Source organism: Heptranchias perlo, chromosome 3 (genome assembly GCF_035084215.1).
Source record: "Heptranchias perlo isolate sHepPer1 chromosome 3, sHepPer1.hap1, whole genome shotgun sequence".
In the NCBI taxonomy this organism is placed as follows: domain Eukaryota; kingdom Metazoa; phylum Chordata; class Chondrichthyes; order Hexanchiformes; family Hexanchidae; genus Heptranchias; species Heptranchias perlo.
The window spans coordinates 38,756,269-39,038,272 of NC_090327.1; the positions used below are offsets into that span (position 1 = coordinate 38,756,269).

At 44.0% G+C, this 282,004-nt stretch overlaps 1 protein-coding gene across 4 annotated transcripts; it reads right to left on the reverse strand.

Annotated features, from left to right (window-relative positions):
- Nucleotides 1–11,029: 11,029 nt before the first annotated feature.
- Nucleotides 11,030–212,864, reverse strand: LOC137312488 (KAT8 regulatory NSL complex subunit 1-like). Of its 4 annotated transcripts, none has more exons than XM_067979045.1 (14): nucleotides 211,149–212,864; nucleotides 74,399–74,540; nucleotides 45,662–45,871; nucleotides 42,510–42,640; nucleotides 42,108–42,312; nucleotides 41,087–41,252; nucleotides 40,008–40,175; nucleotides 35,607–35,750; nucleotides 20,647–20,807; nucleotides 17,962–18,080; nucleotides 15,031–15,091; nucleotides 14,820–14,932; nucleotides 12,825–13,080; nucleotides 11,030–11,890 (listed from the first exon to the last, which is right to left on the reverse strand). In XM_067979045.1, exons 1-14 carry the CDS (start codon nucleotides 212,852–212,854, stop codon nucleotides 11,615–11,617), a joined length of 3,858 nt encoding a protein of 1,285 aa, XP_067835146.1. In that variant the 5' UTR covers nucleotides 212,855–212,864; the 3' UTR covers nucleotides 11,030–11,614. The 4 variants fall into 4 exon arrangements, with proteins under 4 accessions (XP_067835146.1, XP_067835141.1, XP_067835136.1 ...); XM_067979040.1 differs by having other exon boundaries at nucleotides 15,034–15,091; nucleotides 17,962–18,083; XM_067979035.1 differs by having other exon boundaries at nucleotides 17,962–18,083.
- Between the last annotated feature and the right edge of the window lie 69,140 nt (nucleotides 212,865–282,004).

The window sequence follows — 282,004 nt, forward strand, 5'->3', positions numbered from 1 at the left end:
CCTACCAAAGTGGATAACTTCACATTTTTCCACATTATATTCCATCTGCCATGTTCTTGCCCACTCACTTAGCCTGCCTATATCCCCTTGAAGCCTCTTTGCATCCTCCTCACAACTCACATTCCCACCCAGTTTTGTGTCATCAACAAACTTGGAAATATTACATTTGGTCCCCTCATCCAAATCATTGATATAGATTGTGAATAGCTGGGGCCCAAGCATTGATCCCTGCGGTACCCCACTAGTCACAGTCTGCCAACCTGAAAAAGACCCGTTTATTCCGACTCTCTGTTTTCTGTCTGTTAAACAATTCTCAATCCATGCCAGTATATTTCCCCCCAATTCCAAGTGTTCTAACTTTGTTCACCAACCTCCTGTGTGGGACCTTATCGAAAGCCTTCTGAAAATCCAAATACACCACATCCACTGGTTCCCCTTTACCTTTTCCACGAGTTACATCTTCAAAGAACTCCAATAGGCTTGCCAAACATGATTTAGGTGGTATTAGGTGGGATCAGACTAAGAGAGAATACAAGAAGGTCTAAGAAAGCTTTAGAGTGCACGTGTGTAAAAGCATAGTAAATAAGGTTGGTGAGCTGCAGGTGCAAATAGTCACATGGGAATATGATATGGTGGCGATAACAGAAACCTGGATCAAAAAAGGGCAGGATTGGGTAATAAATATTTCTGGGTGCAAGGTGTTCAGGAAAATTAGGGAAGGAAAAAAAGGAGGGAGTGTTTAAGGAGAATATTGCAGTGCTGGAGAGAGAGGATGTGCTTGAGGGGTCAAAGACAGAAACTATTTGGTTCGAGTTAAGAAACAATCGAGGCACCATTGCACGACATGGTGTATTCTATAGGCCACCAACCAGTGGGAAGGATATAGAGGAGCAAATTTCCAGCAAAATTACCAGAGGTGCAAGAACTATAAAGTAGTTATAATGGGGGACTTCAACTATCCTAATGTAGACTGAGATAGTAATAGTGTAAGGGACAAAGAGGGGGAGGAATTTCTGAAATGTGTTCAGGAGAACTTTCTTGATCAGTATGTTTCCGGCCCAACGAGGAAGGAGGCATTGCTGCATCTAGCTCTGGGGAATCAAGTGGAGCAAGTGTCAGTGGGAACGGTGATCATAGTATCATAAAGTTTAGATTAATTATGGAAAAGGCCAAGGAGCAATCTAGAGTAAAAATACTTAATTGGACAAGGGCCAATTTCAGTGAGTTGAGAACAGATCTGGCCAGGGTAAATTAGAATCAAAGATTGGCAGGCAAAACTGTAATCGAACAATGGGCGGTCTTTAAAGAGATGATTTGGGTACAGTTTAGGTACATTCCCATGAGGGGGAAAGGTAGGGCTACCAAAGCCAGAGCTCCCTGCATGATGAAAGAGATAAAGAGTAAGATAAAGCAGAAAAAGGAGGCGTATGATAGATGTCAGGTTGATAATACAAGTGAGAACCAGGCTGAATATAGAAAGTACAGAGGAGAAGTGAAAAAGGAAATCAGAGGGGCAAAGATAGAATATGAGAATAGACTGATGGCTAACATAAAAGGGAATCCAGAAGTCTTCTATAGGCATGTAAACAGTAAACGGGTAGTAAGAAGAAGGTGGGGCCATTAGGGATCAAAAAGGAGATCTACTCATGGAGGCAGAGGGCATGGCCGAGGTACCAAATGAGTACTTTGCATTCAAGGAAGAAGATGCTGCCAAAGTCACAGTAAAAGGAGGTAATTGAGATACTGGATGGGCTAAAAATTGATAAAGGGGAGGTACTAGAAAGGCTGGCTGTATTTAAAGTAGGTAAGTCACCCAGTTTGGATGGGATGCATCTTAGGTTGCTGAGGGAAGTAAGGTTGGAAATTGCAGCAGTGCTGGCCATACCTTTCAATCCTCCTTAGATATGGGGGCGGTGCCAGAGGATTGCAGAATTGCAAATGTTGCATCCTTGTTCAAAAAAGGGTGTAAGGATAAACCCAGCAACTACAGGACAGTTAATTTAACTCTGTGGTGGGGAAACTTTTAGAAATGAAAATCCAGGACAAAATTAATGGTCACTTGGACAAGTGAGGATTAATAAAGGAAAACCAGCATGGATTTGTTAAAGGCAAATCATGTTTAACTAACTTGATTGAGTTCTTAATGAGGTAACAGAGGGGGCTGATGAGGGCAATGTGGTTGATGTTGTGTATAAGGACTTTCAAAAGGCACTTGATAAAGTTAGAAACATAGAAAATAGGAGCAGCAGTAGGCCATTCGGCCCTTCGAGCCTGCTCTGCCATTCAATATGATCATGGCTGATCCTCTATCTCAATACTATATTCCTGCTCTCTCCCCATACCCCTTGAGAGTGGTTAGAATGTGGAACTTGCTACCACAGGGAGTAATTAAAGTGAATGGCATAGATGCATTTAAGGGGAAGCTAGATAAACACGAGGGAGACAAGAATAGATGGATATGTTGATAGGGTTAGATGAAACAGGAGGAGGCTCGTGTGGAGCATAAACACTGGTGTGAACCAGTTGGGCCGAATGGCCTGTTTTGTACTGTACATTCTATGTAATCTCAACTCAGTTCCTTGAGGGCATGAGCCACAGCACACAACTGCAGTCATTGGGCAATCTCATTCAGAACTACCACAGGATGGTGGATGTGGGAAATTAAATAATGTCACACTGCTGCAGCAGGAGGCACTCTTCTGAGGTTAGAACTTGAAATGCTTTGTTGGTACAAAACTTTACTCTGCATCTAATGGTTTTATACCTGACCTGGGAATACTTCATGCTGACATTGTGGGCCTGAAATGGAAAGTATTGAACTAACTTTAGTGATGAACACAGGATAAAAATATGAAAGGTAAAAGTAGCGCTTCTTAAAATGAGATAACATTACAAACACTTTTCTTTTGTTCACTGTGACATAACATAAAGACATAAATCATTCTGAAATGCTTGTTGCATCACTTGCAGATGATATCATTCTGAGTATAATGGGTCTCCCATACAAAAGGTTTGCCAAGTACTTATTCGTGAAGATAGTGCTCGGAAATCACTTTGGGTCAAAGCACAATGACAGATGTGAATGGATTACATTATATAAACCAGATCCGGGTTTGGGCTGGGGAGGAAAGAGGGATTGAGCAAGCATGGCAAGGCTTGTCAGCAAAATTGAAGCCCATGGAATAAAAGGGGCAGTGACAGCATGGATACACAATTGGCTAAATGACAGGAAACAAAGTTTTTTTTTATTCGTTCATGGGATGTGGGCGTCACTGGCAAGGCCAGCATTTATTGGGTACAGTTTAGGTACATTCCCATGAGGGGGAAAGGTAGGGCTACCAAAGCCAGAGCTCCCTGCATGATGATTTGCCTTTAACAAATCCATGCTGGTTTTCCTTTATTAATCCTCACTTGTCCAAGTGACCATTAATTTTGTCCTGGATTTTCATTTCTAAAAGTTTCCCCACCACAGAGTTAAATTAACTGTCCTGTAGTTGCTGGGTTTATCCTTACACCCTTTTTTGAACAAGGATGCAACATTTGCAATTCTGCAATCCTCTGGCACCGCCCCCATATCTAAGGAGGATTGAAAGGTATGGCCAGCACTGCTGCAATTTCCAACCTTACTTCCCTCAGCAACCTAAGATGCATCCCATCCAAACTGGGTGACTTACCTACTTTAAATAGTACCTCCCCTTTATCAATTTTTAGCCCATCCAGTATCTCAATTACCTCCTTTTACTGTGACTTTGGCAGCATCTTCTTCCTTGAATGCAAAGTACTCATTTGGTACCTCGGCCATGCCCTCTGCCTCCATGAGTAGATCTCCTTTTTGATCCCTAATGGCCCCACCTTCTTCTTACTACCCGTTTACTGTTTACATGCCTATAGAAGACTTCTGGATTCCCTTTTATGTTGCCCTTGAGAAGGTGGTGGTGAACCGCCTTCTTGAACCGCTGCAGTCCGTGTGGTGAAGGTACTCCCACAGTGCTGTTAGGTAGGGAGTTCCAGGATTTTGACCCAGCGACGATGAAGGAATGGCGATATATTTCCAAGTCGGGATGGTGTGTGACTTGGAGGGGAGCGTACAGGTGGTGTTGTTCCCATGTGCCTGCTGCCCTTGTCCTTCTAGGTGGTACAAGTCGTGGGTTTGGGAGATGCTGTCAAAGAAGCCTTGGTAAGTTGCTGCAGTGCATCCTGTGGATGGTACACATTGAAGCCACTGTGCACCGGTGGTGGAGGGAGTGAATGTTTAGGGTGGTGGATGGGGTGCCAATCAAGCGGGCTGCTTTGTTCTGGATGGTGTCGAGCTTCTTGAGTGTTGTTGGAGCTGCATTCATCTAGGCAATTGGAGAGTATTCCATCACACTCCTGAATTGTGCCTTGTAGATGGTGGAAAGGCTTTGGGAGTCAGGAAGTGAGTCACTCGCCGCAGAATACCCAGCCTCTGACCTGCTCTCGTAGCCACAGTATTTATGTAGCTGGTCCAGTTAAGTTTCTGGTCAATGGTGACCCCCAGGATGTTGATCGTGGGGGATTTGGCGATGGTAATGCCGTTGAATGTCAAGGGGAGGAGGTTAGATTCTCTCGTTGGAGATGGTCATTGCCTGGCACTTGTCTGGTGTGAATGTTACTTGCCACTTATCAGCCCAAGCCTGGATGTTGTCCAGGTCTTGCTGCATGCAGGCACGGACTGCTTCATTTTCTGAGGGTTGCGAATGGAACTGAACACTGTGCTATCATCAGCGAACTTCCCCTTTTCTGACTTTATGATGGAGGGAAGGTCATTGATGAAGCAGCTGAAGATGGTTGGGCCTAGGTCACTGCCCTGAGGAACTCCTGCAGCAATGCCCTGGGGCTGACATGATTGGCCTCCAACAACCATTACCATCTTCCTTTGTGCTAGGTATGACTCCAGCCACTGGAGAGTTTTCCCCGATTCCCACTGATTTCAGTTTTACTAGGGCTCCTTGGTGCCACACTCGGTCAAATGCTGCCTTGATGTCAAGGGCAGTCACTCTCACCTCACCTCTGAAATTCAGCTCTTTTGTCCATGTTTGGACCAAGGCTGTAATGAGGTCTGGAGTCGAGCGGTCCTGGCGGAACCCAAACTGAGCAATGGTGAGCAGGTTATTGGTGAGTAAGTGCCGCTTGATAGCACTGTCGATGACACCTTCCATCACTTTGCTGATGATTGAGAGTAGACTGATGGTAGTTGTGAACGGTTGTTTTCCGACTGGAGGAAGGTATATCGTGATGTTCCCTAGGGGTCAGTACAAGGACCACTGCTTTTCTTGATATATATTAATGACTTGGACTTGGGCGCACAGGGCACAATTTCAAAATTTGCAGATGACACAAAACTTGGAAACTAGTAAACAGTGAGGAGGATAGTAATAGACTTCAAGAGGACATAGACAGACTGGTGGAACGGGTGGACACATGGCACATGAAATTTAATGCAGAAAAGTGCGAAGTGATATATTTTGGCAGGAAGAATGAGAGGCAATATAAACTAAAGAGTACAATTCTAAAAGAGGTGCAGGAACATACAGACCTGGGGGTATATGTGCACAAATCTTTGAAGGTGGCAGGACAGGTTGAGAAAGTGGCTAAAAAAGCATACGGGATCCTGGGCTTTATAAATAGACGTATAGAGTACAAAAGCAAGGAAGTTATGTTGAACCTTTAGAAAACACTGGTTTGGCCACAGCTGGAGTATTGTGTCCAATTCTGGGCACCACACTTTAGGAAGGATGTGAAGGCCTTAAGAGTGGGTGCAGAAAAAATTTACAAGAATGGTTCCAGGGATGAGGGACTTCAGTTACGTGGATAGACTGGAGAAGCTGGGGTTGTTCTCCTTAGAGCAGAGGTTAAGACGAGATTTGATAGAAGTGTTCAAAATCATGATGGGTTTAGATAGAGTAAATAAAGAGAAACTGTTCCCATTGGCGGAAGGGTTGAGAACCAGAAGACACAGATTTAAGGTGATTGGCAAAAGAACCAAAGGCGACATGAGGAAAAACTTTTTTACGCAGCGAGTTGTTATGATCTGTAATGTGCTGCCTGAAAGGGTGGTGGAAGCAGATTCAATCACGGCTTTCAAAAAGGAATTGGATAAATACTTGAAGGGAAAAAATTAACTGGACTGCTCTTACAAAGAGCCGGCATGGGTTTGATGGGCCGAATGGCCTTCTTCTGTGCTGTAACCAATCTACAATTCTACGAAAATAAAAAGATACATATTTCATAACAACATGATTAAATGAATCTATTGAATTGTCCTTTGTGTCTGTAGTACCTTTTAAAGCTTTTACTTCTAGGCCTCAGCCTGGGATTCAATTGCATATTTCAACCTCATGCCAGTTGGAGGGAGCTTTCAACCACACTTTTGCATTCTCAGCATGTACAGTTTGCAGTATTTTCCAGCATGTAGTTCATGCATCAAAAGGGATGGAAGGATATGTTCTCTGAATCCGGTAAGGATTTGAGTTTCTTTGCTTTTTCCAAGTTTTTCAAAGAAACTGGACATTAAGTTATCAAAGCTTTATTTCAAACAAGTAATTTAACAAACACGGTTTTCTAACATTAACTACTCTGACAGACAACACTTGGTTTCTATGTTGACAGTTGGAAAAGGAGATTGTTTATTGAGAATCAGTTCCTTTTTAGTCACTTGTCTTACCTTGTTTGCATATTCCATTAAAAAATATTTATTTTGTGAACCATTTTTAAGTCTTAAGGAAAACTACTTAAATCATTTTTTTTTGTTTATGGAAATTTATGTTAATTAAAAAGACTATAAATTGGCAAACTCATTATTAATAATAATAATCAGGGAGGAGGCTGACATGTGGGGACACAATAGGGGCTTGTTAGATCAACCAAATTTTCTAGGTTTGTATGCCAGAGATAAAATCAACTTGATGGTTTTATTAATATCAATAGAAAGTACAAGCAAGTTATATGTCTATACTTACCAGTAGGCTATCCATCGTATCTGCAAACTACTAACCAATCCAAGCAAGTCCTCAGCATGGAATACCACAGAATTACTGAAGGTGAACCTATTAATACACCTAGATGGACAATGTCAGATTACATGCTCTAAATCGATCAATTCTGAGATTATTGTCATGTGATCTTTATGTCAAATGCTACTACACCAGCAGATGGCAATTTAGCACTGGATACACTATTCTCACTGGAATATGGGTGTCGTTTATGTAGAAGATAGCACAATTTTGTATGGTTATAAACATCACACCTTACCAGAATAGTATCAGCTGAGACCCAGACATGCGGTCTTAAAAGTAACTATAATTCTAACACAAACCCTTCGATGCTTCTTGAATTTCATTAACCTGATACTTCGTGCTTACTTAGCATTCCTATGCAGAATCCTAACAACCTAATCTGAGTCATGTGTTAGCCTCTATCGCAATAGAATACATTCTCATAACATAAAAATATTAATACTGACTTTAGTATTATTAGGCTATTTTTCCTGTTACGTTATACACTATCCTACAGGGTTGATGGTTCTCATTCTCTTTTAAATTCTCCACAAGGCAGCTAGAACTCTGTCCAATGCTGCCAGATCCCAGGAGCCCTCAGCAATGCCAGACTCTGGACTCCAAATCCTCCAAAACCACCGTTGCAGTCCCGCTGGACTCTCCTCCCCAGATTTCCCATATTCCCAGATCCGAGGCCCTGCTCTCACTGCTCACAATCCCTTATACAGATTACCTGATCCCAGAGCCATCTGAATGCTTCCAGATCCTGAAACCTCCCTCCCCAATGCTCCCCTTTCCCAGTGATCCAAGATCCCAGGAATTGTCCCAGTTTTCCCAGAACCTCCCTCTCTAGTGATCCCAAAACCCTAGACCCCTGACAGCAGTGCTCCCAGACCCAGGAGCTACCTCAAAATACAGCTAGAGCTGGAGACCCCCATCCATAATTGGCCCCTTCTCAGTACTTCCAGGGCCCTGGTAATACTACTTGATGTAACGCCCTTGTTCTTATAAACCCCTGACTCACTATGAGCAATGCTACAGGGGAGTTGCTAGTCCACTGTAAATATATTTATGTATTATTGGTACATTTAAGCAATTTTGACTATTTTTCCACAAAAAGGATTTGGAGGACGTGGAAGGTACTTTTAATTGTTGAGTTGCTAAAGCACAGAAATTAAAAATAGATAATATGGAAATAGGCTAGACATTGAAGTTGTTTTTTCCAAAGACTATACAAGACTTGTAATCTGGAGCATGTTTACATAGAATTATAACACGGAAACAAGACATTAGGCCCAATTTGTCTGTATTGGTGTTTACTCTTTGCAGGAGCAGTAGTCCTAATCCCATCTGCCTGCCTTGTTCTCTTGATAGAGGTGTTTAAAATTATGAAGGGATGGGACAGTGTATATAAAAACAGACTATCCCAGTAATTGAGGAGCCTCGAATGAGGGGCAAAAGTATGTGATTAAATGGAAGAGATTTAGGGAAGAGAGCAGAAGAAATGTTTTTAATACAGAGGTTTGTGAGATTGTGGAATGCACTGATTCCACATTCCATAGTTAGTGATTGAAGCAGAAACCATGTCAACATTTAAGAGTAGATGCTGAAGGAAAAGGGATATGAGAACAAGGCAGGCAGATGGGATTAGGACTACTGCTCCTGCAAAGAGTAAACACCAATACAGACAAATTGGGCCGAATGTCTTGTTTCCGTGTTATAATTCTATATAAACATGCTCCAGATTACAAGTAAGCAATGCCACAGGAGATCAGCCAGTATAAGATAAACAGTATAAAGAAAGTACATCTGAAACACTTCAAATGGGGCATAGAGTCAAAGGAAATTCAGGACTGATGTTAGGAATTGTATCCTCAAAGAATGAAGAACATGTGGAATAGAATGATGGGAGTGGCAAAGGTAAATTCTCTGTCTTGTAAAACCCACAATAAAGCTGGGAAATGGGAGTAATTGGATAACTCTTTCAAAGATCCGGCACAGGAACAATGGACCAAATGGCCTCCTGCTGTGTTGTATCTATTATATTACGATGAAAGGGATAATTTCACTTGGCCTGCATATCTTCCAGTTTCCTGCATTATTGTGGTAATGAAGTCAAGGGAGAATCAGCTTAACTGGTCACTCATCTCATTGCTGTCTGTTAGACGTCATTGGCACAGAATGATGATGAGTTTGCCTGTGAAGCAGGTGCTGCACATCAAAAGTAGTTCATTGTGTGACGCACTTAGACAGTTCAACATAAGTAAACATTTGTTTGCTTGGCTTCTGTCAGCCTTGACTCAATAAGTCGTGGGTTCAAGCCCCACTCCAGGAACTTGAGCATATAATCTAGGCTGACACTCCAGTGCAGTACTGAGGGAGTGCTGCGCTGTCAGAGGTGCCGTCTATCGGACGAGATGTTAAACGAGGCCCCGCCTGCCCTCTCACTATTGGCAGTATTCGAAGAAGAGCAGGGAAGTTTCCCGGTGTCCAGGCCAACATTTTTCCCTCAACCAGCATCACTGAAACAGATTATCTGCTCATTTATCTCATTGCTGTGCACGAATTGGCTGCTACATTACAACAATCACTTTGTCCAAACGTATTTAATTGGTTGTAAATTCCTTTGGGATGTCCTGAGGTTGTGAAAGGCGCTATATAAATGCAAGTTCTTTCTTGTTTAAGAATAAGGCGGGGGCGGGTGTGAGGAAGGCAATGTTGCCTATGGTCAGTAACAGGCCAGGGTTGAATAATGGGAGATGTGAGAATGGAAAAATATTTTGTGCTCGATTACCTTTTGTGATCAGGAAATGCTTGTTAAGAACTTTCCATCAGGAAATGATGTCCAGTCAGATAGGTTGTACTTGGTCTGTAGAAGGAGCTGGCATCAAATGAATGGCCTTTCCTCTTTCCATGCTATCTTACCCTCTCATCATACCAATCCTGGTAAAACACTGTGGTATCAGTTGGATAAGAAACATTCCATGCCTTCCTCTTTAACTCCAGTTTTCTCATCTCCTCTCCTGAATGCACCAGTTGCTATCCAATGACCCTGCCAGAAAGTACCTGCTCTGCGGCTTAGGACATGATTAGGCTTGGGTGTAGTGCCCTCCCATGGTCGAACAGTCTGCCCACATTCAGTGTCTAGGCTCACACATTAAGAATGGCCACTTGGGTCATGTGTCCATGAAAGCTGCTTCTTTGGGAAGTGGAGGAAAAATACTTGAGAGTTAATTTATTTTGTTTGTGTTTAATCCACCAGTGTACATTGGTATGAAGGGACTCTAGGTCAGTGTCGACACTGTTTAATGCGATTTCCACATAATAAAGCCTGCAAGCCAATTGAAGTCCTCTTCCCCTTTACCTGTAGTCCTCAGCAGACTTGCTGACTCTTGTGTCTCTGGCCCCTCATTCAAGGTCTGTTCAGTGGTGAGACGTTGACTGAGCATGAGGTTCAGGGCTATTTTCTTTCCTTTCCTGACTCTCCAGTGCAAGAAAGCAAGGGAATGTGGTCAGAAGGCAAGGTGGACCCAGTTACCTTAGAGCGAATGAAAGGGCCATGTTCAAATGCAACCAGTCCAGCAATTTGTTCATTTTTTATTCTCTTTTCAAAGGCCTTTATTGTTTTGATCTGAACTGCCTGAAAGGGTAGTGGAAGCAGATTCAATAGCAACTTTCAAAAGGGAATTGAATATATACTTAAAAAGGAAATATTTTCAGGGCTATGTGGGCAAGAGCTGGGGAGTGGGGCCAACTGGATAGAGCTGGCACTGGCGCAATGGGCCGAATGGCCTCCCTCTGTGCTGTAAGAGTCTATGAAGGGCCAATTGCAGTATGATTGAAACCAGGAGGTCAACACATGAGGAAACTGCGGGTATGGAACAGGACCCCATCAGCCCTCAATGCAGCACTCCCTCGAGCTAGAAACTTGTTGCATTCGACAAAAGAAGTTAGTGAGCAGCCCTGCACGAGAGCGCATTGGATAAAGAGAGTTAGAGCACAAACACGAGTGGTAAACAAGAACCGTAGTAATTTAATATAGGGAAAGTACAGTCAGTCGACCACTCCTCGGGCATGCTATACAACAGCACAAGTATTCTAGAATTCAGCAGTGTTAATGAAGACAAGCCCAAAGGATTTACTGCAACAGGAGAAACTATTTCTACTCTTTCCAATGAGGATTCCTGATCCCTCCCATCCCTATTAATTTTTTTTGTTTCAATAAGTTTTTTTCTCTCTCTCTAAAGCTTTCCCTTCCTGTTTTGTTGGCACAGACTGACATCACTTTTACATAAAGGACCTTATATTCTTTACATTTGTGACTGTTTCCCCTGTCCACTTCCCCACCCGAATGGTACAATTTACAGTACATCGACTTGAAAAGAAATGGAAAGAAAAAGCCCACTTAATAGAAGTTATTATATATGCATTCTCTCAAAAATAGATGTTTGAATATCAAACATTAAAAACAAAATAACAGTATTTCTCTGTTTTTATATATATATATATATATATATATTTATATATAGATACAGCATGTATATACAAGATGTGTCTGCTCTGCGGCCCTGGTTGTTAATTTACTGGGTGCATCGAGTTCACCTATCCATACATCGCTCATTCTCTATCGCCAGAGTCAATCTCAAGTCCGAACTGTTGTCATCCTGTAAACACGGGGGCCCGCTCGGACTCTCTGTCAATGAAGGGGCACTCTTGGCGGATTCGGTCCTCGTGCCTGGCTTGTTAGCCGATGGCCAGTGCAGGTCCCTGGGCCGTTCGTGGCGGCTTTCTCTAAGGGAGTTGGTATGTCCTTTCAATGCTTCTAAGTCTTCAGCTAATAAGGGAAATATCCTTGGCTCCCATGGTTGCACGGTCTATGAGAATAAATAAATTAAAATTATTAGAATAACAATTTGTAAAATTTGCCCCACGCCGCCCCAGTTTTCTCCTCCTAACACTGATCTTAAGGTGCAGCAGGGTAGTGTACTGGTTACAATACTGGACTAGCAACCAGAGCTCATAAGTCCAAATCTCACCATGGCTAGTTGGGATAATTAATTCAATAAATCCGGTAATTTGTAGTCTGACTCCAGAAAAATAACCATAAAAGTTGACAGATCATCGTCAAAACTCAACTGGTTTACAAATGTTCTTCAGGGAAGGGACCTGCATATGGCTCAAGTCCCATGCTACGTAGTCAACTTTATTTCCCTCGAAGTCACACAGTTGTAAATCGCTATAAGGGAGCCACCATCACCTGCTCACGCAATAAGTGAGGCACTACAGCACCATCACTGATGGGAGAGCACAACTGCAGCATACCAACTTACCAGTCCAGTGTTGTCCAATTGCTGACTAGCCACAAGTGTGGCTACAGCAACGCCGTTGTAGCTACATGCACTAGTTTTAGTAGAAAAGGCCTTACACACAAAATAGGTAAATGTACTTCACATGTGTATATTTACTTAAACATCTACAACCATTCACTAACCAAGGAAGTAAAGTACTCACAAAGATCAATAAACACTCACACTTTTACCAACAAACACACAAGGTTAAAGTACACATGCATACACCATAAGACTATAACTATTGAGAACATATGTCCAATGACAATCTCTATTACTCATTTGTTAATTACTACTCACCAAAGCAATTAACCACATTTGGATTACATGTGGCTATTAGCTAATGTATTGGACAACACAGTACTAAGCAGTTTCCATCATAACTGCAGACATAGGGATTTATGATGTAAGCATGCACAGACCTAAGATTCTGAATCTATTACAGATACTTCAAACAAACCTGCACTTCTTCATCTGTGACCTCAGGTGTAGACGACCGTGTGTCCTCGCTGAAGGACAGGACTCTTGTGCGATCTTTCGAAGAGAAGGAATTGAGCGATGAGAAGGCTTCGGGGCTGACAGGGCCAGTGATCGAAGGTGTGTGGGGGTAGTCGTTGAGTAGGTGAAATCCACTATCAGGTGAAGCGGGCTGAGGGGTCGTGGGATTTGCTTGCTGCGGTTGTGGGGTAGACCTGCCATCAGCTTTGTTAGAACATCTGGAAACCAGAAGGAAACATTACATAGTAAGAAGCTTCACCCAAAATATCATTTTTGCACTAGTTGGTTCTAACTTTGACATTAGGACACCAATCAATCTCCTGTGTGTTCATCCCCACCCCCAATTACCCCCCTCTTGCCAACAACTTGAGTGCTAACTGCTTACTATTATCTCACCCCAGCAGTCAATTCATGTGCGAATCTGAATAGTGAGGGTGCGCAGACTATTAAATCATATGGCAAGCACTGAGCGGAGGCTGACTTCCACACATGATCACTTCCCAGTAGGAGTCACTGAGCAGTGATCAGGAGTGGGAACTCTTGCTGAAATCCTCAGGGACACTGAGGTCAATTGTAAAGCCCATCTGCTCTGGCTGCAAGCAAGCAGACCAGGGATCAAGTCAAGTAGTTTGCTGATCTGTATGTCTCAGTACTGTACTGTGTAATCTATTTACCCAATGAACCATTGTTGGGAGTGCAAGGCAGCAACAATATTATTTATCGAGAGGAAGATCCGAGGGAATTTGAGCCCAATGATGATGGGGCTGAATGAGCAGACTAAGAATGAGAAAAACACTTCGAAAACAGCAAGACTTCCTCGCGACAACAAAAAAAGTGAAGCTAAACAAGATCAGTGGAAGCTCCTTCCAATGGCTTACGAAGTAAAGAAATCACCCATTGCAGGACTGAAATCAACAGATTAGAATATCTCTGGGATCCTGCCATCCCAACTTGATCTGGCCTACATATGACTAGCCCCAAGCTATATGGTTGACTCTTAATACCCTCTGAAATAGGCTAATGAGTCATCCAGTTGTAAAAACACAAGTGACGCAGCACCACCTTCTCAGGGCAATTGGGGACGGACAATAAATACGGCCTCGACAGCTGTTGCCCATGAACAAATAAAGCAAATGTCGGGCGTCAGCAGGGGAGCGATCATTTGTCTTAGTGCCCCTCAGGGGGTGGAAACTGGTCCGGATTTCCTCCTCCTGATTGCAATTCAGTCACACCTGCTGCAAAGTGCCCACGTGCAGATGTGGAGCGAGCACTTCAACATCGATGCTCACACATGAAGATTGGTGAGGTACAGGATTGTTCCAATGCCACTGGATCCAGACATCAGCAAGGGAGAGCACTTTTGGAAGAAAACTGCCAAAAAAAACCTCTGAAGATAGCTTATTGACAGTAACTTAACAACATGTGGTTTGGTGATGTGGACAGAAGCAAAGCTGCCCAAATTTTCAGGTGACACCAAATTACAATAAGGACCTGGATGAATTAGGAAAATGGGCTGATGGATGGCAAATGGCATTTGATAAGGATGAATGCAAAGTAATAGAAGAAGAGAAGGGAAACAAGTGGTCAGGGTATGAAAAGGATAAAGGAATGTCGGAACAGGCTCAAGAGGCTGATTGGCCTACCCCTGTTCCTATGTAACAAGAGGACAAGGTCTCAAGCTTCGAAGAGGGATGTTGCACAGGCAGTTTAGATTCAACTACTTTACACAGAGGGAGGGGAATATGTGGAATGGACTGTCCAGGGAGGCAGATAGTGTGGGGAATTTTAAGGGAGAATTGGTCAGATATTTGAAGGAGTGGGGTATTAGTTTTTGGGAGGTGGACTGAATAACATTTTACCACTCCCACATGTTCTTGTGCACTGACAGTGCAATCCAAATTAATTTGCAGATTCTAAACAGGAACGAATATCCAGGAACTTCCAACATCATATTTACCTGCTCCCCCGCCTGGCCGAACTGGATGAAGACCACAAGCACCATCTAGAACGTTCCATTTCCTCACATTTGGAATGGCGACTAAGGAAGGCTTCGTCAGACATCTCCTCGTACTATGTATTTAAAAGTAGACAATTGAAGAGTTTAAAATCTTACAGCAAAATAAAATAGCCTCAGTAATTCTCTGTCGACTTTCTGAAACGCAACAAACTACCTGGTCAACTGCCTTGCAATTCTGCAGCTTCGACTGTTCGACTTCTGCAATTCGCCAACTGCCAAGGAGAAATTGGAGATGATTATACAGTACTCGTTTAAAGTAATGCTTCCAACAGCATCTTATCATATCTCCCAGAAATTATCTTAAGGCTGGGCATTCATTTCACTGCTGTTTGCGAGATCTTCCAGTGTATAAAATGGCCTTCTGATCCTGAGGTGGATGTGCAACCAATTGAGCCACAGCAGCATTCAATGTATGACCAAATAGCTATACAAATTCAGCAATGTTTGAGATGGCTCAAAGATTACCCAGTTTGGCAGTTCAGGTGCTACAATTAATCCCATAGATTAAAGAGTGGGGGGAAAAAAAATCAATGAGCGTTCTCATTCCTAATCACTATCCAGTAACCAAAGCTGGAAAGCATATGTGTTTGAACACTGGGCAAGAGGATCATTGAGCTTGATTGTGATGTACCATATAGTGAAACAGCTTCACTCACTGTCACTGCTCCAACATAAAGAGGAGCTACTTGGGGGAAGCATTGGAGGATTGCCTGCGTCAGCGGAATGATACCCCATCACCAGCTGCTGCATTTAGGGTAAGAAACAAAGGTTCTGGGGGAAAAAATCTGCAGCTTGTACGTGGCGTAGGAGAGACAATTACATGGAGAAGAACGTAACACACCTTCAAGAAAGCAGCCCTCAGCACTGGAGGTGCACACTGTGCCTTAACCCAGCTCTGGGTCAGAAGGTCATGGGTTCAATCCCCCCTCCAGGGCTTGAGCGCGTAACCGAGACAGACATAGTAGTGTAGCATTGAAGTCATGCTCCTTTGTCAGAGGTACCGTCCTTCCAGCAAGACTTTAAACTGAGGATCCGCTCACATATTTAGGTGGATGTTCAAGATCCCATGACACTATTTGAACAGTAGGAAGTATTCCTGGGGCCCTGGCCAACATTCCACCTTCAACCAGCATGACCAAAAGCAGATTAACCGGTCATTCATTTTTTGCTGTTTGTGGGATCTTTCTGTCTGCTCAATGGCTGCCTACATAACAGGATTCAAACTAAGCCCAGACTGTTGAGATAAAACTGGGGTTCGACATCAAATGAACTAGTTTATAACGGGCATGACTTCACAATGCAAAGCTGCCCATAAAATGCTTCTCTCGTACAGTGAAGCCAACAGGATGGCTGGTGTGGGAAATGGAAATGTCAGCCCAATATAACAAGGGGTACTCTTCTGCGCTTTGAGTTAAGGTGGAAGGAAAGTCTAGGGGCTGCACTTTTAGTACAAGGTACTTTCCAAATGTCTATCTGGAGCCATGAAGCAAAGGACAGAAGGTTCCTTACAGTGGCAGGGGGGGGGGGGGGAAAGAAAGAGAGAGAGAGAAGAGAAACTGCAGTGAGGGTGGCATTCATAGAATCATGGAATGTTATGTTTTTTATTAGTTCACGGGATGTGGGCGTCGCTGGCGAGGCCAGCATTTTATTGCCCATCCCTAATTGCCCTCGAGAAGGTGGTGGTGAGCCGCCTTCTTGAACCGCTGCAGTCCGTGTGGTGACGGTTCTCCCACAGTGCTGTTAGGAAGGGAGTTCCAGGATTTTGACCCAGCGACGACGAAGGAACGGCGATATATTTCCAAGTCGGGATGGTGTGTGACTTGGAGGGGAACGTGCAGGTGGTGTTGTTCCCATGTGCCTGCTGCTCTTGTCCTTCTAGGTGGTAGAGGTCACGGGTTTGGGAGGTGCTGTCGAAGAAGCCTTGGCGAGTTGCTGCAGTGCATCCTGTGGATGGTACACACTGCAGCCACAGTGCGCCGGTGGTGAAGGGAGTGAATGTTTAGGGTGGTGGATGGGGTGTCAATCAAGCGGGCTGCTTTATCTTGGATGGTGTCGAGCTTCTTGAGTGTTGTTGGAGCTGCACTCATCCAAGCAAGTGGAGAGTATTCCATCACACTCCTGATTTGTGCCTTGTAGATGGTGGAAAGGCTTTGGGGAGTCAGGAGGTGAGTCACTCGCCGCAAAATACCCAGCCTCTGACCTGCTCTCGTAGCCACAGTATTTACGTAGCTGGTCCAGTTAAGTTTCTGGACAATGGTGACCCCCAGGATGTTGATGGTGGGGGATTCGGCGATGGTAATGCCGTAGAATGTCAAGGGGAGGTGGTTAGACTCTCTCTTGTTGGAGATGGTCATTGCCTGGCACTTATCTGGCGCGAATGTTACTTGCCACTTATGAGCCCAAGCCCGGATGTTGTCCAGGTCTTGCTACATGCGGGCTCGGACTGCTTCATTATTTGAGGGGTTGCGAATGGAACTGAACACTGTGCAGTCATCAGCGAACATCCCCATTTCTGACCTTATGATGGAGGGAAAGTCATTGATGAAGCAGCTGAAGATGGTTGGGCCTACGACATGACCCTGAGGAACTCCTGCAGCAATGTCCTGGGGCTGAGATGATTGGCCTCCAACAACCACTACCATCTTCCTTTGTGCTAGGTATGACTCCAGCCACTGGAGAGTTTTCCCCCTGATTCCCATTGACTTCAATTTTACTAGGGCTCCTTGGTGCCACACTCGGTCAAATGCTGCCTTGATGTCAAGGACATTCACTCTCACCTCACCTCTGGAATTCAGCTCTTTTGTCCATGTTTGGACCAAGGCTGTAATGAGGTCTGGAGCCGAGTGGTCCTGGCGGAACCTAAACTGAGCATCAGTAAGCAGGTTATTGGTGAGTGAGTAAGGCACAGGATGAGGTCATCTGGCCCATCAAGTCTGTGATAGTGTTCTCCCTCTACCCCTTTCATATTTCTCTTCTTCAAACAACTATCTAATTCCCTTTTAAAAGAATTTCTTGACTCTGCTTCAACACACACCCACTGTTTCACTTGAACTGAAAACCCAGTAACGCTGCACTGCTTTACCTTGGTGTCAGGATCTCCTTGTACTGAAGTTTCTCCACTCGAGCTGCTGCAGCCATGGACATGGGGATCACAATGTTGTTTATGTCAAATGAACTTTCACCTCTTCTCCTTCGTGCAGACTGCTGTAACAGGCAAGAGGGAGTCAAAATTACAAAGTCAACTTTCTGCTTATTTAGAGAATAATCATTTTGAATGCTGGAAATCCAAAATAAAAAGAGACATTTGTTTTTTTCTGATTGGGCCATGAGATGGAGCTCTAAAAGGTGTTTTGAAGGGGGAAAAGAGTATACAAGATCAGAAGCACAGCACAACTGCCAGGAGCAGCCAATATCAACAGGGCAAGGAGTATGTTTAAAAAAAAGAACTTGCACTTACACAGCGCCTTTCACGACCTCAGGACATCCCAAGGGGCTTTATAGCCAATGAAGTACTTTTGAAATGTAGTCACTTCAGCGCAGTTATGAGCGGTAAGATGTCTTTTGGATGACACATTAAACCAAGGCACCGTCAGCCTGTTCAGATGGATGTAAAGGATGCCATGACACTAGAACAGGGAGTTCTCCTGGTGATTTCAATAACATTGATCCCTCAACCAACATCTGGACATTTATTCCTTGTGGAACTGTGCTATGCATAAATTGCCTGTCGCATTTTTAAAAATTCATTCTTGGGGTGTGGCCATCCCTAATTGACCTTGAGAAGATGGTGGTGAGCTGCCTTCTTGAACCGCTGCAGTCCACGTGGTGAAGGTTCTCCCACAGTGCTGTTAGGTCGAGAGTTCCAGCATTTTGACCCAGCGACGATGAAGTAACAGCAATATATTTCCAAGTCAGGATGGTGTGTGACTTGGAGGGGAACATGCAGGTAGTGGTGTTCTCATGCGCCTGCTGCCCTTGTCCTTCTAGGTGGTAGAGGTCGCGGGTTTGGGAGGTGTTGTCGAAGAAGCCTCGGCGAATTGCTGCAGTGCATCTTGTCGATGGTACACACTGCAGCCACGGTGCGTTGGTGGTGGAGGGAGTGAATATTTAGGGTGGTGGATGGGGTGCCAATCAAGCGGGCTGCTTTGTCCTGGATGGTGTCGAGCTTCTTGAGTGTTGTTGGAGCTGCACTCATCCAGGCAAGTGGAGAGTATTCCATCATATTCCTGACACGTGTCTTGTAGATGGTGGAAAGACTTTGGGGAGTCAGGAGGTGAGTCATACACCACAGAATACCCAGCCTCTGACCTGCTCTTGTAGCCACAGTATGTGTGTGGCTAATCCAGTTAAGTTTCAGGTCAATGGTGACCCTCAGGATGTTGATGGTGGGGAATTCGGCGATGGTAACGCCGTTGAATGTGAAGGGGAGGTGGTTAGACTCTCTCTGGTTGGAGATGGTCATTGACTGGCACTTGTGTAGCACGAATGTTACTTGCCACTTATCAGCCCAAGCCTGGATGTTGTCCAGGTTGTGCTGCATGTGGGCATGGACTGCTTCACTATCTGAGGGGTTACGAATGGAACTGAACATTGTGCAATCATCAGCGAGCATCCCCATTTCTGATCTTATGATAGAGGGAAGGTCATTGATGAAGCAGCTGAAGATGGTTGGGCCGAGGACACTGCCCTGAGAAACTCCTGCAGCAATGTCCAGGGGCTGAGATAATTGGCCTCCAACAACCACTACCATCTTCCTTTGTGCTAGCAATGATTCTAGCCACTGGTGAGTTTTCCCTCTGATTCCCATTTACCTACATAACACAAGTGACTGCATTTCAAAATGGATTTGTTGGTTGAGAAGCGCTTTGGGATGTTCTGAGATAATTTCATGTTCCTTACTTGCTACGTCCGGTTTTCAGGATCGACCGCTCACGCTTAGGTAGGGTCGCCAGACTTATTACTTCTACTACAAACACAGACTTTCCTTTAAGGGCGTGTGGTTGTGATACTCTCCTTTAGACAGTCATGCGTAGGAATTGAAATAATCCTGTTATTTTAAAATGAGCACAGAACAGGTACATTAAAAAATAACAAGGAAGCCTCATTCATAAAAAAACCTAGAAAAGTTAAGAATCTCTCAGAACATAGAAAACAGCACAGCAGCATGGTGGAATTCCTCCTGCTTCTTGAAGCTTCAAATTGCGACGTTGTTTATAGGGAGTGAGGGTCAGTCAGTACCTTGTGTGGGCAAGGTTCATATCTCCTGACCCAAATTAAAATGCTTTGAGAGCATAGAATTTTACAGCACAGAAAGAGGCCACTCAGCCCAACATGCCTGTGCTGAATCTTTGAAAGAGCTATCCAGTTAGTCCCACTCCCCAGCTCCTTCCCCATAGCCCTACAAATTTTTCTTTTTCAAGTATATATCCAAATCTCTTTTGAAAGTTACTACTGAATCTGCTTCCACCACCCTTTCAGGCAGTGCATTCCAGATCATCATAGCTCGCTGTGTAAAAAAATTTCTCCTCATCTCCCCTTCGATTCTTTTATCAATTATCCTAAATCTGTGCCCTCTGGTTATCTACCCTCCTGCCAGTGGAAACAGTTTCTCCTCCTTTACTCTGAGCAAAACCCTTCAAAACTTTGAACGCCTCTTCACCTTCTCTGCTCAAAGGAGAACAATCTCAGCTTGTCTGGTCTCTCCACATAACTGAAGTCCCAGCATATGCAGATGAATATCATATCAACAACCTAGGCTTTAACTTACTGGTGTAGAACTGGTGGATGATACTGGTTGATTGTGTACGACTGAAGGAGGGGTGTCCGTGTAGGAAGGCGACTGGTGCAACATTGAACTGGGTTTTGGAGTCTGGGGGCTCAGCAATGACGGGGATGAACTCGAAGCTGCTTTGTGTCGTTTATTGAGCACTGTGTGGAAAGAAAGTAACACATGGTTAGTAGTGCTCAGTACATTATTCATTCCTTTCTATCGATGTTTTGGGAGATGAGAGGTAATGCTTTATAAAGCTCCCACTATTAATATATAACAAGCTGTGCTGCAATGATGAATCTCCAATTGATAAATACATTAAGAGCAAGAGGATAACTAAGGAAAGCGTAGGACCAATTAGAGACCAAAAAGGTAAACTATGTGTGGAGGCGGAAGATGTGGGTATGGTTCTTAATGAATACTTTGCATCTGTTTTCACAAAGGAGAGGGATGATGCAGGGATTGAAGTTAAGGAGGAGTGTGAAATATTGGATGGGATAAACAGTGAGAGAGGACGTATTTAAGGGATTAGCATCTTTGAAAGTGGATAAATCACCAGGGCCAGATAAAATGTATCTCAGGCTGTTAAAAGAAGCCAGGGAGGAAATAGCGGAGGCTTTAACAATCATTTTCCAAACTTCACTGGATACATAGAAACATAGAAAATAGGAGCAAGAGTCGGCCATTCGGCACTTCGGGCCTGCTCCGCCATTCAAAATGATCATGGCTGATCGTCTAACTCAGTACCCTGTTCCCGCTTTTTTCCCATATCCCTTGATCCCTTTAACATTAAGAAATATATCTATCTCCTTCTTGAATATATTTAATGACTTGGCCTCCACTGCCTTCCGTGGTAGAGAATGCCACAGGTTCGCCACCCTCTGAGTGAAGAAATTTCTCCTCATCTCGGTTCTAAATGGCATACCCCGGATCCTGAGACTGTGACCCCTGGTTCTGGACTCTCCAGCCATCGGGAACATCCTCCCTGCATCTTGTCTGTCTACTCCTGTTAGAATTTTATATGTTTCGATGAGATCACCTCTCATTCTTCTAAACTCGAGTGAATATAGGCCTAGTCGACCCAATCTCTCCTCATACATCAGTGCTGCCATGCCAGGAATCAGTCTGGTAAACCTTCGTTGCACTCCCTCCATGGCAAGGCCATCCTTCCTCAGATAAGGAGACCAAAACTGCACACAATGCTCCAGATGTGGTCTCACCAAGGCCCTGTACAACTGCAGTAAGACATCCCTGTTCCTGTACTCAAATCCTCTTGCAATGAACGTCAACATACCATTCGCCTTCCTAACTGCTTGCTGCACCTGAATGCTCGCTTTCAGCGACTGGTGTACAAGGACACCAAGGTCTCGTTGCACCTCCCATTTTCCCAATCTATCACCATTCAGATAATAATCTGTCTTTCTGTTTTAACAACCAAAATGAATAACCTCACATTTATCCACGTTATACTGCATCTGCCATGTTCTTGCCCACTCACCCAACTTGTCTAAATCACATTGGAGCCTCTTTGCATCCTCCTCACAGCTCACATTCCACCCCAGCTTTGTGTCGCCTGCAAACTTGGAAATGTTACATTCCGTTCCCTCATCCAAATCATTGATATATATTGTGAATAGCTGGGGCCCATGCACTGATCCCTGCGGTACCCCACTAGTCACTGCCGACCACCCGGAAAAAGACCCGTTTATTCCTACTCTCCCTTTCTTGTCTGTCAACCAATTCTCAATCCATGCCAGTATATTACCCCCAATCCCATGTGCTTTAATTTTGCACACTCACCTCTTGTGTGGGACCTTATCAAAAGCCTTCTGAAAATCCAAATACACCACATCCACTGGTTCTCCCCTATCTATTCTACGAGTTACCTCCTCAAGAAACTCCAGTAGATTTGTTAAGCATGATTTCCCTTTCATAAACCCATGATGACTTTGTCCAATCCCGTTAATGCCTTCCAAGTGTTCTGTTATCACATCTTTTACAATGGACTCGAGCATTTTCCCCACTACTGATGTTAGGCTAACTGGTCTGTAATTCCCTGTTTTTTCTCCCTCCTTTTTTAAATAGTGGGGTTACATTTGCCACCCTCCAGTCTGTAGGAGCTGTTCCAGAGTCGATAGAATTTTGGAAGATGACCACCAATGCATCCACTATTTCCGGGGCCACTTCCTTTAGTACTCTGGGATGTAGATTATCAGGCCCTGGGATTTGTCAGCCTTTAGCCCCATTAATTTCCCTAGCACTATTTTTTTTACTAATACTGATTTCCTTCAGTTCCTCCCTCTCACTAGACCCTTGGTTCCCTAACATTTCCGGGAGGTTATTTGGGTCCTCCTTTGTGAAGCCAGAACCCTTAATTGTTCTGCCATTCCTTTGTTCCCCATTATAATTTCCCCCATTTCTGACTGAAAGGGACCTACATTTGTCTTCACTAATCTTTTTCTCTTGACATATTTATAGAAGCCTTTACAGTCAGTTTTTATGTTCCCTGCTAGTTTACTCTCATACTCCATTTTCCCTCTTAATCAATCCCTTTGTTCTCCTTTGCTGAATTCTGAACCGCTTTTTCTGGCAATTTTATATGTCTCCTCTTTGGATCTAATACTATCCCCAATTTCTTTTGTAAGCCACGGTTGAGCCACCTTTCCTGTTTTATTTTTGCGCCAGACAGGAATGAATAATTGTTGTAATTCCTGCACACGTTCTTGAAATATTAGCCATTGCCTATCCACCGTCATCCCTTTTAGTAAAGTTCCCCAATCTATCCTAGCCAACTCATACCTCATACTTTCGTAATTTCCTTTATTTAGATTCAGGACCCTAGTTTCGGAATTGACTACTTCACTCTCCATCTTAATGAGGAATTCTATCATGTTATGGTCGCTCTTCCCTAAGGGACCCCGCACAACAAGATTGTTAATTAATCCTTTCTCATTGCACAATACCCAGTCTCGGATCGCTTGTTCTCTAAATTGGTTCTAGTTGGATGTAGGTGTAGTGCCGGAGGATTGGAGGACTGCTAACGTTGTACCGTTGTTGAAAAAGGGAGTGAAGAAGAGACCGAGTAATTACAGGCCTGTCAGCCTAACCTCAGTGGTGGGCAAATTATTGGAATCAATTGTGAGGGACAGGATAAACTGTCACTTAGAAAGGCACGAACTAATCAAGGACAGTCAGCACGGATTTGTTAAGGGGAGGTCATGTCTGACTAACTTGATTGAATTTTTCGAGGAGGTGACAAGGAGGATCGATGAGGTTAGCACAACTGATGTAGTCTACATGGATTATAGCAAGGATTTTGACAAGGTTCCACATGGCAGATTGGTCAAAAAAGTAAAGGCCCATGGGATCCAAGGGAATGTGGTAAATTGGATCCAAAATTGGCTCAGTGGCAGGAAGCAAAAGTTAATGGTCAACGGGTGTTTTTGCAACAGGAGGGCTGTTTCCAGTGGGGTGCCGCAGGGCTCGGTACTAGGTCCTTTGCTTTTTGTGGTACACATCAACGATTTGGACTTAAACGTAGGGGGCATGATTAAGAAATTTGCGGATGACACAAAGATAAGCCGTGTGGTTGATAGTGAGGAGGAAAGCTGTAGATTGCAGGAAGATATCAATGGACTGGTCAGATGGGCAGAAAAGTGGCAAATGGAGTTCAATCCGGAGAAGTGTGAGGAAATGCATTTGTGGAAAGCAAACAAGGCAAAGGAATACACAGTAAATGGGAGGATACTGAGAGGTGCAGAAGAAGTGAAGGACCTTGAGGTGCATGTCCACAGATCCCTGAAGGTAGCAGGACAGGTAGATACGGTGGATAGACTGGGGTTGTATTCCTTGGAACAGAGGAGGCTAAGGAGTGATTTGATTGAGGTGTACAAAATTATTAGGGGCCGAGATAGAGCGGATAGGAAGGACCTATTTCCCTTAGCAAAGGGGTCAATAACCACAGATTTAAAGTGATTGGTAGAAGGATTAGAGCACAAATGAGGAAAACATTTTTCACCCAGAGGGTGGTGGGGGTCTGGAACTCACTGCCTGAGAGGGTGGTAGGGGCAGAAACTCTCAACTCATTTAAAAAATACCTGGATGTGCACCTGAAGAGCCGTGACCTGCAGGGCTACGGACCAAATGCGGGAAAGTGAGATTCGGCTGGGTGGCTCGTTTCTCAGCTGGCGCAGACACGATGGACCAAATGGTTCCCTTCTGTTCCGTAAATTTTGTATGATTCTCTGACTTCCTTTCCTGCAGGTGCGATTGTTACCAACTCTGGCTGTGCGGACACGCACACAATTCTGCTGTGGAATTTATTTCTCCACCTCATTTTCTCCTTTCCTGAATGTGCCACAGCTTCATGAGCCCCAGAAACCTCCTTTTTAATTTGTTCTTAGGATTTGGTCAACCCCATGATTGAATTCATTTTCACAACATGTCATGGTGGGATATGAACTCGCAGCCTCCAGATTGCTAGTCCAGTACCCTAACCACTACGCTGTTGTACTCTTTCATGTTTGAGTACCGATGGTGAATGTCTGCCGGGTATTTAATTGTGGGGACCTGTTGTCTCCTCTTGTGCAGCCCCCCACTTCCTTCACCCCACCATTGCCACTCATGCCTCCAGCCATCTAGGCCCTAAGCTCTGGAATTCCCTCCCCAAACCTCCTCACCTCTCCCCTCCTTTAAGCCTCTCTCTCTCACTAAACCTTTGGTCACCTGTTCTAATGTCGTCTTCTTCGGCTCGGTGTCAATTTTTGTCCGATTACGCTCCTGTGATGCGCCTTGGGACGTTTTACTACGTTAAAAGCGCTATATAAATGTAAGTTGATTTATGTTAACTTCTCAGTACGGGTTACTGGATGGTGATAGCAATGGCCTGATTATACTCTCCTGATCGTGCCAGAATCACAACTGACATCAGTTAACAAAACAGAAAGGAGGAGTCAATCAGGCCTATTTAACTGCACGTGTGTGCGTTTTTTTGTAGGGTGAGCTGCTGATTCAGAGGGTTTCTTCCAAACGCCACTCCACGAGGTGTGCATGGTGATTGCAGTATGTTTAATGATGCACAAGGATATCACACACAGTTGCACACCTCTTGGAGCTGATTTTTGAATGGAAAAGTTGTGTGTTGATCATTTCCCCAGATTATGTAAGGAAAGCCTGGGTACTTTCAAAGGGAGTCGCCCCTGGGAAGCTGGAATAGGAAACAAGTTAATGACTGTTCAATGTTGGCTCCAAATCACGGTATTCTTGTGTGAAATGTTCAAATTTTTACAGTTAAAAATAAATAAGGCAGACTTCAGAGTACTGTTATTGTCAGATACTTGATTAGTTGTTCTTTCTGAGAGAAGTAGAGAATTCAAAAATGTCTTGGGGGGTGGGGGGGAGAAATAAGATGTCCCATTAAGACAGAAAAAAAACAGGAGTTGTGAGTTTGTCCGACTCCCTGAATTTATGGCCTGCCATGATATAAAAGCTGGGATATGCTGTAACTGTACAGATGATCATGTCGTGGTAGAACCCAGTAAAATCTGACTCTAGCTCCAGTCCATAATATGGACTGAACATTCATAGCTGGGGTGAGCAACCAGCAGCATCTGGGCTCCTTTGTGGCTGAAGCAAGGCTCTTCGTTATACAGCTGAGTGGACTGCAAGGGTGTGGGGTACGGGGAGAGGGAAGAAGAGGGGACCGTGAGGGTGGAGGAGAGGGGACCGCGAGGGTGGGGGAGAGGGGACCGCGAGGGTGGGGGGTGGTGAAGGAGAGGGGACCGCGAGGGTGGGGTGAAGGAGAGGGGATCGCGAGGGTGGGGGTGGAGGAGAGAAGATCGTGAGGGTGGAGGAGAGGGGACCGCGAAGGTGGTAGGGGAGGGCGATGGGGGCGAGAGGGGACTGCGAGGGCGATGGGGGCGAGAGGGGACTGCCAGGGTGCGGGCGGCGAGAGGGGACTGCCAGGGTGCGGGCGGCGAGAGGGGACTGCCAGGGTGCGGGCGGCGAGAGGGGACTGCCAGGGTGCGGGCGGCGAGAGGGGACTGCCAGGGTGCGGGCGGCGAGAGGGGACTGCCAGGGTGCGGGCGGCGAGAGGGGACTGCCAGGGTGCGGGCGGCGAGAGGGGACTGCCAGGGTGCGGGCGGCGAGAGGGGACTGCCAGGGTGCGGGCGGCGAGAGGGGACTGCCAGGGTGCGGGCGGCGAGAGGGGACTGCCAGGGTGCGGGCGGCGAGAGGGGACTGCCAGGGTGCGGGCGGCGAGAGGGGACTGCCAGGGTGCGGGCGGCGAGAGGGGACTGCCAGGGTGCGGGCGGCGAGAGGGGACTGCCAGGGTGCGGGCGGCGAGAGGGGACTGCCAGGGTGCGGGCGGCGAGAGAGGACTGCCAGGGTGCGGGCGGCGAGAGGGGACTGCAAGAGTGGGGGTGGCGAGAGGGGACTGCGAGGGCGGGGGCGAGAGGGGACTGCGAGGGTGGAGAGAGAGGGGACAGGAAAAGAGAGGGTGGGAGGAGTTGAGATTAGGGAGAAATACGTATAATGAGAGAGGGGGGAGGGAAAGAGGGGGGCGAGGAAAAGAGAGGAGGGAAAAAGGGAGGGAAAGAGGGGGAAGGAATGAGAGGGGGGGAGGGAACAAAGGAGGGGTTGAGATTCGGGATAAATACATATGAGAGAGGGGGGAGGGAAAGAGGGGGCGAGGAAAAGAGAGAGAGGAGGGGAAAAGGGAGGGAAAGAGGGGGAAGGAATGAGAGGGGGAGGGAACAAAGGAGGAGTTGAGATTAGAGAGAAATACATATAATGAGAGAGAGGGGGAGAGAATGAGAGAGGGGGGAGGGAATGAGAATGCAGGGAAAGAGAGGGGGAGGGAACAAAGGAGGAGTTGAGATTGGAGATAAATACATATGAAAATACAGAAACCAAGACTGGAAATGACCAGCTGGTCCATCGAGCATGTTCCATATTATCATGGTACAATATATGCGCATCATGACCCCCGTTCTTTGCCGCTTCTCCCTCTCCTCCACGCCCCCCCCAAACCAGCCGCACAATCTCCTTGGAGCCTGAAAACCAGGAATCACAGAGGAAATTAACTTAGTTTGTCTTGTTTTTAACACCTTGTTGAAGTATTTGTAGCTTTTAGTTGGTAGTTGATTTCTTGAAATTTGCAGCAAATTCAAGTCTGTGATTTAATGCGTTATGTCTCGATCCCTTTTCAGCCAACTGATGAAAATACCCACAGCCCTTACAAACTATGAATTTCTGATTCAAGGTTACTTCAGTGACCAAACTTATATAAACTGACTTTATAAATCTATCAACTGTAAAGTAAAAAAGTCCATAAAATTTTAAGTTTTCTACCTATGTCCCTGCAGGGACTGAATTTGTTACTCCACTTCCACTAGCTGCTGTGCATAAAGAACTGTTTCAGATTCAGAAGCTGTATTTTGCCCACTTCAAAATATCAAGAGTGTATGAAAATCAACAAGAGCTGTTAAAGTAATAAACAAAACCGCACAGTGCAGTTATGTGCAGCAGATGAAGGCGATAAACATTGCAGTGTCAATGTGTAATGCAACTTCTCCTCTCCCTAGTGCAACTAACAGACCTGGGGTTCACACTACTCGTCTTTGAAAGCTGCGAGGGTCTTGGACAATAGTCAGAGTTGTACTTTTCCAGAGTGTGATTTATCACATTCCCTGGTTGAGGTCCTTTCCTCCTCAGTCTTGCTGTCAGTACCTCACCCAAGTGGCCATTCTTCAGTTGTGAGTCAAGACAATGAGTGTCAGCAAGCTATTTGACTACTGGTGAGTTTGATCCTGTTCTGACCAATGGTCCAACTATTCACACTTTTGTAGCAGGGGTCAGTGAACAGTGATCAGAACCGGGGGTATTGAGGCCAATTGTAGTGCCCGTTGTTGACCTGGCTGACATCAGCTAGCCCAGTAGATCAAGGATACAGCCTGGGACCTTCTGGTCTATATCGCTTAGTATTACACAGGGTAGTGGAAGAAAGAAATAATTTGCATTCAATCCACTGAGTGCCCAATGAGATCTCAGCTAAATCAGAGGGTAAGCATTCCTGAGACACCACTGGGTGCCAACTAGCGGGAAGCTTAACAGCAGCATTTCTGGAAGCCTGGTATTAAGTCACCTGCTCTCTCAAGCACAGAAGGTGCTTGACATAGTGAGATTTGAATGAGTAGGAAACAGATTTTCTACCTGTTCCCTGTGTAGCGGTCATTGTGAAAATAGTAAACAATTTTACAACACCAAGTTATAGTCCAGCAATTTTATTTTAAATTCACAAGCTTTCGGAGGCTTCCTCCTTCGTCAGGTGAACGATGTGAAAATGAAATCCTCGAGATGAAATCGCATTTATAATTCACAGAACAATGCTTGGTGAGTCCAGACAGTTTTTTCAACTGCCCGTTGCCAAGGCAATCAGTGTGCAGACAGACAGGTGTTACCTGCCAGGTCTCACAGAATATACAAATCACCAAAAAAAAACAACAAACAAAAAAAAAACAGAGATAGAGAGGTAGAAACATAGAAAAGACAGCAACTGACCCGTTATATTAAAAACAGATAACATTTGTTCGCTGGTGGGGTAATGTGTAGCGTGACATGAACCCAAGATCCCGGTTGAGGCCGTCCTCATGGGTGCGGAACTTGGCTATCAATTTCTGCTCGACGATTTTGCGTTGTCGTGTGTCTCGAAGGCCGCCTTGGAGTACGCTTACCCGAAGGTCGGTGGATGAATGTCCATGACTGCTGAAGTGTTCCCCGACTGGGAGGGAACCCTCCTGTTTGGCGATTGTTGCGCGGTGTCCGTTCATCCGTTGTCGCAGCGTCTGCATGGTCTCGCCAATGTACCATGCTCTGGGGCATCCTTTCTTGCAACGTATGAGGTAGACAACGTTGGCCGAGTCACAGGAGTATGAACCATGCACCTGGTGGGTGGTGTCCTCTCGTGTGATGGTGGTATCTGTGTCGATGATCTGGCATGTCTTGCAGAGGTTACCGTGGCAGGGTTGTGTGGTGTCGTGGACGCTGTTCTCTTGAAAGCTAGGTAATTTGCTGCGAACGATGGTCTGTTTGAGGTTGGGTGGCTGTTTAAAGGCGAGTAGTGGAGGTGTGGGGATGGCCATAGCGAGGTGTTTGTCCTCATTGATGACATGTTGAAGGCTGCGGAGAACATGGCGTAGTTTCTCCGCTCCGGGGAAGTACTGGACGCCAAAGGGTACTCTGTTGGTTGCGTCCCGTGTTAGTCTCCTGAGGAGGTCTATGCGATTTTTTGCTGTGGCCCGTCGGAACTGTCGATCGATGAGTCGAGCGTCATATCCCGTTCTTACGAGGGCGTCTTTCAGCGTCTGTAGGTGTCCATCGCGTTCCTCCTCGTCTGAGCAGACCCTGTGTATTCGCAGGGCCTGTCCATAGGGGATGGCCTCTTTGACGTGGTTAGGGTGGAAGCTGGAAAAGTGGAGCATCGTGAGGTTGTCCGTGGGCTTGCGGTAGAGTGAGGTGCTGAGGTGCCCGTCTTTGATGGAGATTCGTGTGTCCAAGAAAGAAACTGATTCTGAGGAGTAGTCCATGGTGAGCTTGATGGTGGGATGGAACTTGTTGATGTTATCGTGTAGTCTCTTTAGTGATTCCTTGCCGTGGGTCCATAGAAAGAAAATGTCGTCGATGTATCTGGTGTATAGTGTTGGTTGGAGGTCTTGTGCAGTGAAGAAGTCCTGCTCGAACTTGTGCATGAAAATGTTGGGGTATTGGGGTGCGAATTTGGTCCCCATGGCTGTTCCGTGTGTTTGGGTAAAGAACTGGTTATCGAAGGTGAAGACATTGTGATCCAGGATGAAGCGGATGAGTTGTAGGATGGCTTCCGGAGATTGGCTGTTGTTGGTGTTGAGTATTGATGCTGTTGCAGCGATGCCGTCATCGTGGGGGATACTGGTGTATAGTGCCGAGACGTCCATCGTGGTGAGAAGTGTTCCTGGTTCAACTGGTCCGTGGGTACTGAGTTTTTGTAGGAAGTCTGTAGTGTCGCGACAGAAGCTGGGGGTTCCCTGTACGATGGGTTTCAGGATGCCCTCGATGTATCCAGAGAGGTTCTCACACAGGGTTCCGTTGCCTGATACGATAGGACGTCCGGGTGTGTTGGCTTTGTGTATCTTTGGGAGGCAGTAGAAGTCTCCCACGCGGGGAGTACGTGGGATGAGAGTGCGTAGGATGCTTTGAAGGTCTGGATCGAAGGTCTTGATCAGTTTGTTGAGCTGGTGGGTGTGTTCTTTGGTCGGATCTGCGGGTAACTGTCTGTAGTGTTCCTGGTTGTCCAGTTGTCGGTATGCTTCTTTGCAATAGTCCGTTCTGTTCTGTATGACCATGGCTCCTCCTTTGTCCGCTGGTTTGATGACGATGTTGCGGTTGGTCTTGAGAGCGTTGATGGCGTTGCGTTGTGCTCGGGTGACATTCTGGACTGTCTTCTGAGTGCGGCTGATGAATCTGGCATTGACGCATTTCCTGACAGCTTGAGCATACATGTCCAGCTGAGGGCAACGACCCTCCGGTGGAGTCTAGTTTGACTCTTTCCTCTTCGGTTGCTGTACCGCGGATCCCTCTGTCTGCTGTTCCGGATCATCGATTGTCTCATTGGGTTCGCTGCTGAAATCTTGGGGTCCCTGAAATCTTGTCGACAAAGCCAACACACCCGGACGTCCTATTGTATCAGGCAACGGAACCCTGTGTGAGAACCTCTCTGGATACATCGAGGGCATCCTGAAACCCATCGTACAGGGAAACCCCAGCTTCTGTCGCGACACTACAGACTTCCTACAAAAACTCAGTACCCACGGACCAGTTGAACCAGGAACACTTCTCACCACGATGGACGTCTCGGCACTATACACCAGTATTCCCCACGATGACGGCATCGCTGCGACAGCATCAATACTCAACACCAACAACAGCCAATCTCCGGAAGCCATCCTACAACTCATCCGCTTCATCCTGGATCACAATGTCTTCACCTTCGATAACCAGTTCTTTACCCAAACACACGGAACAGCCATGGGGACCAAATTCGCACCCCAATACACCAACATTTTCATGCACAAGTTCGAGCAGGACTTCTTCACTGCACAAGACCTCCAACCAACACTATACACCAGATACATCGACGACATTTTCTTTCTATGGACCCACGGCAAGGAATCACTAAAGAGACTACACGATAACATCAACAAGTTCCATCCCACCATCAAGCTCACCATGGACTACTCCTCAGAATCAGTTTCTTTCTTGGACACACGAATCTCCATCAAAGACGGGCACCTCAGCACCTCACTCTACCGCAAGCCCACGGACAACCTCACGATGCTCCACTTTTCCAGCTTCCACCCTAACCACGTCAAAGAGGCCATCCCCTATGGACAGGCCCTGCGAATACACAGGGTCTGCTCAGACGAGGAGGAACGCGATGGACACCTACAGACGCTGAAAGACGCCCTAGTAAGAACGGGATATGACGCTCGACTCATCGATCGACAGTTCCGACGGGCCACAGCAAAAAATCGCATAGACCTCCTCAGGAGACTAACACGGGACGCAACCAACAGAGTACCCTTTGGCGTCCAGTACTTCCCCGGAGCGGAGAAACTACGCCATGTTCTCCGCAGCCTTCAACATGTCATCAATGAGGACAAACACCTCGCTATGGCCATCCCCACACCTCCACTACTCGCCTTTAAACAGCCACCCAACCTCAAACAGACCATCGTTCGCAGCAAATTACCTAGCTTTCAAGAGAACAGCGTCCACGACACCACACAACCCTGCCACGGTAACCTCTGCAAGACATGCCAGATCATCGACACAGATACCACCATCACACGAGAGGACACCACCCGCCAGGTGCATGGTTCATACTCCTGTGACTCGGCCAACGTTGTCTACCTCATACGTTGCAGGAAAGGATGCCCCAGAGCATGGTACATTGGCGAGACCATGCAGACGCTGCGACAACGGATGAACGGACACCGCGCAACAATCGCCAAACAGGAGGGTTCCCTCCCAGTCGGGGAACACTTCAGCAGTCATGGACATTCATCCACCGACCTTCGGGTAAGCGTACTCCAAGGCGGCCTTCGAGACACACGACAACGCAAAATCGTCGAGCAGAAATTGATAGCCAAGTTCCGCACCCATGAGGACGGCCTCAACCGGGATCTTGGGTTCATGTCACGCTACACGTTACCCCACCAGCGAACAAATGTTATCTGTTTTTAATATAACGGGTCAGTTGCTGTCTTTTCTATGTTTCTACCTCTCTATCTCTGTTTTTTTTTTGTTTGTTGTTTTTTTTTGGTGATTTGTATATTCTGTGAGACCTGGCAGGTAACACCTGTCTGTCTGCACACTGATTGCCTTGGCAACGGGCAGTTGAAAAAACTGTCTGGACTCACCAAGCATTGTTCTGTGAATTATAAATGCGATTTCATCTCGAGGATTTCATTTTCACATTGTTCACCTGACGAAGGAGGAAGCCTCCGAAAGCTTGTGAATTTAAAATAAAATTGCTGGACTATAACTTGGTCTTGTAAAATTGTTTACAATTGTCAACCCCAGTCCATCACCGGCATCTCCACATCATTGTGAAAATAGGAGGTGTGCAAAACAATAGATGTGGAAAAAAAAGCAAAGTTTCAAACTGTCAGGCAGTGGTCTTTCCAAAAACATTTAAACAAAAGTTCTATCAAAGCTTGCAGTGACTGAGCAAAATCCTGTTTGGATTGTGGATTTTTCCAATTTTTCATCTTCTTGTCCTGAAGATACTGACTCTCATTGGGCGGAGCATCAGTTGTGCCTCCGAGTCAGTGCGATCAAGCCCCACTCCATAATCCAGGCCTTGGTGGAAGTTCAGTCTTTTGGTTAAACTGAGGCCCTGTTCAGGTAGATGTTGAAGGTCCCGTGGCACTACTTGAAGAGGAGAAGGGAGTTCTCTGGTGCCCTGGCCAATATTATTCCCTCAACCACCATCACCAAAACAAATTAACTAATCATCCATCTTATTTGCTGCTTGTGGGATCTTGCTATGTTCAAACTGGCTGCCACATGTGCCTACAAAACTGCACTTCAAAAGTAATCTAAAATAGCTTCAGGGTGTCTCAAGGAAGTGAAAGGTTCTCGATCATCCAAGTTCTTTTTATCTTCACTGTTCCCTCGCCTGTGCCTCACTCAAATAAGCATTCTTATGACTAAGCCTACATAGGTCATGTTGGCAAGAGTTTCGGCTATAGGAAGCATCACAGCTGAAACCTGATTCTGTCCTCAGCTGATATCCACACATGCGTACTTTGTGCAGAGGTCATGAGAAAGCGACCAGGACACGAACCTAGAGTGATTTTTTTCTTTCGCAGGCTAATCTAATTTTTAGGTTCCAAATGCTGCCCGGGCTGAAATCAGCTAACTCGGCACAGACAGTGGATTGAGCTTTTAGTCCGTAGAGTTTATAGTCCGTATATAACCCAGTACCACATCAGATGGTGTCCTAACCCATGAAGGGGAGAGGTGAACTGTGAGCTATCCTATATTCAGAACAAAATGGTTAGGTGCTTAGATATCTCTTTTTCCCCCAGTTTTAGCCAAATGTTCAATGCTGTTCAGCAAACAATGAGAAAAAAATGGAATTCAAAACAGAAATAAAGACCCACAAATGGTCTCCAAAAAGACCGATTTCAGACACATATGGTGTCCTTTGGGCCTACTTCACTGGACAGCATGCCTGCTCAGTTTGCAGATTTAAGAGAACGCGTAGGGCACCCTGGAGAAGCATGATCACCCACAGAATCACGAGCTCTGTTGAAAATGGTTGATAAACACAGCATCCCTCAATGGTTGATAAACACAGCATCTGGTGAGGTACTGGGCAGTACAGAATTCTAATGCTCGATCCCCCATCTCTGGGGCAGCAGCTCCGGTGCGACAATAGGACTCAGTACTCCTGGTCTAGGGAAAGAGCAAAAGTTATGCCCGATTTCAGCTCCTGTCCACTAGCCCTTGTTGGAAAGATAATGTTTGTGTGCATGCCGCTCTGTATTACTTATAAAATAAATCTTCTGTGGCCATGCTCATGGTGAGTCAAAGGATATGATGAAGTGTTATGTCTGACAGCTTAAGTGTGACAGAAAGTAAGTTTGTTGCTCACAGCAAGTGTGTGTTGTATGCAAAACTTATTGATATATTATTAGGGCACACATTTCCTGTCCACAAACTTTACTTCTGGCAGTCAAGATTTTTTGTCACGCTTTTCTGTCAACATTTACCATTGTAAAATTACTATGTCAACATGGCAATAGAATTGCAATAATGACATCAGAAACTTGCTCCATCAAGTGGCCTGCAACTCCATTGTTCCATGATTCTATCATAACCCAATTTTGCTATGTCAACCGTCACAATGGGGTTGCAGGCCACTAGATAGAGCAAGTTTCTGATGTCATTATTCCAATTCTATTGCCATCTTGTGTATAAAAAAAAGACCTGTATTCATCAACTGGCCATGAGCAAAACCACAGATGATTTACTAGGATTACAGATAGATATATTTTTGGACCAGAACAGAATCAAGCTCAGTGGTGATGCCCTTCACTGTTGAATAGACTGTTACCATTCACTGTCTGGGCTCAGAGACAAAGAATGGTCATTTGGGTGAGACACTGGAGGCTGGCCATAGAGTTACAGCATTCAGGAAAGGAGGGGAGAAAAGTTGGAAGAAGAGGGATAAGGAAGGAATATCAAAAATACGGCAGAACCAGCCTGATCAAATGCAAAAACTGATTTTAGAAACAAATGGCAGAAGTGAACTAACTGGGTTCTGATCACTGACAATCAAATAAAATCCTACCAGGAACAATCTACACTACTCAGTGAAATCATCATATTGGGCATTTCTGCACAGCCTCTATTACCTAAGTGGACAGAAGGTCTCTGCTTCTTTATCTGTGTGTTGAGCTTTTCTGTAAAAGGATCAATCTCTGATTTGGAGGTTGGCTGCCAGTGATCCAGTCGCCGTTTGAAGACCTTTTCCGATGTGCTCCTGCTCTGCACATATTCTGAGGGGGAAATAAATAAATCTCACAGATCAGAATAGATGAGGGAGGTCATTTGACCCAACTAGCTTATCCTTTCATAGAAACCTACAATCTCTTCCATTGCAACATGGGAAACTACCCTACCCAAGACCCTTTCAGGTCCCCAGAAAATGTATAAATTCAGATTTTGCAACACATTAATCCTATTTTCTTGGTCAAATCTTCCATCACTTTTTCTCTTCCAATAACAACCAGCATTTATACAGCACCTTTAATGTAAAAAAAATCTCAAGGTGCTTCACAGATAGGCAGGAGGAAAATGGATGGTGAGAGATTAGGAAGGGTGACTGAAAGCTTGACTGAAGAGAAGGGTTTTGAGAAGGATTTTAATGAAGAGCAGGGTGGAGAGGTTTAGGGAGACAATTACAGAGAGTAGGACCCAGGTGGCTGTAAACTCAGTCACTAATGATGGGGTGAAGGTAGTGGGGGAGATGCACAAAAGGTGAGTTAGAGGAACAGAGTATTTGGGGCTGAGATCAACTAATTCAACACAGACTAGGAATCAAACCCAGTGCCTTCTGGTCTGTATGGCTCAGCTTCATTTACATTTTTAAAAATCTACTCTTCTCATGCAAAACACATGTCAGGATTTTGGGCATTGGCCCAATGTCCAAAATCCTTTCACACAAGAACAACTTGCATTTATGTAGCGCCTTTAACGTAGAAAAATGTCCCAGGGCGCATCACTATGTTCCAATGTAATCAGACAAAAATTGACATTGAGCTAAAAAAAGGAGAAATCATGAGGTGTTATGAGAAGAATGGTCAAAGGTGGGTTTTAAGAACATAAGAAACAGGAGCAGGAGTAGGCCTTACGGCCCCTCGAGCCTGCTCCGCCATTCACTAAGATCATGGCTGATCCTTGACCTTAATGCCAATTTCCCGCCCTATTTCCATATCCCATGATTCCCTTAGAGTCCAAAAATCTATCAATCTCAATCTTGAATATATTCAACAACTGAGCAACCACAGCCATCTGGGGTAGAGAGTTCCAAAGATTCATAACCCTCTGAGTGAAGAAATTTCTCCTCATCTCAGTCCTAAATGGCCGACCCCTTATCGTGAGACAGTGCCTCCTAGTTCTAGGCTCTCCAGCCAAGGAAAACAGCCTCGCAGCATCTATCCTGTTAAGCCCTCTCAAAATCTTATATGTTTCAAATAGATCACCTTTCCCTTGAGGAGGGTTTTTAAAGGAGGAGAGGGAGGTGAAGCGGTTTAGCGAGAGAATTCCAGAGCTGTGGGCCAAGAAGGCTTTAGGCACAGCCGCCAATGGTCAGGACAAACATGTACACATAAAATTAGGGCCTAGCAAACATCTTCATTCCCATTTGTTTGGCACAAAATGAACCATTTAACCTGCAATCCTGGCCAAGCAGCAGCAGCTAGTGGTTCAAATGCCTCTGAACAAGTTAGGTAAAAAGCTCATTCAAAAATGATCAATCCACACATCAACATCTCCACGCCTGAGGAGGTCTGGGTGGTGCAGCAGATGAGAACATGAGTCTCATACACTTGTGAGTGGGCCTGAGTCCAAAGCACAAACCACCCACTGATTTGGCATGAAACTGAAAGTCTTAAAGATTGGAAAGGAGTGGCTGGAATGATAAGTACTGCTGCAATAGAGGATGATCCAGTTTGTCGTTAGGATTAAACAAAACTGGTGTGAGAGTAGACAGAGCATATTCTATGTTGTACCTGACTTGGTAATGGGGCAGTGTAGAAAGAGGTGTACTCTGCACCTAAGCCCTGTTGTATTTCTGATGTGGAGATGCCGGTGATGGACTGGGGTTGACAAATGTAAGGAACCTTACAACACCAGGTTATAGTCCAACAGTTTTATTTGAAAATCACAAGCTTTCGGAGGCTTTCTCCTTCGTCAGGTGAAGTGACATTCCTTACATCTGTTGTATTTCAATATAGATAAGTATGAGGTATTCATTTTGGCAGTAAGAATAAGGAGGCCACATACTGCTTGGATAATAAGAGTCTAAATGTGGTAAGGGGCAGAGGGATCTGGGGGTACAGATACACAAATCACTAAAAGTAGTGATGCAAGTTAAGGCCATTTAAAAAAAAATCAAACCATGCACTGGGGGTTATTTCTAGAGGAACAGAATTGAAAAGCAGAGAAATTATGCTAAAATTGTATAGGACCTTGGTTAGACCACACTTGGAGTACTGTGAACCCTTCTGGTCTCCATATTATAAAAAGGATATAGAGGCATGGGAGAAAGTGCAAAAAAGATTTACTAGGATGATACCAGAACTGAGAGGTTATAGCTCTCAGGAAAGACTGAGCAGCCTGGGGCTCAAAAAAAAGACCGAGGAGTGACCTAATGGAGGTCGTTAAGATTATGAAAGGATTTGATAGGGTAGACGTAGAGAAGATGTTTCCACTTGCGGGGGAGACCAGAACTAGGGGACATAAATATAAGATCGTCACTAATAAATCCAATAGGGAATTCAGGAGAAACTCCTTTACCCAGAGAGTGGTTAGAATGTGAAACTTGCTACCACAAGGAGTAGTTGAGGCGGCTAGCATAGATGCATTTCAGGGGAAGCTAGATAAACTCATGAGGGAGAAAGGAATAGGAGGATATGCTGATGGGGTTAGATCAAGTAGGGAGGGAGGAGGCTCGTGTTGAGCGTAAACACCGGCATGGACATGTTGGGCCGAATGGCCTGTTTCTGTGCTGTACATTCTATGTAATTCTATGTAACTGATCCAGGAATGAGGTAGTGTAGAGAGCGGTGTACTATGCACCTAGCCACTGTTGTACTTGACCTGGGAATGGGGCAGTGCAAAGAGAGGTGTAGTCTGCATCTAAGCTGTGCTGTACCGGACCTGAAGAAAGGCTCGAAAAATTGAAGGCTTTTTCACTAGACAAAGCAGGCTTAAGGAAAATTTAATGCAGAATTTCAAGATCGTGAATGGTTTTGAAAGGGTAAACATGAAAGATTGTTTCTACTGGATGACTGATCAGCAAAGAGGGCAGTCTCAAGATCATCATCAGAACAAAGTGGTAAGTTAGAAGATTGTTTTCATTCCAAGTGTTAGTAGAACATGGAGTGTTTCACAAGTGGTTATTGAAGCAGAGACTAGAAGAGGAAGAATATAATATGATATGGGGGCAGGGCAGGGAAATGGGATTAGATCAAAGAACTCAACTTTTTTTTTTAAGTAGGTTACAGGTCATCCTACTGATACTTCTTGTTTTCCCTCTCTTCCCCTTCATTCTGACTATTAAAATGTTTGTCATCTTTCATTTTTATAAGTTCTGATATAGGGCTGTACAGTTGAAAGCAAAGATGCTGACTGACCTGCTGAGTGTTGCCGGCATTTTCTGTTTTTGTATCAAATTTCCATAATTGGCAGTTTTTGCTTTTTATTGGTGACCTTCTGTTGGAATTTCTATAATTCTATGGCCTAGGAGTATTTGATGGGACATGTAGTGGGAGGTTGGTTCTGCATCTAACCCATGGTACAGTTGACCTGGGAGTGTTTGATGGGACAGCATAGAGGAAGCTTTACTCTGTATCTAACCTGTGCTGTACCTGCCCTGTGATTGTTTGATGGGACAGTGTAGAGGGAGCTCCACTCTATCTATTTACCTCCTTTAATGTTCCTTTCCTTCTACAAGCTACAGGTTTTTAAAACCAAGTTTGGCATCGTTTAATCAATACATTTTCTCCTCTACTTATGTCAGCTTCACTCTGTTGGTTACACTCTCGCCTCAGTCAGGTTGTGGGTTCAAGCCTACGACGGACTGCAGCGCATAATCCAGGCTGACACTTCACTGCAGTACTGAGGGAGTGCTGTATTGTCAGAGGTGCAGTCTTCCAGAAGAGACGTTAAACTGAGGCCCTATCTGTCTATAGAGTTGGATGTAAAAAAAAACTATGCTCTGTTCGAAGAAGTACAGGATATTCTCCCGGTATCTTGGTTGTAATTCGTCCCTCAACCAACATCACCAAAAACAGGTGATCTGGTCATTTATCTGAGATGCCTTTTGTAGGACCTTGCTGTGTTTAAATTGTGTTTATCCACAGAACAACAGTGACTGCACTTTAGAAGTATTCAATTGATTGTAAAGTGCCATGGGTTGTCCTCAAGGTGCCAGATAAATGCAAGCTTGCTGTTTCCAATCTTACTGGTGTCGTGCAATGTAGCTCTTCATCTATATACCTCAATTAAAAAAAAGTGAGCTGACAACTTACTGGCTGACGAGAGGAGGGATGAGGCAAGTTTTTGACAGACTTTCTTTGCAGAGTCCTGGGGCTTCTGCTTCACTTGGGGCAACGACTTCAAAGACTTCAATTTCTGAGGTGGTTTCTGATGTTCTTCCTGTTTGAGTAAAGCTTCAAAGTGCACGTGAAGAGGTGTGTCTGAAAACAAAACAACAGTCAATCTCACCAAAGTGTTTACCCCTTACAAACACCACTGGCATTTAAGAATCTCATTTATTACACTCAATGCATCAACAAGGTACAGCAGCCAAGTAGCTGCGGTACTGGACAAGCAACCTGCGACTTCAAATTTCACAAGGGCAAGTTGGGGAAACTGAACTCAATAAATCTGGTCATTTGTAGGCTGGCAACAGACTGTCATAAAAACCCAACTGGTTGACGAATGTCTTTCAGAAAAGGGAACCTTCTTACTCCACATGGTCTGGTCTACACGAGACACTAGTCCCAAACCATGAGGCTGACTCTTAATGTCACCAGGGCAACGAGGGATGGACAATAAATGAGCCTTGCCAGTGTTGCCCACATCCCGAACAAATGAAAAAAAGGTAGGATACACAGTTAATATTTCCAACTACTGGAGAAATCCTACGGTTACATTCAGTGTGATGGAAAACCTTCCTGTTTCTTTGCCGTTTCATATTATTTTACCCAGCTCAATGAAGTTTACTCCTGCAGTGTGTCTCAATGGGGTACCACCTCCAATGGCGATTCTTCAGGTGTGAACCAAGACTGTGAGAACTGCAGGAGATTTGAGTGTTCACAAGATAAATATGGACGAGGGAGGCAATTCATCCCATCCTAGCCCACTCATCCAAAATAAAACTACACACCCTCCCCCCGTAAAGATGTGGGGGGTGGGGGAGGAAGAAAAATAAAGATTACTGAACACAAAAAACAAGGGCAGAAAATAGGAGGAAAAAAATAGTGGGAAGCTGCACATTTAACTTAATACCAAAGACATGGGACATTTAAAAGAAAGGGGATTAAAAACCCATGAAGGCTAACTGCAATTACTTTTGAATATAATAGTAACATTGATACACACTCACCTTGAGGAAGTGACAGTATGGGGTGGTAGCAGGGCTCCATTATGGCCACACGTTCCTGTGGAGGCAGGCTGGGCTGATCCATAGTTTGCATCAGTGTTTTGGAGCCACATAAAATGCACACGTTGGGCCAGTCACAGCTACACTTAACGCTGAGAGGGCGCTGGGCCTGCAAAAACGGACCACATGGTATAAGTGCTTCTGTACCTTCGTATACACTGTAGCTGCATCAGATATGAGGACTACATTAATTACTATTGTCAACTGGAATAAAGTTTGATACGTTAACACAATCTTTTTCTTTTTTTCTCTCCTCTCCTCCTGAAAGTGCTGACTCATGCTGGGGTCTGCTTTCGCAGCCAGTGGGCACCCTCTGGTACAGCTATTTTGCAGGCATGAGCCTAAACAAGCAAGTGTAGACAAGCTATTTGATCATTTGAGATCACAGCCAAGCCCACTTCTATCCTCATCCAATATGCACACGTACACATATCCCAGCAGAGATTGGTTCATAGTGGTCACACTTGGGAACTCTGCAACTTTCCTCTCTCTGTCACACAAACGCCAAATATAGCATCCCGACTGCAGCCTCGACTGAGATTGGCTAATTTAGCACCAATTGGCGAACAAATCTGGGATCTTCCTGGTCTGTATTCATAATCCTACTCAGCCACTGGACTGGGGAGAATGCCAGCAAGCGATTGGTCTCTTTCTGCTGCTGCTTTTCTACAATCCAGTTTGGTTCTGAGGGCGGGCAGGTCACTTCCCACAGCCAAGTAACTCTCCACACATGCTCTCAAGTTTGCCCCTCCCTTTGATAAGGAGCTGACTCATGCTTGGGAAAAATTCCGTGGACACCAGCAGTCTTTGAAGAACGGTCACTTGAATGAGGTACCAGAGGGCTGCTGGTGTCCATGGAATTTTTCCCAAGCAAGAGTCAGCTCCTTATCAAAGGGAGGGGCAAACTTGAGAGCATGTGTGGAGAGTTACTTGGCTGATAACAGTTAGCGAGAGTCACACATACCTTTCTGCCGAGGTAACACGCCAGGTTAGATCTGACCAGCCTCCTCTTCCTGTACCTCCGGACAGGACGAACTCTGGCAGCAACACAGCTGTTGTCCGGTGGTGATGGAGGGACGGTAAGACAATCCAGTCGCTGTCTTTTACTCAGGATTTCCTCTGTGTCTGAGCTGTCCAGTGAACTGTTGTCCAAAGGACTGGAATGCAAACTGTAATATTAAAAGTGGAGATAAAAGCCGGTGAGGCAACTGATGGGATCATTCCCAATCTTTTAAAAAAAAGTATTATATACACAATTGAAATCGGTAACAAAATGCTAAATGTTGAGCGGAAACAACAGTGCAAAACACTTCTACGTCCTTTTTAATCCCAGCCACAAGGACCTGTACAATGCAAAATAACTCACCTATTCAGCAGTCCATTTAGTTGCCGTGGCGGTGTGCAGACTTTAGACAGTAGTGAAGAGCTTGAGAGGGAGCTACAGGAAGGGCTGGAGGGGCAGATGAGGTTTCCCAGAGACTGTGTAAGGCGAGAACTCTGAAAGAGAAAAGAAACACGTTGTCTTGGTTGCCTGTTGTTGATGAATAACAACCAATTCACTCGCAAAGGATTTTTTTTAAATTGCAAAGAAATGAGAAGGGATTTTCACTCTCAATATCACTTTTTTTTTTAAAAAAAGGACAGGTTGATGGTTTTGCTTGAACAGCGCATGCTGGCTCGGAGGGGCTACACAGCCTTGACCGCGAGCATATCATTGAGTGACACTTTCAGTCAGCTGATCAGATACAGGCACACGAGCAGCACAGGCAGACTCGGCAGCACACAGCCTGCTCACACTCTTGGCTGGGAGATGATGCATTTGCAAAGGGTCAAGGAATCTAGAGAATTGAAAACATTTTAGTAAATTAAAATGAAATATGAGCAACTGTAGGGATCTCACTTCGCCAGCAAATAAAGTTTAACTCGCACAGGGCCGGAGGTTCAGCTCACTTGGAAATGAAATCTAGAAAGTAATGGAATTACACAGTGGGTCAAGACAGCTTCTGGAAGAGAAAGGCAGGTCTGGGATCTTGAAGGGCCTCCATCCAATCCGTAACCTGTCAATTTTCTCTTATATGCTGGCGTACCTGCTGCATATTTTCAGCAATTTCTGTGTTTTCTTTTAGGAATCAAGCATTCACATTCCATTTTAAAAAGGCTGTACATTTCCCATTGATGCCACTAGAGGTCTCTTTGAAGACTGAAGTCCATGGGATAAACAACTTAAAAACAGCCAAGTAAATATAAGGCTGCCACAAACTTTGCCCCACCTCCCATTACCTTTCCTCTCTGGAAGGGAACAATTTCTGCTGGGATATGGTTCCACATACTGCAGCACCCATCCGTCGTCTCACCTTGCCAATCGTTCTGTAACATATGATTCTAAGGAGATGTATGAGAGTCGCTGATGTTGCCTCCCTCTCCAGGTCGAGGGACTAGCACCTGCACAACACTAACTGAACGAAGTGACTGTGAACATGTTGTGTGGGCAATCCAACACACCAGTACTTCGTTAGTTGAATCTCCACCCACCAAGTGTCAGCATGAAGACTTTCTACCGCCTGTTTCAAAGCACTCAGGTTCACAAAATACAAGGGAGAGGAAGGAGCATTGCTGCTGGGTTTATGCAGCATTTTGGTACTGATATGTTCCATGAAATTCAAACCTACTAAAAAAAACTACACATAAAAGCTCCTTTGCACTAACCTCCAGCCCCACATCTCAGCTCAAACCCTCCCCTCGTCTAATAATAAAAACAGAAAATGCTGGAAATACTCAGCAAGTCAGGCAGCATCTGTGGCGAAAGAAACAGAGTTAACGTTTCAGGTTGATGATCATTCATCACAGCTCGAACCTCCCCTCTTCTAAATCTGTACGACTGTGCGCTTCCCATCTTCTCCCCCAGCCCAGTCACCAGCAGAGCCTTCAGCCATCACAGTCAAGCTCTCTTGCAGCTCTTTCTCTGAACCCCTCTGGCCTCTCACCCCACCAGTAAAAGCTGTCTTGCAGCATCCTCCATCAACTACGCCGTTAGTCACCTGTTGTAACCTTCTCCCGATTCCTGCTCAGTATCTCATCAGCCCCATTTCCACCCCATATCCCGCCTTGAGATGCTGAAGGTGCTACGCAGGAGAGATTGTCCCCTTGAACATTACCCAGGTAACGGAAGAGGGAAAAGGGGCAGAGGCCCATTGCATCAGGCTTCCACCCTCATCGTGCTGCCCCAGATTTCCTGGCACTTCCCCACTGGACATGCACTTGTATTCTGTTGTAAGGAGGTGGGAGAGGCATTGCAGGCCTTCCTCCTCATTTTTCTGTGCATCCAAGCTTTGGGCCTCCCAGTGAAGGAGCACTGGAGGGCACTGGCCCTTGAACCCCCCACGAACTGGGAAGTCTGCAGCGTCGTGGGGGCAGGCTGAAGACATGAAGGCAGGAGTTCAAATTTTTTTTTTTTTAAGGTACCCCCCTCCCGCCCTGGCTCCAGGACAATTTGAAGCAACCAGAAGACCCCGATCATAGCGGACAAGAGCGCTGCGCTTAAAACGTACCCTCGTAAGTGCCAGCTGTTGTTTTACTGTTGGGTGGTTTTCACGGTTTAAACGGACATAACATGATTTTTTAAAAAAAATCATTCTCAGGATGTGGGCATCACTAGCAAGGCTGGCATCTACTGTCCATCTCTAGTTGCCCTGAGGGGGTGGTGGTGAGCCTTCTTACATAAGGGCATAAGAAGTAGGAGCAGTAGTAGGCCATACGGCCCCTCGAGCCTGCTCCGCCATTCAAAAAGATCATGGCTGATCTTCGACCTCAACTCCACTTTCCGCCTGATCCCCCTATCCCTTGATTCCCCTAGAGTTCAAAAATCTATCTATCTCAGCCTTCAATATACTCAATGACTCAGCATCCACAGCCCTCTGGGGTAGAGAATTCCAAAGATTCACAGAAGAAATTCCTCGTCATCTCAGTATTAAATGGCTGACCCCTTATCCTGAGAGTATGCCCCCTAGTTCTAAACTCTCCAGCCAGGGGAAACAACCTCTCAGCATCTATCCTGTCAAGCCCCCTCAGAATCTTATATGTTTCAATAAGATCACCTCTCATTCTTCTAAACTCCAGACAGTATAGGCCCATTCTACTTAATCTCTCCACATAGGACAACCCTCATCCTAGGAATCAATCCAGTGAACCTTCATTGCACCGCCTCTAAGGCAATTATATCCTTCCTTAGATAAGGAGACTTATACTGACACCAGCTTCTGAATTTTCAGGTTTTTTTTACAAACTGAGCTCAAATTCTCAAACTGTCATGGTGGGATTTGAACTCACGTCTTCTGGATTGTTAAACTACTACACGAATGTATCCTCCGCTGATCAATACACTTTACAGAAATCCAACAGACACTGTCAGTGCCATAATAATCCAATAGACCAATTAAAATTGCACTAAAGCATAGAATATTTTTTTTAAACTTCAGAAACATTTTGGACTACCAACATTTCGAACTCTTGATCACACACCTGTTTATCAATGTTCCGCAAGAGGAGAGATGGGCTGCAGGGAGAAAGTTCGCATTTGTTATTGGCGATAGGGACTTTCACTTCGGCAGACAAGGAGTTGGAGTATGTCTCAGGGCCTTGCGAGCCGACTGCCGAGGACGTCGTTACTAACCGGCACTGGTGCTTCATCAGATCTTCTGGCAACTGAGCGTCACCAAGGACAACCGGGCCCTGGAAAAAGAGAGAAAGTCAAATCAATCAAATCTCTCCAATTAAGCCTCCTTGCAGACAGTGCCATAAATTTGCTGGGACACAGCAGAGTACACAGAAATCAAGTGATCTTTTTAGCCCTCGTGAGTACTCATACTCAGTACTGGATACAGCAAAGGCAACATCTCGACTCTAGCGCTGAAGACTTGTGCTCCAGAACTAGCTGCACCTCTAGCCAAGCTGTTCCAGTACAGCTACAACACTGGCATCTACCCGACAATATGGAAAATTGCCCAGGTATGTCCTGCCCACAAAAAGCAGGACAAATCCAATCCGGACATTTACTACCCCATCAGTCTACTCGCAATCATTAGCAAAGTGATGGAAGGTGTCGTCGACAGTGCTATCAAGCAGCACTTATTCACCAATAACCTGCTTACCGATGCTCAATTTGGGTTCCATCAGGACCACTGGGCTCCAGACCTCATTGCAGCCTTGGTCCAAACATGGACAAAAGAGCTGAATTCCAGAGGTGAGGTGAGAGTGACCGCCCTTGACATCAAGGCAGCATTTGACCGAGTGTGGCATCAAGGAGCCCTAGTAAAATTGAAGTCAATGGGAATCAGGGGAAAACTCTCCAGTGGCTGGAGTCATACCGAGCACAAAGGAAGATGGTAGTGGTTGTTGGAGACCAATCATCTCAGCCCTAGGACATTGCTGCAGGAGTTCCTCAGGGCAGTGTCCTTGGCCCAACCATCTTCAGCTGCTTCATCAATGAACTTCCCTCCATAAGGTCAGAAGTGGGGATGTACGCTGATGATTGCACAGTGTTCAGTTCCATTCGCAACCCTTCAAACAATGAAGTAGTCCGTGCCTGCATGCAGCAAGACCTGGACAACATCCAGTCTTGGGCTGATAAGTGCCAGGCAATGACCATCTACAAGAGAGAGTCTAACCACCTCCCCTTGACATTCAATGGCATTACCATTGCCGAAAATGAACATCCTGGGGGTCACCATTGACCTGAAACTTAACTGGACCAGCCATATAGATAATGTGACTACAAGAGCAGGTCAGAGGCTGGGTATTCTGCGGCGAGTGACTCACCTCCTGACTCCCCAAAGCCTTTCCATCATCTACAAGGCACAAGTCAGGAGTGTGATGGAATACTCTCCACTTGCCTGGATGAATGCAGCTCCAACAACACTCCAAGAAGCTCGACCCCATCCAGGACAAAGCAGCCCACTTGATTGGCACCCCAACCACCACCTTAAACATTCACTCCCTCCACCATTGGTGCACCATGGCTGCAGTGTGTACCATCCACAGGATGCACTGCAGCAACTCGCCAAGGCTTCTTGACAGCACTTCCCACACCCGCGACCTCTATCACCTCGAAGGACAAGGGCAGCAGGCACATGGGAACAACACCACCTGCATGTTTCCCCTCCAAGTCCACACCATTCTGACTTGGAAACATGTCGTCGTTCCTTCATCGTCGCTGGGTCAAAATCCTGGAACTCCCTCCCTAACAGCACTGTGGGAGTACCTTCACCACACGGACTACAGCGGTTAAAGAAGGTGGCTCACCACCACCTTCTCAAGGGCAATTAGGGATGGGCAATAAATGCTGACCTTGCCAGTGATGCCCACATCCCATGAATGAAAGAAAAAATCTTTCCAGCTCCTCTGTTAAATGTCCACACAAATTTATTTGTCATTTTGTCCCTGCAATTTTCTCCCACTTTTCTGTCCTCTTCTTGTTGATTCCCTCAGCACCAGCAGACATCCAGCACCTTGGCCACATGCCAGGTGAGGATGGGCACCCATCCCATCCCAGCTCATTCACCCCGAAGTCCATCCCGTCAAAGCACGAGTGTTTTAAAAAATAATTCCAGGGTTTTTTGCTCCAGTTTCTGACCTGGATGTCCAATCCACATTTTGATCACATCTGGTATGAAAAGTAACTTCCAGCCATCATTTCTAAATTTGCCTTTTGTCAGTTTCAACCTTAATGCTCTTGTCCTATTGTCACCAGTTAACATGATGTAGTGTCGCTGGATTGAAGTTATCTACATCTTTTACTGTCTTAAATATCTCCACAGATCGCCAGAAAAGCCAAAATTTCTGCAGTCCTTACTCATGACTCAGTTCTCTGACTCCATAGATTAATCTTTGGCACTCTTCTGCACCATTTCCAGGGCTTCAATGCCTTGCACATGTCTCGATGATTAAAACTGGACACATACTCAAGGTGCAGTCTGACCAGAGCACTCTGCCACTGTCTAATTTAGGTTTAAAATTAACTCGAAGTAAATTGAGTGTTGTTGCTGAGCTGTGTACACCAGAACTACCCAAACTCAATGGTTGGATTGTGTTGAGTCACCTGGCATCAACTGTAAGGATTCCTACTCCTGAACATGAATCAGCAAGTGATCCCTGCTGGGAAATGTATAAGATTGGGCTGAATTGCAATGCCCCCCACCATGGTCAAACGTCCTGATGACCCTTGTGTATATGAAGAACAGTTGCTTGGGAGAAGAACTGGATTTTTTTGGCGGGGAGTAGGGGGTGAAGGAGCGATTAGATACAGAAGACTATGGGCTTGTATCCAAGGAAGAGTCAGCACCTTCAGGTGAGGAATTGAGAAAACTGGAGTGATACAATAGCTAACCCTGCACAAAAGGAACAGAAATTCAAATACTTCGGAGTTTAGATGTAGAGAAAACCCCACTTAACAGTGATGAAAATTGAATGCTGACAACCTATTAACAAATAATTTAAATGCAATGGCTCCACTGACGTCATGAGCTGCAACAGAAAGCCTACACTCACCTTCTTGGCCCACACCTTTGAGTCATTTACAAATAGCAGCAGAGCATTAAGACTGAATTACTGTCACAGCCATTTAATATCTGCCATCTTACAGAAGCAGGATCACAATCAGCGATAGACTCTCAAGCCTCTCTGGTGTACCACATGCTGCACCAAGGACTGGTTGGACAAGGGCCGGTGTCCATTCCAAACTTGCTCCAGTCATTACAGGCAGTGAGCAAAGCCCATATATTGTCCTTGGGCTTATGTAGTGTACCGGCACCAACATACCATTGGAAAATCACACTCATGTAGTGTGACACCAATGTCACGAGGAGGGGAAGGGGGGAAATCACATATTGTTTATCGATACCAACACACTTTTGGAAAAAGAAAATCACACTTGTAGCATGACACTAATGCTATAGTAGAAGAGGGGGGAAAATCAAACTTCTACTGTGCACTAGCACCAACATGCTACAGTATAATCATATTTATGTAGTGCACTAGCACCAACACACTATTTGAAGGGGGGGGGGGGGGGGGGGGAGTAGAAAAAAAGTCACACATGACATGCCAGAACCAACATTGACTACAAAACTGGTCACACTTATGTAGTGTGCTGGCATCAACACATTATAGGAATATCAGACTTAAACTAACATGGTTTAATGTTGTGTGAACTCTTAATTCATCATCTTTAATTGCTCCCACCACTATCATTGACAGTCAGAGACCTGTAACCACCAGAATTACACAGCTCGAAACAGACAAAATCTGATGGGTTTTTGTTATGGTTCAAGTGAACATAGTTAAAAATTCTAATGAGAGCTGAGCTTCCGACCTCATATCATCTCTCTCACAAAGATTGTGGACTTCTACCTGCATAATATCACCTGTCTCCACCCCTGCCGTAGCCCATTTGCTGCTGAAACCTTATCCATGCCTTTGTTACCTCCAGACTCAACTATTCACATGTTCGCCTGGCCGGCCTCCCATCCTCTACCCTCGATAAACTTGAGCTTATCCAAAACTCTGCTGCCCGTATCCTAACCCATGCCAAGTCCCGCTCACCCATCACCCCTGTTCTCGCTGACTTACATTGGCTCCCGGTCCACCATTGCCTGCATTTTAAAATCAAATCCCTCCATGGCCTCCCTATCTCTGTAATCCCCTGCAGCCGTACAATCCTACGAGAATTCTGCGTTCCTCCAATTCGAGCCTCTTGTGAAGCTCCCACTCCCTTCAACTCACCATTGGCGGCCGTGCTTTCAGCCCTCTCAGTCCTATGCTCTGGAATTACCTCCCTAAATCTCTACAGTTCTCCACCTCCCTCTCCTTTAAATCAATCTCTTTGTCCAAGTTTTAGCCACCCCTCTTAAATATTTTTGGCTCGTTTTATGCATGCAGGTTGTTGTTAAAAACATGAAATGCAAAATATTTAACCGGCTGCAACTAGCCAGCAGATTTAAGGCCTAAATTATTATAACAAGAGGTGAGGATGACACTGATAACAATGACACCGATATTTCCTGGTCATGATAATTCCCCTTCTAACATTTAGAATCATTGGGAAACATTTCAGTTGAACACAACTGCACTCAAAATAGGATATCTCTTGCAATATTCAACAACAACTTGATTTTATATCGTGACTTTAACATAGAAAATCTTTCCAAGGCACAAGTGCGTGATGAATTTAAACAACAAAGACACGCACTTGTTCAAGCATTAGATATTGCATAACCTTATTAAGGGAGGGGTGATTTTATTTCAACAGTTTCATGAAACAACTGCAAAAGAAAAAATTGATTCAGGAATTGTTAAATCAGTTGTCCTGGATGAACATGGAAAGAGAAAAATCATAGTTCGATTCCCATTCTGCACTGAGATTGCTGACCTCAGCCACTGCAGCGATTGAGGCGCTACAGTCGACACAGTTCCCTGGGGGACACAGCACAGTGGAGCTTGATCCTGGCCTCACATAACAATTACACTAACACACTTTCTAACAGGGTCGCTAGGTGATGAGAAACATCACCCCAGCTCATTTTATCCAGCTCTCCCAAGCCAACTGCAGCATCCTCTATGACTGTTCCAGCTAAGATAACCAAACTCTGTGCAAACCATTGGACCTTACAGGTCTGGATAGTTCAGTACCACACAGTACCACAAAACGAATTTTGGCACAGTACCCAAACTATTTACTCATCTTATCTTTGTGTAAATGGCCATTGGTTTATGCCCCATGAATGGATTTAAGAATTTAACAAGTCCTTTCAATGAACTGCAGGAGAGTGTGAGTGGCATGTGACCTAAAAGACCTGTTCAAAGCCACTTGAGCAGCTGGAATTGGGTGATGGCAGATGTCCTACGAAGCAGCATTTTGCTATTCCCATCCACTGTCTCACCCTAACAGCAAGGGCAAGAACTCTTTGACAGGAACTGACAGCGACAGTCTGCAGGATCCAACACTATGTACCACCATACTACCTGACGTAATGCATTCCAAACAGCTGCTGCACCACAGAAGGTCTAAAAAAGTTAAAATCCTTCCCCTCCTTCCTCATTTTTTGATTGCTGTTCGAATGATTTGTCAGAAATGCAAACATGGGGACAATCCCTATAAAACTTAAACACTGGCAACCAATGCGCAGGCTCCACAACCCACAGTGGAAGACATCTCATCATCTGCACTTCTGCCTCAGTTCCTTTGATAGAGACTAAATTACGACTATTTTATAATGCAGTACATGTCAGAAGGAAGGAGGCAGCTTTGTACGTGGAAGCCCAGTGTTCCTCCTTTTCGTTTGGTCTCCCTTTAGGGAAGGAAACCTGCCGTCATTACCTGGTCTGGCCTATCTGTGACTCCAGTCCCACACCAACGTGGCTGACTCTCAACTGCCCTCTGAAGTGATCTGGCTACAAACTGCCACAAAGAATAACAAGAATAAAATCAGACGGACTGCAGCGGTTCAAGAAGGCAGCCGACCATCACCATCTCCAAGTCAGGGATGGGAGTGGATGTCGGCCTTGCCAGAGACAAACATATCCCGAGAATGAAAGAAGCACATGCAAATGTACAAATTGGATGACTTAATTTTGAGTCTACTCGGAGCACAAAAGTGCTGCAGTTACAAGAAAAATTATTTTGTGAAGCATTCAAATTACTTTAGACAGACAGATTTGAGAGAAATCCTTTGGCTATCAGCCCATATAGCCATTAACGAGAAGAATGAGTCGTAACTTCGTCTAATGTATCATGACCAGGCGAACAGGTAAGCAACACAAGTTAATAATGCACCTACTTAGATGTACATTCATTCCTTGGTCGTGAGCTTACCGGTTTTTATTGAAAAATCAGAATCGCTCAGTCAATTATTCTTGATCCAGTCATGCAGTCAAGCATAGGATATGAGCACTTAATTTTGAGAAAAACGAAACTCAAAATGACCCCCAGGACGAGTGGAATTCATAAAGAAATAAGCCCATTAAGGAAACCATCAGGCGATCAAAAGCAACTCCTTTAGTCTAATGATTCCTGCAAAACAAAATCGCAGCAGTATTTTCTCTAAAGTGGCAGTGCATTCTGTCTCCAAATAACTCTACAAGTCAAATATATGGCACATCAACCCCAATTCTCAAGGGCAGTTAGGGATGGGCAATAAATGCTGGCCTTGCCAACGACGCCCACATCCCATGAATGAATTTTTTAAAAATTAAGGAAACCCACTGTGAGCAGAAAGCATTGCAAACTTCCAATCAAACCAATTCCATCTGCGTTGTTTTTTTTCTATTCATTCATGGGATGAGGGCATCGCTGGTAAGGCCAGCATTTATTGCCCATCCCTACTTGCCCTTGAGAAGGTGGTGGTGAGCCACCTTCTTGAACCATTGCAGTCCGTGTGGTGAAGGTTCTCCCACAGTGCTGTTAAGTACGGAGTTCCATGATTTTAACCAAGCGACGATGAAGGAACAGTGATATATTTCCAAGTCAGGATGGTACGTGACTTGGAGGGGAACGTGCAGGTGATGTGTTCCCATGCGCTTGCTGTCCTTGTCCTTCTAGGTGGTAGAGGTTGCGGGTTTGGAAGGTACTGTCGAAGAAGTGTTTGCAAGTTATTGCAATGCATCTTGTAGATTGTACAGACTGCAGCCACGGTGTGTTGGTGGTGGAGGGAGTGAATGTTTAAGGTGTTGAATGGGGTGCCAATCAAGCAGGCTGCTTTATCCTGGATGGTGTCAAGCTTCTTGACTGTTGTTGGAGCTCCACTCATCCAGGTATTCCATCACACTCCTGACTTGTGCCTTGTAGATGGTGGAAGGCTTTAGGGAGTCAGGAAGTAAATGACTCACGGCAGAACACCAGCCTCTGACCTGCTCTTGCCAGTATTAATGTGGCTGGTCCAGTTAAGTTTCTGGTCAATGGTGACCCCCAGTGTGTTGATGGTGGGGGATTCGGTGATGGTAGTGCCGTTGAATGTCAAGGGGAAGTGGTTCGACTCTCTCTTTTTGGAGATGGTCATTGCCTGGCACTTGTCTGGTGTGAATGTTACTTGCCATTTATCAGTTCAAGTCTGGATGTCGTCCAGTTCTTGCCACATGCGGGTACGGACTGCTTCATTATCTGAGGGGTTGCGAATGGAACTGAACGCTGTGCAATCATCAGTGAACATCTCCATTTCTGACCTTATGATAGAGGGAAGGTCATTGATGAAGCAGCTGAAGATGGTTGGGCCAAGGACAATGCCCTGAGGAACTCCTGCAGCAATGTCCTAGGGCTGAGATGATTAGCCTCCAACAACCACTACCATCTTCCTTTGTGCTAGGTTTGACTCCAGCCACTGGAGAGTTTTCCCCGATTCCCACTGACTTCAATTTTACTCGGGCTCCTTGATGTCACACACGGTCAAATGCTGCCTTGATGTCAAGAGCAGTCACTCTCACCTCACCTCTGGAATTCAGCTCTTTTGTCCATGTTCGGATCAAGACTGTATTCAGGTCTGGAGCCGAGTTGTCCTGGCAGAATCCAAACTGAGCATTGGTGAGCAGGTTTTTGATAAGTGCCGCTTGATAACACTGTCAATGACACCATCCATCGCTTTGCTGGTGATTGAGAGTAGAATGATGGGGCGGTAATTGGCCGGATTGGATTTGTCCTGCTTTTTGTGGACAGGACATACCTGCATAATTTTCCACATTGTTGGGTAGATGCCAGTGTTGCAGCTGTCCTGGAACTGCTTGGCTAGAGGCGCAGCTAGTTCTGGAGCACAAATCTTCAGCACTACAGCCGGGATGTTGTCGGGGCTCATGGCCTTTGCTGTATCCAGTGCACTCAGCTGTTTCGCGATATCACGTGGAGTGAATCAAATTGGCTGAAGACTGGCTTCTGTGATGGTGGGGATTTCGGGAGGAGGCCAAGATGGATCATCCACTCGGCACTTCTGGCTGAAGATGGCTGCAAATAACTTCAGCCTTGTCTTTTGCACTCACATGCCGGGCTCCGCCATCATTGGGGGTGGGGATATTCACGGAGCCTCCTCCTCCCGTTAGTTGTTTAATTGTCCACCACCATTCATGACTGGATGTGGCAGGACTGCAGAGCTTTGATCTGATCTGTTGGTTGAGGGATCGCTAAGCTCAATCTATAGCATGCTGCTTCTGCTGTTTAGCATGTGTGTAGTCCTGTGCTGTAGTTTCACCAGGTTGGCACCTCATTATTAGGTACACCTGGTGCTGCTCCTGGCTTGCTCTTCTACACTCCTCACTGAACCCCTGGCTTGATGGTAATGGTAGAGTGAGGAATATGCCAGGCCATGAGGTTACAGATTGTGGTGGAATACAATTCTGCTGCTGCTGATGGCCCACAGCACCTCATGGATGCCCAGTTTTGAGCTGCCAGATCTGTTCTGAATTTGTTCCATTTAGCACGGTGGTAATGCCACACAACACGTTGGATGGTATCCTCAGTGTGAAGATGGGACTTAAGTCTCCACAAGGACTGTGGACACTGTTTCCATAAAGTACCCACGTAGCACACTGCACCACAGCTTCACTGGGCATCTGCTGATTATTATTTCCAATGACTTGTATTTCTACAATGGTCATCATGTGCAAGAGTGCAAATTAGAGCACTTTGTAGGGAGAAAGAGAAAAAGGAGACAGCGAGCAACAGGGAATAAGGGCGAAACAGAAAAGATAAGGATGCGGGCTGAAGAAACGGTGAAGGAAAAGGGTCTTTAAGGAGCCTTTTGAAAGGTGGGAGAAGTGGCAAGGTGGGAGGATTTAGGTTATAGTTTCAGCAGCGGTAAAGAAAGGCAATGTGGAAAGTTGAAAAAAAAGTCTTGTGGGGTTAAATTGTACAAGGCCAATAATCGGGCGTAGGTAGCGCGATCCTCGACTAGCCCACACCCGGTGCTTCCTGCGCAGGCAGGACGAGACATTCGCTGAAAAGAACAGTCTGCTGTCTGCACGGAGTCTGAACGGAGATCAGACATCGCACACATAAAACACAGATGAAGGTCCCATCCCTATATTTACAAACGGATGAGTTATGTTAAAACACTGAATAAAGGTGGCACACTACTAAATCCCACATCCTAAAATCTGCATGCTGGACCTCAACAATCTGACAATCTGAGTTTGTACGAAGCCTCCAAGAGTGTGTGCACCAAGATTCTCTGCTGATGCTCTCGAGGCCTTGGTGCAAGAGGTCAACAGAAGGAGGGACATCCTATATCCGCAGTGGGGAAAGAGGCCCTCCAAATATATGCTCAAAAGGCAGCAGGGCACGAAGTCAATGCCTGGCGCATAGGACCATGACCAGAGATGAAGTGCAGGACGAAGTTCAATGCTTTGACACAAGTGATCAAGGTGAGCGAAGTGAACTCAAGTGGTAGCTCCTACCACCAGGAGCCGCATCCACTGCTCCACGCACAGCACCCGCCCCCCATCACCAACATACCAACAAACTCTCCTTTAGTACTCAACTTTTCCAATCAGATGCTTCCTCTCACCCTTACACATTACCACTGTTGCAAGGCGCCCAACCACAATTCACAGGCCACACATACTGGCAGCTTTTTTTTTATTCGTTCACGGGATGTGGGCGTCGCTGGCGAGGCCTGCATTTATTGCCCATCCCTAATTGCCCTCGAGAAGGTGGTGGTGAGCCGCCTTCTTGAACCGCTGCAGTCCGTGTGGTGACGGTTCTCCCACAGTGCTGTTAGGAAGGGAGTTCCAGGATTTTGACCCAGCGACAATGAAGGAACGGCAATATATTTCCAAGTCGGGATGGTGTGTGACTTGGAGGGGAACGTGCAGGTGGTGTTGTTCCCATGTGCCTGCTGCTCTTGTCCTTCTAGGTGGTAGAGGTCGCGGGTTTGGGAGGTGCTGTCAAAGAAGCCTTGGCGAGTTGCTGCAGTGCATCCTGTGGATGGTGCACACTGCAGCCACAGTGCGCCGGTGGTGAAGGGAGTGAATGTTTAGAATCATAGAATCATGGAAGTTACAACATGGAAACAGGCCCTTCGGCCCAACATGTCCATGTCGCCCAGTTTATACCACTAAGCTAGTCCCAATTGCCTGCACTTGGCCCATATCCCTCTATACCCATCTTACCCATGTAACTGTCCAAATGCTTTTTAAAAGACAAAATTGTACCCGCCTCTACTACTGCCTCTGGCAGCTCGTTCCAGACACTCACCACCCTTTGAGTGAAAAAATTGCCCCTCTGGACCCTTTTGTATCTCTCCCCTCTCACCTTAAATCTATGCCCCCTCGTTATAGACTCCCCTACCTTTGGGAAAAGATTTTGACTATCGACCTTATCTATGCCCCTCATTATTTTATAGACTTCTAGAAGATCACCCCTTAACCTCCTACTCTCCAGGGAAAAAAGTCCCAGTCTGTCTAACCTCTCCCTGTAAGTCAAACCATCAAGTCCCGGTAGCATCCTAGTAAATCTTTTCTGCACTCTTTCTAGTTTAATAACATCCTTTCTATAATAGGGTGACCAGAACTGTACACAGTACTCCAAGTGTGGCCTCACCAATGCCCTGTACAACTTCAACAAGACATCCCAACTCCTGCATTCAATGTTCTGACCAATGAAACCAAGCATGCCGAATGCCTTCTTCACCACCCTATCCACCTGTGACTCCACTTTCAAGGAGCTATGAATCTGTACTCCTAGATCTCTTTGTTCTATAACTCTCCCCAACGCCCTACCATTAACGGAGTAGGTCCTGGCCCGATTCGATCTACCAAAATGCATCACCTCACATTTATCTAAATTAAACTCCATCTGCCATTCATCGGCCCACTGGCCCAATTCATCAAGATCCCGTTGCAATCCTAGATAACCTTCTTCACTGTCCACAATGCCACCAATCTTGGTGTCATCTGCAAACTTACTAACCATGCCTCCTAAATTCTCATCCAAATCATTAATATAAATAACAAATAACAGCGGACCCAGCACCGATCCCTGAGGCACACCGCTGGACACAGGCATCCAGTTTGAAAAACAACCCTCTACAACCACCCTCTGTCTTCTGTCGTCAAGCCAATTTTGTATCCAATTGGCTACCTCACCTTGGATCCCATGAGATTTAACCTTATGTAACAACCTACCATGCGGTACCTTGTCAAATGCTTTGCTGAAGTCCATGTAGACCACGTCTACTGCACAGCCCTCATCTATCTTCTTGGTTACCCCTTCAAAAAACTCAATCAAATTCGTGAGACATGATTTTCCTCTCACAAAACCATGCTGACTGTTCCTAATTAGTCCCTGCCTCTCCAAATGCCTGTAGATCCTGTCCCTCAGAATACCCTCTAACAACTTACCCACTACAGATGTCAGGCTCACTGGTCTGTAGTTCCCAGGCTTTTCCCTGCCGCCCTTCTTAAACAAAGGCACAACATTTGCTACCCTCCAATCTTCAGGCACCTCACCTGTAGCGGTGGATGATTCAAATATCTCTGCTAGGGGACCCGCAATTTCCTCCCTAACCTCCCATAACGTCCTGGGATACATTTCATCAGGTCCCGGAGATTTATCTACCTTGATGCGCGTTAAGACTTCCAGCACCTCCCTCTCTGTAATATGTACACTCCTCAAGACATCACTATTTATTTCCCCAAGTTCCCCAAGTGGTGGATGGGGTGCCAATCAAGCGGGCTGCTTTATCTTGGATGGTGTCGAGCTTCTTGAGTGTTGTTGGAGCTGCACTCATCCAGGCAAGTGGAGAGTATTCCATCACACTCCTGACTTGTGCCTTGTAGATGGTGGAAAGGCTTTGGGGAGTCAGGAGGTGAGTCACTCGCCGCAGAATACCCAGCCTCTGACCTGCTCTCGTAGCCACAGTATTTATATGGCTGGTCCAGTTAAGTTTCTGGTCAATGGTGACCCCCAGGATGTTGATGGTGGGGGATTCGGCGATGGTAATGCCGTTGAATGTCAAGGGGAGGTGGTTAGACTCTCTCTTGTTGCCACTTATGAGCCCAAGCCTGAATGTTGTCCAGGTCTTGTTGCATGCGGGCTCGGACTGCTTCATTATTTGAGGGGTTGCGAATGGAACTGAACACTGTGCAGTCATCAGCGAACATCCCCATTTCTGACCTTATGATGGAGGGAAGGTCATTGATGAAGCAGCTGAAGATGGTTGGGCCTAGGACACTGCCCTGAGGAACTCCTGCAGCAATGTCCTGGGGCTGAGATGATTGGCCTCCAACAACCACTACCATCTTCAACCACGACAGGCACATCACAGACACACGTCCCACTTTCTTGCAGGAGGAGGTAGCGCGGAACAGGAGGCAGCAAGTGGCAGTGGCATGTTAGCCCCTCGAGCTTGTTCTGCCATTCAATAAGATCATGGTTGACCTGTGACCTAACTCCATATACCCGTCGTAGTCCCACATCCCTGAATACCCTTGGTTCACAAAAATTTATCAATCTCAGATTTAGAATTGACAATTGAGCTAGCATCAACTGCCGTTTGCAGAAGAGCGTTCCAAACTTCTACCACCCTTTGTGTGTAGAATAGTTTCCTAACTTCACTCCTGCACATCCTGGCTCTAAATGTTAGGTTATGCCTCCTCGTCTCAGTATTCAAGTCCAGGAGGCCTCCAAAAACATTACAAATGCATCAGCAGCCAGAAGCAATAATCCAGCAACTAACCTGTAAATCTTGTATGGTCCCTTTAAATTGCGCTGCTGGGGGCGTCCTCCAGGCACATGTTCAGATGGTCGCAGTTCAGACTGTGCATTGAGTGGAGCATTAAGTCCCAAAATGATGTCTATCACTTTAAATTGGCATTGCACATTGATTGTATCCATTTTCTCCTTACGTTACATGCTGCCGGCATTCATTATTTGCACATGCGCTAATTCCTATACCAAGATGGCGTCTGACCCAAGTCATGTTACAAACGTGCGTGCGCAGCCATCTTGGCACTTCGAGAGACCGCGTAACGTCAAAACAACGAGCGGTAGACGGCCCAATTTCTAGGCCTTGTTAATAGAACAAACCTGGAGAAGGAAGCTCAGCTTAGGGTTCAGCAGCAGTCCAAGGCATCACGCTTCCGGACATAGTCCGAGATGGCACAGATGTGGAGATGCCGGTGATGGACTGGGGTTGACAATTGTAAACAATTTTACAACACCAAGTTATAGTCCAGCAATTTTATTTTAAATTCACAAGCTTTCGGAGGCTACCTCCTTCCTCAGGTGAACGATGACCTGAATCGTTCACCTGAGGAAGGAGGTAGCCTCCGAAAGCTTGTGAATTTAAAATAAAATTGCTGGACTATAACTTGGTGTTGTAAAATTGTTTACAAATGGCACAGATGGTGTGAAAACCAAGGAGTCTGCCCCCAGATATATCCAGAACTGAATGGAAAAGCAGATCCTGTGCTATTTCTATTGAGATGAAATCCCAGCTTCTCCAACCTCCCAACCCGTGTTAAGTTCCAAGATGCAACTAATATGAGCCAGGTGTCTTGGCAAATGTAGGTGTGAACATGCTATAATCAAAGGCTGTAATGACTGACAAGTGATTATAAACACCCCTGGGTGCAATCCCAGGCCTGTACTACACTGAACTGATGCATAGCAAGGGTTATAACATAAATCCAGAGAGGTCATTTTAAATCTTTATTTGGCTCTGGTGAGACCGTACCTGGAGTACCAAGTGCAGTTTTGGCCTTCCTATTTCAAAAAAGATATTCAGTTATTGGAGGAGGTACAGAGAAGGGCCACATGGTTGGTCTCAGAGCTCAAAGAAATGACATATGAGGAAAGATTGACTGTTCTGGGATTTTTCTCTCTTGAAAAGGGATGACTATGGGAATCTGATAGAAGTGTTTAAAATTATGAAACGTTTGTTCAAATTGGATCCAAGTAAGCTTTTCTGCCATGTACAGAATTTAAGCACAAGGGGAATTACCAATTAAGGAGAACAAAAGAAAACAGGAAATGCAGGAGGAACTTTTTTTACTAAGAGGGTGGTAAGTATGTGGAATAGATTACTGACATGGGTGGTGGAAGAAGAAACTTAAATGGGTTTCAAGAAGGAATGAGACAGGTTATTTTCAACAAATCGGATTCAGGGTTATTAGAAACATACCAAGGGGATACTGTGGATAGGCGGGCAAGATGGACCGAAGGTCTTCTCCTGTTCGAAACTATTACAATGCAACTTCGAGAACTTTCAACTGCACAACGTTATCTAACACTTGAGTTGGCAGCTGCCAAACTTCAGCTCCCTCCAAATCAGCTGAATGTTATCAGTTCGAAACCTTTGGGTCCCTTCTAATGACAGACCACCTGTCCAGCTAGCATAAAGAGGTTCAATTTTGAAAACCTTTTTTTAAAAAAATTCAGTGCTTCCTCTTATTTGCTTAAGAATGCTCAACTGTTTTTGACAACGTCATTTTAAAAAAATTCAGTCGTTTTTTTCTTTCCTCATTCAGGTACCCGTGTCTTCTGCTGTAGAAATTATAAACTACAATTAAGACAAGCAAACAAATAAACAATGATTTGCATTTATATAAGAGGAAAAAGCAGACAGGCTGCTATCTGGCTTATAAAAAGAGGTTGCATATAGTGACACCACTATTCCCAGCCAGAATGGAGATGATTGGGTCATTCCTCCGTCAATCACGCCTGGAGACCGCACTGCTGTAAATAAACTTTGTTTGCTTTGCTGTTTACTTTTTGTTGATTGATGTAAACAATCTTACAACACCAAGTTATAGTCCAACAATTTTATTTGAAAATCACAAGCTTTCGGAGGCTTCCTCCTTCGCCAGGTGAATGTCAAGAAATCCATGAACCTTTCGCATTTATATTCAGAGAACAATACCTGGTGATTACAGATAATAATTCCAACTGCCCGTTGTCAAGGCAATCAAAGTGTTCAGACAGAGAGGTGTTACCTACAGGACCACCGAATATACAAACGGCCAGAACACAAAACAGAGAGAGGGAGAAACATCCGAAAGGAAGAGAAAGACTGAAAATGACCCGTTGAATTAAAAACTGATAACTTTTATTCGCTGGTGGGGTTACGTGTAGTGCGACATGAACCCAAGATCCCGGTTGAGGCCGTCCTCATGGGTGCGGAACTTGGCTATCAATTTCTGCTCGACGATTTTGCGTTGTCGTGTGTCTCGAAGGCCTCCTTGTAGTACGCTTACCCGAAGATCGGTGGCTGAATGTTCTTGACTGCTGAAGTGTTCCCTGACTGAGAGGGAACCCTCCTGTCTGGCGATTGTTGCGCGGTGTCCGTTCATCCGTTGTCGCAGTGTCTGCATGGTCTCGCCAATGTATCATGCTCCGGGGCATCCCTTCCTGCAACGTATGAGGTAGACAACGTTGGCCGAGTCACAGGAGTATGAACCATGTACCTGGTGGATGGTGTCCTCTCGTGTGATGGTGGTATCTGTGTCGATGATCTGGCATGTCTTGCAGAGGTTGCCGTGGCAGGGTTGTGTGGTGTCGTGGACGCTGTTCTCCTGAAAGCTGGGTAATTTGCTGCGAACGATGGTCTGTTTGAGGTTGGGTGGCTGTTTAAAGGCGAGTAGTGGAGGTGTGGGGATGGCCTTAGCGAGGTGTTCGTCGTCATTGATGACATGTTGAAGGCTGCGGAGAACATGGCGTAGTTTCTCCGCTCCGGGGAAGTAGTGGACGACGAAGGGTACTCTGTTGGTTGCCTCCCGTGTTAGTCTTCTGAGGAGGTCTATGCAATTTTTTGCTGTGGCCCGTCGGAACTGTCGATCGATGAGTCGAGCGTCATATCCCGTTCTTACGAGGGCGTCTTTCAGCGTCTGTAGGTGTCCATCGCGTTCCTCCTCATCTGAGCAGATCCTGTGTATTCGCAGGGCCTGTCCATAGGGGATGGCCTCTTTGACGTGGTTCGGGTGGAAGTTGGAAAAGTGGAGCATCGTGAGGTTGTCCGTGGGCTTGCGGTAGAGTGAGGTGCTGAGGTGCCTATCTTTGATGGAGATTCGTGTGTCCAAGAAAGAAACTGATTCTGAGGAGTAGTCCATGGTGAGCTTGATGGTGGGATTCAACTTGTTGATGTTATCGTGTAGTCTCTTTAGTGATTCTTCGCCGTGGGTCCATAGAAAGGAAATGTCGTCTATGTATCTGGTGTGTAGTGTTGGTTGGAGGTCCTGTGCAGTGAAGAAGTCCTGCTCGAACTTGTGCATGAAAATGTTGGCATATTAGGGTGCGAATTTGGTCCCCATGGCTGTTCCGTGTGTTTGGGTAAAGAACTGGTTATCGAAGGTGAAGACATTGTGATCCAGGATGAAGCGGATGAGTTGTAGGATGGCGTCTGGAGATTGGCTGTTGTTGGTGTTGAGTATTGATGCTGTTGCAGCGATGCCGTCATCGTGGGGGATACTGGTGTAGAGTGCCGAGATGTCCATCGTGGTGAGAAGTGTTCCTGGTTCAACTGGTCCGTGGGTACTGAGTTTTTGTAGGAAGTCTGTAGTGTCGCGACAGAAGCTGGGGTTTCCCTGTACGATGCGTTTCAGGATGCCCTCAACGTATCCAGAGAGGTTCTCACACAGGGTTCCGTTGCCTGATACTATAGGACGTCCGGGTGTGTTGGCTTTGTGTATCTTTGGGAGGCAGTAGAAGTCTCCCACGCAGGGAGTACGTGGGATGAGAGCGCGTAGGATGTTTTGAAGGTCTGGATCGAAGGTCTTGATCAGTTTGTTGAGCTGGTGGGTGTGTTCTTTGGTCGGATCTGCGGATAACTGTCTGTAGTGTTCCTGGTTGTCCAGTTGTCGGTATGCTTTTTGTTGGAGTGTCTATCGACACCACTGTATCAGCCAATGAGTTGAAGGCGGGACGGGACTTATGGAAGAACTTGGAGCAAATGGTGTATTTTACACCAAACAAAGTAAACAGCAAAGCAAACAAAGCTTATTATCTCAGCAAACAGCAAAACAAAGTCTATTTACAGAGTCTATTTAAAAAGAGTCTCAATGAAGTGCAGCAAACAGAACTCATGATCAAAACTTCAGCAACTTCTCCCAAAAAAAAGCAGGGTAATTTCTCCGGGAAAAGGCAGTGAGTAGAGGATAGTTACATAATACAAATTGATTATTTCTCCAGCAAAATACAGTTAGTGGAGGTTAGTTACATAATCCAAATTATGTGCTTAAAATCAATGCCAGTCATTTACAGCAGAGTGGTTTCCAGGCGTGACTGCCCAGATCCAGCACTGCTTCCTTCCTCGATGGGCTAGCAACACACTGATGAAGAAAGTTCCCTTGTAAACATTTCAGGAATTCATCTCCCTCTTTGCATTTTCAGTTATTGTGGGTAAACATAGAAAACAGGAGCAGGGGTAGGCCATTCGGCCCTTCGAGCCTGCTCCACCATTCAATATGATCATGACTGATCCTCAATCTCAATACCATATTCCCACTCTCTCTCCATACCCTTTGATGTCTTTTGTGTCTAGAAATCTGTCCAGCTCCTTCTTAAATATATTCAGTGACTTGGCCTCCACAGCCTTCTGTGGTAGAGAATTCCACAGGTTCACCACCCTCTGAGTGAAGAAATTTCTCCTCATCTCAGTCCTAAATGTCCTACCCCGTTTCCTGAGACTGTGACCCATCGTTCTGGACCCCCACAGCCAGCGGAAACATCCTCCCTGCATCCAGTCTGTCTAAACCTGTCAGAATTTTATACGTTTCAATGAGTAAGGTTCTAGTTAACTGCAATTATGAGCTGTGGGCTCCAATGGTCTTCTGTAGCCTTGCTTGATCACCATAGGAAATTTCCCATAGTTCTTCCCGAAACGGCTGCAGGTTTTTTCCTTCTTTTCATGCATTTGGTGTCTCAGGTGTTCACTGTGACTCAGTGGTACTCTCGTCTGAGGCAGAAGGTTGTGGGTTCAAACCCCACTCCAAAGACTTGAGCACATAATCTAGTCTGACATTCCAATGCAGTACGAAGGGAGCGCTGCACTGTTGGAGGTGCCTTCGTTCAGATCAGACATTAAACTGAGGCCCCGCCTGCCCTCTCAGGTGGACATAAAAGATCCCAAGGCACTATTTCGAAGACGACCAGTGGAGTTCTCCCGTGTCCTGGCCAATTTATCTCTCAACCAACACTAAAATAGATCATTTGGTCATTATCGCATTGATGTTTGTGGGAGCTTGCTTGTGCAAATTGGCTGCTGCATTTCCTACATGACAACAGTGAACATTATTCAAAAGTAATTATTAGCTGTAAAGTGCTTTCAGACATCCTGAGGTCATGAAAGGCATTACATAAATGCAAGTATTTTTTTTCTTTCTGATCATCCCCGTGAAGCTTTTTGGAGTGTTTTGCTATGTGGAAGGCAAGTTTTTATTTTTTATATTGATGTTCACAGCAATTCTGCCTCCAGCGGCATCAATTGAAACCACCTCGCTACATGAGTCCAGGCATCCTCCGGGGCAGCAGTACAACCTATTTACAAAAGAGCTATGCCACAAAAGCCAGGACTGCCATCTGCTGCAATGCTAATCCCGGCATGCCGCAGCAACAACAGCACAGATGTGTGAGGCAATTCAATAGAATGCACTCCCCTTTGTACCTATACAGTTTCAAAAATCAGACTTGCTGCCTGATGAATACTGTTGATTTCTTACTTAACAAGTTGACCCTGTGCTCGTGTTTCTGTGAAAGGTGATCTCCTGCACTGCAGAAGCAGAGAGTAGACTAGCTGGTTTGTCAGCTCTGCTACTCAAAGGCTGGGTGTGGCAAAGACCATTGTTCTTCAGGAGATTAAATGAATGAAGCTTTGTCCCATTACTTTCTTTTGCAACCGAAATGAAACACATGTTTTCCTTTACGAAAGAATGAAAGTTGAAAACGTTCGCAGAAGTCATCTTTCTTACAGGGTCAGGATAATTTTTTTTTTGCTGGGCACAAATGGAAGTAACAATCCGCTTACATGGACACTATGTACAGAACACTCTCCAACATCAAAACACTCAGCTCCAGTTCACAACCATTTTCACATGAATGATGGTCTCAGAACACCCTTAAACAGAGAGACAAATGTTGATTTCAGCAGTGAGGGTTGAGGGAGGATGACTAGGGCGCAGGACTGGGTATTTGCTTTGTAGGGACGATAGAGGAAAGCTGAAAGAGCAAACAATAGGGAGGGAGGACAGAGAGAAATTGGAGGCTAGATGTGAGAGATGGATCGTTATTCAGTTGACAAACTATTTCTTATATGCCTGTAAAGAATTAGGCCATTCAGCCCATCAATCCGTGCCAACTCTCAAAGTGGTAAGTCCAATCCCCCTGAACTTTCCCCAGATGGTTTGAAATTCATGTTTCAAATATTTATCCACCATATGCATTAAAAAATTCTCAGGACCACTTCATTCTTTTGACTATTATCTTAAATTTAAACAAATCTCAAAAGATTCGTCACGAGCCATTATTTTTAGCCACCTTCATACATTTCACCATATATTATCTAGTTAGCCATATTTTGGGTGCGTTCATCACATTTTGAAGTATCTTTGAAGTATTTTGAAACATTAATAAAAAGGAACAACCACCTTCATTTGTAAATGCAATTATCAGGTCAGTTAAAAGTTAACTTCTGCTGGTAAGTATTACCCAAACAATGGCTTTGAAGGACAGGCTATTTTAGGAGCTAAATATTAAAAATGTGCTCCAAACCCCAAACTAATGTGAGCAATGCCACAGTGCATCAGCTAACATTGAAAATGCTTGTGTTTAGAGCTTTATCATGTCTCAAAGTGCTTCAAATACAATTACTTTGAAGTGCAGGGATTGCTATGCAGGCTAAATAACCTGGTACATGGGACAATTTCAAAACTGTAACCTCATTCGAAGATTCAGATGATTAGATTCCAGCTCATAACTCACTCTCAGGCTTTCAATATTTTATATATAAATCACCCAAACCCCTCGATTTGATTCCAGCATGTAACTCACTCATGGGTATCTACTATTCTATACATAAACTACCCAAGCCCCTCAATTAGATTACAGTCTGTGACTCAGTCCCAGGTTTCCATAATTCTAGAATATAAATCACTCAAACGCCTCAATTAGATTAGTCTGTAACACTCATTCCCGATATCCACAAGTCTATAAAAATCACCTGAACCTCTATCCCATAATCTGTTCTCAGGTATCCATTATTCCAGATGGAAACCATTTGAATCCCTCAAGTTAGGTTTCAACCTTGACGAGATTGAAGTACACAATTTGATCGAAATGATTTAGAAACAGCTTGTGAAGTAATAAAGTATTTATCACATCTTCAGGGTGTCCCAAAATATTTCAAAGCTAAAGAATTACTTTTGAAGTGTAGTCATTGTTGTCTTGTAGGCAAACACAATAAATGACCAGTTAATCTGTTTTAGTGGTGTAGATTAAATGATTAATGTTGGCCAAGGAACTAGGAAATTCCCCGGCTCTTGATCAAAGTAATGGAATCTTGTATCTCGTCTCTTGGATGAAACGTTAAACTGCGGCCCTCTCAGATGAATGTAAAAGATCCCATCGCACCATTTGCAGAAGTGCAGGGGAGTTCTCCCCAGTGTCCTAGCCAATATTTATCCCTCAACCAACATCACTAAAACTGATGATATGGTCATTACCTCATTGTGCACAACTAGGTCCCACAAAACAGCAAAGAGGAGAAAATAGAAGAAAAAAAGTGAGTAAAAAAGATTCGCACTTCAAGGAGCGGCGGCGGACCTGGGCGGAACCAGAGGCGAGAGACCGGAGAGCGGGAATATAAAGAGCAGCAACCCGAGGCCCGAGAACTGAGCGGCGGCGGACCTGGGCGGAACCAGAGGTGAGAGAGCAGAGAGCGGGGATATAAACAGCAGCGACCCGAGGCCCGAGACCTGAGCGGCGGCGGACCTGGGCGGAACCAGAGGCGAGAGACCGGAGAGCGAGAATATAAAGAGCAGCGACCCGAGGCCCGAGACCTGAGCAGCGGCGGACCTGGGCGGAACCAGAGGCGAGAGAGCGGAGAGCGGGGAAATAAAGAGCAGCGGCCCGAGGCTTGCTCTGAGACCAGCAGCAGAGTTCGGGGTAACGTCACCAGTCAGAAAGTGACGCGACACAGGGGAGGCAGCCGATTGGTGAGTAGGTTCAGGTGAGTATTTCGACGATTTTACTGTGAGTAAAGTAACAAGAAAGGGAAGGTCTGCAGGTTTTATAGCAGGTAGTGTTTTTTTTAGTGAACCTAGGTCCCTAGTATAGATAACATTTTCTAATTTCAATGTAATTTAAAAGGGGTAACTAAGCTAAGGCAAGTCATGGCAGCAGACCTCGCACCCGTGATATGCCCCTCCTGCAAGATGTGGGAAGTCATGGACACTACCAGTGTCCCTGCCGACGATGTGTGCAGGAAGTGTGTCCACCTGCAGCTACTGACCGATCGTATCTCGGAGCTGGAGCTGCGGGTGGACTCACTGTGGAGCATCTGCGATGCAGAGAAACTCGTGGATAGCACGTTTAGCGAGTTGGTCACACCGCAGGTAAAGGGAGTACAGGCAGGAAGTGAATGGGTGACCACCAGGCAGAGTAAGAGGTGCAGGCAGGTAGTGCAGGGGTCCCCTGTGGCCATCCCCCTCTCAAACAGGTATACCGTTTTGGATACTGTTGTGGGAGATGGCTCACCAGGGGAAGGTTCATGGCACCATGGCTGGCTCTGCTGCACAGGAGGGCAGGAAAAAGAGTGGCCGAGCTATTGTGATAGGGGACTCGATTGTAAGGGGAATAGACAAGCGTTTCTGCGGACGCAACCGAGACTCCAGGATGGTATGTTGCCTCCCTGGTGCAAGGGTCAGGGATGTCTCGGAGCGGCTGCAGGACATTCTGGAGGGGGAGGGTGAACAGCCAGTTGTCGTGGTGCATATAGGTACCAACGATATAGGTAAAAAACGGGATGAGGTCCTACAAGCTGAATTTAGGGAGTTAGGAGTTAAACTAAAAAGTAGGACCTCAAAGGTAGTAATCTCAGGATTGCTACCAGTGCCACGGGCTAGTCAGAGTAGGAATGACAGGATAGCTAGGATGAATACGTGGCTTGAGAGATGGTGCAAGAGGGAGGGATTCAAATTCCTGGGACATTGGAACCGGTTCTGGGGAGGTGGAACCAGTACAAATTGGATGGTCTGCATCTGGGCAGGACTGGAACCAATGTCCTAGGGGGAGTGTTTGCTAGTGCTGTTGGGGAGGGTTTAAACTAAAATGGCAGGGGGATGGGAACCGATGCAGGAAGTCAGTGGGAAGTAAAGTGGTGACAGAAACAAAAGGCAGTAAGGGAGAGTGTACAGAACATGACCGGACAGATGGTCTGAGAAAGCAGGGCAAAGACCAAGGGAAGTCTAGATTAAACTGCATTTATTTCAATGCAAGAAGTCTGATGGGGAAGGTAGATGAACTCAGGGCATGGACGGGTACATGGGACTGGGATGTTATAGCTATTACTGAAACATGGCTAAGGGAGGGGCAGGACTGGCAGCTCAATGTTCCAGGGTACAGATGCTATAGGAAAGATAGAGCAGGAGGTAAGAGAGGAGGGGGAGTTGCGTTCTTGATTAGGGAGAACATCACGGCAGTAGTGAGAGGGGATATATCCGAGGGTTCGCCCACTGAGTCTATATGGGTAGAACTGAAAAATAAGAAGGGAGAGATCACTTTGATAGGATTGTACTACAGACCCCCAAATAGTCAACGGGAAATTGAGGAGCAAATATGTAAGGAGATTACAGACAGCTGCAAGAAAAATAGGGTGGTAATAGTAGGGGACTTTAACTTTCCCAACATTGACTGGGACAGCCATCGCATTAGGGGCTTGGATGGAGAGAAATTTGTTGAGTGTATTCAGGAGGAATTTCTCATTCAGTATGTGGATGGCCCGACTAGAGAGGGGGCAAAACTTGACCTCCTCTTGGGAAATAAGGAAGGGCAGGTGACAGAAGTGTTAGTGAGGGATCACTTTGGGACCAGTGATCATAATTCCATTAGTTCTAAGATAGCGATGGAGAATGATAGGTCTGGCCCAAAAGTTAAAATTCTAAATTGGGGAAAGGCCAATTTTGATGGTATTAGACAGGAACTTTCAGAAGTTGATTGGGAGAGTCTGTTGGCAGGCAAAGGGACGTCTGGTAAGTGGGAGGCCTTCAAAAGTGTGTTAACCAGGGTTCAGGGTAAGCACATTCCTTATAAAGTGAAGGACAAGGCTGGTAGAAGTAGGGAACCTTGGATGACTCGGGAGATTGAGGCCCTAGTCAAAAAGAAGAAGGAGGCATATGACATGCATAGGCAGCTGGGATCAAATGGATCCCTTGAAGAGTATAGAGATTGCCGGAGTAGAGTTAAGAGAGAAATCAGGAGGGCAAAAAGGGGACATGAGATTGCTTTGGCAGATAAGGCAAAGGAGAATCCAAAGAGCTTCTACAAATACATAAAGGGCAAATGGGTAACTAGGGAGAGAGTAGGGCCTCTTAAGGATCAACAAGGTCATCTATGTGCGGAACCACAAGAGATGGGTGAGATCCTGAATGAATATTTCACATCGGTATTTACGGTTGAGAAAGGCATGGATGTTAGGGAACTTGGGGAAATAAATAGTGATGTCTTGAGAAGTGTACATATTACAGAGAGGGAAGTGCTGGAAGTCTTAATGCGCATCAAGGTAGATAAATCTCCGGGACCTGATGAAATGTATCCCAGGACGTTATGGGAGGTTAGGGAGGAAATTGCGGGTCCCCTAGCAGAGATATTTGAATCATCGACAGCTACAGGTGAGGTGCCTGAAGATTGGAGGGTAGCAAATGTTGTGCCTTTGTTTAAGAAGGGAGGCAGGGAAAAGCCTGGGAACTACAGACCGGTGAGCCTGACATCTGTAGTGGGTAAGTTGTTAGAGGGTATTCTGAGAGACAGGATCTACGGGCATTTGGAGAGGCAGGGACTAATTAGGAACAGTCAGCACGGTTTTGTGAGAGGAAAATCATGTCTCACAAATTTGATTGAGTTTTTTGAAGGGGTAACCAAGAAGATAGATGAGGGCTGTGCAGTAGACGTGGTCTACATGGACTTTAGCAAAGCCTTTGACAAGGTACCGCATGGTAGGTTGTGACATAAGGTTAAATCTTATGGGATCCAAGGTGAGGTAGCCAATTGGATACAAAATTGGATTGACGACAGAAGACAGAGGGTGGTTGTAGAGGGTTGTTTTTCAAACTGGAGGCCTGTGACCAGCGGTGTGCCTCAGGGATCGGTGCTGGGTCCGCTGTTATTTGTTATTTATATTAATGATTTGGATGAGAATTTAGGAGGCATGGTTAGTAAGTTTGCAGATGACACCAAGATTGGTGGCATTGTGGACAGTGAAGAAGGTTATCTAGGATTGCAACGGGATCTTGATGAATTGGGCCAGTGGGCCGATGAATGGCAGATGGAGTTTAATTTAGATAAATGTGAGGTGATGCATTTTGGTAGATCGAATCGGGCCAGGACCTACTCCGTTAATGGTAGGGCGTTGGGGAGAGTTATAGAACAAAGAGATCTAGGAGTACAGGTTCATAGCTCCTTGAAAGTGGAGTCACAGGTGGATAGGGTGGTGAAGAAGGCATTCAGCATGCTTGGTTTCATTCGTCAGAACATTGAATACAGGAGTTGGGATGTCTTGTTGAAGTTGTACAAGACATTAGTAAGGCCACACTTGGAATATTGTGTACAGTTCTGGTCACCCTATTATAGAAAGGATAATATTAAACTAGAAAGAGTGCAGAAAAGATTTACTAGGATGCTACCGGGACTTGATAGTTTGACTTATAGGGAGAGGTTGGATAGACTGAGACTTTTTTCCCTGGAGAGTAGGAGGTTTAGGGGTGATCTTCGAGAAGTCTATAAAATAATGAGGGGCATAGATAAGGTCGATAGTCAAAATCTTTTCCCAAAGGTGGGGGAGTCTATGACGAGGGGGCATAGATTTAAGGGGAGAGGGGAGAGATACAAAGGGGTCCAGAGGGGCAATTTTTTCACTCAAAGGGTGGTGAGTGTCTGGAACGAGCTGCCAGAGGCAGTAGTAGAGGCGGGTACAATTTTGTCTTTTAAAAAGCATTTGGACAGTTACATGGGTAAGATGGGTATAGAGGGATATGGGCCAAGTGCAGGCAACTGGGCGACATGGACATGCTGGGCCGAAGGGCCTGTTTCCATGTTGTAAACTTCTATGATTCTTGGCTGAAATCTTACACACCTAAGACAAAGCATTTCACTTCATTCTTCCTTTTGTGTCTCTGCTGCTGCATCCACTTCCCTCTGGCTCTCCTTTTTCTGAATTGCTTGGTTAAGATTCCAGGTGAGGTACTGGCACCCACCAAAGTGGCCGCCAAATAAAAGCTGAGGGAATGGAAACAGGTTTTCTGCAAACCTTGTTCCGCGAACAAAGGGTAGTGGAAATCTGGAACTCTCTTCTCCCAAAAGCTATTGAGGCTAGGTCAATTGAAACTTTCAAAACTGAAAATTGATTGATTTTTGTTAGGTAAGGGTATTAAGGGATATGGAACCAAGGTGTGTAAATGGAGTTGCGATACAGATCAGCCATGATCTAACTGAAGGGCGGAATGGGGTCTGAGGGGCTGATTGGCCTACTCTTGTCCTCTGCTCCCATGAATTGGACAGGTACCTGGACAGGTACAGAATATAATCAAAAAGGTTAATGGAATGCTGGCCTTTTAATCTGGAGGACTAGAATACAAGGGGGTAGAATTTATGCTACAGCTATACAAAGCCCTTGCTAGACCACAGCTTGAGCACTGTATTCAGTTTTTAAAAATTCATTCATGGGATGCGGGCGTCGCTGGTGAGGCCGGCATTTATTGCCCATCCCTAATTGTCCTTGAGAATGTGGCGGTGAGCCGCCTTCTTGAACCGCTGCAGTCCGTGTGGTGAAGGTTCTCCCACAGTGCTGTTAGGAAGGGTGTTCCAGGATTTTGACCCAGCGACGATGAAGGAGCGGTGATATATTTCCAAATCGGGATGGTGTGTGACTTGGAGGGGAACGTGCAGGTGGTGTTGTTCCCATGTACCTGCTGCTCTTGTCCTTCTAAGTGGTAGATGTCGTGGGTTTGGGAGGTGCTGTTGAAGAAGCCTTGACGAGTTGCTGCAGTGCATCCCGTGGATGGTACACACTACAGCCACTGTGCGCCGGTGGTGAAGGGAGTGAATGTTTAGGGTGGTGGATGGGGTGCCAATCAAGCGGGCTGCTTTGTCATGGATGGTGTCGAGCTTCTTGAGTGTTGTTGGAGCTGCATTCATCCAAGCAAGTGGAGAGTATTCCATCACACTCCTGACTTGTGCCTTGTAGATGGTGGAAAGGCTTTGGGGAGTCAGGAGGTGAGTCACTCGCCGCAGAATACCCAGCCTCTGACCTGCTCTTGTAGCCACAGTATTTACGTAGCTGGTCCAGTTAAGTTTCTGGTCAATGGTGACCCCCAGGATGTTGATGGTGGGGGATTCGGCGATGGTAATGCCGTTGAATGTCAAGGGGAGGTGGTTAGACTCTCTCTCGTTGGAGATGGTCATTGCCTGGCACTTGTCTGGCGCAAATGTTACTTGCCACTTATCAGCCCAAGCCTGGATGTTGTCCAGGTCTGACTGCATGCAGGCTCGGACTGCTTCATTATTTGAGGGGTTGCGAATGGAACTGAACACTGTGCAATCATGAGCGAACATCCCCATTTCTGACCTTATGATGGAGGGAAGGTCATTGATGAAGCAGCTGAAGATGGTTGGGCCTGGGACACTGCCCTGAGGAACTCCTGCAGCAATGTCCTGGGGCTGAGATGATTGGCCTCCAACAACCACTACCATCTTCCTTTGTGCTAGGTATGACTCCAGCCACTGGAGAGTTTTCCCCCTGATTCCCATTCAGTTCTGGGTACCACACCTTAGGAAGGATTTACTGGCCTTGGGGGGAGAACAAGATTTACGAGAATGATACCCGGACTCCAAGGGTTAAACTACAAGGAGAGATTACATGAACTAGGGTTGTATTCCCTGGAATTTGGAAGATTAAAGGGTGATTTGATTGAAATTTTCAAGATATTAAGGGGAACTGATTTGGTCGATAGACAGAAACTATTTCCGCTGGTTGGGGAGTCTAGGACTTGGGGGCATAGCATAAAAATTAGAGCCAGGACCTTCAGGAGCGAAGTTAGGAAACACTTCTACACGCAAAGGGTGGCAGAAGTTTGGAACTCTTTTCCGCAAACGGCAGTTGATGCTAGCTCAATTGTTAATTTTAAATCTGAGATTGGTAGATTTTTGTTAACCAGAGGTATTAAGGGATATGGGGCTAAGACGGGTACATGGAGTTAGGTCACAGATCAGCCAAGATCTCATTGAATGGCGGAACAGGCTCAAGGGGCTAAACGGCCTACTCCTGTTCCTATGAACCAGAATCTTAAGTCAACCTCTCCCTTTTTATTGGTACACATTTGTTGGAGGTTATTCTGCAACATTAAATGTCAATTAGAGAAAAAGTAAATTACAGGAAGCACTAAATGATTTGGTATCAAGACAAAGTGAACAAACATGGATGCAAACTACCGGACGAAAATTAAAATCATTGTAGAAATCCAGTTTGTGTTTGTATTTGATGAAAGTAGTGTCTGACTATGATATGGTAATAAGAATGTAAATTTTGTCAAAATATGAACTCTGATAAATTGTATATAGTGGGGAAAAAAGTCAAGTGCATGCTGACATAGAACCATAGAAGGAGGCCATCTGGTCCATCTTTTCTGTGCTGGCACTATGCTGGAGTAATTGAAAACAAATCCCATTGCATTGTTCTCTCCCCATCGTCCTGCAAGTTCCTCTGCTTCAAAATTTAAGTACTCTTTCGTTGAAAGACAGAACAGTCTCTTAGTTGAATGAAAGTTAATGAGCCCTAACATTTAAGTCACATACCAGACCATTTCCATCTCCGTCCTGCAGACCTGACATCAATGTAGTGCCCTAAAACACACAATATCATGCCGAGAACATACTGGCTGAAGGAGAACAGTATACCTGTACCACACCACACATCTAAATTTTTGAATAAACACTGAAATGTACAACCTTTTAAACAGCTGGAGTTCTCCTGTAATGGGGAAAAATAATGACACTTCTGTTCCTGTGTCAACCTGTGCACCTACCTTGTTAGCACGGATCTGTCTGTATATGTCCGTCTGCTGCCTTATTCGGTATTCCAGGTCGGATACTTGAGCTTGCAGCCACGTCCAACGGTTGACAATCGCTGCCCTTTCCACAGCCCATCTCCACTCTGATCGACGGCGTCTGTGTGAACAAACGTAAATGTCAGGACTTTTGGGGGAATAAATACATGACATATCTTCAACTTTAGTTTCAAGTAGATTTGTTCAAATGTCAAAAAATGTCAATTATTGTAACAGGGACCAAAAAAAATACAATACGACACAGGGTGTTATCATGGTAAGATAGCAAAGAGCGTTAGCCAGGTTCTCCAAAACATATACTATTGTTCCACCTCAATTAACACTTCAAACAACTCCCAAACATTAAAACGGCAAAACAGGGGGAGGGGGGTTGGAAGAGTCATTCGCGTTCTTTCACTATGGAACCCCCACCCCACCCCCTACTGGAATATGCATGTGCTAGAAGATTCTGTATTCTTTGATGTCAGAAGTGTAATGAGGAAATTACATCAAAGGAATTGCAGAAATCCCTTAGCATATGTACAAGGAGCTTGCGTCTGTTTTATTTTTAAATGTGAGGTGGATATCTAAGCATACATCATGTCCCACAGGACAAGACAACAAACTTTGAAACAATTTTAAAAATTATTATTCACTCAGGTTGTGGCTGTCGCTGGCAAAGCCAGCATTTGTTGCCTATCCCTAGTTGCCCTGATCGATCCACTGTGCGGCTTGTTCGGCCATTTCAGAATACAATTAAGAGTCAACCATGTTGATTGCCATCGCATAGTGTACAACAGTATTAAATAACGTCTCCTCTCTCTCCCCCACCCATTAATAGCAAAGCCAAGCGTCAATGTGTACTTGCGTGTGACAGACAAGAAGAGCCCACACTTCAACCAACATTCACTGAAACGCTGGGCACAAAAACACACGAGTAAAACCTCACATGACAAGGTGACACTAGCCTTCAGCAGTTGTACAACTTCTCATCTGTACAACCTGACCTTCACCATCTTCTCCATTTGATGGAGTGTGCCATCAACCTGCCAATCTCAGAACAGGGTATAAAGCTGAAGGACAAGATGGAAACTCAGCTGGATTAATCTTTCAGCTCCCCACCCCCCGATTCAGGAGCACACCGAGGTCATTACTGAAAACACAAAGGGTAACTTGCAAGTTCTTCCCCCTTTGCAGTTGGTTTCAGGGGCCACAGTGCCCCACAGTAACAGCACTCAAAGACAGCAAGATCGTATACCAAATTGCACTGTTCAGTCAATGAGATGTTAATGTTCACAAGACGAAATTCAACCTTTTTTTTACACAGACACATCAGACTAAGCTTCACGTCAACTGTTATCTCTATTTTGCCAGCATACCACAGAAAATTTTGCAATGAACAAATACGTCCCTGGCAACCAGGCTGCCACCAAATGGATTCAAAGCCATGGCAAGAAGAGAACCTTTTTTTGGTAGTTTGAAAGGAGCTGCACTTTCTGTGATGCCACTACATCCTTAATCTGTGGTATTTTGATCCCATGTTTATTATTTATTGATCTACTCTAAACTCGAAACGTTACTTATTTCTGCTTCTAGACCATGAACAGAAACGCATCAATGTGCATGTATTTTGCTGGTTGTGTTTTTTTAAGTTGGGTCCACACATCGGATAGGTACAAGTCCCCAGCATGCACTATACCGAAATGAAATTTTCTGAGTTAAGTAACTCAGCAGGAAGCCCGATAGCTCAGTAAATAGTGAGAGCTCAGCCACCAAGAACAGAAGATTCCAGGTTTGAAACCAGATCTGCGCTGAGTTTGCTGATCTCAGTTGGGGTCCAGCTCCAGGGAAGTTGGCTGCCCTCCTTTTAATTTCCCCTTGTGGCCAATTCTTCTTTGTAGGTGTCAGCAGGTTTTTCGAAATGTGGGCTTGGAGCCATCACAGCCAAGCACGATCCTGACGTGCACCTATGTGCCCTTTCCAGCAGGAGCCAATTGGACAACGATCTGGAAACATGTCTGAAATCAGGTAAATTGGTACAGATCGGGAACCAAACCTTGGGCCTTGTGGTCTGTACAGGTTGGTGTTACACCGGATGGTGTATTCACCCACTTTGCCGTTGAGGGAGCTACCTGTTTGACATTTATAACTGATGACTTTTGGTGCCAGCTTCAATCAAGCACCTCTTTTGGAAGTTACAGACAATCATGTAAGGCGTACTACTTCTGCTTTCTTCACAGGGGCCAATTAAATTAGACTGACATGGCAAGTGTTAGATCAAAGTTATGACACACAGCCTACAGGCACCTGCAGGAGGTACTGAGCAGAATGCGAGGCATTTTCCCAGGAGGGACAGGGAAAAATTACATGGCAAGTCTCACAAAGCTGATTTGAAAACAGCAACATAAGAACCTTCTGAACAGGTCACCCAGCCTCTTAAGTGTGAATGGCGCAGTATAGAGGGAGGGAAAAGCCCAAAGGTAACCCTCTGTGGCAAAATGTAGCCCTCCCCACAATAAACTCATGACTGAAGCACATGTGGGATATATCCGATAGAGTGATGTTCATCCTATGAGTGGAACTGCAGAAATATCATAACAGCCGGGGCCCTATCTTGGAGGTTCAGTCAGCACAAACCACTCCCTCCCATGGCACAGTAACCCATACACTGACCAAGAATGGTAACGATCCCAACCAACATAACCACTTGTATGCAGGGCCTCTCACCAGGTCTAATTAATCCCTAGAAATCAAGACAACATTGCCTCAACCTCTTGACTTCCATTGCTGTTGGTGTAAGCAGTCAAGCCGAGAAATTTACATGTTTCATTGTATTCATCCTGCAAGCACCATGCAACCAAAATGTACAATGGCTTTTTAAAAAATTCGTTCATGGGACGTGGGCGTCGCTGGCAAGGCCAGCATGAATGGCCCATCCCGAATTGCCCTTAAGAAGATGGTGCTGAGCCGCCTTCTTGAACCGCTGCAGTCCGTATGGTGAAGGGAGTGCTGTTTGGTAGGGAATTCCAGGATTTTGACCCAGTGATGATGAAGGAACGGCGATATATTTCCAAGTCGAGATGGTGTGAGACTTGGAGGGGAACATGCAGGTGCTGTTGTTCCCATGTGCCTGTTGCCCTTGTCCTTCTAGGTGGTAGAGGTCACGGGTATGGGAGGTGCTGTCGAAGAAGCCTTGGCAAATTGCTGCAGTGCATCCTGTAGATGGTACACACTGCAGCCATGGTGCGCCGGTGGTGGAGGGAGTGAATGTTTAGGGTGGTGGATGGGGTGCCAATCAAGCAGGCTGCTTTGTCCTGGATGGTGTCGAGCTTCCTGAGTGTTGTTGGAGCTGCACTCATCCATCACACTCCTGACTTGTGCCTTGTAGATGGTGGAAAGGCTTTGGGGAGTCAGGAGGTGAGTCACTTGCCGCAGAATACCCAGCCTCTGACCTGCTCTTGTAGCCACAGTATTTATGTGGCTGGTCCAGTTAAGTTTCTGGTCAATGGTGACCCCCAGAATGTTGATGGTGGGGGATTCGGCGATGGTAATGCCGTTGAATGTCAAGGGGAGGTGGTTAGACTCTCTCTTGTTGGAGAGTCATTGCCTGGCATGAATGTTACTTGCCACTTATCAGCCCAAGCCTGGGTGTTGTCCAGGACTGCGGACACGGACTGCTTCATTATTTGAGGGGTTGCGAATGGAACTGAACACTGAGCAATCATCAGCGAACATCTCCATTTCTGACCTTATAATGGAGGGAAGGTCATTGATGAAGCAGCTGAAGGTGGTTGGGCCGAGGACACTGCCTTGAGGAACTCCTGCAGCGATGTCCTGGGGCTGAGATGATTGGCCTCCAACAACCACTACCATCTTCTTTTGTGCTAGGTATGACACCAGCCAATGGAGAGTTTTCCCCCTGATTCCCACTGTCTTCAATTTTACTAGGGCTCCTTGGTGCCACACTTGGTCAAATGCTGCCTCGATGTCAAGGGCAGTCACTCTAACCTCACCTCTGGAATTCAGCTCTTTTGTCCATGTTTGGACCAAGGCTGTAATGAGGTCTGGTGCCGAGTGGTCCTGGCGGAACCCAAACTGAGCATCGGTGAGCAGGTCATTGGTGAGTAAGAGCTGCTTGATAGCTCAGTCAATGACACCTTCCATCACTTTGCTGATGGAAGTTGTTATGATCAGCGACTTGTTATGATCTGGAATCAACTGCCTAAAAGGGTGGTGGCAGCACATTCAGTAGCAACTTTCAAAAGGGAATTGGATAAATACTTGAAACAGAAAAAGTTGCAAGACTATGGAGAAAGAGCAGGTGAGTGGTGCGAGAATCATAGAAAGGTTACAGCATGGAAGGAGGCCATTCGACTCATCGAGTCCGTGCCGGCTCTATGCAAGAGCAATCCAGCTAGTCCCACTCCCCCATCCAATCCCCGTAGCCCTGCAATTTTTTTCCTTTCAAGTACTTATCCCAATCCCTTTTGAAAGCCATGATTAAATCTGCCTCCACAACCCCCTCTGGTAGTGCATTCCAGATTCTAACCACTCGCTGTGTAAAAAAGTTTTTCCTCATATCATCTTTGGTTCTTTTGCCAATCACCTTAAATCTATGTCCTCTGGTTCTTGTCCCTTCAGCCAATGGGAACAGTTTCTCTCTATCTACTCTGTCTGGAACCTTCATGATTTTGAATACCTCCATCAAATCTCCTCGCAACCTTCTCTGTTCCAAGGAGACCACCACCAGCTTCTCCAGTCTATCCACGTAACTAAAGTCCCTCGTCCCTGGAATAATTCTAGTAAATCTCTTCTGAACTCTCTCCAAGGCATTCACATATTTCCTAAAATGCAGTGCCCAGAACTGAACACAATACTCCAGTTGTGGCTGAACCAGTGTTGGATAGCTCTTTCAAAGAGTCGGCACATGCACGACAGGCCAAATGGCCTCCTTCTATGCTTCATAATTCTATGATACGAGATGTTTAAAACTTATGATTTTGGTATTCTGAATAAAGGGCTCAATAATTACTCTACATACCCAGGTAATGGTAGGATATGGGCAGATTTGCATGATTTCATAACTGAAGCAAGGTCATGGAGAAGCAGGCAAACATTTAAATCATGACGTGGCACACTCTATAGGAGGAAATAGTAAATTACAAACGTCAATGACGTGTCGCTTTGCTGATAGTGGGTAAACCATGAGGTGTGGCACTGAGCTGTACAGACCAACGGTCCGAGTTCAATCTTAGCCTATGTTGAGTTAACTGATCTCAGTTCAGGTGCTACGATAGGCCATAAAGCCAGTGGGCTAGGAAAGAAGAGTCTCCCGTTCTGAGTGAAAACTCAGCATGCTCTTCTCTTAAAAGTTACATACCACAGGGTAAGAGCAGTCAATGTGCTCCAGATCATGGAAAATCCATCCTGTAAAAGCCAGTTACATGTCGTGGTTGTAAAGTGACTCAATTACTATTGATTTTTAAAAAAATAATTCCAGTAGTAACTTAGTAAATGACAACAGCAGAGAATTACTTGAAACATTCTGAAAACTAGGTGACAATTAAGTGGCAGATTTTATTGCCCTGTCAACACGTTTTCTGGATTCACAAGCAGCAAATCACCAGAATTAGGAATTCTGTGATTTGTCATATAACTTTCAAACATAAACCAAAATATTATTGCATTCCATATTGGGCAAAAGGCCAAATTATCCTTTTCAAAACAACAATCACTTCTGAGCTAATATAATGGCCCTAGTAGGTAAATTGTGTCACAATGTGATACTGAGCTACAAAGAGTAGGGAAATCCCAGTCCGTGCTGGTGAGATAACTTCAGCAATTGTGGCAGTTGGAGTGTTCATCATTTTGCTTAGCTAGGGAGGAGGCAAAAAACCCCCCAGCATTGGTAAATAAGACCTTGGGCTGTATAGCACATGCGATACGTACTGAGCCTTTACAGGGCATTGGTTCGTCCAGCTCTGGTTGTTGTATTACAGGAAGGACATGATGCCACTGGAAAAGGGCTGCCCATCTAATATCTGGCATCAAGCACTGAACTACAAGGAGAAACTACAGGTGTTGAGTTTGTTTACACTAGAGAAGACGAAGAGGATTTTATTGAGGTATTCAAGATCATTAAAGATATCATAGAATCACAGCTTATCGAAAACTCTGCTGCCTTATCTTAACTCGCACCAAGTCCCATTCACCCATGCTCGCTGACCAACACTGGCCCCCGATTCGGCAATGCCTCGATTTTAAAATTCTCATTTTTGTTTTCTAATCCCTCCATGGCCTCACCCCTCCCGATATCTAACCTCCTCCAGCCCTACAAACCTATGAGATCTCTACGCTCCTCCAATTTTTGCCTCTCGCTCCACCATTGGTTGCCGTGCCTTCAGCTGCCTAGGCCTAAGCTTTGGAAATCCCTCCCTTAACCTCTCCGCCTCTCTCTCCTCCTTCAAGATGTTCCTTAAAACCTACCTCTTTGACCAAGCTTCTGGTCCCCTGTCCTAATATCTCCTTATGTAGCTCAGTGTCAAATTATAACATAAGAAATAGGAGCAGTAGGCCATACGGCTCATCGAGCCTGCTCCGCCATTCATTAAGATCATGGCTGATCATCAACCTCAACTCCACTTTCCCACCCTGTCCCCTTATCCCTTGATTCTCTTTGTGTCCAAAATTCTATCAATCTCAGTCTTGAATATACACAATGACTGAACATCGGTAGAGAATTCCAAAGATTTGCAACCTTCTGAGTGAAAAATTTTTTCCTCATCTCGGTCCTAAATGGCCAACTTGAGACTATGACCCCGAGTTCTCCAGCCAGGAGAAACAGCCTCTCAGAATCTACCCTGTCAAGTCCTCTCAGAATCTTATCTGTTTTAATGAGATTACATCTCATTCTTTTAAACTCGAGAATATAGGCTCATTCTACTCATTCTCTCCTCATAGGACAACCCTCTCATCCCAGGAATCAATTCAGTGAACCTTTGTTACACCCCTTCTAAGGCAGGTATATCCTTCCTTAGATAAGGAGACCACAACTGTACGCAGTACTCCAGGTGACGTCTCACTAAAGTCCTGTATAACTATAGCAAGACTTCCCTACTCTTGTACTTCAACCCCCTAGTTGCCCCTCTGGAACCTTGCAGTCCTCATGGTAATGACACTCCTACGATAGTATTTGGTGTGTGACTTGGAGGGAAACTTGGAGGTGATGGTGTTTTAGGATACAGACGTCTATTCTGTTTTTGAACTTTGTCCTGGAGAATCCGATTTTGCAAGGATTCCTTTTCCTGATCACTATTTAACAACTGTTACCAGGAACTGCAAGTGAATATCGGAGGAGGAGATTAGCTGTGATGCCCTAGGTGATTGAATAACCTGCAAATGCTCATCATCCAGGTTCGTACATGAAGAACCGTCACTGGCGGGTACTTTTGAACTCAGACCATTGTTGAAGTCACTGCTTTTGAGAGGGAATGGAAGAAAATTGGGGTGGGGCACGACTAGCTTGTCTGTTTGCTCTGAATCAATAGAAGATCAAATTCAACTGCAAAGAACTTCAGAGCTTCTTACAAAAAAAAATCTAAATTAGTTACTGCAGGCAATGATTTCACTTGAAGGCAAACATCACAGACTTGTGTATCTGGTGCCAGAAACAGAATCAGGCAGCAACAGACTTTTTTTGTGTGTACAGTTAATAAGTAAAGGAGATGAGAAAAGGTCATTCAAACCACTGTATCATCTTCTGCTTCACATGAGATCCCCATTTCTCTATAATATTAACACCCCCACCATAACATCAAATTGTATTCTGAATAACAACTTAGGGTAAAGTAAAGGCAACAGTGGTATACGGAATAAAGTACAGGGTACAACGCTGTCATTGTCATGAATGAGGATTTTTAAACTTGAGACACTGGGGGACTGGGAGACAATGTATGTGAGCAAAGACAGGAGTGATGGGTGATTAGGACTTGGTGCAAGCTAGGACACAGGCAGCAGAGTTGTGGATGAGTTGAAGTTTATTGAGGATGGATGATCGGAGGCCGGCACTAGAATAGTTGAATGTGCAGCGAAAGACACAGATGAGTTTCAGTACAGAAATCATAGAAATTTACGGCACAGGAGGCGGCCACTCGGCCCATCGTGTCTGTGTCAGCCAAAAAAGGCTGGCACAGACACGGCCCAGCCTAATCCCACTTTACAACTCTTGGTTCATAACCTTGTAGGTTACGGCACTTCAAGTGCATTTACAAGTACTTTTTAAATGTGAGGGTTTCTGCCTCTGCCACCCTTTCAGGCAGTGAGTTCCAGGTCCCCACCACCCTTTGGGTGAAAAAATTTGTCCCCAACTCCCCTCTAATCCTTCTACCAATTAATTTAAATCTATGCCCCCTGGTTATTGATCTGTCTGCTAAGGGAACTAGGTCTTTCCTATCCACTCTGTCTAGGACCCTCATAATTTTATACACCTCAATTAAATCTCCTCTCAGCCTCCTCTGTTTCAAAGAAAACAATCCCAGCCAATCCAATCTTTCCTCATAGCTAAAATTCTCCACTCCTGGCAACTTTCTCGTAAATCTCCTCTGTACCCTCTCTAATGCAAACACATCTTTCCTGTAATGTGGTGACCAGAACTGTACACAGTACTCTGGCTGTGGCCTAACTAGTGTTTTATACAGTTCGAGCAGAACCTCCCTGCTCTTATATTCTATGCCTCGACTAATAAAGGGAAGTACCCCGTATGCCTTCTTAACCACCTTATCTATCTGTCCTGCTACCTTCAGGGACCTGTGGACATGCACTCTAAGGTCCCTCTGTTCCTCTACACCTCTCATTTATTGTGTATTCCCTTGCCTTGTTTGCCCTCCCCAAATGCATTACTTCACACTTCTCCAGATTGAATTCCATTTGCTATTATTCTGCCCACCTGGCCAGTCCATTGATATCTTCATTTAGTTTTCAGCTTTCTTCTTCACTATTAACCACACGGCCAATTTTTGTATCATCTGCAAACTTCTTAATCATGTCCCATATATTTAAGTCTAAATCATTAAAACATACCACAAAATGCAAGAGACCTAGCACTGAGCCCTGCAGAACCCCTTGTAAACAGACTTCCAGTCACAAAAACACCTGTTGACCATTACCCTGTGCTTCCTGCCACTGAGCCAATTTTGGTTCTAACTTGTCACTTTCCCTTGGATCCCATGGGCTTTTACTTTTCTGACTAGTCTGCCATGTGGAACCTTGTCAAAAGCCATGCTAAAATCCACGCAGACTACATCAAACGCGCAACCCTCATCGACCCTCCTTGTTACCTCCTAAAAAAATTCTATCAAGTTAGCCAGACACGAGTTGACCTTCCCTAACAAATCCATGTTGACTATCCTTGATTAATCAGTATTTTTCTAAATGATGATTAACACTGTCCTTCAGAATTGTTTTCAATAATGTGCCCACCACTGAAGCTCGGCTGACTGGCCTGTCTATTCCTTTCTCCCTTTTTAAACAATGGTACAACGTCAGCAGTCCTCCAGTACCATGCCTGCAGCCAGAGAGGATTGGACGGTGATAGTCAGAGCCTCTGCTATTTCCTCCCTTGCTTCCCTTTTCAGCCTGGGATACATTGCATCCGGACGTGGCGATTTATCTGCTTTCAAAGATGCTGAACCCCTTAATATTTTCTCTCTCACTATGTTTATGCCATCCAATATTTCACACTCCTCTTTAACTACAGTGTCTGCATTGTCCACCTCTTTTGTGAAGACAGACACAAAGTATTCATTAAGAACCATACCCACGTCTTCTGCCTCCACACACAGGTTACCTTTTTGGTCTCTAACAGGCCCTACTCTTCCCTTATCCTCTTGCTCTTTATGTATTTATGAAACATCTTTGGGTTTTCCTTAATTTTACTTGCCAATATTTTTTCATGCCCTCTCTTTGCTTTCTTAATTTTCTTTTTAATTTCATCCCTGCACTTTCTATACTCCTCTAGGCTTTCTGCAGTGGAGTGCCGTAAGGATCAGTGCTTGGGCCTCAGCTATTTACAATCTATATTAATGAGTTAGATGAAGGGACCGAATGTAATGTATCCAAGTTTGCTGATGATAAAAAGCTAGGTGGGAAAGTAAGCTGCAAGGAGGACACAAAGAGTCTGCAAAGGGATATATTCAGGTTAAGTGAGTGGGCAAGAAGGTGGCAGATGGTCTATAATGTGGGGAAATGTGAGGTTATTCACTATGGTGGGAAGAATAGAAGACGACAATATTTTTTAAATGGTGAGAAACTATAAATGTTGGTGTTCAGAGAGATTTGGGTGTCCTTGTACAAGAAACACAAAAAGTTAGCATGCAGGTACAGCAAGCAATTAGGAAGGCAAATGGTATGTTGGCCTTTACTGCAAGGGGGTTGGAGTACAAGAGTAAAGAAGTCTTACTACAATTGTACAGGGTTTTGGTGAGACTTCACCTGGAGTACTGTGTGCAGATTTGGTCTCCTTATGTAAGGAAGGAAATACTTGCCTTAGAGGCGGTGCAACGAAGGTTGCACTGGATTGATGCTTGGGCTGCGAGGGTTGTCCTATGAGAGATTGAGTAGAATGGGCTTATACTCTCTGGAGTTTAGAAGAATGAGAGGTGATCTCATTGAAACATAAGATTATGAGGAGGCTTGACAGGTTGGATGCTGAAAGATTGTTTCCTCTGGCTGGAGAGTCTCGAACTGGGGGGCATAGTCGCAGGATATGGGGTCGGCCATTTAAGATTGAGATGAGGAGGAATTTCTTCATTCAGGGGGTTGTGAATCTTTGGAATTCTCTACCTCAGAGGGCTGTGGATGCTCAGTCGTTGAGTATACTCAAGGCTGAGATAGATAGATTTTTGGGCTCTAGGGGAATCAAGGGATATGGGGATCAGGCAGGAAAGTGGAGTTGAGGTCAAAGATCAGCCAAGATCTTATTGAATGGCGGAGCAGGCTCACGGGGCAGTATGGCCTACTCCTGCTCCTATTTCTTACGTTCTTATGTTGTTGAGCTATTGACATAAACTTCCCTTTTGTGCCTTATCCTACCACGTATGCCCCTCGACATCCAGGGGTCTCCAGATTTGGCAGTCCAATCTTTTTTCTTTGTGGGAACATATTTGCTTTGAACCTTCACTATCTCCTCCTTCAATGCCTCCCACTACTCTGATGCTGATTTACCTTCAAGTAGCTGTTTCCAGTCCACTTTTGCTAAATCACATCTCAGCTTAGTAAAATTGACCTTTCCAATTGAAAATTTTTACTCCTGGTTTATCTTTGTCCTCTTCCATAACTACACTAAATCTAACTGAATTATGATCACTACCACCAAAATGCTCTCCCACTGATACCCCTTCCACCTGACCAGCTTCATTCCCTAAAACTAGAAATGCCCCCTTTAATGTTGGGCTTGCTATGTACTGGCTAAAAAAGTTCTCCTGAATGCATTTTAAGAATTCTGCGCTCGCAATACCTTTTTCACTGATTCTATCCCTGTTAATATCAGGGTAGTTGAAATCCCCGACTGTTACTGCCCTTTTTTTTGCACTTCCCAGAAATTTGCCTACATATTTGCTCTTCTTTCTCCCTTTGACTGTTTGGGGGTCTATAGTACATTCCCAGCAATGTGATTGCTCCTTTTTTGTTCTTTAGCTCAACCCATATGGCCTCATTTGATGAATCTTCGAACATATCATCCCTCCTCACAGCTGTAGTTGTTTCTTTAACTAATATTGCGACCCCCCCTTTTTTTAATCCCCCTCTCTATCTCGTCTGAAAATCATGTAACCAGGAATGTTGAGCTGCTATTCCTGCCCTTCTTTAAGCCATGTTTCAGTAATAGCTATATCATCATAGAAACAAAGAAAATAGGTGCAGGAGTTGGCCATTCGGCCCTTCGAGCCTGCTCCGCCATTCAAAATGAATATGGCTGATCCTATATCTCAATACCATACTCCCGCGCTCTACCCATACCCCTTGATGCCTTTTGTGTCTAGAATATTTCCACATGTGCCCATCTGTGCCCTCAGCTCATCTGCTTATTCACGAAACTCCTTGCAATAGATGAGGTAGGGCCAGAGGTGGGTGATGGTATGGAGGTGGAAGCAGGTGGTGTTTGTGGTAGAGAGGAAATGGCTTACGGGGTTCAGCTCAGGGTTGAACAGGACGCTGAGGTTACTGTCAAAATAAATCCGATGTTCTTGGTTTTTTTTTACCTTGCTTCGTAGATCATTCCAAAGATTTAGCTGTAGCTAAGATCATTTCATAAAATGCAGTAGGCAAGTTTCTACCATCAGCTCAGTGTGTAAATGCGTGGTGCTGAGCTGTATAGACTCGGAAAGCCATTGGCAGTTCGGTCAAACATTGGGTGCTATGTTTGGTGTCAGTGCACCTGGGACAAGGAGAGGACCAAAAAATAATAGAACCAGACAACTTTATAGCAAAGAAGGAGGCCATTTGGCCCAGTGTTAAAATTAATAAGAGTTTTGATGGCATAAATAGCGAAAGGCTGTTTCCTCTGATTGGAGTGTCAGTGACAAGAAGTAAAATTGTTAAAAGTGTGAAGAAAGGTTAGGAGAAATTTATTTTTGCATTGGGTTGTTGGAGCATGGAATTCTTTGCCACAGGGAGTGGTTGAGGCAGTAATCATTGCATCTTCTATGGGAAAAGTGGATAAATATGTGAAGCATAGAAAGGTTACAGCACAGAGAGGCCATTCAGCCCATCGAGTCCATGCTGGCTCGATGCAAGAGCAATCCAGCTGATCCCATTCCCCCGCCCTATCACCGTAGTCCTGCAAATTTTTTCCTTTCAAGAACTTATCCAGTTCCCTTTTGAAGGCCATGATTGAATCTGCCTCCCCCACCCCCTCTGGCAGTGCATTCCAGATCCTAACCACTCACTGCGTAAAAAGTTTTTTCCGCATGTCACCTTTGGTTCTTTTGCCAATCACCTTAAATCTATGTCCTCTGGTTCTTGACCGCCAATGGGAACAGTTTCTCTCGATCGAGACCCTTCATGATTCTGAATACCTCGATCAAATCTCCTCACAACCTTCTCTTTTCCAAGAACAATCCCAGCTTCTCCAGTCTATCCATGTAACTAAAGACCCTCATCCCTGGAATCATTCTAGTAAATCTCTTCTGCACCCTCTCGAAGGCCTTCACATCTTTCCTGAAGTGCGGTGCCCAGAACTGGACACAATACTCCAGTTGTGGCCGAACCAGTGTTTTATAAAGGCTCATCATCACTTCCTCACTTTTGTACTTTATGCCTTTATTTATAAAGCCCAGGATCCCGTATTCTTTTTTAACCGCTTTCTCAACCTGCCCTGTCACCTTCAACGATCTGTGCACATATACCCCCAGATCTCTATGTTCCTGTACCTCTTTTAGAACTGTGCCCTCTAGTTTATATTGCCTCTCCTCGTTCTTCCTACCGAAATGTATCACTTTGCATTTTTCTGCGTTAAACTTCATCTGCCACGTGTCCGCCCATGCCACCAGCCTGTCTATATCCTCTTGAAGTCTATCACTATCCTACGAACATACATATGAACATGCAAATTAAGAAGAGTAGGCCATTCGGCCCCTCGAGCCTGCTCTGCCATTTGATAAGATCATTGCCGATCTGATTCCGACCTCAACCCTACTTTCCCGTCTAACTACTATAACCTTTGACTCCCATATCCTCTTCACTGTTCACTACCCTTCCAAGTTTTGTGTCATCTGCAAATTTTGAAATTGTGCCCTGTCCACCCAAGTCCAAATCATTAATATATATCAAGAAAAGCAGTGGTCCCAGCACCAACCCCTGAGGAACACCTATGTAACACCTCCCTGCAGTCCGAAAAACAACCGTTTACCACTACTGTCTGCTTACTGTCACTTAGCCAATTCTGTATCCATGTTGCTGCCGCCCCTTTATTCCATGGGCCGCAATCATGATGACAAGCTTACCATGCGGTATTTTATCACACGCTTTTTGAAAGTCCATATACACCACATCAATTGCACTGCCCTCATCGACCCTCTCTGTTACCTCATCAAAAAACTCAGGTTAGTTAAACACGATTTGCCTTTAACAAATCCATGCTTGCTTTCCCTAATCAATCTACACTCGTCCAAGTGATTGCTAATTCTGTCCCGGATTATCGTTTCTAAAAGTTTCCCCTCCACCGAGGTTAAACTGACTGGCCGAAAGTTGCTGGGTTTATCCTTACACCCTTTTTGAACAAGGGTGTAACATTTGCAAAGATAATACAGGGCAGTGGGATTAGTTTTAGATTGCTGCAGCACAAAGCAGGCACAGACACAACCTTCTCTGCTCCAGTACAAGTAATCTCAGCAGCTCAAGTCTCTCCTCTTAACTACTTCGCCCACTCTGGTGAATTTATGTTGTTCCCTATTGCTTTAATGTCCTTTCTATAACGAGGCATCCAAAACCGCACACTACTCTGTGACCAAAGTGATATTTTCCATAAAATCATGACTTCTTGACTTTTGTGCTTTATGTCCTATTTATAAACCCAAAATCCTACTGTGCCTTTCTAATGGCTTTATCTGCCGACACTCGGTCTTTCCTGGAATTACATCTTTCAACACAAAGATCTCAATTTATTCACACTCTTCCATGTTTTCCCATAAAGTATATACTCCCATTTTTTTGTTTTTTCTCCCAAATTTTATTATTTTGTAGTTATCCGCATTAAATTGCATCTGTCACCTGTCTGCCCACTTTGCTAATTTGTCTATATCTTTCTCAAATCTTTTACAGTCCTGCTCACTGGCGAACTTTCTACGTTGGTGTTGCCAGCAAATTTCAAGTCTGTGTTCCTTATAACCAAGTCCAACATTCTTTAAGTATCAACAACAAAAGTTCTTAAACCCTGGAGTACACCACTTCCAACCCTTCTCCAGTCTGAGCAACACCCATTTATCCTAACTATTTTTCCCCCTGTCAACCAACTTACAGCCCACAGTGCTGCATTTCTTCTGACAGAACACACCTGAATTTTTCTCACAAGTCTCTTGTGAAGCACCAATTTCATTCGTCAGGGTTCCTCCTAATCATCATCCAGTATCAAATGGAAAATGCCCTTCCTTGTGTGTGAGAGTAACAGGTGAGAAACAGATTAGGCTCAGCTGGGAATCTGTCCATACTTGAAAATCCTGTTCGGGGCTCCAAGAATAATAGCCAATTGGCATAAGAGGCCTGCCACCTCCAGTACAACTGTATTTATAGCATAGGTTAAACAACTTTCAGAAGAGGTAAGAAAATTAGGAAATTAAAATTGTTGGTGGCCATTAATCCCACTGCTCTCAGGGGTAAGTGAAAGGACTGTGCACTAATCCACTGTGCCATCAGTCCTTTTTTTTCTGGAAAAACAGAACTCATTTTGGACAAAACAATAAGGTGAGAGGACACAAAGCCAGTGACTTTTGTTATTTTTTGATCATGCTGAATATTAGCAAAATCACAAACTGTGAATAAGAGGCTCTATGCGGCTGCGTGTCCTAATTTTTGTCCCAGCTTTCCTGTAGGTGCTGACTAGGGGACATAATTCTACGAGCATCAGCAATCCTCAACACCGTGCTCATTTTTCATATGCGAGACTCGACAGCAAGTTGCAGGCTTCTGAAAATACAACCAAGCCCGATGCTGTCCTTCCAGATGTTCATACATGCACGCTTTCCAGTAGGGATCAGCAGACAGTGATTGCAAGAGATTCTTCCTTTTGTAGCCCGAATGCTCTGAATTGACTTTGGGAAGCAACAACTGTCACCCTTGTTGAGATTAAGAGACTCATCACAAACAAGGAATTGAACCCAGGCCCTCCTTTTATGTGTGGCTCACAACTACATCAGGTGCTGCCGTTGCAAATTACGCCACTGGGGGAGTTATGTAAAATCCTCATCCTTCAGCCTGCAACAACTAGCCATCACACAAGCTCAAGTTCTATGCAGCTTCTACCTCAACAACAGAAACCCTTTCTTCGTCAGACACTGCACAGCATAAATGGCTCACAATCCTGGGTTAACCTTTGCAGCAGTCAGGCTTCAAAAACCTTTTCATGCTTCACAGTAACTCGCAGTTCATAGTTAACAACCCTTTTCAAAGATGCCTTGCAACTGAAGCCAAGAGATCGAGCTGCAATAGTGCTGGAGAAAGGCAACCAGCGTTCCAGGAAATTTATAAATCGGGGACAGTTATTGGTGAAAAATTAGTGAACAGATCTCTCAAAAAACACATGGACATTCTCAAATACTCCAGCAACTGCTGGTTTATGAGCCCTTCCCTCACAGAAAAACACGTGTTATTGTAGTGGAAAGGAGAAGAAACGGTTCTAAGACTAACATTCAATGATTAATTTTCGCCCCAACTTCTTTCCTAAAGACACTGATCCCACTCGTGTATGGTTCATGCCCACCACAACCCTCAGGATACCTCAGCCTCAGATAAAGAAGGTACATTTTTGACTTCAAAATACTGTAACTGGCTTCATAATGTCACTGGACTCTGATCTTCAGTTTTACATGACCCCACTTCAAGGTCTTGCTCTCCAAGCTCAATCAGGCATCAGGTTATAAAAATTTTGCCTCTGTCAGCTCCTTATCCACCCTTGACCCCAGCACAATACAGGGAATGCTATTACCGAAATGTGAAGAGAACTAGAGCCAGACATAGCATCACATCCGTTGCTGGCAAACAGAAAACTGCCAAGAACAAAATAATCCATTCTACTTGTAACACAGTTAGAATAAGGGAGGCTGGAGTGTATTCCAGGGATGTAAAACAGGGGTTCACAAAGCACTGAAACTGCTTGAGCTTTGCTCTCAATTTATATTATCTTCACAACCTCTCAGTGCGTCATCCAATAACACACTCCAGTCCAAGCACTACCCGCTCCATATTTACTCAGTCCTGTGATGCCAAACTTGGAATTTTATCAATTATATGGCAGCAATGTGCCTGAGTGCGTGATGCAGAGAATAAGACACCACAATACATATCACCACAATGCTGATAGTCGTGGTCCAGTGATGAAGCCCTGTGTTGGAATACCTATACAGCATTTTATTTCTCACTTCTATTATTAGTTACAACTCACGCTATCCTTCCGGAAAACAACTAAGGTATCTTTACATTAACCCTGCTCTTCAGAAACTATCATACTGAACCTGCATAATGTGGGGCTGGGAGTACAACTGAACACATAATTGGAACAAACAATCATCATCAATCATGACAGACGTGCGTCAAAACTCGTAAGACTGCGTCAAACCAGGTCAAATCATAATTAAAAGTCAGTGTTGTCTTACTTCATGAAACCCATGTGGTTCCTGATCCTTAGCAGGCTTTTTAATCTGAAAATAACAATCAAATGTATTCTCAGGCATACTGACAGTTCCTCTGTCCTGCTGTCTTTCGCCCCCTCCAACCTGTGCTGGATTATAAAGGTTCATAACTCCATGTGTCCAATAATGCAGTCCTTTTTATTTGAAATGGCCTGATTCTTAATCTGCACCAGTTACTTAAAGAAAACATTTACATAATCAACCCCCCACTTTTGTTATCTGTTGTTTTTTTGGACTATTTTCTTTAAACAGGATGAGCTGATGACTGGTCAAAGAAAAAAAGGAAAAAATTAAAGATGTTGAAGTGAGAAAGAATTATGGAAGTTCTCCCTACCCTTACGGACCATGAATGTTCCAGGTAAAATCCCTGAACTGTGCCGAGTTAACCAATCTTAGCCGCAACATTTTCCTCACTGCCTCTTGGCAGGGGGAGGTTAAAAATCCTCCTGCAGAACTCCCACCGGGCAACTATTGACTCCTACTAGAAAATGTCCACCTGTGAATGTCATGTGAGGAAAGAATTAGACTCAACTATGGTGGGCCCCATTGTTAAACAGTCCCTCAACCATCATTGTCTAAGCTGAGCCTTAAAAGCAAGATACGTGGAACCATACATCAGCATGCATCACCATCTTCAGGGGAGGAAGGGAGTACGAGGGGCAACAACAAATCTATTAATATATTAAATAATATTAAAATTCTTACACGTGTGCTTCTCGTCAACTTCTTCCATGATAAATTCCAATGTCCACATTTATAATGAAAACTACCTATGTAAACTTGTCACTTAAAAATTACACTCTTCTACCACTAGTAGTGCTGCAGGACCATCATTGGCAGGAGAGTGCAATTACAGTGCAACAAGTTTACATAGGCAATCTCTATAATAAATTTGGACACAGGAAATTGTAATGAGAACATAAAAATAAACATAGAATTTATGACTTCAGAATGGGGACTGAATAACGTCAGCCTGCCCTGGTCCAATTATCCCTTGCCCTCGAACTCCACTTCACCTGAAAGCGACACTTCATCTTGACTCTGTGCAATGACACGTAAGAACGATTAGTACTTTATAAAACTAAAGTAGCAAGCTAATCAGGTTGCCCCACCTATCCCTTCAAATCCAGTTTGGTGAGCAATTCATAATTACAAAGAGGCAGGCCATGGAATGTCCACTCATTTGGCTATTAGCAATGATAATAGGAAACACAAGGTCAATTAAAGACATGTAAATCCCACAGTGCTAACAAGAATTTGTCCACAGTAAAGATGTACCAGTCGTATTAGATTGAAAGTCTTTGTCACATCCTGAATTTTTATGTTCTGTAACTCAGACTTGCATAAATCTTTTCAGTAGCAGCCATTCATTTTTTTAAAAATGGGCTCAAGACTATTTCTGCAGCAGATGATATGGTGATTAGAAAACAAACTAGAATGATGAGTAAAGAGAACTATAAAAAAAAAGACAAAATGCCTGGCAGTCAGATATGAGATGCTGATTCAATCAGTGGTTTACCAACACCATGACAACAGCTGATTGAATCACAGCTGGACATTCATGATTCATTTTTTCATACATTACGCTCTGCAAGAGCAGAGCACGACAGTGACAGCATGACAGAGGTGAAAAGGCATTGAAGACAATAGAGACATGAAAAGCTACGCTTTATGAAAAGGGAATATCATATACCATCGGGTCCCACCTCACCACATGGTGACATGACTCAACGGTTCTTTGCTTGTTCACTTGCCAGCCGACAATTTTCCTGTCTATTAAAATGAATAGAGGGGAGAAATCATGGGTTGGTGAGCTATAAGCCAGAAAACCCTGGCCAACGACAGCGGAATACAACACTTGGCAAGTCAGTCATTCCTGCGCAAGGGCTATGGTCGTAACTGTCACTCATTTGTTGGCCTTATAAGCCAACTTCATGCCCATGACGGGCAAAAACCCCTAGAATGATTTTGAAAGATAATGCAATCACTGCCAAAACTACAATAACCAATATAGTAAAAAAAAGACACTGAACAAGAGGACATGGTGATTACTTAAAAAGAAAATTTAAATTGATCAAACTATCAATCATAAAAAATACACCCCAATTAAATGGGGAAAATGCTGGAGTCTATAATTAAGGATAGAGTGACTAAACACCTCGAGAATTTTCAGTTAATCAGAGAGAGCCAGCATGGATTTGTGAAAGGTAGGTCATGCCCGACAAACCTGATTGAATTTTTTGAAGAGGTGACTAAAGTAGTAGATAGGGGAATGTCAATGGATGTTATTTATATGGACTTCCAGAAGGCATTTGATAAGGTCCCACATAAGAGACTGTTAGCTAAGATAGAAGCCCATGGAATCCAGGGAAAAGTACGGACTTGGTTAGGAAGTTAGCTGAGCGAAAGGCGACAGAGAGTAGGGATAATGGGTATGTACTCACATTGGCAGGTTGTGACTAGTGGAGTCCCGCAGGGATCTGTCTTGGGGCCTCAATTATTCACAATATTTATTAACGACTTAGATGAAGGCATAGAAAGTCTCATATCTAAGTTTGCCAATGACACAAAGATTGGTAGTCATGATGTGGAGATGCCGGTGATGGACTGGGGTTGACAATTGTAAACAATTTTACAACACCAAGTTATAGTCCAGCAATTTTATTTTAAATTCACAAGCTTTCGGAGACTTCCTCCTTCCTCAGGTAAATGTTTACCTGAGGAAGGAGGAAGTCTCCGAAAGCTTGTGAATTTAAAATAAAATTGCTGGACTATAACTTGGTGTTGTAAAATTGTTTACAAAGATTGGTGGCATTGTAAGCAGTGTAGGTGAAAACATAAAATTACAAAGGGATATTGATAGATTAGGTGAATGGGCAAAACTGTGGCAAATGGAATTCAATGTAGACGAATGTGAGGTCATCCACTTTGGATCAAAAAAGGATAGAACAGGGTACTTTCCAAATGGTAAAAAGTTAAAAACAGTGGATGTCCAAAGGGACTTAGGGGTTCAGGTACATAGATCATTGAAGTGTCATGAACAGGTGCAGAAAATAATCAATAAAGCTAATGGAATGCTGGCCTTTATATCTAGAGGACTGGAGTACAAGGGGGCAGAAGTTATGCTGCAGCTATACAAAACACTGGTTAGACCGCACCTGGAGTACTGTGAGCAGTTCGGGGCAACGCACCTTCGGAAGGACATATTGGCGTTGGAGGGAGTGCAGCGTAGGTTTACTAGAATGATACCCGGACTTCCAGGGTTAAGTTACGAGGAGAGATTACACCAATTGGGGTTGTATTCTCTAGAGTTTCGAAGGTTATGGGGTGATCTGATTGAAGTTTATAGGATATTAAGGGGAACAGATAGGGTGGTTAGAGAGAGACTATTTCCGCTGGTTGGGGATTTTAGGAGTAGGGAGCACAGTCTAAAAATTAGAGCCAGACCTTTCAGGAGTGAGATTAGAAAACATTTCTACACACAAAGGGTGGTAGAAGTTTGGAACTCTCTTCCACAAACGGCAATTGATACTCGCTCAATTGCTAAATTTAAATCTGAGATAGATAGCTTTTTGCCAACCAAAGGTATTAAGGGATATGGGCCAAAGGCAGGTATATGGAGTTAGATCACAGATCAGCCATGATCTTATCAAATGGCGGAGCAGACACAAGGGGCTGAATGGCCTACTCCTGTTCCTATGTTCCTAATTGCATAATGATCAGCAACGGGATCAGAATTTTAAAAATCAGCAAAATAAGGCAAAATCAGCATTTTCCAACCTTCCGATGCAAAGCAGTTGGTTATTAACTCTTGTAGCATCTCTGTTTTAGATGCCTGTTGAGTTAAAAGGCAAATCTAAATCAAACATCTGTTTACGATAGTCCTTAAGACCCTGGGCTAGGGAGCAGAAAATCCACGAGGGATCTCCTGGCTGACGGCTATCCAATGAACCCCTGGAGGAAATTTGTGAGTGTGGGCGCACACACAGTTCCCCTGGAAAGGCGGGTACTGAAATAAAGAAAGCAGAAATCAGTGGAAATATTGTACAATGAATACATAATTGGTTGACCAATAGAACCCAGTGGATGATGGTACAGGAACTGTCATCAGTCTGGGAGAATGTTACCAGTGGGGTCCCACAGGGGTCTATTTGAGGACCTCTTTTGTTTAATATCTTTGTAAATAACCTGGAGCTCAGAGTCACAAGCACAATGGTTAAATTTGCTGATGATATAAAGCTAATAAAGATGGTGGACTCCTAAGCTGAAACCAGATGAGCGACAGAAGGACTTGGGAATTCGGCAGACAGGTGGCAGATGAAATTCAATATAGAGAAATGCAAAGTGCTTCACATGGGGACAAATAATGCGGCAAGAGACGATTACTTAAATGGAAAGAAAATAATGCGCATGGAAAATGGAAGATCTGGGGTTCTGATTGACAATAAACTGAAGCTACTGCAACAATGCTCGGTGGCAGTGAGTAAAGCAAATCAGGTGTTGGGATGCATTAAAAGATGTATTAAAAAATGTATTAATGGAGCCTAAATAGTGAGATAATCTGTCACTTTATAAATCATTGGTGCGACCGCATTTGGATTACTGTGTACAGTTCTGGTTGCTGCAGTACACAAAGGATATTGCAGCTCTTGAAAGGATACAGAAGAGAACAACCGGAATGATTGAGGGAATGGAGGGATTGGATTATGAGGAGCGATTATGTAAATTGGGCATGTTCTCACTCGAAAATAGAAGGTTGAGAGGTGATATGATTATATTTTTAGGATTATAAAGGGATTAGATAATATCGACCATAATAAGCCGTTTCATCTTGTCCAGAACAGTGGAACCAGAGGACATGGCTAGAACTTCAAGGGAGGTAAATTCAAAACTAATCTGTGGAAACATTATTTCAGTAAGTGAGTGAATGGTAAATCCACAGAGCTGACTCCCCAGGGAGATGGTGGAAGAAGATAGTATTGATTCATTCAAATGCAAATTAGATAGATTTCTTTCAGAAAATAACATTTTGGGATATAGTATATAAGTAATTTGAAATATGACATATGGTAAGTGTAGTGAACTTGGGAGGAACAGGTGACTTTGGACCTATGGTTCCCAAAGCTTTCCATCAGTGGGGGTTTCCCTGCCTTATTTCTGGGTCTGTTGTAGACTAAATGATAGCAACATAGAAAATAGGAGCAGGAGTAGGCCATTCGGCCCTTCAAGCCTGCTCCACCATTCAATATGATCATGGCTGATTTTCTATCTCAATATCATATTCCCGCTCTCTCTCCATACCCCTTGATGCCTTTTGTGTCTCGAAATCTATCTAGCTCCTTCTTAAACATATTCAGTGACTTGGCCTCCTCAGCCTTCTGTGGTAGAGAATTCCACAGGTTCACCACCCTTTGAGTAAAGAAATTTCTCCTCATCTCAGTCCTAAATGTCCTACCCCATATCCTGAGACTGTGGCCCCTCGTTCTGGACCCCCCCAGCCAGCGGAAACATCCTCCCTGCATCCAGTCTGTCGAGCCCTGTCAGAATTTTATATGTTTCAATGAGATCCCCTCTCATTCTTCTAAACTCGAGTGAATACAGGTCTAGTCGACCCATCTCTCCTCATATGACAGTCCTGCCGTCCCATGGATCAGTCTGGTGAACCTTCGCTGCACTCCCTCCATGTCAAGTATATCCTTTCTTAGGTAAGGAGACCAAAACTGCACACAATACTCCAGGTGTGGTCTCACCAAGGCCCTGTATAACTGCAGTAAAGCATCCTTGCTCCTATACTCAGATCCTCTTACAATGAAGGCCAACATACGATTTGCCTTCCGAACTGCTTGCTGCACCGACATGTTTGCTTTCAGTGACTGGTGTACAAGGACACCCAGGTCCCTTTGTACATCAACATTTCCCAATCTATCACCATTTAAATAATACTCTGCCTTTCTGTTTTTCCTTCCGAAGTGGATAACTTCACATTTATCCATATTATAATATATCTACCATGTATTTGCCCACCCACTCAACTTGTCTAAATCGCCTTGAAGCCTATTTGCATCCTCGTCACAACTCCACCTAGTTTTGTGTCGTCAGCAAACTTGGAAATATTACATTTGGTTCCCTCATCCAAGTCATTGATATATATTGTGAATAGCTGTGGCCAAAGCACTAATCCCTGCAGTATCCCACTTGTCACTGCCTGCCACCCTGAAAAAGTCCCATTTATTCTTACTCTCTGTTTCCTGTCTGTTAACCAATTTTCAATCCATGCCAGTATATTACCCCCAATCCCATGTGCTTTAATTTTGCACACTAACCTCTTACGTGGGACTTTATCAAAGGCCTTCTGAAAATCCAAATAAACCACATCCACTGGTTCTCCCTTATCTCGTCTACTAGTTACATCCTCAAAAAACTCCAGTAGATTTGTCAAACACGATTTTCCTTTCATAAATCCATGTTGACTATGTCTAATCCCGTTGATATTTTCTGAGTGTCCTGTTATCACATCCTTTATAAAAGACACTCGCATTTTCCCTACTACTGGTGTTATGCTAACTGGTCTGTAGTTCCCTGTTTTCTCTCTCCCTCCTTTTTTAAATAGTGTGGTTATATTTGCCACCCTCCAATCTGCAGGAACTGTTGCAGAATCTATAGAATTTTGGAAATTGACAACCAATGCATTCACTATTTCCACGGCTACCTCTTTTAGTACTCTGGGATGCAGATTATCAGGCCGTGGGGATTTATCAGCTTTCAGTCCCATTAATTTCTCCAGCACTATTTTTTTTACTAATTCTAATTTCCTTTAATTCCTCCTTTTCACAAGACCCTTGGTTCCCTAGCATTTCTGGGAAGTTATTTGTGACCTCTTCCATGAAGACAGAACCAAAGTATTTGTTTAATTGCTCTGCCATTTCCTTGTTCCCCATTATAAATTCTCCTGTTTCTGACTGTAAGGGACCTACATTTGTCTTCACTAATCTTTATTGTTTTTACATATTTGTAGAAGCTTTTACAGTCCACTTTTATGTTCCTTGTAAGTTTACTCTCATACTCTATTTTTCCCCTATTAATCAATCTCTTGGTCCTTTTTAGCTGAATTCTGAACTGCTCCCAATCCTCAGGCTTGCTACTTTTTCCAGCAACTTTATATGATTCCTTTTTGGATGTAATACTATCCTCAATTTCTTTTGTTAGCCATGGTCAGGCCGCTTTTCCTTTTGTGTTTTTGTGCCAGAAAGGAATGTATAACTGTTGCAATTCATGCATTTGTTCCTTAAATGTCAACCATTGCCTATCCACCGTCATGCCTTTTAATAAAGCTACCCAATCTATCATAGCCAACTCACTACTCATACCTTCGTTGTTTCCTTTGTTTAGATTCAGGACCCTAGTTTCAGATTGGACTACTTCACTTGCCATCTTGATGAAGAATTCTATCATGCAATGGTCACTCTTCCCTAAAGGACCCACACAACAAGGTTATTAATTAACCCCTTCTCATTGCACAATACCCAATCTCGGGTAGCCTGTTCCCGAGTTGGCTCCTCAACATACTGGTCTAAAAAGAAATCTTGTACATACTCCAGGAATTCATCTTCCACAGTATTATTGTTAATTTGGTTTGGCCAGTCTATATATAGATTAAAGTCATCCATGATTACTGTAGTACCCTTGTTACATGCATCTCTAATTTCCTGTTTGATCCCATCCCCGACATTACCACGACTGTTTGGAGGCAACTCCCACCAGTGTTTTCTGCCCCTTGGAGATTGATTGACATGATTCATCAACAACTTCACTGTCACCGTAGCATGCTACTACCAGGATGGTCGAAGGCAAACTGGATGGACCGGGGTCTTTACTCGTCCAGCAATTCCTATGTGCGTGTTGGGTGAAGAATGGAACAAGTTTGGTTATGATGCCTATGTGGTTAGCTTACCAAGAGTCATCATCAAGATTCACACAAATAGTGGGCACTTCAGCAAGGTCCTATTTAGTACCAAAAACTTGCTCTAAATAGCGTCAATTCCTTGGGTGTGTGGGTGGAGGATTTCGGAGGAAAAAAAACAGCATTGTCAGTCTCATTCACACAACTACTGCTGTACATGGGAGCTGAATCAGCAATAACAAATAAAATTTCCCCTTTTGCACATGCCCACATGCCTTCCACTTCGACTAACTTTCCCATAACCTTAAAACTGTCAAACTCCTTACCTCCCATAAGTCTTCCCTTCCTCCTAAAACCTTTTGCCTTGTAAAGCTTGGATTTACCGAACCATTATGTCTTGATTTACCTTGACTTCCCTCCTAAGTGGTTAAGTGGCAGGTTGGGTCAGTTGGTCACATCCGTACTGCCAAGTCTTAAGGTTGAGAATTTCAGCCCCACTCCAGTACTAGAGCATAAAATCTAGGTTGACACGCCTTTGCACCAGTGAGGGAGTGCTGCATCATTACTGCCCTTTGCATGAGACATTAAACCAAGACCCTGTCTGCCTGTTCCAGTGGTGCAGTGTAAATGTTCAAGATCTCACTGCACTATATGAAGAGCCGACATACCTCCTTCAAACATCACCAACAAAGACAGATTAACTGGTCATTCAGCTCATTGCTGTATGCCTAAATAACAATGAGTGCACTTCAAAGCAAGTGAAGTGTCCAAGTTCTTTCTGAGAGACGTGACAAGCTGCTATATAAATGTTCATTACTTTCATTTTTCAGCCTACGTAGAATCCTGTCTCCAAGTTCGATTCTCAGTTAATGCTAATATAACGGAATTCAACCACGGCAGCAGTTGTGCTGCTTTCAATGGCCTCAATATCCCTGAGTTAGGGAGGCAAAATTATCTAGGGTAACCACTCCTGATCGATATCCAGTGACTCCTGCTGGAAAGTGCTTTTGTGGACATCAGGCAATAACAGGATCCTACTTGGCTAACCTGTGAATGTAACCTGAGTACTTTCAGAAACAGTGCTCAAAGTCCTCACACCAAAAAGATTTTTGAAAGAGAACTTGATCATTAACAAAATATCTGGTACCCGTTTTAACTGGTCCAAGCCTAGAATTTACTGGACCAGAATGGGTTGCGAACAGTAATATTCTGCTACTTTCCAACCACCTCCTTTCTGAGATGGTGTCAATTCTTACTACCCGAGTGTGGAATATGTGTAGTTATTTTTTTTAATCGAATTGTACTACAGGACGTGCTTGTGATAGCTGAACAAATTAACTAATTTATGTCAGAGATGGTTTCATTCACTGGCGGATTACAGTGGAAATGATGTATGGGTTGCCCTAAATTGATTGCTCCAATACCTCTATCAAATCTCCCCTTAACCTTCTCCACCTTAAGGAGAAAACCCCCAGCTTCTCCAATCTCTCCACATAACTGAAGATCCTCATCCCTGGCACCAGTCTAGTAAATTTCTTCAGACCATCTCTTAGGCCGTGACACCCTTCCTAAAGTGTGGTGCTCAGAATTGAACACAAGACTTCTGCTAAGGCCTAACCAGTAAAGGTTTAGCATAACTTCCTTGCTTTCGTACTCTAAGCCTCTATTAATAAAGCCCAGGATCCCATATGCTTTTTTAACAGCCTTCTTAACTTGTCCTGCCACCTTCAAAGATTTGTGTATGTGCACCCCCAGGTCTCTTTGCTCCTGCACCCCCTTTAAAATTGTACCATTTCGTTTATATTGCCTCTCCTCATTCTTCAAACGAAAATGCATCACTACAGATAAACTATAATCATCAAGCCTATTGACTTGGATTGTATAGGCTCCCGCATGAAAAATAGGTCATTTCAGCGCATTGCATGTGAAACTGCACCTCAGCAAGTGTTGGCACCTCCAGGAAAGAAGCGAAGAAAACTGGAGAGACTGAAAACGGGATAATGCACACAAGCACATTCAGCATTTTCCCTTCAGGCCTTTGAAACCTGTTCTGGAATGAAGCAGAGAGTGGTAGGAAGATGAATTAGAATGAGGTGAAATGAGTTTTTACTCATTTCAAGGCAAATCTTAAGAAGTAAAAGTGGAACAGGAATCAACTTTAAACAGAATAAAACCACTCTGTCCAGAATGGTTTTATTCTTTTAAAAGAGTTCTCCCTGACCAATATTTATCCCTCAACCAAAATCACTAAAGCCACTAAAACAGATTATCTGGTCATTATCACACTGCTGTTTGTGGAACCTTGCTGTGCGCAAATTGGCTGCAGCATTTCCTACATTATAACAGTGACGACACTTCAAAAGTACTTCATTGCCTGTAAAGCGTTTTGGGACGTCCGACAGTCGTGTATGGCGCCATCCAAATCCAAGTCTTCCTTTCAACACATATTAACTAATTATAATAGGAGCTTGGCTTTTTCCAAAGCAAAATATATGCTCCAAAATTTTCTGCTATATCTCAAAGCAAGGTTTATTCTCCCTTACATCAAATGCATGAAAGTAAATTTACTGTTTGCTTTCAAAACAAACAGAAGAGCCTGTAATTAGGGAACTATGAGGAACTTGGAAGATCCATTTGGTCTACATTTCTCATAAAAGAGAAGTCAACCAGTGCAGCGAGAGCAGCACCTTGCCAAAACATTTCACAAATAAGAAAGGACGTGCATTTATTTATTGCCTTTCACAACCTCAGGATACCCAAAGTGCTTCACAGCCAATGAATTACTTTGTGATGTATAATCAGTGTTGTAATTTAGGGAAATGTGGTAGCTAAGGCATGATAAACAGCAATGAGATAAATAACTAGATAATCTGTTTTAGTAATGTTGGTTGAGGGATAAATGTTGGCCAGAATTGCCCTGTTTTTCTTACAATAGTGCCATAAGATCTTTCCTATCCACCTGAGGGAAGGGGGGACCTCGGTTTAATGTCGCATCGAAAAGACTACACCTTCCACTCTGCAACATTCCCTCAGTATTGCACCTTTTTAAAAAATTTGTTCATGGGATGTGGGCGTCAGTGGCGAGGCCGGCATTTATTGCCCATCCCTAATTGCCCTTGAGAAGGTGGTGGTAAGCCACCTTCTTGAACCGCTGCAGTCCGTGTGGTGACGGTTCTCCCACAGTGGTGTTAAGAAGGGAGTTCCAGGATTTTGACCCAGCGACGATGAAGGAACGGCGATATATTTCCAAGTCGGGATGGTGTGTGACTTGGAGGGGAACGTGCAGGTGGTGTTGTTCCTGTGTGCCTGCTGCTCTTGTCCATCTAGGTGGGAGAGGTCGTGGGTTTGGGAGGTGCTGTCGAAGTAGCCTTGGCGAGTTGCTGCATTGCATCCTGTGGATGGTACATACTGCAGCCACTGTGCGCCGGTGGTGAAGGGAGTGAATGTTTTGGGTGGTGGATGGGGTGCCAATCAAGCGGGCTGCTTTATCTTGGATGGTGTCGAGCTTCTTGAGTGTTGTTGACCTATCAGCCGAGATTATTGAATCGGGGACAGGGATTCAATAAAATTAACATAAGTAAAACAACAGTAACGAAGAAAATAATAGCACTAAAGAGTGACAAATCCACAGGACCAGAAGGTTTCCATCCCAGGGTTTTAAAGGAAGTAGGTGAGCACATTGAAAGATTATAGTTAGGACATCTGCAAAGTTCTCTAGATTCAGGAACTGTCCCTCTAGATTGGAAAATTGCACACGTCACTCTGCTTTTTAAGAAAGGAGAGAGAGGGAAACTAGGGAATTATAGACCAGTTAACCTAACATCTGTTGTGGGGAAAATACTGGAGTCTATAATTAAGGATCGGGTGACTGAACACCGAGAATTTTCAGTTAATCAGAGAGAGCCAGCATAGATTTGTGAAAGGTAGGTCATGCCTGACAAACCTGATTGAATTTTTTGAAGAGATGACTAAAGTAGTGGACAGGGGAATGTCAATGGATGTTATTTATATGGACTTCCAGAAGGCATGTGATAAAGTTCCACATAAGAGACTGTTAGCTAAGATAGGAGCCCATGGAATAGAGGGAAAAGTACGGACTTGGTTAGGAAGTTAGCTGAGCGAAAGGCGACAGAGAGTAGGGATAATGGGTTGGTACTCACATTGGCAGAATGTGACTAGTGGAGTCCCGCAGGGATCTCTCTTGGGGCCTCAATTATTCACAATATTTATCAACGACTTAGATGAAGGCATAGAAAGTCTCATATCTAAGTTTGCCAATGACACAAAGATTGGTGGCATTGTAAGCAGTGTAGGTGAAAACATAAAATTACAAAGGGATATTGATAGATTAGGTGAATGGGCAAAACTGTGGCAAAAGGAATTCAATATAGGCAAATGTGAGATCATCCACTTTGGATCAAAAAAGGATAGAACAGGGTACTTTCGAAATGGTAAAAAGTTAAAAACAGTGGATGTCCAAAGGGACTTATGGGTTCAGGTACATAGATCATTGAAGTGTCATGAACAGGTGCAGAAAATAATCAATACGGCTAATGGAATGCTGGCCTTTATATCTAGAGGACTAGAGTACAAGGGGGCAGAAGTTATGCTGCAGCTATACAAAACCCTGGTTAGACCGCACCTGGAGTACTGAGAGCAGTTCTGGGCACCGCACCTTCGGAGGGACATATTGGCTTTGGAGGGAGTGCAGCGTAGGTTTACTAGAATGATACCCAGCCTTCAAGGGTTAAGTTACGAGGAGAGATTACACCAATTGGAGTTGTATTCTCTGGAGTTTAGAAGGTTAAGGAGTGACCTGATTGAAGTTTATAAGATATTAAGGGGAACAGATAGGGTGGATAGAGAGAAACTATTTCCGCTGGTTGGGGATTTTAGGAGTCGGGGGCAGAGTCTAAAAATTAGAGCCAGACCTTTCAGGAGTGAGATTAGAAAACATTTCTACACTCAAAGGGTGGTGGAAGTTTGGGACTCTCTTCCGCAAACGGCAATTGATACCAGCTCAATTGCTAAATTTAAATCTGAGATAGATAGCTTTTTGGCAACCAAATGTATTAAGGGCTATGGGCCAAAGGCTGGTTTATGGAGCTAGGTCACAGATCAGCCATGATCTTATCAAATGGCGGAGCAGGCACGAGGGGCTGAATGGCCTACTCCTGTTCCTATGTTCTTAGATTATGTGCTCAAGAGTCTGGAGTAGGGCTTGAATCCACGACCTTCTGACCCAGAGGCGAGAGCACTATCCATGAGCCTAAACTGATATCGAAGAGTGCTTGAACTAAAAAAGATTGCCAATTTTCTGAACCACCCAAGCACATACAGCCTTGCTAACACATTAATGCAGAAGTGAGACATTAATGCAATGAAAGTCCATGTAAATTGACTGAACCTGGTGTGTAAACGTACGCTCCCATTTTTGTGAATTTTCTTATTTCTTTGAAAATAAAAAGCAGAGGAGAAAAGTTAAAAAAAACTCATGTTTATTCAATAACCAGCATTTTAAAAGAACATTTCCACTTCCATCTGCTTTCAGAAAAGATTCAGATGATGAAACTGCATGTTTTTGCTGGGATCGTGGGTGAGTCATGAATGAATAAAATTTCATCAATCCTTTTCATCATTTATTAGGTGTGCTGCTTCCGTAAAACTAAACTGCTTGGCCCAGCCACCATTCTTAATCCAGTCTAACAAAAAGTTTGCTCTCTCACTTCTAATTCCTTGTACAACTGTCATTTCTATAGTGCTTATTAGTTAGACATGTTTCAGTGTGTTTTACAGCATGGTGGATAACCAGTGAATAATGATGTGGAGATGCCGGTGATGGACTGGGGTTGACAATTGTAAACAATTTTACAACACCAATGTAGTGAATAATGAAGCAGGGAAGTCGAATTCTATAGGATTCATAAGGGAATGAGTTTTGGCTAATTTGTTACTCATTCCACTTGTACATAAGAACATAAGAAATAGGAGCAAGAATAGGCCATACGGCCCCTCAAGCCTGTTCAATCAGATCATGGCTGATCTTCAACCTCAATTCCACTTCCCTGCCTGATCCCCACATCCCTTGATTGCCCGAGAGCCCAAAAATCTATCCAACTCAGCCTTGAATATATTCAATGAATTAGCATCCACAGCTCTCTGGGGTAGAGAATTCCAAAGATTCACAACCCTCTGCATGAAGAAATTCCTCCTCGTCTCAGTCTTGAATGGCTGACCCCTTATCCTGCAACTATGCCCCCGAGTTCCAGACTCTCAAGCCAGGGGAAACAATCGGTCAGCATCTACCTCATATCAAGCCCCCTCATATTCTTATGTGTTTCAATGAGATCACTGCTCATTCTTCTAAACTCCGGAGAGAATCGGCCCATTTGACTCAACCTTTCCTCATAGGACAATCCTCTCATCCCAGGAATTAATCTAGTGAATCTTCGCTGTACCGCCTCCAAGGCAAGTATATCCTTCCTTAGATTAGGAGACCAAAATTGAATGCAGTACTCCAGGCAAAGTCTCGCTAAAGCCCTAAGACTTCCTTACTCTTGTACTCCAATCCCCTTGCAATAAAGGCCAACATGCCATTTGCTTTCCGAACTGCCTGCTGTACCTGCATACTAACTTTTTATGTTTCTTGTACGAGGACACCCAAGTGTCTCTGAACACCAACATTTCATAGTTTCTCAGCATTTAAAAAATATTCTGTTTTTCTATTCTTCCTTTTGAGTCTGAACTATTTGAGTTATCTTGCCAATTTTTTGTTATTCGTTCATAGGATGTGGACGTCGCTAGCAAGGCCAGCATTTATTGCCCATCCCGAATTGCCCTTGAGAAGGTAGTGATGAGCCACCTTCTTGAACCGCTGCAGTCCGTGTGGTGAAGGTTCTCCCACGGTGCTTTTAGGTAGGGAGCTCCAGGATTTTGACCCAGCGACGATCAAGGACGATGAATTTGTTCATTATTATTTTGCTCCGCCCGTTTCCTTCAGAGTGGCATTTCTAAAAGCCTCCAGAACACATAAATGCCTAAAACGCATCTCAGGTAAGTCATTTCTGCCAGTCACAATCTTGGTTCATCTTCTGCCTTAAGGCACAAGTTTCACTCCCAGACAGTACCGAAAATTTTACATAAGCTGAGCAAGTTGAACACACTTGGGTAGAATGATTTTAGAAGAAGGGAGGTGCAATGATGAAATCAAATGTACCACAACATGAACAGCTGCCAACTACTGCAAGCTGAAAGGGAAATGCAAAGTGAGGAGCTCCAATCTATAAAACAAACCAATGCTGCATCCCCTTTTGAATGGGGCAGGAGAGGAAGACGACGACAGACGGAGGGAGGAGAATTATAAAAGCTATATAAGGATTAGTAACGTTAATCAGCGTCGGTGGGTCGGGTGTGCTGTGTGTGCCGATCCCATTTTATCTAACTTAGCAGTGTGTCCCTCTTCCCATAAAAAAAGTGGTTGTTTATTTTACACTGAGGAAGGCAGAGGATTGTAATTAAGGTCCAGTGAGAAGTTTGCTCATTAATTTTTTGCTATCTTTTCCATTATATATTCTAATGATCTCAGGCTCTCTTCAGATGCATGGAAGTACTCGAACAACAACACAGGGATTATATAAGCTCATTGGGACTTTTTTCTGTGTTAAGGGAGCTATATAAATGGGAACATGCCTCTCTCAGATTGTATTCTGAATCAGCAGTGAGTTTTAAACTTTGACCAACACACCCCTCTATTGACATAGACTGGAGGGAGAGGCTATGGAAATATTCCTGCTATGCCGTTCAACAATTCTACCCGACAGAGGAGCTAATTTTCATTGCCACAACATTCATTTCAGATAGATCAAAAAAAAACTATCGAAACCAGTATCGTCACATTGCTTATTCGGTCTACGAATAGCAACATGCAAAAGAAGGGAAAAAACATTTGAACCAACACACTTTAATGTTGGGCAATGTCTTCTTGTGTGCTACACTTAATTCATGACTTAAATTCCTCCCACCATTACTTCACTCTCGGACTGTGGTTTACAAACTCTGTTCTGTAGGGGGAAACCCTCATCATAGATGTAACACACTCCAAGGCACCTCCTACCCTAATTTCAGGAAGAGAGCACCAATGACCCAAAACATTGCTATCAGAGCAGATGAGTATTTTTATTAATATACAGCATAAATAAAATCAGTGTACATCAACAAATGCAGAAAATACAGAAATATGATGGACATGAAGAAATCTATCCTCAAGGGGAGGTCTGGGATCCCATAGGGTTTGGTAATACCAATTTGAAAATACATGTCCCAGTATTACAAACCTTAAAATGGTCTATCCAGACAAAACAAGTGCACACAGAATTAAAATTTCACTCACCCAGCACTGTGCTCTACTGAAACTCTCATGTAAAATCTTGCACTAAAAATCACATGCCCACCATTATCTATCTAGTGACAAGACTAGGAATAATTATTCATAGTCATTTCCACAATGCTTCTGCCTGTTTATTTTAAGTTCTCACTGTATATATTCATTTTTTATTAACGCTATCCAACCCGTCGCAGGTGTGCAGCAAACTATTTAAGTCAGGAATTTATTTTATGTTTTCCAGTGTACTTGTAAATAAATTAACTGCTTCCATTTTCAATTACTTAATGAATCTTATTAACTTAGGATTTTGTGCCCAATTATTCATTTTTATATCATTTCGTTAATGAGATGCATCATGAAGGTAATGAGAATGAAGGATGAACAGCGAGGCTTAATGGCGATGAATACTGATGGAATAATTAATATCCTAACAGTTTGGAATCAGAATTCTATCTTTCAAAGATACTTCACTTCATTATGAAAATGTACCTTCAGGTTTGGCCTCAATCTCTGTTGAGTTAGCTGATCTCAATGAAGTCAACAGTTGAGATGCTTTAACTGGCTTCAGAAAATTGGCTTGAGAGGGGGCAGGTGATAAATTAAGTCAGCCACATCAACTGTTCCGGATCGCGATCTAATGTCAGGTCATCAGGTGAGGACAGGATCAAGCCTGGCCGCGATGCTTACTACATTTGATTATTTGTCGAAACTCACTGTCTCTGCTCACACACGAAGAATGGCCAGTGAGGTAGGATATTGGAGTGGTTGGTAATGCCCGTTGAACCATACGCCAGTGTGACTCAGCATATTCAGGAGAGAAAATTGGAAAACAAAAAGGCTGCTCATAACATCAATCACAAATTTCAACCTCAAGGTACAAGGGATGTCTTGATTGGTGATCCAATGCACAGCACCACATGGTGAGTTTTCAATCTCTCTCATGCTTCCAGGGGGCAGTTCTCAACAGAGGCGAGGTTTTCTTGAAATAGTCTGTACTGGCGCTAGCATTCCCAATTGCCACACATTTTTTAAGTTCAAAATAAATACAATAAAAGTCATTTTACATGTTTTATTTTGAATCTCAACAAATATATTTTCAAACAAGATTAATACAGATTCAGAGCAATGGCTCAAAGTTTTTAAGATAAGCTTCCCTGATTATTATAAAAACATCACTTGTATCTCTGTTCTTCCCCTTCTCCCACTACCAATGGCTGATTATTAAATGCACCACTTACATGAGCTAGGCTACAGGCTTACAGTGACCAAATACCTGAAATTCCATTTTTATTACAGAGAACGGCAGAATTTTAACTGGTGCTTTGGGGAGCACATTCCTTGATTCTGTCTGTTTTTCCATGAAAACCAATGGCCTTGGCAATAAGCCATTCAAACTGGGAAGGTTTAATCCTGTTAACACAGCTGCCGTCTATAGAAACAGGAGTACGTCATTCAGCCCCCTCAAGCCTGTTCCGCCATTCTATTTGATCATGGCTGATGTGTACCTGTTTGAGTAAGCGAGGGCACAATGAGCCTCAGCCTTGTGACTGGAGTAGGTGGTGGTGGTGGCTGCTGGGGGAGGAGGGAAACTCAGGGGAATATTTGTCAGGGTATCATCTAATTATTGTCTTGTCAACATGGAAGCGTATGTCTATGTTAGACGAGGACAGGATCATAATGCTCTAAAGCCCCCGACCACTGTTGTTAAATAGTTCACAGATGTTACCCAGGCTCACAATGTGAAGTACTGCTACTTCCTGGGAACTGTACCCCGACACAAATTATTACTTTCAGAGGAGAAATGATAAGGAAGATAACTGGAGAAGAAATTGAACTGCAAAAGAAGAAACTATACCTGCAACATTGATTCTATGAACATTCCTCCAATTAAAAGGACCTGTATTACATAAATTTAAGACAGCTGCAGCATGAATTTTATTCCTTCAATTAAAACAAAAAGTGAGGGATTCACTCACGAACACAATTCCATGATTCGCTCATCAAGCAGGTCCCATCAATGCACCAACCCCTCCTCTCCTTCAACCTAATGACCAACAAGGTCCCCATCTTATGAGTTTCGTGTCCTCAGGGAACACTGATATCAGCTCTGTCATCAAAACATGTTAAACCATGCAACTGTACAAGAACCTCAATGTGTATACCCACAAAGACCATGTCATCTGTAACACAGCCACAGATGCTTTTACACTGTGCTCGTGCTACCAGGTTCATCAAACACATGTTTGCAAAGCTGGACCAAAGCCAAAAGTAAATCTCCAGGAACTTGCTGAGACCAGTAGCCCTGATGACCTGCTAAAAAAGGGTCCTCATGGCTGACGAAGTGAGCGAATCCTGGCAGTTTTAAATTTGGTTTGTGGCAGGCTTCACAAAACCAGCAGTTGGAGAGCCCAGCAGTACAAGCACAGGTCTCAGACAATATAAACGCAGCTCATGCGATCTTGTGTGGATTGTACTGTGAGCTGAGGGTCTGCATAAATCCTTTTGTATAATATAATATAAAAATAAATCACAGAAAAATTCTGCAAAACACATCTCCGTAGAGGTAATATTTTAGATAAAGGTCTTGTCGACTCTATAAAAATGATGAAGGGAGTGATCTGATGGAGGAGTTCAAAATAACAATGGGAATTGACTGGGTAGATAGGGAACGATTCTTCCCTCTTTTAGAAGAATCCAGAGCAAGGGACCGTAACCTTGGAGTTTGATTCAAGCTAGTTCAAAGTGAATCCAGGAAAAACATTCATGAGGACGGCTGCAATAATGTGGAACCACTGCCCCAATTTCAATGATAACAATGAGGTTAATTTATCTATTCCTTTAAGAATCTGGAGTATTTGAGTATCATCTCCCCAAGCCTTCTCTTCAGAGCAAACAATCCCAGGCTTTTCGACGGGTTTGGCTGCTCTTTCTTGCATTGCCTCCAATGTGCAAATGTCCTTGTTGTTGTACAATGACCACAATTGTACAAAGTACTCTAGGTATGGTCTTACCGGATTCATACTAGCACCAAACATCCTGTGATTTGTGGTCTATCCCTCTGGTTATTCATCCCAATGACAGGTTAGTTTTTTTTTGTTTACTGTTGCTGAACTATGGACCAGAAATTGGGATTAGAATGAGCACCTGGTTGTTCTTCGAGCCAGCGCAGACACGATGGGCCGAACGGCCCCCTTCTGTGCTGTATCTTTTCTATGGTTCTAACTCGGCACTGTTGGTTTCATTGAGCTATCCATCAATACTCCCGGTTCCAACTTGCTTCTTGCGTCCAAAACCGAGAGGCATTTACTTTATATCTCACTGTTTAAAATCCGACCCTAATCTCACTAATGGTTATGGTACTGTATTGGTAATCCGGAAGTCGTGAATTCAAATAGTTGGCACAGCAATTTGGGAAAGAGAATTTAATAAATCTGGTAATTTTTTAAAAATTCATACTTGGGATGCGACATCACTGGCAGTCTGGCATTTATTGCAAATTCCTAGTTGGTGGGACGACTTTTTCTAGCGGTATGATACAACTGAGTGGCTCACTTTAGAGGGCAATTAAGAGTCAACCACGTTGGTGTGGGACTGGAGTCACACAGAAGGACAACAGGATTCTGTCCCGAAAGGACATTAGTGAACCAGATGGGTTTTTAGAACAATCTGACAGCTTTTCATTTGAATCTGAATTCAAATTCTTTAACTGTCATGGTGGAATTTGAATTCACCTTCTCTGGATTATTAGTCCAGGCTCCAGATTACGAGTCCAGTAACATAACCACTGCACAGCTCTACCCTTGTGTGTGGAGTGGCACCAGAAGATATGACCACGAAAGCTGCTGAATTGTTGTAAAAACCCAAATGATTTCAGGTAAGGGAACTTGCCACCCCGACCAGTCTGGCCTACATGCGTCTCCAAGCACACTATGTGGTTGACATATTTATGCTCTCACAGCAGCTGGGATGGGCAATACTGCCTTGCCAGTGTTGCCTACATCCCAAGAACAAAAATATTAAAAATTACCTTCTATTTAATACAATTTGCCACATAACCAGATCTCTGCATTTAGTTTGCCTCTTCCCTATTGTTTGACCACCATCCTCCACCTCCACCATAACCCCAATTTGATGTCGTCTGTAAACATAGACATGTTTGTTCTTGTTCCCAGCTCCAAATCATACACTGTGCACAGCAATGGCCCAGCAGCACTGATCTCTGTTGCACTCTGCTAGTGATTCCTTGCCATATTGTTGCAGCTCCATTCACAACCACTTATCACTTTCTCCAGTTTAACTAATCTATGATTGATTTCAGAAACGTGCCTCCTGTCCCATGCCTTCCGACCTTGCGGACTAATTGCTTATGTGGCATGGTATTAAAAACATGGCTGAAATCTAAATACATTGGTCTCACAATTTCTGTAGTCAAAAAGTTCTGAAATTTCCTTTAGGAACTCCGGTAAATTTGTTCGGCAAGACCTCCATTTCATAAATCCACACTTTCCATATCATGTGTGTCTCTGTGTTTAATTTTCCCCTCTTACAGGATACTTTTAATACTTTCCCCACACCAGATGTTAAGATTCAATGGCCTGTATTACCCTTCTTTAAAGATTGGTGTTCTGTTAGCTACTGTCCAATCCTCAAGCACTAATCCCATTTCTCATGATTCGCTGAAGACTGTGGGAGAGAAAATTAAGTTGCCAACATACACAATGACCTATTACTGGCGGATATAAAATGAAATCTGAATCAGCATTTTTGATGCAGTTGAAAAGGATATAACATTTGTAAACAACTTGGATAAATAGATCATAAGGATAGGAACAACCCGAAGGCACAGCTAGCCCAACGCCTATCCACATGCTCACCGCATCCCTCAATCACTCCTCTCTCCAGAAACACACCAAACTGCCCCATAAACCCATTTATACTGTTCCTTTCAATCACAGGCCCCAGTAACTTGTTACACAACTCCTTGACTCTTCATGTGAACATTCCATCTGACTTCCATTCTTACTCTTAACTTCCTCATTTTTAACTCGAGTCTGAACCCTTTGAAATATTCAAGTGAATCAATTTAGCCAATTTCTTGCAGAAACATGTAAACCTGAATCACTGCAGTCTTCTCTTTTTCAAAGAAAACTCAACTTCTCCAACCATATGGTGAGCAGTTGTGGTTATCCCACTTAATAAAGTAAGGGAGTGTAAAAGGACTCGAAATTCAATGTGGATGAAATCAGGCCTTTTGTTTTATTCCGCTATCTCCTCTCTTCTGAATTGCATACTCTTCCAAAAGTACAGTTTTAAAAAATTCGTTCATGGGATGTGGGCGTCGCTGGCAAGGCCAGCATTTATTGCCTATCCCTAATTACCCTTGAGAAGGTGGTGGTGAGCCGCCTTCTTGAACCGCAGCAGTCCTTTTGGATTGTTTAATGCTGGCGCATTCCAGTACCTGGTCAAACTGACCCCATTCTTCATATGTGAACCTGGACAGGGGCTCTTAGCAGGCTATTCCACAGAGGAGGCAACACAGCAAAGCCGAATCTTGCCCTCATTGGAGCAATTTCCAATAGGAGTCACTGGACAGGGGACCCGGGCTGATCTTTTTCCCTCCCCAGCCGAGGGAGGCTCAGTCCAATTATACATCCCAGAATTGCTACTCAGGCTTAGATCAACTAACTCAGCATGGGCCTTCTGGTCGATGTGGCACAAGTGTCTTCACTCATGAAGTCATCACCAAAGTTGGAAATGAATCTTAACGGTGAATTGTATGTAACTTAATTTTCATGCTGAAACTGGTATCAGAAGGCACAGTGATGAATCGAGTGTGCGGGCTTCATTAAACGCTCGTTGCTAAATTAGGCAATTTTGTTGTCGGGTATGCTGCAACGAACAGGACCATAGAAAATTAGTAATTCCTACCCGGTCACCCACTCCATCAAGTACACTATAGAAAAATCACACTTACGCTAAAATGCTTTTACATTGTGTACGACTCTTAATTCATGATCTCAAATTGGTCCAACCACTGGTGTAACTACCAGGACATCATGCTAGTGACCTACAGGTCAAAAAGCTTTTTCTGGACACAAGCCAAGTTTTGAGAACAAAATCCATAATTGAACTGTTGGGTGTTTCTCACACTTCAAGTGGTGCCACATAAATAAATTGACACACATCAGCGTAGTTTTGCTAAATCCCAGTCACAACACAGTCACCATTCTCTTGTTTCCAATAAGGTATGACCACCTTAATTCAGTTTATGTTGACCTGTTTTTACTTTACACATGATAGCTCTGCCAAATGAGGAGTGGTCATAATATTGCACTCTATTACATACACAGCTCCAATACAATATAATCTACGGTGATTCACCTCAATTCCTACATGGCGTATTTTTCTGCAAATATCTACTTTACTTTTAGAGCAACTTTCACACAGAACTTACAAACGTAACATTAATGATACAGTAATTTGTGTAAAATTTTCATGCTGTGTCCACTCCAAGTGTGAGAAGTGGAGGCAGCTAAGCCAGGCAAAATACATATTCGATCTTCAGCCTTGGCTCAGTGGTCGCACTCTCGCCTCCGAGTCAGAAAATAATGGGTTCAAGTCCCACTCTAGGACTTAACCACATAATCTAGGTTTAAACTTCAGTGCAGTACTGAGGGAGTGCTGCATTGTTGGAGGCGTCATCTTTCAGATGAGACACTAAACCGAGGTCCCATCTGCTGTCTCACGTGGACGTAAAAGATCCAACAGCAATTTTTTTTTGAAGAGCGGGGGAGTTCTCCAAGGTGTCCTGGCCAACATTTATCTCTCAACTAACATCACTAAAACTGATCTTTGGTCAATCTCATTTCTGTTTGTGGTACTTTGCTGTGCACAAATTGGCTGCCAAGTGTCCCTACATTACAACAGTGACCTCACTTCAGAAGTACTTCATTAGCAGTTGAGTGCTTTAAGACAATCTGAAGTCTTGGAAGATATATATGGACTTTCAAAAGGCATTTGATAAAGTGCCACATAATAGGCTTGACATCAAGATTGAAGCCTATGGAATAAGGGAGACAAGTAGTAGCATGGAAACAGAATTGGCTAAGTAATAGGAAGCAGAGAGTCGTGGTGGATGGCTGTTTTTCGGACTGGAGGGAGGTATACAGTGATGTTCTCCAGGGGTCGGTATGAGGACCACTGTTTTTCTTGATATATATTGATGACTTGGGACTTGGGCGTACAAGGCACAATTTCAAAATTTGCAGATGACACAAAACTTGGAAATGTAGTGAACAGTGAGGAGGATAGCGATAGACTTCAAGAGGATATCGACAGGCTGGTGAAATGGGCAGACACGTGGCAGATTAAATTTAACGCAGAAAAATGCGAAATGATACATTTCGGTAGAAAGAACGGGGAGGCGCAATATAAACTGGAGGGCACAATTCTAAAAGGGGTACAGGAACAGAGAGATCTGAGGGTGTATGTGCACAAATCGTTGAAGGTGGCAGGGCAGGTTCAGAAAGCGGTTAAAAAAGCATACGGGATCTTGGGCTTTAAAAATAGAGGCATAGAGTACAAAAACAAGGAAGTCATAATGAACTTTTATAAAACACTGGTTCAACCACAATTGGAGTATTGTGTCCAGTTCTGGGCACTGCACTTTAGGAAAGATGTGAAGGCCTTAGAGAGGGCGCAGAAAAGATTTACTAGAATGATTCCAGGGATGAGGGACTTTATTCATGTGGGTAGATTGGAGAAGCTGGGGTTGTTCTCCATGGGACAAAGAAGGTTGAGAGGAGATTTGATAGAGGTCTTTAAAATCACGAAGGGTCGAGACAGAATAGATAGAGAGAAACTGTTCCCATTTGCGGAAGGGTCAAGAACCAGAGGATACAGACTTAAGGTGATTGGCAAAAGAACCAAAAGGTGACATGAGGGAAAACTTTTTTACACAGCGAGCGGTTATGATCTGGAATGCGTTGCCGGGGGTTGGGGGGTGGGGTCGTGGAGGCAGATTCAATCATGGCTTTCAAAAGGGAACTGAATAAGTACTTGAAAGGAAAAAAATCTGCAGGGCTACGGGGATAGGGCAGGGGAGTGGGACCAGCTGGATTGTTCTTGCATAGAGCAGACACGGACTCAATGGGCCGAATGACCTCCTTCCGTGCTGTAACCTTTCTATGATTCTATCTATATAAACGTACATTCTTTCTTTCAAAATTTGGGTTGTGCCTGGGGAGGCCATTTTGAACTGTATAATGCTTCAGTGATGTACTAGTAGCTCTAGTGGTGGGGCCAATTTAAGGTTATGAATTAAACCATTACACAAGAATTACTGTAATTTAACAGTAGTGCCCACTGGTTTAAGTACATCTCCCAGCATATTGGTGTCATTGGGCTAATGTGGCAAAATCATAAAGCATTAATCTCTTTTCAGGCACATTAGCAAACTGCTATTCCTCCCCTTTAATCTCCCCAATGAAATAATGTTCTATTCATCTACTAGGTTCACTTGTATTGTCTAAATATATATAGTACTTAAATAATTTAAATTTTTAACTTTCAATGTTACAGCATTGTTTGCTTCCTCGTAACGCCAACATCAAATGGTAGCAGGATGGGAGAGTGTGGCTGCTGGCAGTGAGCTTGGAGTAATATGGAGAAAGGAAATTTTCTGGCAATGTCCTAACTGATGGAAATTGTTTGCAAGTCTCTATGTGCTTTTTACCACCCTACGCAAATGTAGATTTTATGCACTACTATCATTTCTAACATTTTGCATTAGCAAGATTCTACATTGCTGGTTCCCACTTAAGTTGCTGTAACCTACAACCATTGAGGTTGATCCAAATGACATTCTGTTAATCAGTTTCATTTTTAAGCTGAAGGAGAAAATTCCCACACTTATATCCACGGTTTGCAGGTCCTCAAACTTGAAGTTAACCAGTGTTTAAATTATGATTGTAGTCTGTGCACGGTAGTTGCTATGTTGATCAACACATTGGAGGCTCTCCCTGACACAACCGTGGTCCAGTGTTACAGCATTCATTAAAAAGCAGATTAATAGTGCTCGGACGGTGTAATAATACTGCTTCGTTGTAGAGTTGCACACCAGCCCCCACAAAGTTCCTGAACTCAGCCCTGCTGTCAGTTAACCGGGTTGCTCTTAAATGGAATGAGGGTTGGCAGCAAGTCACCCCAGCATATAAGGGAAATGTGCACAATGCTGGGGAACAAAAAGGCAAGACAAGCACACGGAGATGCACACATAAATAACTACAGACACATATACAGGTACAAGAGCAGGGAAGAATAAGATTACAAAAATAGAAATACATGCAAATGGAAAGGGGTAGGGATAAAATGGAAAACTGCTGTTTACTTAGTAGAAAATGAGGAGAAAGTTACCTGTCACACTCTCAAGCAGATATGGGTACAAGGAGAAAATTAGAAAGCAGTACATGAGTTGGAGACATGAGCAGGCCAGTATTGCATCCTCCACCAACCTAACCACAAACCACTTGAAAAATAAAACTGAAACAGGAAATTATATCCCGTCTAGTTTCAGGTGACTAGACAGAAGAAAATGGTGCAACAAAATTATGTGCCAGTCCACAGTATATTGTTCGAGTTATCTATTTTTACCGTGCAATATTCTGTTAGAAGTTAAAATCTGAAGGAAAAAAAAAGTTTAAAAATAATATTGCAATCAGGGTATAAAGTAAACTGGGATTAGAATGAACTATTCACAAGAATGAAGTTATTTTTATTGGGTAACAATTCTACTACTGGTGTTCACCAGTAAAGATATTTCGACAGAACGAACATCACATTAAGTAATCATTATGAAGGAAAAAAGAACACACGGCAATTATTTTTTTTTCCCTCTGATAAGTACTCCGCAGCAAGCATGACCTTGCTTCCATGTCCCTAGCGCCCCCTTACTCTGCAACCCAGTCACTGGGAAGCATGCCCAACTAACACAACTGAGCCTTCCCATAAACACATTCATCCAGCATGTAAGCTTCACCTCTGGGTAGGTCATAGTTTCTAAATACTGTGGTAAGACACGCATGTATTTAATTTACTCAAATCCAAGCAGCCTATATAAACGGTACAATTTATGAGCTGCATTCTTCAACCCAGGTGTCCAAGCTACAGACCATGGGCTGTACAACGCCCCCAAGTCCTGGCATTCTAGCCCACGCAACTTTACTTTCTATTGGTGCTTACATTTATTACTTGCTGGTTTGTCCTAATTGAATTTGATAACCCTAGGGTTTAGAAGGGGCTGTTCTTAGTGCTGTTGCCCCACTGATGGATAAATCTTAAATCAGTACACCAGATCAAGGGGAACAACACCACCTGCACGTTCCCCTCCAAGTCACACACCATCCCGACTTGGAAACATATCGCCGTTCCTTCATCGTCGCTGGGTCAAAATCCTGGAACTCCCTACCTAACAGCACTGTGGGAGAACCGTCACCACATGGACCGCAGCGGTTCAAGAAGGCGGCTCACCACCACCTTCTCAAGGGCAATTAGAGATGGGCAATAAATGCTGGCCTTGCCAGCGACACCCACATCCCATGAACGAATAAAAAAAATCTATTAATATCTACAGCAACAGGCATGTAAATTAATAGCAACATTCAATTAAACCTTATATGTAGCCTACAAAGGTCCAAGTCACGAACCTAAATGGCCCATGAAAATAAAGACTGTGGACACTAGCCCATGCTGCACCAAGTACCATGTATGATTTTGCTGGCACTATTTTCAGAACATTTACACGTAAAGAAAGAACTTGCATTTACATAGTGCCTTTCATGGCCTCAGTCCGGCCCAAAGCACTTTACAGTCAATGAAGTACTTTTGAAGTGTAGTCATGTTGCAGTGTAGGAAACACAGTAGTCAATTTGTGCGCAGCAAGGTCCCATAAATGATCAGATAATCTGTTTTTTTCGGTGTTGGTTGAGGGATAAATATTGGACTGGACACCAAGAGAACTCCCCTGTTGCTCTTCAAATAGTGCCCTGAGATTTTTTATATTCACCTGAGGGGGCAGATGGGACTTTGGTTTAATGATTAACCAAAAGACAGTACCGCCGATAGTGCAGCACTCTGTTAATGCTATACTGAAGTATCAGCCTAGATTATGTGCTCACGTCCTGGGAATGGGGTTTGAAACAACGACATTTTGACTCAGAGGCAAGAGTGCTACCACTGAGCTAAGGCTGTTACAAAATGACATTATGAAAGCAATTGCGAAATTGAGAAAGCAGTGCATGACTGAACTATTGTGACGCCAATCCAGTCAAATTTCAGTACATTCTGATGTTGCCTCCTCCACAATATAATTTTGGAGATCTGCATACTTATTTTATATTTGTGGGTTTTAAAAAAAAATAGATCCACGTTTTTAAAAATGGCGAAGATCCGGAACCCATTGGACATCATTCTTAACCAACAAGATTGTCAACATCATAACCAATGTCATAATAAAAACCTGTAACTCAGCTTATGTTATTTTATAAGGGCTTCAATTCTATAAGTGTGCCAGAATACCAAAAAAAACAACAGCATAGAGCGCCACAAGCAGGAAAAAACACTTCCAATTATGAATTTGCTCTGAAATGTTACGAACTAGTTGCAGAACTGAGCCATGGAAAACTGTTCCTAATCCAAAGTGAAGAACCTTACGAAACCCCAGAGTAAAAAAAAACATGCTGGAAATGCACACCATGTCAGTCAACGTCGATGAAGAGAAATGACAGCGTAACATTTCCGGTTTCTAGCACACGGTCCACACCTATCTTTTTTCCTCCTCCGATGTTAACTGGCTTGTTGTCTATTTGCAGTATTGTGTGTTTTTGTTGCAGATTTTCATTTTCCTTGTTATAAATTTCTTTTTGACATTTGCTGCACTATCTTCACTCTGTACTCTCGCCTCTGAGTCAGAAGTTTGGGGGTTCATGCCTCACTTTGGCACTTCAGCACACCGTTTAGGCTGTATTAGGGAGTGCTGCATTGTCAAGAGGTGCCGTACTTCAGATGAGACATTAAACAGAGGCCTCGTCTGTTCCAGGGAACGTTTAAAAAATGTGTGGTGCTATTTGAAAAGCAGGGATTCTGCCCACGACCTGGCCAATATTCATAACTCAACCAACACCACCAAAAACTGGTCATTCATTTCAGTGTTATCTGTGAAACATTGCTTGTATAAAATGGCTGCATGTTCTTCCACATAACAAAAGTGGCTGCATTTCAAAGAAATTCAGTGTGTAGGAAATTCTTTGGGATGTTTGAGACATCATGAGATGCTATACAAACGTAAGTCAGTTTGATCTTTCTTTTCATCAATCCCTTCTAAACCCAGTGCAGTAAATTCCTAAAATCCATTAATGGGCAAACAGGCATCTCACAAACAACTCTCAATAATATCCTGCTCTTATCAGGAAACTGCATGTGGTGCCAACCTACTCTAAGTGAGGGTCAAAGGTTGTTTTTGCTGGTTTAGCAGGGAGAGCACAGCTCAAGGCGATTTCTGATCCCCACAGCACCATCAAGTTTAACGCCTCAGTTCCAACGACATGCTACATTATAGTTACTCAAAGACAAACACTGTATAATGAACAGGGCTGTTACATTTCCAAGCAACTCATCAAAGATGAAATTGCTGGAACCTTAAATTGATATCATTAACAAAAGGAACAAATAACTGAGCCTTGCTGTCACTTGGATTTCAGAATGTCTAACGGTGGGTGTAAGTGATGTTCACCTGAACTATGAAAAATACCAGCCACACAATTATACATTTTGTCTTCCAAACTTGGGTTGTGACTGGTGGGAACATTTACCACGAAGGTTAAGTGCCGCTCGTTGCTGGTCCATCGCCAGCAATGGTTAGAATTATTTGAGGTGACAAATGAAGATGATAAGACAAGAAGGCTATTGCATTTCACACTGATGCTGGGAGACTGGGAGAGTGTTGCTCAAGCAGAGAACCGTGACCGTCAAGCATTGCTGTCCCCCTTTTTAGCAAATCGGCATTCCACCTGCCCCTGTTAGGGAAACAATGGGAGACCAATGTTTTTTTTAAAAAACACATCTGACATTCACCCTCAAAATCCAGGAAAAAGATGCTGCTATATAACATCAAAGTATGCATGCATACCACTTGAATCCCTTTCTGAGACTGCCATGTATTCAATTAAATCCATATACTTATCTCCAATCAAGCATTCCAAGATCACAAAAAAATTATGGATGAGCAAAGCCATTTGGCTCATCATCTTAGTTCATTCATGCATAAAAACCCAACAGTTCCCCCCCAATGCCGCATTCAATTGTTTCTTAACAATTCCAGGGTTTGCACCTCCACGACTGATCTGGGAGTCCATTCCGTACATTATCACTCTGTGTGAAGAAGAATTTCCTGATATTAGACCTAAATTTGCCTTTTACCAGTTTGAACTTGTATAAAAGCATAGAATGATTATAGCACGGAAGGCGATCATTCGGCCCATCGAGTCTGTGCCAGCTCTTCATAAGAGCAATCCAGCTAGACCCACTCCCCCGCCCTTTCCCCGTAGCCCTGCAAATTTTTTCCTTTCAAGTATTTATCCAATTCCCTTTTGAAAGCCACGATTGAATCTGCCTCCACCACCCACTCTGGCAGTGCATTCCAGATCATAACCAATCGCTGTGTAAAAAAGTTTTTCCTCATGTCGCCTTGGGTTCTTTTGCTAATCAGCTTAAATCAGTGTCCTCTGGTTCTTAACCCTTCCGCCAATGGGAACAGTTTCTCTCTATCTACTCTGTCCAGACCCTTCATGATTTTGAACACCTCCATCAAATCTCCTCTCAACTTTCTCTGCTCTAAGAACAACCAACCCAGCTTCTCCAGTCTATCCATGTATCTGAAGTCCTTCATCCCTGCTATCATTCCAGTAAGTCTGTTCTGCACCCTCTCTAAGGCCTTCACATCTTTCCTAAAGTATGGTGCCCAGAATTGGACACAATACTCCAGCTGTGGCCGAACCAGTGTTTTGTAAAGGTTCAGCATAACTTCCTTGCTTTTATACTCTATGCCTCTGTTTATAAAGTCCAGGTCATTAATATATATCAAGAAAAGCAGTGGTCCGAGTACTGACCCTTGGGGAATACCACTTGTACCCTCCTCCAGTCCAAAAAACAACCGGTCACCATGACTCTCTGTTTCCTGTCACTTAGCCAATTTCGTATCCATGCTGCCACTGCCCCTTTTATTCCATGGGCTTCTCCTCATGGTATTTCCATTTACCATACTTCCCTTCCTATAATGAGGAGTAGGTATCTCCTCATCCTACTCTTGCAACTTAATTTAGTTATATTTCGTATTTACATTTTCCATTCCCTTAACTATCTTACACACCTCTATAAGATCACCTCTCAGACACCTTCTTTCCAGGCTGAAAAGCCCACAAAAAGTAACTTTTGTGCACCCCTCCTGCCTTCGCCCCAACACTGGCATCCACACCTTCAGCCACCTAGGTCCCATGCTCTAGAATTCCCTCCCAAAACCACTCCACTTCCAAGATGTTCTAGAAGGCCCACCTCTTTGACTAAAGTTTTGGTCATCCCTCCCATAGCTCCTTCTTTGGGCCAGTGTCCATTTTTTTTTGATTACGCCTCTGAAGAGTCTACGGATGTTTTTTTATGTTGAAGGTGCTATATAAACACAAGTAGTTGTTATTTCTAATGTTCAACACAATGAATCACAGCCAAACAAAAATGAACGAACAGAACATTAATCTATGTTTTGCGATGGATTTCCTGTTTCTGTGCACATCCCATATTATTGTAGAATAATCGAACAGACCACGGTACAAAGATTTACAAACTGTATTTTTATCTCCAGTCATAATGCTATATTAACGATAAACCTAACTTCTGATTTCACCTAATAGCGTATTGGTTAAATACATTATATGTTTTGACGCTGAGCTAAATAAACTAGAACTAATCAAGCAGAATACTTCCTGGCAAATAGGGGCTGCATTTTTTCACAGGATTCTGAAAATACTAAGTTCAGAGTCTGCTCACATGAACTGAGAATATTTATGCATTATATAATGCAGAAATAAAAAGAAAAAAGTGAAATAAAAACAATGTGCTGCAAATACATAGGTCGGTCAGCATCCCCTAAGAAAATAGATTAATGCTTTGGCTCAACCATTCATCAGAACTTATTCTCATGATCCCACCTAAAACGACAATAATTTTCATTTATGTAGTGTCTCTAACATAGCCAAACATTTCACAGAGGCATAATCAAAAAAAAGCTATGCCAAGCCAAAGGAGATACGAAAAGAAAGCAACCAAGAGTTTGGTCAAAGAGGCAGATTTCAAGGTGGGGGTGGGGGGGGGGGGTGTCTTAAAGGCAGAGAGGTAGGTGGAGATGCACAGGGATTTAGGGAGGGAATTCCAAAGTGTGAGGTCAAGTCAGCTGCAGGAATGGACACCAATGAGCAAAGTGAGGGTGGGGAAGGATGCTCAAGAGGCTAGATTCAGAGGAATGGAGAGTTTGGGGGTGGGGGGGATTGCAATAGATAGTAATAAGAGATGGGGAGAGTCGAGGTCATGAAGGGATTTAAATGAGGATAAGAATTTTAAATTTGAGGCATTTGGGGACTGGAACCAATGTAGATCAGTGAGCGCAGAGAGGATAGGCGAGCGGCACTTAAGTGTGCCATAGGATATGGGCAGCAGAGTTGTGGATGAGTTGAACTTTATGGGAGGTCAGAATAAGAGGCCAGTCAGGAGAGCACTGGAATAGTCAGGGGGTGACAAAGGCATAGAGTGGGGTTTCAGCAGATCGGCCAAGGTAGGGACACGGGCCATGTTACAAAGGTGGAAGTAGGCAGCCTTAATGACGAGAGGATCTGGGTTGAATAGGACACTGAAGTTGCAAGTAGTCTGGTTCAGCCTGAGACAGTGGTAGGGGAGGGGTGGAATCGGTAGCATGGGAATGAAGTTTGGGGCTGAACACTTTGGCTTTGGACTTCCCGATGTTTAGCTGCAGTTCTGATGAAGGGTCTCGCTGGAAACATTAACTTACATTACGCCATTCAAATGCTGATCAAACTACTGTGCATTTCCAACATTTTCCATTTTTAAATTTTGAATACATTTGCACTCATTTGAAATTTTCTTGATCTCTGGGAACTGGGTTCAAATCAGGCTGACGATGCTTCAATGGCAATAGCACGGGGAGGTTAACCAGTCTCAATTCAGCTTCCTGTGAGAGTCAGTCCACAACATAAAACTGCCCACAATTCAGCATCTACCCTGTCAAGCCTACCCAAATTATGCCTAACCAGAGAGCATTTATTTACTAAGCTACTGGAGAAGTAACTTCACCCTGCTCAGTATCTGATCTGGATTACGCAATGCACAGTCTAAGTCAAAAGTGGAAGAGTTCCATTCGCTGCATGGATATTCTTCACCTTGGTGAACTCCACCAAAATCACAAATTTAAACACTCATATTTAAAATTGTATGCTTTTCGTGTATTCTCTGTGTGTGGGATTTTTTTCACCTGGGTATCAGTGTCAAGTGCAGATTGCTCCGCCATTTCAGCTAAACTTCACTTCGGTGTCAGAAAAAGGTTCAAAGTTATCACTATTTGTGGAGTATTTTATATTTTTTAATAGAAAGTCAGTGACTTTTCACTTGCCTGCAAAGGTCACTTGACCTGTGAGGAGGCTGCAAAGGGATATATACAGGTTAAGTGAGTGGGCGAGAAGGTGGCAGATGGAGTATAATGTGGGGAAATGTGAAATTATCCACATTGGCAGGAAGAATAGAAAAGCAGGATTTTTTTTTAAAAGGTGAGAGACTAAGAAGCGCTGGTAGTCACAGGGATTTGGATGTCTTTGTACACGAATCACAAAAAGTTAACATTCAGGTACAGCAAGCAATTAGGAAGGCAAATGGTACGTTATACTCCAACCCCCTTGCAATGAAGTCCAAGATAAGGAGGTCTTGCTGCAATTATATAGGGCTCTGGTGAGACCACACCTGGAGTACTGTGTACAGTTTTGGTCTCCTCACCTAAGGAAGGATACACTTGCCTTAGAGGGGGTGCAGCGAAGGTTCACTCGATTGATTCCTGGTTTGAGAGGGTTGTCCTATGAGGGGAGATTGAGTAGAATGGACCTATATTCTCTGGAGGTTAGAAGAATGAGAGGTGATCTCATTGAAACATATAAGATTCTGAGAGGGCTTGACAGGGTAGATGCTGAAAGGCTGCTTCCCATGGCTGAAGAGTCGAGAACTAGGGGGCATAGTCTCAGCATAGGGGGTTGGCCATTTAGGACTGCGATAAGGAGAAGTTTCTTCACTCGAGAGGGATGCAGATCTTTGGAATTCTCTACCCCAGAGGGCTGTCGATGCTCAGTCGTTGAGTATATTCAAGACTGAGATAGATAGATTTTTGGACTCTAAAGGAGTCAAGGGATATGGGGATCGGGCGGGAAAGTGGAGTTGAGGTCAAAGATCAGCCAAGATCTTACTGAACGGCGCAGCAGGCTCGAGGACCGTATGGCCGACTCCTGCTCCTATTTCTGATGTTCTAAGAGTTCCTAGACTGAGTTAATACTGGAAAATCCAGTCCCGTAAGTTGCTCATTCAGTACAAATAGGGTCCGGGTGAGAAAAAATGGTAAGATGACAAATAGGGCCATCGTACAATAAAAAGTTAAGATGTCTAAAAATGTTAAAAAGACAAATCTAAAGGCACTGTATCTGAATGCACGAAGCATTCGTTATAACAATTAACAGCGCAAATAGATGTAAACGGATAGGGTATAATTGTGATTACGGAGACATGGCTGCAGGGTGACGAAGACTGGGAGCTGAATATCCAAGGGTATTCTATATTTAGGAAGGACAGGCAAAAAGGAAAAGTAGGTGGGATGGTATTGTTAGTAAAGGATGAAATCAGAGCAATAGTGAGAAAGGATATTGGCTCAGAAAATCAAGATGCAGAATCAGTCTCGGTGGAGTTAAGAAGCACCAAGGGGCAGAAAACACTTGTGGGAGTTGTCTATCGGCCTCCAAACAGTAGTGGTAATGTAGGGGATGGGATCAAACAGGAAATTAGAAATGCATGTAACAAGGGTACTACAGTCATCATGGGTGACTTTAATCTGCATAGACTGGCCAAACCAAATTAGCAATAATACTGTGGAGGGTGAATTCCTGGAGTGTGTACGAGATGGTTTTTTAGACCAGTACATTGAGGAGCCAACCAGGGAACAGGCTATCCTAGATTAGGTATTGTGCAATGAGAAGGGGTTAATTAATAATCTTGTTGTGCGGGGTCCTTTAGGGAAGAGTGACCATAACATGATAGAATTCTTCATTAAGATGGCAAGTGAAGTAGTCCAATCTGAAACTAGGGTCCTAAATCTAAACAAAAGAAAGTGCGAAGGTATGAGGAGTGAGTTGGCTATGGTAGATTGGGAAGCTTCATTAAAAGGCATGACGGTGGATAGGCAATGGCTAACATTTAAGGAACGAATGCATGAATTGCAACAATTATACATTCCTTTCTGGCGCAAAAACACAAAAGGAAAAGCGGCCCAACCACGGCTAACAAAAGAAATTAAGGATAGTATTAGATCCAAAAAGGAGTCAAAAAAGTTGCCAGAAAAAGTAGCAAGCCTGAGGGTTGGGAGCAGTTTAGAATTCAGCTAAAAAGGACCAAGAGATTGATTAAGAGGGGAAAAATAGAGTATGAGAGCAAACTTGCAAGGAACATAAAAGTGAACTGTAAAAGCTTCAACAAGTGTTTAAAAAGAAAAAGATTAGTGAAGACAAATGTAGGCCCCTTACAGTCAGAAACAGGAGAATTTATAATGGGGAACAGGGAAATGGCAGAGCAATTAAACAAGTACTTTTGTTCTGTCTTCATGGAAGAGGACACAAATAACTTCCCAGAAATGCTAGGCAACCAAGGGACTAGTGAGAAGGAGGAATTAAAGGAAATTAGTATTAGTAAAAAAAGTGCAGGGGAAATTAATGGGATTGAAAGCCAATGAATCCCCACGGCCTGATAATCTGCATCGCAGAGTACTAAAAGAGGTAGCCATGGAAATAGTGGATGCATTTCTTGTCATCTTCCAGAATTCTATAGATTATGTAACAGTTCCTGCAGATTGGAGGGTGGCAAATGTAACCCCACTATTTAAAAAAGGAGGGAGAGAAAACCGGGAACTACAGACCGGTTAGCCTAACATCAGTAGTAGGGAAAATGCTTGAGTCGATTATTAAGGATGTGATAACAGGACAGTTAAAAAATATCAACGGGATTAGACAAAGTCAACATGGATTTATGAAAGGGAAATCATGTTTGACAAACCTACTGGAGTTTTTTTCAGGACCTAACTGGTAGAATAGATAAGGGAGAAGCAGTGGATGCGGTTTATTTGGATTTTCAGAAGGCCTTTGATAAAGTCCCAACATAAGAGGTTAGTGTGCAAAATTAAAGCACATGGGATTGGGGGTAATATACTGGCATGGGTTGGAAATTGGTTGACAGGAAACATACCTAGCACAAAGGAAGATGGTAGTGGTTGTTGGAGGTCAATCATCTCGACCCCAGAGCATTGCTGCAGGAGTTCCTCAGGGCAGTGTCCTAGGCCCAACCATCTTCAGCTGCTTCATCAATGACCTTTCCTCCATTATAAGGTCAGAAATGGGGATGTTCGCTGATGATTACAGTGTTCAGTTCCATTCGCAACCCCTCAGGTAATGAAGTAGTCCGTGCCCGCATGCAGCAAGACCTGAACAACATCCAGGCTTGGGCTCATAAGTGGCAAGTAACATTCGCGCCAGACAAGTGCCAGGCAATGACCATCTCCAACAAGAGAGAGTCTAACCATCTCCCCATGACATTCAACAGCATTACCATCACCGAATCCCCATCAACATCCTAGGGGTCACCATTGACCAGAAACTTAACTGGACCAGCCATATAAATACTGTGGCTACAAGAGCCGCTCAGAGGCTGGGTATTCTGTGGCGAGTGACTCACTTCCTGACTCCCCAAAGCCTTTCCACCATCTACAAGGCACAAGTCAGGAGTGTGATGGAATACTCTCCACTTGCCTGGATGAGTGCAGCTCCAACAACACTCAAGAAGCTTGACACCATCCAGGACAAAGCAGCGTGCTTGAATGGCACCCCATTCACCACCCTAAACTTTCACTCCCTTCACCACCAGCGCACTGTGGCTGCAGTGTGTACCATCCACAGGAAGCACTGCAGCAACTCGCCATGGCTTCTTCGACAGCACCTCCCAAACCCGCGATCTCTACCACCTAGAAGGACAAGAGCAGCAGGCTCATGGGAACACCACCTGCATGTTCCCCTCCAAGTCACACACCATCCCGGCTTGGAAATATATCGCCGTTCCTTCATCGTCGCTGGGTCAAAATCCTGGAACTCCCTTCCTAACAGCACTGTGGGAGAACCTTCACCACGCAGACTGCAGCGGTTCATGAAGGCGGCTCACCACCGCCTTCTCAAGGGTAATTAGGGATGGGCAATAAATGTTGGCCTCGCCAGTGACGTCCACATCCCATGAATGAATTTTTTAAAAAGTAGGAATAAATGGGTCTTTTTCGGGGTGGCAAGCGGTGACTAGTGGGGTACCGCAGAGATCAGTGCTTGGGCCCCAGCTATTTACAATATATACCAATGATTTGGATGAGGGAACCAAATGTAATATTTCCAAGTTTGCTGACGACACAAAACTAGGTGGGATTGTGAGTTGTGAGAAGCTTCAAGGCGATTTCGACAATTTGAGTGAGTGGGCAAATACATGGCAGATGCAGTATAATGTGAATAAATGTGAAGTTATCCACTTCGGAAGGAAAAACAGAAAGGCAGATTATTTAAATGGTGATAGATTGGGAAATGTTGATGTACAAAGGGACCTGGATGTCCTTGTACACCAAACATGCAGGTGCAGAAAGCAATTAGGAAGGCAAATGGTATGTTGGCCTTCATTGCAAGAGGATTTGAGTACAGGAGCAAGGATGTCTTACTGGTGTTGTGCAGGGCCTTGGAGAGACCACACCTGGAGTATTGTGTACAGTTTTGGTCTCCTTACCTAAGAAAGGATATACCTGCCATAGACGGAGTGCAGCGAAGGTTCACCAGACTGATTCCTGGGAGGGCAGGACTGTCGTATGAGGAGAGATTGGGTCAACTCGGCCTGTATTCACTCGAGTTTAGAAGAATGAGGGGGGATCTCATTGAAACGTATAAAATTCTGACAGGGATAGACAGACTGGATGCAGGGAGGATGTTTCCCCTGGCTGGGGGGTCCAGAACGAGGGGTCACAGTCTCAGGATATGGGGTAGAACATTGAGGACTTAGATGAGGAGAAATTCCTTCACTCAGAGGGTGGTGAACCTGTGGAATTCTCTACCACAGAAGGCTGTGAAGGCCAAGTCACTGAATATATTTATGAAGGAACTGGATAGATTTCCAGAGACAAAAGGTATCAAGGTGTATGGGGAGAGAGCGGGAATATGATATTGAGATAGAGGATCAGCCGTGATCATGTTGAATGGCGGAGCAGGCTCAAAGGGCCGAATGGTCCACTCCTGCTCCTATTTTTTATGTTTCTATTCAAGTTCTTAATGACCCATGAATTATAGAAAGGTTACAGCATGGAAGGAGGCCATTCGACCCATCGAGTCCACGCCGACTCTATTCAAGTGCAATCCAGTTCGTCCCACTCCCCCGCCCTTTCGCCGTAGCCCTGCAAATTTTTTCATTTCAAGCACTGATCCAGTTGCCTTTTGACGGCCATGATTGAATCTGCCTCCACCACCCCCTCAGCCAGTGCATTCTAGTTCCTAACCATACGTTGTGTGAGAAAGTTTTTCCTCATGTCAACGTTGGTTCTTTTGCCAATCATCTTAAATCTATGTCCTCTGGTTCTTGACCCTTCCGCAAATGGGAACAGTTTCTCTCTATCTACTCTGTCTCGACCCTTCATGATTGTGAATACCTCTATAAAATCTCCTCACAACCGTCTCTGTTCCAAGGAGAACAACCCCAGCTTCTCCAGTCAATCCACGTGTCTAAAGTCCCTCATTCCTAGAATTATTCTAGTAAATCTCTTCTGCACCTTAAGGCCTTCACATCTTTCCTAAAGTGTGGTGCCCAGAACTGGACACAATACTCCAGTTGTGACAGAACCAGTGTTTTATGAAGGTTCATCATGACTTCCTTGCTTTTGTACTCTATGCCTCTATTTATAAAGCCCAAGATCCCATATGCTTTTTCAACCGCTTTCTCAACCAGCCCTGCCACCTTCAACGATTTGCGCACCCCCAGATCTTTCAGTTCCTGTACCCCTTTTAGAGTTGTGCCCTCTAGTTTGTATTGCCTCTCCTCGTTATTGCTACCGCAATGTATCACTTCGCATTTTTCTGCGTTAAATTTCATCTGCCACATGTCCGCCCATGCTACCAGCCTGTCTAAATCCTCTTGAAGTCTATCACTGCCCTCCTCACTGTTTACTGTCCTTCTGAGTTTTGTATCATCTGTAAATTTTGAAATTGTGCAGGGAAGTGGAGTTGAGGTCAAAGATCAGCCAAGTAGTGGGAAGGGATTTTGTACACCTGAATGCAGCTTCCCACTCCGTATGAAAGTCAAAGTTCCAGGTACAGCCCTTAGAACAGTGCAGCCTGTACATTATTATAAAAACAGAACAAAACACACACACGTACAAGGTAACTGGATGACATAATGGATTAAACAGTAACCCTTCACTTCTGCCAAGGCAGATTTCCTCACAGGAACAAGTTTGAAGCAGTTTCAATTCAGGAAGGAGCAAATGGCACAAAGTAACCGACAAAATTCTACATAACTGGGCAGTTCCAAGTTTGTTTTATACTGAAGAACATAAGAAATAGAAGCAGGAGTAGGCCGTACGGCCCCTCGAGCCTGCTCCACCGTTCAATCAGATCATGGCTGATCTTTGACCTCAACTCCACTTCCCTGCCCGATCGCCATATCCCTTGATTCCCCTCGAGTCGAAAAATCTATCCATCTCAGCTTTGTATATATTCAATGATTCAGCATCCACAGCTTCTGGAGTAGAGAATTCCAAAGATTCACAACCCTCAGAGAAGAAATTCCTCCTCATCTCAGTCTTGAATGGCCAACCCTGTATCCTGCGATTATGCCCCCGAGCTCTAGACTCTCTAGCCAGGGGAAACAATTTCTCAGCATCGACCCTGTTAAGCCCTCTCATAATCTTACAGTTTCAATGAGATCACCTCTCATTCTTCTAAACTCCAGAGAGTATAGGCCCATTCTACTCAACGTCTCTTTATAGGTCAACCCTCTCATCCCAGAAATTAATCTAGTGACCCTTTGTTGCACTGCCTCTAAGACTAGTATACCCTTCCTTAGATAAGGAGACCAAAACTGTACACAGTACTCCAGGTGAGGTCTCATCAAAGCCCTGTACAGCTGTACTAAGACTTAGAAGCATAGAAAATGTACGGCACAGAAGGAGGCCATTCGGCACATCGTGTCTGTGCCGGCCGAAAATGAGCCACCCAGCCTAGTCCTACTTTCCAGCATGTGGTCCATAGCCATGTAGGTTACGGCACTTCAGGTGCACATCCAGGTGGTACTTAAAATTAGTTGAAGGTTTCTGCCTCTGCAACCCTTTCAGGCAGTGAGTTCCAGACCTCCACCACCCTCTGGGTGAAAACATTTTTCCTCAGCTCCCTCTAATCCTTCTACCAATCACTTTAAATCTATGCCCCCTGGTAATGGACTTCTCTGCGAAGGGAAATAGGTCCTTCCGATCCACTCTATCCAGTCCCCTTATAATTTTGTCCATCTCAATTCAATCACCCCTCACCCTACTCTGTTCCAAGGAAAACAACCCCAGCTTATCCAATCTTTCCTCATAGCTAAAATTCTCCACTCCTGGCAATATCCTCGAAAATATCCTCTGTGCTCTCTCGAGTGCAATCACATCTTTTCTGTATTGCGATGACCAGAACTGTACACAGTACTCAAGCTGTGGCCTAACTAGTGTTTCATACAGTTCCCTCTGCTTAACCTTTCTGCTCTTATAGTTGATACCTCGGCTAATAAAGGAAAGTATTCCAGATGCCTTCTTAACGACCTTATCTACCTTCAGGGATCTGTGGACATGCACTCCGAGGTCCCTCACTTCCACTATACCTCTCAGTCTCCTCCCATTTATCCCTTGCCTTGTTTGCCCTCCCTAAATGCATTACCTCACATTTATCTGGATTGAATTTCATTTGCCACTTTTCTGCCCACCTGACCAGTCCATTGATATTTTCCGGCAGTCTACAGCTTTCCTCCTCACTGTCAACCACATGGCCAATTTTTATATCATCTGCCAACTTCTTAATCATGCCCCCTACATTTAAGTCGAACTCATTTATACCACAAAAAAACAAGGGGCCTAGTACTGAGCCCTGCGGAACCCCACTGGAAACAACCTTCCAGTCACAAAAACACCCATCCACCATTACCCTTTGCTTCCCACCACTGAGTCAATTTTGGATCCGACTTGCCACTTTCCCTTGGGTCCCATGGGCTTGTAATTTTTTGACCAGTCTGTCATGTGGGACCTTGTCAAAAGCCTTGCTAAAATCCATGTAGACTACATCAAATGCGCTACCCTCACCTACCCTCCTTGTTACCGCCTCAAAAATTTCAATCAAGTTAGTCAGACACGACCTTCCCTTAACAAATCCATGCTGACTATCCTTGATTACTCCCTGCCTTTCTAAGTGATGGAATCAATTCTGAGGAACAGGATAAACCAAGAATTTGCCCACCGCCGATGTTGGACTGACTGGCCTGTCTTTCTCGGTCTACCCCTCACTCCCTTTTTAAACAACGGTACAACGTTTGCAGTCCTCCAATCCTCCGGCACCACACCTATATCCAGTGAGGGTTGGAAAATGATGCTCAGAGCGTCTGCTATTTCCTCCCTTGCTTCTTTTAACAGCCTGGGATATATTTCATCTAAGCCTGGTGATTTTCTACATTCAAAGATGCTAATCTCCTTAATACTTCCTCTCTCACTATGTTTATCCCATCCAATATTTCATACTCCTCCTCCTTAACTACAATGTCTGCATCGTCCCTCTCTTTTGTGAACAGACGCACAGTATTCATTAAGAATCATACCAACATCTTCCGCCTCCACAAGTTACCTTTTTGGTCTCTAATAGGCCCTACTCTTTCCTTAGTTATCCTCTTGCTCTTAATATATTTATAAAACATCTTTGGGTTTTCCTTGCCAATATTTTTTCATGCCCTCTCTTTGCTTTCCTAATTTCCTTTTTAATTTCACCCCTGCACTTTCTGTACTCCTCTCGGCTTTCTGCAGTATTGAGTTCTCGGTGGTCTGACATAAGCTTTCCTTTTCTGCCTCATCTTACTTTGTATGCTCCTTGACATCCAGGAGGCTCTAAAATTGGCAGTCCCACCCTTTTTCTTTGTGGGAACATGTTTACTCGCCCCCTTGAATGCCTCCCACTGCTCTGTCATTGATTTACCTTCAAGTAGCTATTTCTCGTCCATTTTTGCTAAATCACTTCTCAGCTTCGTAAAATTGGCCTTTCCCCAATTGAGAACTTTAACTCCTGTTATATCTTTGTCCTTTTCCATAACAATGGTAAAATTAATTGAATTATGGTCACCACCGCCAAAATGTTCTCCCACTGCCACTCCTTCCACCTGCCCAGCTTAATTTCCTAAAACTAAATCCAGAACTGCCCCTTCTCTTGTTGGGCTTGCTACGTTCTGGCTAAAAAGTTCTCCTGAATGCAATTTAAGAATTTTGTGCCCTCTATGCCTTTCACACTGTTTGTATCCTAGTTAATATTAGGGTAGTTGAAATCCCCTTCTAATACTGCCCTATTGTTCTTGCACTTCAGAAATTTACCGACATAATTGCTCTTCCATCTCCCTCTGACTGTTTGGGGGTCTATAGTACACTCTCAGTAGCGTGACTGCCCCTTTTTTGTTCCTCAGCTTAATCCATATGGCCTCATTTAATGATCCTTCAAACATATAATCCCTCCTCACAGCTGTAATTGTTTCTTTAGCCAAAATTGCCACCCCCCCCACCTTTTTTATCCCCCTCTCTATCTTGTCTGAAAACCCTGTAACCAGGAATGTTGAGCTGCCATTCCTGCCCCGCTTTAAGCCATGTTTCTATAATAGCTAAGATATCATACTGCCACGTGTCTATCTGTGCCCTCAGCTCATCTGCCCTATTCACTATACTCCTTGCATTGAGGTATGTACCTTTAAGCACTCCCTTACTCTTGTACTCACTCCAACCCTCTTGCAATAAAGGCCAACATGTCATTTGCTTTCCTAATTGCCTGCTGTACCTGTACACTAACTTTTTGTGAAGGATCATCAACAGCACCCTCCAACAGCTGCATTAATGATTCACTTCAGGAACCAGCTGTAAACCGGTGGGGACAAGGTGATTATGGAGCTACTGTTCGAACTCCATTTGCCTATAAAAGTGCAAATCTGGATTTCATTTTTTAGTATTTGCTCTCAATACACAAGTGATGCTGACACAGAAGCATTTATTGTCTGTAGTCACTCGAGAAGATGGTTCTTCTCAGCAATTCAAAGGATATTAGGAGTTAACCACTGAGTGAATCAGTTGGGTTTTTACAATAATCTGGCAGCTTTTATGATAATTTTTCCTGGTGCCTGCCCATATTTATCAGATTTCTTGAATTCAATTCGATTTGGTTCTGATGTTGCCATTTACAGCTCATCTACACCCATCTTTTGTTTCTTTACTTGTCCCATTACCACCCTCTTCGCCTTGCACCATCATCCCTTTTATCATTTAATCACTCCTGCCCTCCACGCTTTCAGAGATGCTCCCTTTTGTTCTTTCCTCCCTTCCCTTTCCCTGGCTCTGTGCTTCCTTAAAAACTGTTTAATCTTCAACTTCTTCCAGTTCTGACAAAGGGTCATCGACCTGAAACATTAACTCTGTTTCCTTCTCCACAGATGCTGCCTGACTGCTGAGTATTTCCAGCACTTGGTTTTTATTTTGATTTCTCTTTTGTTATTTTTCCGGGTTGTTCGTTCAGTACGGTAACCACTACATTACTGTACCTGGTAGCATCTGAATCAGGTTCTAAGAACTCACATCAGGATTTAAAGACTTCACTTTTACAAATGGAGCTAACTTGTGCTACAGTTTTATTTACAGTAACATGACTGAAACTTAAAACATTTAACTCCACTTCTTTTTTAAAAAAAACAGCAAAAGAAAATGTAAGTTCCCATTTGCACATCCACAGCCATGAAAATCATGGACATGCACAGAACACAGGTCTGTGCTAAAAAAAAATTGGCCCTGCCCTGGAGTTGGAGCAGGAAGTTTAATAGGGAACAGCTTTCAGTACCTCTCTGTGGGACCCCCTAAATAGAAAAAAGCAGTTCCTCAGACTTGGATGACTGCTATGGAAAACCAAAATGTCTTACTGGCGCTTGATCTTTATTGAGTTTTGAGGAAAGAGATTAATTGGTCAGGCTATATTCCAGGAATCCAGTGATTAGTTTTGAACGTGATCAATCTATATATTTTTTTGCCAAATCAATTGAGTTGAAATCATCAGGTCATGCTGCAGCTGTACGTTGCCCTGGTCAGGTCATAACTGGTGTGCCTGCCATCCAGGCCCAAGAGGAGATCCCATATGTCCAAGAGAAGCACTATGAGGAATCATTTGATAAACTGGACCTGTTTAGCCTCAACAAGAGAGGGGACCTTGAAATTACTTGATAAACTAGGCTTCTGTTTAGAGGACCTTATAGTGATATACAAAATACTTAATGGGATCGGGAAAGTAAATCTTAAAAAATACTTTCAATACTCAGGACAGGACAATTAAGTAAAGCTTCAGGGCTATCAAGGGCAAGTTTGAGACAGGTACCAGGAAGCAATTCTTTACACAGAAGGTGGTCAACAAGTGGCAGCAGTTGCCATGAGGGGTGGTTTAGGCCAGGATACATTTAAGAAACAGACGGATACTGTAATGGAAAGACAGTGAAGTTGGTAATGCAAAAGGATGAGATCAAATTGGCTGAAAAGTCTTCTTTATGTGAATTTATCCTGAATTAAGAACTAATGACTAACGATGTGTCACAAGATCCTTGGAAATTCTTAATCTTTCCTTTGCACTGTAATGAACTGAGTTATTTATTCTTGTGTAAGTCACACTGAAAGATGATACAGCCTTAGCCACTGATAGCTGTTGCGCAAATTTGACCCTTGTGGTTACATGGAATATGAAAGACACTGGGGAGCCCACAGATGAGCTGAAACACACAATATGCAAAAAGGGGAGGGAGCTTACAGCTCCTGTGATGGTGTGTCATGACTTGAATTCCTGCCTCCTGTTTCAATTCAATTCCTCTGTGTTGTCCCTGATTGAAAGATGAGACAAATTGGCTGGCTGATAATGGTGTTGCATGGATGGAGAATGAAAATATCCCCAATCCTCGTGCCCCTACAAGCTGACGGAGAACAGATGAAATACACAGCAGTCAGATGGGGGTTGTCTCCCTTTCACTGTGCCAACTAAAAACCAGTTGACTGACATTTTTTTCTCCAGGAGTTTGAAGACATGCTTCTTAAATCACCAGTTCTCACTACTACTGACAGACCTGTAACTACAACAACAACTTACATTTATATAGAGCCTTTAACATACTAAAATGTCCCAAGGCACTTCACAGGAGCATTATCAAACAAAATTTGACACCGAGCCACATAAGGAGATATTAGGACAGGTGACCAAAAGCTTGGTCAAAGAGCTAGGTTTTAAGGAGCACCTGAAAGGAAGAGAGGGAGGTAGAGAGGCGGAGAAGTTTAGGGAGGGAATTCCAGAGCTTAGGGTCTAGGCCACTGAAGGCACGGCCGCCAATGGTGGAGCGATTAAAATCAGGGATGCGCAAGAGGCAAGAGTCGGAGGAGCACAGAGATTTCAGAAGGTTATAGGACTGGGGGAGGTTACAAAGATAGGGAGGGACAAGGCTATAGAGGTATTTGAAAACAAGGATGAAAATTTAAAATCAAGGCGTTCCTGCGCCGGGAGCCAATGTCGGTCAGTGAGCACAGAGGTGATGTGAGAATGGGACTTGGTACGAGTTAGGATATGGGCAGCAGAGTTTTGGATGAGCTCAACTATCAGTAGCTTGCCCTAGCATTCTACAGCTTAAAATGTTCTCTCCAGACACAAATCAAGTTTAAAAAGGGAATTTTTCACACCACAAGTGAACATGGTGTGAACATTTCATGCTACATTCACAGCAGGACCTGGACATCTAAGCATGGGCTAATAAGTAGGAAGTAACATCCATGCCACAAAATCTATCACCACTACCCCCGACTTTCAAAGACACCACCTTCACCAACAACAGCTTAAGAGTCACCACTGATCAGAAGCTTGATTGCACCAACCAGATCAACAACAAGATTGCAACGGCAGGGCACATACTGGGCACTCTTGACAGTGGGAATGACGTATAGCAGCGGAAGCCTGAAGACGGAGAGAAAATTAATATATATCTAAGAAATATAATTCTATGTCCCATCTTATTTGCAGTTATTGTGTGAGATTTAGGAGTGAAATCAAAAAGCACTTTTTCATGCAAAGGGTAGTCGTAGGTGTACGATAGCATAATAGTTATGTTCCTGGACTAGTAATCAGAGACGGTGAATTCAAATTCCACCATGATTTGAGAATTTGAATTTAGTTTAAAATAAAAAGTTGGTATCAGTAAAAGTGACCATGAAATTGTTGGATTGTTGTAAAAACTAACGTGCTTTAGGGATGGAAACCTGCCGTCCTTACCTGGTCTAGCCGATAGGTGACCCCAGTCTCACACCAACGTGTTTGACTCTTAACTGCCCTCTGTAGTGGCCTAGCAAGCCGTTCACTTGTATCAAACCGCCACAATGCAGTGATTCAAGAAGGTGGCTCACCAGCATCTTCTTGGGGCAACTTGGAATGGACAATAAATGCCGGCTTTTCCAGCGACGTCCTCGCCCAAGAATTAATTTCTTTTTTTAAAAACAATCTGGAATTCTCCCCCCATCCCCACACACAAATGCTGTGGATGCTGTATGAATTGAAATTTTCAAAACTGCGATCAATAGATTTTTGTTAGCTTCAGGTATACAGGGACATCAAGCAAAGGCAGGTAATACAGTTGGAGCACAGATCAGCCATAATCTAACTAAATGGCAGCATAGGCTTGAGGGGCTAAATGGCCTACTTCTATCTCTATGTTCCTATGTAAGGAATCTTCGTCAGGTGAGTGTGAGATTCCATATAGTCAGAGAACAATGCCTGGTGATTACAAATAATCTTTCCAACTGCCCATTGTCAAGGCAATCAAAGGAGTCGAATAGTGTTCAGACAGAGAGACACCACACACAGGACCACCGAATACACAAACGGTCAGAACCCAAAGGCAGAGAGAGAGAGAAAGAGAAACATCCGAAAGGAAGAGAAAGAGAGGGAATGATCAGTTGTATTAAAAACAGATAACTCTTTTTTTCGCTGGTGGGGTTACGTGTAGTGTGACATGAACCCAAGATCCCGGTTGGTTCCACACCCATGAGGACGGCCTCAACCGGGATCTTGGGTTCATGTCACGCTACACATAACCCCACCAGCGAAAAAAAGTTATCTGTTTTTAATACAACTGATCATTCCCTCTCTTTCTCTTCCTTTCGGATGTTTCTCTCTCTCTCTGCCTTTGGGTTCTGACCGTTTGTGTATACGGTGGTCCTGTGTGTGGTGTCTCTCTGTCTGAACACTATTCGACTCCTTTGATTGCCTTGACAACGGGCAGTTGGAAAAATTATCTGTCATCACCAGGCATTGTTCTCTGACTATATATGCGGTACCTTCCATGGAATCTCATGGAACCTGACGAAGGAGAAAGCCTCCGAAAGCTTGTGATTTTCAAATAAAACTGTTGGACTATAACCTGGTGTTGTAAGATTCCTTACATTTGTCCACCCCAGTCCATCACCGGCATCTCCACATTATGTTCCTATAGTGAGCAAAGACAGCAAACCCAGTGAGTGCCAGCTTGTTTGAAGCACACTTGTTTTAGCCAATCTATAGGACAGCTAAAATAAGCGAATAAGGTGGACTGGAAACAGGTTTCAGTGTATACTTGGACTTTGTTCACACAATGATCCAGTTTTCTCCACAGTTCTGATGAAAGTATGGACACGTAACCTGGTGCACTAAACAATTACTGGACTCTGGTCATGGAAAGTCATTTTTCAAATACTCACTCTTGGAAGAAGAAATGGTTATTTTCTCTCTTCAAAATTCCTATAATTTCCCAATCTGCAATTTCCGCTGCTGTGACCCTATATTAAGGGGAGTAGGAGATATTCTTGGAACACTGCACCCACAAAATTCCTTCTTATTGGGTATGGGGAGAGGGAGGGAAGTAGACCTGATCTCAAGAGGACTGGAATACAAAGGGGTGGAACTTATGTTAGAGCTGTACAGAGCTCTGGCAAGACTCCATCTGGAGTACTGCATTCAGTTCTGAATAATGCATCTTAGGAAGGATGTATTGCCCTCAGAGGGGGTGCAACACAGATTCATCAGAATGATACCAGGACTAAAAGGGTTAAATTATGAGGACATGTTGCATAGACAAGGCTTGTATTCCCTTCAATATGCAAGATTAAGGAGTGATCTAATTGAGGTGTTTAAGATGATTAAAGGATTTGATAAGGTAGATAGAGAGAAACTATTTCCTCTGGTGGGAGTGTCCAGACAAGAGGGCATAACCTTAAAATTGGAACTAGGCCATTCAGGGATGATGTCAGAAAGCACGTCTTGACACAAAGGGTAGTGGAATCTGAAACTCTCTCCCCCAAACAGCTGTTGAGGCTAAGTCAATTGAAAACTTCAAAATTGAGATTGATAAGATTTTTGTTAGGCAAGGGTATTAATGGTTACGGAACCAAGGCGGGTCCGTAGGAGTTAAGATACAGATCAGCCATGATCTAATTGAATGGCGAAACAGGCTCGAGGGGCTGTATGGCCTACTCCTGTTCCTATCAATGGACTTCAATCTAGCGACCTCCGTTGGGAATGAACACATGCACATCAGATGGGCTCGGCTCATTCAGATAGCCTGCTGGCACTCAGTGTCAAGGATAATAAACAAATAACGGACGAGAAACCAGAGGGCAGCCATTGAGCCATACATCACTAAGGAGACAATTGTTTCAGCAGGGGAGGGAAGGGGCAGAAAATTGGTATGGACAAAATAAACAAGTGATATTGCAGCTTCAGGTAAATACCTAATGAATTTCCAAAACAACTCATACTAAAATCAATGCCTTTAGCACAAGGAAATACCCCACAATGTTTCACAAAGTGGGAGTCAGATTCATGAATATGGGGGGAGAAGGGTTATGGGAAGTAACAAAATGCGAGGATTTTAGCAATGGGGTGAGGTAGGAGGAAGTTAACAGCTTAGATTAACAGAACGAAATATCAACCCTCCACCCATGCAAAAGAGCTGCATATTTGCACTGTTATTCTTTGCATTTCTAAGTCTTGCACAGTGTACATACTGCACTTATACAGGATCAAAACCAGAGACTTGAAGTGCCACAAACCCGCCAGTAACTGATTCATAAAAATCAAACACTTCTCAGCATGATGAAACAATCGTGATACACTGCCAAAATCTGCACTCAAAACAAGAAACCAAAAAGCTGTTGACAAATAAGGTTTTGCTTTCAGCTTGAATCCATACGAGATGGAGGGGGCAACCACATCATTTGAATTATGGTCACAAATTTCAACGTCTTTAGGATCCAGAGTGCAATGTGAATTGCAAGAGCAATCCAGCTAGTCCCACTCCCCCTGCCTATTCCTGTATCCCTGCAAAGTTTCCCTTTCAAGTACTTATCCAGTTCCCTTTTGAGGGCCATGATTGAATCTGTGTCCAGCACCCCCTCTGGCAGTGCATTCCAGATCCTAACCACTCGCTGTGTAAAAAATGTTTTTCCTCATGTCACCGTTGGTTCTTTTGCCAATCACCTTAAATCTATGTCCTCTAGTTCTTGACCCTTCTGCCAATGGGAACAGTTTCTCTCTATCCTGTCTAGATTCTTCACGATTTTGAATACCTCCATCAAATCTCCTCTCAACCTTCTCTGTCCCAGCTTCTTCAGTCTATCCACGTAACTGAAGTCCCTCATCTCTGGAATCATTCTAGTAAATCTCTTCTGTACCCTCTCTAAGGCCTTCACATCTTTCCTAAAGTGCGGTGCCCAGAACTGGACACAATATTCCAGTTGTGGCCGAACAAGTGTTTTGTAAAGGTTCATCATGACTTCCTTGCTTTTGTACTTTATGCCTCTACTTATAAAGCCCAGGATCTTGTATGCTTCTTCAACCGCTTTCTCAACCTGCCCTGCCACCTTCAACGATTTGTGCACATATACCCCCAGATCTCTCTGTTCCTGTACCCCTTTTAGAATTGTGCCCTCTAGTTTATATTGCCTCTCCCCATTCTTCCCACCGAAACGTATTGTCTCGCATTTTTCTGCACTAAATTTCATCTGCCATGTGTCCGCCCATGCCACCAGCCTGTTGATATCCTCTTGAAGTCTATCACTATCTTCCTCACTGTTCACTACACTTCCAAGTTTTGTGTCATCTACAAATTTTGAAATTGTGCCCTGTACACCCAAATCCAAATCATTAATATATATCAAGAAAAGCAGTGGTCCGAGTACCTACCCCTGGGGAACACCACTGTACACTTCTGTCCAGTCTGAAAAACAACCATTCATCACTACTTTCTGCTTCCTGTTACTTAGCCAATTCTGCATCCATGCTGCTACTGCCCCTTTTAATCCATGGGTTTCAATCTTGATGACAAGCCTATTATGCTGCACTTTTTCAGATGCCTTTTGAAAGTCCACATACACATCAACTGCACTGCCCTCATCGACCCTCTCTGTTACCTCATCAAAAAACTCTATCAATTTAGTTAAACACGATTTGCCTATAACAAATCCGTGCTGGCTTTCCCAAATCAATCCACACTTGTCCATGTGACTGCTAATTCTGTCCCGGAATATTGTTTCTAAAAGTTTCGCCACCACCGAGGTTAAACTGACTGGCCTATAGTTGCTGGGTTTATCCTGACACCCTTTTTGAAAAAGGCCGTAACATTCGCAATTCTCCAGTCCTCTGGCACCACCCCCGTATCTAAGGATGTTTGGAAGATTATGGCCAGTCCCTCCGCAATTTCCACCCTTACTTCCCATAGCAACCTAGGATGCATCCCATCCGGACAGAGTGACTTATCGACTTTAAGCACAGCCAGTCTTTCTAGAACCTCCTTTTTAATCAATTTTTAGCCCATCCAATATCTCAACAACATCTTCCTTTACTGAGACTCTGGCAGCTTCTTCTTCCTTGGTAAAGACAGATGCCAAGTACTCATTCAGTACCTCGGCCATGCCCTCTGCCTCCATGAGTAGATCTCCTTTTTGGTCCCTAATCGGCCCCACCCCTCCTCTTACTACTTATTTACATATCACTGGAAGACTTTTGGATTCCTTTTTATGTTGGCTGCCAGTCCATTCTCATATACTCTTTGCCCCTCTTACTTCCTTTTTCACTTCCCCTCTGAACTTTCTATATTCTGCCTGATTCTCACTTGTGTTATCAACCTGACATCTGTCATCCACCCCTTTTTTCTGCTTCATCTTACTCTCTATCTCTTTTGTCATCCAGGGAGCTCTGGCTTTAGTTGCCCTACCTTTCTCCCTTATGGGAATGTACCTAGACTGTACCCAAACCATCTCCTCCTTAAAGGCCGCCCATTGTTCAATTACAATTTTGCCTGCCAATCTTTGATTCCAATTTGTCTGGGCCAGATCTGTTCTCATCCCACTGAAATTGGCCTTCCTCCAATTGAGTATTTTTACTTCAGAGTGGTCCATGTCCTTTTCCATAGCTATTCTAAACCTTATGCTACTATGATCGTTGTTCCCTAAATGTTCCCCAACTCACACTTGCTCCACTTGGCCCGCCTCATTCCCCAGAACCAAATCCAGCAATGCCTCCTTCCTCGTTGGGCCAGAAACGTACTGGTCAAAAAAGTTCTCCTGAACACGCTACAAAAATTCCTCCCTCTCTTTGCCCTTTATATTATTACTATCCCAGTCTATATTAGGATAGTTGAAGTCCCCCCGTTATCACTACTCTCTGGCTTTTGCACCTCTCTGTAATTTCCCTGCAAATTTGCTCCTCCATATCCTTCCCACTATTTGGTGGCCCATAGAATACACCCAGTAGTGTAATGGCACCTCTGTTGTTTCTTAACTCTAACCAAATACATTCTGTCCTTGACCCCTCCAGGACATCCTCTCTCTCCAGCACTGCAATATTCGCCTTCCAAGAGTCCAGCTCACAATGCTGGACTCTTGGACTGAAAACTAGAATGCCATTACATAGCTACTTTTATCCTTTCTAACTTGGCTGTATCTGGAGAGCATTTCGAGGCACATTACAGTATGTATCACCTTGTATCCAGGATTATTTAGTACCCAATCCATCCCTTTTTTGAGTCGGGTTTCCGTTATCGCCACCACATCATATTCCCATGTGGCTATTTGCACCTGCAGCTCACTAACCTTGTTTACCGCGCTTCGTGCGTTTACACACGTGCGCTGTAAACCAATCTTAGACTTTCTTGTACTCTCTCTTAGTCTGATCCCACCTAATACCATACTATTTCTTATTCCAGTGCTATCTTTCTCTCCCAATCCTATGTGCACCTTGTTTCTCCTTTCCAATGCTACATCCTGGTGCCCATCCCCCTGTCAAATTAATTTAAACACACCCCCCACCCCACTCCCACCCCCACAAACAGCACGAGCGAAATTCCTATTGACCTAGGAGGATGACGAGACTCAACTGGAAAACTTCATGGAAGATTTATGTACTTAAAAAGCACCAGTGCAGGCAAGATACAGTTGTTGGGACAGGCTCCACTTAAACCGGGTCCAGTGTCTTGGCTGTTTAGGCTTGCATGTGAAGAATTTTCTTGCCATGTCCACTTGAATGTGAGAAAAAAATGAGCAGCACAATAGTAAATTTTAGCCGCTTTATATTGCTGCTTCTTTCGTTTGGATTCCAAGGGATCAGGGTTTGCAACCCACCGCAAACTGGTCCAAGGGTAGAAGTGCCAGATTTACAACTGTAAACGCTGAGCACCACTCACAATGCTGGACTCTTAGAATGAAAACTAGAATGCCACTACATAGTTACTTTTATCCTTTCTAACTTGGCAATATCTGGACAGCATTTCGAGGTGCATTACAATATGTCGATCATTGGTGCAAGCTGTTTGAGGTGGTGGATTAAAGAGTATCACAACTGGCCCACATGCCTGGTTTCCTGGTATTGCTACCAATACACTAAATAAACCTGGAGTCAGCACTAAATTAGGAGTCTCTGGGTCCAAACTTCTTAGGTGGACATATGAAAAGAAAAACTGAAAGGGTTTCTTGCTCCATCTCTCTCCTGGCATGGCGGCCATTGAAACATCAACCTCCACACCATATTTCCTTAATTTTTTTTATTAAGAATACTGCTGATGGGACCATTAAAATTTAGACTGCAGACACAACAGTGCTGCATCCACCCTGCAGTGATGAACATCAGAAAAATTACAAATTCAGAATCTCTAACTCTTATGTTTAATATCACACTTGCTTCCTGTAACATTTTCCCCACTGCACTTTGTTGATAACATCCCTTCTGTTATAAAAGTGTATTTTCCAACTCTCAGTATACAATGTCACAGGGCATCTGCCAGTTGTTAATTAAATTACAACTATTTTTGAACAACAAAGCTGCACTTCCCATCTTTACATCAAATGACTGTACAGCAGGTCTCACAGGATTTACTGTTTGAAATTCAGTCGAAACTGAGAAGTTGACTCTGAGGGTGGTGTACAAATGCATGGCTAATACTTTCCATCAATAATTGTTCTTCAGTTCAGTAAGTGCCTAAGTTGTTGACAACCCATGAAAAACTAACCTCGAAAATTGAAAGTGATTACGGTCACTGATTTGACAAGTGAAAACCATGCTATTATGGATAATTTTTGCAGCTGTAATACCTGAATGAGATGCATTTCTCATGTCATTCCTTATAGGCTAATGTGAGACTGCATAATATTAATTAATAAAAATATAAGAGCTATAATATTACCACCACAAAGAAATCTTTCTCAATGCCAATACTGAGTGAAGGTTCATTCACCAAAGAGAAGGCTGAGAGGTGACCTGATGGAGGTCTTCAAAAATTATGAAGGGGTTCAACAGGGTGGATGTAGAGATGTTACCACTTGTGGGGGGAGCCCAAGACGAGAGGCCATAAATATAACACAGTGACTAATAAATCCAATAAGGAATTCAGACAGTGGTCAGAATGTGGAACTTGCTAGCACATGGAATAATTCTGGCGAATAGCATAGATGCATTTAAGGGGAAGCTTGGTAAGTAGAGGGACAGGGATTTTTGTAAGCTAGTAATTCATTTGCTGAAAGTGGAGACTGCTGTTTTGATTCTGGTTCCATGGGCTCTGGCAGTCCTCCAGTATCTCGCTCAAATGGCTATTCTCCATGTACAGCCCTAGACAGTGAGTGCTAACAGACAATTTTATCTTATAGGCATTATACACTCACCTGACATTCACATTTGTACACTTTCCAGCATGGGATAGTGATCAGGATCAGGAAGCGAGCAGTTTTCCCTCTTCCCCCAGCCCAAGGACAACAAGATCAAATGCAGCACTCCCTACTGTCCCCTGACTGAGTTCAATGAACTCAGCAGAAACCAAGAATTCAACCCAAAAATTTCTGGTCTATACGGCTCAGATACATATTGATTTTACTAACTTGGGCATCTAGAAACAGGTGTTTAGTATTTTTTGATAAACAATGAATATAAAACAATAACAAGTAAAAGGTTCCCTTTGTCTGATGTTGCTAATTTGCTTGGTGTCACTGCATCACTACTTCCTGATTTACTTTATCTCATTTCCCCATTCCAACTGTAATGATGTCCTACACTATGGATGCTTGCCATTTTTGAAAGCCAGGTGATCAAGTTCCCTACCGAACAAAAGCACCAATGCAGACCCCTTTTTCTAGTAATAAGAGATTCTTGCTCCCAATATAAATCCTGATACCAGTTTAGTTGTCATGGGAGGAGGGAATAAAAACGGCACAGCAGGACAACCAACTTTTCCTTCATTGAAGTAACAAGCAAATTTACTGAATGTGTTGTCCTCTTGGATGTAAAATAAACTCTAATACCCCTTTGTTTTGGGTGAGAGCTGGGTGATCAGAAAAAGTTTTACAAACCAACTCAGTTAGTATGGAATATAGATACAGGTTATAATCTGGTGACAGATCGGTCAGCCGTGACTCAGTTGGTAGCACTCTTGCCTCTGAGTCAGAAGGTTGCGCATTCAAGTCTGACTACAGAGACGTCAGCACAAAATCCAAGCTGATACTCCAATGCAGTACTGAGGGAGTACTGCACTGTCGGAGGTGTCGTCATTCGGATGCGACGTTAAACCGAGGCCCCATCTGCCCTCTCAGGTGGATGTAAAAGATCCAATGACACTACTTTGAAGAAGAGCAGGGGAGTTATCCCTGGTGACCTGGCCAACATTTATCCGTCAACCAACACCACGAAAAAAGATTTTCTGGTCATTATCACATTGCTGTTTGTGGGAGCTGGCTGTGCGTAAATTGGCTGCCATGTTTCCTACATTACAACAGTGACTACACTTCGAAGTACTTAATTGATTGTAAAGTGCTTTGGGACGTCCTGAGGTCATGAAAGTTGCCATATAAATGCAAGTCTGTCTTTCTTTCAAATCCAAGGCACTATACTCTGCTTTGAATAGTCACATCGCACCACATCACTTCAGCTACAAAAGTTGTGCTTTTCAAAATTACAAACATCCAATCAAAAATACTAAATGTTTAAGGATGGAATGAGAGGGTAAGAAAGAAAAATTAGATTCAATTACTTTATTCCCTCTTCCTCACTTTAAAGAAAAATCAAACGTATACATTTAAATATTGGTAATCTGATAGGCCAGTGTCCATCCATTCACAATCAACGATGCGCACTTACATCATAGTAGGTACAGCATAGAAGGCCATTCAGCCCATCGTGTCTGTGCTGACTCTTTGAAAGGGGCATCCAATTAGTCCCATTCCCCAGAGCCCTGTAAATTTTTTCCCTTCCAGTATTTATCCAATTCCCTTTTGAAAATTACTAAGGAATCTGCTTTCACCACCCTTTCTGGCAGCGTATTCCAGATCATAACAACTCGCTGCTTAAAAAAATGTTTCCTCATGTTGCCTCTGGCTCTTTTGCCGATCACCTTAAATTTGTCTCCTCTGGTTACCGACCCTTCTGCCACTGGAAACAGTTTCTCCTTATTTACTCTAACAAAACCCTTCATGATTTTGAACACCTCTATCAAATCTCCCCATAACCTCTCTGTTCCAAGGAGAGCAACCCCAGCTTCTCCAGTCTCTCCACCATAACTTAAATCCCTTACCCCTGATAACATTCTAGTAAATCTATTCCGCACCCTCTCTAAGGCCGTGATATCCTTCCTAAGGTGTGGCGTCCAGAATTTAACACAGTACTCCAGCTGAGGCCCAACCAGTGTTTTATAAAGGTTCAGCATGACTACTCTAAGTCTCTATTAATAAAACCCAGGATCCCATATGCTTTTTTAACAGTCTTCTCAACTTGAATGATTTGTGTATGTGCACCCCCTTTAAAATTGTACCATTTATATTGCCTCTCCTCATTCTTCCAGCCAAAATGCATCACTTCACACTTCTCTGCATTAAATTTCATCTGCCATGTATCTGCCCATTTCACCAGTCTAACGATGTCCTCTTGAAGTCTGTTACTATCCTCTAGGTTGTTAACTACATTTCCGAGTTTCGTGTCATCTGCAAACTTTGAAATTCTACCATCTATACCCAAGTCCAGGTCATTAATATATATCTTAAAGAGCAGTGGTCCTAATACTGACCCCTGGAGAACACCACTCCATACTTCCCTCCAGTCTGAGAAACAACCGTTCACCACTACTCTCTGCTTTCTGCCCCCCAGCCAATATTGTATCCACACTGCCACTGTCCCTTTAATCCCATGGGCTTTAATTTTGCTAACAATGTATTATGTGGTACTTTATCAAATGCCTTTTGAAAGTTCATAAACACAACATCAACCGCACTACCCTTATTAACCCTCTCTGTTACTTCATTAAAGTACTCAATCAAGTTAGTCAAACATGATTTTCCTTTAACAAATCCATGCTGACTTTCATTTATTAGCTCATACTTTTCCAAGTGCCAATTTATTTTGTCCCGGATTATTGTCTTTAAAAGCTTCCTCACCACCAACGTTAGGCTGACTGGCCTGTAACTGTCGGGTTTATCACTCTCCCCCTTTTTTGAACAGGGGTGTAACATTTGTAATCCTCCAGCACATCCTTATATCTAAGGAGGATTGGGGCCTTTAATGCTGCAAAATGCCTCAAGGCACTTTACAGGAAGGAATGGACATTAGGCAAGTGTTAAAGGAGGTGACCGAAGGCATGGATGAAGTGACAGTACCCATCAATCGTGGGCAGAGGGAGGGTGACACACACAATAGACCTGAGGGTTCAAGTTGGAGCACAGGGCTGAAGGAGATTCAGAGGTACCCTCAGGTAAGGGCATTTCCACATCTGGAGATTTGTGAATGACAATTTTGGAATGAATGCGTTGCACGGATGGATTGCCAGTGGAGCAAAAAGACAGGGATGAGAAGTGAGCAGTCTTCGCAGTCAAAGCGGGGCAGGCACTCACGTTGTGCACCAGGTGCAGCCTGAGTGAGCAGCCAAGATAGACAAAAGCAGCAAGATCAACACTATCACCTACAAGGTCCCTTCTAAATTAAACACCATCATGACTTGGGCACATATCACCATTTCTTGATTGGCACAATCATGAGACCACTTCCATCACAAAGACTGCAGGAGTTCAAGCTGATCAACACCGTTTCAGGGTAACCAGAAACAGGTGATAAATACAACCATGTCAGTGTTCCCATGAATACCCCAGCGGGGGCTAGGGTAGGATTTTTTTTGCAGGAACTGAACAGCATGAGAATATCCACGTCCAGTCCCCACAGCAATAATGGGCACGTTCGTGCTAACATTATTTGCTTGCTCTAGGCGGTGGACGGTAAAACCAACTGATTGAAGCTGTCCTAAGTCTTAACTTTCCGACTGCTTCCCATAGTTTTTAACGGTGCTAACAGCTGATGGAGACTTCAGGCAGCTTCAATCAGCTGCTTGCACTGTTAACAACTATGGACTGATTAAGTGCTGCATTGTTGTACGTGCCATCTTTTGGATGAGACAGTAAACTCAAACTCTAACTAACTGCTCAGGTGGTCATAAAAGATCCGATGGAAGTTTGAAGAGCAGGGGAGTTCTGCCAATGCCTGAGCCAATATTTATACCCTCAATCAAAAGCACCCAAACAGATTAACTGGTTCTTTATCTCCAACTCTGTTTGTAGGACGTTGCTGTGCTCAAATTCGCTGCTGCGCTTGCTTACATAGCAACAGTGCATATGAGAAGTAATTAATGGCTGTGAACACTTTGGGACATGAAAGGCGTCACATAAATGCAAGATCCTACTTTAACAATGAAGAGGGTATGGTGGCCCAGTGTTCTGGTATTGGAACAGCAACCCAAAGGTCTTGAGTTGAAGTTCAACCATAGCAAATTGGGAATTGATTTCAATGAATTAGATAATTTAAGGGTTGGCAGCAGAAAAAGATCTTGAAAACTACAGTATTATTGTTAAAACTCAACTGTTTCACTAATGTCCTTCAAACGAGGGTTCTGTCACCCGTACTCAGTCTGGCCTTGGTGACTCTCGGACTACACGATGTGGTTCTGTCAACGCTCTCAGGACTAATAAGAATCATAGAATCATGTAGCACAGGAGGCGGCCATTTGGCCCATCATGTCTGTGCTGACTCTTTGAAGATCTATTCAATTAGTCCCACTTTCCTGCTCTTTGCCCAAAGCCCCACAAATTTCTCCTTTTCAAGTATATATCCAATTCCCATTTGGAAGTTACTAATGAAATTGCTTCCACCACCCTTTCAGATCATAACTCGCTGTGTAAAAATCTCCCCCTGGCATTTTTGCCAATTACCTTAAATCGGTGTCCTCTGTTTACCAACCCTGCTGCTGTATCTACTCTATCAAAACCCCATATAATTTTGAACACCTCTATTAAATCTCCCCTTAACATGCTCGAAGGAGAATCCCAGCTTCTCCAAGTAACTGAAGTCCTTTATTCCTGGTACCTTTCTGGTAAATCTCTTCTGCACCCCCTCCAACGCCTTGACATACTTCCTAAAGTGACATCCTTCCTGAACTGTGGTGCCCAGAATTGGACACAACATGCTTGCTGAGGCCTAACCAGTGATTTAAAAAGGTTTATCATAATTTTCTTGCTTGTATACTCTATGCCTCTATTTATAAAGCCAAGGATCCTGTATGCTTTTTAAACAGCTGTATCAACGTGTCCTGTCAGCTGCAAAAATTTGTGTATGTGAACCCCCAGGTCTGTTCCTTCTCCCCCTTTAAAATTGTACTAAAACTGCACCTAATAAGGATGGATAATAAACACCTCTGCCTTGCTAGAGGTGTTTAAGATGATCAAAGGAGTTGATAGGGTAGTTAGAGAGAAACTACTTTCTCTGGTGGGGGAGTCCAGAACAAGGGGACATAATCTTAAAATTAGAGTTATGAGTGGTACTGTGAGGTACATGCAGTGGAAGTGGAGTAAAACAGGAGTTATGGCTGGCAATACCCAATGGTATACAACACAGGGAAGCAGGTGTTTTTACTGTTTGTGTTATAGATGGCTGCTACCAGCCCACCTCTATTTCTCTCACGCCTTCATGTAGCTTTCGGGGCACTAATTTGCTCTCTGATTCCAACAATTTAAAATTACACAGATTCTCTTTTTTTAATCCTATTGGGATTGAAGTTCGCAACAGTTGGCAACAGCCATGCGTTTTCATCCTCCCACCAGTGAAATTGTCCACGGGTCGTTTTGCCAACTAGAAGCAACAGTACAAAAGTAGGAATCCATATCTGAAATCAGCTCTGTAATATAAAAGGAGGTACAACCTCTCCATCAAGCTCAGCAACTTCCCTAAGCAAATTCACAGAGAACTGTCCACGCTTAACAAAAACCAACAAAAAAATGGTTATTCATCTCACTGCTGCTTGTGAAATCTTGCTGTGTACAAAATGGCTGACATATTTTGCCTAAATAAGAATCACTGCACTCCAAATAAATTTACTGTGTCTGAAGTGCTTTGAGACGTTTCTCAACTGAATGATTCAGGACAAATAAATGCAAGTGGTTTATTTCAAGAGTTACTTCTGCTCAGGTGAGGGCAATTTTGAGCTAGGCTGTGACACCCCATGATCGAATAGACTACCAACATGCATGGTCCAGGCTAACACATGAAGAATACTCATTTGGGCTGGCTAAGTAGCACATGCAACACCTCGTGGAACCATACATGAGCTACAGGTATTGCCCTCAGAAGAGCAGTGAAAATTAAGGAAAAAATACATCATGAACTTTTGTACATAGCACCAGCCTTACAAAGTCAATATAAAACCTTCACTCAACATTCTCAATTTCATTACTGGTTCAGAACAATCACTAGAGGCCTCAATTTGCCCACCAGCACGCCTACTCGGCTGTCTGCTTAAAAATTCTCAGTTAGTTCCCACTGATCCGTTGACTCCAAGTAACCCATGACCCTACATGTACGGCTTTGTGCCAGCATTTTACAACACTGGCTCCTAATACTTCTCTTGCAGAAAGGTTCTGAGGCAAAATACCAACTTGGTGCATAGATATTAGGAATCAAGACAACACTTAATAACCAAGGAGTCTCCCAACATTATTCTAATCATCTTTAAGTCCAGAGGAAATACCTTTTCTCCTGTTGTGGTGTTGGTAGCGAGGCAGATGAAAAACTTTTAGACCAGTGACACTCACTGAAGCATAATTGGCAGAAGAACATGCAACACCGTGAATTAAATTCTGTGTAAATCTATAATGCTGATAATGCTAATCTTATCTCAGAGTGTAAGCATTTTAATATAAACAACAAAAAAAGGGGGCACATCTGCATTAATTAATCTCTAGACAGCCATCTGCTTCTCATGAATGCAAATGTTAAATGATATGAAAGATCAGTGGGGCGATGGAAATACATTAACAGAAAAACAGGCCATTCTGCCCAATCTGTTTATTTTTGTTCGGTAAGGATATAAAGGGATATGGAGCAAACCACCTTCTTCACTCAGAGGGTGTTGAACCTGTGGAATTCTCTACCACAGAAGGCAGTGGAGGCCAAGTCATTAAATATATTCAAGAAGGAGATAGATATATTTCTTACTGCTAAAGGGAACAAGGGATATGGGGAAAAAGCGGGAACAGGGTACTGAGTTAGACGATAAGCCATGATCATTTTAAATGGCGGAACAGGCCTGAAGGACCGAATGGTCTATTCTTGCTCCTATTTTCTATGATTCTATGAAAGGTGGGAGTTGAAATGCAGATCATCCACGATCCAATTGACTAGCGGAACAAGCCCGAGGTGCTGAATGGCCTACTCCTGTTTTTTGTGTTACTATGTTGGTGTATACACAAGAAAATAGTTCAAATGACATTTACCTATTCCCTTCATTCCCTTATCCTTCATCCACCTATCCAATGTAATCTTAAACGTGGACATAATTTCTGCTCAACCACCAACCCTGGGAGTGAATTCCACAACTTCGCATCTGTGTGTGAAGAAGTTTCTCCTTCCCTCTGTTATAAATCTCTTACAATTAATCTGGTATTATGGATCTTCAACAACAAGAAACAGTCCGTTTTTATCTAAGCTGTCCCAACCTGCCATAATTTTAAACACTTCTCTCATATTGCTCCAAAATCTGCATGGTTCTAACAAATAACGGCAAATTTTCATAAAAAGACACGCATATAGTTGAGGGTGAAAAGACATGGGAGGCACCCACAAAGGTGAGAAAATTGAGGAAATTGGTGATAGAGGATAAAACCCTGCAAATGTACTGAAAACAGGAAATGCCAGTTTAACACAGTAGGTCCATCAGTCCCGCAGAGAGAAGATAACAGATGAACACCATGGTTTCAGAACCCCCTGCCATCACTGTGTTCTGACTAAGTGTTGACTCCTTGTCGATCCTATATGGGAACAACACCACGTTTCCCTCCAAGTCACACACCATCCCGACTTGGAAATATATCACCGTTCCTTCATCGTCGCTGGGTCAAAATCCTGGAATTCCCTAACAGCACAGTGGGAGAACCTTCACCACATGGACTCCAGCAGTTCAAGACTGCTCACCACCACCTTCTCAAGGGCAATTAGGGATGGGCAATAAATGCTGGCCTTGCCAACGACACCCACATCTCATGAACGAAAAAAAAACTGCGAAGACCCTTTTGCCAGCATGGAGTTCTGATAAACGGTCTACATCAGAAATGTTAACCTCCCTCTCCTCCCAAGACTCACTTCACATCACTAACATACTATACCATAAAGAAAATGAAGTGGAGAATTCGATCTTACCCAAGGAGCACAGTAATGAGGAAAGGAAAGGATATTGCAAAATTATTTGGCTAAAAAATGCAAGTGACTGTGACAAAATGATTTTTTTGGTCTAGTGTTGATTTGGTAACTGTCCTGTCAAACAATGCACATGGAGCTTAGCAGCCAGCTAAAGCCAATCTTGTGCTGGGCCTGTCCTGATAGTGTTTTAAGTTTAATCAGTGACAGGCCTTCTTTTTTTTATTCATTCATGGGATGTGGGCGTCGCTGGCAAGGCCAGCATTTATTGCCCATCCCTAATTGCCCTTGAGAAGGTGGTGGTGAGCCGCCTTCTTGAACCGCTGCAGTCAGTGTGGTGAAGGTTCCCCCACAGTGCTGTTAGGTAGAGAAGAGAGAGAATTCAAACTTATTGTTGTGCGATTAGGTCAGTTTGTATTTAACTGACAATTCCTTTTAGAATTTCAGAGGTCAGATATGTAAAATTGAGGAAGTCCCTCTAACTCTTCACAATATAAAAGAGAGGAGGCAGCTGATTTACTAAATTTCAAGTCAGTAGCAGTCAGTTTCTCTTCAAGGAAAAACAATGCGTCTCTTTTAAAGTTACTTACAATGAATTAGCTTAGCTCTTAAAATTGTGATCTTTTTATGGTTTTGTTCATTATTGCATGGTATAACGACACAATATGACTATTTATGTGCTTGTTCATCTTTTGTAAAATAAATATAATTCACATTTTAAACTTAAAACAAGAACTGATTGCTTTCTAAGATGTGAATGAGATCTCACGACAACACAAGATAAATCCAATAGCTAAAAATAATTAACAAACAGGGTTTGCTGTTCCTTTGCGAGGTGCGTTACTTGAAAGCTTACTTAAAGCTCAAGGCAAGGATAGGCACTTATGAAAATATGTGGTGTTGGGACTCACCCATTAGTGTGATCTTCAGATTCGAGATCTGAAATAACCTAGGGTAAGAGGGCTGAGGGAAAAAAAACAAAAATATAATGGTAACCTTCAACAACATGCCAATTTTCCAAACTGCTTGATAAAATCTGTGTTTCAATTTTTTCATCTGGCATTGATCGAGCCTATAATGGTCTGAGTCCAGGGTAAGCTAAACTGAGATACTGTTATGATCTGAATGCTGAGATGTGTCAGCCTGAGCACAGCAGTAGCACTTTCGCCTCTGAGTCATAAGGTTGTGGGTTCAAATCCCACTCCAGAGACTCTAGAACAAAATCAAGACTGACACTTCAGTGCAGGACTGAGGGAGAGCTGCACTGTCGGAGGTGCTGTCTTTCAGATGAGACGTTAAACCGAAGCCCCATCTGCCCGTAAAAGTTCCCATAGCACTACTTCAAAGAGCAGGGTACTTCTCCCTGGTGTCCCACCCAATATTTATCCCTCAACCAACATCACTAAAAAAGATTATCTGGTCATTATCACATTGCTGTTTGTAGGACCTGGCTATGGGCAATTTTGGCTGCTGCATTTCCCATATTACAACAGTGACACTTCCCATTTGTGTAAAACTGTGGGAATCATGGATCCAAAGTCACCCGTTCTTCCCAAACATGCTACACTTATCATGTCACATCTCAAATTACTCATATACTGTAATCCCAAAATGTTATTTTCTGAAAGAAATCTATCTAATTTGCATTCTGGCTCCCAAGGGAGCTCCATAAATTGACCACTCACTGAAATATTGTTTCTGCAGATTCAATTTGAATTTACCCCCCTTCAAGGGCAAACTGTGTCCTCTGATTCTACTGCTCCGGATAAGATGAAATAGCCATTGAAGTACTTTTGAAGTGCAGTCACTATTGTGACATAGGAAACGTGGTAGCCAATTTGCACACAGCAAGGTCTCACAAACAGCATTGAGGGCTTGACCAGATAACCTGTTTTAGGTGTTGGTTGAATACTAAATGTTGGCCAGAGAGTAAAGCTCCCTCTACATTATATCATCAAACACTCCCAGGTTAAGTATAGTACAGATCAGATAAATAACTTGCATTTATATAGCATCTTTCATGATCTCAGGATGTCCCAAAGCATTTTTCAGCCAATGAAGTACTTTTGAAGTGTCGTCACTGTTGTAATGTAGGAAATGATAAATCTAATTCAAGATAATTACCCTGCTTTATGGCCACTTTGAACTGCATTTTTATAATTTTAAAGTGACAATGATCCCATTTTTAAAAACATATGCATTAATAGAATGAAGGAGACAATCTTTTTCATTACGTTGCTCTACATTAGTATCGCAAAATAACATATCGGGCATAACTGAGCACTGACACCCAGCCAGGTCACATGAGGCAAGATTTTTGGCAAGTCACTTTGTAGGGATTTTTTCACAATCCCATATAACCTCAAGTCAGAGGGGGGGAAAAAATTCAATTCCTGAACAATTCATTATCCTCTGCTTGAATGTGCAACCTCGAGTAATTAGGTGCAAGAAATTCAGCTAGTCATCATACAAGTCATCTAGTAAAGCACAGAAATTGCCCTGGGCAGCAAGGTGATTCTGTGGGGGGAGACTGAGGGTCTTGAGTTTTGGTGCACATGGTTCAATGATCTCAACAAACTTCACTTGTGGAGCTTGATAACTCTGCAGATGTTTTGAGCCCCTTGGATACCTGAATTGATCAACCTTCAATTATGAAGGGTTCAGCTCGTTCTCACAAGGACAATGTGGACATCTCTTCCACTGTTATTAATTAAAAATCCTGCCACTTCAATTGTACTTCCTGTCATTTGATCATTAAAAGTGATACTTGTGGAAAACTCTGAAGTCCAGTCTCTCTCGGCCAGAAAGTGAAACACAGATAGCACTGCATATTGATGCCAATACACTATGGAGATTTATGTCACTTTAATATGATCTTGTACAATACTCTTAATTCTCAAATTACTGCCATTACCAGTACTTCACCCGAATGGTGTACAGCTTAAAATGCTTTCTCGAGACAACCAAACATTGGAAGGACAAAAACTGCAACTGCACTGCTGGGTGTTCTTCCACAGTTAGTGGATCTGGGAATTTTACACACCCACCTTGGTACTTCATTGAAATCCTGCAGAGGGGGAAATTGCGCCTGGAGCACAACTCCATGGAAATTTTACATTACCCTATGCTAAAGCCCCAGTGATAGAAATGAAGTATATATGGTAAATAGGATGTTTGTTGCTGCAACTTGTAGTTCGAAAATTGAAAGAGAGGAGCTGTTAAATACTGAACTGTGTAAGTGAAGCTGGCAGGCAAGTCCAGTCATCATTGTTCCATAACCAATTACTTCCATAGCAAACAACTCCGCATTACAAAGGGAAGATTTTGCACAGAGCACAAAAAATAAACTGTATAACCCCCATGCAAGAATTGCTTTCAATAAACTCCTCAAACACTTTTTTCCATTTTGCCCTCATTATGTTGCTTTCCTTTATTCCTCTCCCAAAACAGGTGCCAATGCTTTGTCCAAGTAGCCAGTGATCATGTGTTACTCCAGGCAGTGAATACTGTAGGCAAACAAATCATGGAGGTTCATCACATCTCAGCCCGATCCTGCCCTCACCAATGTCCCCATACGCATACAAACAGGGGTGCACTTTACAGCAAGAGTCACTAACATCAAATGGAAGCAGGATGCTGGGTAATTTTTCTTACTTAGGGCACTGAGGCCAACTCTTGCACCTGATGATATCAGCAAACTCGTTGCTCACTATAAACTGAACCCGGGCCCTTCTGGCCTGTGTGGGTTGATACTAGGTGGTGCCTTTATCCTGGAAGTCACTGGGGAGCCAAAAACATTTACATGTGGACAATTTCAGCAAAGAGATGATACTGGCTGAGTGAATAAATTCCAAAGCACTCTCTGACTTATTGCTTTAATCCAGAACTGGGCAGTGGATCACACAGCAAAAGAAATGGCGGAAGTAAGTAAAGAACGTGAAAAAAATTGGAAAAGCGTCCACCTTTTGATGATGTTAGAACAGTTATACATTGATCAAAGGTAGGAATGGGCTGTGTTCACATAGTTACAAGTAATAGGCTGAAATTGGAGCTCCCACAACAGATTTCAGAAAGGAACTAAACAGTCTTGGAATAACTCTGCACCCAGATTTGTCCACAATTCAACCTTTCTGTTCTGAGCCCAGACTATGAGTATTGGCAGGTCACTGACCCACAAGGGCATCATAGTCGATTCCAATCGTGTTCCTGCTTGATGTCATGCACATGCACTTTCCACAATAGGAGCTAATGGATATAATGAGGAGATAGAACACCAGCTGATTATTTTTCAGCTTTGTAGCCACCACTGTTGCCGAAAGTGCACTTGGGTTACAGGCATAACTCAGTCAAGATGACTGTGCCCAGTCCAGTGATCCTTTAGCTGGAAGTTCACGTCATCAGATGTCGACAGGTTTAGCCATCACTGTGATTTCTCCTACAATTGATTTATCTGCCAATATTCATTGACAAGGCTTACTCATGAATAAATGGCCTTTTAGGCAGGGTACAGGAAGTGACCAGCACTAGAGCAAGAGAACAATGCCTTCGAGAGTTATGGGAACAACATTTGTGAAGAAAAATTGTGACGAAAGAAGTTACCATAAACCATTTTTTTTGTATGCATGTCACATAATGAGGCATTTCTGAGAAGGACAGATATTTCAAAAATCTGATCCCAGTAGCTACTGAAAACAAAAATACTTAGAGAAACTGCAGTCAACATGAATGGTTCAGGCACAAATTTCCCGCCGCCCAATATACGACTCAGCATCCCTGGTTCAGACAGCGATGGTTAACTCTGCATACAAAGTTCACCTAATGGCCGAGAGAGTAAAATACCAAACCAAATAGATCAAAATTTATCACATTCAATTCCTGGCCTATGCTGACTTAACTGATCTCAGTCAGAATGCTGCAATTAGCCTCAGTGCTCCTGGGTAGGGGCAGAGAAGGGGGGAGAAAGAGAGAGGAGAAACCCGAAACCTGCCCTCAGACTTCCTGCCAAATACTTAATATCAAGGCCCACACATGAAGAATTACAACCTGCGCAAAGTTATAGAAGGCAGCCGGTACCTTTGGAACTGTATCTTGTATAAAATTTCGGGGGGGGGGGGGGGAGGGGAGATAAAATTGTAAAAGAAAAGAAAAATAAATTCTGCACAGAAGTGACAAGGTAACCAAATAGTTGTAAATATTCAAGTTATAAAATGCCTTTTCAGATTCTCCCTACATCACTGGAATACTGTACATAGGTGGAGCATTTTATTCTTTCGTAAATATGGTCACTTTCTTCATAGTTCACTGCATATCCAATTCACAATTGACAACCCGAACACCATTTGTTCTCACTGAGTGATACCACATCAAAAAGTAACAAGAAGTCCCCGAACGAGCTAGCTGCAACATCTTAGCCATCAGTCATTACGTCTTCCACTTGGTGAACTGCTTGCTCTCTCAAACAAGAAACTCATGAACCTGCTTTCTATTGCGGAAGGTCTGTACAGGAGTCAAAACAGCTGCATACTGTTCCCTTAGGACTCTTCGGCACATATCTGCTGAGTGTACATTGCTCTGGAGTTCAAAAATAAAAATAAATTTCACAAGAAGCCAGCCAGGCTGTGATTATTCCACAGTGAGATGATGACTGAATAATGAAACAATACCAGATTTACTGACCAAAGATTCAAAACCTACAGTAAAGCTTCAAAAGTGCAAGGCGCAGTGAGACCCCTTTCCCAATCTGTCCAAGGTACGAAAACTACAACTCAGTGCAGTTAACCTTTTGGAAGATAGCCAATGACTTCCCTGGCTCAGTGACGGTACTTGGTGAGCAGCTAAATCTCACAGCCGAGGTAAGTCCATCATTTTTGTTATTTATTCTTGGGAAATGAGAAGCACTGGCAAGTCAGCATTTATTACCCCTCCTTAATTGCCCTGAGGATAGCAAGAGTCTACCATGCAGTGTGGGAGTAGAGTCACAGGTAGGCCAGACAGGGTAGAGGTGGCACATTTCCTTCCTTGAAAGACATCACGAAGTCAGTTGAGTTATGAGAATAAAATGGCAGTTTTCATGATCATTTTTGGTCCTTGCCCACAAATGATCAGATTTATTAAATTTTATTTCTCTGGGTTGCTTGTTCATAACTGAGGCTACAGTACTCACATAGTATTGATCTATGGTCTGTGCTCAGTTAGCTGATCTCAGCCAGGGCAGTACAACTGGCACCAGCATCCCTGAGCTTGGGAGGAGAAACCTGGACAATCTCTTTCCTTTTCCCTCACTGTTAAGTGAAAGCAGGATAGGATTTGTGATTCTCCTATTAGGCTGTGGATACTCACCACTAAGGTTGACATGAATAATGACCACTTATGCAAGGTACAAGACGCCAACTGGTGCCCATGGAATTGTACTTTGGCATGGAGTCCTTTTTTTAAAATAAAAACTTAGTCCTCTGACACGAAGGATCAGCCTTGTGGCCTTATTCTGCACCCCTTCCAGGATGTTTCCCTTTTGTAGTATTCAAGGTGTGGCATGATCATAGTTTCAGCTTTATATTAGCTGACTGAACATATCAAGTGTTGAGACCAACACGATTCCCAGATGTCATTTAGCCTTTTCCCTTGTTAGTCCAACATCATTCATTAAGTATGCCTCCTTTTCTTTCTTCTAGTGTGTAACACCATGCACTTGTATGTATTGAACTGCATCTACCATAATTCTGCCCAGATGCAAATTTTGCCTCTGTGCTTCTGTGATTAGTTACCTCATCAGACTCGATAAAATAGACTTTTCTTAAAACCCACCGCTCTGGCCAAGCTTTTGGTCACCCTGCCCAATATCTCCTGACATGCATGGCATCCATTTCTTCCTTGAGCCGATGTGAGGCACCCGTGGAAGTTTCTCTACACTAAAAACAAGTTGTTGTTGATTTAATAAGATTAAAATAAGACATGCTTCTGCTGTAGGGGTGTACAGAATTGGATTTGTTCATTCTTTTCAAAGGTTGCTGACACTATCTATTGAACCTATGAAGAGGAGTTTTGACTGGTCAGCACTGAAGATATGGAGTTCTTGCCTCTGTTTATTCTATAAGCAACATCAACTATATTAAGAATTGCTAAGGTGGGACGAAAGGCACACCAACTATCTGATAATCGCAGAGACACAATGACCTTGAGTGACAGCTGCCAACACTGCTGCTCCACAACAGCCAGGAAAATTACTTGGTATTAAGAGATTCCTCAACAGGAAAATTTATATATTTTTTGCAGTTCTATTGAGTTTGCTTGCAATGATGCTTTTTAGAATTTTGCAAGCACTCCCGTAGACTTGTATTTTTTTTTTTGAGTTCTTCGCCTTCATTCCTCATCTTTCCTCCACCAACCACATTCACAAAATCGGCGCCGATCAGGATGGTTAGGTCAGAGACATCCTAACCAACTCACGAGGTGTACAACACAAAGCGCACGAGTTAGCAACACTCTCCTTCCTTGGGCTTTTTAGTGACTCCAGTTGCTGAACCACAGCCAGTATCCTGGCTTACAATCCATAGTGTATGGGGTACTGAGCAATATTGACCAGAAGGCCACAGGTTTAATGACTGGCATGTAGTTACCATCCAGTGACTCCTGATGGAAAGTGTTTGTATATATGTGGATGATGCTCAGAACAGAATTGGAGCCATCTATGATGCCCATCACAAGTTAGGGCAGATGGTTCAGCTTATCTCAGTTCATCCTTCGAAAAAGAACCAATAAATTCCGATCATAGCATCCAACAGTTGAAGTGATTCCAAGGATTTTGCTTGCTTCCAGTAATCTACCCAGAAGGCAGTGCTATGGTCTGATCAGCCTGTTGCCACTCGCTTTTTGGGGTCACACATGATGAAGAACCATAGAAGGCTGCCGGCTACAATGGGACTGTACCTGCAGGGGAGAAAATTTGCTAAAAAGGAATTTGTAAAAGATTAAAAATGTCACATAGTCCACCCATCAGTGACACCTCTTCCTTCCTTCCCCCTTTCAGGGACTTCGGAAGATTGTAAGATAGGAACAGGGGTAGGCCATTTAGCCGCTCAAGCCTGTTCCACCATTCAGCGAGATCATGGCTGATCAGTGATGTAACTCCATATACCCGCCTTAACCAAAGGTATGAAGGGATATGGGGCTAACAAAAATCCATCAATTTCAAATTTAAAATTAATAATTGAGCGAGCATCGACTGCCATTTGCAGGAGAGTTCCAAACTTCCACCACATTTTACATGCAGAAGTATTTCCTAACATTACTTCTGACAGTCCTGGCTCTAATTTTTAGGCTTTGTCCCCTAGTCCTGGACTCCCCAACCAAAAGAAATAGTTTCTTTCTATCTACCCTATCAATTCCCTTGAATATCTTGAAAACTTCGATCAAATCACCCCTTAATCTTCTAAATTCCAGGGAATACAACCCTAGTTTAAGTAATCACCCCTCATAATTTAACCCTTCGAGTCCAGGTATCATTCAGCACCAAATCACAACCAGAAAGTAAACTTCCAGTCTCCCACCTCAGAATCCACATGCAGTCCTAATCAGATCACAGAATGCCACCAAGGTCTGAAACCTAACCAACTGGAAGTATAAACCAGCCAGAAGTGCTGCAGAAGGCCAATCTTTAATATAGGTTGTGCTATCACCAGGGTCAACAGGTCAGCTTGATCACAGAACAGTCAAATCAAAGAACTTCAGTAAATTTAAAACAGAGCATTAGGAAATAATGTAATAATTCCATATCTGCTGCTGAAAATAAAAATGATTGTTTTTCAAAAATTCTTCTCTTCCTCCAGTCCACAAGCTACATGTCATTCTTTGGCTCCTGGAGACCTGCTGCTTCACTCAGCACACACTTCTCCTGCTCAGCTGGAGATGAGAAAGTTGTCACATTGGATGACTACAAGACCGAGTCTGACAACTCAGTGGTAGAAGCACAGGCACACCAAAAGGCTTTAACTGGATACACTACACTGGTATAAAATAGGCAAAATGCAAAAGAAATACAAATATCGCAGGAGCCACCGGATAATGTTCAGAAGCAGAAACCTCAAGCAAAACTGGTGAGTTTCAAAAGCCCGGATTGAGAAGGCAGATGAAGTTACGCAGTGCTTTGCCAGGGTCTTACTTTTAATGTCACTCTCTGAGGAAACACTGCACTGCCCATTTCAGTTCAAGTACAGTTGAGTCAGTTTTTTAAAAAGTCCAGTTGCAGAACTCATTCAAGAGCACGAAATATTGAAAGTATTATTAAAACAGTTTGTAAAGTATCTGATACCTGTGCTACAGTTTGATATATGCACCCTTGAAGGTGCTGGACACCACCTCTCCCTTCCCTGGCTCACAGAAACTAAATTAATTTTAGCTCCAATAGGATCAAAATACACAGATACCAATCCTTGTGAAATGTTTCAGTGGAAATGAACTGATTCAAAAAATCAAGTAGAAGTTGCTGCTGAGAATTGGTCTAAAATGATAGCAAAGGGAAAGCATAAACCGAACATTGGCACAGTACAAAATAATTTATCACGAGAACATAAAGATCATAAATGAAATGTCTGGTAGTACTCTGCAGAGCTATTAGTCTACTTGTTTGATTTTCACCCGGATCTATATGACTGGGCCATATCCACTGATGCAGCGTTGATATAATCCCTTTAACCTTTAACGGCCCAACAGCATCACAGAGAATCTTCTCGTTGATAGCATGCAACTCGGTGATGGTCGTGGGAAGTTGGCTGGGGGTGGGGGGGGCGGGGGGGGTAGGGAGCAAGGAGAGGGAAAAGAAAAATTAGAAAGTATTCTGAATTTATCAAACATTATGAGCTGTTGAACACACATACATTTGCATCCTCCAGACAACACAATCAGGATCCAGAAATCATCACACAGAGGAACTGCAGGCATTAACCACATTGGGTGTTAGTAAATTAAAAGTGACCAATCATCTTTGCATCCCAACCCGCAAGGTAGTTTTGGATGCGGAAGGGCATTTGGCCCATCTTAGTTCATCCATTCAGCGAGTTCTTTCATTGCTCTCCCCTATTGTAGCATCTAATTGCTAATAAATGATTCCAGTGATTTTGCCTCCACTTCTCTATCCAGAAGTTTATTCCACATGTTGATTACTCTGTATTTGAAGAATTTCTTGATATCATCCTAAAGTACATTTTACTGGTTTGAACACGTGTCCCCAAGTCCCAGTTCCACAGTTTAATTTGAAATAATATTCCATCTTAACTTTTTCCATACCCATGACCATCAGATATACCTCTAAAAGGGTCATCTCTCAAGCTCCTCTTTTCTGAACTGAAAAGCCCAAACTTCTTCAGTCTTTCCTCATTACTTGGACCCTAAAACTGGGCATCAGTCTCGTAGCTCACCAAGGCACTGATTCCAATGCACAAATGTGTCCCTCATTCCTCAGCAACCAGAATTAGATGCAACATTCATGGTATGGTATTACCAAACCACTATAAAGTTTGATCGCCTCCTATTGATTTATATTCTACTGTTTTTGGCTGTGTAGTTAGACACGTTATTGGCTTTTGTTGAGTGCTGTTCCGCCATGGTTGGACTTATTTAGCCTTGAGCCGATCAAGACTCCGAGGTCTCGTTCACCTTCTTCAATTTCAACATTGGGCCTGGACAACATCCCAGCTGTAGCGCTGAAGACTTTTGTTCCAGAACTAGCTGAGCCTCAAGCCAAACTGTTCCAGTACAGCTACAACACTGGCATCTACACGACAATGTGGAAAACTGCTCCGGTATGTCCTGTCCACAAAAAGCAGGACAAATCTAATCCAGACAATTACTGCCCCATCATCAGCCAACTGATGGAAGGTGTCGTCGACAGTGCTATCAAGCAGCACTTACTCACCAATAACTTGTTCACCGATGCTCAGTTCAGGTTCCACCAGGACCACTCTGCTCCAGACCTCATGACAGCCTTGGTCCAAACATGGACAAAAGAGCTGAATTCCAGAGGTGAGATGAGTGACTGCCCTTGATATCAAGGCAGCATTTGACAGAATGTGGCACCAAGGAGCCCTAGTAAAATTGAAGTCAATGGGAGTCAGGGAGAAAACTCTCCAATGGCTGGAGTCATACCTAGCACAAAGGAAGATGGTAGTGGTTGTGGGAGGCCAATCATCTCAGCCTCAGGACACTGCTGCAGGAGTTCCTCAGGGGAGTGTCCTCGGCCCAACCATCTTCAGCTGCTTCATCAATGACCTTCCCTCCATCACGAGGTCAGAAATGGGGATGTTCGCTGATGATTGCACAGTGATCAGTTCCATTCGCAATCCCTCAGATAATGAAGCAGTCCGTGCCCACAGTCAGCAAGACCTGGACAACATCCAGGCTTGGGCTGATAAATGGCAAGTAACATTCGTGCCAGACTAAGGAATTTCACCAAGGAATTGGTACTCAGTAAATTAATGGGATTCAAGGCGGATAAATCCCCTGGACCTGATGGCTTACATCCTAGGGTCTTGAGGGAATTGGCAGTAGGAATTGTGGATGCTTTGGTAATAATTTTCCAAAATTCTCTGGACTCAGCAAAGGTCCCGGCCGATTGGAAAACTGCTAATGTAACACCCTTATCTAAAAAGTGTAGTAGGCAGAAGGCTGGAAATTATAGACCAGTTAGCCCAACATCTGTGGTGGGTAAAATTTTGGAGTCTATTATTAAGGAGACAGTAGCAGAACATTTGGATAAACATAATTTAATAGGACAAAGGCAGCATGGCTTTATGAAGGGGAAGTCATGTCTGACAAATTTGCTTGAGTTCTTTGAGGACATAACGTACAGGATGGATGAAGGGGAACCAGTGGACGTAGTGTATTTAGACTTCCAGAAGGCATTCGACAAGGTGCAACATAAAAGATTATTGCTCAAGATAAACAATCACTGGATTGGGGGTAATATTCTGGCATGGGTGGAGGATTGGTTATCTAACAGGAAGCAGAGAGTTGGGATAAATGGTTCATTCTCGGACTGGCAACCAGTAGCCAGTGGTGTTCCGCAGGGGTTGGTGTTGGGTCCCCAACTCTTTACAATCTATATTAACGATTTGGAGGAGGGGACCGAGTGTAACATATCAAAGTTTGCAGATGATACAAAGATGGGAGGGAAAGTAGAGCGTGAGGAGGACATAAAAAACCTACAAGGGGATATAGACAGGCTGGGTGAGTGGGCGGAGATTTGGCAGATGCAATACAATATTGGAAAATGTGAGGTTATGCACTTTGGCAGGAAAAATCAGAGAGCAAGTTATTATCTTAATGGCGAGAAACTGGAAAGTATTGCAGTACAAAGGGATCTGGGGGTCCAAGTGCAAGAAGATCTCTTTGTTCTATAACTCTCCCCAACGCCCTACCATTAACGGAGTAGGTCCTGGCCCGATTCGATCTACCAAAATGCATCACCTCACATTTATCTAAATTAAACTCCATCTGCCATTCATCGGCCCACTGGCCCAATTCATCAAGATCCCGTTGCAATCCTAGATAACCTTCTTCACTGTCCACAATGCCACCAATCTTGGTGTCATCTGCAAACTTACTAACCATGCCTCCTAAATTCTCATCCAAATCATTAATATAAATAACAAATAACAGCGGACCCAGCACCGATCCCTGAGGCACACCGCTGGACACAGGCATCCAGTTTGAAAAACAACCCTCTACAACCACCCTCTGTCTTCTGTCGTCAAGCCAATTTTGTATCCAATTGGCTACCTCACCTTGGATCCCATGAGATTTAACCTTATGTAACAACCTACCATGTGGTACCTTGTCAAAGGCTTTGCTGAAGTCCATGTAGACCACGTCTACTGCACAGCCCTCATCTATCTTCTTGGTTACCCCTTCAAAAAACTCAATCAAATTCGTGAGACATGATTTTCCTCTCACAAAACCATGCTGACTGTTCCAAATCAGTCCCTGCCTCTCCAAATGCCCGTAGATCCTGTCTCTCAGAATACCCTCTAACAACTTACCCACTACAGATGTCAGGCTCACCGGTCTGTAGTTCCCAGGCTTTTCCCTGCCGCCCTTCTTAAACAAAGGCACAACATTTGCTACCCTCCAATCTTCAGGCACCTCACCTGTAGCTGTTGATGATTCAAATATCTCTGCTAGGGGACCCGCAATTTCCTCCCTAACCTCCCATAACGTCCTGGGATACATTTCATCAGGTCCCGGAGATTTATCTACCTTGATGCGCGTTAAGACTTCCAGCACCTCCCTCTCTGTAATATGTACACTCCTCAAGACATCACTATTTATTTCCCCAAGTTCCCTAACATCCATGACTTTCTCAACCGTAAATACCGATGTGAAATATTCATTCAGGATCTCACCCATCTCTTGTGGTTCCGCACATAGATGACCTTGTTGATCCTTAAGAGGCCCTACTCTCTCCCTAGTTACTCTTTTGCCCTTTATGTATTTGTAGAAGCTCTTTGGATTCTCCTTTGCGTTATCTGCCAAAGCAATCTCATGTCCCCTTTTTGCCCTCCTGATTTCTCTCTTAACTCTACTCCGGCAATCTCTATACTCTTCAAGGGATCCACTTGATCCCAGCTGCCTATGCATGTCATATGCCTCCTTCTTCTTTCTGACTAGGGCCTCAATCTCCCGAGTCATCCAAGGTTCCCTACTTCTACCAGCCTTGCCCTTCACTTTATAAGGAATGTGCTTACCCTGAACCCTGGTTAACACACTTTTGAAAGCCTCCCACTTACCAGACGTCCCTTTGCCTGCCAACAGACTCTCCCAATCAACTTCTGAAAGTTCCTGTCTAATACCATCAAAATTGGCCTTTCCCCAATTTAGAATTTTAACTTCTGGGCCAGACCTATCCTTCTCCATAGCTATCTTAAAACTAATGGAATTATGATCACTGGTCCCAAAGTGATCCCTCACTAACACTTCTGTCACCTGCCCTTCCTTATTTCCCAAGAGGAGGTCAAGTTTTGCCCCCTCTCTAGTCGGGCCATCCACATACTGAATGAGAAATTCCTCCTGAATACACTCAACAAATTTCTCTCCATCCAAGCCCCTAATGCTATGGCTGTCCCAGTCAATGTTGGGAAAGTTAAAGTCCCCTACTATTACCACCCTATTTTTCTTGCAGCTGTCTGTAATCTCCTTACATGTTTGCTCCTCAATTTCCCGTTGACTATTTGGGGGTCTGTTGAACAATCCTATCAACGTGATCTCTCCCTTCTTATTTTTCAGTTCTACCCATATAGACTCAGTGGGCGAACCCTCGGATATATCCTCTCTCACTACTGCCGTGATGTTCTCCCTAATCAAGAACGCAACTCCCCCTCCTCTCTTACCTCCTGCTTTATCTTTCCTATAGCATCTGTACCCTGGAACATTGAGCTGCCAGTCCTGCCCCTCCCTTAGCCATGTTTCAGTAATAGCTATAACATCCCAGTCCCATGTACCCATCCATGCCCTGAGTTCATCTGCCTTGCCCATCAGACTTCTTGCATTGAAATAAATGCAGTTTAATCTAGACTTCCCTTGGTCTTTGCCCTGCTTTCTCAGACCATCTGTCCGGTCATGTTCTGTTCACTCTCCCTTACTGCCTTTTGTTTCTGTTACCACTTTATTTCCCACTGACTTCCTGCATCGGTTCCCATCCCCCTTCCATATTAGTTTAAACCCTCCCCAACAGCACTAGCAAACACTCCCCCGAGGACATTGGTTCCAGTCCTGCCCAGATGCAGACCGTCCAATTTGTACTGGTCCCACCTCCCCCAGAACCGGTTCCAATGTCCCAGGAATTTGAATCCCTCCCTCTTGCACCATCTCTCAAGCCACGTATTCATCCTAGCTATCCTGTCATTCCTACTCTGACTAGCCCGTGGCACTGGTAGCAATCCTGAGATTACTACCCTTGAGGTCCTACTCTTTAGTTTAACTCCTAACTCCTAACTCTTTAGTTTAACTCCTAAATTTAAAACAGAAACAGACAGTTTCCTAGAAGTAAAGGGAATTAGGGGTTACGGGGAGCAGGCAGGAAATTGGACATGAATTTAGATTTGAGGTTCGGATCAGATCAGCCACGATCTTATTTAATGGCAGAGCAAGCTCGAGGGGCCGATTGGCCTACTCCTGCTCCTATTTCTTATGTTCTTATGTTCAGACAAGTGCCAGGCAATAACCATCTCCAACAAGAGAGAGTCTAACCACCCGCCCATGACATCCAATGGCATTACCATCGCCGAATCCCCCACCATCAACGTCCTGGGGGTCACCACTGGCCAGAAACTTAACTGGACTAGCCATATAAATACTGTGGCTACAAGAGCAGGCCAGAGGCTGGGTATTCTGTGGCGAGTGACTCACCTCCTGACTCCCAAAGCCTTTCCACCATCTACAAGGCACAAGTCAGGAGTATGATGGAATACTTTCCACTTGCCTGGATGAGTGCAGCTCCAACAACACTTAAGAAGCTCGACACCATCCAGGACAAAGCAGCCCGCTTGACACCCCATCCACAACCCGAAACATTCATTCCCTTCACCACCGGCGCACCGTGGCTGCAGTGTGTATCATCTAAAGGATACACTGCAGCAACTCAGCAAGACTTCTGCGACAGCAGCTCCCAAACCCGCGACCTCTACCACCTAGAAGGACAGGGGCAGCAGGCACATGGGAACACCACCACCTGCACGCTCCCCTCCAAGTCACACACCACTCCGACTTGGAAATATATCGCCCTTCCTTCATCGTCGCTGGGTCAAAATCGTGGAACTCCCTTCCTAACAGCACTGTGGGAGAACCTTCACCAAACGGACTGCAGCGGTTCAAGAAGGCGGCTCACCACCGCCTTCTCAAGGGCAATTAGGGACGGGCAATAAATGTTGGCTTTGCCAGCGACGCCCAAATCCCATTAACAAATAAAAAAACATGCATGGAGTATCATCTATTTTTCCTTCGATTGTACAGCACCATTGAACATTTCTGTATTAAATTTCATCTGCCAGTCTTCTACCCAATTACATATTTACCTTCACATCCTTTCAAAATTAGGAGTTTTTTTAACCACCAACTTAAACCCTATCAAGGCCAAACAACTGTCCTACAGATGAATTTTGATTTTATTAAATATCTGTTTCAGGAAGTATATTGCAATAATAATGCATTGAAAGACTCCGTTTAGTCGATGACAGCACTGAATTGACCGGAGCTTTAGGAATCAGCATGGGAATAAGACATACCCAATTACCAGATAGGTAAAACCAGTCGACAAATTGCCAACCATGAACCATTGACTGTGGCAGGTCAAACCTCCCTTTCAACTCGTACACAGTCGATGCCCAAGAGATGGTAACATACAGCGGAAAATGGATAAATACACAGGATAAATAACCTATTTAACAGGCATTATCACATGTATTAGTATGCTGGTATCAATAAGCTATGAGGGAAAATTATGCACTTTACCCAATGTTACAACTGGTGGTGGAAATGAGAATATAAGCAAATTACAACAGAATGTGGAAAAGTTGTCCATCTCGAGATCATGGAACCATACAGATCAAAAGGAGGCCATTCAGCCCATACTGTTTGCTGGCTCTTTGAAAGAGCTTATCCAATTCTTCCCACTCCACACTGCTCTTCACCCACAGTCCTGTACATTTCTCCTTTTCAACTGTATATCCAATTCCATTTGGAAAATTAATATTGAATCTGCTTCCACCACCTTTCAGGTAGTGCATTCCAGATCACACCAACTCGCTGCGTAAAAAAATTTCTCCTCATCTTCCCCTGACTTTTTTGCCAATTATCTTAGATCTGTGTCCTATGGTTACCAACCTTCCTGGCAATGACAACAGTTTCTCCCGATCTACACTATCAAAACCCCTCAAAATTTTAAACACCTCTATTAAATCTCCCCATAACCTTCTCTGCTCTGAGAAGAACAATGCCAGCTTCTCTAGTCTCTCCACAAAACTGAACTTCCTCATCCCTGGTACCAATCTGTCATAAATTTAAAATCATGAAATGTAAGGGATGAGGTCAGGAGAATTTTTTTTTTATACGCAGAGTATTGTTGGAGCATGGACTCCTTTAGTACAGAGAATGGATGATGCAGAAACATTAATGAAAAGTTGGATAAATATATGAAACAGATGAAGACGCAAGACTACAGGGATAGGCCAGGACAGTGGGATAGCTTTGGATTGCTCTGGCAATAAGCCAGCACAGACACGATGGGCCGAATGGCTTCCTTCTGTGCTGGTTCCCACTGATTACTTCATTGTGATCCTTGCTGGAAAATGTGTACGGAGTGTCAGTTATAATGCCCCACAAAGTCAAAGGGAGAGGGACAAACAATTAGCCAATATTTCTGCTCTAAATTACAATCCAGTTTGTGTGTGTGTGTGTGTGTGTGTGTGTGTGTGTGTGTGTACACACACACACACACACACACACACGTACGTCATGTGAAGAAAGCATCGGAATCAGATGCGATGCCCTTCCTCTCTCCCAACACTGCCTGAACTCTCAGATGCCATGCCAGAGGGTTATCATCTTCTGTGAAACCCTATTGCATGTCAAGTCATCCCTCCCAGGTGAGGATGGGAGAAAGCGGACGTTAGCAAAGTATTAATTTTTTAAAAATGAAAGATCTTGTCAAATGATCGAAAGGACAAGTGGGAAAAATTCTGAAGATAGGAAGTACCCAAAGCAACCAAGCTGCAGAGAACCACTGAGATCGTGACCACGTCGCACTATGTTTTAGAATGATCACATATTACGTTGTAATTAAATACACGATTGTTGCAACAGTAAACTTGTTTTAAGGAACAGTGGCTTCAGGAAAAACAACCAAGGCACACCCTGCTTAAGATAAAGTGGATCCATACCATGCGCTCTTCTACCTTTTGTTTCTTGAAAGCAAAATCCATATTATACAAATATAGGCAGCAGTTGGTGATGGACAATCGCTCATTGTCCTCTTAGGTTATAAAAGTGGTCTCAAAGGATGTGGCAGGCTTCAAGTAGTATTTTACACTCGAGTGCACTTTAGTTTTAAGCAAGGTAAATAGTTTCAATCAATTGTGATGGCTACCAGTTGTTGGGATGGCAGCAGAACGCAACATTGAAAGAACGCTATTCTCTTAAGCAGGACAGATCTTCAAATGTCACATTTAACATTGTGAAATGCTTCAATCATCTCCCGAGGGTAGTGACTTAGTGATAATCCAAGTTTCAGGGGAAGCTGGAGCACTTAATGCGTGCAGTCATTATAATCTAACAGGCACATCTGGCACCATCCAGCACACCATCTGCTGACCCAAGAGAGTCAAAAAAACATGCAGATATGTGGCACTTATGCCTCATTTGGTTAGGTAAGTGGATAAGCGAGGTATACAGATCAGAAGGTTGCACTTTCAATTCCTAGTTGTACTAGGTTAGCTGATATGAGCCAGGACTTGAGAATTAACAACAGCGATAAGGTTAAGATGGGGGGTGGGAGGTGGCGGGGGGTGAGAAAATCAGCCAATGTTCTCATCCGAACCACAATAGGGGATCGCTATTGATGATAGGCAAGCACGGAATTGGACCTGTTACAGGATATGTTCCATAGTTGAACAGCTACCAAGATTCACTGTCTGGACTTGCACATGAATAAAATCCATGTAGCTACCTGGTCACCAGGCAACAATAGTCCAGCAAGGAGTCAACTCTTCAGGCAAAAGAGAAGGGAAATAACTGACAAAAAAAGGAGCAAACAAAATAAAAGGCAGAATATAAGAAGCTCCATCATGCACTGGCTTCTGGGATGCTTTGTATATTCCAGATGTTCAGTGGGAGCTCACAAAACTTGACCGTCTTAGTAACAACTTGGCAGTCTCAAAAAAAAATACAACTGACAATTGGAGCCAATTTGCATTTTGCAATTCTACAAAAATTACACTCACTACATTTGCACTACATGATGCGCAAATACAATGTGAAAACTCTATTCTGAGGGCACAATAGTGCTCACTGAATGTCCAGCTGACAAGCAAAATACATCACCACAGACTGAATAACAGAAATTGCAGCACTGAATGAATCTATTTTGCCTGCCTTGCCTCTGCCTGAGAAAATTTTCGAGCAATGAACAGATGGAGCAAGGGGACAGCAGTTAGCAAAGTACACCACAGAACTGGATGAAACTCCGCAGTTCATCTGGCCAGTCCCAAAAAACAAATACCACTCAACTGTCCACTCCCTCAAATATCAATCCATTTCTCCGTTAAATACTGTCTACCTCTACAGCTTATTTCTGCATATAGTGGTTAAATTTTAAACTTATAGACTTGAGCCCATCTCTCCTGCTTGGGAGAGCAGGGCAGTGGGATTTGATTTCAATCACAAAGGAGTTGGCACAGATACAATAAGCCATTGATCTTTCCTGTGCTGTAAATGTCTATGATTCAGGGGTTTGTGACAATGTAAACACTATTTTCGGGATTCAATATATTTCCTGAAGAATCTTAATATTTCCCAAAAGCCTTCCTTTCTCCAGAGTAAATCATTCCAGGTTCTGTAACTCGCTTCATAGTTCAGGTGCCTCAATTGGTGCAACGGGTGATCTCAGCGTCCAAGGATAGAGAGAGAAAAATAAAATCAGCCAGTCCAAAACACTATCCAGGAACTCCAGTATGTATGTGGCTGTCAGGTAACAAAATCAGGGTTAGCTGTGATGCTCAAATAGCCGAACATCACTACCTAGTCTCACAAATGAAAAATAACCAATTAAAGAAAAAATCGTGTCTGACAAATTTATTAAAGTTCTTTGAGGAAGTCACGGGCAGGAGAGATAAAGGGGAACCAATGGATGCAGTATATTTGGATTTTCAAAAGGCATTCGTTAAGGTGCCACATAAAAGATTACTGCACAAGATAAGAGCTCACGGTGTTGGGGGTAATATACAGGCATGGATAGAGGATTGGCTAACTAACAGAAAACAACGAGTCGGGATAAAAGGGTCATTTTCAAAATGGCAATCTGTAACTAGTGGGGTGTCGCAGGGATCAGTGCTGGGGCCTCAACTATTTACAATATATATCAATGACTTGATGAAGGAACTGAGTGTCTTGTGGCCAAATTTGCTGATGATACAAAGATAGGTGCAAAGGCAAGTTGCAATGAGGACACAAAGTATCTGCAAAGGAATATTGACAGGTTAAGCAAATGGGCAAACATTTGGCAGATGGAATATAATGTGGGAAAATGTGAAGTCATCCACTTTGGGAGGAAAAATCAAAAAGCAAAATATTATTTGAATGGAGAAATATTACAAATTGCTGCAGTACAGAGGGATCTGGGTGTCCTCGTACATGAAACACAAAAAGTCAACATACAGGTCCAGCAGGTAATCCGGAAGGCAAACGGAATATTGGCCTTTATTTCTAGGAGATGGAGTATAAAAGCAGGGAAGTCATGCTACAACTGTACAGGGTGCTGGTGAGACCACATCTGGAGTACTGTGTACAGTTCTTATTTAAGGAAAGATACAGTTCTTATTTAAGGAAGGATATACTTGCATTGGAGGCAGTTCAGAGAAGGTTCACTAGGTTGATTCTGGGTGTGGAAGGATTGTCTTATGAGGAAAGATTTAAAAGGTTGGGTCTATCCTCACAGGAGTTCAGAAGAATGAGAGGAGATCTTATTGAAACATATAAGATTCTGAGGGGATTCGATAGGGTAGATGCTGAGAGGATGTTACCCCTCATGGGGGAATCTAAAACTAGGGGGCATAGTCTTAGAATAAGGGGTCGCCCGTTTAAGACGGAAATGAGGAGGAATTTCTTCTCCTCGAGGGTCGTGAATCTATGGAATTATTTCCCCCAAAAAGCTGTGGAGGCTGAGTCATTGAATACGTTCAAGGCTGAGTTAGACAAATTTTTGATCAGCAGGGGAGTCAAAGGATATGGGGAAAAGGCAGGAGAGTGGAGTTGAGGTAAAAATCAGATCAGCCATGATCTCAATAAATGGTGGAGCAGGCTCGAAGGGTCGATCTCTTATGGGACTTATGGGAGGGGGCTGCTGGAGCTCACAAAACCATGCTGCAGCTAGAGTCTATACCTTCAGGAGAAGAGTAGAGAAATTTGGAAAGAAAAAAAAAGGGGTACAATGAAATTTAAACCGTAACCTTTTCTTCCAGACTGTCACAAACTGAAAATTTAACTAAGTATTACGATAGCTATTGTGCAGTAAAGGTAGGAAAATAAAAAAGGGAATGAAGTGTAACAATGTATGCGCAGTTCCATAGATCTGTCATAGGCCATGAACTTCAAAAAATGGTCCATAATTTAAGTGATGAGTTATCAGATTTCAGTAATTCAAGAATGATGAAAACCTTTGCACCATGACATAGAAACAAAGGAGAATGTCTTGAGTCATATTTTCAAATCGACTCACGGTTTCTAATTAGTGTGACAGGCTGTGTATTTAAAAAACATTGATAATAAGGTTAATCTCAGATAAGAAGCAGAGGAGGAGCACTTTCTGCCTGCCATTGATTTCACTCACCCATCTATTTACAATTATATTCAATGGCTAAAACTGATCATGCGTCCTGCCATCTCTGTAAAGCAAGAAATAGTCAACAGTATCTCCTTCACACACTGTTGTGAAATTGTACTGAAGAGGTTATTCAATCAATAAGCATAGTATTTCTTCAACTCCCAATATGATCTGTGCCTAGCTTGAATGAAACCATCTCTGAAAATGCTGTTGTCAGCACTGAATTTTAGACTTAAGTGCTGACTGGGATCATTCCTGCTCTTCATAGCAGGCTGTAACTAGTTGATCCTCGATATGGAAAAGATTCAACAGGAACAAGGGATGGTAGGCAATTCTTCCAGACTATGTTCTGGGTTGTTTCCATTTTGATTCAATCTACACCAACTAATATGTTAAATGGGTCATTATCAGGGACAACTAAAATGGCTGATTCGATGTCCCATTTCGTCAGGACATTCAAAAAGTTCAGTGGTAGGACACTCCTGCAACAATTCATTTATTCTTCCGTTTAGTACATCTTCAACTTTACGTTACATGCACAGGGAGATGATGCTCACAGCAATGCAATTTACAACACCGAAGAAATGAAAATCCAAATTACAATATTCCTTGGGATGCAATTTGTGAACATTATATTTAAATGTACCTTGTCAAACAACAGGCAGCTTGTCCCATTCCTGAACTTCAGCAGATAAAGTAGATCAACCCTTACATGCAAAACTGAGACTTTGCTGCATTGTCATTTAACCACATTGTAATGTTCACCTGAACAGGAAGAAACCCCCCCATAGCACTGTGAAGATGAGCAAGGGGCTTACCTGGTGTCCTAGCCATACTGTTTCCACAATAATGAATAATAATGGAAGGTAGTTTCCGCTGATTGGTGAATCAGTAACAAGAGGACATAAACTTAGAATGATCACCATGAAAAATGTAGGGGGAAATTGGAAGAAAGTTTTCCCACATACAAGGTTATCAGAACATGGAATGTTTTACTACAAGTGGCTATTGAGGCAAAAACTGTATCATTTAAAAGGAATTTGGATAGGTATTTGGAAAATATAAAAAGATACAGCAAAAGGACAGAAATGGCAATTGAGTTAATAGCTCTACTTGAAGAGCTGGCCGACCGGCACAATGGGCCAAGTGGCATCCTTCTCTGCTGTAATTTCCACCAAAAATAGATTAACTAGCCATTCACTTCATTGCTGTTTGTGGGAATTTGTTGTCCACAAAATGGTTGTTGCATCCGCTGACATTGCAACAGTGACTGCACTTCAAGGTAATTCACTCTTTGTGAAGCCATTTGAGAAGTCCTGGGAGGCAAATAACGTGCTTATAGGAAAGTTTTCTTTCTACCAGATAAAAAGACAAATTTACTTATCCACCAAACAGGCTGCACATAAAATCTGCTAGTCATGTACCAGGTCATTTAGCAGCTCAGGGACTGCAGCATAACTCCTACTGAACTTCTATTTTTTAGTAATGGACAGGAAGATTCATGTAATTTTTAAAAAGTAATGAGAAATTACTCAAGAAAATCCAAATGAATTACTGAAAACAAAACAGTTCTGTTGAGACTAAAACATGGGACAACTTAACACAGACGTAAAACATACTGCTCTAAAACTTGTGACAAAAAATTGAGGGACATAAGGAAGTGAAAGAGGAAATAAACACAATATATAGCAAAGTTTCAGAAAACCAGAAGACCAATCACTCCCCTGCATTCCAGTAAAATTACATTTTTTTTAAAAAAACAAAGTGACTCGCATTGATACAGCGCCTTTTACGTGCTCAGAACATCCCAAAGCACTTTACAGCCAATGAATTATCTTTTGAAGTACAGGCACTGTTGTGTTGTAGGCAAATGAAGCAGCCTATTTGTTCACAGTAAGGTCACACAAACACAGCAAGGTTGGGAATTGCCATGATCTGCTTTGATGACATTGGTTGAGGAATGAATGTTGGCTAAAACACGAGGAGAACTCGCTCTTCAAAAAAAGTGCCGTAAGATCTTTTACGTCCATCTGACCAAGCAGATAAGGTCACAGTTGAGGTCTCATCCAAAGAGATGGCAACACTGACAATGCAGCGCTCCCTCACGACTGCACTAAAATGTCAACTGAGATAGATTATGTTGCTCAAGTCCTGGCATGGGAGTTAAGCCCACAACTTTCTGACTTGGATGCAAGAGATCTGTCAATGAGCCAAACTAATACTGAAACTTCAATTAAAAAAAAGAGCTCTTCGTTTTAAATTAAAACACCCTGTGACAACTCACCCGATGATGAAACAGCCCATGCCAGCATGTAGCAGGACCTGGATAATATCCGGAGGCTTGGGCTGACACATGGCAGGTAACTTTCACGTCACAAAGGAGTTAAGTAATGACCATCTAAAACTAGAGAAAGCACAGACTTCTCCCCTTGACTTTCAACAACACCACCATCCTTCTTCATCTAACCCCATCAACATATCCTTTGATTCCTTTCTCCCTCATGTGATATCTAGCTTCTCCTTAAATGCATCTGCGCTAGTTGCCTCAACTGATGGTAGCAAGTTCCACGTTCTAACTACTCTCTGGGTAAAGAAATTTCTCCTCAATTCCCTATTGGACTTATTAGTGACTATCTTATATTTATGGCCCCTAGTTCTGGTCTCCCCCGCAAGTGGAAACATCTTCTCCACATCTACCCTTTCATAATCTTGAAGACCTCTATCAGGTCACCCCTCAGCCTTCTCTTTTCTAGAGAAAAGAGCCCCAGCACGTTCAATCTTTCCTGATTGGTATAAACTCTCAGTTCTGGTATCATCATGGAAAATCTTTTTTGCACTTACTCCAGTGCTTCAATATCCTTATTAAAATATGGAGACCAGAACGGTGCACAGTACTCCAAGTATCGTCCAACCAAGATTCTATACAAGTTTAACATAACTCCTCTGCTTTTCAATTCTATCCTTCTAGAAATGAACCCAAGTGCTTTGTTTGCTTTTTTAATGACCTAATTAACCTACGTCGCTACTTTTAGTGATTTGTGTATCTGTACCCCGAGATCCCACTGCTCTTCTACCCCGTTTAGACTCTTATTTTCCAAGGAGTATGTGGCCTCCTTATTCTTCCGACCAAAATGTACCACCTCACACTCATCTATATTGAAATTCATTTGCAAATTACATGCCCATTCTGCAAGTTTATTAATGTTTTCCTGTATTTTGTTGCAGTCCGCCTCAGTATTAACTATACCCCCCCATTTGGTGTCGCTCACAAATTTTGAGATTGCACTTCTGATTCCCGTGTCCAAATCGTTTATTTAAACGGTGAACAACAATGGTCCAAGCACCGAACCTTCTGGAACACCACTTCCCACTTTTTGCCTGTCTGAGTAACTACCTTTAACCCCTACTCTCTGTTTTCTGTTTTGTAGCCAGCTTGCTCTCCAGTCTGCTACTTATCCTCTTACTCCACACACTCTGACCTTAGCCATGAGTCTACCAAGCAGTACCTTATCGAAATATATTACATCTACTGCATTACCCTTGTCTACACTTTGTTATTTCTTGGAAGAATTCAATAAGGTTAGTCAAGCATGACCTTCCCTTTTGAAATCTGTGCTGATTATTCTTTATCATAGTTTCGGTTTCTCTGTGTTTTTCTATTACATCTTTGAGAAAGAATTCCATTATCTTTCCTACCGCCGATGTTAAGCTAACTGGTCTAAAGTTTCCTGGAATTGTTCTGTCGATCTCCCCTATTAAATATAAGAGTCGCATTAGCTGTCCGCCAGCCCTCTGGCATTACTCCTGTTTCGAGTGAATTTTTATATATATGTAATAGTGCCTCTGCTGTCTCTTCCCTAACTTCTTTTTAATATGTGCGGATGCAATTCATCTGGGCCAGGGGTTTTATCCTCTCTAAGTTTGATCAGCTTATCAATTATCTCCCCCCTTTCTATCTTAAAAGGCCTTTATATCTTTTTTGATTTCTTCTTCTAATGTCATATATTTCTGCCATTTCGTTGTCATTAGCCGTGAGTTTATCGTCTGTATCCCTTAGTGGCCCTATCCTGATTTTTCCTTTGTTATTTATGTGTTAGTTGAATACTTTACTATTTCTTTTTATATTCTTTGATAATTTAATTTTGTAGTTTCTCTTTGCCTTCCTAATAGTTTTTCTGACTTCTTTCATAACCTTTTCGGATTCCCTTTTGTCATCTTCTCCTTTGTTGTCTATGTACTTAGTGCATGCCTTTTTCTTTAGTTTCAATTTTGCCCTTATTTCTTTGTTCATCCATGGTGAATGTTCTTGCTTTTTAGTGGTATACATTTCTCCTTAACTCTTAATCACCGTTTTAAATGTTTCCCACTGCTGTCCTATTTCTTTGTTTGTCAGTAAACGTTTCCAGTTTATTTTCCCCAGTTCCATTCTCATTCCCCTAAAATCAGCTTTTTTCAAATTTATTACTTTGGTCTTTGTCTTACTTATGTCCTTTTCAATCTTTATCTTAAACTTTATTATGTTGTGATCGCAATTGCCTAGATGTTCCCACATAATTAGGTGGTCTGTAGTATACCCGTGATGTGGAGATGCCGGTGATGGACTGGGGTGGACAAATGTAAGGAATCTTGCAACACCAGGTTATAGTCCAACAGTTTTATAAAACTGTTGGACTATAACCTGGTGTTGTAAGATTCCTTACATTTGTAGTATACCCCTATTAGCGTGATCGATCCCTTCTTATCTTTTATTTCAATTCAATTGGCTTCTGTTTCTATCCTTCTGTTTGTTTTGTCCCCTTTTTCCACTGCCATAATCTTATCTCCAATTAGTTAATCCTATTATTTATGTTGCCATGTTTCAATTATTCCTACTACATCTGGTTCCTCACTACGGATTATTGCCTCCAGTTCCCCCGTTTCATTTTGGACAGGCAGTTTAATTCATCTTTAATAGTTGTTCCTTTTACTTTATTTTTAACAGTCCTTTTATACTTCTGTTTTATAATTGTATTTGTTCCTTGACTGTTCATGTTATCTTTATTCCTTACCCTGGTCTGACATTTACACTCATCTCCTGTTTCTTTTAGCTTTAGGCTTTTGTTATTGCTACCAGATCCCCCCCCCCCCCACCCAACTTGATAGGGCGCAAGGTAAGGCTTCAAACTATTTATCTTTTCCGCTCGGACTCAGGTGGAGCCCGTCCCAGCCGTACAGCTCCTTCCTGCCCCAGTACCCCTGCCAGTGTACCACGAAATAGAACCCCTCCTTCCTACACCAGTCTTTCAGCCACGCATTCACCTTTCTGATCTGCCTATCCCTATGCCAATTAGCACCTAGCTCGTGTAGTAATCCTGGGATTACCACCATAGGGTCCAGTTTTTTAAATTTAGTTCCTAGCTTCTGATATTCCCTTAGCAGGACCTCCCCCTGGTTCTTCCTCATCTCATCGGTGCCGACATGGATCATGACAATTGGATCCTCCCACTCCCTTTCCAAGTTCCTCTCTGTTGCTCAGAGATGTCCTTTACCCTTGCGCCAGGTAGGCAACACATCGTCTGGACTCTTGGTTACCACTGCAGAGGTCACTATCTATCCCCCTGATTATAGAATCCCCTATGACTACAACCTTTCTATTCTGATCCTCCCCCGTTGGACTGCCTCATGCTTTACAATGCCATGGTAAGCATTCTGGGCATCCTCCCTGCAGCCTTCATCCTTATCCTCACAGGTATCAAGTACCACGTACCTGTTGGATAGGACCAGTGTTTGTGGGACCCCCTTCTCTCCCTCACCAAAGTTCCCACTGTCCTGCTGACTAACAGTCACACTCTCCTCTTCCTGCACTTTCCTCTGAGGTGTGATTGTACTCTGGAGAAAACTATCTAGATATTCCTCCCCCTCCCTGAGATGTTGGAGTGTCTCTAACTCACACTCCAGCTCGAAGAGTCTGAGCCAGAGTGTCTCAAACCAGAGACATTTGGTGCAGATGTGGCAATCCAGGACAGTCTCGCTATCCACAAACTCCCACATATTACAGTCCCGAAACACAGCCTGTACTGCCATTTCTAGTTTTGATTTTTAAAAAATTTATCAGTAGTTTATTTCTAGGACTAATAGAATCACTTGAGATCTAGATTATATTTATTAAATGGATTTAGCTTGATTTAAAAATAATTAGTAATTACTTACTAATTTTTACTTTTTTTATTCTATGTTTTTTTTAAATTTAAGATTTAAAAATTGATAGATTAGTTTATAGTCCCTTGGTCTAAATTACTTAGCATCCCCTTCCCCCTCTGCACCAAATTCCCATTTGGAAGTTCACACTGTCCTTTTATGACTCAGCTATTCACTGAATAAACTCGCTGATGCTTTTGTACAAATATGAGATTTCAACAGTATGCATGAAATCCTTTCAACTTTCCCCAGTTTCCCCAAAGACAAGCACCCCCTTCAAAAAAAATCCCAGGAAGCCCAAGTGTCAGCTTCAGTCAAGGCTGGAATCCAAATTTTGCCCCACCCACCCACGTACAATTTCCTTCCACCTTTGGATAAAAATTACTCTTGGGTAAATTGATATTTTTTTAACCATATATTCAGAGTGGCATTCCAGTGGTACTGTGCCATGTTGATAATGCACCCAGTTATTCCACAGGTGGGAAATTAGCTCTCAGCTGAACCAGATGAGAGGAACTGGTGGATTAACCAACCTGGACAGATAAAATAATCTACATCTCCCAATAAGTGGTAACAGATCAGAAATAGCAGAGATGTAAGGGCAGAGCTGCCCACGGTCCCAGTGAAGTCTTCATACCACAGAGTATAAATATTCAGTAATCTCCCTGACTCGCATGCCAACCAGCAGAGACATCAAGTTTTAAACCTGCTGCCACGGTTCTACCAAAAAATACCCTTGGGTGGGGGACTCTTCATCTGGTTTGTCTTCGCTGTGGGAAAATGTTTGATCAACAACAGATCTCTCCCTTCACCCCACGTGGTCAAGAACAGGAACATTCCATGTGGGAAAATGCAGGATGTGTCCAATTACAGCATATTTCATTGCATTTTACATGCTCAAAGTTAAGGGCAAGTGCAAATTTAAAATTATTTTTCCACCCAATTTTCTCCCCTTCTCTCCTTAAGGGGCTGACCCATTCTGGAGTACAGTTCCATGAGAGCCAGGAGCCCGCACAGCACCTCATCCAAGTGGCCATTCCTTATGGGTAAACGTCAATGTACGATTCAACAGGTGGGCATCAAGCAAATTAGTTTTTATCCAATGCCGACACAAGCACACATTCTATCAAGCTTCAGCGGATGGCAAACAGCGGCAGACACCTTGGCTAATTTTTCCCCTGTGCAGACCTGGGTTATTAATGCTAATTGCAGGATCTCAAGTGCTGTTCTGGATCAAGTAACTCAACACAGACCAACAGGATCACAAGAATGTGCAAGGCCAGAAAAGACCAATTAAGTCCACCTGGCTAGTCCCACTGTCTTGGGCATACTGCATCCCAAAATACCACCAATGCCCCTTTATCAATTTTTTTTCCACCAAGCACTTAACCAACTCGCTTGATATTACTAATAGAATTAGCCACCATGCCTCAATTGGCAGTCCATTCAATTCTTTTACCACCTTCGACATAAAGCAGTTAAATCTAAATTGTCTTTTCACCTTCCAAGTTTAAGACTATGTCCTCTTGTTGTAAAATCTGTGACAGTGCTAGACTGTATTAAACAAATTTATACTTATCTTGTCTGTATCATTTAGAATCTTGAATATTTCTAAGATCACCCCTTCTCAATAACTGAACCCAGGACCTCCTGGTCTATGGGTTGGATACACACTACCATTGCCAAATGAACCTTTGGGAAAGCAAACTAAAATCAACTTTTCTTATGTTAAAAATTAAGGACATTACCACTAACTGATAATCGTTTGCATGTAACAGGTAACTGATGGAGTGGGACAAATAGGGAACATTGACTCATTACCTGAACAGGTATTAACAACAGACAGACATTACATTAACCTTTCCACTCCTAACACATTCCACACAACAATTTCCCAAATAAAAAGCACCATAGAATGCTGATGAATAATACATCTTTCACTAAGGCGATTTCCTTACAGCTCCTGCAGGAATTCTTATAAATACACTTTATTGCACCATTACAGTTCTCACAACAGCAGAAGCTAAACTTTCAGACATCATAAAATGCATTTTTTTTTTGTAAAACTCAAACGTCTGAAACAGCCACTTCTGCTATTATCTGGAAGTGAATTTAAAAACACGAGCAGTGGATGTTACAGAATTCAACTCCACGCCCACAAACCCTGCAGACCAGTTACCAGTCAAATAACTGCATCCCAGCTTACAATGACCCCATGCAACTAAATTGATTTTTTTTAAAAATATAAATCTTCTCCAATTTTCTCTCCATTGACTCATACCTGGGTATAGTTTCATGGCAACCTGCTGGAACTTCACTCAGCTACCCGTATTCATATTTATGCCTAAATATCAAGCATTAGAAGACTACTTAACATCCCACCCAAGTACAAACCTGTCTCGCACATTCACACATATGCACTTTCCACTGGTGACACTAGTTAGCTATCAGGAGCAGGAATTTGAGCTATTTTCTAGCAACCTAGCCCAGGGTTATGCAGACTACAGCACAGATTCCCCAGCTGACCAGAGACAAGGGTTGGAATGTGGTGCTGTCCTGCTCTGTATCACACCACTTAATAAGCCATTAAGAGCGTACTTCAAAAAAGTTGGTGAAACCATCATTGTTGCATCTTAGAAATCTGACAAACCTTTACTGGTAAACGCAAGGAACAGACAGACAGAGAACACACACATACATGAGCAAAAGCTTCCTGGGTGGTTTTATCCTGCTATCTTGCTGCAGTTCTTTTTAACTAAGTACAATACCTGCTTATATATGTCTGAAATTTCACATCTGCTATACTCTGAATATTAAGGGTTGATAAAGCATCAGCAACAACTTCACAAATGCAGCCATCTACTGTCAATTTATCTTTCTGTACTCAAACCACAGCTCTTGGGTCATTTGAAATATGTATAGAATAGCACAATTTACAGATCAAATTGCCGTCTTCACTACCATTCTCACCACCCCATTCCTCCCAAGACTAAACAGCATTCCTGGGCTAAGAAGACAGGCATATGATTCTCTTCCAAGCCACTCTTTAATCAGCTACCAAGAGGTGCAAGTAACTCATGCTAACTAGTTTGTCTTGCAACATGAATTTTCTACCTGTAGAGAAGATGCCGGGCCTTTCCTCAAACGGCTTCCGTCCCCCGATCCAAGATCAACAACTTAACATACAAGAACAATGGAACATTACACGGCCGCAGCATCATGCTTTCGACATGCTTCTATGGCTCAAAGTGGAACTGAGCGAGTTAACATGACCGAAAACGTTTCAAGTTAAATTATTCATTTGGCAAGTTATACTAAATTATTGTGGGGGTTAATGCAAAAGACAAAGCATTTAATAATTAAATTAAGTTAAATATCAGAACATCAACATTGGGGCAACCAGGCATATAGATGAGTAGAAATGGAGCAGCTTATTAAGAATTTACCTGTAATTTAAAGTAATTCACTGTATGTGAACCAATTTTAATACGAGAATTGTAATAAGGTGTTCTCCTTTCTCTAACAATTTAGATAAAGCACTAAATGGAAAAATAAAGTGAAGAAAGTAGGCAGACACACACCATTCTATTTGGAAGTGCTCCAAGTGTTACATCAAACCGGTCTTAAACTCTTTGTTTGAGTACTCCATCCAAATCAAGGATTGATAAAGTGGAATGAAAGAATAAAGTCGCAAAACCTCAATTCTTTTCTTAAAACTCCACAAAAACCTACATTTACCTGGCAGTTGCAAATCACACACTTGACTCTGTTACCAACACACTCAAGCCATCAAATAAAAAAAGTTGTATTGAAAAGACACATCAAGTAGCAAAGAAAGATTTGAATTTAAATAGGACCTTGTTAATCTCAAATATTTGAAAGCACTTCATGTACTCAGAATTACAGCAGTTACTGTTATGTCGGCAAATGTAGAAACCGTTTCCATTACAGCAATATTCCACTAACAGCAATGAAATGCCCAGTAAACTTATTGGTGTTGGTTGAGGGAGGAATGTTGGCCAGGACACTGGAAGAACTCCCTGCTCTTCTTCAAATAGAGACATAGGGCTCGATATTAGGAGGGCTGCGGGTTCGCAGCAGGCGGGGGTGGGGGGACGACGACTGGGCGCATGGGTAACGTGCCCGGTGAAATCAGTCTGCCCCGCGCGCGATCGCAGCCTAATTGGATCCACTTACCTGGTCTTCCACGTTCCCCGCTGCTGAGCTGCGAGTCGGGCGGACTGCGCATGCGCAGTAAGGTCTGTCAGCTGGAGGAGCTCTATTTAAAGGGGCAGTCCTCCACTGACTGATGCTGCAACAAATAGGAAAAATTACAGCATGGGGCAGCCCAGGGGGAAGGCTGCTCCCAGGTTTAATGATGCCTCACTCCAGGTATCATTGGATGGGGTGAGGAGGAGGAGGGGGAGGACAGAGATATTCCCCCCGGCGGGCGGGAGGAAGCGGCCTGCCTCTGCCACCAGGAAGGCCTGGCTCGAGGTGGCAGAGGAGGTCACCTGCACCACCAACATATCACGCACCTGCATACAGTGCAGGAGGTGCTGCAATGACCTAAGTAGGTCAGCCAAAGTGAGTACACTTACTCATTCCCCTACACTCCGTCTGCCACATCACCGCCCCCAACCCACATCTCCTTCTGCACTGCCAACAATACTCGGTCACATCACTCCTCACACCCACTCAAAGCTCATCCTCATCTTACCTGCACTTACTCACCTCGCCAGTACTCATCCCAATCCTCATACAATCTCATGGCTCTATCTCATACTCACCCTCTCATGCATCTCTTTCACAATCAGCCTCACTCAACCTGCCTCTACCTGTGCTGCAGCCACAGGGCATGCATCGCATATGTGCAGTTGGAAGCGCAAGGCAAACGTGTTGTGAGCATGAAGGGGAAGCACAAGGGTGTTTGAGGGTTTGTCATGGTTTTTACTTATATTTAATTTCTGACCAACTCACATCACATATTATACTGGCACCACTACTGCCACGTCTTTGCGAATCTTGTCTGGTATGTGCAATAATGCCCTTTCCTGAGGATCACAATGAAGACCCACACCTGATCCCATCCATTGTGTCACTGCAGAGTGGGTGTAGGTGTATTTGCAGGGCTCTTTTGTGCAGACGACTGAGAGACGTCGGCGATGTCCCCGGTGGCACCCTGGAAGGATGCGGAGGAGAAGTTGTTGAGGGCAGTGGTGACTTTGACAGCGACAGGTAAGAAGATGGTGCTCGGGCCAGCCGGGAGCAGCTCGGCATGAAGGAGGCTGCAGATGTCCACGATTACATGTCGAGTGACTCTGAGCCTCCGTGTGCACTGCTGCTCAGAGAGGTCCAGGAAGCTGAGCCTCGGTCTGTGGACCCTGTGGCGAGGGTAGTGCCCTCTGCGAAACATCTCTCTGCGGTTGCCCTCCCTCCTGCTGTGCAGGTGGATGTGTCACAGCACTGTGTTATGGAGCTCCACGTGTCAGAGGTGGAGGCGTGGCCGGCGAGGCTGGTGATGCTGTTCGCCCTCCAAGGAGGTCATGACTGCAGCTACAGCGGCCCCCATCCGGAAGATGTACATCTGAGGGGGTCCGCAAGGTATGTACATGTGTCTGGACCCCGGGGTAAGTGTGCAAGTTGGTGAATTTGATTGTTAGGAGGAGGGTGGTGGCCTCCTGCAATGAGTGAGGGTCTCCCCCCTCCACCTGTCAAATGGACCTTTGCAGCTGCCACACGTCCATTTCAACTGGGAGTGTTTCCCCCAGTACGGGAAACAGTCCCAGTTGTTTCTAAAATCCCACCCCTCCTGAAATATTCCCTTAATCAGGTCTGTTAACGGCCTGAAATAGCAGAATAAATACTGTCAAGTGGCACCCCGCCGGCTTTAATTGCCTGCGGGAGTCCCACATGCAGGGGCTGCGCGCGCACATCAGCACGTCTGTGGGGAACCCGGAAGTGGGCAGGTTGGAGCCGGGCTCCCGACCCGCTCTGAGATTCCCTGATTTTCGGAGCTCCCCCCCGCCAGGAACGCACCCGATAGCGGATGCTAATGTCGGGCCCATGGAATCTCTTATGCCCACCTAATACAATGGCTATACCTGTACATTTAATGTGGTATTGTTGATGATTTAACATCATTACTGAACTATTTCTGGTCACTTTTTTAAAAAAAACACAATTCTCCCTCCCAGGAGACTGCATGGTTGGCTGGTGTGATGGGGGCTGGGGGGGGGGGAGTGGGCGGCGGATGGGGGCCATGATGTGCATAAGTTACAGCATGACAGCATGAGACAGGCTTGATGGACCAGCTGGTCTTTTTCTGTTTTCTTTCCCGAATATTTTGTAGTTATTTCGCCCCGCTTTACAACGGAAAGTGGTATTGCAGACAGCTGATGGTGCTTTATTTAACACTCATTGCTGAAGGTAAAAAATAAAGTTAAATGTATAACAAGGAAAGCTAAGAACACTGGAAATCTTAAATCAAAACAGAAGATATCGAAGAAACAAACAACAATGTCAGTTAGTATCTAAAAGAAAGAGGCTAATGCATCAGGTGAGAGATTTCATCAAAGCTTCAACAAACATTGACCTGTCTTTCTCTTGCAGACAGGTCTGTTGTGTATTTCCAGCATTTTCTGTTTTTATTTCAGTTAAGTGTACATGGCTATAATAAACTTGGTATATGGTTATAATAAACTTGGTTTTCCGACAAGAGGCACATGAGCCATCAAAGGTTTGATTGTTTGAAAAGGCACTCTGCAGATATAGCCAGAGCATTGGAGAAGTGCAGATACAGGTTCTGCAGCCATCTTTGGTCAGAGATTCAGATCAGACCATTAATTACAAGAAGCAAAACAAAGAAAAATCCAGATTGTTATTTGCTCGTACCTTGTAGGTTTTCTCAATTAATAGCCCATGCTAGAAAGTGTGCCTATGGAGGTCAGACCACTTACACTCATGGGTGCCCACAGGGTGAGGAAAAGGAAGAGTCATGAACTCATGGAGAGGACAACTGTTTCATTTTGTTTAAAAAAATAATTGAGAAAGAAGCAACTGAATTAGGAAAGGGGACAAGAGTAGTTCTGAGAAGGGGGGAGGAACTCTTCCAAGACCTAGGACGGGTGGGCACCTCTGCCCAAACTTGCTGCTTGGGCTCATGCACGAAGAATGGACATTAATGGGAGGTTCTGGCAGGCTGTCTGCAACGGTGGAAATGTACCCTAGCAAGAGTTCGTACCTTCAGGAGAGAAAAAACTTCAATTCACAGTAGTCGAATTTGCAGATGACACCAAACAAGGAGGCAGTGGAATTGGAGGAAGCATTCAGAAATTACAGAATGTGTTGGATAAAATAAGTAAGTGGGCAGAACAATGGCAGACGATATTTAGTACAGACATGTGTAAAGTCCTGAAAATAGGAAGAAAAAATAAGTGACACACATAATCCTGGAATGGTGTTGAAATAGCTACGGCTGAAGCCGATAGAGTACCTAGGAGTTTTGGCAGACACTCAACATTGCCAACCAATACAATGTAGTAATCAACAAAATCAATAAAATGATCAACTGAAAAGCCAAAATACTAAAATATAGAGGCAGATGAAGTTATGACCAAACTGTATGGTGCTCCAGTAAGATCGCATCTTGATTACTGCATCCAGTTCTGGTGACAAAGACATTCAAGTATAAGAGGCAATGTAGAGAAGAAGCTGATTTGTAGTGTCCAAGGGATATTAGTGAAGACTGGAGAAACATAGGCTTTTCAACCTAGAAACGAGGCTTGGAAAGGTAATCCTATAGAGGTACATAAATTATTTAAGAGAACGGACAAAGTAAATTGCGAGAATAGGACTCGGGACACACGTTTAAGTTGGTAAAAGGTAAACTTAGTGCTGATGTCAGTAAATTTTCTTCACACACAAACTGATCAACATATTGAATAGACTTCTAAATAGAGTAATGGAAACAAAAAACCCTCGAATCATTTGGCAACTGAATGCTGAAATGGGAACACTTTAGGATCTCTCTGGGTGGATGAAGTAAGATGGACCGAGTGGCCTTCCTCATCTGTGATTATGATACTGTGAACTACACCTTCAAAACACAATTCTCTCCAAACACATGGGAGCCAGAAGTCGACCAACTCCTAAAACTACATTTGTATTACATGGTCTGCTCGGGAGGCACATCATTAAACTACACAGATTTCGAGTGAGCATTTCCCCTATCCAGCTGGGCATTAAATTCATGTGGTGCAGTTTTATGGCATAGAAGATGACACAACAGCAATCTTTTCTTCCCCCCTCAACCAGAGAGCAAAATTTGAAGGCAGTGAAATACCATTACTTTGACAGCTGAATTAACATTGGGAGGCTGAAATGGAATGCAGAAAAGAACAGAATGGCTCCAGAATCAAAATCTGCACCTCTCTGATTTCTTTTATAGAACAAATGTACATCGGAGTGCTGAAAGAAATTTTTCCAGTGTACCAATACATCTTGCTCTTAAGCTGCTTTTAATTGCATTAGACCCATGCTAGTGCAGCCGGTTCCTGAAATGTGAGTCCTGCACATCTGGCTGCAAGCCAAATGCAAAACTGCCACAACTCGAGAAGACTGGCTGCTAGGAAAACTAATTTTGAACTGATTCTAGCTGCAGGCCTTAGCAAGTCCTGCGACTTTACATTTGGCTTGCAGCGTATGTTTGGGAAACGGCTGTTTAACGTGGGAATCATGCAATTTAAAAGCAGCTGAGATCTAACATTTAGAATAATTTCAAAGAGGCGATGCTTAAGTAACTTGTCCCCACTTGCAATGATAAAGGTCATCTCACCTCATCATCTCAGATTGGTAAAGCACCTTTTACAATGTGTACTTCGGATGTGGGTGGTGGTAGACAGGCCGCATTTATTAGCCATCCCTATTTGCCCTGAGAAGGTGGATTGCACAACTGAGTAGCAGGCTGGCTCAAAATGATAACTTCTTTTCAAAAAATTCCTTTACATGAACCAAAAAAATCTCCCCCAATGACTCAGCTGTGACTGTTATTAGACTGGAAGGTCCCAGGTGACATTCCAAATCAATGCTCAGTCGGATAATCTAGACAGGGGCAACGTTGTGGAACATTACACTTGGCCTCCCGGAATAAACAGGGGAAAAAAATGTAAGCTTCAGCTAGGGGGTCCCAATCCTGATCACTATCCAGTGAATTCTTCTGGAAAATGCATATATGGCCGTTAGATGAGGACAGGGTCTGGGTAAGTTGTGATAGGATCCTTCCGTTAACACTTTTGTCGTATGGAGAATGGTCGTCAGAGGGTGCCCACAGAACTGTACTGCAGTAAGAATCAGCACCTTCAAGAAAAGGAGAAAAGAAAAGGGGAGGAAATTGACAAGAATTTCCTCGATATCAATGGCAGTTTATAAAATGGGAGCTCAATTACTGAACATCAATTTTCCAAACCTTCTGAAGGTAGCACAGCTGATAAGGTGACTTTAGAACAGGAAAGTGGTTATAATTAGATTTCAATAATGACATTCTGTAAACAAACATTTTGGCAAAACAAAATTGTGAAGTCCCACAGGATATATCTAAAACCAGACCACTGTAGTCACTAACATATAGTTTGGATATATGACGTGACTTCATAGGGAATACAACAAAATAATCATAAACAGGTATTGACAAACAGGCTAGAACAACACTGAGCAACCAAGGGAAATAAAACAGCCTCATCACATCAATTCGAACCACCAATTAAATAAAACAGGGAGTTTCACCATCATCTGTTCCTCCCCCACCTCCCCTCATCTCACTTCTCATTTGAAAATAGTAATTTGTGTGGGGTACAGTTTCACAGGCGTCCACAGTTCTCTGCTGCCTTGCCCAGGAAGCTATTTATTCTCAGACCGAGGCAACAACTTACATTTTTAAAAATTCGTTCATGGGATGTGGGCGTCGCTGGCAAGGCCAGCATTTATTGCTCATCCCTAATTGCCCTTGAGAAGGTGGTGGTGAGCCGCCTTCTTGAACCGCTGCAGTCCGTGTGGTGAAGGTTCTCCCACTGTGCTGAAAGGGAGTTCCAGGATTTTGACCCAGCGACGATGAAGGAACGGCAATATATTTCCAAGTCGGGATGGTGGGTGACTTGGAAGGGAACGTGCAGGTGGTGTTGATCCCATGCACCTGCTGCTCTAGTCCTTCTAGGTGGTAGAGGTCGCGGGTTTGGGAGGTGCTGTCGAAGAAGCCTTGGCGAGTTGCTGCAGTGCATCCTGTGTGGTACACACTGCAGCCACAGCGTGCCGGTGGTGAAGGGAGTGAATGTCTAGGGTGGTGGATAGGGTGCCAATCAAGCGGGCTGCTTTGTCCTGGATGGTGTCAAGCTTCTTGAGTGTTGTTGGAGCTGCACTCATCCAGGCAAGTGGAGAGTATTCCATCACACTCCTGACTTGTGCCTTGTAGATGGTGGAAAGCTTTGGGGAGTCAGGAGGTGAGTCACTCGCCGCAGAATACCCAGCCTCTGACCAGCTCTAGTAACCACAGTATTTATATGGCTGGTCCAGTTAAGTTTCTGGTCAATGATGACCCCAAGGATGTTGATGGTGGGGGATTCGGCGATGGTAATGCCATAGAACATCAAGGTGAGGTGGTCAGACTCTCTCTTGTTGGAGATGGTCATTGCCTGGCACTTGTCTGGCGCGAATGTTACTTACCACTTATCAGCCCAAGCCTGGATGTTGTCCAGGTCTTACTGCATGTGGGCTCGGACTGCTTCATTATCTGAGGGGTTGCGAATAGAACTGAACACTGTTCAATCATCAGTGAACATCCCCATTTCTAATCTTATGATGAAGGGAAGGTCATTGATGAAGCAGCTGAAGATGGTTGGGCCGAGGACACTGCCCTGAGGAACTCCTGCAGCAATGCCCTGGGGCCGAGATGATTGGCCTCCAACAATCACTACCATCTTCCTTTGTGCTCGGTATGACTCCAGCCACTGGAGAGTTTTTCCCCTGATTCCCATTGACTTCCATTTCACTAGGGCTCCTTGGTGCCACACTCCGTCAAATGCTGTCTTGATGTCAAGGGCAGTCACTCTCACCTCACCTCTGGAATTCAGCTCTTTTGTCGATCTTTGGACCAAGGCTGTAATGAGGTCTGGAGCCGAGTGGTCCTGGCGGAACCCAAACTGAGCATCGGTGAGCAAGTTATTGGTGAGTAAGTGCCGCTTGATAGCACTGTCGACGACAACGTCCATCACTTTGCTGATGATTGAGAGTAGACTGATGGGGCGGTCATTGGCCGGATTGGATTTGTCCTGCTTTTTGTGGACAGGACATACCTGGGCAATTTTCCACATTGTCGGGTAGGTGCCAGTGTTGCAGCTGTACTGGAACAGCTTGGCTAGAGGCACACCTAGTTCTGGAGCACAAGTCTGCAGTGCTACAGCCGGGATGTTGTCGGGGCCCATAGCCTTTGCTGTATCCAGTGCACTCACCCGTTTCTTGATATCACGTGGAGTGAATCGAATTGGCTGAAGACTGACTTCTGTGATGGTAGGGATATCAGGAGGCGGCCGAGAGAGATCATCCACTCAGCAATTTTGGCTGAAGATGGTTGCAAACGCTTCAGCCTTGTCTTTTGTACTCACATGCTGGACTACGCCTTCATTGAGGATGGGGATGTTTACAGAGCCTCCTCCTCCCGTTAGTTGTTTAATTGTCCACCACCATTCACGACTGCAGAACTTTGAACTGATCCGTTGGTTGTGGAATCGCTTAGCTCTGTCTGTAGCATGTTGCTTCCGCTATTTAGCATGCATATAGTCCTGAGGTGCAGCTTCACCAGGTTGGCACCTCATTTTTAGGTACGCCTGGTGGGGCTCCTGGCATGCTCTTCTACAATCCTCATTGAACCAGGGTTGCTCCCCTAGCTTGTTGGTAATGGTAGAGTGAGGAATATGCCGGGCCATGAGGTTACATATTGTGCTGGAATACAATTCTGCTGCTGCTGATGGCCCACATCACCTCATGGATGCCCAGTTTTGAGCTGCTAGATCTGCTCTGAATCTATTTCATTTAGCACGGTGGTAGTGCCACACGACACGTGGATGGTATCCTCAGTGCGAAGACGGGACTTCGTCTCCACGAGGACTGTGTGGTGGTCACTCCAGCAATACCGTTATGGACATTTGCAACATGTAGATTGGTGAGGACGAGGTCAAGTAGGTTTTTCCCTCGTGTTGGTTCGCTCACCACCTGCCGCAGGCCCAGTCCGGCAGCTATGTCCTTCAGGACTCGGATAGCTCAGTCAGTAGTGGTGCTATCGAGCCACTCTTGGTGATGGACATTGAAGTCCCCCACCCAGAGTACATTCTGTACCCTTGTACCCTCAGTGCTTCCTCCAAGTGGTGCTCAACATGGAGGAGGACTAATTCATCAGCTGAGGGAGGGAGGTAGGTGGCAATCAGAAGGAGGTCTCCTTGCCCATGTTTGACCTGATGCCATGAGATTTCATGGGGTCCAGAGTCAATGTTGAGGGATCCCAGGGCCACTCCCTCCTGACTGTATATCACTGTACTGCCACCTCTGGTGGGTCTGTCCTGCTGGTGAGACAGGACATACCCAGGGATGGTGATGGAAGAGTCTGGGACGTTGGCTGAAAGGTATGATTCTGAGTATGGCTGTGTCAGGCTGTTGCTTGCCTAGTCTGTGAGACAGCTCTCCCAATTTTGGCACAAGTCCCCAGATGTTAGCGAGGAGGACTTTGCAGGGTCGACTAGGCTTGGTTTGCCTTTGTCGTGTCCAGTACCTGGTGGTTTTATTCTTATTATGACTTTTTTTTTTATAAGTGAGATTTTACAACTGAGTGGCTTGCTAGGCCATTTCAGAAGGCAATTAAGAATGAACCACATTGCTGTGGGTCTGGAGTCACATATAGGCCAGACTGGGTAAGGACGGCAGGTTTCCTTCCCTAAAGGACATTAGTGAACCAGGTGGGTTTTTAACGACAATATGGTAGTTTCACGGCCACCATAACTGATACCAGTATTTTAATTCCAGATTTTATTGTTATATAGCATCTTTAATGTAGTAAAATGTTCCAATGTACTTCACGAGCGCAATCAGACAAAAACTGGCACCGAGCCAAAGGAGACATTAGGACAGATGACCAAAAGCTTGGTCAAAAAAGTAGGTTTTAAGGAGCATCCTGAAAGGAGGGAGAGGTGGAGCAGTTTCAGGAGGAAATTTCAGAGCATAAGGCCTAGACAGCTGGAAGGCACGGCCACCAATGGTAGGCTGAAGGAAGTGGGGGATGCATAAGCGGCCAAAATTGGGGAGATGCAGCGTTCTCGGGAGGGTTGTAGGGCTGGGGGAGGTTACGGAGATAGGGAGGGGCAATACCATGGAGCAATTTGAACAAGATGATAATTTTAAAAATCGAGGTGTTGGTGGACCAGGAGCCAGTGCAGGTCAGCAAGCACAGGGGTGATGGCGAATGGGACTTGGTGCGAGTTTGATACGGGCATCACAATTTTGGACGATTTTAAGTTTATAACAGTCAAATACGATCCTGTCCTCACCCCCAATATCCACACCTGCATGTAATGTTTAACTGTAATGTTTAACCATTGTTTTACTTACAGCCCAGTTAAAGTCTACAGAGAGGTTACACATCCACCATTATGCAATACTGAAATCCCAGTGATAATATACTGTAAATAATAAATGGCATTGCAAAAAGCTGATTTCAACGAGTGACTGCATGAACAGCTCAAAGGAGCTGAATTAACACACAATTAAAATGATTAATTCATTGAAGCACCTGGAGTTAATGGCTGCAATGCTGCGTAAATAAAACACATGGAACCATATGTGTCCAATCACTGCAGAGCAGCAATCAACAAAACCTAAAGGACACTCACGATACAGCCAAATCACAAAGTCAGAGAAATTATGAGGAAAGACCGGGGAAAACTTGGGTTTCTCAGTCTTGAAAGGAGGTGACCTTCCAGAGGTATTTAAGATATAAACCAGAAAACAAAAATGGATCCAGAAATCTACTTCAAACTATAGTGCGATAGTCAGTCAAAGGGACATAGGTTCAAACTGGTAAATGGCAAATTTCTTCTTCACACAAAGTTACCAATAAATGAAATAGACTTCTGGACAGGACAGTAGAAAAGTAATCTTTTCAATTATTGAAAAAAACAGTTCAATGTTCTGATTGTGGGAGAGGATAGGTGAGCTGAGACTTCCCTATCTGGATCTATCTTGAAATCTGGTGAGATGACTCAAACTCACAAGATACATCGGAATGAGGAAGGCCATCCACAGATGTTGCCTGACCCGCTGAGCATTTCAAGCATTTTCTGTTTTTATTCTCTTGGCTTTATTGTTTGCTGCTCTGAATTGGTTGGACACATTCAGCGTTGTGTCCACTAATACTCCTTGGTCAATTCCAACCGAATCTTTGGTTTGTTCCAAGACTCCAAAGTTACTTCCAAACCAATCTTAGTTCCAATGGTTCAGGGCACTATTTGAAGAATTCAATACCATTCATGATGTATGCATTTTGCTCATTTTTCTTTTTTATATGCAAAACTTTATACTTGTCTGCATTAAATTTCACCTGCCATTGTTCAGCCCACTAACATATGTTTAGTTCATTTTGTAGCTTCTGAGCCCTCCCCTTCGATTCCACAGCCCTTCCTAGTTTGCTGTCATCTGCAAATCTAACCAATTTGCATTAAATTTCAGAATTCAAGTCAGATATAAATTAGAAACTGCAGTGCCCTCCTGAAGCACTCCACTCAGTACTTGTCCCCACACTGGCATGACCCATCTAACCAGTGTACTGCTGTTTTCTACCCTTAAGCCAGTCTTATTATCTGTACCCAAGTGTTGCCCTGAATCCCCACAGCTTTAAGTTTAATTAATAACATTTGATGTGGAGCTTTATCAAATACCTTTTGGAAATCTAAACACAAACTTTCTTGAGTTTACTACAATGAATTTTGGTCATCACTTCAAGGAAAACAGAAAATGCAGGCTCTTATCCATCTCAAGCATGTTGACTGCTGTTTACTAGGTTTCTGTTGTGCAGATAATCCTCAAGTTTACCCGATAAATCGATTCCATTATTTTACATGAATTTGTGTTTTGTCATCCTTTTGAGTAAGTCTCACTTGTCCAGCTAAGTTCTCTGAAACAAATGGCTGTCAAGAACATTCAACACTTAAATGAAAAGTTTCTGAGCACAACAGAAATAAACCAAACCAAATAAAAAAGTTTTCAGCAAGAGCCCAGTATGGAACTTAACCAGGATCGATCCCTGCTCTGTGCTGAGTGAGTTTATTTCTGCCAGCACTTCTGCAGGGATTTAACTGGCTGAAATGCTCCTGGAACTGGTAAGGGAGAATCAGCGAGGGTTCCTTGAGTGGGGCCTGGCATCAGTGGAACTGTACCACAGCAGGGATCAGCAACTTCACAAGATTAGGAGAAAATTAGACAAAGTAAACTTAAGCGTGCAATGACCAAAGCCTATTTGTTCCATCAAGTCTTCTCCACAAACAACTTCATCCACTCAAATAAACAGCCTCAGTAAAAACTTCTTCCTTATCACACTTCAACATATCAAAGATTACGATCAGCATTCAACTCTGACCAATCCATTCCATGGTTCACATGGTAATGGTCTCAGCAGGATATCCAGCACACTGTCCCATAAATTATTTGGCGAGCTCTATCTACAATTACACCAAAGGCCACAAGTTTCTAGGGACAAAATAACTCAACCTTCCATTTTGATTACATGGGATTACAGGATTTTCACTTTTTGGATCACACTGCTTGATTCTGTCCATGTTGAAAAGATGCTCTTACTCACACCAACAAACACACCAAACATACTATCACATACAAAAGAAACTTACACTCAGTGTGAATCTAATCCGCAGCTGTCCAAGGTCAAGAGACGGGGAGAGACAAGTCCCTTGACTCCACAAAGCACTTCCAGGGGTATGGGGGATTGAGGGTAAAAGAGCGTGTTGCTGGACACAAAAGGGATACAGAGAAGCCTGAGATCTAGTAATGGCATGTAATATGGGGGAACCTTAGGGATAAGAAACCAATATGTAGCATACTTGAGGGCTAATGCTGAAAGATAGAGATATATCGCAATATGGCATTTAGGTGCAACTATCTCAGAACCTTCACTAATCAACAAATTTTGAATCTCACTCCTATTGTTGGAGAAGACACGAGACACAACTTAACAATCAATTTTCAATCTTGTACATTACTTACCAACCAAATTCAGAGGTTAGCAACTAAATCTGGCGGATCATTCAGTGCTGTTTGTTGGTAACCACCAAAAGAGACACAGCTAAAACATATTTTTGTTAGCCAATAATGAGCAATTTTCTCCTCTTTACTTCTCCTGAAAGGATTGATTCAAGCTGGGTTATGGTTCCATGACACACGTGCCATCTGATACCTCAACTATTCTTCACAAGTGAAGCCTGCACATTGATCACTGGCAAACTATTTTGACTGAGGGGACGCAACAGCCAAGCCCATTCTGTTCTCGTCTGACAACCAGAAGAAGTGGCTGGATTGCAATCAGGAGTGGGAACCCTTTCTGTTTTACCCCTCCTGAGCCAAGGGATATTTAAATTAATTGTAGCACCAACAATCCCTCCCCTTGGGCTGAGATGAGCCCTTCATCCCTCAACCTTGGACAGCCCGAGTGCAGATCAAGTTCTCAGAGTATAATTTTTTTTTGTTATGTGATATATTTTTTTACAATTCTTGTGTTTCTTGTTGGTGTACAGTAAGGGCATCATTTCAAATAGTGTTGAGAATTGAAACTGCAACCTTTAGGTCTGTATGTTGCAGCTCCATACTGGTTTGACCAACTAAACCATTGAGAAGCTAGTGGAAATTTTTGTTCAAGTTGTAGTTTTCATCATTCCCTTTCTTTTGCTTCAGTAATCTGTTCTATTTATCCAGGAGCAGTAAATGTCTAGCGTACTTATTAACAGATGCAAAATATGGCAACTGGAGATAATGATGCCATAGCAACACTCATAAATCAAAACCTGTACATATTTCAAAAGTAAATAATTCAAACTGCAGTGTTGTTGCTGGGTTTATTTTTCTGGATATCAGAGGAGCATAGGACATAAGACCAGGAGTAGGGCACTCAGCCCCTTGAGCCTGTTCTGCCATTCAATTAGATCACGGCTGATCGGTGTTCAAATCCATTTACCCACCTTTGTCCCATATACTTTGACACCCTTACCAAACAAAAATCTATCAATCTCAGTCTTGAAAATTTCAACTGACCACAGCCTCCACAGCCTTTTGGGAAGAGAGAGTTCCAGATTTCCAGTACCCTTTGTGTGAAGTACTTCCTGATTTCACTTCTGAAGAGCCTGGCTCTAATTTTAAGATTAAGCCCTCTTATTCTGGATTCCTCCACCAAAGGAAATAATTTACCTGTATCCATCCTATTATCATTTTAAACACCTTGATTAGATAATGTCCCAACCTTCTAAACTCAAGGGAACACAAACCAAGTTTATGCAAACTGTCCTCGTAATTTAACCCTCTAAACCCTGGTATCATTCTGGTGAACCTGCATTATAACCCCTTGCAGGCCAATATATCCTTCCTGAGGTACAGTGCCCAGAACTGAATGCAGTACACCAATACACGACAGGGGGAGAAAACACATGAGCCAACATATTTTAAAGTGTAATACTTGAAACTCTTGCACAGAATTGCTCACACGATCAGTGAAATCCCTTTAACCGCAAGTATTTCACTCTCATCAGCTTGGCTAAGTAAGAGCACTCTCACCTGAGTCAGGAGGTTGTGGGTTTAAACCCCAACCCAAGACATGAGCACATGACCAATGCAGTACTGAATGAATGCCACATTGCCTGAGCCTTTCTGGTGATGTTAAACCGAGAACCTGTTCAAGTAGACACAATAGATCATATGGCACGTTGTTGAAACAAGAGCAGGGAGCTCTCTCTCGAACCACTGGCCAACATTCCTCCCTGAACCACCACCACTGAAACAGCTTAATTGTTCGTTCATCTCACTGCACTTTGTGGTGCCTCGCTGTTTGCAAATTGGCTGCTGCATTTGCATAACAAAAGTGACTGAACTTCGAAGGTAATTAATTGGCTGTGAAGTGCTTTGGGACCTCTTGAAGATGTGATATGACACTATATAAATGCACGTCTTTCTTTCCTTCTATAAAACAGCTAAAAATACACACTCCACGTATTATCCACATCCAGAAAAAACATTCTAGCATGCTCCTAGATGCTGTGCAAGGTTCAGGGAAATATCGTGCAGAAATTTCTGATGCTCACCAAGATGCTTCTCTGAAATCCCAGTTACAGTGATTTTGAAGTTGCACTTAATTGTTCTTGTGCTCTGTGGATACACACACACAATTCCTTGGCAAAGCACCCAAGGTGGTGCCTATAGTGAAGTGGATTAGTAGTTCATGTTTTGTCCACAGTAGGGCAAGCAGTCTCCAGTTTACTAATATGGGTCCTACTCGGAAGTATTTATTGAGATCCTTTGGGACATCCCAAGTTTTTGGGGTAATGGAGATTGTTGGGAACAGGTGTTATGGCCCCGATTAAAGAGAACTGTTTGACCATGATGGTCAGTTACTGAAGCTTGCTGTCAAATTAATAGTTTCAGGAAGTAAATCAACAGCTACCTGTTCAACTCCGTCAATACCACTCTGTTATCAGCTTCCTTGAGTTGCATGATAGTAGTGCAGGATGACTAATGTCCAATTTGCTTCTCTACGGGGAACCTTTAACCTCTATTCAACCCATCACTCCTTGCTGCTCCACCGCTTTCCCCCCAAAACACTGCCACTAAAAATAGGAACTCACTGCTCAGGAAGGCCTGCGCATGAACCCAGATCCAACTGACCCACCAAAATGATGACTAAAAAAAAAAATAGCCTTTCATGTACTCCTTCTTACAAAACCTAGAAAGTTAGTGCTGTACCTGTCAACTGTAATTTTATAAAGAATTAGGATGTAACAGTCAAGTCAGAGGATTCTGTCACTATATAATGTAGAATGTATTGAAACAGGAAGTGTCGAACTCACTTGTCTCCATGCAAAATCTTAGCAGTTCTGAAACGCAATTCTGAAACAGAATGGAAGCCCATCTGGAAGGCAACACACCCACAGTTTTCACGCTGCATCACGTCCAACTGACAATTTGAACAAGACAATTGCACATCCAACCACTGGAGCATCTCTACTTATTAGTTTAAGATGAAAAATTACGATGCCTGCTGAAACAGTTGCACCCATTATGCCAGAAATCAGCTTCATACATTTACAAAACCCATTACTCAGCAAACGTGCCAGAAAAATGCAAGTAGGCGTGGAGAGGAAAACCAGAATGCTTCTGCTTGGAAGGAAGAACTTGCATGTGCAGAGATCATCTTTCATGCGCACAGAATGTCCCAAGGCACTTTACAACTACTTTGGAAGTCCAGTCACTGTTGCTATATAAGCAAAAGGATATATTCTCTGACACAAGCACACACAGTAAATACATCACTTGGAATAGCATAGACCAGAAGGCGCTTAAATCAGCTGTTCTCTGTCAACCAAAAGGAAAAACTATAATTGGCCTCAGTACTGGTCAGGACCACCACTGCTTCTGGAAAGAGCACAGATTTGGATGTTGAGTGAGGACAGGATCCAGCTGCAGTATCCTGCATAACACAGTGTCAACTCACTTGAGATATGACTTGTTCACTCAGAGGGCAGTGAATATGCAGAATTGCCTATCCAGGGAGGCAGCGAAAGTGGAGAATATTAAAAGGGTGATTGATACATCCATCTACCAAAAATGTATATGAGGTAGTCAGGCAAGAAATTTGTGGCCTTTAGATCCAGCCCAATGGACCACAGTTGTTGTTTTTGACCCTGCATACTTCTCTGCTCCAAAGGAAATTGGGGTATTATGGAATGGGGTTTGATTAAGCACATCAGGAATAACCTTGATCACCTGAAGCACGTTTAATTGACTTTGGAAGTCAGCGCGAATTTCCACGAGGTTTTTCCGGAAATTGGCCATAGATTTTTTGCCATCTCACCTTAAGAATTAGCACTGATAGCAACAGGGACGTGCGGTGCACAAGCTGCACTATCTAACAAAGGGGTGTGTATTCCTGGGCCTGATGGGCTTTTTTTGCCTTTTCGTACATTTGCATTTCGAGATGGACACAAGATGAATGATCACTTGAGTGAAAGACTGGGGATCTTCTTCTGCTTGTGAAACCTTACCCCAAGAGATTAACATGTTCAGGGAAGAAAACTGGCAAAATTCCTTTTAAAAATCAAAACCAAGTAAACATGGGGAGCAGTACACCTTGTAACTTGTAGAGAGAATCCATCTGAAATAGTACACCAGAATTATTGGATCTGAATGCCAAGACATTTCACAAGTGGGAAAGCCACCATATCCATTATGATCCAACATGTATCAACACATCAGATTCTGTAGCGCTCAAATGGCAATGATTTTGCTTGGAACAAATTCTAGTCCATTGTGCCATTAGCGACATTCCAGCAACACATTGCACTCAAGAAGCAAACGTTCAGAATGGGGAAGGGGGAAATAACTGATCAGTAACAGATCAGCAAGACTTCTTTTTTTATTCGTTCATGGGATGTGGGCGTCGCTGGCGAGGCCGGCATTTATTGCCCATCCCTAATTGCCCAAGAGAAGGTGGGAGTCCTCAACATTGACTCTGGGCCCCATGAAATCTCATGGCATCAGGTCAAATATGGGCAAGGAAAACTCCTGCTGATTACCACCTACCGCCCTCCCTCAGCTGATGAATCAGTCCTCCTCCATGTTGAGCACCACTTGGAGGAAGCACTGAGGGTAGCAAGGGCACAAAATGTACTCTGGGTGGAGGACTTCAATATCCATCACCAAGAGTGGCTCGGTAGCACCACTACTGACCGAGCTGGCCGAGTCCTGAAGGACATAGCTGCCAGACTGGGCTTGCGGCAGGTGGTGAGCGAACCAACACGAGGGAAAAACTTACTTGACCTCATCCTCACCTGTCGCAAATGCATCTGTCCACAACAGTATTGGTAGGAATGACCACCGTACAATCCTCGTGGAGACAAAGTCCCGTCGTCGCACTGAGGACACCATCCAACGTGTTGTGTGCCACTACCACCGTGCTAAATGGGATAGATTCTGAACAGATCGAGCAGCTCCATACTGGGCATCCATGAGGCGCTGTGGGCCATCAGCAGAATTGTATTCCAGCACAATATGTAACCTCATGGCCCGGCATATTCCTCACTCTACCATTACCAACAAGCCAGGGGTTTAATCTTGGCTCAATGAGGAGTGAAGAAGAGCATCCAGGAGCAGCACCAGGCGTACCTAAAAATGAGGTGCCAACCTGGTGAAGCTACAACTCAGGACTATATGCATGCTAAACAGCGGAAGCAACGTGCTACAGACAGAGCTAAGCGATTCCACAACCAACGGATCAGATCAAAACTCTGCAGTCCTGCCACATCCAGTCGTGAATGGTGGTGGACAATTAAACAACTAACTGGAGGAGGAGGCTCTGTAAACATTCCCATCCTCAATGATGGCGGAATCCAGCATGTGAGTGCAAAAGACAAGGCGTTTGCAACCATCTTCTGCCAGAAGTGCCGCGTGGATAATCCATCTCAGCCTCCTCCCGACATCCCCACCATCACAGAAGCCAGTCTTCAGCCAATTCGATTCATTCCACGTGATATCAAGAAACGGGTGAGTGCACTGGATACAGCAAAGGCTATGGGCCCCAACAACATCCCGGCTGTAGTGCTGAAGACTTGTGCTCCAGAACGAGCTGCGCCTCTAGCCAAGCTGTTCCAGTACAGCTGCAACAATGGCATCTGCCCAACAATGTGGAAAATTGCCCAGGTAAGTCCTGTCCACAAAAAGCAGGACAAATCCAATCTGGCCAATGACCGCCCCATCAGTCTACTCTCAATCATCAGCAAAGTGATGGAAGGTGTCGTCGACAGTGCTATCAAGCGGCACTTACTCAACAATAATCTACTCACCGATGCTCAATTTGGGTTCCGCCAGGACCATTCGGCTCCAGACCTCATTACAGCCTTGGTCCAAACATGGACAAAAGAGCTAAATTCCAGAGGTGAGGTGAGAGTGACTGCCCTTGACATTAAGGCAGCATTTGACCGAGTGTGGCACCAAGGAGCCCTAGTAAAATTGAAGTCAATGGGAATCAGGGGGAAAACTTTCCAATGGCTGGAGTCATACCTAGCACAAAGGAAGATGTCAGTGGTTGTTGGAGGCCAATCATCTCAGCCCCAGGGCAATGCTGCAGGAGTTCCTCAGGGCAGTGTCCAAGGCCCAACCATCTTCAGCTGCTTCATCAATGATCTTCCCTCCATCATAAGGTCAGAAATGAGGATGTTCGCTGATGATTGCACAGTGTTCAGTTCCATTCGCAACCCCTCAGATAATGAAGCAGTCCAAGCCCGCATGCAACAAGACCTGGACAACATCCAGGCTTGGGCTGATAAGTGGCAAGTAACATTCGTGCCAGACAAGAGCCAGGCAATGACCATCTCCAACAAGAGAGAGTCTGACCACCTCACCGTGACATTCTACGGCATTACTATCGCCGAATCCCAAACCATCAACATCCTGGGGGTCACCATTGACCAGAAACTTAACTGGACCAGCCACATTAATACTGTGGCTACAAGAGCAGGTCAGAGGCTGGGTATTCTGCGGTGAGTGACTCACCTCCTGACTCCCCAAAGCCTTTCCACCACTTGCTTGGATGAGTGCAGCTCCAACAACACTCAAGAAGCTCAACACCATCCAGGACAAAGCAGCCCGCTTGATTGGCACCCCATCCACCACCCTAAACATTCACTCCCATCATCACCGGCTCACAGTGGCTGCAGTGTGTACCATCCACAGAATGCACTGCAGCAACTCGCCAAGGCTTCTTTGACAGCACCTCCCAAACCCGCGACCTCCACCACCTGGAAGGACAAGAGCAGCAGGCACATGGGAATAACACCACCTGCACATTCCCCTCCAAGTCACACACCATCCCGACTTGGAAATATATTGCCGTTCCTTCATCGTCGCTGGGTCAAAATCCTGGAACTCCCTTCCTAACAGCACTGTGGGAGAACCGTCACCACACGGACTGCAGCGGTTCAAGAAGGTGGCTCACCACCACCTTCTCAAGGGCAATTAGGGATGGGCAATAAATGCTGGCCTCGCCAGCGACGCCCACATCCCATGAGCGAATAAAAAAGTGTGCAGTGGTGTCCCCCAGGGGTCGGTGTTGGGACCATTGCTCTTTTTGATGTATGTTGATGACCTGGACTTGGGTACAGGGGGCATAATTTCATAGTTTGCAGATGACATGAAACTCAGCAATGTAGTAATCAGTGAGGGGGATCGCAACAAACTTCAGGAGGACATCGACAGACTAGTGAAATGGAAAGACTTATGGCAGGTGAAATTTAATGCAGAGAAGTACGAAGTGAAACATTTTGGCAGGAAGAATGAGGAGAGGCAATATAAACTAAATCGTACCATTTGAAGAGGGTGCAGGAGCAGAGAGACCTGGGCGTGTACACACACAACTCTTTGAAGGTGGCAGGACAAGTTGAGAAGACAACTGAAAATGCATACAGGATCCTCGGCTTTGTAAATAGAAGCATAGAGTACTAAAGCTAGGAAGTTATGATAACATTTATAAAGCACTGGTTAGGCCCCATCTGGAATGTTGTAGCAATTCTGGGCACCACAATTTAGGAGGAATGTCAAGGCCTTAGTGAGAGTGCAGAGAAGATTGAATAAAAATGGTACCAGGAATGAAAGACTTCATAACTGAAGTCTAGAGAGACGAGAGAATCTGGGGTTGTGCTCCTTAAAGCAGAGAAAGTTGAGAGGAGATTTGATAGAGGTGTTCAAAATTGTGAAGGGTTTTGCTAGAGTAAATAAGGAGAAACTGTTCCCCGTAGCAGGCGAATCGGTAACCAGAGGGCACAGATTTAAGGTAAATGGCAAAAGAATCAGAGACGGCATGAGGAAAACAAAAATTATGCAACAAGTTATGATGATCTGGAATGCACTGCCTGAAAGGGTGGTGGAAGCAGATTCACTAATAACTTTCAAAAGGGAACTGGATAAATACTTGAAGGGGAAAAATATGCAGAGCTATGGGGAAAGGGACTAATTGGATAGCTCTTTCAAAGAGCCGGGTACATGTGCTGTATCATTCTATGATTCTAAATCAACTTTTCCATGAAACCCAATGCATAGGGAAAATAAAACGTGCTATGTTTTGGGACAGGCCCAGTACTCTTCTGCTCCCATCCATGCCAGGCGTTTCAAATTCAGTCCTGAAGAAGTGTTAGAGAGGGAGCTCTTTTCTGTCCTCTGCACGGAAGATTTTCATTTCTTAGCCCTGCACTCAAAAGGCTCTTCCTTGTCCCTTGCTAAATTTGTTTCCCACATTATAGAATGGTAATCTCACCAGATTCATTGTCTTGAGCACAGCAGCCACCCAAAGGGGGCATGCAGGAAGCTCCATCAATTGCCATGCTACAATAACAAGCCTCTTAGCCACGAACAGTCTTGACAAGATCATTCTGCAGAAGCAATATGCTCCAACTGTCACCTTTACAAAATATCTTGGGGTCCCTGTTAATGACTCTCTCAACTCAATTTGATACTCAAGCAAGGAGTTCAATTCAAGGAACTTTTAGGGCATAAGAACGTAAGAAATAGGAGCAGGAGTAGGCCTTATGGTCCCTTGAGCCTGTTGCGCCATTCATTAAGATCATGGTTGATCTTTGACCTCAACTCCACTTTCCTGCCCTATCCCCATATTCCTTAGTGTCCAAAAATCTATCGACCTCAATCTTGAATATACTCAATGATTGAGCATCCACAGCCCTCTAGATGGAGAATTTCAAAGTTTCACAACTCAGTGAAGGAATTTTTCCTCACCTTGGTCCTAAATGGCCAACCTCCTATCTTGAGATTATGACCCCGACTTTTAGACTCAAGCCAGGGGAAACAGCCTCTCAGCATCTAACCTGTCAAGCCCTCTAAGAATTTTATACGTTTCAATGAGATCAACTCGCATTCTTCTAAACTCCAGAGAATACAGGCCCATTTTATTCAATCTCTCCGGAGAGGACAACCCTCTTATCTCAAGAATCAAATCGAGTGAACCTTTGTTGGCAACCCCTCTAAGGCAAGTATATCCGTCCTGACGTAAGGAGACCAAAACTGTACACAGTACTTCAGGTGCTGTCTCACCAGAGAGAATAACTATTCCGGAGGGTTTCATTTGCTCCAAGACCCTGTCAACTCTTGCCGGGATTATGGTTTAACCAGTAGCAACAGTCCTGTGGTACCTTTATCCATGTATGAGCCCAGAAGAGTGCCAGCAAACTGCTTGACTTTGCAGGACAACACAGCCAAGCCCAATCCTGATCCACCCATGCTCACTTTCCAAAATGGGTCAATCGATAGTGAGCAGCAAGAACACAGTGGGAAAAGGGCTCTTGTTCCTATATACAAGATATAGATATATGTACACACATACACACATTAATACTAGGTTACAAGCCAGAAATTCCAATTTTCAATCAATCGCTGGATTGGAGTATCAGAAAAAGTAGAAGTTTAAGTTGACAAGGATTTCTTTAAAAGGATGACCTTGAAAGGTTGAAGTGGAATCTTCCACGTCAAATCATCCACTTGAAGATAAGTTGACATCCCATGGTTCACCTCAAAAAGTCAGACACCCACCGAGACTGCTTTATTGGTAACTCTATCTACCAGGCCCTACCCATGATGCAACAAATTTAACTATCATTCTTTTGATCAAGCAGCAGCTCAGACATGCCAGTCATTTCAAATTTTTATCCTCACACATAACTCCAAGTCCACATTGTGTTGAAATCAAGACCCATCACACCATCTAGTTTAACTCACTCTTTGCCAGGACCTCAACACTGTGAAATTCATTACCTCCCTCAGTTTTCCCTTCCTACAACACATTTGAGTTTTAAACACAAACTTAGCATCACTTGACCACAACTTTGTAATTTACCGACTCCCTTCACTCCCTTCAAACCCAATGGTCCCAGCCAACACATATGCCTCAAGCAGAACCACCAAAATAGATTAAGTGGTCATTCAGCTCAATGTTGTTTATGGGACCTTGCTGTGTGCAAACTGGCTTCTGTGTTTGCCGACAAAAACAACAGTGGCTGCAGTACAAAAAGTAATTATTTTGCTTGAAGTCCTTTGGGGTGTCCCGAGCACTAAATAAATTCAAGCCTTTGTTCTCTTTCCTGTTTATTGGTTTTGGCCCTTCACTTGGGTTCCTAAGATTACAATTTTCAATCTCTTATCTTACCTATTTCCCTCCCCTTTTCTTGTACTCCAAGAAGAAGTCAGTCACCCTCCTGTAATCACCCACATGGACATTCTTTATATAGGAGTCAAGACAGTGAGTATTGGTAGATGAATTGACCAGGCTGAGCCCAATATTGTCCTCACCCAGCATCCACACACTCTCATTTCCAGCAGTGGTCGATGGTTAGCGATCAGAAGTGGATAACATTGGCCAATTTTCCTTTCCATAAAGCCAGGGAGAAACAGCCAATAGTAGCACTCCAACTCCTATTCCAACGGCCAACAGCCGCAACTGCATAAAGAAGGTTAAGGACAAAAAGGTGCCATTTGGCTTAATTTTATATGACCCTAACTTTCCTGCCTCCCTGTCCAATTGCAGAAACTCAGCACAGACCAGCAACACTTGTACAGAACCTTCGTTAGACCACACTTAAGAATAATGTGCACAGTTCTGGTCTCCATATTGTAAGAACACAGAAGCATTGGCGAAGATGCAAAAAAGATTTACAAGGATGATACCGGAACTTAAAGGTTCCACCGATCAGGAAAGATTGAACAGGTTGGGGCTCTTCTCTCTTGAAAAGAGAAAGTTGAGCGGTGATCTGATAGAGCTCTAAAATTATGAATGGATTTGATAGGGTAGAGAAGACGTTGCCACTTGTGGGGGAGACCAAAAATGGGTGCCATAAATATAAGATAGGCACTAATAAATCCAATAGGGAATTCAGGGGAAACTTCTTTACCCAGAGAGTGGTTGGAATTTGAAACTCGTTACCACAAGGAGTAGTTGAGGTGAATAACATAGATGCATTTAAAGGGAAGCTGGATAAGCACATGAAGGAGAAAGTAACAGAAGGATATGTTGATAGGGTTAGTTGAAGTAGGCTCATGTGGAGCACGAACCAGTTGGGCCGAATTGCCTGTTTCAGTGCTGTGCATTCTATGTAAAACCATATAATGAATAGCTAGAACGCTTCAATCCAGTTTATAATGAATCAACAAGCTTCTCCAAGAGGGGACAAAGGGTCCAATTTGAAGGTGATAGGAATGGCAGTTAATTCCTTTTTTCCTGCTCACTCCTGGTCCTCATGCTGTAAATAACCAAAGAAAAACATTGTGAAATGAAGGGACACCTCAAACGACAGCAGTTACTGCTTTAAGGTCGAACTGTGTCCATGGAACAGACTTGGTAGTAATTTTAAAACGGACCGGATGCACTGTGGTCTCAAACAGCAAGGCCCACGATTTTCATCACTAAAAAACCTTAAACAGCTGACTTGGCACTCAAAACACTGCAGGATTGGGAGTGGAAGCAGGGCACACTTGACAATAATTCAACGGGGGAAGATTGTGACAACTGACCATGAGCAAAATTGTGAACACACAGGTACAAAAATTAGTCACTTTTGGTTTATGCAGGGAGTATAATTTGGGGACATTTTTCCATAACACTGAGCAAGGATCACAATGCATACAAGCAATGTGTTTCTGCATACTCCAAGGCGGCCTTCGAGACACACGACAACGCAAAATCGTCGAGCAGAAATTGATAGCCAAGTTCCGCACCCATGAGGACGGCCTCAACCGGGATCTTGGGTTCATGTCACGCTACACGTTACCCCACCAGTGAACAAATGTTATCTGTTTTTAATATAATGGGTCATTTGCTGGCTTTCTCTGCCTTCCGGATGTTTCTGCCTCTCTCTGTTTTTTTTCCTGTTTGTTTTTTTGTTGAATGTGTATTCGGGGGTTCTGCAGGTGACACCTCTCTGTCTGAACACGGTGATTGCCTTGGCAACGGGCAGTTGCAGGGGCAGTCTGTAAACACCATGTATTGTTCTGTGATGTATAAATGCGTAGACTTCAAGGAGCTCCTGAACATTTACCTGACGAAGGAGGAAGCCTCCGAAAGCTTGTGAATTTAAAATAAAATTGCTGGACTATAACTTGGTGTTGTAAAATTGTTTACAATTTCTGCAAACTGACTCAGGATAATGCTGGTCAAAACTGAAGCATTACTGAGTGCCAAAGACACATAGGGATTAAAACCTAGCATAAGACAAACTGAAAAGCTGTCAATGGCTACAAGACAGCTTTTCACTAATTGCCATCTGCAAGAAACAGAACACGATTACCTGATGAGGTCATAATTCACTGGTTTCAGCTTGTGCAATTGCTGAATGAAAATATATTCACACCATACATGTTCACATTTTCAATTTATATGTAGTGAAAATATTTTAAATCTGTAACAGGCTTTATTGTGAGAAAAATGAGATAATTCATAGTGCCAGCAAAACAAAAAGGCCAATCTGAGCATTTAAAATATCTATTTGATCAATGTCCTGCCATTCTGTTGGCACTAATATTAAACCTTCAAAACTTACTGCTCCGCCATCATAAAAAGGTTTATAAAACGCAGCATCACGCAGTGTTTACTGCACATTGCTAAAGAATGTAACCCCCTTACTGACAGACATGCTGCAGAGCTTCCTGTTACTTCTGCAACCCTAAGAGCAACAGCTTACAGCAATAACCTTCCAACTGGAGTCAATACTCATGCACCATGTCATTGCACCGAAGGGCTGCCCCCACCCCAATCCACTGCTGAACTATTAAAATCTCCTTTGACAAAATAACACCGAAAACAAAGACGGGAGATCTCAATTTAAAATTACAAAACCTCAACTCTTGTAAAACGTATATATAGTATTTTAAAGCCACACTAGTTTGCTAAGAACCTAGACTTCAACATGGTGGGGAGAGCAATGATATGTAGCAAATACATTCTCAAAAAATATAAATTCATTGCTGCAAGGAGTCAAAAACCATTAAAACCTCCTGATTACTTACAGAACAACATGCCGATGCTCGAATTTGGCACCACCCGTGCCATCGTCCTCTGCATCCGTCTCGCCCCCTGAACTGCTTTCGGTGGCATCAGAATCAAAAGCCCTCTCCGAAGTCCTGAGTTTCACAGTCACGCTGGACACCAGTTTCAGCAGATCCTCAGAAACAGCTCGATCTTTCACAAAACCAGAGAAAGTATCCCCATTCGGCGAAGATAACAAACATTTACTGCCCCCCCCAGATCGAAGGGAAGAGCTGGGACTGAAATGAACACCACCTCCTTCCGAATCCGTTCTTGGAATATTATTCCTCAGCAACAAAGATCCAGCCAGCAGTGCACTGTTCCCGTGCAAAGTGCTTTTGTGTTTATTATTACTACTACTGTTATTAATAAGACTATCGGTGAAGGAGGAAGAAAACTGCTTTAAACTGTGCTCCACCAAACCTGCCAGCTGCTGCTGGGCATGGCGCTCCACCTGCTTGGCTTGAACTACCTGCAAACGCTTGCAGAGCCGGTGAGCCCTGCTCCTGATCTCAGCCTGTTTACTAGCAACTAATAAACTCTGAGCACTCACTTCATCTTGACTGCTAACACTAATATTATTATTGTGACTACTATTAACATTGGTACTGAGACTATTATAATTATTATGGTGGTTAATGGTGTTACTGTTAGTACTGTTCCTCCCATCAGAATGTTTTTTTTTGTTTTGGGTCTCAGTCCCTATACAATTATTGAGATTTCTTTCGCCGTAGCGAGGTTTAAGTGAACCTCCCCCGGGGTTGGAGCCAAGAAGTTCGGCTCGGTATCCGTACTCGAGGCCGGGGATCTTGCTGCTGTCTTTAGACAGTAGGCCGTGGTCGTAGGCGGCGGTGTTGGTATTCGTCTGCAGCCTGAGCCAGCGGTTTTTGTCCGGGTTCCCCTTGCCAGGCGAGGTCGAGTTCAGCGGGATAGCACCGTTGCTCCGCTGGACGCTGCCCGCCGCTTTGTTATTGCCATTCACCAAGCCCGAGTCGCGGTTCAGACAAGGCGGCTCTTCGGCCAGGCCGTTGCCGGCGGTGCTCGAGCCCGGAGCCTTGCCCCTCTCCTCGCCCGCAGTGAAGAAAAGTCCATCGGAATTCATTCCGTCCTGGCTCTTGCCGCAAAGCCGCGAGTCCCTCCTGCTTAAGCCGGGCCCGAAGCCGGGGGCTGCCGTAGAACTCACCCCCCGCTGCTGCTGCGGCTCCCCGGCCTGGTGGTGGCGATGGTGCCGACGGTGAGGAGAATGATTGCGGTGGTTGTGATGATTGTGGTGGTTATAATTGTTTGTCTCGGGCTCTTTCGCTCCTCCTCGAGAGGCCGCCGCGCACCTTTCGCCGCCGCCGAGGTAAAAAGGCTCGGGGCGCCGCCGCACTCTGGTCGGCCGGGTCAAGAAGAGAGAGTCCATACGATCGACGGAGAAATATAAAGGGCCGGCGAGTTTTTTATTTTTATTATTTTCCTCCCCTTCGCCGTCGTCTAAAGTGCCGTTAGGGGCCGAAGGGGAAAGCGGCGAGCAAGAGGACGAGGGCGGCGAGGACGCTGATGAAGGAGGCGACGACGATAGCGGCGGTACTGATGATGACGACGACGACACCGCCAAGTTGAGTCCGTGCTGCTGCTGCCGCGCTTCGCCAGCGCTTTCACTCACAGCCGGGGAAGCCATTCGCTTCAAGCGGCCGGCAGCCATCTTGTTTTTTTTCTCCTTTCCCCTCCCCCACCCTCCCGTCTGAATCTCTCTTCCCCCTCCCCCACCACTCCCTCCCCCCCGCCACAAAATGGCGGCCGCCGTTGGTCACGGGGGAAAAGCGCGCGCACCCGCATCTCCAACGGACAATCTGGGTCAAAGCGAGGAAGAAAATTGCTTCACACGCGTATTTATTGCAAATTACCGATACTTTTATTCTCTCATTTTTTTCCCTTTATTATTTTTCTCCATATATATTCCCCTCGACATCATGATTTAGAAACAAAAATTGTGGATGTTAATTTAGAACCTTCACCCTACGCTCACATTATTAGAAAAGGGTAGTTTTTTCAGTCTCTCTGCCTCGAGACAGCTTAGTTTAATTTAAAATATAAACTTTATAAAAGATAAAGGGGGGAGTAATAATTTGTAACCTTTAAATCACTTAGGTATTAGAATTACACAGATTTAATACTTAGATTTTGGCTAAGTTTCATAAATGCAGCTGGTTAAATTGTAATCATTTAACTGCTGCTTTTTCTGGGTGGTGCAGTGATTTTAGATCCTGTTTGTGTCCTTCAGCCCTCCTGGGTCAGTGATCACAGCTGCACTAATCTTGCAGCTTTGTGTTAATGGCAATTGGAAATATTTCAAGGAACTGTCAATATATAAAATATAGCTACTTCCCCCCCCCCCCCCAAAACCTTCAAGCATTTTCTAACCTATTGCACAGAGGCAGGAGACACAGGTTTGCTGCCCCTCAATCCAACTCAAAAGCACCCATCCTGAAATATCCAAACTACAGCACAGAAACAGGCCATTTGGCCCAACTGGTCTATGCTGACATTTATGCTCCACACGAGCCTCCTCCATCGAACCCCATCAACATATCCTTCCATTCCTTTCTCCCTCATGTGTTGATCGAGCTTCCCCTTAAATGCATCTATGCTAGCTGCTTCAACTACTTCAACTACTCCTTGCGGTAGCAACTTCCACATTCCAACTACTCTCTGGTTGAAGAAGTTCCTCCTGCATTCCCTATTAGATTCATTTGCAACTATTTTATAATTATGACCTCTAGTTCTGGTCTCCCCCACAAGTGGAAACATTTTCCTCTGTCGACCGTATCAAACCCCTTCATTATCTAAAATACCTCTATCAGGTCACCCCTCAGCCTTCTCTTTTATAGCTTGTTCAGCCTTTCCTGATAAGGATATCCTCTCAGTTCTGGCATCATCCTTGTGAATCTTTTTTGCATCCTCTCCAATGCCTCCATATCCTTTCTATAATATGGAAACCAGAAATGTGCACAATACTCCAAGTGTGGTCTAACCAAAATTCTACACAAGTTTAACATAACTTCTGTTTTTCAATTCTATCCCTCTAGAAATGAATCCTCGTGCTTGGTTTACCTTTTTTACAGCGTTATTAACCTGCATCGCTACTTTTAGTGATGTGTATCTGTATCCCAAGAACCCCTATCCTGTTTAGACAAATTATTCAAGCAGTATGTGACCTCCCTATTTTTCCCACCAAAATGCACCACCTCACACTTACCTATGTCCTCTTGCATTTTGACATTCTTCCTTTGAACATAAGAACATAAGAAATAGGAGCAGGAGCAGGCCAATCGGCCCCTCGAGCCTGCTCCGCCATTCAATAAGATCATGGCTGATCTGATCCTAACCTCAAATCTAAATTCATGTCCAATTTCCTGCCCGCTCCCCGTAACCCCTAATTCCCTTTACTTCTAGGAAACTGTCTATTTCTGTTTTAAATTGATTTAATGATTATAGCTTCCACAGCTTCCTGGGGCAGCAAATTCCACAGACCCACTACCCTCTGAGTGAAGAAGTTTCTCCTCATCTCAGTTTTGAAAGAGCAGCCCCTTATTCTAAGATTATGCCCCCGAGTTCTAGTTTCACCCATCCTTGGGAACATCCTTACCGCATCCACCCGATCAAGCCCCTTCACAATCTTATGTTTCAATAAGATCGCCTCTCATTCTTCTGAACTCCAATGAGTAGAGTCCCAATCTACTCAACCTCTCCTCATATGTCCGTCCCCTCATCCCCGGGATTAACCGAGTGAACCTTCTTTGTATTGCCTCGAGAGCAAGTATGTCTTTTCTTAAGTATGGACACCAAAACTGTATGCAGTATTCCAGGTGCGGTCTCACCAATACCTTATATAACTGCAGCAATACCTCCCTGTTTTTATATTCTATCCCCCTATCAACTACACCCCCAAATTTGGTGGTGTCTGCAAATTTTGAAATTGTACTTCCGAATCCAAATAGTTTATGTAAATTGTGAACAACAGTGGCCCCAGCACTGATCCTTGTACAATACCACTTCCCACCTTTTGCCAGTCTGAGTAACTACCCTTAACCCCTACTGTGTTTTCTAGCTAACTTGCTGTCCATTCTGCTACCTGTCCCCTGGCTCCCTATGCTCTGACCTTCACCATGAGTTTATAATGTGGTACCTTATCCAAGGCCTTTTGAAAATCCAAATATATTACATCTACTGCATTACCCTTGTCTACTCTTTGTTACTTCTTCAAAAGAATTCAATAATGTTGGTCAAGCATGACTTTCTCCTCTGAAATCCATGCTGACTATTCTTTACACAGTGCAGTTACTCAGATGATGAGGGTGATGATTATAATTCTTATAAGCACTAATAACAGCAGTAAGATCACTAGTCCCATTCAGCACTCAATAGCACCACTCCCGAGCATAGCATAGTGGAGCTTTTGAAACAAAAAGAGAAAATGTTGGAAACACTTAGCAGGTCAGTAACATCTGTGAAGAGAACATACAAGTTAACGTTTCAGGTATAACCTTTTCTCAACTTCCAGTTCTGGTGAAAAGTTAACATTTCAGGTGTAACCTATCAAAGATATCGTTCCACAGCACTTGCAGTAACTTTTCCAGCAAGCTACTCTTGACATACAAATCAAAACCTATTTGGCTGTACTGCCCCACAACCAAGCCCAATCTCATCACATGCAAAGTACACGTGCACTTTGCAACAGGGGTAAATGGATAGCATTGAGTGGAAACCCAAGCTGACTTTTCTCTCCTCTGTGGGCCGAATGGTCTGCTTTAGTGCTGTAACCATTCTATGATTCTATTCCAGTGGTACCAAAGCCAATTGCAGCACCCCAAATGTTGCCAGGGTTGAGATTAGCTAAACCAGAATAGACTGGGAACTGAACCAGAGACTTTCTGCTTCGTATGGCTTGGACTGCCTTTATCTTCATGATTTTATTGAGCACATTTTGCAAAACCACAGGAACCAGCAACTTGGCCATAACCTTGGAAATTTTCAAACCAATGTTGCCAAACAACCTCTGACATAGAACATGTTCAAAAACCACGTCACCTCCCTTGCCACGAGCAATAAAAATGGTCTGGTTTAGCACATGGAAAAGACAACAGTAGGTGTTATCACAATGGTTCACAACTGTTCTGCATATTTGGATTTCTTGCTGACTTAGAAATTGCACCAATGCGAGAATGACAGACACTGGAAATGGTTTTTTGACCCAACAGGCACGTTCCTTTTTCACAGATCAACCCAAACACACCATATACAACAATACTTTCTCAGTTGCCAGTTGCCTCTTGAACCAATCCCGACCCTCAGCTTGAATGGCCTTCACTGGAAACTTCTTCCACAATTTTATCACTTGGGTGAAGTCCTGCATTTAACTTCCCTTACTGCTAACTTCCTCGTTTTTAAATTTGTGTCAAGCCCAATCATAAGTTCAGATTTTCCAGCAGGAATCATTGGATAACAATCAGGAGAATCAACTTTGCATTATTGTAGCAGTAGGGATGCTACAATTGCCTCTTTGGCCCTCGACCAGGAGCACTGCAGCCAATTATAGCATCCCGACTGCTGCCTCAAATGATATCTGCTAACTCAGCACAGAACAGGGATCATTCATGGTCTGAAATAAAGAACAGAAAATGGAGTCTCCCCCGCTCTTCAATGGATATCAGAGTAGCAGAGCCCGAGGGTCTGTGCAACTTGGCTCAGTTAGTAGCATTCTTTCTCTGAGGCTCAAGGGGGTGGATGGCCTACTTCTGTTCCTGTGGTCCCGAATTTAACTGCCCCCATCCGGCAGAACCTGGGCAGGGGGCAGTTAAAATAAGGTGAGTCATTTACGCCCTTTGATCTCACTGCCTTCCCGCCGTGTCCTGTTATTATCCTGCTCTTTTGAGCAGGCGATCAGGACACGCACAGGAAGAAAGCAGGGTCCTACTTTAAATACGCAGATCGGGTCCGATGTTGTCATCGGGCCCGATCTGCAATCTGGTTGAAGGCCTGAGCTGGGGAGCAGTGTCGGCTTCCCCATCAGGCGATCATGTCGAGAGCCGAATTGTGGGCCAGAAGAAGCCCATAGGAAAGTTTTTAAAGTTTTATTTTAGGTTTCCTTGAAGGGCAGGAGTGCTCCTCCGGGCCTCACAAGGAAACCTAGGGCCTTGCCAGGTGACTCTCCCACTACTGGACTCTCCTGCTCCCTTCTTGGCACCCCCCCCCTCCCCCAACCAGTGTAAAAATTGAGGCCAATGAGTCAGAAGTTGGTGGGTTCAAGCCCTACTCCAGGATTTCAGCGCACAAGCTAAGCTAATACTCCAGCACAGAACTGAGGGAGTGCAGCACTGTCAGAGGTGCCATCATTCAAGTCAGACGTTAAACCAAGACTCCATCTGCCATTTCAGATGGACAAGATCCCACGTCACTATTCAATAAAGAGCAGGGATTTCTTCCAGTGTAGTGGCCAATATTTATCCTTCAACTAACAATCATTATGGATTACTTGATCAATTGTGTCATTACTGCTTGTAGGACATTGCTGTGCGTAAATTGGCTGCTGCATTTGATTACATTAAAAACAATGACAACGTTTCAAAAGTAATGCATTGGCTGTCAAGTTGATGTTGTGCATATGGACTTTCATAAGGCATTTGGTTAGGTACCACATAATAGACTTGTTCGCAAAATTAAAATCCATGGGATTAAAAGGGACAGTGGCAGCGTGGATACAAAACTGGCTTAGGGACAGAGAGTAGTGGTGAATGGTTGTTTTCCAGACTGGATGGAAGTATAGAGTGGTGTTCCCCAGGGGTCAGCATTAGGACCACTGCTCTTTTTGATATATATTAATGACCTGGACTTGGGTATAGACAGTATAATTTCAAAGTTTGCAGATGACACGTAAACAACGTGGGGACAGTAACAGACTACAGGAGGACATAGACAGACTGGTGAAATGGGCAGACACATGGCAGATGAAATTTAACACAGAAAAGTGTGAAGTGATGCATTTTGGTCGGAAGAATAAAGAGAGGCAATATAAACTAAATGGTACAATTTTAAAGGGAATGCAGGAATAGAGAGAGCTGCGGGTACACATACACAAATCTTTGAAGGTGGTAGGACAAGTTGAGAAGGCTGTTAAAAAAGCAAATGGGATCCTGGGCTTTATTAATGGAGGCATACAGTACAAAAGCAAGGAAGTTATGCTAAACCTTTGTAAAACGCTGGTTCAGGCTCAACTGGAGTAGGGTGTTCAATTCTGGGCACCACACTTTAGGAAGGATGTGAAGGCCTTAGAAAGGGTGCAGAGGAGATTTACTAGAATGGTGCCAAGGATGAGGGACTTCAGTTAAGGGGAGATTTGATCGAGGTGTTCAAAATCATGAACGGTTTTGACGGAGTAAATAAGGAGAAACTGTTCCCATTGGCATTGTTCCCAAGGGTTGGTAACCACAGGATACAGATTTAAGGTGATTGGCAAAAGAGCCAGAGGCGTCACGAGAAAACAATTTTTTTTTAAATGCAAAAAGTTGCAATGATCAGGAATGCATTGCCTGAAAGGGTGGTGGAAGCAGATTCAATAGTAACTTTCAAAAGGGAATTGGATAATTCCTTGAAAGGAAAAGAAATTACAGGGCTATGGGAAAGAGATGGGGAATGGAACTAATTGGATAGCTCTTCCAAAGAGCTGGCATGATGGGCTGAATGGCCTCCTCCTGTGCTGTACCAACTGTGATACTAAGTGCTGAGGAAATGAAAGGCACCATCAAAAAGTCTTTTTTTCCTACAATCAGGCTCAACAGCCCCAAGTTATGAAGGGAGAGGGAGAAAATGGCCCACTCCTGATAGCCATCCACTTATTCCTGCTGTAAAGTGGATGTGTGCACTTTGCATCAGGACAAGATTGGGCTCAGCTGTGACGACCCAACTCGCTTTCAATGTCCGGCCAACATTCACTATTGAGACTCATGTCAGGAATGGTCACTTGGGTAAAGTACGAGAGAATGACTGGAATCTGTGGAACTATACCCCTGCAACAGTCAGCAACTTCAGGAGAGAAGAAAATTGACAAAAAAAAAAGAAAAATTCTACTTGTTACATGATTGGAGTAAAATGTGAAAGACAAGTTTTAAAGTCCATTCTTTTGACAAGCAAATTATTTGAAAACCACGTCAGACCGTGCATAGACATTGGCCATTCTGGACAGACATGTTGCGATGAGTCACTAATTCAGCAGATTGAATGGCACAGCACATGGCAAGCTCAAAGGACTCTACCAATAAGTTCTCTAACTGGCCTTCAGGAGGCAATAGAGATCTACCAGGCATGACTCAATGCTGAAGCTTCAATCAGTCTCAGCAAGTCCTCAGTTGAAAGCCTACTTCTGGAAGTGATCACATAATCTAGCTTGATACTCCAGCCCAGTACCAAAGGACTGATTTGTTAATCTGGGACCCTATTTGTCAGTTGTGTGGTTCAGACACATTTTGACGATCGCATAACATTACTGGAGGAGGAACAGGTAGTTCTCCCGGTGTCCTGGACTTACTCAACCAGCAGGAACAGTAACTGGTCATTTAGTTTCATTGCTACTGTTTGCAAAATGGCTGTTACATCTGTTTACATAGCAGTTGTTGCATTTGAAATTAATTCATTTCATGCGAAACACTTTGACATTTGAGAGCAGGTCTTATTCCCTTTTGATCTTATTCACTTTTTGCAACCTATCCCATGTGCTGGAAGATGCATTCCAGAGAGTGAGGCCAAAACAACTGAAGACTCGACAGCTGAAGATGGAGCAGGACGGGGCTGAGGATACAAAAGGTTAGAGTTGGAAGTGGGAGGGAGGGGAGGGGCACGTGCAGCTGGAAGAGTTTGCAGAGTTGGGGATGGGGTGAGGCCGTGCAGAAGCAAGGAGATGAAGAAATGGATTTTGAGTTGGATGTGTATGTGGATGGGGAACCATCAGAACAGTTGGACAGGACAAGGGCACTGTGGAGCGGGTCAGGGTGCGATCAGCAAAGTTCTGGAGCAGTTTGAAGTTCATGCAGAGTGGAGCAAGCGAGGCCGGCGAGGTGAGTGCTTTTCGATGACGAAGTCATGAGTTCTCACAAGCAGCGCCAGTCTATTAGGTGCTTGTCGATAGTTGTTTCGATAAACAGTGAAAAAACCCACTTAGGTCGACGTTAACTCATTGCCTTTTCAATGTATTTGAATGCAGATGATTTTTTTTAAAAAAACTAATGGTGGAGGAGGGGCAGGAATAAGATTAACCAAGTAAATAACTTGATGCGATGTGGAGGGAAAATGTTAAATAAACTTAGCTTTTATTTTTACAACCAGCAGCTGCTGCATCACACTGGACATTGAGTTAAATGAAAAATGAAAAGATCCATTGATTAAAGGCAGGAGAAAGGAGCGGGAGTCAGTGACTGGGGACTGAGCGTTCACAGTCTCTACTACAGTTCCTGTTTATGTTGCAAGGCTTATCACACCACCATGACCTTGCAAAAAGTGACGCCCTCCGTCATGTGATTGCACAAGCAAGAGGCCAAAAGAATTTGCTTGGGTTAATTCAGGAGCTCCAGCAAATGCTTCTCACTCACACACACATTCTGAGAGGCACATTACAACTGAATACCAGATAAGCCCTATGGGACCAGAATCCTGATAAAAAGAACCAATTTTTCTGAAGTGCAGCTATAAAGCCTATCGGTCCTAAAAACTGAAGATAAAAAGGCAGGGGGCAGGGAAAGAGAGAGTCTCAGTTTCCTTCGCTGTGTCCACAAGTTCATAAAACCTAATGGTTAAGCCTGACATAAAAGGTCCAAGGTTTGATTCCCGGCCTGTGCTGAGTTAATCTTAATCAGGACAGGGGAAAGGGGTGCTTCAAATGGCCACAGTGCCCCAGGGTCGTAAGGAGAGGGGGAGGAAGAGAGAAAAACCAGCCACTTCTAACTCCCAACCAGCAACACCTACTGGACAGAGCATGTGTTGACCTCAAAATGGGATATGGCTCGTCTGTGATGCCCCCTTGGTCAAATAGCATACCTGCACTCAAAAATTTGCATGGAAATATATAGCAAATGGTGGAGATCCTGAAAAATAAAAGAAACAGAAAACGCTAGAAACATATGTATAAGGTTGGTCAGCATCTGGAGGAGAAACTTTGGACTCTAGTAATAGTCTTCACCCTAAGTGTTAACCTGTTTTCACTTTCAGATGCTGATTGACGTGTATTTCCTGCACTATGTTACTAGTTTTCTTAATTTCCTATTCACTCCCCAGATTTTCTCCTTTTCCCCCTCCCCCATGAACGTACGTCTTGTATGTTTTAATAAACACTGTCCTTTCACGGACTGGATTAAAAAAAATTGGAACAAAGATTCCACACAGAACGTACAAGGAGAGGAATTTCACAATCCAGTACCACTGGGAGCGGGAAGGAAAAAAAAAATTGTTGCTTAACCAAAGCCTCGGGCCAATAAAAAGTGAATGAGTCTCCTGGACTGGTGTAATCATTCTGAAGCTTGGCAAGGATAGAGCGCTCAACATTTTATTCTCTGTGAATCCATGTTATCAGACTACTAGTACTTCATCTCCACCTGCAGATCATTATTTCATTTCCTAAAGGCAGCAGCCATCTTTGTTATAACACGTTGGTTCACAAGCCATTAAAGTCCATGACGGACAACTTAATTTAACATTGCATCAATATGGCTTGGTCGGGGGGGGTAATCTCGTCAAGAGTCAGAAGAGGCCCGTCCTTCGGATAAGAGATTAAACCGAGGCAGTTTGAATAGTGCCATGGGATCAAGGAGTGCTTGCAGTGTGCAAAATGGCTACCACATTCACTCAAGGAAAGTTGTGAATGGAACTGAACACAGCGGAACGATCAGCAATCAACCAGACTCCTCACCTTGCAACAGAGGGAAGAACAGGGATGAAGCGACTTTTTCTTTCCTCCATTCTCGGGATCTGGGTGTTGCTGGCAAGGCGAGCATTTATTGCCTATCGTTAGTTGCCCTGAGAAGGTGATGGTGGGCTTTCTTTTTGAACCGCGACAGTCCATGTGATATTCTTTGTTGCGGTTTGATACAACTGAATGACTTGCTAGGCCACTTCAGAGGGTGGTTAAGAGTCAACCACATCTGTGTGGGACTGGAGTCACATCTTGGCCAGACCGTGTTTCCTGCCACTGAGTCAATTTTGGATCCAACTTGCCACATTCCCTTGGATCCCAGGGGCTTGTACTTTTTTGACCAGTCTGTCATGTGGGACCTTGTCAAAAGCCTTGCTGAAGTCCATGTAGACTACATCAAATACACTACCCTCACCTACCCTCCTTGTCACCTCCTCGAAAAATTCAAATCAAGTTAGTCAGACACAACCTCTCCTTAACAAATCCGTGCTGACAGTCCTTGATTAGTCCGTGCCTTTCCAAGTGACAGTTTATCCTGTCCCTCACAATTGATTCCAATAATTTGCCCACCACCGAGGTTAGGCTGACTGGCCTGTAATTACTCGGTCTATCTTTCGCTCCCTTTTTAAACAACGGTACAATGTTAGCAGTCCTCCAATCCTCCGGCACTGCGCCTGTATCCAGGGAGGATTGGAAAATGATTGTTAAAGCCTCCGCTATTTCCTCCCTTGCTTCTTTTAACAGCCTGGGATACATTTCATCTGGCCCAGGTGATTTATCCACTTTCAAAAAGGTGCTAATCCCCTTAATACTTCGTCGCTCACTATGTTTATCCCATCCAATATTTCACACTCTTCCTCCTTAACTTCAATCCCTGTATCATCCCCCTCCTCTGTGAAGACAGATGCAAAGTATTCATTAAGAACCATACCCACATCTTCTGCCTCCACACATAATTTACCTTTTTGGTCTCTAATAGGCCTTACTCTTTCCTTAGTTATCCTCTTGCTCTTAATGTAATGAGAAAACATCTTTGGGTTTTCTTTGATTTTACCTGCTAATATTTTTTCATGCCCTCTTTTAGCTTTCCTAATTTCCTTTTAACTTCATCCCTGCACTTTGTATACTCCTCTAAGCTTTCCGTAGTATTGAGTTCCCGGTGTCTATCATAAGGCAGAAAAAGAAAGCCGATCTTACCCTGAATGCTTCTCGACATCCAAGGAGCTCGAGATTTGGCAGCCCCCTCCCTTTTTCTTTGTGGGAACATGTTTACCCTGAACCCCTTGAATCACCCCTTTGAATGTCTCCCACTGCTCTGACAATGATTTACCTTCAAGCAGCTGTTTCCAGTTTACTTCTGCTAAGTCACTTCTCAGTTTAGTAAAATTGGCCTTTCCCCAATTGAAAACTAACTCCTGCTCTGTCTGTTCTGCCATTCACTGAAACCATGGCTGATCTGTACCTCAACTCCATTTATCCGCCTTTGTTCCATATCCCTTGATGCCCTTACCTAACAATAATCTATCCATCTCAGTCTTGAAAATGTCAATTGTCCCAACATCCACAGCCTTTTGAGGGAATGAGTGTTCCAGATTTCTACTACTTTTTGTGTGAAAAAGTGATCCCTAATTTCACCCCGAATGGCCTGGCTCTAACTTTAAGATTGTACCCCTTTGCTGTATCTATCCTATCAAATCCCTTTATTATTTTAAATACCTCGATTGGATCACCCCTCAACCATCTGAACTCGAGGGAATACAGCCAAGCAACTTGTCCTCATGATTTAATGTTATCTGCACTGGGGCATTTTAAAACAAAGCAGTTCAGACAGCATTATAAGCCACTCAGGAGAGCTCATTTACTGGAGGGTATTTGAACCCAAAAGATCAATCTACAGATTTACATATTATATTTTCTTTTACAGATATTACAGACAACATTTGTGTCTTCTTCATGGAAAACAACACAAAAAACCTCCCAGAAATACGAGAGAACCAAGGGTCTGGCAAGAATGAGGAACTGAAAGAAATTAGTATTTGTAAAAAAATAGTATTCCAGAAATTAATGGGACTGAAAGTCAATAAATCCCAAGAACCTGATGATCTGCATCCCAGGGTTTTGAAAGAGGTGGCTGCATTGGTTGTCATCTTCCAAAATTTTACAGATTCTGGAATGGTTTCTGCAGATTGGAGGGTAACAAATGTAACCCCACCATTTAAGAAAGGAGGGAGAAAACAGGGAACTACAGACCTGTTAGCCTGACATCAGTAATAGGGAAAATGCTAGAATCTATTATAAAGGTTGTGATAACAGGACACTTAGAAAATAATAATAGGATTTGGCAGAGTCAACATGGATTTATGAAAGGGAAATCATGTTTGACAAACCTATTGGAGTTCTTTGAGAATGAGTAGAATAAATAAGGGGGAACCAGTGGATGTGGTGTATTTGGATTTTCAGAAGGCTTTCGATAAGGTCCCATACAGGAGATTGGTGAACAAAGTTAGAGCACATGGAATTGGGGGTAATATACTGGCATGGAGTTAGAATTGATTAACAGACAGGAAACAGAGAATAGGAATAAACGGGTCTTTTTCAGGTTGGTAGACTGTGACTAGTGGGGTACTGCAGGGATCAGTGCTTGGGCCCCAGCTATTCACAATATACCAATGATTTGGATGAGGGGACCAAATGTAATATTTCCAAGTTTGCTGATGACACAAAACTAGGTGGGAATGTGAGTTGTGAGGAGGATGCAAGGAGGCTTCAACAGGATATAGACAGGCTAAATGAGTGGGCAAGAACATGGTAGATTGAATATAATGTGAAGTTATCCACTTTGGTAGGAAAAACAGAAATGCAGAGTATTTTTTAAATGGTGAGATATTGGGAAATGTTGACGTTCAAAGGGACCTGGGTGTCCTTGTACATGAGTCACTGAAAGCTAACATGCAGGTGCAGCAAGCAATTAGGAAGGCAAATAGTATGTTGGCCTTTATTACAAGAGGATGAGTAAAGATGTCTTATTGCAATTATATAAGGCCTTGGTGAGACCGCACTTGGAGTACTGTGTACAATTTTGGTCCCCTGACCGAAGAAAGGATATACTTGCCATAAAGGGAGTGCAACAAAGGCTCACCAGACTGATTCCTGGGATGGGGGCGATTGTCATATGAGGAGAGATTGAGGAATTGACAAACTCATTTATTCTTACAATCTCTCCTCATATGATAATCGCCCCCATCCCAGGAATCAGTCTGGTGAGCCTTTGTTGCACTCCCTCTATGGCAAGTATATCCTTTCTTAGGTAAGGGGACCTGTATTCTCTAGAGTTTAGAAGAATTAGAGGTGATCTCATTGAAACATATAAAATTCTTACAGGGCTCGACAGGGTAGATGCAGGGAGGATGCTTCTCCTGACTGGGGAGTCTAGAACCAGGGGTCAGGGTCTCAGAATAAGGGGTAGGTCATTTAGGATTGAGATGAGGAGAAATATCTTCACTCAGATGATGGTGAATCTTTGGAATTCTCTACCCCAGAGGGCTGTGGAGGCTCAGTCATTGAGTACATTCAAAACAGAGATCGATAGCTATCTAGTTATTAAAGGCATCAAGGGATATGTGGATGGTGCAGGAAAATAGCATTCAGGTAGAAGATCAGCCATGATCTTGCTGAATGGCAGAGCAGGCTCGAGGGGCTGAATGTCCTACTCTTGCTCCTATTTCTTATGTTCACTGCACTGTTGGTTCAATGGGGCAACACCAATTTCAGATGCATAGTTGTTCTGCCACCTCAACATTTCCAAACAAACCAACTTCTCAAGAACCTACGGCAGCACAGTCCCAAGCCACTCGCAATTCTTTCGACTTGCCAGTCATATAAATGCCTCTCCCAGTCCACTGAACTGATCTCTTACATTCGTGCGCTTGTGATTTGATTCAAAACAGCAGCACTGTGCAAATCAAAACACAGAACTGACTTGGCACCCATATTCTGCTAGGCCGCTTCCCATGGAGAGACTTGTTAAAAATGTCCTTCCATTTCTACCTGCTCCACCCCCATCAACACACGTTCTGGTTGTTCTGCCTTCATTTTGTTTGATTTTTCTAATTGTGCTTCCGATTATCTCATATGAAGGTTACTTCAGCTATTTAACCCTTTGACTTCCACTGAAGCACTTGACTGGTCGTTTTATTTCCCCTTTCGCGTATATTTTTCTGGTTTCCCTCTTCCCTTTGTTCTATTCCTTTTTAAACGCCGTTCATCTGTAATATCCTTCAGTTGAGACCCAAAACTTTAACTCCTTTGTTCTCTCCAAAGGCGTTTCCTGACCTGCTGGGCGTTGCCAGCATTTTCTGTTTTTGTGTTACGCAGTTTGCAAAGGGCAATGTCAAAGAAAGAAAGAACTTGCATTTATAGAGTGCCTTTCACCACCTGAGGATGTCCCAAAGTACTTAACAACCAATGATGTACTTTTTATAAGTGTAGTCACTTGTAATGTAGGAAACACAACAGCAATTTGTGCACAGTAAGGTCCTACAAACAGCAATGAAATAATAACCTCATAATCTGTTTTAGTGATGTTGGTTAAGGGATAAGTATTGGCCAGGACATGGGGGAGAACTCCCCTGCTCCTCTTCGAATAATGCCATGGGATCTTCTACGTCCACCTGAGAGGGAATACGGCACTTCCGACAGTGCAGCACTCCCTCAACACTGCACCGAAGCGTCAGCCTAGTCTCTGGAGTGGTAATTTCTGACTCCGAGGTGAGAGTGCTGCTCTCTGAGCCAAGGCTGACACCGATAGAATATATGGTCTATTATATCATCCGGTAGAGGGATAAAGGCTGCGCCTTACATTTTGTTGATATCAGGAGCTTCCTTATCACCATCCCCACTGGAGCAGCGAGTTTATTCATAGAGTAGCTGAGGAGCTCAGACCAGGAAGATCGCATGTTCTAACCTTGGTTCCTGAACAGCTCGATGGTCTTACCGAAAGCACCACTGCTGCCTTTTAGGGCAAGCAGCTAGGGTCCCCTCTCGTGATCCCTGTTCATTCTCCGGATGTGGGCATTGCTGGCAAGACTGGCATTTATTACCCATCCTGAATTGCCCTAATTTGGTACAGTGGCAGTTAAGAGTCAACCACGCTGGTGTGGTACTGGAGTGCTTCTGGTGCAACCCAAACCAGACTCGGTGAGAAAAGCAGGTTTCCTTCTCTAAAAGCCATTTGTGAACCGATTGGGTTTTACGACAATCAGATAGCTTCATTGGCACTTTCAATAGTATTAGCTTTTTTATTCCCAGATTTTTTTTTTCAGACCAGGTCTGGTCTGTCTGTGACTCTAGTCCCACACCAACATGTTTGATTCTAGGGGGCATAGTCTCAGGATAAGGGGTCGGCCATTTAGGTCTGAAATGAGAAGTTTCTTCACTCAGAGGGTTGTGAATCTTTGGAAATCTCTCCCGCAGAGAGCTGTGGATGCTCAGTCATTGGGTACATTCAAAGCTGAGATTGATAGATTTTTGACACTGAGGGAATCAAGGGATATGGGGATCAGGCGGGAAAGTGGAGTTGAGGTCGAAGATCAGCCATGATCTTATTGAATGGCAGAGCAGGCTTGAAGGGCCTTATGGCCTACTCCCATTTCTTATGTTCTTAACTGCCCTCTGAAGCGGCCTGGCCACTCATTTGCATCAAACCACCGTTAGTGATTCAATATGAAGGCTCACCACCACTTTCTCAGGGCAACTAAGCATAAGAAATCGGAGCAGGAGTAGGCCACAAGGACGTCAAGGCCTTAGCGAGGGTGCAGAAGAGATTTACTAGAATGGTACCAAGGATGAGGGACTTCAGTTAAGTGGAGAGATTGGAGAAGCTGGGATTGTTCTCCTTCGAGTCGAAAAAGTTAGGGGGAGATTTGATAGAGGTTTTCAAAATCATGAACCAAGAAGAAACTGTTTCCAGTGGCAGACGGATAGGTTACCAGAGGACACAGATTTAAGCTGATCGACAAAAGTGCCAGAGGTGACATGAGGAAACATTTTTTTTTTAACGCAGCAAGTTATAATGGTCTGAAATGCACTGCCCGAAAGGGAGGTGGGAACAGATTCAATGGTAACTTTCAAAAGGGAATTGGATAAATACTTGAAGGGAAAAAATTTACAGGGCTATGGGGAAAGAGCAGGGGAGTGGGACTAATTGGATAGCTCTTCCAAAGACCCGGCACAGGCACGGTGGGCCGAATGGCCTCCTCCTTTGCTATACCTACAATGAAAGGACAAAATTCAAAAGCTTTGCTGAGTTAAAATTCATACCAAGTTTTTTTTTTGAAAAAGGCCACTGTGCACATCAGAGAAAACAAATGACAGTGTTCTGATTACACGCCTTTTGTAATCTTTGTTTTGTGCTCTAAAAACTTTAGAAAGAGACTGATGTCAGAGAGGGGATGAAGGGGACAAAGAGTGTGTCTCTCTTTTGGTGACGTTGTTTAAATTTTCAAAAAAAAGAGTTGAATTTTGAAGCCAATCAATTACCTAAGATGTGTTTTGTTGACAGGTTAGAAAAGATCAATGCTAAAGGCTTACTTACACCTGTGAGTCAGAGATTGTAATTGCTAAGATCTATGTGGTGGTATGGGGAAAAAAAAAAAGAGAAAGGCAGACAAACAGTTTCCTTCCTCATTCTAATTCGGTATTTTTTTATTACAAAAAAAAAGTTTAATTTTGAATGTGAGCAAAGTCTGTACAAAGCAAATAGGGTAAGGGGCAGGAGGGGGAAGGGGAGGCATCCTTCCACCTGCCCTTCAAGGATGTGAATGAAAATAGGGGAATGGCTGGAGGATAACTTTAAGGTGAGCAACAGGGGAGGATAAAGGAGTCAAAAGGCTTTTTGAAAAAGGAATGAGGTGAGGCAGTGATGGAAGTGAGGATGTGGTAGGAAAGGCAATGGATAATGGAAAGATGAAGGGGTAACTGCCCACTATTTTCAGTTCACCCTGGAGATGAAGGATAACTCCCAGTCTCTTTTCTCCAACTATCTCCTAAACCCCTCTTCCGAGTTCCCTCCACTCTAAATGTGTGAGGAGCTTTTGCATTCCTTTGTTACGAAGTTAGAGGCCAAACTCTTCAGATGTCTGTGACTTCCCCTTGCCCAAATGCGAAGCATCCCCCTGCCCTAGCCCTGAACTCCCATCTTTCTCTGGTTGCCCACTCCCCATGTTCCTGCCGAGCTTCTCTCATCCATGAGACCCACCTTCTGCTCTCTTGACTGCAATACCACTAATGTGATCACCCAACTTCCCTTCCTGGGCGTCACTGTAAATGGTTCCCTCTCCTCAGACACTGTCCCACTCCTCTTGGAAACTACCATTAAACCCCACCTTCAAGAAACCCAGCCATGTCCTTGTAAACTGCCACCAAAATCCAGCCTCCCTTTCCAAAGTCCCCTTGAAAGTGCTGTCGCCTCCCAAATCCATGCCCATCTTGCCCACAACTCCCTATTTGAAACACTCCAATCAGGTTTTCTCCCCTCCCACAGCCTGAACCAAAAAAGTCACAAGTAAAATTCTCGATGACCATGGTGCAGAGGTCAAACACACCATCCTCCTCCAATGCCTCTTCTCTGCTGTGCAGCTTAACTGGGACTGATCTCGCTTGGTTCCAATCTTACATATCCAATTGTAGCCAGAGCACTTCAACCAATGGCTTCTCTTCTCACCCTGACAGTATCACTTTGGGAGGACCCCAAGGGTCCATCCTTGAACCCCACCCCCCGCCCTCAAATCTACAAACACCCCCATGGCAACGTCATCCACTGACAAGAGTCAACTTCCAAATGTATGCCGATGACATCTAACTCTACCTCTTAATTAACCTCTGCGCTTGTCTGATATCCAATCTTCGATGAGCCTAGATTGCCTCCAGCCAAAACATTGGACTTAGATCCCTGCCACAAACTCTGTACCCTCCCCACCAACAACATCCCTTTCCCTCGCCACTGTCTCAGGCCTAACCAGGCTATTCATAACCTCGACATCCTATTCAACCCTGAACTGAGCATCCGGCCCCATATCTTCTCCATCACAAAGACCGCCTACTTCCACCTCCGGAACACTGCCCCAACTTTCCCTAACTCAGCCCATCTGCTGCTGAAACTCTCATCGATGCCTTTGTCACCTTCAGACTTCACTATCCCAGTATTCTCGTGGCCCAAACCGCCCTCAACCTCAGTTAATGAAAAACTCTACTGCCCATATTCTGTCCTGCACCAAGTCCCACTTCCCCATCACCCCCGTCCTCACTCACTTACACTGGCTCCCAGTCACCCAAAATTAAAATTCTCATCCCTATGTTGAAATCCGTCCATTACCTCGCCCCTCCCTGTCTTTGTCGCCTCCTCCAGCCCAACAACTCAACTTCTCCGTTCCTCTGACATTGGCCTCTTGTGCATCACCGCCTTCCATTTGCCCACCATTGACGGCCATGCTTCAGCTGCCCCATGCTCTGGAATTCACTCCCTAAATCTCTCCATCACCCCTCTCTCCTCCTTAAAATCCAAGCTTTTGATCGCTGCCCTCCCCCCCTGCAAATATCCTCCTTTGGCTCGGCATCCACCTTTTTCCTTACACCCGAGTGCCTTGGGATTTCTTTTTGCATTAGGCCAATATATAAAGGCAAGTTGTTTTTCGAGGGGAGCCACTGATGGCAATGTTTTCCCCCCAGCCCCCACCACAAATGCAGCCTGTAGTCGTCGGTGGCTTCTTCCGCCGCCGCACTACATTCAACCATTCACCACCTTCCAACCAAGAGGAAACAAGGAAAAAAAGGAGCGAAGAGTTAATGGAAGAGATGCAAAAGAGAGAAAGAGTCAAACAAGGCAACGCAATGAGAGGAACTGCAACATGAAGACAAGTCAGAGAAAAAACATTTTCTCCCACTTACTGTGCTACACAACAGGAGACAGTCTAGTCATCATCAGCCGGATAGAAAGGAGAGCAGAGAGAGCGGGAATCTCCCAGCGGCCGGATAGAAAGGAGAGCGGAGAGAGCGGGAATCCCCCAGCGGCCGGATGGAAAGGAGAGCGGAGAGAGAAAACAAAAATGATCAAAGAGTGATGTCACAGGACAGCAGGATGGCGATCGGTTGGTGTGCATTACCTTTTTTTGGCTGTCTAAGCCATGGACGTGGTTTAAACTAAGAGCTGGGAAACTTTAACTTGCTATTACTTTATTAAATAAACAACTTAAACAAGATAAGCTAATTAGTTAATAAAACCAAAAATAATACTGAATAAAAACTTTAACTCATTAAATAAATAAAACTAGGTGAGATTGGGATGGCAGGGCAGGTGGTGTGTCATAACTGCAGCATGTGGGAGTTTGTGGAGACCAGCAAAATCCTGAGCAACCACATCTGCAGCTTGAGGAACTTTGGCTCAGAGTTGTTGAGCTGAAGTCCCAGCTGCAGACATCGCAATGCATCAGGGAGGGGGAAAGTTGCCTGGACATTTTGATCCAGGAGGCAGTCACACCCCTTCGGTTAGGTCATGGTTCAGAGTTGGTCAGTGGTCAGGGACAGGAGGATGTGACTGTGAGTCAGGCAGGTATGGGGACCCAGGATGCAGTGATGGAGGAGCCTCAGCCTTTGACCTTGTCCAATAGGTACGAGGTACTTGCTACCTGTGTGGATGAGAACAAAGACTGCAGGGAGGATGGGCAAAGTGACCATGGCACCGTGGTGGAGGCCATTCAAGTGGGGGGAGCAAAAAGTAATGTGGTAGTGTTAGGGGATAGTATAGTCAGGGGGATAGACACCTATCCTCTGAAGCTGCAACCGGAAGTCCCGAAGGCTGTGTTGTCTGCCCAGTCTCAGGGTTAAGGATATCTCCTTGCGGCTGGAGAATAACAGAGGAATAATAGCATGAGGGGGAAGATCCAGTTGTTGTGGTCCACGTCGGAACCAACAACAGGTAGAACTAAGAATGAGGTTCTGCTGAGACAGTTTGAGGAGCTAGGGTCTAAATTAATAAGCAGAACCTCAAAGTAATAATCTCTGGATTACTACCTGAGCCATGTGCCAATTGGTATCGGGTCAAGAAGATCAGAGAGTTAAATGCATGGCTCAAAGATTGGTGTGGGATACAGGGGTTTCAATTCATGGGACACTGGCACCAGTACTGGGGAAAGAGGGAGCTGTTCCATTAGGACAGGCATCACTTCAACCAGGCTGGGACCAGTGTCCTGGCGAGTCGAATAACTAGGGCTGTAGATACGGCTTTAAACTAAAAGGGGGTGGGGATGGTTCTGGTGAGGGGAAAATTAGAAATCTAAAAAAGAAAAGTCAAGGCATTAGAGCAGTGTAACTCTTGGGAAAAGGTAAGCAGAGTGTGACAAGAAGGGACAGAGAGTTTAACGGCAGAGACGTTAAACAAGTATTTTGTATCTGTCTTCATGGCAGAAGACATAAAAAGCATACCAGAAATAGTGGGGAATCAAGGGTCTAATGAGAGTGAGGCATTTAAAGTAATTAATATTAGTAAAGACAAAGTACTGCAGAAATTAAGGGGACTAAAAGCCGACAAATCCCCGGGACCTGATGGGCTACGTCCGAGGGTTCTAAAAGAGGTGGCTGCAGAGATAGTGGATGCATTGGTTGTGATCTTCCAAAATTCCCTAGATTCTAGAATGGTCCCAGTGGATTGGAAGGTAGCAAATGTAACACCGCTATTGAAGATAAGGGCTCATGGGGTTGGGGGTAATATATTAGCAATAGATAGAGGATTGGTTAACGGACAGAAAAGAGAGTTGGAATAAACGAGTCATTTTCAGGTTGGCAGGCTGTAACCAGTGGGGTGCCGCAAGGATCAATTTAGCCATTTACAATCACTTAGATGAAGGGATCAAGTGTAATGTATCCAAGTTTGCTGACAATACAAAGCTAGGTGAGAAAGTAAGCTGTGAGGAGATCACAAAGAGTCTGCAAAGGGATATAGTGAATTGGCACGAAGTTGGCAGATGGATTATAATGTGAGGAAATGTGAGGTTATTCACTTTGGTAGGAAGAATAGGAAAACAGAGTATTTTTTAAAATGGTGAGAAACTATTAAATGTTGGTGTTGAGAGAGATTTGGGTGTCCTCGTCAATGAAGCACAAAGTTAACATGCAGGTACAGCAAGTAATTAGGAAGGCAAATGGTATGTTGGCCTTTATTGCAAGGGGGTTGGAGTACAAGAGTAAGGAACTCTTGCTACAATTGTACAGATCTTTGGTGAGACCACACCTGGAGTACTGTGTACAGTTTTCGTCTCCTTACCCAAGGAAAGATATACTTGCCTTAGAAGGGTGCAACGAACATTCACTAGATTGATTCCTGGGATGAGAGGGTTGTCCTATGAGGAGGGATTGACGAGAATGGGCCTATATTCTCTGGAGTTTAGAAGAATGAGAAGTGATCTCATTGAAACATAAAATCCTTGGAGGGCTTGACAGGCTGGATGCTGAGAGGCTGTTTCCCCTGGCTGGAGAGTCAAGAACCGGAGGGCATAGTCTCAGGATAAGGGGTGAACAATTTAGGACCGAGATGAGGAGGAATATCTTCACTCAGAGGGTGGTGAATCTTTGGAATTCTTTACCCCAGAGGGCTGTGGGTGCTCAATTGTTGAGTATATTTGTAACTGAGATCGATAGATTTTTGGACTCGGAGGGAATCAAGGGGATCGGAGGGAAAGTGGAGTTGAGGTCAAAGATCAGCCATGATCTTATTAAATGGCGGAGCAGGCTTGAGGGGCTGTATGGCCTACTCCTGCTCCTATTTCTTATGTTCGTATGTAATGTTGAAAACTTTGCATCTGCACACATTTCTTAAAATGGAAACTGCCTACGTAAACTGATCGCATTGCAATTACAAAAGCAAAATACTGCGGATGTTGGATATCTGAAATAAAAACAGAAAATGCTGGAAAACACGCAGCAAGTCAGGCAGCATATGTGGAGAGAGAAACAGAGTTAACGTTTCAGGTCAATGACCTTTCATCAAAACATTGTAATTACACCCTCCTGTCATTGGAAGTGCTGCAGCATGACAAGTTTACATCGGCAGTTTCTGTTTAAGCTGTGGACATTAGAATTTATATAAGAAATATATGGAAACAAAAACTGAAGTTGTATAATAAACAGACAAATACATCTCTATGACAAATCTATGACTTTTGACAGGGACTGAATTACATTTGCATGTCCTGTTCCACTACTCTTCACTTGCCTGGATGGGTGCAGCTGCAACAACACTCAAGAAGCTTAACACTATCCAGTCCGCTTGATCGGCACCCCATCCACCACCGATGTACCGTAGCTGCAGTGTGTACTATCTACAGGAAGCGCTGCAGCAAGTCACCAAGGCTTCTTCGGCAGCGCCTCCCAAACCCATGACTTCCACCACCTAGAAGGGCAAGGGCAGCAGGTGTATAGGCACACCATCACCTCCAAATTTCCCTCCCAGTCTCATACCATTCTGACTTGAACATATATCGCTGTTCCTTCATCGTCACTGGGTCAAAGCCCTGGAACTTCAGTTTAACAGCATTGTGGGTGCACCTTCACCACAAGGACCACAGCTGTTCAAGAATTAGGCACATCATCAATATTTCAGGGCAACTAGGGATCGGCAATAAATGTCAGCCTTGCCAGCGATGCCCATATCCCAAGAATGAATAAAAAGAAATCACACTAACCCTGCTTCAACAGAAAATGACTCTTGGTCTTACTCCCTGCAGTACATGGAAAATCAATGAGTAGAAAACAACAGCCAGTAAACTTCAATATTGTGTGATACACTGCTCACGCAACACTAAATTTGTCACTGCAAATTACACCTATTGCTGCACCACCGGTAACCCTTTTTATACAACTCAAAATGTGCTCTTTCAGACAATACATTTGGAAGGACGAAATCACATACTGTGTCAAGCGGGCGTGGTATGAAAATTTCACACACCCACCACGACATTTCACTGAAACCTCTAGTGACATCGCGTTCCACCTGCAACCTACAGTCACCAACCAAAATGCGACAACCTCTAAATTACGAGCAAGTACTCAGTCGTAGAATCAAGGACAGAGTGAGCAAGACATCTGCTGCTTTTTCTCCTTCAAGCGTAGTCTTTCCAGTCTATAAACACAGCTGCAGCACTGAGAAGCCAGTCCCTATAAAGACCATTCCGTCACACAAATAGCAAAGCTCACCCACTCCTCACGCCATCAGCTTGTCCATTCTCTTCTGGAATTCACTTAGTTTAAACAGATCCAGGATTCAACGTTGTAATCCCATGGGCAGACAATGCTGGAAGGTCACTTTCGGAGAGGAGACATTATCTGGGCAGGACAGGTTTCCCCCACCGAACTCGGTCCACATTTCATTCTGGGAAAGAAAAAAAACCCAAAAAGCATTGAGAACAACATGGGCATTCCAATCACTTATTTAGAGTTTTAAAAAAAATTGTCCTCCACTTTTTACTCCTCTTTACTCGGGTGTGTGTCAATGCATATCATTCGCCCTTGCTGACTGGGTATTGTTCTTGGCAAGCCCAGACAGCAAATGTCAGCCCAATAGTCAACTGCAGAGGGAATCACTGGGGCCCAATCCTGCCCTCATCCCTCATCCAATATCCACACAACCACCTCCCAGCGAAGCGATCAAGAGAAGGAACCCTGGTTAACTTTTCAATTCTGATCTGAGCCACGGTAGCTAAACATATGTCTCTTGATTCTGCTCTGGCTGATATAACTCAGCTGGCCCGTATGCTCAGAGGTGAGGACCCTCATCGCTCAGCTCGCAGTGGACGCCCTTCATTAACAGGGAACAAAACAGATAAACAAAACCGGCAACTGTAACAGTTCCTCAACAATTCTCAAACAATCCCCTCCACACAAAGAATCCTATTGAGATTTTATTTATACCAGAGCTTTAAGAAATATCCTCGAAGAGCCAATGTAAAACCAATTCAATTTAGTTCTCTGGATACTTAACCCAGAGAAGTACGAAGTGATACATTTTGGTAGGAAGAACGAGGGGAGGCAATATAAACTGAAGGGTACAATTCTCAAGGGAGTGCAGGAACAGAGAGACCTGGGGGTATATGTGCACAGGTCATTGAAGGTGACAGGGCAGGTTGAGAAAGCGGTTGAAAAGCATACGGGATCCTGGGCTTTATAAATAGAGGCATAGAGTAAACATTGAAACATAGAAAATAGGAGCAAGAGTAGGCCATTCAGCCCTTCGGGCCTGCTCGGCCATTCAAAATGATCATGGCTGATCGTCTAACTCAGTACCCTGTTCCTGCTTTTCCCCATATCCCTTGATCCCTTTAGCATTAAGAAATATATCGATCTCCTTCTTGAATACATCTAATGACTTGGCCTCCACTGCCTTCTGTGGTAGAGAATTCCATAGGTTCACCACCCTTGGAGTGAAGACATTTCTCCTCATCTCGGTTCTAAATGGCATACCCCGTATCCTGAGACTGTGACCCCTGATTCTGGACTCCCCAGCCATTGGGAACATCCTCCCTGCATCTAGTCTGTCCAATCCTGTTAGAATTTTATATGTTTCGATGAGATCACCTCTCATTCTTCTAAACTCTAGTGAATATAGGCCAAGTCGACCCAATCTCTCCTCATACGTCAGTCCTGATATCCCAGGAATCAGTCTGGTAAACCTTCGTTGCACTCCCTCCATGGCAAGGCCATCCTTCCTCAGATAAGGAGACCAAAACTGCACACAATACTCCAGATGTGGTCTCACCAAGGCCCTGCATAACTGCAGTAAGACATCCCTGCTCCTGTACTCAAATCCTCTTGCAATGAAGGCCAACATACCATTCGCTTTCCTAACTGCTTGCTTCACCTGAATGCTCGCTTTCAGCGACTGGTGTACAAGGACACCCAGGTCTCGTTGCACCTCTCCTTTTCCCAATCTATCACCATTCAGATAATAATCTGCTTTTCTGTTTTTACAACCAAAGTGGATAACCTCACGTTGATCGACATTATACTGCATCTGCCATGTTCTTGCCCACTCACCCAACTTGTCTAAATCACATTGGAGCCTCTTTGCATCCTCCTCACAGCTCACATTCCACCCCAGCTTTGTGTCATCTGCTAACTTGGAAATGTTACATTCCGTTCCCTCATCCAAATCATTGATATATATTGTGAATAGCTGGGGCCCAAGCACTGATCCCTGCAGTACCCCATTAATCACTGCCTGCCACCCAGAAAAAGACCCGTTTATTCCTACTCTCTCTTTCCTGTCTGTCAACCAATTCTCAATCCATGCCAGTATATTCCCCCCAATCCCATGTGCTTTAATTTTGCACACTAACCTCTTGTGTGGGACCTTATTGAAAGCCTTCTGAAAATCCAAATACACCACATCCACTGGGTCTCCCCTATTTATTCTACTAGTTACAGCCTCAAAATACTCCAGTAGATTTGTTAAGCATGATTTCCCTTTCATAAACCCATGCTGACTTTGTCCAATCCCGTTAATGCCCTCCAAGTGTTCTGTTATCACATCTTTTATAATAGACTCCAGCATTTTCCCCACTACTGATGTTAGGCTAACTGGTCTGTAATTCCCTGTTTTTTCTCCCTCCTTTTTTAAATGATGGGGTTACATTTGCCACCCTCCAATCTGTAGGAACTGTTCCAGAGTCTATAGAATTTTGGAAGATGACCACCAATGCATCCACTATTTCCAGGGCCACTTCCTTTAGTACTCTGGGATGTGGATTATCAGGCCCTGGGGATTTGTCACCCTTTAGCCCCATTAATTTCCCTAGCACTATTTTTTTTTACTAATACTGGTTTCCTTCAGTTCCTCCCTCTCACTAGACCCTTGGTTCCCTAACATTTCTGGCAGGTTATTTGGGTCCTCCTTTGTGAAGACAGAACCAAAGTATGTGTTTAATTGTTCTGCCATTTCTTTGTTCCCCCATTATAATTTCCCCCATTTCTGACTGTAAGGGACCTACATTTGTCTTCACTAATCTTTTTCTCTTGACATTTGATAGAAGCTTTTACAGTCAGTTTTTATGTTCCCTGCTAGTTTACTCTCATACTCTATTTTTCCCCTCTTAATCAATCTCTTTGTCCTCCTTTGCTGAATTCTGAACTGCTCCCAATCCTCAGGATTGCCACTTTTTCTGGCAATTTTATATGTCTCCTCTTTGGATCTAATACTATCCCGAATTTCTTTTGTAAGCCACAGTTGAGCCACCTTTCCTGTTTTATTTTTGTGCCAGGCAGGAATGAATAAATAAATAATTGTTGTAATTCCTGCACACGTTCTTTAAATATTAGCCATTGTTTATCCACCGTCATTCCTTTTAGTAAAGTTCCCCAATCTATCAAAGCCAACTCGCAGCTCATACTTTCATAATTTCCTTTATTTAGATTCAGGACCCTAGTTTCAGATTCAACTACTTCACTCTCCATCTTAATGAGGAATTCTATCATGTTATGGTCGCTCTTCCCTAAGGGACCCCGTACAACAAGATTGTTAATTAATCCTGTCTCAGTGCACAATACCCAGTCTAGGATCGCCTGTTCTCTAGTTGGTTCCTCAACGTATAGGTCTAGAAAACCATCACGTACACACTCCAGGAGTTCCTCCCCCACAGTATTATTGCTAATTTGGTTTGACCAATCTATATGTAGATTAAAGTCACCCATAATTATAGTTGTACCCTTGCATGCGTCTCTAATTTCCTGTTTAATGCCCTCAACTACTTCTCCACTACTGTTTGGGGGCCGAGAGACAACCCCCACCAACGTTTTCTGCCCCTTGGTGTTTCTTAGCTCCACCCATACACATTCCGCATCCTGATTTTCTGAGCCAATATCCTTCCTCACTATTGCATTGATTTCCTCCTTTACTAACAACGCTACCCCACCTCCTTTCCCTTTTTGCCTGTCCTTCCTAAATATTGAATACCCCTGGATGTTCAGGTCCCATCCTTGGTCACCCTGCAGCCATGTCTCCGTAATCTCAACTATATAACTGTTCATATCTATCTGCGTTGTTAATTCATCTACCTTATTGCGAATGCTCCGCGCATTAAGACACAATGCCTTTGGACTTGTCTTTTTAAGATTGCTAGTCATCTTAATTTTATTTTGCAGTATGGCCCTATTTGTTTTTCACCCTTGTTTTCTCTGCCTTCCACTATTGCTTCTTCCCTTTCTGTCTTTTGTTTCTATCCTTGTTTCCCCCTCCTCAGGTTCCCATCCCCCTGCCACTCCAGTTTAAACCTTCCCCAACAGCACCAGCAAACACCCCCGCGAGGACATCAGTCCCGGTCCTGCTCGGGTGTAACCCGTCCCGCTTGTACAGGTCCCACCTTCCCCAGAACCGGTCCTAATGTCCCAGGAATCTAAATCCCTCCCTCCGACACCATCCCTGCAGCCACGCATTCATTTGGTCTATTTTCCTGTTCCTATACTCACTAGCACGTGGCACTGGTAGCAATCCTGAGATCACTACCTTTGAGGTCCTGCTTTTTAATTTATCTCCTAACTCCTTAAATTCACCTTGCAAGACCTCATCCCTTTTTTTACCTATGTCGTTGGTACCAATATGGACCATGACTACTGGCTGTTCACCCTCCCCCTCCAGAATGCCGTGCAGTCGCTCCGTGACATCCTTGGCCCTAGCACCAGGGAGGCAACATGCCATCCTGGAGTCACGTTTGCAGCCGCAGAAAAGCCTATCTGTTCCCCTTACAATTGAATCCCCTATCACTATCGCCCTGCCGCTCTTATTCCTCCCCTCCTGTGCAGCAGAGCCACCCGTGGTGCCATGAACTTGGCTCTTGCTGCTTTCCCCTGATAAGCCATCTACCCCAACAGTATGCAAAGCGGTATGTCTGTTTGAGGGGGAGATGGCCCCAGGGGACTCCTGCTCTACCTGCCTCGTCCTTTTACTCTGCCTGGCGGTCATCTATTTCCTTTCTGGCTGCGTAATCTTTACCTGGGGTGTGACCACCTCACTGAACGTGCTATCCACAATAATCTCAGCATCGCGGATGCTCCACAGTGAATCCACCCACAGCTTCAGCTCCAAAATGCGGTTAGCCAGTAGCTGCAGCTGGACACACTTCCTGCATACATGGTCACCAGGGACACCTGTAGTGTACAAAAGCAAGAGGGTTATGAGAACATTTATAAAACACTAGTTCAGCCACAGTTGGAGTATTGTGTCCAACTATGGACACCATGCTTTAGGAAGGATGTGAAGGCCATAGAGGGTGCAGAAAAGATTTACTAGAATGATTCCAGGGATGAGGGACTTCAGTTACTTGGATAGACTGGAGAAGCTGGAGTTGTTCTCCTCACAGAAGATTGAGGGGAGATTTGATGGAGGTATTCAAAATCATGAGGGGTCTAGACAGAGTAGATAGAGAGAAACTGTTCCCATTGGCAGAAGGGTGGAGAATCAGAGGACACAGATTTAAGGTGATTGGAAAAAGAACCAAAGGCGTCATGAGGAAAAACTTTTTTCACGCAGCGTGTGGTTCTGATTTGGGACTAACTGGATTGCTCTTACAAAGAGCTGGCATGGGCTCAATGGGCCAAATGGCCTCCGACTATCCTGCAACCATTCCATGATAAGACAGAGCAAGCATGGATTTGTAAAGGGTAAGTCACGTCCATCGAACCAAGCTGAATTTGTTGAGGAGGTAACTAACGTGGTAGATAAGGGACGAGTCTATGGATGTTATTTATATGGACTGCCAGAAGGCATTCAACAAGGTTCCACAGAAGAGACTTAACAAAAATGTGAGCACGTGGAATTGGAGGCAACCTATTGGCTTGAATAGGGAACTGGTTTGGAGTAGGAGACAGAGAGTAGGGATAATGGGTATGTACTCAAATTGGCAGAATGTGACGAGTGATGTCCCCCAGGGATCTGTACTGTGGCCGCCGCTTTTCACTATATTTATAAATGGACCTGGATGAAGGAATAGAGAGTCGTATATCTCGTGTCGATGGGAGTAGAAAGTTGCAAAGGGACGTTAACAGATTAAGTGAGTGGAAAAACTGTGGCAGGTGGGAGTTTAATGTGGGAAAGTGCGAGGTCATCCAGTTTGGACCAAAGAAAGATAAATCAGAGTATTTTCTAAATGGCGAGAAGTTTGGAACTGTGAATGAGCAGAGTGTGTTAGGGGTTCAAGTATAGAAATCACTAAAAGCTAGTGGACAGGTAAAAAAATAATTAAAAAGGTTATTGGAACATTGGCCTTTATCTCAAGAGGGCTGGAATACAAAGAGGTCAAAGTTATGCTACAACTGTACAGATCTTTGGTTAGGCCAAATTTCTGAGCAGTGCAAAAACAATAGGGCAGTAATAGTAGGGGATTGCAACTGCTCTATTAACTGGGATACAAACAGTGTGAATGGTATAGAGGGCACAGAATTCTTAAATTGCATACAGGAGAATTTTTTTAGCCAGAGTGGGGTGGGGTGGGGTGGGGTGGGGTGCAGTTCTGGATTTAGTTCGAGGAAATGAAGAGGGGCAGGCGGAAGTAGCAGCAGCAGGAGAGCATTTTGGTGGTAGTGATCATAGTAGAGTTAGTTTTAGCATAGTTATGGAAAAGGACAAAGACAGAGCAAGAGTTAAAGTTTTCAATTGGGGAAAGGCCAATTTTACTAAACTGAGAAGTGACTTAGCAAAAGTAAACTGGAAACAGCTGCTTGAAGGTGAATCAGTGTCAGAGCAGTGGGAGACATTCAAAGGGGTGATTCAAGGGGTTCAGGATAAACTTGTTCCTACAAAGAAAAAGGGAGGGGCTGTAAAATCTAGAGCCCCCTGGATGTCAAGAAGCATACAGGGTAAGATAAGGCAGAAAAAGAAAGCCTACGATAGACACCGGGAACTCAATACTACGGAAAGCTTAGAGGAGTGTACAAAGTGCAGGGATGAAGTTAAAAGGAAATTAGGAAAGCAAAAAGAGGGCATGAAAAAATATTAGCAGGTAAAATCAAAGAAAACCCAAAGATGTTTTATAAATACATTAAGAGCAAGAGGATAACTAAGGAAAGAGTAAGGCCTATTAGAGACCAAAAAGGTAAACTATGTGTGGAGGCGGAAGATGTGGGTAAGGTTCTTAATGAATACGTTGCATCTGTCTTCACAAAGGAGAAGGACTGAAGTTAAAGGAGGAAAGAGTGTGAAATATTGGATGGGATAAACATAATGAGAGGGGAAGTATTAAGGGGATTTGCACCTTTGAAAGTGGATAAATCACCACGGCCAGATGAAATGTATCCCAGGCTGTGAAAAGAAGCCAGAGAGGAAATAATGGAGGCTTTAACAATCATTTTCCAATCCTCCCTGGATACAGGCGCAGTGCCGGAGGATTGGAGGACTGCTAACATTGTACCGTTGTTTAAAAAGGGAGCGAAAGATAGACCGAGTAATTACAGGCCAGTCAGCCTAACCTCAGTGGTGGGCAAATTATTGGAATCAATCGTGAGGGACAGGATAAACTGTCACTTAGAAAGGCACGGACTAATCAAGGACTGTCAGCACGGATTTGTTCAGGGGAGATCGTGTCTGACTAACTTGATTGAATTTTTTGAGGAGGTGACAAGGAGGGTAGGTGAGGGTAGTGTATTTGATGTAGTCAATATGGACTTCAGCAAGGCTTTTGACAAGGTCCCACATGGCAGACTGGTCAAAAAACTGAAGGCCCATGGGATCCAAGGGAATGTGGTAAATTGGATCCAAAATTGGCCCAGTGGCAGGAAACAAAGGGTAATGGTCGACGGGTGTTTTTGCAACTGGAAGGCTGTTTCCAGTAGGGTGCTACAGGGCTCAGTACTAGGTCCTTTGCTTTTTGTGGTATACATTAACGATTTGGACCCAAGATAGGGGGCACGATTAAGAAATTTGCAGATGACACAAGGATAGGCCGTGTGGTTGATAGTGAGGAGGAAAGCTGTAGACTGCAGGAAGACATCAATGGACTGGGCAGATAAGTGGCAAATGGAGTTCAATCCGGAGAAGTGTGAGGTAATGCATTTGGGGAGAGCAAACAAGGCAAGGGAATACACAATAAATGGGAGGATACTAAGAGGTGTAGAGGAAGTGAGGGATCTTGGAGTGCATGTCCACAGATCCCTGAAGGTAGCAGGACAGGTAGATAAGGTGGTTAAGAAGGCATATGGAATGCTTTCCTTTATTAGCCGAGGCATAGAATATAAAAGCAGAGATGTTATGCTGGAACTGTATCAAACACTAGTTAAGCCACAGCTTGAGTACTGTGTACAGTTCTGGTCACCACATTACAGGAAGGATGTAATTGCACTAGAGAGGGTGCAGAGGAGATTTACGAGGATGTTGCCAGGACTGGAGAATTTTAGCTGTGATGATAGATTGGATAGGCTGGGGTTGTTTTCTTTGGAACAGAGGAGGCTGAGGGGAGATTTGATTGAGGTGTACAAAATTATGAGGGGCCTAGATAGAGTGGATAGGAAGGACCTATTTCCCTTAGCGGAGGGTTCAATAACCAGGGGGCATAGATTTTAAGTGATTGGTAGAAAGGTTAGAGCGGAAAAGAGAAAAAAAATTTCACCGAGAGGGTGGTGGGGGTCTGGAACTCACTGCCTGAGAGAGTGGTCGAGGCAGAAACCCTCAACTCATTTAAAAAATACCTGGATGTGCACCTGAAGAGCCGTGACCTGCAGGGTACGGTCCAAATGCGGGAAAGTGGGATTAGGTTGAGTGGCTCGTTTCTCAGCTGGCGCGGACACGATGGGCCGAATGACCTCCTTCTGTGCCGTAAATTTTCTATGATTCTATGACCTCATCTGGAGTACTGCATTCAGCTCTGGGCAACACACCTCAGGAAAGATGTATTAGCTTTAGACGGGGTGCAGAGCAGATTCACCAAAACAACACCTGGGCTGGAAGGTTTAAATTATCAGGACAGGTTGCATGGACTCAGCTTGTATTCTCTTGAATATAGAAGATTACGGGTTGAACCAATTGAGGTGTTTAAGATGATTGAAGGATTTGATAGCGTAAAGAGAGAGAAACGATTTCCTCTGGTGGGCGAGTCCAGAACAAGGGGGCATAACCTTAAAATTAGAGCTCGGCCATTCAGGGGTGATGTCAGAAAGCACCTCTTCACACAAAGGGTGATGGAAATCTGGAACACTCCCCCACAAAGCAGTTGAGGCTAGGTCAATTGAAAACTTGAAATCAGAGATTGATAGATTTTTGTTCGGCAAGTATATTACGGAACCAAGGCAGCTAGATGTCATTGAATGGCGGAACAGACTCGAGGGGCTGAATGGCCTACTACTGTTCCTAAGAGATGCAAGAATTACACCCCAACACGTCACTGTGTTCAGAAGGAGAGAAGATTGGGAGGAGAGGGAAACAATTCAATCTCACAATGAAGTCATTTATTCTCAGAGGCTGTTGGCAGGAAAACGACCTTACATTTTCTAATTATTATAAATTAGTTACTAATAACCACTCACCACCAATTTTTAAAAGTTTATTTTTAAATTAGGTCCAAGCAGTTTACCAGATCCATAATGAAAGAGCAGACAGGCTATATAAAATGATTCTGAATCTTGCCTTCACAAAGAAACAAACCTCAAATGTCTCAATAGTGCCACCTTGTGGGAATAACTGGAATATCAGCTTCATACACAGTGATTTGTGACTCCAATTCAAATGCCACTTTCCCCCACTCCCCACACACAATTTGGTCCTCTTCAATCCATCTCCTGAAAGTACTGACTGATGGGGAGTCACAGACACCAGCTTTTCTCGTCCCCCACCACCCAAGTATCAAATGGCTATTATTTCTGCACAAATCAACACAGCAAGGATCAGCAGAGGGGCACCACAGCCAGGTCTGGTTCTTCCTGGACATCTTCCCAGGTTCCAAGCCTGTATTTCAACAACTAGGTAACTTCAGATAAATTATAGTACAGCCCCTACAATTGCCATCAGCGCCCTGAGCTGGGAGGTTAACGGATCGCACCAAGGCTCGCTCCAGTGTTCTCCGTCAATGCTTGAGGCTGACATGTTGAAGGTCACGTTTGCAAAACAAAAGTGACATCTACAGCGACCAACATGATTGACTCTTATCTGCCCACTGAAGTGGCCCAGCAAGCCACACAGTTGTAGTAAACCGCTCTGAAGAATTCAAAGGTTCAAGAAGTCCACCATCATCTTCTCAGGATGCCAACCAAGCCCACATCCCGAGAATTAATTTTTCAAAAAGACTTTCTCGATTTGTTCAGTCACCCACCAGCATCAGGAGGGAGAGACTGCTTAAAGGCCCAACCTGAAACCCGCCCCTGGCTCACATATCAGCTGTTGGTGCATCACTCATTCAATGTCAAAAAACCCACAAATGCTCAACGTTCAAACTCCATTGAACAAGGATGTGGGGTGGACAAATGTAAGGAGTCGCACAACACCAGGTTATAGTCCAACAGCTTTATTTGAAATCACAAGCTTTCGGAGCTTTGCTCCTTCGTCAGGTGAAGTGATCACCTGACGAAGGAGCAAAGCTCCGAAAGCTTGTGATTTCAAATAAAGCTGTTGGACTATAACCTGGTGTTGTGCGACTCCATTGAACAAGTCAGCTCTCAGACAAAGGACTGTCCAGGAAGGGCGGGTCGACTCTGTCCCACTAGAAAAACGATCATTCTTCATCAGCTGGAGGGACACAAACTGCAAACCCAGAGTGCTGGGTATTTTTCGAAAGCAAGTTCGATGGAAATACATCAGTTTTCTAAAAGATAATTTCTTCCCTTTCTCTCGCTATTGACACCATCACCGAGATACAGTTTCACGCACTGGTCACCTTTTTTTAAGCGAGTGGGCAGGCTGTTCCTGCACTGGGGAAATCACAGGCAAGGCCGATGCTGCCCTCACCCCAATGTCGAAACACACACTGTTTTCTGCAGAGATTACTGGATCCTAGTCAGGAATGAAAGCCCCAGCAGGCTTTACTCCTTCCTAGCCCCAGGTGTGTGGAGGCCAAATATGATGGCCCTGCTACCACCTCCATCAGAGATCGGCTAACCCGGCATGTGGTGGGATCAAACTTAGTTACTGCCCGGTCTCTGCGGCTCACGTTTTAGCCCAAAATGATCGATATTGTGGGAGGAAGAAAATATCAATACTCTGCACTGTATCCAAAGGGTTGGGTTTCTGTGTTTCAGTCAGGGCAGCAGTAGGGTGTCCCAAAGTTAATCTCAGTCTCCCCGAAAAAGGTGTTTGGGGGGGGGGGGGGGGATTAAACAGGGATCTCCCTCTTGGTCACTCTTACTGGGGTGTGTGCATTAGGACAGGATTCAGCTCATATATGTCTCCGTGGTCGAATAAGCAGCTGACACACATCTTCCAGGCTTAATTGACAAATATGCACTTGAGCGAGGAATTTGGGGCAGGAGGTAATCACAGTAAAGTCCAATCCTGTTTTCACCCATCATTCACATGCACATATTTTTCAGCAGGGAATGAACACGGATAGAGAGGAGTGACTGACCTCAACATCAAGGCTGCGTCTGACCAAGTATGGCACCAAGAAGCCCTAGCAACACTGAGGTCAATTGGGCTCAAAAAGGGAAAATCTTCTGGTGGTGGGAGTCATAGCCTTGGTCAAAGGAAGATAGCTGTGGTTGCTGAAGGCCGATCATCAGAGCCCCAGGACATTGCTGCAGGAATTTCTTGAAGAAAGCGCCCTTTGACCAACCATGTTCAGCTGCTTCACCAACAACCTTCCCTTCACCTTAAGGTCAGGAGTGGGGCTATTCACTGACAATTCTACACTGTTCAGCTTCATGCACATCTCCTCATGGAATGAAGCAGCCCCTGCAAGTCTACAGCACTGCCTGGACAATACCCAGGCTTGGACTGTCAAGTGGCATCTGACAGTTGTGCCTCATGACCATCTCCAACAAGAGAAAGCCCAACCATTCTCCACTGACCATCAACAGCATCACCATTCATCATCAACATTTTAGGGTGATCATTGGCCAGAAGCTTACCTGGATCAGCCATGTCAATAATGTGGCTACAAGAGGAGGGCAGAGGTCAGCCACACAGCAATGAGGGATTTACCTTCTGACCCCTCAAAGCCTCTCGATACGACTCAAGATGGAACACTCACCACTTGGCTGGATGGGTGCAGCTGCAAGAACACTCAAGAAGCTAAACACCATCCAACTTAGTGCAGTTTGATTGATCAGTGCCCCTGCCAATGAACTCAGTATCTTCCCCCTCTATCACCAGTGCACTGTGGTTGCAGTACTTATGATTTACAGGATGCACTGCAGCAACTCACCCAGGTTATTTCAACATGTTCCAGCACTGTAACATCGACCACAGAGAACGAGGGCAGCAGCAATGTCACAGAAACAACATCACCTCCAAGTCATACACCATCCTGACCATTCAATCATCGTCACTGGGTTCAAATCCTGGAACTCCTTATCCAACACCATTGTGGGAGCACCATCGCCACAAGGACTGCAGCGATTCAAGGAGAAGGCCCACCACCACCTTTCCCTGAACCCTCTCCACTTCCATTCAACCTGTTTCTGCCAGTTGGCGAAGTTAATTGCTGCTCTTCACATTTCTCAGCCTCTCATCATTTTGTGCATTGACCTAGCTCTTTGCACTTGAAAACCCTCAGATAGAAAATTTCTTCAAATAAAACTGTACTCTGGCAAGTAGGGAAAGGGCTGCTAGAAACTGCACGGTACTGTGGAACTGTTCTTTGAGGACATAACGTACAGGGTGGATAAAGGGGAACCAGTGGACGTAGTGTATTTAGACTTCCAGAAGGCATTCGACAAGGTGCCACATAAAAGATTATTGCTCAAGATAAAGAATCACTGGATTGGGGGTAATATTCTGGCATGGGTGGAGGATTCGTTATCTAACAGGAAGCAAAGAGTTGGGATAAATGGTTCATTCTTGGACTGGCAACCAGGAGCCAGTGGTGTTCCGCAGGGGTCGGTGCTGGGTCCCCAACTCTTTACAATCAAGATTAACGATTTGGAGGAGGGGACCGAGTGTAATATATCAAAGTTTGCAGATGATACAAAGATGGGAGGGAAAGTGGAGAGTGAGGAGGACATAAAAAACCTACAAGGGGATATAGACAGGCTGGGTGAGTGGGCGGAGATTTGGCAGATGCAATACAGTATTGGAAAATGTGAGGTTATGCACTTTGGCAGGAAAAATCAGAGAGCAAGTTATTATCTTAATGGCGAGAAACTGGAAAGTACTGCAGTACAAAGGGATCTGGGGGTCCTATTGCAAGAAAATCAAAAAGTTAGTATGCAGGTGATCAAGAAGGCCAACGGAATGTTGGCTTTTATTGCTAGGGGGATAGAATATAAAAACAGGGAGGTATTGCTGCAGTTATATAAGGTATTGGTGAGACCACACCTGGAATACTGCATACAGTTTTGGTCTCCATACTTAAGAAAAGACATACTTGCTCTCGAGGCAGTACAAAGAAGGTTCACTCGGTTAATCCCGGGGATGAGGGGGTGGACATATGAGGAGAGGTTGGGTAGATTGGGACTCCACTCATTGGAGTTCAGAAGAATGAGAGGCGATCTTATTGAAACATATAAGATTGTGAAGGGGCTTGATCGGGTGGATGCGGTAAGGATGTTCCCAAGGATGGGTGAAACTAGAACTAGGGGTCATAATCTTAGAAGGGGCTGCTCTTTCAAAACTGAGATGAGGAGAAACTTCTTCACTCAGAGGGTAGTAGGTCTGTGGAATTTGCTGCCCCAGGAAGCTACATCATTAAATAAATTTAAAACAGAAATCGACAGTTTCCTAGAAGTAAAGGGAATTAGGGGTTACGGGGAGCGGGCAGGAAATTGGACATGAATTTAGATTTGAGGTTAGGATCAGATCAGCCATATCTTATTGAATGGCGGAGCAGGCTCAAGGGGCCGATTGGCCTACTCCTGCTCCTATTTCTTATGTTCTTATGTTCTTAACGCCTTCAATGCAGCAGAACGTCCCAAGGCACTTCACAGGAGCGTAATCAGACAAAAATTGACACCGAGCCAAAGAAGGAGACATTAAGAAAGTGAGCAAAAGCTTGGTCAAAAAAGTAGGTTTTCAGGATCATTTTAAAAGGAGCAGTGGAGAGAGAGAGAGAGAGAGAGATTTAGGAGGGAATTCCAGAGCTTAGGGCCGAGACAGCTGAAGGCACAGCCACCAATGGTGGGGCAAAGGGAGTGGAGGATGCACAAGAGGCCAGAGTTGGAGGAACACAGAGTTCTCAGTGGTGTTCCCCATGGGTCGAAACTAGGACCACTGCTTTTCTTGATATATATTAATGACTTGGACTTGGGTGTTCAGGGCAATTTGCAGATGACACAAAACTTGGAAACGTAGTGAACAGTGAGCAGGATCGTGATAGACTTCAGGAGGATATAGACCGGCTGGTGGCATGGGCAGACACGCGGCAGATGAAATTTAATGCAGAAAAATGCGAAGTGATATATTTTGGTCGGAAGAACAAGGAGGGCAATATAAACTAGAGGGCACAACTCTAAAAGGGGTACAGGAACAGAGAGATCTGGGGGTATATGTGCACAAATTGTTGAAGGTGGCAGGGCAGGTTGAGAAAGCGGTTAAAAAAAGTATACGGGATCCTGGGCTTTATAAATGGAGGCATAGAGTACAAAAGCAAGGAAGTCATGATGAAACTTTATAAAACACTGGTTCGGCCACAACTGGAGTATTGTCTCTTTCAGAAGGATGTGAAGGCCTTAGAGAGGGCGCAAAAAGAGATTTATTGGAATGATTCCAGGGATGAGGGACTTCAGTTACGTGGATAGACTGGAGAAGCTGGGGTTGTTCTCGTTAGAGCAGAGATGGTTGCAAGGAGTTTTGATAGAGGTATTCAAATCATGAAGGGTCTAGACAGAGTAGATGGAGAGAAACTGTTCCAAATGGCAGAAGGGTCAAGAACCAGAGGACATAGATTTATGGCGACTGGCAGAAGAGCCAAAGGTGACATGAGGAAATTTTTTTTTTTTTTAAAACGCGAGTGATTAAGATCTGGAATGCACTGCCTGAGGGGGGTGGTGGAGGCAGATTCAATCATGGCTTTCAAAAGTGAATTGGATAAATACTTGAAGGAAAAAAATTTGTAGGGCAACAGGGAAAGGGCAGGTGAGTGGGACTAACTGGATTGCTCTTGCAGAAAGCCGGCATGGACTCGACGAGCCAAATGGCCTCCTTCCGTGTTGTAACCATTCTATGATTATAGGGCTGGAGGAGGTTACAGAGATAGGGAGAGGTGAGGCCATGGAGGGATTTGAACACAATAAAAATTTTAAAATCAGGTGTTATCAGAGGACTGGGGAGGTTTCCCCACATCAGCCAGGCTTCTTGCTGCTTTACCACTATCCAATGAACCCTGATAGGAAGAGTGCTTGTGCAGGCAACAGGTGACGTTAGGATCAGTTGTGATGCCCCAATGTTTGAATGAGCACTCGGGTGATGCACCAACAGACTGCCAGTGCCTGTGGAACTGTTCCCCACTTTACTTGGGAGAAAAATGGGGGGGGGGGGGGAAAGAGAGAAGGAGAGAAGAAGAGAAAAGCTTCTGAAGATCTTTCACGGTCATACATCAGCACCAATCACTCCCATCATCTGATGAAGCTAGTCAGTAATTCTAAAAAGGGACATTGCCCATTACCACAGTCGTGCCGGAAGGTTGATATTTCCAAATTGCCTTATTTATGCTTTTTTTCCCTTTGTAATTTTATCCCCTTTGCCACTGATCCCCAATCCACATTTTTGTTGCCTCTCGGCTGGAATTCCCCAGTGCCCTCCTTGCCTTTCATAAACTACAGTTCATTCAGAACTCAGGTCCAGCCTCCTCACCCGCATCAAGGCCCCCAACTACGGTCCTCGTCACCCTCCACTGGCTTCCCACGTCCCACAGAATCAACTTCAACATTCTCATCCGAACCTCCAAATCCCTCCGGCCCTCAGCCTCCTCACCTCCATCAACTCCTCCAGCCCAACTTCACATTCTCCACCCGACCATCAGCAGCCACTCCTTCAACCATCCTGCCCCTATCCTCTGGGACTTGCTTCTTCTCCATCTCTGTGTTTCCACCTCCCTAAGATATTCCTCTTGAACAACGCTTTTGCTTCCTCCTGACCCATTAACGCATGCCCATGGCTCATTGTTCACTCACTATCCACTCGAGGTGTCTCCGTGTACTGAGTGCTGCAGAAATGTGAGCTGCTCAAGGTGCAAAAAGCTCAGTCATTCGTTCTGGACCATGGGTCTTCCAGCACATTGGTATCTCATCCAAGCAGCCGAACTGCAGGTGAATCTGAATAGCAAGTCTCCGCCAGGCTATTTAACCAAGATAGGGCATCACAGCTGAGCCCAATCCGGTCATCGTGCCAACATCCAAATGGAGGGGAGGGTATCACAGGCTTGGGTGCGGAGAGCAGGCTGATTATTCACTCTCCCTGGTCCAAGAGGGCCAAGACCAATTCTACCACCCTTTCTGCCTTAGCCGACAACAACTAACTCAACAGAGACCAGGAATGAAACAGAGAACTTTCCTGGTCTGTACTTACCCACTGAGCCATCAGGGGGAGCAATGCCCCCACACCACCATCTGCATCTCAATAAACTGATGTCACAAACTGAAAAGGAGGTGGTGGCAGCAGATTAATTTTAGAGGACTTGTTTAAAAAAAAATGAAAATTGAAATTTGAACGATAGAAAAAGGAAAAATTAACACAAGAAAAATACATTTTACTGATCTGGAATCAAAATTAATTTCCTCCACCTACCCCCCACCCTTAGTAAAATTATCCAGTGAGCAGCTGAGACACAGACAGACCAGGAATGTTCTGGGTTCAACTGATGATCTGCAGTTTGCTGATCTCAGCCAGCGCAGCAGGAGAGTGGAGTAAATCGGGGAAATAAATAAACCAGGTCCTGTTCTTGACCACCACTGACCACAGCTTGACCACGACTGAGTGACTGCTGCTAGAAAGTGCATGTGTGCAGATGTCAGATGAGAACAGCAGCAAACTTGGCCAAATAGCTCTGCTGACACTCACCATCCAGGCTGACCCTGGATGAATAACCACTTAGGTGAGGTCATGGAAGGTCCTCTGAACCTCTTTCACTCACTCCCCTGCAAGCTTAGAACTATTACCTAGAATTAAGAATCTACAGCTCAGAAACAAGCCATTTGACCCAAATAGCCAATGTTGGTGTTTATTCTCCCACAAACCTCCTCCCGCTCTAAATCACATCTTCCACCCCGTATCCCTCTATTCCCTTCTCCCTCATGTACGCATCAAGCCTCCCCTTCAATGCATCAATGCCATCTGCTTCAACCACTCAATGGAGCAACGCGTTCCACATTCTCGCCACTCCCCGTATAAAGAAATTCCTCCTAAATTCTTTATTTGATCTGTTAGTGGCAATCTTATATTTATGCCCCCTTGTTCTGGACTCACCCACAAGTAGAAAGAGTTTCTCCACATCCATCTTATCAAACCTCTTCATGATTTTAAAAGACCCATGTCAGGTTTGCTCTTAGTCTTCTCTTTTCCAGAGAAAAGAGCCCCAGCCCATTCAATTTTTCCTGATAGTTGCATCCTCTCAATTCTGGTAACATCCTTGTAAATCTATTTTGCACTTTCCAGTGCTTCAATATCCTTTTTGCAGTATGGAGACTAGAACTGCACACAGTACTCCAAGTGGAGTCTAACCAAGGTTCGATATAGAGTTAACATTACCTCCCTGCTTTTGTACTCTATTCCTCTATCAAAATGAACCCCAGTACTTTGTTTGTATTCTTTATGGCCTTGTCAACTCATGTTGCTACTTTTAGAGATTTATTTATCTGTTTCCCAAATCTCCTTTCTCCTCTATCCCTTTGTTTCTTACCTTCCAAGGAATAACTGTACCCTCTGGCAGGGATGGAGAATTATTTTATAAATTTGTTAAAAATTTGAGAATTTGCTTCTCGAAACAGAAATCCTCCACATGACACATGCCACAGGGTCAATCCTACAATGACCTTTCCCAACCTGAAACGTTAACCTGCATGTTAGCATCTCCACACATGTTGTCGGACTTGCTGAGTTCTTCCAGCAATTTGAAAGAACTTCCATTTTTATAGCACCTTACACAACCTCAGGACGTCCCAAAGCACTTCACAGCCAAATGAAGTACTTTTGAAGAATAGTCACTGTTGCAATGTAGGAAGCGCAATCGACAATTTGTGCATGGCAAGATCCCACAAACAGCAACATGATAACGACCACATAATCTGTTTTTTGGGTGTTGGTTGAATGATAAATATTGGCCAGGACCCAGGAGAACGCCCCAGCTCTTATTTGAATAGTGCCATGGGGTCTTTTACATCTACCCAAGAAGGCAGACAGGGCCTCAGTTTAACATCTCATCCAAAAGACAGCACTACAACAGCACAGCACTCCCTCAGTGTCACTCTGGATGATATGTTCAAGTCTCTGCAGTGGGACTTGAACCCACGACCTTTTGACTCAGAGGAACGATAGCACTGAGCCACAGCTGACACAAAAGGCTGCCATTTTCTGTTTTTATTCCAAAACAGTTTACCTCCAAATAAAGCACAATTTCCCCTCCTCCTTCTTAAATAAATCCTTGCCCTCCCATTACCAGCCCTCCTTGTTCAGTCATTCAATGCATCACTATGAGGCTGAACACTGGCTGTATTTCCAACACTTCAGGCCATAATTTCAAACAAAGCAAGAAAAAGAAAAAATAATAAAATCTAGTTTTAAAAAGTCTCTTTTGGATGGCAAGGAGATTATGACTTTGGTACAACAACAAAAAAAAAAGAGCAGACATAACATTAACAAGTCAAAGCCTGTGCAGAATTTCTTTTGGAGGTGGGACAAGGAAATTGTCACACTTGGATGCAAAGTATTTATATATAAAAACACACCTTGCCAACCCCTTGAGTTTGCATCAATAATTGCAACAGCAATTCCAAAGACAGAGAAAGTAGTTTAATGGGGGGGGGGGGGAAAGAGTTTGAGAGATATTCATTTATATTAAATATTATTTTGAAAATACAAGAGACAAATATACAGGATGCACTCACCCCAGGCAGTGAATTTCCTACTTCTCTTCTCCCTCTCCTGTGTGAATAACAAAGAGAAATATTAACACAAACTGCACTCAACAGATGCCAGATGTCTGTCTGCATTGCTGGGAACTTCAGGGGCTCATTCCCCTTTGGGGTTTTTATATTTTTTATTATTATCCCAGAAATAACCAGCCCCAACTATGCAAAGCTGCAGACTCTGGGCTGCCCATCCCGGATATCCCACCCCACTCCTCCAGCATCCTCACCGCCCGTAAATCCGCGCAACTCGTTACCTTACCGTTTCCGAGGTCCGATTGGCTCAGACCACTGTCAATCAGCTGCCCTCGCGTGACGCCGCATCCGTCAAGAAGACAGAGGGCGGATGTCGCGCGGGCCGTGCTGGGAATTGTAGTTTTCTTTCCCTCTTACTCTGCCACTTGCCATGATGGGAGCTGGCCCGCTGTGAAGGAGTTTGTCTCAGGAGGGTTGGGGAGTTACATGGAACAATAGATCCCCACAGAACAGACCTAAATAATGCTGAGTACAAGGCTGCCAACACCAGAGATGGAGGAAGGAGAATTCTCATCCAAACCAGTATGAGAGATGGGACCACAAACCCACCTGAGAGCCTAAGAATCCGAGAAAGGTCACAGCACGGAAGGAGGCCATTCGGCCCATCGAGTCCATGCCGCCTCTGTGCAAGAGCAATCCAGCTAGTCCCACTACCCCGCCCTATCTCCGTCGCCCTGTCATTTTTTTCCTTTCAAATACTTATCCAGTTCCCTTTGGAGGGCCAGGATTGAATCCGCCTACACCACCCTCTCAGGCAGTGCATTCCAGATCCTAACCACTCGCTGTGTAAAAAAGTTTTTCCTCAAGTAATTTTTGGTTCTTTTGCCAATCACCTTAAATCATTGCGCTCTGGTTCTTGACCCTTCCGCCAATGCGAACAGTTTCTCTCTATCTACTCTGTCCAGACCCTTCATTACTTTGAATTCCTCCATGAAGTCTCCTCTCAACCTTCTCTGTTCCAAGGAGAACAACCCCAGCTTCTCCAGTCTATCCATGTAACTAAAGGCCCTCATCCCTGGAATCATTCTAGTAAATCTTTCCTACACCCTCTCTAAGGCCTTCACATCTTTCCTAAAGTACCCAGAACTGGACACAATACTCCAGTTGCGGCCGAACCAGTGTTTCATAAAGGTTCATCGTGATTTCCATACTTTTGTGCTCTATGCCTCTATAAAGCCCAGAATCCCGTATGCTTTTTTAACCGCTTTCTCAACCTGCCCTGCCACCATCAACAATTTGTGTACATATACCCCCAGATCTCTCTGTTCCTGTACCCCTTTTAGAATTGTGCCCTTTAGTTTATATTGCCTCTCCTCATCCTTCCTACTGAAATGTATCACCTCTCATTTTTCTGCGTAAAATTCCTTCTGCCATGTGTCCGCCCATCCCACCAGCCTGCCTTTATCCTCTTGAAGTCTATCACTATCCCCCTCACTGTTCATGACACTTTGAAGTTTTATGTCATCTGCAAATTTTGAAATTGTGCCCTGTGCACCCAAGTCCAAGTCATTAATATATATCAAGAAAAACAGTGGTCCTGGTACCGACCCCTGGGGAACACCACTGCACACCTGCCTCCAGTCCAAAAAACAACCGTTCACCACTACTCTGTGCTTCCTGTTACGAAGCCAATTCTGTATCCATGCTGTACTGCCCCTTTTATTCCATGGGCTTCAATCTGGATGACAAGCCGACTATGCAGCACCTTATCAAACGCCTTTTGAAGGTCCATATACTCCACATCAACTGCATTGCCCTCATCTACCCTCTCTGTTACCTCATCAAAAAACTCTATGGAGTTAGTTAAACACGATTTGCCTTTAACAAAGCCCTGCTGGCTTTCCCTAATCAATCCACGCTTGTTCAAGTGACTGCTAATTCTGCCCCAGATTATCGTTACTAAAAGTTTCCCCACCGCCGAGGTTAAATTGACTGGCCTCTAGTTGCTGGGTTTATCCTTACACTCTTTTTTGAACAAGGGTGTAACATTTGCAATTCTCCAGTCCTCTGGCACCACCCCCGTATCAAAGGGTATTTGGAAGATTACGGCCAGTACCTCCACAATTTCCACCCTTATTTCCCTCAGCAACCAAGGATGCATCCCATCCGGACCAGGTGACTTACCTACTTTAAGTACAGCTAGCCCTTTCTTGTACCTCCTTTTTATCAATTTTTAGCCCACCCAGTATCTCAACTACATCTTCCTTTACTGAGACTCTGGCAGCTTCTTCTTCCTTGGTAAAGGCAGATGCAAAGTACTCATTTAGTACCTTGGCAATGCCCTCTGCCTCCATGAGTATATCTCCTTTTTGGCCCCTAATTGGCCCCACCCCTCCTTTTACTATCCGTTTACTGTTTACATGCCTATAGAAGACTTTTGGATTCCCTTATATGTTGGCCGCCAGTCCAGTCTCAAACTCTTTGCCCCTCTTATTTCCTTTTTCACTTCCCTTCTGAACTTTCTATATTCTGCCTGATTCTCATTGGGTTATCAACCTGACATCTGTCATACGCCCCTTTTTTCTGCTTCATCTTACTCTCTATCTCTTTTGTCATCCAGGGAGCTCTGGCTTTAGCTGCCCGACCTTTCCCCCCTCGTGGGAATGTACCGAGACTGTACCCAAACCATCTCCTCCTTAAAGGCCGCCCATTGTTCAATTACAGTTTTGCCTGCCAATCTTTGATTCCAATTTATCTGGGCCAGATCTGTTCTCATCCCACTGAAATTGGCCTTCCTCCAATTGAGTATTTTTACTTTAGAGTGGTCCATGTCCTTTTCCATAGCTATTCTAAACCTTATGATACTAAGATCACTGTTCCCTAAATGTTCCCCAACTGACACTTGTTTCACTTGGCCCACCTCATTCCCCAGAACCAAATCCAGCAATGCCTCCTTCCTCGTTGGGCTGGAAACGTGCTGGTCAAAAAAATTCTCCTGAACACATTTCAAAAATTCCTCCCTCTCTTTGCCCCTTATATTATTACCAACCCAGTCGATATGAGGATAGTTGAAGTCCCCCGTTATCACTACTCTATGGTTTTTGCACCTCTCTGTAATTTCCCTGCAAATTTGCTGCTCCATATCCTTCCCACTAGTTGGTGGCCGATAGAATACACCCAGTAGTGTAATGGCACCTCTGCTGTTTCTTAACTCTAACCACAGAGATTCTGTTCTCGAGGATATCCTCTCTCTCCAGTACTGCAATATTCTCCTTAATACTGACGGTATGCGGACAACACAGTGTGAACTGAGAGTTTGGTAAGTGTGGGAGTTTAAGGGTTAATCTCTTTAAAATCTAGTGCATAGTGCTTTCAACTGTTTAAGTTCAATTGCTATCAACTGTTTAAGTTCAATCTTAAAGTTTAAATTTTTAAGTTTCTGTCAGGCTTCAGCAGAGAGAGCTGCTGTAGCAAGTTAATTGGTTAGCTAGATTAAACTGGTACCTGAAGGTGGGGCAGGCCTGACTCATCTCAGTCACAAACTGAAGAAATACAGGGGCCTGTCAGTGCGACAGCACAGTGTGCGGACAACACAGTGTGACCTGAGAGTTTGGTAAGTGTGGGAGTTGGGGGAAGGAGGTGTTGCTTTGCCTTGCTTTTCTTAACTTTTTCCCCAGAGCGGCAGTGGACCTGAGAGTAGAAGACTGAGATTGGGGAATAAAAGCAGCAGCAGACCTACAACAAGAGACAACTACTGTGCGACGTGACAGCTGAGGCAGGAGAGTCCGAGAGGTGAGCACAGTATAAAAGGAGAGACCTAGAGCGGGAGGAGAGTCTGAGAGTCTAAGGCAAGTCATGGCAGCACAGCTCGCACCCGTGATATGCTCCTCCTGCACTATGTGGGAAGTCATGGACACTACCAGTGTCCCTGGCGACCATGTGTTCAGGAAGTGTGTCCAGCTGCAGCTACTGGCTAACCGTATTTCGGAGCTGGAGCTGCGGGTGGATTCACTGTGGAGCATCCGCGATGATGAGACTATCGTGGATAGCACGTTCAGTGAGGTGGTCACACCACAGGTAAAGATTGCGCAGGCAGAAAGGAAATGGGTGACCGCCAGGCAGAGTAAAAGGACGAGGCAGGTAGAGCAGGAGTCCCCTGGGGCCATCTCCCTCTCAAACAGATATTCTGCTTCAGATACTGTTGGGGGAGATGGCTTATCAGGGGAAAGCAGCAAGAGCCAGGTTCGGGGCACCACGGGTGGCTCTGCTGCACAGGAGGGGAGGAAGAAGAGTGGCAGGGCTATAGTGATAGGGGATTCAATTGTAAGGGGAACAGATAGGCGTTTCTGCGGCCGCAAACGTGACTCCAGGATGGGATGTTGTCTCCCTGGTGCTAGGGTCAAGGATGTCACGCAGCGGCTGCAGGGCATTCTGGAGGGGGAGGGTGAACAGCCAGTAGTCGTGGTCCATATTGGTACCAACGACATAGGTAAAAAAAGGGATGAGGTCCTGCAAGGTGAATTTAAGGAATTAGGAGATAAATTAAAAAGCAGGACTTCAAAGGTCGTGATGTCAGGATTACTACCGGTGCCACGTGCTAGTGAGTATAGGAACAGGAGAATAGACAGGATGAATGCGTGGCTGCAGGGATGGTGTAGGAGGGAGGGATTTAGATTCCTGGGACATTGGGACCGGTTCTGGGGAAGGTGGGACCTGTACAAGTGTGACGGGTTACACCCGAGCAGGACCGGGACCAATGTCCTCGCAGGGGTGTTTGCTAGTCCTGTTGGGGAAGGTTTAAACTAGAGTGGCAGGGGGATGGGAACCTGAGCGGGGAGTCAGAAGCGAATAAAGTTGAGAGCAGCAAGAGAGGGGAAGACCCAGGGGAAATCTACAATACAAATAGTACAAACAGTTGTTCAAGAACAAGTGAAAGGGAAAAGCGTAGAGCAGCGGAAAGAAAGTGTACTTTAGGCACGACAGATAAAATAAAAACTAGAAGGCGTAAGGCAATTAACCCAGCATCAAAGCTGGAGCAGGGGGTTGAGAACCTGAGCAGGGAGACAGAGGAAAGCATGTCAGGAAGGGACAGAAGGTATGGAGTAAAAGGTAAAGTGTTAAAAAAGGAAAAAGCAGGAACTAAGTGTCACAAAACATATTTGAAAGTTCTTTATCTGAATGCACGTAGCATTCGTAACAAAATGGACGAGTTAACGGCACAAATAACTATGTATGGGTATGATCTTGTGGCCATTACAGAAACATGGCTGCAGGGTGACAACGACTGGGAATTAAATATGCCAGGGTATTTAACAATCAGGAAGGACAGGCAGGAAGGAAGGGGAGGTGGGGTGGCTATGTTAATAAAGGAAGGAATCACTGCAATACAGAGAAATGATATTGGGACAAAGGATCAGGACAATGAAACAGTTTGGGTAGAGATAAGGAATAATAAGGGGAAAAAAACACTAGTGGGCGTAGTATATAGGCCTCCTAATAGTTGCAACTCTACTGGAAGAAGTATTAATCAGGAAATAGTCAGGGCATGTAATAAGGGAACAGCTATAATTATGGGGGATTGTAACTATCATATTAACTGGACAAATCAAATTGGGCAGGGCAACCTTGAGGAAGAGTTTATTGAGTGTATTAGGGAAGGATTTCTTGAGCAGTATATAACTGATCCTACAAGGGGGCAGGCAACCTCAGACCTGGTCCTGTGTGATGAGCCAGGATTAATTAATAATGTCCCAGTTAAGGACCCCCTTGGAATGAGTGACCATAACATGGTTACATTCCATATCCAATTAGAGGGTGAGAAGGTTGGTTCTCAAACAAGCATACTGAGCTTGAATAAAGGAGACTATGATGGTATGAGAGCGGAATTGATTAAAGTGGACTGGATTAAAGGGTAAGACGGTACATGAGCAATGGTGTTCATTTAAGGAGTTATTTTACAACTTTCAAAAAATATATATTGCACTGAGGAAAAAAGGGTGTAAAAAAAATGACAGCCATCCATGGCTAAGTAAAGAAATTAAGGATAGTATCTGACTAAAAACAAGGACATATAAGGTAGCCAAACTTAGTGGGAGGATAGAAGATTGGGAAGTCTTCAAAAGACAGCAAAAAGTAACTAAAGGATTGATTAAGAAAGGGAAGATAGATTATGAAAATAAATTAGCAAAAAATATAAAAACAGATAGCAAGAGTTTCTATAGTTATATTAAAAGAAAAAGGGTGGCTAAAGCAAACGTAGCTCCCTTAGAGGATGAGACCGGGAAATTAATGGTGGGAAACATGGAGATGGCAAAAATGCTGAACAAATATTTTGTTTCAGTCTTTACGGTAGAGGACACTAAGAATATCCCAACACTGGACAAACAGGGGGCTCTGGGGGGGAGGAGCTAAATACGATTAAAATCACGAAGGAATTGGTACTCAGTAAATTAATGGGACTCAAGGCGGATAAATCCCCTGGACCTGATGGCTTACATCCTAGGGTCTTGAGGGAAGTGGCAGTAGGGATTGTGGATGCTTTGGTAATAATTTTCCAAAATTCTCTGGACTCGGTAAAGGTCCCGGCAGATTGGAAAACTGCTAATGTAACACCCTTATTTAAAAAGGGTAGTAGGCAGAAGGCTGGAAATTATAGACCAGTTAGCCTAACATCTGTGGTGGGTAAAATTTTGGAGTCTATTATTAAGGAGACAGTAGCAGAACATTTGGATAAACATAATTTAATAGGACAAAGGCAGCATGGCTTTTTGAAGGGGAAGTCATGTCTGACAAATTTGCTTGAGTTCTTTGAGGACATAACGTACAGGGTGGATAAAGGGGAACCAGTGGACGTAGTGTATTTAGACTTCCAGAAGGTATTCGACAAGGTGCCACATAAAAGATTATTGCTCAAGATAAAGAATCACTGGATTGGGGGTAATATTCTGGCATGGGTGGAGGATTGGTTATCAAACAGGAAGCAGAGAGTTGGGATAAATGGTTCATTCTCGGACTGGCAACCAGTAGCCAGTGGTGTTCCGCAGAGGTTAGGATCAGATCAGCCATGATCTTATTGAATGGCGGAGCAGGCTCGAGGGGCCGATTGGCCTACTCCTGCTCCTATTTCTTATGTTCTTATTTAACTCCCCTCCTTTCTTTACTTCCCTATCTTTCCTGAATACTTTGTATCCAGGAATATTTAGCACCCAATCCTGCCCTTTTTTGAGCCAGGTCTCCGTTATTGCCACCACATCATATTCCCATGTGGCTATTTGCACCTGCAGCTCACTAACCTTATTTACCATGCCTCGTGCGTTTACACAGATGCTCTGCAAACTACCTTAGATTTTTTTTGTACTCTTAGTCTGATCCCATTGAATAACGTGTTATTTCTTATTCTAGTGCTATCTTTCTCTCCCGATCCTTTGTGCACAATGTTTCTCCTTTCCAATGCTACATTCTGTTGCCCATCCCCCTGCCAAATTAGTTTAACCCACCCCACAGCACTTGCCTTGAATTACACAAACAAGTTCATAGCAAAATCCATGGTCTGTAATTTTAGCAAAGGTGGGATTCATTTCATATAAAATCATAGAAACAGGCCATTGAGTCCATCAAGTGTGTGCTAATTTCTCCACATTAGTCACTCAGTCTAATCCCACTCCTGCTCACTCTCCATACCCTTTAATATCTCACGAGTCGAATGCCACTCTCCTGCTCACGTCCAATACTCTTTAATATCCCACCGAGTATAATCCCACTCTCCTGCTCTAAACCAAAATATTGCAGATGCTGGAAATCTGAAATAAAAACAGAAAATGCTGGAGAAGATCAGCAAGTCAGGCAGCTCCTGTGGAGAAAGAAACAGAGTTAACATTTCAGGTTGAAGACCTTTCGTCAGAACTGGAAGATGTTAAAGAGTTAAAGTTTTTAAGCAAGTACAGAGCCAGGGAAAGGGAGGGGGAGGGGAGAAAAAAACAAAAGGGAAGCTCTGTGATAGGGTAGAGGGCACGAGTGATTAAATGACAAAAGGGATGATGGTGCAAGGCAAGGAAGGTGGTAATGGGACAGGTTAAGAAACAAAAGATTGGTCAGGAGTAACTGTAAATGGCAACACAGAACCATTACCAGCACTAGATGATCGAAAAAATGGGAGCAGTGGTTATGATCTGAAGTTACTCAAATCAATGTTGAGTCCGGAAGGTTGTAAAGTGCCTAAACAAAAGATGAGAAAGTTAAGGTTGTACCATTGTTTAAAAAGGGAGCGAAGGATAGACCGAGTAATTACAGACCAGTCAGTCTAACCTCCGTGGTGGGCAAATTATTGGAATCAATTCTGAGGGACAGGATAAACTCACTTGGAAAGGCACAGAGAAATCAAGGACAGTCAGCATGGATTTGTTAAAGGAAGGTCGTGTCTGACTAACTTGATTGAATTTTTTGAGGAGGTAACAAGGAGGGTCGATGAGGGTACTGCATTTGATGAAGTCTTACATGGATTTTAGCGAGGCTTTTGACAATGTCCCACATGGCAGACTGGTCAAAAAAGTACAAACCCATGGGATCCAAGGGAGAGTGGCAAGTTGGATCCAAAATTGGCTCAGTGGCAGGAAGCTAAGGGTAATGATCGACGGGTGTTTTAGTGACTGGAAAGCTGTTTCCAGAGGGGTCCCGCAGGACTCAGTACTCGGTCCCTTGCTTTTTGTGATATATATTAATGATTTGGACTTAAATGTAGGGGGCATGATTAAGAAGTTTGCAGATGATACAAAAATTGGCCGTGTGGTTGATTGTGAGGAGAAAAGCTGTAGACTGCAGGAAGATATCAATGGACTGATCTGGTGGGCAGAAAAGTGGCAAATGGAATTCAATCCGGTGATATGTGACGTAATGGAGAGGACAAACAAGGCAAGGGAGTACACAATAAATGGGAGGATACTGAGCAGTGTAGTGGAAGTGAGGGACCTTGGAGTGCACATTCACAGATTCCTGTAGGTAGCAGGACAGGTACATATGGTGGTTAAGAAGGCACATGGAATACTTTCCTTTATTAGCCGAGGCATAGAATTTAAGAGCAGGGAGCTTGTGCTGGAACTGTATAAGACACTAGCTAGGCCACAGCTTGAGTACTGTGCACAGTTCTGGTCACCACATTACAGGAAGGATGTAATTGCAATCGAGAGGGTTCAGAGGAGATTTACGAGGATGCTGCCAGGACTGGAGAATTTTAGCTGTGAGGAAAGATTGGATCGGCTGGGGTTGTTCTCTTTGGAACAGAGGAGGCTGAGGGCTGATTTAATTGAGGTGTACAAAATTACAAGGAGCCTAAATAGAGTGGATAGGAAGGACCTATTTCCCTTAGTAGACATAGATTTGAAGTGATTGGTAGAAGGATTACAGGGGAGCTGAGGAAAAATGTTTTTACCCAGAGGGTTTTTACCCTCGCCTTCACATGGTCCATCTCTGACTCTTCCCTTCCCTTCCTTGACTTCGCTATCTCCATTTCTTGGGATAGGCTGTCAATCAATATCTATTACAAGCCCACCGACTTCCACAGCTATCTTGATTGCACTTCCTCACAACCCGGGTCCTGTAAGGACTCTATTCCCTTCTCCCGTTTCTCTATCTCCGTTGCATCTGTTCTGATGATACCACCTTCTGCACGAGTGCTTCCGATATGTCTTCCTTTATCCTCAACCAAGAATTCCCCTCCACTGTAGTTGACAGGGCTCTCAACCGTGTCCGTCTTATTTCCCGGACTTATGCCCTCACCCCTTCCCTTCCCTCCCAGAACCATGATAGGGTCCCCCTTGTCCTCACCTTTCACCCCACCAACCTCCACATTCAACGTATCATCCTCCGCCATCTCCACGATCCCACCACCAAACACATCTTTCCCTTCCTTCCCCTTTCAGCATTCCGAAGGGACTGTTCCCTCCGCGACAACCTGGTCCACTCTTCCATCACCCCCAACACCCGCTCTCCTCCCACGGCACTGTCCCGTGCGAGCGCAGGAGATGCAACACCTGCCCCTTCACCTCCTCCCTTCCCACTGTCCAGGGCCCCAAACACTCCTTCCAGGTGAAACAGCAATTTACTTGTACTTCTTTCAATTTAGTATACTGTATTCGCTGCTCACAATGCGGTCTCCTCTACATTGGGGAGACCAAATGCAGACTGGGTGATCACTTTGCTGAACACCTCCGATCTGTCCTCAAGCGTGACCCTGACCTGCCGGTCGCTTGCCATTTTAATTCCCCGTCCCATTCCCACTCTGTCCTCGGCCTCTTACACTGTTCCAATGACGCTCAACGTAAGCTCGAGGTACAGCACCTCATCTTACAGCCTTGCGGACTCAAGATTGATTTCAATAACTTCAGATCATAACCACTGCTCCCATTTTTTCGGACAGCAAGTGCTGGTAATTGTTCATTTACAGCTGCTCCTGACCAATCTTCTGTTTCTTATCCTGTCCCATTAGCATCTTCATTGCCTTGCACAATCATCCCTTTTGTCATTTAATCACTCGTGCCCTCTACCATATCAAAGACTTTCCCTTTTGTTTTTTCCTCTCGTCCCCTCCAACTTTCCCTGGCTCTGTACTTGCTTAAAAACTTTACTCTTTAACATCTTCCAGTTCTGACGAAAAGTCTTCGACCTGAAACGTTAACTCTGTTTCTTTCTCCACAGATGCTGCCTGACTTGCTGAGCTTCTCCAGCATTTTCTGTTTTTATTCCACTCTCCTGCTCACTATCCATCTCCATTAATATCTGACCAAGTCTAATCCCACTCCACATACCTTTTACTATCCCACCCAGTCTAACCCCGCTCTCCTGCTCATTCCCCATACTTTCAATTTCCCACCTAATCTAATCACACTCTCCTGCTCAATCCCCAAACCAAAAGGGTATGGTAGCATAGTGGTTATGTTACTGAACTAATAATCCGGAATCATGAGTTCAAATCCTACCACGACAACTGGAGAATTTAAATTAAATTAATTAAATAAAATCTGTAATTAAAAAAAAACTAATATCAGTAGTGGTGGCCATGAAATTACGAGATTGTTGTAAAAACCCCTCTGGTTCACTAATGTCCTTGAGGGAAGGAAACCTGCTGTCCTTACCTGGTCTGGCCGAAATGTTACTCCAGACCCACAGCAATGTGGTTCATTCTTATTTGCCCTCAGAAATGGCAGAGCAAGCTATTCAGTTGTACAATCTTGCTAAAAAAAAGTCATAATAAGAATTTTAAAAAACGGATGGACCACTGAGCAACAGACATGACAAAGGCAAACCAAGCCCAGTCAACCCTGCAAAGTCCTCACTAACGTCTGGGGACTTGAGCCAATTTGGGAGAGCTGTCCCACAGACCAGTCAAGCAACAGCCTGACATAGCCATACTCACAGAATCATAGCTTTCAGCCAACGTCCCAGACTCTTCCATCACCATCCCTGAGTACGTCATGTCCCACTGGCAGGACAGAGCCACCAGAGGTGATGGTACAGTGATACGCAGTCAGGAGGGAGTGGCCCTGGGAGTCGTCAACATTGACTCCAAACCCCATGAAATCTCATGGCATCAGGTCAAATATGGGCAAGGAAACCTCCTTCTGATTACCACCTACTGCCCTCCCTCAGCTGATGAATCAGGCCTCCTCCATGTTGAGCATCACTTGGAGGAAGCACTGAAGGCAGCAAGGGCACAGAATGTACTCTGGGTGGGGAACTTTAATGTCCATCACCAAGAGTGGCTCGGTAGCACCACTACTGACCGAGATGACCGAGTCCTGAAGGACATAGCTGCCAGACTGGGCCTGCGGCAGTGTGGTGAGCGAACCAACACGAGGAAAAAACCTACTTGACTTCGTCCTTCACCAATCTACCTGTCGCAGATGCATCTGTCCATGACACTATTGGTAGGAGTGACCACCGCACAGTCCTTGTGGAGACCATCCAACGTGTTGTATGGCACGATCACCGTGCTAAATGGGATAGGTTCAGAACAGATCTAGCAGCTCAAAACTGGACATCCATGAGGCACTGTGGGCCATCAGCAGCAACAGAATTGTATTCCAGCACAATCTGTAACCTCATGGCCTGGCATATTCCTCACTCTACCATTACCAACAAGCTAGGGGATCAACCCTGGCTCAATGAGGAGTGTGGAAGAGCATGCAAGGAGCAGCACCAGGTGTCCCGAAAAATGAGTTGCCAACCTGATAAAACACAGGACTACATGCATGCTAAACAGCGGAAGCAACATGCTATAGACAGAGCTAAGCGATTCCACAACCAACGGATCAGGTCAAAGCTCTGAAGTCCTGCCACATCCAGTCGTGAATGGTGGTGGACAATTAAACAACAAACGGGAGGAGGAGGCTCTGTAAACAACCCCATCCTCAATGATGGCGGAGTCCAGCAAAAGAGTGAGTGCAAAAGACAAGGCTGAAGCGTTTGCAACCATCTTCAGCCAGAAGTGCCGAGTGGATGATCCATCTCGGCCTCCTACCGATATCCCCACCATCACAGATGCCAGTCTTCCGCCAATTCGATTCATTCCACGTGATATCAAGAAACGGCTGAGTGCACTGGATATAGCAAAGGCTATGGGCCCCGACAACATCCCGGCTGTAGTGCTGAAGACTTGTGTTCCAGAACTAGCCACGCCTCGAACCAAACTGTAGTACAGCTACAACACTGGCATCAACCCGCGGATGTGGAAAATTGCCCTGGTATGTCCTGTCCACAAAAAGCAGGACAAATCCAATCCGGACAATTACCGCCCCACCAGTCCACTCTCAATCATCAGCAAAGTGATGGAAGGTGTCGTCGACAGTGCTATCAAGCGGCACTTACTCACCTATAACCTGCTCATCAAAGCTCAGTTTGGGTTCCGCCAGGACCACTCGGCTCCAGACCTCATTACAGCCTTGGTCCAACATGGACAAAAGAGCTGAATTCCAGAGGTGAGGTGACAGTGACTGCCCTTGACATCAAGGCAGCATTTGACCGAGTGTGGCACCAAGGAGCCCTAGTAAAATGGAAGTCAATGGGAATCAGGGGGAAAACTCTCCAGTGGCTGGAGTCATACCTAGCACAAAGGAAGATGGTAGTGGTTGTTGGAGGCCAATCATCTCAGCCCCAGGACATTGCTGCAGGAGTTCCTCAGGGCAGTGTCCTAGGCCCAACCATCTCCCGCTGCTTCATCAATGACCTTCCCTCCATCCAAAGGTCAGAAATGGGGATGTTTGCTGATGATTGCACAGTGTTCAGTTCCATTCACAACCCCTCAGATAATAAAGCAGTCCGTGCCCGCATGCAGCAAGACATGGACAACATCCAGGCTTGGGCTGATAAGTGGCAAGTAACATTCGCACCAGACAAATGCCAGGCAATGACCATCTCCAACAAGAGAGAGTCTAACCACCTCCCCTTGACATTCAACGGCATTACCATTGCCGAATCCCCCACCAGCAACATCCTGGGGGTCACCATTGACCAGAAACTTAACTGGACCAGCCACATAAATACTGTGGCTACAGGAGCAGGTCAGAGGCTGGGTATTCTGCGGCAAGTGACTCACCTCCTGACTCCCCAAAGCCTTTCCATCATCTACAAGGCACAAGGCAGGAGTGTGATGGAATACTCTCCACTTGCCTGGATGAGTGCAGCTCCAACAACACTCAAGAAGCTCGACACCATCCAGGACAAAGCAGCCCGCTTGATTGGCACCCCATCCACCACCCTAAACATTCACTCCCTTCACCACCGGTGCACTGTGGCTGCAGTGTGTACCATCCACAGGATGCACTGCAGCAACTCGCCAAGGCTTCTTCGACAGCACCTCCCAAACCCGCGACCTCTACCACCTAGAAGGACAAGGGCAGCAGGCGCATGGGATCAACACCACCTGCACGTTCCCCTCCAAGTCACACACCATCCTGACTTGGAAATATATCGCCGTTCCTTCATCGTCGCTGGGTCAAAATCCTGGAACTCCCTTCCTAACAGCACTGTGGGAGAACCTTCACGACACGGACTGCAGCGGTTTAAGAAGCCGGCTCACCACCACCTTCTCAAAGGCAATTAGGGATGGGCAATAAATGCCGGCCTCGCCAGCGACGCCCACATTCCATGAACGAATAAAAAAAAAAGACAAGGAGGACCAGGCAGGTAGTACAGGAGTCACCTGAATGCATCTCACTCGCTAACCAGTATTCAGTTGTGGTGAGGGAGAAGGTTCCTCTGGGGAGTGCAGCTCGACCCAAGTCCACAGCACCATGGATGGCTCAGTTGTATGGGGGAGAGCAGAAAGGTCAGCAGAGCAATAGTGATAGGGGATTCTATTGTTAGGGGAGCAGACAGGCGTTTCTGTGGCCGCAGACGTGATTCCAGGATGGTATGTTGCCTCCCTGGTGCCAAGATCAAGGATGTCACTGAGTGGCTGCAGAACATTCTTGGGGGCGAGGTTGAACAGCCAGAGGTCGTGGTCCATATCAGTACCAACGACATATGTAGAAAGAGGGATGAGGTCCTGCAGACAGATTTCAAGGAGTTAGAAAAGAGATTAAGAAGCAGGACCTCAAAGGTAGTAATCTCCAGATTACTCCCGGTGCCAGGCGCTAGTGAGTATAGAAAAAGGAGGATAGAGCAGATGAATGCGTGGCTGGAAAGATGGTGCAGGAGGGAGGGCTTTAGATTCCTGGGGCATTGGGACCAGTTCTGGGGAAGGTGGGACCTGTAAAGGCCGGAGGGGTTGCACCTCAATGGAGCTGGGACCAATGTCCTCACGGGGAGGTTCGATTGTGCTTTTTAGCGGGGTGGTTTAATCTAATTTGGCAGAGGGATGGGCACAAGGATGTAGCAATGGAAAGGAGAAACAAGGGGCACAAAGGATCTGGGGAGAAAGATAGCACTGCAGCAAGTAACAGTACAGTATTAGGTAGGATCAGACTAAGGGAGAGTACAAGAAAGTCTAAGACTGGTTTGCAGTGCATGTGTGTAAACGTACCAAGCGTGGCAAACAAGGTTGGTGAGCTGCAGGCGCAAATAGCCACATGGGAATATTGTGGCGATAACGGAGACCTGGCTCAAAAAAGGGTGAATTGGGTACTAAATATCCCCGGATAAGGTGTTCAGGAAAGATAGGGAAGGAAAGAAAGGACGGGGCGGGGGCGGGACAGTGGCAGTATTGATTAAGGAGAATAATGCAGTGCTGGAGAGAGAGGATGTCCTGGAGGGGTCAAGGACAGAATCTATTTGTTTAGAGTTAAGAAAAAAGAGGTGCCATCACACTACTGGGTGTATTCTGTGGGCCACCAACTAGTGGGAAGGATACAGAGGAGCAAATTTGCAGGGAAATTACTGAGAGGTGCAAAAGCTATAGGGTAGTGATAACTGGGGACTTAATCTATCCTAATATATGTAAGGAATCTTACAACACCGGATTCCTTACATTTGTCCACCCCAGTCCATCACCGGCATCTCCACATCATGTATCCTAATATAGACTGGGATAACAATAATAATACAAGGGGCAAAGAGGGGGAGGAATTTTTGAAATGTGTTCAGGATAACTTTCTTAACCAGTACGTTTCTGGCCCAACGAGGAAGGAGGCATTGCTGGACTTGGTTCTCGGGAATGAGGTGGGCCAAGTGGAGCAAGTGTCAGTGGGGGAGCATTTAGGGAACAGCGATCGTAGTATCATAAGGTTTAGAATAGCTATGAAAAAGCACACAGACCACTCTAATGTAAAAATACTCAATTGGAGGAGGGCCAATTTCAATGGGATGAGAACAGATCTGGTCCGGGCAAATTGGAATCAAAGATTGGCAGGCAAAACTGTAATTGAACAGTGGGCGGCCTGTAAAGAGGAGATGGTTCAGGTACAGTCTCGGCACATTCCCATGAGGGAGAAAGGTAGGGCAACTAAAGCCAGAGCTCCCTGGATGACAAAAGAAATAGTGAGTAAGATGAAATGGAAAAAAGGGGCGTATGACAGATGTCAGATTGATAACACAAGTGAGAACCAGGCAGAATATAGAAAGTTCAGAGGGGAAGTGAAAAAGGAAATGAGGGGCAAAGAGGGAGTCTGTGAATAGATTGGCGGCCAAAATAAAAGGGAATCCAAAAGTCTTTTACAGGCATGTGAACAGTAAACGGGTAGTAAGAGGAGGGGCGAGGCTGATTAGGGATCATGAAGGAGATCTACTCATGGAGGCAGGGGGGATGGCAGGGGTACTAAACAAGTACTTAGCATCTGTCTTTATCAAGGAAGAAGATGCTGCCAGAGTCTCAGTAAAGGAAGGTATAGTTGAGATACTGGATGGGCTAAAAATTGATAAAGAAGAGGTACTTGAAAGGCTAGCTGTATTTAAAGTAGATAAGTCACCTGGTCCGGATGGGATGCATCCTAGGTTGCTGAGGGAAGTAAGGGTAGAAATTGTGGAGGTACTGGCCATAGTCTTCAAAACATCTGTAGGTACGGGGGTGGTGTCAGAGGACTGGAGAATTGCAAATGTAACACCCTTGTTCAAAAAAGGTGTAAGGATAAACCCAGCAACTATAGACCAGTCAGTTTAACCTCAGTGGTGGGGAAACTTTTAGAAACGATAATCTGGAACAGAATTAACAGTCACTTGGACGAGAGTGGATTGATTAGGGAAAACCAGCACGGATTTGTTAAAGGCAAATCATGTTTAACTAACCTGATAGAGTTTTTTGATGAGGGTAGATGAGGGCAATGCAGTTGATGTGGTGTATATGGACTTTCAAAAGGTGTTTGATAATGTGCCGCATGGTAGGCTTCTCATCAAGATTGCGGCCCATAGAATAAAGGGGGAAGTCGCAACATAGATACAGAATTGGCTAAGTGACAGGAAACAGAGAGTAGTGGTGGTTGGTTGTTTTTCGGACTGGAGGGAAGTGTACAGTGGCGTTCCCCAGGGGTCGGTGCTGGGACCACTGCTTTTCTTGAAGCCCGAAGCCATTATGCATCCGCCTTTCTTTCTCCCTCACCAATGATTCCATCCCCCTTCCTGGCCACTGTCTGAGCCAGACTGTTCGCAACCGTGGCGTCCTATTTGACCCTGAGCTGAGCCTCCGACATCATATCCTCTCCATCACTAAGGTCGGCTATTTCCACGTCTGTAATATCAAAATCATGAAGGGTCCAGACAGAGTTGATAGAGAGAAACTGTTCTCATTGGCGGATGAGCCTAGGACCAGAGGACATAGATTTAAGGTGATTGGCAAAAGAACCAAAGGTGATGTCGAAAACTTAAACTTAATACTACCTATTGTATACAATGCATTAACCCCCAAACACTTAATTCAGACAAGCAAGAATTTATTAAGAAACTTGTACAAGTGGAAGAGTACCCCAAACAATGGCTGGGGCTACGTCTTTGCTGAGTTCAAGAAACAGCTCACGTTTATACAGTTCAGTAACGACGCCCACCTGTCATAGAATATGGGCGTACACGCACATTCTTTATTGGTTCAGGTAGTTAGTCAATCAAAATAGGGAACCCATCCTCTGGTTCCCATGGCCGTCTCGATATTTTGGACACAGGCCTGGGAAAGTGCTTTTCCCTAAGAAATTGTCTTTATTATCAGTAAGTCTGTAGCTCGTCTCAAGGCTATATGGTCATTCATTTCTGTTAGTCAGACAGTTATCAGCACGTGAAAGCTCAAAGTAATTACACAATTGTGCTTCTGTGTGTTTTTCATGAGAAACTATTATGTGAGCTTTAAATTGAATTAGCTGGTCAGTTAATATGGTCAAATATCCATCATGCATTTCTACATTCGTGGGTTAGGTGTATTAGAGAGAGTTAATATGGTCAGGTATCTCTTTATGCATTTCCACAGTGACAGGAGGAAAAACTTTTTTACACAGCGAATGGTTAAGATCTGAATGCACTGCCCAAAGGGGTGGTGGAGGCATCTCCACATTTGACTGTTCCAATACTCTCCTGGCCGGACTCCCATCTTCCACCCTCCATAAACTTGAGCGCATCCAAAATCCTGCTGCCCCTATCCTGACTCACACTAAGTCAAGTTCACCCATCACACCAGTGCTCACTGACCGACATTGGCTCCTGGTCCGACAACACCTCGATTTAAAAATTCTTACCCTTGTGTTCAAATCCGTCATTGCCTTGCCCTTCCCTATCTCTTTAACCTCCTCTAGCCCTACAATCCTCTGACAACTCTGCGTTCTTCCAATTCTGGCCTACTGCGCACCCCCAATTTTAATCGCTCCACCATTGGCAGCCGTGCCTTCAGCTGTCCAGGCCCTAAGCTCTCTACCTCTCTCTCCTCCTTTAAGACGTTCCTTAAAACCTACCTCTTTGACCAAGCTTTTGGTCACCTGTCCTAATATCTCCTTAAGTGGCTCGGTGTCAAATTTTGTTTGAAAATCACTCCTGTGAAGTGCATTGGGATGTTTTCATCATAGTATCATATTGTCACAGTAGGTACAGCACAGGAGGAGGCCATTCGGCCCATCATGCATGTGCTGGCCCTTTGAAAGAGCCCCATTAATCCCATTCCCCTGCTCTTTCCTCATAGCCCTGTAAATTTTTTCTCTGAGGCCCTGTCTGACCTCTCAGGTGGATGTAAAAGATCCCATGACACTATTCAAAGAAGAACAGGGGAGTTCTCCTGGTGTCCTGGCCAATATTTATCCCTCAAATTACACCACTAAAACAGATGATCTGATTATTTATTTCATTGCTGTTTGTGGGACCTTGTTGTGTGCATATTGGCTGCTGCATTTTCCTACAGAACAACAGTGACTACACTTCAAAAGTACTTCATTGGCTGTCAAGCGCTTTGGGACATCCTGAGGTCGTGAAAGGCGCTATTAAATGCAAGTCTTTCTCTCTGTTCTTTGTTCTCGTTACCCTAGATAATCTGCATGTATTCAGCTAATTGGAAGTACGGGCTTGTCCTGACTTTTGTGTTTGATAAAGAGCGCTAGGGAGGTTGCTTAAACAGTAACATCATCAATTACGTCTACCTACATGACCCACTCAGACCAGTGTAATCTCCCTCAATGTAATTTGCACATCTTTAGTTGTGTTCTATTACATCTAAGGTTTTTATGTTACCTTAAATTGCAACAAACACTTTATGTGAAAGCTACAAGTCCTTTCAAACCATTGTCAATGCCAGGGGTAGCCAATCTTTTGGAGCAGTGGGCTGGATTCTTGATGCAACTAATGAATGGGCTAAAAATTATTAACATTATAACTTTAAGCGTGTTTTCAGTAAAAGTGACCATGAAGCTGTCAGATTGTCGTAAAAACCCAACTGGTTCACTAATTGCCTTTAGGGAAGGACACCTGTTGTTCTTACAGGTATGGCCAATATGTGTCTCCCACCAATATGGTGGACTCTTAACTGTCTTCTGGAGTGCTCTAGAAAGCCACTCAATTGTATCAAACGACTCGAAAAGAACAAAAGAATAAAACTGGACGGACCACTTGGCTGCAACTTAGGCATCAATTAAGACACTACAATGGCACACACAGCCCAATCTACTCTGCAAAGTCCTCCTCACTAACATTTGGGAACTAATGCCAAATTTGGGAGAGCTGTCTCAACAGCCTGACATAGTCTGTGAGTTCTTTATTTACAGTTCGGTCTTTAATCAAAAAGGCTCAGAGGTGTTTTGTTCCTAAGTATAAGTGGTTTTACTAAGAAGTTACAATAAGTAGAAAAGATGTCAAATTACAAGTACAATTATAACATACCAATAAGACATTGGGATGTGACCTGGCAAATCAGGTTTCTGGGGCGCACTTCTCGAAGATCCTTGAACTCACTTGAGTATGCCAGCTCCGCTCCGAGAATATTCTAACCAGTATGCTTTATGTCTCGATATATATATATATATGTTACAACCACCCATTAATTCATACAGGACCTTGAGCACCCCCCCCTCTCCTCCCTTTTTGGGCTTGCACATCAATCAATCTGTTGGCTCCCGTATAAACATTAGATAATAATGGAGACATCGGGGGTAATTTTAACCCCCAAAAACGGGTGGGTTGGCAGTCAAAATAGTAGATATTTGAAGCAGGACCACATCCTGGTTCTAACGTGCCCACTTCTGGATTTAATCCTGGCAGGTTTGCTTGCATGTGCACAGCAAACACCAGGAAGTCCCACCCCCACTTAATCAGGCAATACTTAAAGGCGCAATGTACCTCATTGAAATACTTGAGGTACTTAATGTTTTGTGTATTGGAAAACTTAAATGAATTTAACCGTACCTGTTCGGCTTTCCATCGCTTCCGATTCACGTCAGGTGAAAGCAGGCGGAAAGGGCCAGATCCATGAACTGAGTGCCTTTATTGCACTGCTTGTGGTCCCAGAGGAGCAGGCGTGCTTCATCCAGGCCCAACAAGCTCAACTGGCCGACAGGACCCCCACAATAAGCTGACCTCCCCACAGTGGTGGACCCCCCCTCCGATGCTGGCTGACCCCCCCGATCCCCGATGCTGACTGGATCCTCCCATGTCGCCCATGACTCTCCACCTCCCCCCCCCACCCTTCGATTTTTTGCAGTGCCGATGATCTCTCTCTCTCTCCTGCCCCCCTCTCTGATTTGCAGCCCCTTTCACTGCTGACAAGCAGCCAGCCTGTCAATCTGGCTGCCTGGGACGTGGGAAAGCTGGAAGCTCAAATACTCATTTTCAATTGAGTTGCCATCGCTAATTGCGATGCACTCAATTCGCTTCTGGGTTCCCTGCTCAAACAATTATGTGGGCAAAGTTTTGTTGCTGCTTTTAACAATCTTTAACCAAAAGCCTGTAAACATGCTTTTCTCACATAGTCATACTCATAGAATTATATCAATCAGCTTACGTTCCAGACTCCTCCATCACCATCCCTGGGTATGTCCTGTCTCACCAGCAGGCAGACCCACCAGAGGTGGGGGCACGGTGGTATGCAGTTAGTCGGGGGGGAATGGTCCTGGGAGTCCTCAACATTGACTCTGGACCCCATGAAGTCTCATGGCTTCACGTCAAACATGGGCAAGGAAACCTTCTAATTACCACCTACCACCTCCCTCAGCTGATGAATCAGTACTACTCCACATTGAACACCACTTGGAGGAAGCACTGAGGGTGGCAGGGGCACAGAATATTCTCTGTATGGGGGACTTCAATGCTCATCACCAAGAGTGGCTCAGTAGTACCACCACTGACCAAGCTGGCCAAGTTCTTAAGGACATAGCTGCCAGACTGGGCTTGCGGCAAGTGGTGAGAGAACCAACATAAGGGAATAACCAACTTGACCTCATCCTCACCAATCTACCTGTCTCAGATGCATCTGTCCACGGCGGCATTTGTCGGACTGAGTGACCAATGCACTGTCTTTGTGGAGACCAAGTTCCGTCTTCAGACTGAGGACACCCTGTATCGTGTCATGTGGTATTACCACTGTGCTAAATGGTATAGATTAAGAGCAGATCTAGTCGCTCAAAACTGGGCATTCATGAGGCACGGTGGACTATCAGCAACAGTAGAACTGTGAACCACCACAGTCTGTAACCTCATGGCTCTGCATATCCCTCACCATCAAGCATGTGAGTGCAAAAGAGAACGCTGAGCATTTGCATCCATCTTCAACCAGAAGTGTCGAGTGGATGATCCTTTTCGGCCTCCTCCTAAGGTCCCCACCATCACAGATGCCAGTCTTCAGCCAATTCGATTCACTCCACATGATATCAAGAAACAGCTGAGTGCACTGGAGATGGCAAAGGCTATGGGCCCCAACAACATCCTATAGTGCTGAAGACCTATGCCCCAGAACTAGCCATACCTCTCGCCAAGCTGTTCCACTACAGCGACAGCAACCCTTTAATCTTCTATACCAAGGAAATACAAGGCTGGTCTATGCAACCTGTCCTCATAATTTAACCCTATTAAAAATAGTAATGTCTTCCATATTTTAAAATCTTTTGTCTGAAGACATTTCTTCTCACCTCCTCCCCCTTTATGCTCTGTTACTAATCATGAGTTAATGTCGCTAGTTAACAATTCACTGATCAGTGGAGCAATCTTTCACTACTCATCTTCTGAAACCCTTACAGAATTTGGAACATTTCAATTCGATCCCCCTTAACCTTGTCTGCACCAGTGAACACAGCTCTAGCTTTCCTTTATTCAATGGCAAAGAAATGGCCAACCTGTCCTCCGAGAATGAAGGACCTTGACATAAATCAGATGGAAGTCTCAGCCTGAAGGGCTCAAAATAAATAAATCCCCAGGAATAGATGGTATTTATCCACAAGCACTAAGGGATGAGATTTGTGACGTGCTGAAAGTCATTATGAGAATGTTAATATACACTGGGGAGGTCCTGGTCAATTGGAAATGGACTAACATGGTGTCCTCTTCAAAAAGTCTAAAAAACTGAAATAAGGGAATGAGGTGTTCGCATGGACAAAAAAATAGAGGAAAAGGAGTCGTGTTAAATACGAATAAAAAAAGGTCAAAGTCATGTATTGCAATGTTTGGAATGTGGGACATTAGAAGCAATTATGTCACAGGAAGATTTGGATTTAATAGCACTAATGGAAACTTAACTTCAAACTGGGCAAAGCAAACATATCGGGTTATAATATTTTTAGGAGGGACAGAATAGGGAAGAAAGGAGGAGAAGTGGCAATATTGGTGAAGGATGGAATACATGTTATACAGAGGACTGATGTATACAAAAAAAGGGGTTCAGGCAATGTTAATATGGTTAGAGATCAAAGATAAATAAAGAATTGTTATATTAATGGGATTGTACTACAGACCACCCTAACTGTGGGAGGGAAATGGAGGGGGAAATCTGTAGACTGATCAGAGAGATGAATAGGAATAACAAAATTATTGTTTTTGGAGATTTTAATTTCCCACTCATTGGGGCAGGAAGGGAGTGAACAGAGAAGAGAATGGATTTCCTAAACTGTGTGCAGGACTCCTTCCTCAAGCAGTGTGTGCATATGCCTACAAGGGAAGAGGGGTTGCTAGTTATGAGTAATAAAGAAATAACTTGCATTTATATAGCACTCTTCATGACCTCAGGATGTCCCAAAGCGCTTTACAGCCAATGAAGGACTTTAAAAAACAATGTAGCCACTGTTGTAATGCATGAAATGCAGCAGTCATTTTGCACACAAGGTCCCACAAACAGCAATGAAATAAATGACCAGCTTGTCTGTTTTTGGTGTTGGTTGAGAGATAAACATTGGCCAGGAGAACTCCACTGCTCTTCTTCAAATAGCACTATGGGATCTTTTACATCCACCTTAGAGAGCAAACAGTGCATCAGTTTAATATCTCATCTAAAGGATATCACCTGCAAAGGTACAGCACTCTCTCACTACTGCACTGAAATGCCAACTTACATATTTGTGTTCAAGTCTCTGAAGTGAGTCTTGAACCCACAACCTTCTGATTCAGACCCAAGAGTACTACCACTGAGCCAAGGCTGACACACAACAGAATAGCAACAAACTTGATCAGGTGGATGAGTTAAATATGGGTGAGTACCTCAGGAATAGCGGCCATATTGATAAAACTTAAGGTCCAAATAGAAAGAAGAAAAGTTGGTACAAAAACAAGGAAATCTGATTGGAATAGGGCAGATTTTAGAAAGATGAGGAGTGAGCTGGCTGAGGTGAGGTCGAAAAAGAAATTGGCACACAGGACTGTTGATCAATAATGGGATTGCAAAGGTACAGAATAAATATATATCATTTTAAAAAAGAGATTACTTCAAGTATCAGACTGTCATGGACAAATAGAGGTTAAAGACAAATTAAAATTGAGGAAGAGCTATGGGGCCTGTAGTGATGATAAAAATAGGAGAGAATATGTGAAAATAAGGAAAGAGATCGGGATAAGGAAAGCAAGGAGTATGAGGAGGAAATCTTAAAATATTAAAAAGAACATTGAAGTATTCTACAAATTAATTCTAAAAGGCTAATTGTTAAATGTGAGGTGGGACCCCTGAGAGGAGAGGATAGTGAGTTAGTAGAGGATAAATGGAAACAGGTGGGGATACCTAACAAAGGCTTTACGTCACATTGTATAAAAGAGAAAGATATTGGGGAGGACGTAAAGGCTGACTTGGTTAAAAGCGAGATGAGAGATATTATAATAAATAAAAGGAAAATATTAAAGGTTAATTAAAGGACAATTCATTGCTGGGACCTGACAGGATACTTCCAAGGATCCTGAGGAAAATGGGGGAATAAGTAATGGAGACCCTAAAAATTATATTTCAGCATTCTATTGCGAGTGGATGTGTGCCAGAGGACTGGAGAGTGGTCAGTGTAATACCCATTTTCAAAAAGGGAGAGAGTTAACGTGGGTAATTAAAGGCCAGTTAGTTTAACATCTACGGTGTGGAGAATTTTTGAATCTTTAATTAAAGATGAAATTACTAAATATCTAGATGCAGAGAAAATAATTAGAAGCAGCCAACACATATTTCAGAAAGAAAGGATGTGTTTGACAAACCTGATAGAGTTCTTTGAGGAGGTGACAGATATGGCAGATGGGAGAAATGCAGTGGATGTGGTATACATGGACTTTCAGAAAGCCTTTGACAAGGTACCACACAGGAGACTACTGGAGGTGATTGAGGTGTATGGAATAGGGAGCTGGGTTAGCAAATTGGATTAAAAACTGTTGGAACGGCAATATATGTCCAAATATCTTCCTGCAGTCTGCAGCTTTCCTCATCACTATCAACCACATGGCCAATTTTTGTATCATCTGCAAACTTCTTGATCAAGCCCCCCAAATGCAAGTTGAAATCATTTAAACCACAAAAAGCAAGGGACCGAGTACTGAGCCTTGCGAAACCCCACCGGAAACAGCCTTCCAGTTGCAAAAACACCTGTCAGCCATTACCCTTTGCTTCCTGCCACTGAGCCAATTTTGGATCCAACTAGCCACTTTCCCTTGGATCCCATGGGCTTGTACTTTTTTGACCAGTCTGCCATGTGGGGACCTTTGTCAAAAGCCTTGCTAAAATCCACATATACTACCTTCCCTTAACAAATCCATGCTGACTGCCCTTAATTACTCCATGCCTTTCTAAATGACGATTTATGCTGTCCCTCAGAATTGATTCCAATAATTTGCCCAACATTGAGGTTAGACTGACTGGCCTGTAATTACTCGGTCAATCTCTTTCTCCCTTTTTAAACAACATGTAGATCAAGAAGCACAGGGATGATGGGCGAACAGGACTTGGTGCAACTAAGGATACGGGCAGCAGAGTTTTGGATGAGCTCACGTTTCGGAGGGTGCAAGGTGGGAGGTCAGCCAGGAGAGCATTAGAATAGTCGAGTCTCGAGGTAACAAGGGGATGGATGCAGATCTCACTGGATGTCAACCCAGAATTCAGACCTGGAGTTCTGGTCTCTATTTGACAGGACTGTAGAGCAGGGTTCAAACCTTGTACCTTCTAAATCAGAGGCAGAAATGCTACCACTAAGCCAAAGGCTCGCTTTTATATTCACCCAGGTGTTACCATAGAATACCTTTCTTAAGTAATCTTCTATATACTCTGTTGCTCTGATGTGGTGCTGTGCCTGTGGCTTCAGCATGGCTGTTGATCAAATGAGGGCACTTGAGATGCTTATGGTCGGCAATGTCGAAGAGCTCAGACTCTAGATGGTCTGGAGGCAGACTGCCGCATCTCAGTCTGGCCCAGCTGGCTTCCTGGTATCTGGGCAAGCATTGTACAATGAGGCTGCAGCCATGTTGTCCACCTGAGAGGGGGCAGCATGTATCGGTCCCATTGCGTCACTGCCCTTTCAATGGGGCTACGAGGCTTATCCAAGACTGGATGTCATACAAGCAGGTGACAACACATCATCTCCACCACAAACTCCATTCACTAGCCACCAAATCCATTCCTCTCCCCGGCCACTGACTTAGGCTAAAACCATAAGACCATAAGAGATAGGAGCAGGAGTAGGCCATTTGGCCCCTGGAGTCTGCTCCACCATTCAATGAGATCATGGCTGATCTGATTTTTACCTCAACTCCACTTTCCTGCCTTTTCCCATAATCCTTTAACTCCCTTGCTGATCAAAAATTTGTCTAACTCAGCCTTGAATGTATTCAATGACTCAGGCTCCACAGCTTTTTGGGGTAAAGAATTCACGACCCTCTGGGAGAAGAAATTCCTCCTCATTTCCGTCTTAAACGGGCGACCCCTTATTCTGAGACTATGCCCCCTCGTTTTAGATTCCAACATGAGGGGTAACATCCTCTCAGCATCTACCCTATCGAGTCCCTTCAGAATCTTGTGTGGTTCAATAAGATCTCCTCTCATTCTTCTAAACTCCAAGAGTATAGACCCAACCTGTTCAATCTTTCCTCATAAGACAATCCTTCCATACCCGGAATCAACCTCGTGAACCTTCTCTGAACTGCCTCCAATTCAAGTATGTCCTTCCTTAAATAAGGGCACCAGAACTGTACGCAGTACTCCAGGTGTGGTCTCACCAGCACCCAGTACAGTTGTAGCATGACTTCCCTGCTTTGATACTCCATCCCCCTAGAAATAAAGGCTAATATTCCATTTGCCTTCCAGATTACCTGCTGCACCTGTGTGTTGACTTTTTGTGTTTCATGTACTAGGACACCCAGATCCCTCTGTACCACAGCATTTTGTAATATTTCTCCATTCGAATAATATTTTGCTTTTTGATTTTTCCTCCCAAAGTGGATGACTTCACATTTTCCCACATTATATTCCATCTGCCAAATGTTTGCCCATTTGCTTAACCTGTCAATATCCCTTTGCAGACACTTTGTGTCCTCATCGCAACTTGCTTTTCCACCTATCTTTGTATCATCAGCAAATTTGGCTACAAGACACTCTGTTTCTTCATCCAAGTCATTGATATATATTGTAAATAGTTGAGGCCCCAGCACTGATCCCTGCGGCACTCCACTAGTTACAGATTGCCATTTTGAAAATGACCCTTTTATCCCAATTCTTTGTTTTCTGTTAGTTAGCCAATCCTCTATCCATGCCAGTATATTACCCCCAACACCATGAGCTCTTATTTTGTGCAGTAATCTTTTATGTGGCACCTTATAGAATGCCTTTTGGAAATCCAAATATACTGCATCCATTGATTCCCCTTTATCCACCCTGCCCGTTACTTCCTGATCACACAATCTCGGTGTTTGATTGAACTCCACGTTGAGCTTCCAACCTCATATCCTCTCCATCACAAAGACCGCCTACTTCTATCTACATATCATCACCTGTTTCGGCCCTGCTTTAGCCCATTTGCTGCTGAAACCCTCATCCATGCCGTTGTCTCTTCGACTGGCCAGACTCCCATCAACCATCCTCCATTAAGCTCATCCAAAAGTTCGTTATCCATATCCTAACGCACACAAATTCCCACTCACCCATCACCCATGAACTTCCTAACCTACATTGGCTCCAATTTACAATTCTCGCATTCATGTTCAAATCCCTTCACGGCCGAGCCACTTAGTATCTCTGCAACCTCCTCCAACCCTCCGAGAAGACTGTCCGGTGCTTTGCTTGTAAATGCAAACGCGACTGGCATAGGAATTACTACGTAAAACGACCAAGGTTCATCGAGTTCACTTTCTACAACCCCAGTCGTCACATCATGC

Coding starts and splice junctions, on each gene's coding strand:
- LOC137312488 (XM_067979035.1), bottom strand. CDS start 212,854: ATGGCTGCCGGCCGCTTGAAGCGAATGGCTTCCCCGGCTGTGAGTGAA. Junction 42,313..42,509: donor CTAAATGGACTGCTGAATAG/GTGAGTTATTTT, acceptor TTAATATTACAG/TTTGCATTCCAGTCCTTTGG. Junction 35,751..40,007: donor ATCCCTCCTCTCGTCAGCCA/GTAAGTTGTCAG, acceptor TTTCCCCCTCAG/AATATGTGCAGAGCAGGAGC.